General features: G+C 55.5%; 9 protein-coding genes and 1 pseudogene across 22 annotated transcripts; 6 read left to right on the forward strand and 4 right to left on the reverse strand.

Annotated features, from left to right (window-relative positions):
- Positions 1-3,214: 3,214 nt before the first annotated feature.
- Positions 3,215-53,622, forward strand: MYO15A (myosin XVA). 2 transcript variants are annotated; one of them, XM_061176431.1, is made up of 66 exons: positions 3,215-4,349; positions 4,470-6,841; positions 8,828-8,910; positions 9,465-9,528; positions 10,623-10,732; positions 11,068-11,142; positions 11,268-11,358; positions 14,911-14,916; positions 15,041-15,144; positions 15,222-15,285; positions 16,142-16,255; positions 16,786-16,947; positions 17,788-17,901; positions 18,492-18,550; positions 18,634-18,757; positions 19,682-19,777; positions 20,140-20,271; positions 20,776-20,901; positions 21,572-21,649; positions 22,153-22,301; positions 22,419-22,464; positions 22,600-22,724; positions 23,530-23,647; positions 23,970-24,145; positions 24,651-24,735; positions 25,385-25,438; positions 25,537-25,618; positions 25,696-25,826; positions 26,416-26,511; positions 26,936-27,171; positions 28,509-28,690; positions 28,979-29,051; positions 29,247-29,435; positions 29,663-29,823; positions 29,931-30,025; positions 30,524-30,644; positions 30,844-30,911; positions 30,984-31,061; positions 31,219-31,399; positions 31,491-31,623; positions 31,950-32,055; positions 32,194-32,266; positions 33,309-33,430; positions 33,606-33,665; positions 34,102-34,177; positions 34,459-34,574; positions 34,663-34,781; positions 35,831-35,972; positions 36,438-36,549; positions 36,631-36,705; positions 37,083-37,276; positions 37,776-37,891; positions 38,146-38,218; positions 38,540-38,612; positions 38,846-38,919; positions 39,151-39,233; positions 40,540-40,670; positions 41,747-41,841; positions 42,007-42,084; positions 42,423-42,519; positions 44,210-44,370; positions 45,098-45,231; positions 48,092-48,225; positions 48,516-48,649; positions 49,875-50,015; positions 53,074-53,622. In XM_061176431.1, exons 1-66 carry the CDS (start codon positions 3,215-3,217, stop codon positions 53,173-53,175), a joined length of 10,509 nt encoding a protein of 3,502 aa, XP_061032414.1. In that variant the 3' UTR covers positions 53,176-53,622. The 2 variants fall into 2 exon arrangements, with proteins under 2 accessions (XP_061032414.1, XP_061032415.1); XM_061176432.1 differs by lacking the exon at positions 25,385-25,438.
- Positions 53,623-56,468: 2,846 nt separating this feature from the next.
- ALKBH5 (alkB homolog 5, RNA demethylase) lies at positions 56,469-77,795 on the forward strand. Of its 2 annotated transcripts, XM_061175229.1 has the most exons (4): positions 56,469-57,985; positions 65,961-66,041; positions 75,471-75,626; positions 76,082-77,795. In XM_061175229.1, exons 1-4 carry the CDS (start codon positions 57,216-57,218, stop codon positions 76,257-76,259), a joined length of 1,185 nt encoding a protein of 394 aa, XP_061031212.1. In that variant the 5' UTR covers positions 56,469-57,215; the 3' UTR covers positions 76,260-77,795. The 2 variants fall into 2 exon arrangements, with proteins under 2 accessions (XP_061031212.1, XP_061031213.1); XM_061175230.1 differs by lacking the exon at positions 65,961-66,041.
- Positions 77,796-85,985: 8,190 nt separating this feature from the next.
- Positions 85,986-101,856, forward strand: LLGL1 (LLGL scribble cell polarity complex component 1). Of its 4 annotated transcripts, none has more exons than XM_061175767.1 (23): positions 85,986-86,140; positions 89,280-89,377; positions 91,234-91,315; positions 91,411-91,541; positions 92,602-92,760; positions 92,852-93,014; positions 93,102-93,237; positions 93,494-93,548; positions 93,667-93,821; positions 93,889-94,112; positions 94,281-94,348; positions 95,400-95,553; positions 95,627-95,731; positions 96,127-96,419; positions 96,581-96,728; positions 96,814-96,967; positions 98,693-98,988; positions 99,344-99,608; positions 99,717-99,831; positions 99,989-100,101; positions 100,322-100,442; positions 100,591-100,678; positions 101,331-101,856. In XM_061175767.1, exons 1-22 carry the CDS (start codon positions 86,060-86,062, stop codon positions 100,667-100,669), a joined length of 3,195 nt encoding a protein of 1,064 aa, XP_061031750.1. In that variant the 5' UTR covers positions 85,986-86,059; the 3' UTR covers positions 100,670-100,678; positions 101,331-101,856. The 4 variants fall into 4 exon arrangements, with proteins under 4 accessions (XP_061031750.1, XP_061031752.1, XP_061031751.1 ...); XM_061175769.1 differs by having other exon boundaries at positions 99,995-100,101; XM_061175768.1 differs by having other exon boundaries at positions 93,105-93,237.
- On the reverse strand, positions 101,840-114,039 carry FLII (FLII actin remodeling protein). 2 transcript variants are annotated; one of them, XM_061175765.1, is made up of 30 exons: positions 113,928-114,039; positions 112,249-112,359; positions 111,872-111,943; positions 110,671-110,751; positions 110,258-110,343; positions 110,012-110,173; positions 109,778-109,881; positions 109,287-109,462; positions 109,045-109,202; positions 108,360-108,444; positions 107,867-108,014; positions 107,552-107,685; positions 107,202-107,414; positions 106,866-107,045; positions 106,128-106,210; positions 105,937-106,011; positions 105,639-105,722; positions 105,356-105,527; positions 104,719-104,823; positions 104,439-104,630; positions 104,016-104,204; positions 103,794-103,933; positions 103,472-103,712; positions 103,211-103,365; positions 103,068-103,128; positions 102,863-102,991; positions 102,681-102,787; positions 102,483-102,588; positions 102,322-102,387; positions 101,840-102,239 (listed from the first exon to the last, which is right to left on the reverse strand). In XM_061175765.1, the coding sequence occupies exons 1-30, from the start codon at positions 113,988-113,990 to the stop codon at positions 102,105-102,107; spliced, it is 3,813 nt and encodes a 1,270-aa protein (XP_061031748.1). In that variant the 5' UTR covers positions 113,991-114,039; the 3' UTR covers positions 101,840-102,104. The 2 variants fall into 2 exon arrangements, with proteins under 2 accessions (XP_061031748.1, XP_061031747.1); XM_061175764.1 differs by having other exon boundaries at positions 107,552-107,688.
- Positions 114,040-114,631: 592 nt separating this feature from the next.
- On the forward strand, positions 114,632-119,204 carry MIEF2 (mitochondrial elongation factor 2). Its single transcript, XM_061175770.1, has 4 exons — positions 114,632-114,862; positions 116,489-116,646; positions 116,819-116,999; positions 117,436-119,204. The coding sequence occupies exons 2-4, from the start codon at positions 116,500-116,502 to the stop codon at positions 118,488-118,490; spliced, it is 1,383 nt and encodes a 460-aa protein (XP_061031753.1). The 5' UTR covers positions 114,632-114,862; positions 116,489-116,499; the 3' UTR covers positions 118,491-119,204.
- Positions 119,205-123,375: 4,171 nt separating this feature from the next.
- TOP3A (DNA topoisomerase III alpha) lies at positions 123,376-153,647 on the reverse strand. Its single transcript, XM_061175189.1, has 19 exons — positions 153,379-153,647; positions 147,078-147,137; positions 146,062-146,135; positions 145,035-145,110; positions 144,190-144,298; positions 142,926-143,069; positions 142,631-142,801; positions 142,320-142,420; positions 140,597-140,671; positions 133,726-133,808; positions 132,577-132,784; positions 131,074-131,259; positions 130,817-130,946; positions 128,368-128,481; positions 128,106-128,271; positions 127,283-127,426; positions 126,482-126,604; positions 124,971-125,659; positions 123,376-123,970 (listed from the first exon to the last, which is right to left on the reverse strand). Exons 1-19 carry the CDS (start codon positions 153,556-153,558, stop codon positions 123,792-123,794), a joined length of 3,012 nt encoding a protein of 1,003 aa, XP_061031172.1. The 5' UTR covers positions 153,559-153,647; the 3' UTR covers positions 123,376-123,791.
- Positions 153,648-153,819: 172 nt separating this feature from the next.
- SMCR8 (SMCR8-C9orf72 complex subunit) lies at positions 153,820-165,954 on the forward strand. 2 transcript variants are annotated; one of them, XM_061176340.1, is made up of 3 exons: positions 153,820-156,679; positions 161,328-161,744; positions 163,252-165,954. In XM_061176340.1, the coding sequence occupies exons 1-3, from the start codon at positions 154,320-154,322 to the stop codon at positions 163,253-163,255; spliced, it is 2,781 nt and encodes a 926-aa protein (XP_061032323.1). In that variant the 5' UTR covers positions 153,820-154,319; the 3' UTR covers positions 163,256-165,954. The 2 variants fall into 2 exon arrangements, with proteins under 2 accessions (XP_061032323.1, XP_061032322.1); XM_061176339.1 differs by having other exon boundaries at positions 161,328-165,954.
- Positions 165,311-187,449, reverse strand: SHMT1 (serine hydroxymethyltransferase 1). 3 transcript variants are annotated; one of them, XM_061176341.1, is made up of 12 exons: positions 187,321-187,449; positions 181,332-181,446; positions 179,615-179,760; positions 174,555-174,670; positions 174,136-174,296; positions 171,590-171,671; positions 170,989-171,201; positions 169,324-169,440; positions 168,038-168,160; positions 167,017-167,133; positions 166,483-166,593; positions 165,311-166,286 (listed from the first exon to the last, which is right to left on the reverse strand). In XM_061176341.1, exons 2-12 carry the CDS (start codon positions 181,425-181,427, stop codon positions 166,114-166,116), a joined length of 1,455 nt encoding a protein of 484 aa, XP_061032324.1. In that variant the 5' UTR covers positions 181,428-181,446; positions 187,321-187,449; the 3' UTR covers positions 165,311-166,113. The 3 variants fall into 3 exon arrangements, with proteins under 3 accessions (XP_061032324.1, XP_061032325.1, XP_061032326.1); XM_061176342.1 differs by having other exon boundaries at positions 187,290-187,449; XM_061176343.1 differs by lacking the exon at positions 187,321-187,449 and adding an exon at positions 186,456-186,668.
- Positions 187,450-228,937: 41,488 nt separating this feature from the next.
- Positions 228,938-241,360, reverse strand: LOC133080417 (actin, cytoplasmic 1-like; annotated as a pseudogene).
- PRPSAP2 (phosphoribosyl pyrophosphate synthetase associated protein 2) lies at positions 240,708-275,168 on the forward strand. Of its 5 annotated transcripts, none has more exons than XM_061177026.1 (12): positions 240,738-240,816; positions 245,377-245,471; positions 245,714-245,864; positions 246,759-246,811; positions 249,349-249,415; positions 252,933-253,105; positions 255,312-255,427; positions 261,863-261,918; positions 266,963-267,111; positions 268,958-269,028; positions 270,200-270,346; positions 274,500-275,167. In XM_061177026.1, exons 3-12 carry the CDS (start codon positions 245,746-245,748, stop codon positions 274,656-274,658), a joined length of 1,110 nt encoding a protein of 369 aa, XP_061033009.1. In that variant the 5' UTR covers positions 240,738-240,816; positions 245,377-245,471; positions 245,714-245,745; the 3' UTR covers positions 274,659-275,167. The 5 variants fall into 5 exon arrangements, with proteins under 5 accessions (XP_061033013.1, XP_061033009.1, XP_061033011.1 ...); XM_061177028.1 differs by having other exon boundaries at positions 270,200-270,260; positions 274,500-274,613; XM_061177027.1 differs by lacking the exon at positions 240,738-240,816 and adding an exon at positions 245,029-245,207.
- The last annotated feature ends 1,390 nt before the right edge of the window (positions 275,169-276,558 follow it).

The raw sequence follows: 276,558 nt of genomic DNA on the forward strand, positions 1-276,558 counted from the left end.
CGCTGACTCTCTGACAGCTGTGCAAGTCCCGCCAACTCCCTGGACGGCGGACATCCGAGACCACCACGTGCAGAGCTCCACCCACGGCCTTCCTCATCTCCACTGGCCGCCTCCACTCTCCCACCTGCTTCAGTAAGGAAACCGTGCAGGTACTCGTGAGTTGCCTGCAGGCTCCACCTGCAAAATATACCAGCATCCCAGCACTCTGTCCACCACACTGCCCCAGCCTGGCCCAGGCCCCAGTGTCGCTCGCCCGGACCGCCACGGTAGCTCCCACAACAGCCACCGCTTTTGCCCTCAGCCCCTGCCATCCGTCCTTCCTGCGGCAGCGAGAGGGATCCTGTGAAGACCAAGGAAGTCCAATTCCATCCCTTCTCTGCCACGGCCGTGGCCAAGTCCTCACCCCTGACCTCTGCCCCACCCCCCACCTTCACCCCTCACTGCACTCGGTCACCCTGGCCTTGCTGTCCTCCATCACATCGGGACCGTTGTGCCTCCCCCAGGCCTCCCTCCCTCCCCTCCTGCAACTCTTGGCCCCCGTGTCACTTCCAGGGCACCTCGCCCAGGCCCTGTTTGGTCCTGTATACGTGAGTCTCGATGCCGTGTCCCTGCGTTATTTCAATGCCAGCACTCACACCATCCCACCGGTTGTATCTTTCACTCACTGTCCTTGTTTGTTGCCAGTCCCCGCCCCCCAGAATGTCAGCGCCACGAGGGCAGCTTTCTGTTTCCTTAGCTGTGTCCCCAGTGCTTAGACAGCGCCTGGTTCATGGCAGGCTTACAGCAGATGCTCTGAACAAATGAATGAACGGACAAGTCAGTGCATGCTGTCCTGAGGGACAGGGGCCAGGCTCACCAGGAGTCCAGGTGGGGCCCAAGCAGGGACACGGCCTGGGCGACCTCCACCAGCACATCAGCGTCTCTGGCTTGCTCAGCGGCTCAAGTAGGGCCCTCTGCCCCAGAACTCCTGGAAGGCCCAGACTCTGGGGTCAGCCCGGCTAAGCCCCTGCCTCTGGCCAGTGTCCAGAGCTATTCCCCTCCCACACGACGGCCCACATGCCCAGGAGCCCAGAGGCGAGGAAGGCCTAGCACTAGCGAGAAAGGTGGCTCTGGACCACGCAGGCCTGGGTTGGAGCCTGGTTCCACTGTCCCAAGCTGGTTGACCTTCAACAAGTCACTTCACCTCTCCGAGGCTGTTTCCCCATCTGGAGAATGGAGATGACAGTTCCCACCCCACAGCCCATTGTGAGACTCTCGAGATAACAGTGGCCAGGCCTCAATTTGGAAACCAGCTCCAGGAGGGGCAGTGGGGGGCGTGGTGTCGGCATCTCTGGGCTCAGAAAGAGTGAACCCCCTGCCCCACAGCCCAGAACAAGGCAGGAGAGCAGGCAGCATCAGAGGGGGTGATGGGGGAGTGGATGCCCCCTTGAGACCCCATCCTGCGGGGGCCCAGTTCCCACGTGCCCCCGCCCCCGGAAGCTGCCTGATTGTCTGGTTTCCACTCCCTGGGGGGCACCTGCAGCCCCCCCGAATTGCTGGGCACCAATGGGCTTTTGGTGAGCCTGCGGGGGTGGGGGCAGAGACAGAGCAGGAAAGTGAGGAGGCAGAGGGGGTCACCCGCTCACACGACCACCGGTCGGCTCCTCCCCCTTGTCTGGGAAGAGCCTCTCATCCTCATCTCGCTCTGAGCAAGCCGAGGCTCCGAAGCCCGCTGCGGGCGCAGTCGGCAAGTGGCAGGACCGGGGCCAGAACCTCTCTGCTCTGGGGTCTCCTGTGCACAACCTTAAATGACCAAGGAATTTGCTTTGGGGCCCGAGGGCTAAACAGAAGTTCAATGAGTGGAGAGCCTGACATTAGTTGGAGAACTGTCTTCGGCCCCCCTGGGATCTGTATGTCCTGATCCTCGATCCCCGATCCCCAGGCAGAGAGAGGGGGAGGAGGAGGAAAAGGGGGAGGGGCGGGGGGAGGCAGTTCAGAGGCCTCAGGTCCCAGAGCTGCTGCCTCCAAGTTCTCCCCCGCCCCGCCCCCACCCCCTTCGTCTAACGAGCCACAGCCCCTGCCTGTCCCAGTGCAGATTTTTAAAAGTGGACTGGTCACCGGCCAGACAGTGGGCACAGGGCCTTGGTTCAGGCGTCCAGCCTGGAGGAATCAGCTGCACCTGGAGAGGGCAGGGACCACATGGCCATCTCAGCAGAGGCAGAAACCGGGAGGAGAGGCAGGGCCAGGCAGGGGCCTCCGACATGGGCCACACGTGTGGCACCTCCAGCCACGGATGCTGCCCAGCAGCTCCATCACATCTCATTTCCTCCCTGTGAAGGACACAGGGCAGCCTTATCACTCCCATCCTACAGAGGAGGAAACTGAGGCCCAGAGAGGACAAAGGGCGTTCCTGAGACCACACAGCCCGTCGGCGGCGGAGCTGGGGATCAGAGCTTCTGCTCCTCTGCACCCCTTGCCCCCGCCAGGCACGTGGCCTTACCCGGCCCTGCCGGAACCGAGAAGCCCCCTTCTTGCCCTGCCTTCTGAGCCAGCAGCCTGGTTCTCCCCGATAAATTATTCACGCTCCCAAGGGCCGGCCAGCTCTGGTTACACTGACCGCAGCCCTAGGCACCTGCCATGCCCACCACCCCTCCTCCCTTGCCCAGGACCTGGAGGGTCCCAGGTTCCCTCCCCTCCAAGGTGACTTGGTGGGCGTTGAATGTCCCACCCTGGCTCAGGAGATGCGGCTCCACTTGTGGCCCAGGACAGATGTGCTGGGTGGTTTAGGGCAGGTGGCTTCCCCTCTCTGGGGCCCAGTGACCTGAGCACTCACTTTGGTGGGTGAGCCGGCGGAGGCTCAGGGAGGGCTTGACTGGGGTTGAGGCACGGTTGTCCTCGTGGAGAGTCTAAGGCCAACGCAGTCTCCCCAGCATGGGCCTGCCAGGCCTCCCCTGCTTCCCATAAACAACACCCAGGTGCTTTCCACCAGGCTCGAGGGTGAAATTCTAGGCGGGGCCTCTAGGAGGATATGAATTATGGATCTGCCCTCCTGAAAGCCTGGTCCCAGCCAGAAGGAGCTTGGCTGTCCCTCCCCCGGCCACCGGGCCAGTCCCAGCTGCTCTGAGCCTGAGGAGGCTGCGTGTCCAGCCGCAGGCAGGAGACTCAGCAGGTCCCTGTGTCCCCAAGGCCCTGAGCTTGTGACACCGGCCGGCCTGGCAGGGAGCAGGTGGCCACCATGGCGAAGGAAGAAGAGGATGAGAAGAAAGCCAAGAAGGGGAAGAAGGGGAAGAAGGCGCCGGAGCCGGAGAAGCCCAAGCGGAGCCTGAAGGGGACTTCGCGGCTGTTCATGGGCTTCCGAGACCGCACGCCCAAGATCTCCAAGAAGGGGCAGTTCCGGAGCGCATCAGCATTCTTCTGGGGCCTCCACACCGGACCCCAAAAGACCAAACGCAAGAAGAAGGCGCGCACGGTGCTCAAGTCCACGTCGAAGCTCATGACGCAGATGCGCGTGGGCAAGAAGAAGCGTGCCATGAAGGGCAAGAAGCCGTCCTTCATGGTGATCCGCTTTCCTGGCCGGCGCGGCTACGGCCGCCTGCGCCCGCGTGCCCAGTCGCTCAGCAAGGCGTCCACGGCCATCAACTGGCTCACCAAGAAATTCCTCATCAAGAAGGCCGAGGAGTCAGGCAGCGCACAGGCCACGCTGGACGCCTGGCTGGACCGCTCTGGCTCCCGCATGGGCTCGCGCAAGCTGCCCTTCCCGTCGGGCGCCGAGATCCTGCAGCCCGGGGGTCGCCTGCGCAGGTTCCCGCGCGCCCACAGCATCTACGCGTCGGGCGAGCCCGTGGGCTTCCTGCCCTTCGAGGACGAGGCCCCGTTCCGGCACTCGGGCTCCCGCAGGTCGCTGTACGGGCTGGAGGGCTTCCAGGACCTGGGCGAGTACTACGACTACCACCGCGAGGGTGATGACTACTACGACCGGCAGTCGCTGTACCAGTACGAGGAGGAGCCCTACCGGGGCGCCTACGGCCTCCACGGCCCGGCCTGGCCGCCCTATGACTACCCACACGGGTACCCGCCCGAGGACCCCTACGACTACTACGGCCCAGACTACCACGGGGGCTCCTTCTACTCCGACTACGGCTACCGCTATGGCTACGACGACTACGAGCCCCCCTACGCGCCCCCGTCGGGGTTCACGTCTCCCTACGGCTACTACGACGCATACGCCGGCGAGGCGCAACCGCACGGCTACTACCAGGACTCCTACGCCCCTTCCGACGCGCTTTACCCGCCCTACCCGCCCTACGACCTCGCCTACGACCTCCCGTATGCCGGGCCCTACCCGGATACCTACGGGGTGCCCTACCAGGATACCTACGGGGCGCCCTACCCGGATACCTACGGGGCGCCCTACCTGGACGCCTACGCGCCGCCCTACCTGGATCTCTATGCGCCGCCCTACAGCGTCCCCTACGGTGCCTCCCATGGAATCCCCTACGCCGAAGGCATCTATGGTGGCGGGGACCAGGCCATCTACCCCCCCGAGGGGCCCTATCTTCCGCCGGAGCAGTCGGCCTTCGCGTACCCGTGGGTGCCGCCGCCCATCCTGTCGCCTCACAACCCGTACGCCCACCCCATGGATGACATCGCGGAGCTGGAGGAGCCCGAGGAGGCGGGCGGTGAGCGGCAGGGCACCTCCTTCCGCCTGCCCAGCGCCGCCTTCTTCGAGCAGCAGGGCATGGACAAGCCCGCCAGGTCCAAGTTGTCCCTCATCCGCAGATTCCGCCTCTTCCCGCGGCCCCAAGTGAAGCTGTTTGGGAAGGAGAAGTTGGACGTGCCCCTGCCGCCCTCCCTGGACATCCCTCTGCCCTTGGGAGATACAGACGAAGACGAAGAAGAGGATGAGATACCGCCGCTGCCCCCGGTGCCCTACGGCCACCCCTTCTGGGGCTTCCTCACGCCGCGGCAGCGCCGCCTCCAGCGTGCCCTCTCGGCCTTCGGCGCCCCCCGGGGCCTGGGCTTCAGCTCGGACTTCAGACGCCCAGCGCCGCGCCCGGCCACCTCGCTGGCGCGGTTCCTCAAAAAGACCCTGTCGGAGAAGGAGCCCATCCCACGTCTGAGGGACAGCCAGAAGGCCCGGGCGCGAGGCCCGGCGGTCAGGGAGGCGGCCTACAAGCGCTTCGGCTACAAGCTGGCCGGCATGGACCCCGACCGGCCCGGCACGCCCATCGTGCTGCGGAGGGCGCAGGCGCGCGTGCGCAACAACAACAACTCCCGCCGTCCGGCGACCCCGCCGCGCGCCCCCGGCCCCGCCCCCGGCCCCGGCCCCGCCGGCCTGACCCCGGGCTTGCCCCGGCCGGCCTCGCCCTACGGCTCGCTCCGCCGGCACCCGCCGCCCTGGGCCGCCCCGGCTCACGTGCCCCTCGCACCCCAGGCCAGCTGGTGGGCCTTGGCCGAGCCCCCGCCCGTGAGCCCCGAGGGGCCCCCTGACCCTCTGGCTTTCCCCGGACCCTGGCTCTCCTTCAGGGGCTCCCGCCGGCGGGGCGCGGCCTTCGGCTTTCCCGGGCCCTCGCCCCGGCCCTCACTGAGGAGCCCGCCCCGCCTGGGGTACCGCTCACCCCTGGGGCCCCGCTCGCCCCTGGGGCCCTTGTCCCCCCAGCCCTCCGTCCGCCGCGGCCCCTTCCGGCCGCCCTTCTCGCCGCCGCCCCGCCGTCCCCGCTCGCTGCGGGAGCCCCCGTCCCCGCGCCGAGCCTCGGGGCGCCCGGGCGCACCCCGGTCGCCCATGCTGGGCTCCCCGCGGCCGCCCTCGCCACCCCCTCTGCTGGGCCCCAGCCCGCGGAACCGCTCGCTCAACCTGCCCTCGCGCCTCCCGCGCACGTGGCGCAGCCTCAGCGAGGCTCCCACCAGGGCCGTGAAGCCCCGGCCGCGCCAGCCTTTCCCCCTGCCGCCCGGCCCTGGGTCTTGGCGGGCGGCTGCCGCTGCCGCTGCCCCTGTTCCTGAGCACCGCGAGAGCCAGCGCGAGCCCGAGGACTCGGAGACGCCCTGGACAGTGCCCCCGCTGGCCCCCAGCTGGGACGTGGACATGCCTGACACCCACCGGCCACCCTCGCCCTGGCCGGGAGGCCCAGGCAGCCTCCGTGGCTTCTCCAGGCCACCCCCTGTACCCCCAAACCCCTTCCTCCAGCACGTGGGCCCAGGGCTATCCCCTGCTCCCCAGCCTGAAGATCCAGCTTCTGACTCAACCGGTATCTTTCTGGGTAGACACCACGACCCAGGGCCTGGACAGCTGACCAAATCGGCCAACCCGAGCCTCAAGAAGCCTGAAGAAGAGGCCTGCCCGGAGGACCCCCAGCCACCAGCAGAGCCTGAACCCCCGACCCTGACACCCCCTAAAGATTTCCCCTCAGAGCGGAAAGCACTGAGGCTCAGCTTCTCCTACCCGCTGGCCACCTCTGACCAGATGAGGGCCACATGGCCACCATGGCGCCGCTGGGGGACACTGCCCAGGGCCCCAGCCCCCTTGGCGCCGTCTGGGGCCCCAGGACCCCTGCCCAAGGCGGGTGAATGGCTCCAGGCAAGCCCTGGGCGTTTTGCTGTGGTCATGCCTCGTGTGCAAAAGCTGAGCTCTTTTCAGCGAGCTTGTCCTGCTACCCTGCAGCCTCCCATCCAGGAGCCAGAGCCCAGGCCCAGGCTGAGAGCCTGGAGTCTGCTCTGGTCCCGCCTCTGGCTGCCGGCGGAGGCCCACCAACCCTGCACACGAGTACACGCTCGCCCCCTGTCCTGCCGCCTGGGCCCTGGAGCTGCCTGCCTGCCCCACGGGGGCTCCGGGGAAAAGGTTGGCCCCAAAGGCTGGTGGAACAAGGTATGGGGGCACAGGTTAGAGGGAGGGCTTGTGGTTCCATTCTGGGAAACAGGGCAGGAGACAGTCTCGGGACCTTGGCGAACTGCTGCCTGCTTGGGCCTCAGTCTTCCCATCTGAAGCTTGGGGAGAACAGCCTCCCGGAGCTTCTGGGGGATTGAACAAGGGGATGCCCGGCACAGGCAGGCAGAGGACAGAGATGCCAGAAACTGCTCCCAGGCACTTGGAGGAAGGGATCTTGTCCCAGCCTGGGCTCCAAGCAGTCCTGTCCTCGTCCGATCTGGATGGCACGTCCACCCCAAGCCCCCCGCAGGGATCTTGGCTGAGTACGAAACTGCAGACTCTGCCTACCCACCCTTTCTCACTTTTACATTCACGTTCATGCTGTTCCTCCTGCCTGTTGCTGACCCTCCCCCAAACTGGGTCTTCTGTCTCTTTGGGGCTCCTGCCTAAGGGCAGTCCCCCGGGCTGCAGGGCTCTGGACTGTCCAAAGGTAAGGGCTCAGGAACCAACCTTGCAGCTTCTTTACTGCACAGCGGGGAAACCAAGACCCAGAAGGTCACACAGTGGATCACGGCTGAGCCAGGAGTCTGTCTGGGCCCCGTAGGGTGTGGGGCAGGCAGCCTTTCTGAGGGGTGCCAAGCCCATGCCTGGCTGCCATGCTCGCGGCGGAACACGAGCCCGGTGCCGGGTGGCCCTCAGCGGAGGGGGTGGTCACTGGAGCCTCCCCCGGGACGCCTGGGGTGGGCGGGGCACACAGGGGTGGCGGGCGTTTCTCAGCCTGTGCAGACGGTGCCCCGTGGAGCGGGCAGCCAGCAGGCCCATCAATGGCGACCGGGGCGGCCTGGCTGCTGGGGGGGCCCTGGCCCCAACGGCGGGTGCCCCGTGCCGTGTGGGCCGCAGCGTTGCAGGAGCGGGGTGCGAGGCGCCTGGGGGTGAGGGGCAAGGATGCGTGGGCCCTCCTCACCCTGGAATACGTGAGTGGCTGAATTATTCAGGGTTTGTGGCCACTGGCGCACATGGGCAGGCGGGTGGGCGGGAGGCCAGGGCCTCTGGGGTGATACCCGCTGTGCCCTACTTAGCACACGGGCTGCCTCCCGGTGTCCCCTTTCCTCTCTGCTCAGGGAGGGGTGCAGGCTGGATCCGAGAGGCAGGACAGGTGGGCTCACAAGTGTGCTCGCAGTCACACGGGTCACATGCGGGCCTGGGACGTGTGCTTGGGCGCTCCACAGCCCAACGAGGAGAGCATGTGAGTGCGTGCGCCACGCCCCAGGCAGACGTGGTATCTGCGGGGTCAAGTGTACACACTACCAGGGCACAGTGGCGGGCCTGCAGCCCACAGGAGGCATCGGGACTTTCGTCTCGAGACCCCCAGGTGCGGGGACACCTGTCACATGAGAACCTGTCCAAGGGACGTGCTAGCACGTGCTAGCATGTGTGTGTGCCTCCAGGCAGGCACCGCAGGCCAGCGTGCACGTCCACAAGCCCCGTGCGAGACCACGGGTGGGCGTGGGAGCGCTTGGGCTGCAGGCGCCGTTGCCTGTGGGTCTGTGTGTGTGGGTCTGCGTTTGCCCTGCACGGGGCACGGGGTGCGGCGCCGAACGCGGAAGTCCTGGTCCTTCCGGAGGCCCCAGGCACCAGATGCGGATGTTCTCCTAGTTGTCACACAGGCAGACCTGGGGTTCGCCCTGGAGAAGGGTGTCAGCCTGGGAGAACGTGAGGTGGGAGACCTTCTGGCCAGGCAGAGGGAGCAGTGCCCGCGTGTGTGTGCTCAGCCCCTGACAGGGCCCTCGGGAAGATGGGCAGCGCCGAGGCCGGCCATGTCCCTGGGAGTTAAGCAGTGCGTTCCGCGACAGACAGCCCACAGGACCCGGCCGGCCCGGCCTCAGGGCTCCCTCCTCCACACGGCAGTGGGTCTTGGCCATGTCCAAGCTGGGAGGCCACGCGCAGGCACCCTCCGGCTGGCTGACCACAGGCTGTCTCCCCCAGATGCACTCCATCCGCAACCTGCCGTCCACACGGTTCCGCGAGCAGCAGCGGGAGGACGGCGTGGAGGACATGACGCAGCTGGAGTGAGTGGGGGTGGCAGGGTCGGTGAGTGGTCACCGCCTCCCACCTGGGTGCCCCTCATCTTCTGGAACATTTTCAGAGCCTGTTTCCTCCCCTGCTAAGTGAGGCTCAGGCAGTGTCACAAAGGCCCAGTAATTCAGATGGGCTGGGTCCAGACCCCAGCCCCGGCGCCTACCAGCTGGGACTTGGGCAAATACTCAGCCTCTCTGCCTCAGTTTGTCGCCCACAGGATGCTGTGGGGTGGCTGTTGGTGTGAGGGTGCTGGCACATTGGAGGTGCCTCAGACGTGAGCGCCGTGCTGGTCAATGTCATTATTCAATCACAGTGACAGCCTTCACGTCTGCTACCTGAGAGCATCCCCCACCCCAGCGAGGTGGGAACAGTGATTATCATACCCATTAGACGGGTAGAAAAACTGAGGCACAGAGACGTTAAGTAACTTGCTCAAGGCCTCACAGTTGGTGTCAGAGACGGGACTTGAACGCAGGCTTTTCTGACCAAGGCCCTACCCTGAGGGGAAGGTGGGCCCTGACTGCCCCTCTCCATCTCCTCGCAGAGACCTCCAGGAGACCACTGTGCTGGCCAACCTCAAGACCAGATTTGAACGGAATCTCATCTACGTAAGGCCTGGGGCTGACCCCTCCCTAGGCTTGGGTCTGAGGGCAGCTGCCTCCCTGTCCCCTGGGGCTGCAGTGGGCAGCATGGATTTCTCCTGCTCGCCCCAGACTTGTGGCATCTGGTTGATTAATTAATTTATTTTATTTTGGCTGTGTTGGGTCTTCGTTTCTGTGCGAGGGCTTTCTCTAGTTGCTGCAAGCGGGGGCTACTCTTCATCGTGGTGCGTGGGCCTCGCACTATCGTGGCCTCTCTTTTTTTTTTTTTTTTAATTAATTAATTTATTTATTTTTGGCTGTGTTGGATTTTCGTTGCTGCACGCGGACTTTCTTTTAGTTGCGGCGAGTGGGGGCTACTCTTCGTTGTGGTGTGTGGGCTTCTCATTGCGGTGGCTTCTTTTGTTGCGGAGCACGGGTTCTAGGCACGTGGGCTTCAGTAGTTGTGGCGTATGGGCTCAGTAGTTGTGGCTCACGGGCTCTAGAGCACAGGCTCAATAGTTGTGGCACACGGGCTTAGTTGCTCTGCGGCATGTGGGATCTTCCCGGACCAGGGCTCGAACCCATGTTCCCTGCATTAGCAGGCAGATTCTCAACCACTGCGCCACCAGGGAAGCCCGTGGCATCTGGTTTGAACCCTGGAGTTTCTACTATTTGAGCATAGCATTCAAGAGCCGGGAGCGCTAAAATCCAAAGTCCTAAAACGTAGAGTCTTAGAGGCCTGGAGTCAGGGAACCCAGAAGTGTGTGACCCCCACCAGGGGCCCGATGGGTAAAGCTTCCAGAGTCCTGGGAGCCATACATCTGGGGCCCGGGGGGACGGTCAGGGAGCGGGCCCCGACGGTGAATGAAGGAAGCAGGCACCCTTGTGGGATCGTGGCTCTGGGGCTTTGCGTGCTCCACCCTCCTCCCAGCCTCAGCCTGGTTCAGTGCCTGACACTCCACCACCAGAGCACACGACCCGTCAAGCTGTCTGGGGCCCAGGGTGCAGACACCAGGGCCAGGCAGCCAGACGTCTGTCCCCATGAAACAGGGATCCCGGCTCCCAAGAGTGGGGGAGGGAGGGACACAAGACGGGCCCTGAGGCCACCGTCTGCCCGGCAGACGTACATCGGCAGCATCCTGGTGTCGGTGAACCCATACCGGATGTTTGGAATCTACGGGCTGGAGCAGGTGCAGCAGTACAGCGGGCGGGCCCTGGCCGAGAATTCCCCGTGAGTGTCTCCAGGGCTGGGGGAGGGGACCTCCCCGGGGTCTCCTGGGTTCCTGTCTGAGCTTGGTGAGTCCCTGGTTGCCCCTCAGCTGTGGGTGGTGGATGGCGGTGGGGAGCCCAGCAGCCTCTCCCTGAGCCTGGCCAGAGCCCCCTGTGGGCTGGAGGCCACTGTGGCTCAGACCTGGGTGGGGAGCCTTTCGGGGAGCAGTCCCCGAGGGTGGGGTACAGCAGGATTGGCTGCTCGGCTAGGCAGAGATGTCCCCCTGCCCGTCCCCTGGGAGGTTTGGGAGCACCAGCAGGGCCTGGCCCGGGAACACCTGTGGTCTGTCTCTCCAGGCACCTCTTTGCAATTGCAAATCTCGCCTTCGCCAAAATGCTGGACGCCAAACAGAACCAGTGCATAATCATCAGGTGAGCTGCGGAGGGGCTGGGGGCTGGCCTGCCTGCCCATGTCTTCCTGTGTCACGGTGGGGTCAGGGGAGCCCAGAAGAGGCCGTGAACAGGCTGGAGCTCACTCTGCCCCTCTGCCCGGTCAGCGGAGAGAGCGGCTCTGGAAAAACTGAGGCCACGAAGCTGATTCTGCGCTACCTGGCGGCCACGAACCAGAAACGGGGCGTCACACGGCAGGTGCGTCTGTCCCCCCAGGGCCCTCAGCCCAGCGGCTCTCGTGCTCCTCGAGAGGCAAGACTCTGTGGCCCCACTTGGAGGATGGGCGGCTGAGCCCAGGGCTGCACAGAGAGGCCTCGTAGGACTTGGGGCTCCTGCTGCCTCCCCTGCCGGGAGTTCTCTCCTGCTTGCCTTCCCCTGCAGCTCTGCGTTCCAGCCCCCTGGGGCGGCCCCAGCAGAGGCCACATGGGCAGGGGGCGTCATCCACTCCTCCCGCCTGGCCTCACATTCATGGTCATGAAAGGGGCAGGACAGGCCTGAATGTGGGTGATGGCCAGTGTAGGGTCAGGAGAGGCTGGGGCACTGAGAAGGCCTGGCTGGGGTCTGCAGCATTGGAGGTTTGCTTAGAGAGCTGAGTTCTCTGAACCCAAGAATGTCAGAACCTCTGTAACGGTTTCCCGAGGACCTGCTGTGTGCCAGGCCCAGGCTAGGCTCCGGGGAGCAGGCAGCAACAACACAGTCTGATAAATGTTCCCATGTTGTGGGAATTTTGTTCTAGTGTAGGAAACAAAAAGAAAAATAGCAGGCCGGTAAATTCTGTGTATGTGAAAGGGTTAAGTTGTAGGGAAGCGTAGGGAGGAGGATGGGGCGTGTTGGGGACTGCAATTTCAGGCATGGGAGTCAGGGCAGGTCCCCCTGAGAAGGCAAGGCAGTGGGGCCTGCAGACATCTGGGGAAGAGCAGGTGCAAAAGCCCTGGGGTCCAGCAGGTGTGAAGTGCTGGGTCGGCAGAGGGGCAGCATGTGGTCCAGGCGAGGGAGGATGGTGGCTCGAACCAGAGAGGTGACAGTGGGGTTGGTGAGCACAGCTGGCCTGGATGCGGTTCCAGGACTTGGTGAGGGACCAGACGGGGCTGTAAGAGGGGACGCCCAAGCTGGCCCCAGGCATTCGGCCTGAGTCACAGGAGCAGCCAATAGCTGAGGGGCAGGATATGGAGAGAAGACGCAGGTGCCCTTGAGGGTCTGCCGGGCGTCCATGCACAGGTGGTGGGAGACGGTAGATGTGCCAGGAGCCTGGAGCTCAGGGGAGGTGGGGCAGAGGCCGAGGCCCGCCAGCTCAGACTCCAGAACCTGACGCTCAGACTCCGGCCCACCCCTCCAGAGGTTTGCAGTGGCCACAATGTCCCAGCTGGTGGCGACCTCTGCAGGTGATCTGGGGGCACTGGGCAGGGGCTGCTGGGCCCTCAGTGAGGAGGGGGTCAGCCCAGGCTTTGTGGTCAGGAGAGGTCACTTCCTGACAGGCCACTTCTGATACCTACCTTGGCTTGCCAGCCCCTCCCATCCCAGCCTGGGTCTCCTGGAGGCCAACCAGATCATCCCTTTGCTCCAGGCCGGGGGTCAGGCCTCTAAGGGTAGACTCCTGGGAGGACTGGCTGCGTCGGCAGGCGGCCGTGTGCGTCAGGCGCCTCCTGTGTGCGGGGAGCCTTCCGCTCTGTTGGCACCGGAGCCTCGCGGCAGCCCTGGAAGCTGGGAAACTGAGGCCTGGGAGGGCAGTGACTTGCCCAGTGTCCCAGAGTGACGGGGTGGAGGGGCTGGGGTCTGAGGTTCACGGTGGGGAGCTGTCTTGGCAGGGGTCGGGGAGGATGGCGGAGGCGCGGGACGTGGCTGGGCCTGAGCGGTTGGGCCGGGCACAGAGGAGCTGTGAAGAGGTGCCTGCTGGCTGGGGTGACCGTGGACTCACCTCCTGGCCGCTGTTGAGCCCACTCCTGCAATCGGACGGTCTGGGTCTAGGGTCAGTTTCAGGCAAGGCTGGGCCCAGGGTCTTAAACGACGTCCCTTGTCTCGGCCCCGCCCTCCCGCACGTTTGGGCGTCATCCTCATCTGTCTCCCGTGGTCAGCACGATGGTGCCACAGCACCACGGCCCACGCTGCCCACCGGGCCAGGAGGTCTCAGGGCTCCCTCTTGTTGGACTGGTTTTGGCCACACGTCCTCACTGGACCCAGGCGTGCCTTGATCAGCTGAGGTCTGGGCCACAGGCTCCACCTCTGGGCTGGGAACGAGACAAGGGTTCCCTGGGGTAGGGACCCGGGGTGGCTGGATGCTGCTCAGCCCGGGCCACAGGCACCGGCGCACCCGCGGGTTGGGCTGGACGGCCCCACAGGGCCAGATGTTCCCACCCCTGGCCGTGTGCCCTGCCCTGTGCTGGGCACTAGAGGAGAGAACCCACCCCCAGGTGCCCACAAGGGACGGTACAGGCCAAAGCCCAGACAGACCCTGACTCCCTAAGCACCCCCCAGGCCGGCCCCCATGCCTCTCTGGGCCTCAGTCCACTCGTCTGTACGGTGGGCACGGTATTTCCGGGACTGAGCGACACGGTGGGTGACCAGATGGAGGGAGCTGGCGCCGCCCGCAAGGTAACGTGTATCGTTTCTGCGGACACCGGGCCCCCTACTTCTCCCCTGAGAGTTTATCCTGAGGAAATGATGCAGCCAGAGAAAGCACTGCTTACGTCGCCGAGCATGGGCTGTGGTGGGTTGGGCCCTTGCTCCTTCCGACCCTGGCGTCCCGAGCACGCTGCCTCACCTCTCCCAGCCTCAGTTTCCTGATCTGTAAGCAGGGGCGATATTAGCACCTACCTCGTAGGATTGTTAACGATGCTGTAATTGGGGCAAAAGGTCTGGCATGCAGTAGGTGCTTAATAAGTGGATGCTGTGATTAGCTGCGACACCCTGGCGTCTCTGCTCTCGTTAAGAGCTATCCCCCATTTCACCCATTTAGCAGATTTTTTTTTTTTGTATGTTTTGGCCGCATAGTGCGGCACGTGGGGATCTTAGTTCCCCAGCCAGGGATGGAACCCGCACCCCCTGCAGTGGAGGCGCGGAGTCCTAACCACTGGACCGCCAGGGAGGTCCCCCCCCAGCAGGGGTTTGTTGAGAGCCTCCTACTGCCAGGTCCTGTGTGGGTGCTGAGCACCAGGCGTGCGCACACAGAGTCCTGCCTGTGGGGCTGGCGCTCTGGCGGGAGGCATGGATGTACGAAGGGCTGAGGGCTGCAGGGGGCCAGAGCGCCAGTGCCCAGAGGCTGGCGCGGGCACAGTCAGGGGACTGCAGTGCTGGGCAGAGCTGGGAGGGGACAGGAGATGGGGCTGGGCCGTGCAGGGCCTGGAGCCCGAGGGGTGGGAGCCGGGGGGGACGGGACCTCCCGAGGGTTGCGGAGGACCCCTGGAGGGAGCAAGGCAGGGCAGGGAGGAGGCCTTTCCAGGACACTGGGTGGGTCACGGCCGGCGGTGGCTGGGGAGGGGGGCAAGAACATCCCCGGAGCCCTTTGGCAGGAAGGCCCAGCAGACCCCCCACCTGGGGCCACGCCACGGTCCCCGAGCCCAGACACCTGTGGCTCTGAGGCTCCGGGGTTTGCTCTCAGCTGGCGGCTCTCCTGCCTGCCGAGGGCCGGGAGGGCTCGGCCACTCCCTCCGCGGTCGGAGGCCCCCGGCGTCCTGGGGGGAGCCGGTCGGTCCCCCGGGTGACCCGCTTCTGTTCTTGTCTCGCCCTCCTCCTCTGTGCTGGCGGCTCCTGAAGATAAAGGTATTGGGGGTGCGTGTGCGCACACTTGCGCGGGGCGAGGTGGGCGGCATTGGGTGGGCGGTGGGGGACCTGGGGAGGCCCCCGTGGGCTCCCCGCAATGCCCGAGTCTTCCTCTGGTGCCCAGATCCTGGAGGCCACACCCCTCCTGGAGTCCTTCGGTAACGCCAAAACTGTCAGGAACGACAACTCCAGCCGCTTCGGGAAGTTTGTGGAGATCTTTCTGGAAGGGTGAGTGGGCCGCGGTGGAGTCCCCCGGGGCCTTGCGTGCACGGTGCCCGGCGTAGCTGACTGTGCTCCCTCCCCAGGGGCGTGATTTCTGGTGCCATAACCTCGCAGTACCTGCTCGAGAAATCCAGGATCGTGTTTCAGGTGTGTCAGGATGGAGTCAGGTGTGGGGCGTGCAGACCCTCTGAGCCTGGCACCTGGCTGAGCTGATGAACAACGCTCAGGCTGTGTGTGTGTGTGTGTGTGTGTGTGTGTGTGAGCCTGTGGCCGCGTCTCCTCCCCTCCCCCGCGCCCTGTCCCTTGTCCCTGAGGCACACCTGGCCCCATCCTGCCACAGGGCCTTTGCAGCGCCTGTTCCTTCTACCCGGAGCACTCTTCCCGCAGACAGCTGCGTGGCCAAACCCCTCACTTCCTCCAAGTCTTCGCTGACGGTCACTCCCCAGGGAAGCGGCCCGGTGAAGAAATGCAGCCCCCCCACCCCCCCCCACTGCCCACCCCCCTCGGCTGCGTTGTTTCTCTGCAGAGCACTTCTCGCCACTCACGGTGCTCTGCTGAGGGTCTGTCTCCCTGGCCAGCAGGTGGGCTCCACGAGGCCAGGGGCTTCTGTCTGCCTTGTTCCCCTTTGTGTCCCAAGGGCCTGGCTCGAGGCCTGGCCACAGTCTGTGCCCACCACCCTGGCTGGCCCTGTGAGTACACGTCTGGTCCGTGGACACACGTGTGCAGAGGCTTGTGTGGCTGGTACACATGCGAAAAGGGCCACCTTTCTCTCATTTCTCCAAACAGAGTTAAATCCTGCCCAAAGCCCCTCCCCACCACCACACCAGGGTCCCCCCAACCCCCCGCCAGCGCCAGGCTGGGGCTCACTCGTCACAGGGGCACCGGTCTCACCTGAGGCCCGTGTGTGTACTTGTACCTGTGGGCATAGCTGGGCTTGTATGTGTGTCCGGGGGTCACCTCGGTCCGCGGCTCCTCTCTCTGCAGCCCCCAACCCACTCCACAGGCCAAAAACGAGAGGAACTACCACATCTTCTATGAGCTGCTGGCCGGGCTGCCCGCCCGGCTCCGCCAGGCCTTCAGCCTGCAGGAGGCCGAGACCTACTACTACCTGAACCAGGTGAGAGCCAGCAGGCGTCTGAGGGCCCTTGGCCTGGTCCCCTCCCCCCATCACTCCGCGTGGGCCGAGAGAGCCAAGTCGCGGCGTCCTGATGGCCAGCGAAGGTGATGGAGGTTTGGGAGGGTGAGTTTGGACTTGCGGTGTCTCATCGTGGCAAGGGGGACAGGTGTCTTTGCGGTCCAAAGCCAGGGTAGGGGAGGCTGACCTGATTCTTTGTTTTTCTGGAGCCTAGAATAGAACTAAGCGGCCTGGAGCGACTACGCTTCCTTCCAGAGCCTCACTTTCGTCGTCTGTAAAATGGGGACAGCACAGTCCCGCTTTGCAGGGGTGTGTGAGGATTAGAAGAAGGAAATGTACACGAAGCCCTCAGCACAGGGCCTGGTGTGCGGTGCCCGCTCGGAGCCTCCGGCCCTCGGGAGGGGAAGGAGAACTGGGAGCTCTGGCCACACTGCAGGCCGGGGCAGAGCAGGGACCTTGAGGGCTCCTGGCCCCCACCCAGGGTCCCCGACCCCTGCCCTGCCCTCACCCAGGGTGGGAACTGTGAGATCTCAGGGAAGAGCGACGCGGACGACTTCCGCCGGCTGCTGGCCGCCATGGAGGTGCTGGGCTTCAGTGCTGAGGACCAGGACAGCATCTTCCGCATCCTGGCCTCCATCCTGCACCTGGGCAACGTCTACTTTGAGAAGTATGAGGTGAGAGGACACCACGGCCGCACGGCCCGCTCCCTCGGGACATGGGCGTCTTCTGGAGGCTGAAGAACTGGCTGAAAAACCGCCAGCTCACAGCCGGAAGCACAGATCATCTGGTCTTCTTACCCCCCCCACCCCCGCTTTGGGGTTGTTTATCGTTTTCTAATCAACGTATGAGAGCTCTTTATATACGTTAAGGGAATCAGCTCTTTGTCTCTAGTGTGAATTGCAAATATATTTTCTGGTTTATCATTTATATTTTGGTTGTTTACAGGTTTTTTCCTGTTTTGGTTTTTGGTGGGGTTCTTTGCTATGCAGATTTAAAAAATTATTTTCAGGCATTTCATTTATCAAGTCTTATACAAATTTTAGACTTTTTATCATTTTAGAGATCTATCACTCTAAAATTATAAAAGCCTATGCTTATAATTGTTTGAACATCTTTTATGGTTTCTGTGATTATTTTTTTAACATTTAAATCTCTGGTTCATCAGGAATTTATTCGAGTAAGGTACAAGGTAGGGATCTTGTTTTTTTGTTTAGATAGTGACTCAGTCTCCCAACTTGAGAAATACGTATTTATCCCGTACTGAAAATTCCTGTGTACGTTTGTGTCTAACTCCTGACTTTTTTATCGTGCTTCATTGACCTGTTTACGAACTATGTGTCTGTCCCCACAGTGTTTTAATTATTCTAACTTTATGTTTTACCATCTCCAGGGCCCCCTGTACTCCTCTTCTGTTTTAGAATTTTCCTGGATGTTCTCGCTTGTTTCTGTTTTTTATAGGAACTCATATAAAAAGCTTATTTAGCTCAAAATGCACTCCTGTGGGTGTTTTGCAGACGGACGCACAGGAGGTTGCCTCGGTGGTGAGCGCCCGGGAGATCCAGGCCGTGGCCGAGCTGCTGCAGGTCTCCCCAGAGGGCCTGCAGAAGGCCATCACCTTCAAAGTGACCGTGAGTCCCTGGGTGCAGGGTATGCTATCGAAGCCTCCTGCCAGCCCTGGACAGAGCTGCTTTGTGCCCCGTGTCCTGTGTGGGCCCCCTGCCCCTCTCCCGCACCTCCCCATCCTGTCCGTCTTCTGGGTCTGGCCCAGAGGTGGGTAACCTCAGACCCCAAAGGCATTTGGCACCAGTCTCCAGGCCTTTGCATAGGCTGTTCCCTCTGCCTGGAATGCGGTTCCCTTTTTCACGCCTACTGATCCTCAAGCCCCAACACAGGTACCGTCTGCTCCAGGGAGCCGTCCCTGACCCCTGGCTGGGCCAGTATCTCCCGCACCCCTGCCCTCCCCCCTCCCCAGGCTGATGTCACCGTTGTGTCTGCTTCTGCCTCTGTCTCCCCCTCAGACCGGCAGCCCCCATCCCACCAGCAAGCCAGGCAGAAGGGGGGACGAGGGTGTCTGTCCTGCCCCTGGCTGACTTCGTGCCTGAGACAAGTCACACCATCTCCCCGGCTCCCCTCCCCACGCCCCCCACCCCCAGTCCTCTGGGGACTTTCCGGAGGTGGTGGCCAACCCGCTGTCACTCAGGGGCTGCATCCCCCGCAGGAGACAATGCGAGAGAAGATCTTCACCCCCCTGACCGTGGAGAGCGCCGTGGACGCCAGGTGAGGCCACACCTCCCGCCTGAGCCCCAGGTCCCCCGCCCCCTCACTGTGCCTGCCTGCCCCAAACACCATCTCTGCTCCAGGGATGCCATCGCCAAGGTCCTGTACGCGCTGCTGTTTGGCTGGCTCATCGCCAGGGTCAACGCGCTGGTGTCCCCGCAGCAGGACGCGCTGTCCATCGCCATCCTGGACATCTATGGCTTCGAGGTGGGGCCCCGGGGGCGCTCTCGCACCATCATCTGTTCAGGGCCCTCCGCTATGATTATCTCCCTCCGCTCGCCCACAAGCACTCCCTGGGGCCTCCGGGCTCCAGGCCCTGTGGGCAACACCAGGGACCCCAGAAAGAACCAGACCTGGGCCCTGCCCTTGGGGCGCTTCCGGGAGGGACTGGGTGGGATGAGGATGGACACTGACAAACACATGTGGTCAGAGCTGTAACAGAGGCAGCCTGGCGCTGGGGGAGCCTAGAGCAGAGCCCTAGCTGGGCAGGCATCAGGTAAGGTTTCCTGGAGGGGGACGAGACATCCTGAGCTAATTCCTTAAAAACCAGTCACGGCATTTGAGGTGGAGGGAACAGCCTATGCGGAGGCTCAGAGGTGTGGGCTGTGGTGTCTGGGGAGGTGGAAGTCATCTGGGCGGTTCAGGTGGGGGACGTGGAGAGAGACAGGCAAAATCAGAATAACAGAAGTGGCAGCTGAGGCTCCCGTGGCACCTGTTGTGTGCCAGCTGATGTTCTAAGCACTTTGCTTATTAGTTCACTTAATCCTTACAACCACCCTGTGAGGTGGGCACTGTCGTTATCCCCATTTTACAGGTGGGGAAACTCAGGCATGGGGGGTTAGAAAGTGGCAGAGCCAGGATTGGAACGCAGGCAGAAGGTTCCAGAGCCTGGGGCTTCAGCCACTGCATGTGCCACCTTGCATGGGACTGTCAGGTTCTCACCTGTGCGCAGTCGGAGCCACCGAGGGTTCTGGGCAGGGGGTCTGTGGGCGGGGCTCCAGTTTCCTGAAACTGCTGCCGCGGAAGGCAAGGCGGGGATGAGCCTGCCCGGGGGGTGGGCAGGCCCTGGGCGGGACAGACGGGCTGCTGGCCACGGAGGGGCCGGGCCCAGCCTCACCACACGCCCGGCAGGACCTGAGCTTCAACAGCTTCGAGCAGCTGTGCATCAACTATGCAAACGAGAGCCTCCAGTACCTCTTCAACAAGATCGTCTTCCAGGAGGAACAGGTGAGGGGCCTCCGTCAGCACTCTGTCCCGTCCCCACTGGCCGCTGGGCCTCCTTGGAGGCAGATGGGTTGTGCTGGGGACCAGCACACGCGAAGGCCTGTGTTATGGAGGGGCAGGCGCGGGGTGCTGAGCACAGAGGAGAGCCCCTTGGGGGGGTCCTCCTCACCCTTGGCAGGGCCGTTCCAGGCCGGGGGAGGAGCAGGGCCCAGAGGAGGGGGTTCGTGTTGCCCTGCTGGGGAGTGAGCTCCCCGGGCTGGGAGGCGTGCACGCAGAGATGCCCTGGCCAGGCCCCCGGGTGGCGTCCGCCTGCGGACGGGCTGGGAGGGACCCAGGGCTAGGAGGCAGAGGCCCGCCGCCTGCAGGAGGAGTACATCCGCGAGCAGATCGACTGGCGGGAGATCGCCTTCGCCGACAATCAGCCCTGCATCAACCTCATCTCGCTGAAGCCCTACGGCATCCTGCGCATCCTCGATGACCAGTGCTGCTTCCCCCAGGTGAGCCGCGGCGCTGTGTGAGCCTGCTCAGGACGCTGGACGTCTCTGAGCCTTGTGTCCTGCATTCCTCTCTGCTCTGGCGTGGGGTCGTGAGCTCAGGACACCCAACCTGCCATTCAAACCTGGGGTGACTGAGGCTGGATGGGGGCTCGGGACGAGGGACTGCACCAGCCTGGGAAGTCATAGAAGGCTTCCTGGAGGAGGTGACCTTGTGCTTGGGCCTCAAATTCTGATTGGAAAACACAAGGGTGGGATGGGTGCTCTGGGCAGTGGGACTAGAGCGTGCAGAGACAGCTGAGCTGGAGGGGAGGCAGCTGGGAGCTCACCCGTCTTCAGGGTCCACTTAGGCCGCCCCAGCCCGAGCAGTGGGCAGCCAGGGGAAACGGGGACTTGTTCCTCCTCCCCGGTGCTCGCTGGGGACCAGTCAGGGCTGGAGAATTTGCCACTAGGCGAGGAATGGGATGCCGGGGCCCTGTCCACCCACTGACCGCCGCCTACCCCCAGGCCACAGACCACACATTTCTGCAGAAGTGCCATTACCACCACGGCGCCAACCCACTCTACTCCAAACCCAAGATGCCACTGCCCGAGTTCACCATCAAGCACTACGCGGGCAAAGTCACCTACCAGGTGAGACCCAGAACCATGGCCTCCAGTGCCCTTCCCCGCCGCTGGAGACACTGGCACCTGTTCCAGTTTTGGCCCTGCTGATCCTCAGCTGTGTGACCTTGGCCAAGTCACTTTACCTCTCTGAGCCTCAGTTTCCTTATCTGGAAAGTGGGGATAATAATAGTGCCCGTCTCATGGGGTGAGTGCGAGAAGTCCAGGGCCTGGGCGGGTGTGATGAGGAGGAGCCCCCATCAGCGGTCACTGTCACCACTGTCATCTCGGCTCATTCCTGCCCTGGAGATGTCTCAGGCCAGGATTTTTAGCCTCTGTCCCCGCTGGGCCTCGTTTTCCTCATCCGTAGAATAGGCACAGGACAGTGTCCTCACTGAGGATGGGGCCAAGACGTGGACTGGTCACGTGACGCTGTGGCTACTGCCCATGCCCTGGGAGTGGAGAGGCTAGTGGGGCAGGAGGGGAGGGGACCAGAGCAGGGGGAGGGGCCCGTCCCTCCTAGGATAGACAGGGAGGCCGAGGCCTGGAGGGGCAGGGCCAGGGTCACCTGGGGCTGTGAGCCCCTGACCCACCGTTAGGAGGAGGGAGGAGGAGGGGAGCAGGCGGGCTCAAGCACCCCGGGGCTGCGTGGGGTGGGGGTGGGGTCCAGCCTGAGCTGCCCGCCCCTCCCCCTTTCCAGGTGCACAAGTTCCTGGACAAGAACCATGACCAGGTGCGCCAGGACGTGCTGGACCTGTTTGTGCGGAGCCGGACACGGGTGAGCGGCCTCGCCTCGCCACCCCAGTCCCCCGCAGCCCGAGCACCCAGCCCACCGTTAGGCCCCTCCCCCAGCCCGGTCCTGCCTCTGGCTCACCCCACCCCGTCCCTCCCTGAGCGGTTCTTCCATCCCCACACCTTCTCAGCCTCCACTTGCCCCTCTGTCGAATGGGCACCCTCCCCCTGAGGTCATTGCCAGAGTTCACGGCCAGGTCTGTAGCAGGCCACCTCGGGGCCAGGCACGGAGTCAGTGCCTGTGTGTTCCCCAGCCACGGGCGGGCCCCGTGGAAGGTGCTGAGCACCCTCACTTGAGAGGTATGCCAGCCGGGAGGACACGGCCTCGCAGAGAGGACAGGGGTCCAGCGGGTCACTTTTCTGATCCCTCTGGCCCAGAGACTGACGCCTTTTGTTCTTTCCCTGTCTCTCCCTCTCCTCGTTTCTGCCTCTGGGTCCCTCCCCATCCCTGTCTCCTGTCTCCCGCGCCTTGACTGCTGACTGGCCCAGGTGGTGGCACACCTCTTCTCCAGCCATGCCCCGCAGGCTGCCCCTCAGCGCCTGGGCAAGAGCAGCTCCGTCACCCGGCTTTACAAGGCGCACACGGTGGCCGCTAAGTTCCAGCAGTCGCTCCTGGATCTGGTGGAAAAGATGGAGAGGTGGGCGTGGCAGGGGCGCGGGCACCCAGCCTCACCTCTGACCCACCCTGTGACCCTCAGGGGTAAGCACCCTCCTTCTCTGGGGCCTCACACTGCCCTCCTCCCGCCCCTGCCCAGGTGTAACCCCTTGTTCGTCAGGTGCCTGAAGCCCAACCACAAGAAGGTATGTGATGGCTGAGGTCCCTGGTGGAGCCAAGTCCTCTCCCCATGCTGTGTTACCTTGGGTGAGTGGCTTTGCCTCTCTGGCCCTCCATCTGTTGGGCCAATGTGCAGGCTCCCTATCTGGGCCTTCCCCCAGGAGCCAGGCCTCTTTGAGCCAGATGTGGTGATGGCCCAGTTACGCTATTCGGGGGTGCTGGAGACTGTGCGGATCCGCAAGGAGGGCTTTCCGGTGCGGCTGCCCTTCCAGGTGTTCATCGACAGGTACCTCGGTCAGGGTGGTTCTGAGCTCCACAGACCCCTTCCCAGCCCACCATGGCCCTAAGAATACGCAACCCAGGATGAATAGGGCTTGCCATGCACAGTTGCTCAGATTGTGCAGTACACAAGACCAGCACGTGCTAGCTGTTACATGGAAGATGTATTTACTGTTTTGCATTTTTTCATAGTTTTATCATGTGTGTGTTGATTCCAAAGAATAGGAATTTTAATAGTTATTTTGACAAGTTTCCAGCAGATGGCGGTAAATCACCTTATTCTACTGAAACAATTTACTACAGTTTTCGGGTTGCTCAGTATTTTTTTTTTTTTAATTTTCACAATTTTTGAGCTTACTTTTAAGGCCTCTTTTATTTTATTTATTTATTTATTTTTGGCTGTGTTGGGTCTTCGTTGCGCGCAGGCTTTCTCTAGTTACGGCGAGCAGGGCTACTCTTTGTTGCAGAGCATGGACTTCTCATTGTGGTGCAGAGCACAGGCTCTAGGCATGCAGGCTTCAGTAGTTGTGGCACATGGGCTTAGTTGCTCCGCGGCATGTGGGATCTTCCCAGACCAGGGCTCGAACCCATATCCCCTGTATTGGCAGGTGGATTCTTAACCACTGCGCCACCAGGGAAGTCCTCAGCAGAGTCTTGAGGACAGAAAGCCTTTTTCTGGTTAGAAGACACTATGAGTAGAGGCACTGCTGGGACTTGGGCTTCCGGGAGACAGGGGTTGGGGGTGGTGACCCCAAGGTCTAGCAGGTGACTGGGTGGGTCCCATAGACCCATGCTGGGTTTGGGCCCTGCAGGTACCGCTGTCTAGTGGCCCTCCAGCACAACCTACCAGCCAGTGGGGACATGTGTGTGTCTGTGCTGAGCCACCTGTGCACGGTCACGCCAAACATGTACCGCGTCGGCATCAGCAAGGTGAGTCCCACCGGCACTCAGCCCCTGGGTGCCCCACGGCTGGAGCTTGTGGGCTCAGAAACACTCCGGCTGCAGGCTGCTGTCCCAGAGGCCATCCAGCTGAGCTGGTAAATGGATGCTGATCCTACCTCCGGACTTTGCCCAGTTGTTCCCACTGCCTAGTTCACCATCCCGCCTTCCCCCGCCTCTCCAGACCCAGCGCATCCTCCCCCCTACTCCAGGGCTGCCTTGTCTGTCTGCCTCCGTGGACTTCTGGAGAGGGAGGGGCCTCCAGGCAGTCACATGGCCTTCCCCTGCCTCAGTCCTTGCCTCCTGCCCTCAGCTGTTCCTGAAGGAGCACCTGCACCAGCTGCTGGAAGGCATGCGGGAGCACGTCCTGAACCTGGCGGCCCTCACGCTGCAGCGCTGCCTCCGCGGCTTCTTCATCCAGCGGCGTTTCCGCTCCCTGCGCCGCAAGATCATCTTGCTGCAGAGCCGGGCCCGTGGCTACCTGGCCAGGTGTGGCCCAGAGAGGGCAGGACTCCCTGGAGTCCAATGGCTAGGCTCTGGAAAGGCCGAGCCTGAACTTGGGTAGTGGGCTCCCTGTTCCTGGAGGCATGCAAGCTGAGAGTAGGGCCTCTGCAGGAAGGGTGATCAGACTCTCTGTGTCTCTGCTTTTGGATGTCCTTCCTCCCACCCCCTGGTCCTTGTGACCGGTGGGTGGGAATCTCTCCAGCCAAGAGGGCCCCTCCCGCCGCATGTCCCATACCCTGGGACTACAACCTGATAGGAAGTACATGGTCCAGACGGTTTAATCCAGGTCCTGCCACTCAGGTTGTCGTGTGACCTTGGCCAAGTCACTGCCCCTCTCCGAGATTGTTTCCCTTTGTGCAAAGGGCCCCGGAGTGAAGTGTGGGCACTGATACCCAAGCAAGGCGGGTGTGGGCATCTCTGCCCCTTGGTCACTCATCACCCCTGCCCCCAAACCCCCCTACCCAGACCCTCCTTTTCTCCCCACCCCCAGGCAGCGGTATCAGCAGATGAGGAGGCGTCTGGTGAAGTTCCGGGCCCTGGTGCACACGTGCACAAGCCACCGGCGTCACCTCAAGGTGCTGCAGGCCTCCCCCTCGCCCTCCTCCCAGGAGCCAGGCCTGCCCCGTCGGGCTCCGGGGGCGGGCAGCAGGAACGGGGAGGAAGCACTTGGCCCCCAGGCGGAGACTGTTGGCCGGGGCGGGCTTGGGTTCGAATCCCCGCTGGGCCCTCTGTAGCTGCGATCTCCCCACCCAACCCTTGGGGTGTGCAGGGGGTTGAATGAGAGGCTGCATGGGAAGGGTGTGGCTAGTGCGGGGCTCACAGCAGGGGCCCCAGTAACCTGGCACGATTAGAATTTGGCAACCTGAACAGCACCGGCTCTGGTGTTGCTCTTGCCTTCGTGCCGGTCTCAGCTTGTTGTTGTGTAACCCACCGCCAGACAGACAGACAGACATGACCCCAAAGCCCCGAGGAGCTGCACCTTTACTGGAGGCTCTGTGGGCGCCCGGGAGGGGCCCCGTCACACGTCTCCCTGCTACTTCCCAGAAATCCTGTGCGTCTCTCCTTCCCCAAAGTGTCACTCTGTGCCTTCTGCCTGTGTCTCTCTCGCTGTCTTTTCCCACACCCCGTTTCTCTGGCCGCGCCTCTGCCCCTCGTCTGTGAGGTGGGCCTGGGGCCGTCGCCTCTGCCTGTCGCTGCCCGCCCTGACCATCTGCCCTCCTGCAGCCGAGGGCGGAGCGGAGGCTCTGGGTGGCGGAGGCGCGGCTACGGGGGCAGGAGGTGGGTGCGGGGGTCCGGGTGGCCGCAGGGGACAGGAAGGGAGGCCGGCAGGTGGGGGAGCAGCAGGCCTGTTTCCCCTCCCTGTGCCATCCCCCCAGGAGCTGAGCAAGCGGCAGGTGGTGGCCGTGGGGCACCTGGAGGTCCCGGTGGAGCTGGCTGGGCTCTTGCGAGCAGTGGCGGGTACATCAGCGCCAGGCGGTGTGGTGGGAGCGGGTGCGCGAGGGGACCAGGCCCCTCATGGCCTCCTCTGTCCACAGGCCTCAGGACGGGCCAGGTGCCCCGGGTGGCCCCCGTGCGGACTCCCCGGCTTCAGGCTGAGCCCCGGGTCACGCTGCCCCTGGATATCAACAACTACCCCATGGCCAAGTTTGTCCGGTGCCACTTCAAGGTAAGGGCTGGCAGAGGCCCAGTTAGAACTGGCATTGTCCTCAGCCTGGGGCTGGCTCCCGGCCACGCCCTGTGGGATCAGGTATGAGCCTTTCAGTTGCTGGGTCGTGTGGAGTCCGGGGTCTCCAGGGGGCCTGGATAGCAGTGGAGGGCCCTCAGGGGCTCGGGAAGTGGCTGTTTGGAAACATTTCAGAAACTTAACGAGCGGTGGATCCATAGCACACATCCCTGCTCCTCATTTCCTGCCCTCTGAGGGGGCCTCACGGGGGCTCTGTCCCCGATACGCTGGAGTCTGCCCCTCTGCAAGCCGGTTATCCGTCTGCACACTGGGGACCTGTGTTTCCCAGGCTGGTGTGCCCCGACCTGGCCCAGAGCAGTGGATCCAGACGCGCCCGTCAGTCCCAGCCCTGTGCCCACGTGCCTGCCCTGTGCCCACGTGCCAGCTCTGTGCCCACGTGCCTGCTCTGTGCCCACGTGCCCGCCCTGTGCCCACGTGCCCGCCCTGTGCCCCCGTGCCAGCCCTGTGCCCACGTGCCAGCTCTGTGCCCACGTGCCTGCCCTGTGCCCACGTGCCTGCCCTGTGCCCCCAGGAACCTGCCTTCGGGATGCTGACACTGCCCCTGAGGACGCCCCTCACACGGCTGCCGGCGGAGTATCATGCAGAGGCCGTGGGCATCTTCAAGCTGGTACGGGTCTGCCTAGACCACCTTTGAATTCATAGCCCCTGCCCCCGAGGCCAGATGGCGAGGCCCCTCGCCCTGCCCTCCTGGACCGTCTACTAGCCCAAGCCATGAGCCTGGGAGGGATGTGGTCGGATATGCATGTTAGAAAGTACCTTCTGGGGCGTGGATGGTGCAGGAGGTGAGGGGCCTCCTGGAGGCCAGGGGTGCGGGGAGGGGCTGGGGCTATAGAAGGTTCGTGAGCAGGAGAACCTTGATTTTTCCCAAAGGCTTGGTCACCTGGCCCAGGGTATGGCTATTACACTGTAACATGGGGGACTTTCATATGGGCAGGGGGACCTGGGAAGGACACGAGAGGGATGTGGGGTGGGGGTGGGGACCTGGCGGGAACAGCCCCCCGAGAGGCCCAGGAGAGTCTGTTTGTGGCCAGATCCTGCGTTTCATGGGCGACCCCCAGCTGCATGGAGCCCGGGACCACGTCTTCGGGAACTACATCGTGCAGAAAGGGCTGGCGGTGCCCGAGCTGCGGGATGAGATCCTGGCGCAGCTGGCCAACCAGGTGTGGCGCAACCCCAGTGCCCACAACGCTGAGCGGGGCTGGCTCCTGCTGGCCGCCTGCCTCGGCGGCTTTGCGCCTTCCCCGCGCCTCGACAAGTACCTGCTCAAGTGAGTGGAGCTGCGTGGCCCGGGGCGGACGCCAGGTCAGGCTAGGCCAGGAGGGAGGCTCGGTCCTTGGAAGCTCAGGCTTGGGGGCTGGCCCGGGGTTTCACTGCGGAGGGCAGGAGTCGGGTGAGACAGGATACAGGGCTTCTGGAACTCGGAGGTAGCCAGCCCAGGGTGCGGGGAATTTGGAAGAGAGGCGCTGACCTCTCACATCATGGGGAGCGGGGTGCAGCGGTATGGTTAAGTGTAGACTCCGACAGTCTGTGTTCAAATCCCAGCTCAGCCGCGTATGACCTGTGTGACCTTGGGCAAGTTACTTAATCTCTCTGAGCCTGTTTCCTCTCCTATAAAACGGGGCTGATAAGAGTACCTACGTAGTAGGCTGTGTGAGGATTAAATGTGCAAACACGTGTGAAGTGGTTAGAACAGAGCCGGGCTCACGGTAAGTGCTGTGTGTGTGTAGCTCTTGTCAGCATCCTGGTCTTGATAAGATGATGGTGATGATGATGTCACCGTGCTGGGTGATAAGAATGATTTGCAAGGGAAAGAGCTCAAGCAGGTCCTGGGCACGCATCCTAGTTCTGACATTTAACTTGCTGTGTGACCTGGGCCAAGTCACTGCCTGTCTCTGAGCCTCTTTCCTTACCTGGAAATTGGGGATGGTAACAGGGCCCACCTCACAGGGTAGCTGTGAACTACGGAGCGTGCAGAGCTCCCCGGAGCCGCGTGCAGTAGGGGCAGCTCCCTTGGCCGGCCCTGGGAATCTGTGCCGGGGGCAGGGCCACTATCTGCCTGCTGGGCTTCCCGTGGGCACGGCTCTAGCTTCCCTCTGGTAGCCGCTGCCTGCCTGCTTCTCTGGTGCTCCTGGCCAGGCTGCCAGCAGTGGGGAGGGGGCAGGGAGCCCGGCACGAGGAGTGCCCGCCCCTGACAGGGATCAGGCTGGTTGGCCCTGGGTCAGGTTGATCCCTCACGGCTGTCTCTGTGAACTTGGAAGCAGGCTCAGAGAGGGCCGATGACCGCCCGGGGTGGCCTGGTGAGGGAATGGAGGGAGTCCCCAGAGGCCAGGTCTTTGCCCACACCCCCTGCAGACCCTACCCTGGCAGTGACATTTTGCTCCAACAAGCTTAGGTGGGCCAACCTGGAACCTCTTTGGCCGTCCTTGGGCCTCTGGCCTGGACGCTTTCCGCTTAGCCCAGGAACTCCGGGCTGCCCGAGATCATCTGTAGACCACTCTCAGAGCTCTGGGCCGGCCTGGGCCCTCTGACTAGCCGCGGGGTCTTCCCCCACGCCCGGCTAGCCTCGGGTCCCTCCTCATCCTCGCGCCAACTCCTACCCATCAGGTTTGTGTCTGATTATGGGCGGAATGGCTTCCAGGCTGTGTGTCAACATCGCCTCATGCAGGCCATGGGCCAGGCCCAACAGCAGGGCCCTGGCGCTGCCCGCACCTTCCCTCCGACCCAGCTCGAGTGGACAGCAACCCAGGAGAAGGCCGGGATGGCGCTGGACGTGGGCTGCTTCAACGGTGAGCTGCCCTCTTCCTGCGCGGCACTGCTCCCCGCACCCCTGCCCCCGCCCCATGGAGGGGCAGCTGGAGTCAGCAGGTGCCAGTAGCCTGGGGTTGGGAGACGCCGGGGAGGGGCCTGTAGCCCTGGAGAGAGGTCAGCGTGTGGGCACGCGGGGGCTGGACCTGGAAGTGGGGAGGGGAGCCAGGGCCGTGAGATGCAAATTCAGGGTCCAGGACGAGAGCGGGGAAGCGGCAGGACTGGCCCGCAGACGCTCCGGGCTGAGCCCTGCACCTGCTGCCGCCCAGGTGACCAGCTCTCCTGCCCAGTGCACTCCTGGAGTACGGGGGAAGAGGTGGCTGGAGACGTTCTGAGGCACAGGTGGGCTCCTGGAACGCCCCACCCAGTGCGCCCCTGTGCACCTCGGAAGGAGGAAGGGAGGGGCGAGAGGCCAGGCCCCAGCCCCGGAGGGTCCACTCTGGCCATGAGTGGTGTGTGGCTCCCATCCCAGGGTCTCCCCCGGCGGTACCTCTCGGCTCTGTCCCTTACTCCCAGCCCTTCGCGTGCTGTCTCCAGGGGGCTGGCCGACGGCTGGCGGGGCTGGACGGTGGCTATGAAGAAGGGGGTCCAGTGGGCAGAGCTGGCCGGCCATGACTACGTGCTGGACCTGGTGTCGGACCTCGAGCTACTCAGGGAGTTTCCACGACAGAAAGCCTACTTCATCGTGGGTGCAGAGGGGCCCACGGCTGGCAGGGGAGGTCCCAGGTAGAGATGGCCTCTCCTAGCACAAGGCTCCCCCTCCCGGATGCTGGTGGTGGGGGACTGCGTTCTGAACTTAAGCTTCAAGGTCCTCACGGAGGCGGGGCTCGCCAAAGGGCCCTGCCTTTAAAGGGAGAGAGTCAGCCAGTTCCGGGGCACAGGAGAGAACGGGGGTTCTGGGAGGGCTCTGGGTCTCTGGGGGGTCAGCTGCTCTGTGTTCTCCGTCCCCACAGGGTTTTTGGAAACAGCTGGGACTCGGACGAGGACGTGCCCACTAGGCCCCAGCCCCCGGGGCACGTGCCCATCGTGGCCAACTCTGATGGGTACTGCAGCCACAATGAGGACGGTACAAATGGGGAGATTGAGGCACAGAGAGGGACAGCGACCCACCAAGGTCAACCAGCAGTGGCCGCTGTCTCTGGTGGGGAGGGAGCCTGGGAGCCGGGAGTGGTGGTCAGCAGGAGAAAAGAGCTTGACTTTTGTATCCCCCAACCCCGCCAGACTCGGACGGCTGTGGGGAGCCCGCTGTGCCCCACAAAGGACTGGACTGCTACCTGGATAGCCTCTTCGACCCCGTGCTGTCCTACGGGGATGCGGTAGGGACGCAGCAGGGCATTTGCAGACCACAGCACGGCGCACGCACACAGGAGCCTCTCACAGCCAGGGTCGTGGGGTGGCGTGTCCCCTTGGATCTCTGCTGGGGGTCAGGCAAAGGATGAGGGTGTCCTTACGGCTAGAGGTGCTCGGAAGGACCCACAGCTGGGGGTCCAGGGCACACTGGGAGCGGGCCCCCGGGCACCCTTGCTCAGTCTGGGAACTCCCAGGAGCCCCTCCAAGGCATAACGTGAAGCCCTGAGCCGGGCACAGCCCCTCTGAGCCTCAATTTGCTCCCCTGTGAAAGGGGTGGGTTGGGGCTCGCAAGGTTGCCAGAGGCCTGACCGGATGCCGTGTGGGCAGAGGCTGGGCACATAGCAGATGCTGGCCGGTGGGAGGCCCCGGGACGCAGGCGGTGGCGGTGTCAGGTGCCTGTTGCCTTGGAACCTGGGGAGTACGGCACTGGGGCAGTCACTTGAGCCACCTGTCCCCGCTCCCAGGACCTGGAGAAGCCAACAGCCATTGCCTACCGCATGAAAGGGGGAGGCCAACCTGGTGGAGATGGCAGTAGCGGCAGCAAAGGCACCCCCCGGAGACCTCCAGAGCCAAAGCCAAAGCTAAGTCAGTGCCTGCCCCTGGGTCGGTTCCAGGGTCGGGCAGGGTGGAGCCCCTCGGTTCTCAGGGCTGCTTTGGCCCTAGAACAGAGGCAGCCTCGGCCGTGGGGGGGAGGTTGAGCCGGCGGAGGAGGGGCAGGCATGGTAGGGAATTCCCCCCATCTCCCGAGCCTCTGGATCCACGTCCCCTGACACGGCCCCCCCAGTTCCAGGCCTGGACGCCTCCACGTTGGCCCTGCAGCAAGCCTTCATCCACAAGCAGGCTGTGCTGCTGGTGAGTGCCGGGGTTGGGGGCTGCGGGGGGCTGAGCCTGGGCCTGCCCGCTCACCACCGCTACTCTCCCCAGGCCCGGGAGATGACCCTGCAGGCCATGGCGCTCCAGCAGCAGCCCCTGAGTCCCAGCCCAAGGCCATCGCCCCCAGAGGTGAGCCTGGTTCCCCAGGTGAGTGCTGTGGTGCCCTGGGGCATCGCTGCGCCTCTCTGAGCCAGGAGCCCCCTCAACCCCTCCTGGGCAGACATGGGGTCCCTGAGAGGAGACTGATGTGTCCCGGGAGGTCCACCCCACACCCTGCTCTCCACAGAAACCCCTAGCGCCAGAGGCCCGGCCGAAGTTCGTAGGCACTGGACTCCCGGCCAAGCCCGTGCTCTTGCGCTCCGCTCCAAAGCCTGTGGCTCCCGCTCCTCTGGTCAAGGCCCCGAGGCCCCCCACCAAGCCCGTGGCTGTCCCCATTCTAGCTCAGGGCCGGGCTTCTCCAGAATCCAGTGAGTGTCCTCTCCCGGCCGGGGGGCCTCCCACTTCCCAGGGCGGGGCTGGGAGGGCAGTCTCACCTGTGCCCCCATGCCCCTGCCGCAGCTTCGCCCGGCCTAGAGCTGGTCCGGTCCTCGACCCTCAACTCGGAGCACTTCCCGCAGCCCACGCAGCAGATCAAGGACATCGTCAGGCAGCACCAGCAGCCGCCCCGGCGAGGCCGGCCCAAGGCCTTCAGGTCAGCCTGGCCTCCCCAGCCCTCCAGCCGTCCAGACGGCAGCCTCCCCACGGGCCTGCGCGGCTGCCACCCATGTGCCCGTCTGCTGGGTTCGCAGCGCCCCCCGCCCAGCAACTTTTAGGGAGTGAGTCTGTTCACACAGGTGGTCCAGATGAGCCACCCGGGCAGAGGGAGGCCAGGACCGCTCTCTAGAGTGTGCTGTGTGACCCCACACCCGTCTCTGGTTCTCTCTGGGTTCTCGTTTATAGTGATGGGGGTGGAGGAAAAAGTTCCCTATTGTAGGATTATGTGGCTGGGAAGAGGAGACTCAGTGTCCCACCCACCAGGAAGGACGGCGGGAGGGTGTTCGTGAAGCGGCCAGACCCCCACGAGGAGGCCCTGATGATCCTGAGGGGGCAGATGAGCCATGCAGCGGCAGCACCTGGCACCCAGGTGAGGGGCAGGGTCTGGCTGGGCCCAGGTGGAACAAAGGACGAAGTGGGGCCTCTGGGGGAGCCTCAGAAACCAGCTGCCCCTATAAGCTGTGGCCGTGCTGCTCCCCCCTGAGTGCTGTCTTTGGGGCAGGGACAGGTCCCCAGAGAGGCCGTAGCCCTGGTGAAGCCAGTGACCAGCACATCAAGGCCATCCGTGGGGCCCACTCCAGGTGAGGGCCAGGAGGGAGGGAGGGAGGGGCCCGAGGGCAGGTGTCCAACTATGAACACAGGTGAGACTTGGTCTGCGTGAAGGTGGCATGTGTGTCAGTGTCCCTGGGCCCATGTGGACGTACAGTGTGGACGTTTGTGTAATTGCATCAGCACTTAACACTGATTTCGGGCCAGGCCCACTCTGACTTCACTAAATCCTCACTAAGACGCTTCAACACAGTACCATTTGTGCCTCTAGATGTTACAGGTGGGGAGACAGGCACAGAGAGGTTAAGTGACTTGCCCAAGATCACACAGCTCAAAAGTATCAGATCAGGGATAGAAACCCAGACCTCCTGGCATCACAGCTGGAGCCCTAACCTCTGCATCCCCTGCCTCACGGCAGCCACAGCCATCTTAACAGAGATCAGTCGGTTCACGTCACGCCCTGCCAACAACGCTCCAGTGGCTCCTGGGATAAACTCCAGACTCCTCACTGTGGCCCACGTGACGCAGCATGACCTGCCCACCTTCCCAATCCCATCTCCTCCCGCTCCCCCCTCAGACACTCTGTTCCTCACTGTTTCTGGCACACACCAAGCTCACTCCTGCCTCGGGGCCTTTGTCCTTGCTGTTCCCTCTGCCTAGAATGCTCTTCCCGGAAGATCTTTGCATGCCCGGCACCTTCTCATCATTCAGGTCTCAAGTGTCACCTCCTCAGAGAGGTCTGCCCGACCGCCCAGACGGAGCGCCCCTCACAGACCAGCCCCCAGACCTTCCTAAGTCACCGGTTTTATTTCCACCCCAGCTCCCGGCACTGAGAGCTCTGTCCTGTCTGAACTGTCTGTTCCGCCCACACCTGCCGGGGCCTGGCCTCCAGGCAGCAGCCTGTCTCTCCTGCTCCCGGGCACCCGGCCCCTGGCTGGGCCTGCAGGCACCGGGTCTCCGTGTGCGGGGAGGAGGGCTGGGCTGTGTGAGTGTGCACGTGTGCCCGCGTGATCAGGTGTGGCTACGCCACGGGCCAGGAGGCCTCTCTGCCCCAGCCCGCTCCCGCCCCTGCAGCGCTGTCCTCACGGTCCCTGGAGCCGGCCGAGGACCCCGTGCAGACGCGGCTGCACCGCCTCCTCAGCCCCGACTTCTACGGCTACCAGGATGCCCCCTGGCAGATCTTCCTGCGCAAAGAGGTGTTGGAGCCCGGCTGGGGCTGGATGGGGGCAGAGGGGCCCGAGGGGGGCGGGAGACCAGGTCAGGGCGGAGCTGAGCCAGTGTCAGGGTCAGAGCCCAGCTGGTGCGGAGCGAGTGGGGCTGCAGCGGGGGAGGGGCCTCCAGAAGGTCCTCACGGAAAGCCCGCCCCCACAGGTGTTCTACCCCAAGGACAGCTACAGCCACCCCGTGCTGCTGGACCTGCTGTTCCGCCAGGTGAGGGCCTCTCCTCCCTAAATGCCTCGTGTACTCAGCAGGGCAGGGGACACGTAGCCTAGCCGTCCGCACATCCTCCTCCTTGGATTTGGGGTCCTCGACCACAATGAGGAGGGAAGCTGTTCTGCCGAGTCCCCCACTGTAGACAGGGTCGAGGAGCCCACAGTCCCACCTAACCAGACTCACAGCTGGTCTGAGCTACACGGGGCCTGGGGTCCAATCCAGGCCCCGCCATACAGATTAGGAAACGAGGGCTCGGGGAGGGTGGAGGTGAGGAGAAGGGAGAGGATCCTCGGAAGTGGTATCTGATGTACACAGATGACCCCGCTGTTGCATAAAGGTACCCCTGCCACATTCCCGGTCGTCCTAAAACAGTCCAGCCTGGCTCCTGGTGGGGGGAGTCCCACGGGCCGCCCGCATCACACTCATCCCACAGATCCTGCACGACACGCTCTCCGAGGCCTGCCTGCGCATCTCTGCGGAGGAGAGGCTCCAGATGAAAGCCCTGTTTGGTACCGTGGGGGGCCAGGGGGAGGGAAGGATGTCGATGGGGCAGCCAGCTAGACCCCCCCGCCAGCCCCTCCCGCTCTGCTCCTGGCCTCTCCCACGGCTCGGCCGCAGGTCTGGGTTGGGCTCTGCCTGACCAGCTGTGGCCTCGGCTGTCCCTGTCTGTCTGTGGACATCAGTTTCCCAGTATGGACACTGGGAACACAATGGACTGACACCTCCTTGCTGAGGGTCAGCCTCCCCCCATGCCACGTGGGTCAGTCCTGACCCGACCTGTGTCCCTTAGCCCAGAACCAGCTGGACACACAAAGGCCCTTGGTGACGGAGAGTGTGAAGCGGGCCGTGGTCAGCATTGCACGCGACAGCTGGGAGGTCTATTTCTCCCGCCTCTTCCCTGCCACGGTGCGAGCCCCCTGCCTGCCCCCTGCCCGCCCGGGGGCTCCAGGGATGAGGCCGGAAGAGCCTCACGTGCCACTTGTCCCCACCCCAGGGCAGCGTGGGCACCGGCGTGCAGATCCTAGCTGTGTCCCACACGGGCATCAAACTCCTGCGCGTGGTCAAGGGCAGCCACGAGGCCGGTGGGCAGCTTCGGGTCCTGCGCACATACAGGTGACGGGCAGGCGGGCCGGAATGGGGCTGGCCGGACGCTGGACATGGGCCGGCACCAGCGCTTCCTCACCGGCTTGCTTCACAGCCGTTGACTGAGTACAGTTGGCCCTCCATATCCGCAGGCTCCACATCCACAGATTCAACCAACTGCGGATGGAAAATATTCAGAAAAAAAATTTCAGAAAGTTCCAAAAAAGCAAAGCTTGAATTTGCCACTCACCAGCAACTATTCACATAACGTCTACATTGCTTTTATGACTATCTACACAGCATTTACATTGAATTAGGTGTTAGAAGTAATCTGAAAAGAAAAAAAAATAATCTGGAGGTGGTTTAAAGTATACGGGATGTACATAGGTTATATGCAAATATCAGACCATTTTATAGGAGGGGCTTGAGCATCCGTGGATTTTGGTGCCCTCGGATACCGAGGGGCGACTGTACCTACGATATGCACGGCTCTGTGCCAAAGCCCTTCAGTCAGGGAAACAGGCTCATAGAGAGGTGCTGCTTGTCTCGGGTCCCACAGCCAGGAAGTGGTGAGCTGGGAGCCACTACCCCATCCCCATCTCTGGCCACACCGCAGCCTGGCCCTCACAGAGCTCGCCGTGCAGCGGGGGCGACCGTGTGAACAGCCAAATGCAGACGCAGCTCGGAAGGGAAAGGGTGCTTCGGCGTGAGACCTTCCTGAGTCCTTGGACTCCTCTCTCCTAGCAGCCCACTTGTCCTTTATGCCAGAGCACAGGGGGAGAGCCTCACTCACTGGTTAGGTGCAGGCTCCTTGCTTCAGGAGAGGGAGAGTTTGCTCAGGCAGTGAAAGAGAGATTTGTGTGGGCAAAATCTGGGAGGTTGGATCATGAGGCAAAAAAATAAAAGGCACAGCATGGGGAGGGCTGGAAGGTTGTGGGTTCACAGGGTGCAGGCAACACAATAGAGCTGCGGACAGGAGGGGCAGGGAGGCCGGCAGGGGGAGAAGGAGCAGGGCGGTGGGTGGAGGGCATCCCTCTAGCTGCGGGGTCCTGCCCTCATGCCACCTTCCCGTCCTCCAGCTTTGCAGACATCCTGTTTGTGACCATCCCCTCCCAGAACATGCTGGAGTTCAACTTGGCCAGCGAGAAGGTCATTCTCTTCTCAGCCCGAGCTCACCAGGTCAAGACCCTGGTGGACGACTTCATCCTGGAGCTGAAGAAGGTCAGGGCCCTCCTACAGATGCCCCCAGCAGGGCTGAGGGCCCAGAACGGGGCTCGTGCCTGGGAAGCATGGATGCGTGTGTGCGTCAGCAACTGTGTCCGTAGGCTCTTGCACGGGCTGTGCCTTCCAGCCGGGATGCCCGTTCCACTCTGCCCACTCCTTCAAAGTCCTTTACTGATGCCTCTGGGCTCCATGGCAGCTGCATTGCTCATCCTCCTGCAAGGACTGCATTGCTTGCTGCCGCCCACTGCAGTGGGCGCATCTGCCCCCATGCTCCCTCCAGACCAGGCAGCCCCCAGGACCGGCACCTGGCCTCAGTGGGGAGGCTTCGGGAGGGGTGGAGGGGGTGAGGCCGGGGCCAGTGCTCTGACGTCCTGTGTGAGGGGCAGGGAAGTGGCCCCTGGCCTCGGGGAGGAGGGGGAGGGGATGGGACTGCAGCCCTCACCCAGCCCCTGGCTGACCCAGGACTCGGACTACGTGGTCGCTGTGAGGAACTTCCTGCCTGAGGACCCAGCGCTGCTGGCCTTCCACAAGGGCGACATCATCCACCTGCAGCCCCTGGAGCCACCTCGAATGGGTCAGCGCCACGGGGAGGGGTGGGCACGGCGGGGGGGGGGGGTAGCTTCCCAGCAGGTGCTGACGTAGGTCCGGCCCTCAGGCTACAGTGCTGGCTGTGTGGTCGGCAAGAAGGTCGTGTACCTGGAGGAGCTGCGGCGTCGAGGTCCTGACTTTGGTAGGTACCCCGGGACCCCCGTTCAGCTGCCAAAGCTGCCAGACCTAGAAACCCCAAACAGAGCAGATGCACGATGGGGTTCTGGGGTCCCAAAGGGTCTGGCCTGGCTGCAGCTCCTAAGGCGGCCAAGCAGCCCAGCCCTCTGCCCGCGCATCTGGCTGAAGGGTCTCCATGGACATTCGTGTTCCCATGTGTGTGGCCCGAGGGTCCACAAGCGCTGCATTCTGCTCTCTGCAGCTCCCGCGGAGGGAATGCCTTCCCTTCCCAGAGCCTGTGTCCTCCTCTGTGGACACCTCCCACACAAGCTCTGGATCCCTGGGCCCCCCTGCTCCCCAGATGAGACCCTCCTGCAGCTCAGAGCCCTTCCCGCCCCCTAGGTTGGCGATTTGGGACCATCCATGGGCGTGTGGGCCGCTTCCCTTCCGAGCTGGTGCAGCCTGCGGCTGCCCCCGACTTTCTGCAGCTGCCTGCCGAGCCGGGCCGGGGCCGCGCTGCCGCCGTGGCTGCCGCCGTGGCCTCCACTGCCGTGGCCTCCACTGCCGCTGCCCGGGAGGTGGGCCGCAGGAGGGAGGTGAGAGCCGCCCGGGGCTGGGCCGAAGGGCGGACACGGCAAGGGGGTCAGCCTGACTCTGGAGGTGGAGGGGAGGGGCTCAGCCAAGAGCAGGCCATCCCGGGGCCCCGCAGCCTGGTTGAGCTAGCCAGACGTATGACCTATTGGGATGTGACCCCCCCGACGTGACCAGAGATGGCTGGAGGCGTGGCCAGTGGGGTAGGGTGGGTGGGGGTCAGCGGAAGGGTTGTGACCAAGCCAATGGGGCAGGACCAGCCTGGGCCGGCCAGCAGGCAAAGTCCACCTGGGCCTGGGCGGGGCCAGGTGAGGGGGGCAGGTCCAGTCCCGTGGCACAGAGCTCGCCAGGGTGGAGAGAGAGAAAGCAGTGAGGGGCAAGTTCAGCCGGACCAGGCTACTGGGGAGGCAGTGGGCCCACACGAGAGGGTCTAGGCACAGTCAGCCAGGGGTGGCGTTGGGCCCGCTCTGACAGGGCGGGGTGCGGCGGCCGGCCCTCTTGCAGGGTCCCCCAGTCAGGGCTGGCTCCGCGGACCGCGGGGAGGACGGCCTGGCTCTCCCACCGTACACAATGCTCGAGTTTGCCCAGAAGTATTTCCGAGACCCTCAGAGGAGACCCCAGTGAGTGGTGGCCCCACGCCGCATCCCCACCCTGGGGAGGGTCCCTCTGGGGCTTCTTGCAGCCGCTCAAGCGGGAGGCCCCAGTTCTGGGGGGGGATGAGAAACCCTGAGGGGTGAGGCCCGCCTGCAGCCTCCACTTCGGGAGCCTTGCTGCCCGGTGGGCTGACACTGAGTCAAGCACACTGCAGGTGGGAAGGGGGTGTAGCCAAAGCTCGGAGGCAAGACTGGTCAGTAGTGTCCGCTTCCTGTTGCAGGGACGGCCTCAGGCCGAAATCCAAGGAGGGTCGGGAGTCCAGAACCTTGGAGGACATGCTTTGCTTCACCAAGGTGTCTAGCCCCAGGCCCCCTCTGTAAAATGGTGGTACAAGAGCCCCCTCCCAGGCCCGTGGGCCAAACAGCCTTATCCCCAATGGGACCCAAGCACTCAGCACCCTGACGGCCTGCGTTCCTCCCAGGGGCAGTGTCTTCCCTAGTGGCGTCCCGGCTGCCTTTTGGTGGTGTGAACCCTCCTGTTGTAAGAGGAGGCGCCACGTGGCCCTCCCCTCCTCCCACTCCTGACCCAGTCTGCCCATCACAGACCCCACCCCCACGACTCAGCCCCTCCCATCAAGACCCCGCCCCCTGGTGACCCAGCCCCTCTCCCCACAGACCCCGCTCCAGGACTCCCTCATTGAACTCAGCGACAGCAGCCTCAACAAGATGGCCACAGACATGTTTCTAGGTGTGGGGGTGGGACTGCGGCCAGGGCTCTGGGCGAGGTGGGACCCCGCACTGTGACCCCTGCTCACCACCACCCCTTCCCTCAACTCAGATGTGGGGCCCCTGCAGAGAGGAGGAGCCTCCCCCCCCCTCCTCTGGCCACAGCCTCCTGGGGAAGCGTCCAACCCCAGGGTCCCCAAGGGGGGCAGGCAGCTGGGGGTCTGGTGGCCCGAGTGGGACAGGTGTTTCCTCCAGCTGTGATGCGGTTCATGGGGGATGCCTCGCTGAAGGGCCAGAGTGAACTGGACGTGCTTTGCACCCTCCTGAAGGTCAGTCCGGCCGACTGCCGGTGCTCCCTTGCCTGCCCAGTGGCTCAGTTTCCCCATTCATCAACCAGAGTAGCAGGACTTTGGGGTGGGAAGCTCTCATGTGGCCCAAAGAGGAATGCATCCCACTGGTGGGGAGGGGTCTGGGGAAGGGGCACCAGGCCCATCTCCAAGTGCCCACCCTGTTTCTATGTGCTGGGCGTGTGACCTGTGACCTGGCCTGCCCTCCTACAGCTGTGCAGGGACCATGAGGTCATGCGGGACGAGTGTTACTGCCAAGTTGTGAAGCAGATCACAGACAACACCAGCACCAAGCAGTGAGTGTCTTCCCCTCCCCCAGTACATCCATGCTCCAGGAGGGGCCAGGTCAGCCTCCGGAGTCTCTCCCCCTGTCTCTCCCTCACTCCATAGACAGAGCATGCTTGGTCTGGGACAAGCCCTTTCTTGTCTCTGAGCTTCAGTTTTCTTACCTGGAAAATGTAGTGATAATGTGTGAGTCCAGGTTCTTGGTTGCAAGTGACAGAAACCCAATTAAATCTGGTTTAAGCAAAAGAGGGTTCAGGTAACTGAAAAGTCTAACATAGGACTTCAGGCACAGCTGGATCCAAGTGTCATCAAGAAGTAGTCCTCTATATCTTGGCCCTGCTTTCCTCTGTGTTGATATCATTCCCAAGCAACATATCCCATAGGTTGGAGAGAAACATTTCCCAGCTCAGCAATCCCAGGGAAAGCAAGACTGACCCAATATTTGCAGCAAAAATTCCCAAATCTGGTCTTATTGGTCCCATGCCCATCCCTGAGCCAACCACAACGGCTGGACGATACAGAGCTCTGATTGGCTAGACCTGGTCATGTGCCTGTCCCCAAACCAGTCACCATAGCCAGAGGGAGGCTGAACTCTAATTGGCCAGACCTGGCTCCCACACCCATCCCTAAACCAGTCACCGTGGTGGCCGGGGGCTGCAGTGTTCTCATTGGCGGGTCCTGGCTCTGATACCCATCTCCAAACCACAGGGACCGGGGAGGGGTGGGTGGTTTCCCAAAGGAAGCCCAAGTGCTGTCCGTAGACGCCGGAGGTCCCCGCAATGAAACCCTCACGCCAGGGCAGCACAAGGGTGAGCTTCCGTGTCCCGCACACGACCAGCAGCAATGGGGACCCAAAGCGTGTGCCACCCTACGCCGGGGCAGCACAGGGGCACACGACCAGCAGCAGTGGGGACCCAAAGCGTGTGCCACCCTCCTGTCCACTTGCTCTCATCCCCCAGGAATTTCACAGCCACTCAGCACGTCCTCCTGCCCCTCCCAGCCAGCCTTACCCGCCACCAGCTCTGCACAGGGTCCCCCGGCCCTCTTTCAGAGACCGTCACCCAGAGAGATGCCCCCGGGGAAGGCTTGTCTTTTGGCCGGGGGTGGGGGGGCTCGTTCTCCTCCTTCCCTACCTCCCACCTGGATTCTCAATAGAACACAGCTTCTGCATGGCTCTGGGCCCACCGGCCCTGCTCTCACTGGGCAGGGAGGAGGAGCATCCTCAGAAGATGAGCTGCCTGAGAGCGGGAGAGACTCCTGGCGTGGCACTGTAGTGCGGCGGCCGCCTGCAACGTAGCCCCATGTGTGTCCTCGCAGGGACAGCTGCCAGCGAGGCTGGAGGCTGCTGTACATCGTGGCTGCCTACCGCAGCTGCTCCGAAGTCCTCCAGCCACACCTCGTTCGCTTCCTCCAAGACGTGGGCCGGACCCCGGGCCTGCCCTTCCAGGGTGAGGGGCCAGCGGACGGGGAATCAGGGCCAAGGGTTTGTCTGCATGAGGACCGGCCGGGCAGCTGGCCGAAGGGCCTGGCCCTTCACAGGTGCCCGGGCAATGTTTACTAACATCAGTCCATCCCCAAACGTTTGTGGAGGTCCTGCAGGGGCTGATGCGATGGGTTGTCTGATATGATGCGGGGGGTGGGGGGAGGATGGCGTATCAGGGAAGGCTTCCTGGAGGAAGTGTTGCTCTGGTCATGAGCACATGGGAGGGATTTCTAGGTAGGCTGAGTAGCAGGGGTGAAAGCCCAGAGAGGAGGATGTGTGGCATGTGGGAGTGGAGGAGGAGGAGGTGGCCGGGCCCTGTTTCTCTGGTCTTTGGGAATCAACAAGGGTCTTGAGAGGGTTCAGGCAGGGGCGCCAAGGCTGGTGGCAGGGTCTTGGCCTTTTCCCCTTGGATTTTGGAGGAAAGGGGCCGCTCCTCAGCCTCACCCCCAGCCTAGCTTCCAGAGCAACCCCTGGGTCCCCCTAAGAGAGCGGCCAGGGCCCCGGTGGTTACCATGGCGGCCATGAAGGAGATGGGGACCTCACTCTCTTTGCTTCTGAAGCCTCCTCTTTGACTCAGACAGCGGACTTCCCTGGACTCAGAAGTGAAGAGACTCAGCTCCAGGGAAGGTGGCAGCATGTATCCAGCCCTCTTGACCCCTCCGCAGAGCAGGGCGAGGGCACTGCTTAGCCCAGAGAGATGGGGAAACAGATGGTGGGGGCTTCTGCGCTGGGACGCTGCGCACAGCCGCGTCGTCTTAGTCACACACGGCCTGTGGGGGACAAGCCCCGAGTCACCAGCTGTCTGCGGGGCTCATGGATAAGCAAGGCGTGCGGGCCTCCGCTGCATGGGATGGGGGTTCAGATCCAGCTCTTACACTCTGGCTCTTGACCTTGGGTAAATCACTGCCCTCTGAGCTGTCTCCTCAGCTGTTGAAGGGAGAGCAGACACACGGCCCCACCCCATGGACGCAGGGCTGGGGCCGGAGGAGCCCCTTCCTCCCCTGCCCACCCCGGGCCAGGCCCTGACTCCCGTTTCTGCAGGGATTGCCAAGGCCTGTGAGCAGAACCTGCAGAGGACGCTGCGCTTCGGTGGCCGTCTGGAGCTCCCCGGCAGCATGGAGCTTCGGGCCATGTTGGTGAGCGTTGGGGGTTGGGGTGAGTGAGACAGCCCGGCCCAGAGACCCCGTCACGCGCACTCGCCGGCCCTGCCCGGTCCCTGTCGGGGACCCCCACGGAGGGGACAGCAGTTGGCCCAGAGCCCGGGCCCGGCCTCTCCCACCTCCCCAATCTCCTCACCCCAGGCCGGCCGCAGTTCCAAGAGGCAGCTCTTTCTTCTCCCCGGAGGCCTCGAGCGCCATCTCAAGATCAAAACGTGCACCGTAAGTGACGGGATGTCCCCGGCGGGCAGGGACCCCAGCCTCCAGGGTGGGCCCCCAAGGGTGCTGAGCCCCCCAGGCTCCCGCACGAGGCAGGATTTATCCCTCAGAGGAGCAGCCTGAGCCTGGGGGAGGTGGGACCTCCAGCTCAGGATCAAACTGCAAATAAGAGACAGGCCAACTCGGAACCCAAGTCTCTCAGACTCCGAAAGCTGCGCCCTTTCCTGCATGAGGCTGGCTCCCAGGGACCTCGGGGATCCTCGCCTCTGCGCAGGGGTTCTGGGTGGGCTTGGGGGCAGAGGTCGCCAGGCCAGCGCAGCCTCACGCTTCCCTCCCCGCAGGTGGCCCTGGACGTGGTGGAGGAGATCTGTGCTGAGATGGCTCTGACCCGCCCCGAGGCCTTTGATGAGTATGTCATCTTTGTTGTCACCAACCGAGGTGAGTGGCCAGAGGGTGCGGCATGCTGGGCCCACGCCCACCACCCCCACTGTAAGGCCCAGGTCAGATGCCACTTCCTCCACGAAGCCCCTCGGCCCAGGTAGAGGGACCTCTCTGCCCCGAGACCCCCAGCCCCGCGTCTGTCCCTCTCTGCTTTGTTCTGTGTGAGCTTGCCTGGCCTGTCAGCTTGTGAGTTCCTGGAAGACAGGGCTCCCCTGATGCCTCCCTCGGGTCACTCAGTGGGCCCTGCCCTCAAGGAGGATGAGACTTGATAGGACGCGACTCCTGGACCCACAAGTGCGAGTACTTTTTCCTGCCTCTTAAAGCCTTAATAGTGGCCATAAGGGCCCCCACCCTTGGTCTCACCTGACCCTTCTCAGTGCAGCCGAACCCCTTCCCCCTGCAGCCCACCTGCTGTAGGCTGTGACCTTGCTTCCTGCCACCAGCCTGTCAGTTCCATCCACCTCCAACCAGCTCTCCCGCTGCTGCCTCGGCTCCGAACCATGTATCCTCAGCCCTGCTTGCCCCGAGTCCAGCCAAGACACAGGGGGAGGGGAAGGCAGTAACAAAATGATCCCAATAACTGAATTTATGGAGCAGAGGCTATGTCCCAGGCACTGCTGAGAGCATGTCATCCTATAAACTGCTTTAATCCCCACCACAACCGTATGAAATGAGACAGTTATTGTTCCCATTTACAGATGGGAAAACTGAGGCCCAGAGAGGCTGTATTAGTCTCCTGTTGCCACCATAACAAATCAGCACATACTCATTGGGTTCAAACAACACACGTTTATTATCATATGGTTTGAAGGTCAGAAGTCCTGAAACCAGAGTGTCCTCAGGGCTAACTCCTTCTGGAGACTCCGGGAAAGTCTTTTTCCCGGCCTTTTCCGCTTCTAGAGGCGCCCACATTCCTTGGCTCATGGTCCCTTCCTCCATCTTCAAAGCCAGCAGCATAGCATCTTCCAATCTCTCCTTTTTTAAGGACCCTTGAGACTACACTGGGTCCACTTGGGTACCCACAATAATCTCCCCATCTCAAGATCCTTAATCACATTTCAAAGTCCCTTTTGCCATGAGGGTACATATTCACAGGTGGTGGGTATTAGGACGGGGACATCTTTGGGGTCGGGCTGTTATTCAGCCTGCCGCAGAGATTAAAGGACTTACCCAAGGTCACACAGTTGGGATTTGAACCCAGACTGTCTGGCCTCGAGAGTCTGGACTTTATCATCGTGCCACACCCCCTCTCTTTGGTAAAATTTTACCGAAGGTGTGGGATGGGAAGCAGAAATGTCAGTTCAGGAAATGAAAACTTAAGCCTCTCGTACAGGCTGAGACCCACTCAGTGCCAGACCCCACCGTCCTCCCCACCCGCCCCAGGAGCCCGGCAGGGGGTTCTCCCCTGAAGGAGTTCTGCAGAAAGGCACCCACTGGCCCTCCTGATCTGAGGCCCTTGTGCCCCTCCTTGTCCCCAGCCCTCCTCTGGAAAGGGGCTAGGCTTTCTCTGAGCACCACGCAGGGCACTTCCCTAGACCTAGGCGGGCTGTAGCTTGCGGTTACAACTTCCACAAACACAGGCATCCTGTCCCACAACCGTGCTCCCCTTTACTGAGGATGCTGTGTCCCAGAGCGGGGAGGGGCCTTGCCACTCGTACCCCAGCCAGCCGCCCCCGGCTCCCCACAGGCCAGCACGTGTGCCCGCTCAGCCGCCGCGCCTACATCCTGGACGTGGCCTCGGAGATGGAGCAGGTAGATGGTGGCTACACACTGTGGTTCCGGCGCGTGCTCTGGGATCAGCCGCTCAAGTTCGAGAATGAGCTCTACGTGACCATGCACTACAACCAGGTCAGCGCGGGCCGCTCTGAGGCTCTGGAACTTTCCGGGCTCCCCCGGGCCTTGGCGTTTGAGGCTTTCATGTTTCGGGCCCCGAGGCGTCTGCTCCCTGCATGGGCTCTGCTTTTCTGAGTCTTCCGGCGAGGCTGTCCAGATGGCACCCCTTCAGGAGGCCCCTCCGTCCTCCTTCCTCTGGCTCTCCTCCCGCGCTGAGCACTTGGCCTGTCCCTCGCTGAAAGGCCTTGCCTGGCCTTGTCATTTTCGTGGTGCTGCCCCTCCCCTTTGAGACTTGGTCGTCTAAGTCAGGGTCGCGGGGTTAACAAAGCCTGGTTCTTCCTCTTGTGCCGACACTCGCGGATGTGTTTGGACAGAGAGCGCGTGCTTCTCTGGAGCTGGTGCCGAAACTGCGGCCGTGCCAAGTCCAAATCCGGCCACTGGGCTCTTGTGCCTGCGGGTCAGCCAGCGGGCAGCCTGAGGACTTGTGGAAATGGGACCCCGGGTCCTGCACGCTGCAGGCGGGTGCCAGCACTTCCCAGGGTCCCGTGGCTTCCCGGCCACAGCCCCCCCAGCTCACCATCATGTGTCACTCCTCCCCGAAGCCCAGGGAAGTGACAGGCCACCCTCCCCCGGAAGTGAGTGGGGCTGGAACCGCTCAGTGTCTGTGTCTTCGCCTCCCCAGTCGCCTGCCCAGTGCCTGGCCGCCCGCGGCGCCTCACCTGCATCACCCCGTCCACCGCAGGTGCTGCCCGACTACCTGAAGGGCCTGTTCAGCAGCATGCCGGCCGGCCAGCCCGGCGAGCAGCAGCTGCAGCAGGTGTCCAAGCTGGCCGCGCTGCAGCACCGAGCCAAGGACCGCTTCTACCTGCCCAGCACGTGAGCACCCACCCAGCCCGGCCCGTCCGGCTGGGACCCCACCTCCGGGCACGACAGGTCGCTTCCAGCTGGTAGTAATAGCTCAGAGCAAACTGAGTGATAAAAAGCTTTCAGGACACACACCCTGTGGTCCAGGAAATACACACGGCCCCGCAGAAAGATTTGGCCACAGAAACGTTCACCGTGGTGTCGCCTACAATCTCCGACGACAGGGAATTCCTTAAAAAAATTGTGGGGGGCTTCCCTGGTGGCGCAGTGGTTAAGAATCCGCCTGCCAATGCAGGGGACACGGGTTCGAGCCCTGGTCTGGGAAGATGCCACATACTGCGGAGCAACTAAGCCCGTGCGTCACAACTGCTGAGCCTGCCTGCGCTCTAGAGCCCGCGAGCCACAAGTACTGAGCCTGCACACCCTAGAACCCGTGCTCCGCAACAAGAGAAGCCACCGCAACGAGAAGCCAGCGCACCGCAACCAAGAGTAGCCCCCGCTCGCTGCAACTAGAGAAAGCCCGCGCATAGCAACGAAGACCCAACGCAGCCAAAAATTAATTAATTAATTAAAAAAATAAAATTAAAAAAAATAAATAAAAGATCCCGCGTGGCACAACTAAGACCCACTGCAGCCTAAATAATAAATAAATAAATAAATACTAAAAAACAAATTGTGGGGCATCAGGCAGCCTTTAAACTGATGTTTTCGAAGAGGCGAGACATCAGTCATCCCAGGCTCTCCATCTTCGGGCCTTTTTACTCTTTTTTTTTTTTAACAAATTTATTTATGGCTGCATTAGGTCTTTGTTGCTGCGCACGGGCTTTCTCTAGCTGCGGTGAGCAGGGACTACTCTTCGTTGCGGTGCCTGGGCTTCTCATTGCGGTGGCTTCTCTTGTTGCAGAGCACGGGCTCTAGGCCCACGGGCTCAGTAGTTGTGGCACACGGGCTTAGTTGCTCCGTGGCGTGTGGGATCTTCCCGGACCAGGGCTTGAACCCGTGTCCCCTGCATTGGCAGGCGGATTCTTAACCACTGCACCACCCGGGAAGTCCCCTACTCTCTTAAAAATAAGACCCCAAAGAGCTTTTGTTTCTGTGCGTTGTATCTATCGATATATTTACACTATTCAAAATTAAAACTGAGGGACTTCCCTGGCGGTCCAATGGTTAAGACTCCATGCTTCCACTGCTGGGGACACAGGTTTGATCCTTGGTTGGGGACTAAGATCAAACAAACAAACAAAATTAAAACTGAGAAACGATTTAAAATATTGACTTAGTAAGTAATTAAAAATAAGGACACTCTGTGTTAATATAAATGCGTATATGTGATAATTATAATACAAATAGCGTAAGGTAACATTACACATTAATATAAATAAGTTATGAAAACACAAGTGTATTTTCCCAAAAACTCCAGTGAGAAGAGCGGCACTGTTTGACATTCTGCAAATCTCTGTGCCATTTGGCGTGACAGACAGCAGCTGGATGCCTGTCTCTGCCCCTCTGTCAGTCTGTTGTGATCTCACGTGTCACGTAGCCTCTGGCAGACTCCACCGTGCACTTGTGAGGGAACGAGAGGGGAGAGCAGATGACCGCTCAGGTTCTTAAGGAAGTGGCATTGCCCTCCCAGACCCTCGGCCACACTGTGAGAGGCCCTGGTGTGAACCAGCGTAGGGAAGGCAGTGGACTGTGGACAGAGGATGTCCCGGTGCCCAGCACACTGTAAGGGCTCAGCACCAACTCCTTCCGTGCTGTCGTTTTAAGGGGAAAGTGCAGGAAGCACAGAAAGGTAGCATCCCAGCCCTGGAGAAAGACAGTTGTGGCATTCCTACTCTTTGCAAGGCACTCTGCACACATTGTCTCAGCTAATCTCCCCAACCGCACTTTTTAATTTTTTTAATAAATTTATTTATTTATTTCATTTTTGGTTGCGTTGGGTCTTCGTTGCTGCGAGCCGGCTTTCTCTGGTTGCGGCGAGCGGGGGCTACTCTTCGTTGCGGTGCACGGGCTCTAGGCGCACGGGCTTCAGTAGTTGTAGCACGCAGGCTCAGTAGTTGTGGCGCACGGGTTTAGTTGCTCCGCGGCATGTGGGATCTTCCCGGAGCAGGGCTCGAACCCGTGTCCCCTGCATTGGCAGGCGGATTCTTAACCACTGCGCCACCAGGGAAGTCCCCAACCGCACTTTCTTTTCCCCTTTTACAGATGAGGAAACCAAGGCCCAGAGAGGGGATATGGCTTCCCCAGCTAATAGGTGGTAGGACCAGGATCCCGACCTGGGGAGACTGGGTCAGATGCCAGGCTCTTACCCAGCAGAGCAGAGAGGAAAGATATTTCCTGGAGGGTCTTTTGGGGGGTTCCCCTGATGTTCCCCCTTCCCCAGTGTGCAGCCCATGGCAGCCGGGACCGGTATTTGTTGGTATTTTTCAGATGTCCTGAGACACAGGGCTGCCCCAGGGGAGCCAGCATGTGTCAGGGGGAGGCCTGGCCTGGTGGGCCCAGTGCTCTGTGCCCTCCGGCTCTGACTAGCCACTGGTGGTTGCTTTGCTGCCCTGATATTTCCCTCAGCGTGTGCTTCTCACCCCTTTGGCCTGGGCTTCTCCCTGGGGCGGGGGCTACAAAGGACGAACCCACCTTGGGTTCAAGCCTCGGCCCGGCCCGGTCACTGTGTGACCTTGGACTAGCTGGTGAACTTCTCAGAGTCTCTGTTCCCTCCTCTGCAAACGGGGAGCCTAGTTGTACTGGCCAGCGGTTATTGAGCACCTGCCGTGTGCCCAGGTACTGAGTCGTCCTCACTCCCCAGCGATTAGGGGTCCAGGAGGTTTAGCGTAAACCCTGGCGGCACTCAGCGCAGCTTTTCCCTGCACGCCAGGCGCGAGGCCCAGGAGTACATCCCAGCCCAGCTCCACCGCACTGTGGCCGGCTCGGCGTGGCTCAGCCTGCTCGGCCAGCACCGGCAGCAGCTGCAGGCGCTCAGCCCCCACCAGGCTCGCGCCCAGTTTCTGGGTGAGAAGGAGTCCGGGCTGGGGAGGGGATCGTGGGGGCCTGGTAGAGGAGGGTGGGGTGGAGGCACCTTTGCCTTTGTACAGAGGCATTTTTGGTGCCAGCGTTCTAAAGTCCTCACCAAGGCCCCACCTAGGCTGGGGGCCCCGGCAGGGAAGGAGGGAGGCCCGAGGCAGGCGCTGGGCCGGCGGGAGGAGCCGCCAGGCTGAGGGCCCCTGCGCTGCCCGGGCAGATGGGGGTCTGCGCTGCGGAGCCTGCCTCGCCTGACCGCCCCTCCCCCGCCCCCGCCCCAGGCCTCCTCAGCGCCTCGCCCATGTTCGGCTCCTCCTTCTTCTCCGTCCAGAGCTGCAGCAACGTCGCGGTGCCCGCCCCCTGCGTCCTGGCGGTCAACCAGAACGGCCTCAACTTCCTCAGCACCGAGACGCACGTGAGTGGCCTCAGCCCAGCCCCACCCCTCCCCCCAGGGGGGTGAGAAGTCCAGCTCCACCGCTTACACCTGCGTGACCTTGGGCGAGGCCCCTTCCCTCTCCCAGCCTCACTGCCTCACCTGGGATGCAGGGCTGCTGTCAAGGTGAAAGGAGGTGAAACACAGGCCAACACTCAAAGGCTGTGTTGCTCTGCTGGGGCTGTCGGGGCGGGGCTGGCGGGGCTTCAGCAACAGAAATTGTTTCCCTGGTGGTTCTGGACGGTGGACGTACGAGATCGAGGTGCCCACAGGGTTGGTTTCCTCTGAGGCCTCTCTCCTTGCGTGTAGATGGCCGTCCTGCCCGTGTCCTCACATGGCCCTTCTCTGTGCACATCCCTGGGGTCTGTGTCCCAATTTCCTCTTCTCATAAGGACAGTGGTCCCGTGGGATGGGAGCCCACCCTAACCTTACCTCTTCAGAGGTCTGTCTCCAGATTCTGAGGTGCTGGGTCAGGGCTTCATCATATGGATTTGAGGGACACAATTCAGTCCAGGACAAAAAGGATCTGCTACCCCTATTCTTAGTTCTTCCCCGGGAGTGGGCCCTGAGATGAGGGCTCCAGGGCAAGTGGCTTACGTGGAAACACTGGAGCGAGGAAGTGAGACCAGGAGGAGCGTCATACCCTGGGAGATACACCTGGAGAGGGGCGTGTTAGCAAGCAGGTTCCTGCTGTGGGAACTGGCGCTCGGTCCAGCGGGGAACACGGCCCTCAGAGGATGCCCCCCATCGTGCGGGTCGGGGAGCTGGGTTGTCTGTCCGCTGTGCCCTGTTGCTCGTGATGGGGTGCTGACTCTCATCACTCTGGCTTCCCTGTGTGGGGAAGCTCTGCTTTTGCTCCTGGGGCCAGAAAGAAAGCTCCAGACCAAGAGGGGTGGGTGTGAAGAAGCAGCCTTGATGTGAAGGTCAGGGCACCACCGGCATTTCCTGCATCCCTAGATCCCAAGCATTTAGAGCAGTGCCTGGCACACTGCACACGTGTGCATCAGTGTTTGTTGAAATAATTTCACAGGTGAGAAACTGAGGTCCAGAGAGGTAAAGTAGCTTGCTCCGGGTCACACAGCAAGTCACTGGGGAACTAGTACTCGAACCGAGCTGTCACGCCTCCTGTGGATCTGACCTCCAGGGGAGGGGTAAGGCTGGGTGAGACTGTCGCACCCCCAAGCCTGTCTGCCCCCATTTCCCCCAGGAGCTGATGGTGAAGTTCTCCCTGAAGGAGATCCAGTCGACGAGGACCCAGCGGCCCACGGCCAGCTCCAGCTACCCGTACGTGGAGATCGCACTGGGGGATGCGGCGGCCCAGCGCACCGTGCAGCTGCAGCTGGAGCAGGTGGGCCCCGCCTGGCAGCCCGGCTTGTCGCCCGGCCCCCAACTCCCTCATTCCGCTCACCAGGCTGTTCTCTGGGTCTGTCCAAGATGGGCCAGGTCCTGGCCGTGTCCCAGGGAGCATCCAGCCCAGTGCAGGGGACAGAGCTGACCCAGCACCTCACAGAACTGGGGGTCTTGAGGGTGGTCTACCAGAGAAGCATCTTGATGGTGGGATCATGGGGAAGGGTGGGCCCAGGTTGTTTGCAGAATAGTGAGGAGTTTGATGGGGAATTGGGGAGACACAGCCAGGGAAGGGCAGGTCTTAAGGGTCCTTGAATATAAAGCTAAGAATCTGGGGCTTCCTCCTGAGGGCGCTCGGGAGCCATAGAAGGTCCTGTCCTGGAGGGCAGGACCCAGGCAGTTTGAGGACGTTCACCTGGGCTGAGGCTCGGAGGATGGATTGTGGGGCCTGAGGTTGAGGGGTGGAGAGTGGGGTTCCCATGTGACAGGGAGGCCAAGGCCCAGCTGCCCTGGACCTTCTCCTATTTGCAGCAACTGTGGCTGCTCCTTAAAAGCTGTGGCTGACCTCTAGGTCAGTCAAGTCCAAGTCTCGCAGTGCCCGGGGATGGGGCAGGACCAGAGTTCTCAGCCCACTGGAGAGAGGGGATTGAGGTCCAGAGAAGGGGCAGAATCGGGGCTGGGCCCACACGTCTGGGCCCACCGCACCCACTCAAGATGTGGGCCCAGGACCACTTCTCACGACACGGCCTGCCTTGGTGGGGCTGCTATCCCAGGGTACAAGGCAGGGGCTCCCACTACCCCAGCCCTGCCTCTGAGGGAGGAGCCCCCCGCCCCGGGCTCCTGGGGAGCCTGCGACTGGGGGTCAGTGTGCTTCCCGCTGCTCCCCAGTCCTGCTCCTGCTGAGGTCACCCCCACCCTGGCCTTATCTGTGGCTCAGCTTGCTTCCCAGAACCCCTAGTCTGAGCTCCCACCACAGCAAACCACCTCCTCGGACCTGCCCGTCTGTTGCTCCTTGGGCCCCTTTTCTGGAGACCCCTCCCCTGGACGACCTCTAACTGGTGCTGAGTCCGGTCCCCTCTCCCCAACCCTGGCACCCCTCTGACCCTGAGGCTTCCAAAGCCAGCTCTGCTGAGACAGCCCCTTATTTCTCTCTCCTGCCCTGACCCCCTCAGCATTGCCCTTGGAGACCAACAGGCCTCTGCCCTCACCTCTCACCCTCACAGGCCCTTGGGCCCCCAACCCAGCAGCCCTTCCCATCCCCGCCCCCTCCTCTGATTACCTCCGTGGCCTCCGCTCTCATCCCTCCCCTCTGCTTACTTGCCCCCCTCCCCGCCCCAGACCCCCTGCACTCACTGTCCCTTCTACCTGGGACGTGCTTCCCTGCATCACGGGGCTCCCTCCCTCCCTTTGTTCGGGTTTCAGCACAAACATTGCCTCCTTCTAGAAGCCTACCCTGACCCTCCTCCCCGATAATTCACTCTCTCCGCCTCAGTAGCCCTCATATGGCTTGGAAATCACTTAGTTATTTGTTCCCAGGTTGTCTGTCTCCCCACTAGAATGTCAGCCCCAAGAGGGCAGGGCAGGGCAGGGCTGTGTCCAGCTTGTCCACACGGTGTCCCTAGCACAGCCTGTCGTGTGGCTGTAGCGGATGCTCAGGAAGTGAGTGGGTGGAGGAGGAGGAGGCCTTTTCGGCTTCTCCACTTGCTCCCAGCACCCTCCCCACCCGTGACCTCTTTGTGTTGCCACCTCTGCTCTGCCTGTCATGTATGTGTAGAGGACACATTTATTAATTAATCATTCATTCTTTCAATGTATAACCAGTGAGCATCTCTACGCAGCAGGTTCTGTACTTAGCTGCAGAGATGCTGAAGAGACCCTCCAGCCCTGGCCCCCACAGAGCCCCAGGTCTCAGGGGTGTGGCAGACATCAAAGACTCTCTAATAAACCGTGATCAGTGCTGGGAGGGTGTACCCGTGCTATCCAGGAGGTAATCAGCGAGGGCTTCCAGGAGGAGGTGATGTCTGAGTGCAGCACTGATCCCACCTACCTCTGACAGGCTGTGTGAGGGCATCTGGAAGCAACCCAGCTTCTTATTGAGCCCCAGTTTCCACACCTGCCAAGTGGGGCAGCATTCCCAGTGAGGCCTGGAGTGCTGCAGCATGTCGGTGGGAGGATGGCTGGTGGGGAGGAGCCCATCTAGCACTCTGATCTCATTAGCCAAGGCGGGCCCCCAGGGTGTGGCCTTGGGTTCAAGTCCCACCATCCCCAGCTGTGAGGTCTGGGGCAAGTGGCTTCAGGGCTCTGGCCTCAGTTTCCTCACCTGTGGAATGGGCTCTAAGAATGTCTGACTCATAGGGACACTGCAGGGACTGGGAGGGGTGGGACATGGGGGGCTCTTGGGACAGTGCCTGGCCCTTAGTCGCCACCCAGTAAGTGCTGTCCTCCTTATGTTTACCCTCCCTCTGAGCAGCTTCCCAGCCCCCAGGAAGCGCCTGGGAGATTCCGGCACTGGCTGTGGTCTGAGAGACCAATTTTCCACAGTCCCCGCTGCCTGTCCCGCCCCCAGCAGGTGGGACCCCTGAGGCTGGGTCACAGCTCATTCTAGGCTGTGGGCGCCAGGTGGTAACCACGGCAGCACGTGGTTAGACACCATTTATTGACGGGGCTAATAGGGTTCAAGTCTAGAGGATTCACATGTAGTAAAATCTCATAGCATCCTCCCCACGGCTCCGTGAGGCAGGCCCTGGTAAACCGAGCCCCCAGGGGTGAGACCACTGAGGCTCAGAGAGGCGCAGTAACTGGCTCCAGGTCACACAGGCCACACGCAGCAGAGCTGGCAGGTGCGCTGGTCTTCTCCTGGCTCACCCCTTCCCACCTGCAGCCTGGCGTTCCTCCTCCTAGCTGCTCGCGCTCCTGCCAGGGCCCTGGGGAGGTGGGGACGAAGCTGGGGCCCACTCGTCCCGCCGGAGACTGGCCTCCATCTCTCTCCCCTCTCCCGGCCACGGCTCACCTCAGGTGAGAGCTGGGAAGTGTTGGGCCTCTCACCGTCTCTCCTGCAGGGCCTGGAGCTGTGTCGCGTGGTGGCCATGCACGTGGAGAACCTGCTCAGTGCCCGTGAGAAGCGGCTCACGCTGCCCCCCAGCGAGATCACGCTGCTCTGACCCAGCCCCCAGCCCCCAGCTGCCCTGTGCCAGGAGGCTTGCTGTGTGGTCCCAGGGGAGTTACTGGGCCAGAACCTTAGGGGAGACCAAGAGACAGTAGGTGGCGTGGCGCAAGGCCCCAGGAACCTGAGAAGACTGATCCTGAGTTGGGATGGAGTTGCAGTGTGCAAACTTGGGTCAGATGGCAGGAGGGACTTACAAAGACTGACCAGTGGGGCCTCCTGCCACCTACCACTGTGGCCCTGCTCCGACTCCCCCTGCGGCAGGGAAGCCCCACACCAGTAGCCTAGACAAACTGAACCTGCCTTTGCTTTCCTTGGGGTCTGATGTTCAAATCTCCATCTCCCTGTCCTGGTCCCTCACATGTCCCCCTCAGGTGCCCCTGCACTGCTGCTGAGCTTGGATTCCTGGCTCTTGGTCATTTCTGTGCAAATAAAAGGTATGCCTGGCAGCCTGTTCTCCATACGGTTGTTGAGTGACTGGAAAACGAGCCTGAGGGAGGAGCCAGGAGGTGGAGGCCCACGTCCCCCTGAACAGAGCTTCCAGCAGAGACATCTGTCCTTACCTCTCCCTGCGGGCCCCTGCCTCTCTACCCCGCACTCCTTGGGTAGCCCTAACCCCAGGACCCCGTCACTGGATGGGCCACACAATATTTGAGAATGGTATAGTAGAGGGAGGGAGATGTTTCATGTCAGCGGCATGGGGAGGGAGAAGGCTGGGAAAGGGCTTCCCAGGGAATGGGATGTTTCGGTTGGGTTTTGAACCATGAGTTGGAGTTTGCTATAGGAATAGATGGAGGGGAGGGGAATGAACATTCTAAACAGAGAAAACAGTGTTTGTTCCCTACTCTTTCCCTCAAAGCCTAGGACAATGCCTAACGCAGAGTAGGTGCTTAAAAAATACTTGTCGCATGAATGAAAGAATGAATGAATGTTGATGGAAAGTGCTAGTGCTTTGGGGAGCCTGTGGGGGAGGGGAGGCTTGGGAGAGGAGGGCTGGATAGGTGTGTGGGGGCATAACTGGCTGGAGCCACGGTGTCAGAGGAGGGGTTTATTTACTTATTCAGTACCTATTAAGCACCTACTGTGTACTAGGCAAATGCCAGGCACCAGGAGTTGCTCCCAGTTAGAGGCTCTGCCCAGGTGAGAGGACTTTTGGGTTTCAGAATGCAAGTGGGCCGTGTGAGTGAGGCCCCAGCTGAAGCGCATGGAACCGGGAGGAACCTCCCGGCCCAACTCCGGCCGCGATGCAGACTCCTGAGCTGGATGGTGTCTGAGGTCTGAGTTTTGGGAGGTTTGTTACACAGCATTGGATAACTGAACAGCAGGACTTCGGGACTTCAGCACGTGGGCCTTAAGGCATAGGCTCATGTTTTAACAGCTGTTCTGGTGCCTCAGTGGTGGCACCAGCAGGTCGAGCCCTCGTCAGAGGTAACGATCCCCAGGAGGCAGAGTGGGAAGACTCGGGTGGCAGGAGAATCAGACCTTGCTGTGGCCCCCAGACCCAGAAAGACAGGAACTCCAGGTGGACGTGGGGAGAGCCAGAGCAGAGGGAACCAAGCCCCAGGGTGCCCGGCCTGGCATGGGGTGAGAACGCAGGAGACACATCTGGGAGGCATGGGAGCCTGAGACAGTCACGTCCTGTCTTCGTGGGGAAACTGAGGCCCAGAGGTGAAGCGAGTAACCACTAACTGGCCTGGCCGAGAGTCAAAGGCAGGCAGGCTGGCTCCAGAGTCAAGCTGCCTCCCCCTGAGGCTTGGATGGGAGAGGGGAGGGCCTGGCTGCAGAGCATGGGGAAGCCTCCGAGGGGGTGTCTGGGGGCCCTGGAGAGGTGACTCCCATGTTTGCCTGGTGAGCGGAGCACTGGGGTCTCTGGCAGGACTTTCTGATGAATGAGGTAGTGAGCTCCCTGCCACCAGGTGTGTGTGCAGAGTCCGATGCCCCCGGTTGGAGGGCCGTTGAGAGGTGGGCGCTGGGCTTCTGAAGGGCCTGAGCTCTCGCAGCCAAACTGCCAATATGCAGGCAACGGGGCCCTGCCCGGGCGTTCACATAGAATGGCCCAGGCAGGACTGGGGCCCCAGCCCAGTCCCCTGACCTTGGCTTTGCCCACTGGCCACCTTCTCACCACCCGCAGCTGCCTTCCTGCTGCCACCACCAGCGGTGCCCACCAGGCTGGGTCAGGAAGGGGCAGGAGCCGATTCCCTACGGGCTTCACGCCTACCCTCTTTCCCCTGCACCCGCTGCTGCTTGGAAGGGTGGGTCAGGGCCAGGGTCCCAGGTGTCCAGGCTTCCCCATCCCACAGGCCCTGCTGGCCTGGACTTTCTGTGGCCCCATGACAGCCCCCACCTCCCACCAGGGACCGGTAGGCCCCTAGTTTAGGACGTGGAAACAGGCCCACACTCGAGGCCAGCGGTCCTCTCTGCTTAACGTACAGGATGCAGGACTTCATCTCATCTTCACACCCACCGCACACATGGGCACTGATTTCATTCCCGTTTTACAGAGCTTGTCCGGGGTCCTACAGCCCGTCAGGAGGTTAAGATCCAAACCCACGTCTGTCGGGTAGCAGGGTCTGGAGCTCAAGCCCCGACCAGCCGGGGGCGGTGGGTGGAGAGGGCGCAGGGGCAAGGGGCCGGGGGCACAACGGCCAGGGTGGCGAGGCCACGAAACCCAAGATGCATTTCATCCCAGTGAGAATCTGGGGAGGCTGCTAGAGGGGTGAGCTGAGCCTCCAAAAACCACAGTTAAGGAACGGGTGGGAGGGACAGGGACCAAGGAGCGTGACCACGCGTGCAGGCCCCACCATCAGGGGCCGAGAGGGTCTGAACAAAGGCCTGGGCGTCCGGGAGGGCGGTGACTCCGGGGACCGCGGCACGCGCTGCCGTCCCCAGCTCCCCGCCGTCCCGGGGGCGCCCGGCCCAGGAAGGCCGCGCACGCGCCGCCGCCGGGACGTGACTAGGGCAACGTCCACGCCGGCGGCGGCGAGGGGGCGGTGTCTGTGGCAGCAGCCGTCGGTCCGGGGGCTGGGCCGGGGCTCTCGGCGCCGCAATCTGAGCGTATCCTTGCGCGCTGAGCGCTTCCCTGCGGTCGGGTCTCCACTCAGGCACTCCCTTAGCCACCCGGTCACCCTTCAGGGGTCCTCGCGGCCCGCCCGCCGCTAATTAGGGGACGGACGCAGTAGCCAAGGCGACCGCCGGATTGACAGGCATGCGCGCCAACCGGCTTCCGGAAGCTGCTGTCTGGGCCTGCCCGGCGCGTGGCCGGTGGCCCAGTGACAAAAGTGGAAGCGCCAAGGGGGCGGTGACCGGGCAGGCTGGGTTGTGGCGGTTCCTCGGTGATTGCGCGCTGGGGGCTGAGGCGATTTCGGGCGTTCGGACGATGCCGTGACGTAGCGTGGCGACAGCGTTGACGGCGTGAGCCCACCCCCGTGGAGGGAGCCCTACGGCCACGGGGGAGGCGCGGACAGGAGGCAGGCTGCAGTTTGGGGCGTTCGCGGAGCCCTATAGTGAGTGGGGGAGGGGCGGTGGACGGCCCCCGTCTGCGCGTGCGCCGGCCCCTCTGCTGACCCGGCCGCACGCGCGCGCATGCTCGCTGCAGGCGGAGCCGCCGTGGCCGGTCGTACTGCGCGTGCGCGCGGAGCCGCCCGCTGAGGAGCGGCGCTGGCGGACGTCGGGCGGGCGGCCGTGACGTCGTGAGGAGCGCTTTAAAGTGCGGGCCGAGCCGGGCGTCCGAGGGTCCGGCTAGGAGTCGGGCCGAGACTCCGCGGCCGCCCTGCGCGGCATGAGGCCCTGCCGGCGCCCCTGCCCCCCGGGACGCGGAGAAGGCGGAGGAGGAGGGAGCCTCGTCGCCGTCGCCGCCGCCGCATGACCCGTCGCCCCTGAGGCCGCCCCGCCGCCCCTCGACGCCCCTGCCGGGCGGCGCGGCCTCGCTTGCGGGCCTGGCGCTGAGGGCCTCTGCGGCCCGGGGCCCGGGCGCGTCCCCCAGAGCCATGCCCGGCCGCCCCGCTCGCCGCGGAGGGTCCTAGAGCAGCGGCGTGGGCCATGGCGGCCGCCAGCGGCTACACGGACCTGCGGGAGAAGCTCAAGTCCATGACGTCCCGAGACAACTACAAGGCGGGCAGTCGGGAGGCCGCGGCCGCCGCCGCCGCCGCCGTGGCCGCCGCCGCCGCCGCCGCCGCCGCGGCCGAGCCCTACGCGGCGCCCGGGGCCAAGCGCAAGTACGCGGAGGACTCGGACCCCGAGCGCAGCGACTTCGAGGAGCAGCAGCTGCAGAAGGAGGAGGAGGCGCGCAAGGTGAAGAGCGGCATCCGCCAGATGCGCCTGTTCAGCCAGGACGAGTGCGCCAAGATCGAGGCCCGCATCGACGAGGTGGTGTCCCGCGCCGAGAAGGGCCTGTACAACGAGCACACGGTGGACCGGGCCCCGCTGCGCAACAAGTACTTCTTCGGCGAGGGCTACACGTACGGCGCCCAGCTGCAGAAGCGCGGGCCCGGCCAGGAGCGCCTCTACCCGCCGGGCGACGTGGACGAGATCCCCGAGTGGGTGCACCAGCTGGTGATCCAGAAGCTGGTGGAGCACCGCGTCATCCCCGAGGGCTTCGTCAACAGCGCCGTCATCAACGACTACCAGCCCGGCGGCTGCATCGTGTCTCACGTGGACCCCATCCACATCTTCGAGCGCCCCATCGTGTCCGTGTCCTTCTTCAGCGACTCCGCGCTCTGCTTCGGCTGCAAGTTCCAGTTCAAGCCTATCCGGGTGTCGGAGCCCGTGCTTTCCCTGCCGGTGCGCAGGGGTAGCGTGACTGTGCTCAGGTAAGCGCCTGGGAGGGGGGAGCGGCCCCAGGAGCCCGCGTTTTCCGCGTGTGACTCGGGCTTCTGTTTGCGGGGCGGGGAAAGGGGTCTGCGCTTAAAACACGGGCAGTAGTAAGAAAGCAGGGAGCCGAGCTAGAATTTTCTATCCCGAGGGCAGATTTGACGAGATCGCAGACTTGACCCAGAACTAATCTGAAGGCATCTTTCTAGAAGGCTGGTTTTCGGAGTCTCTTTACCTTCGTGATTTGAGCAAGTCACTTTTCCGTTTTGGGCCTCTATTTCCAAGTCTGTGTTTTTAAAAAAATTAGTTGGGATTACCGTCTAAAAGTCTTTCCAACTTTGCCATTCTTGGTCTTTTTAACAGAGAACAAGTTTGTGGATTCCTTTAAGAGAGGAGATCTTCACAGAGGAAGGCCCCTGAGCGTGTTTAATTGATACACGTTCGCCATTCCCAGGAGGGGGAGTGGCTTCCCTGGAGTTGAACAGATCAGGGGTTGGACCAGGAATAGAGGGCAGCAAACTTAAAATTCAGTCCCTCTTGGCTGCAGAAGAGCCCATTGGTCCTTTGTAAGATGCATTACCTGTTATCAGGACTATGTGAAACAAAACAAAGCTTGTCTCTTTACCTGGTGTTCGGCTTTGTAGCTGTTCAGCAGATCTTAGGCTCTTGGCCTGTTTTCAGTCCCAGAACCTGCTGAGAGTTAGCTCAGGGCCCTGGTCCTCAGAGAAGATTGCCTGCTGCAACACCTTTGCTGTTTATGTGAAGCAGAAAATTTACTTGGAAGCTTCTTGTTTCCGGCCCTGAAACAAGTAAATCGAACGATGTACTTCAGTAATCCCCAAAACCTCTTAGGAGAGCTAGACCGCAGCTGTTCCGAGCAGCTTGGTTGCCCACCGAACTCTAGTACGGGGTCAGGAGGCACTGCGGTTTTGTTGTGAGCAGCTTAACCTCTGAATTTTGGTCGGTGCCTTGGGCCCCGGTCGTGGGGAGAGGCAGGGTCCCCAGAGCCCTCCCAGTGCCCTGAGGCAAGCGTTGTGTCTCATCTGGGGGGAACAGCTGAGGCTGCTTCCGTATCTGGGAACGGCAGCAGAGCCGTGTGGTACCCATCACGTCTCCTGAGGGGCAAGCCTGCGAAGTCAGTGGCAGCAGGAGCAGTACTTCGGCCTCCTTATGCGTCGAAAGCTAGAGGGCCACTTACCTCTCAGGTACCCCCTTGTCGTGTGGGCTCCCAGCTTCTCCTCAGATCTCCGTGCTGCTCCAGGTGGGTGTCTTGGCAGAGCCCTTTAAGACGGGATTTCCAGGGCAGACTCCCAGGTGGCCTGCCGTGTAAGGCAGTTCGGTGTCTGACTTCATCGAAGGGCTCTCCGTGCTTAAGAGGGTCTCTCACACGAGGGCCATTTGCTCTCTTAACGGGATACTGGTTTCCCCCATCATCACAGGTCCTCAGGGTTGTCAGCAGGAGGTCTGGCAGTGGTCCGGTGTGTAAAGGGGGGCACAGGAGGCAGTTGTGACTTGGAGAGTCCCCTCCCTCCCACACACGCACACCCTGTATGGAGGAGAGGTTCCAGGTTCTTAAAGCGCAGGTCTGTTAGTGATCAGCGGGATTGCATCACCAGGAAAGCTCTCGTCATCTTCGCCTTAGAAGAGTGACGTCCCGAGGCCTTCCCAGCCCTTCGTCCTGGGTTCTGACGTGGCCGAGGGGTCCGTGTGGGCGGCTCAGCCACGTCCTGGAAAGTGCTGCCCCGGGCTTCGCACCCAGCTCTCCTCTCATTGCTTTGGGGCCTTGTGGCCGTTCTCTGAGCCGGCTTTTCCATCTGTAAGTAGGGTGATGGCAACTTCCGCAGCCTGTTAGAGCTAAAGGTGGTGATTGGGTGTGTAGCAGAGGGCCTGGCACAGGGTCGACCCTTACGTGGTGCTTTCACACACAGCCGTTTCGTGCTCCCCTGCTCTCTTGTCGGGGAAGGGGCTGGGGATTTGGTGGGGCCTTAAACATGGCTCTTCCCTTCACGGAGTTCACGGCCCGGGGGAGGCCACGGACAGTTACGGCCCGGGAAGGTAGCCGCGGGAGTACACTGGGGGGACGTCTTACTCCGCTGTGGAGTCTGGAAGTTTTTGGGAATGTGAAGGGGGACTAGGAGGTGACTGGGAGTGAGCCGCCGAGCAGAGGCGTGGGCGGAGGGGAGCGCACGAGGGGCTAGGTGAGGGGTAGGTGCCCACTAGAGGCAGCTGGAGCTCATTGCCAGTCCTCAGAGCCAGCCTGGACCTGAGGTGGAGGTTCTGGTGTGGCGTGCCTCGCTGAAGCTCTAGCGCAGAGCTGCTCTGCCACAGTCCTGTTGACGTGGGGGCAGTCCTTGTGGGGGCTGTCCCGTGCCTTGTGGAACGTTTAGCCGGGTCCCTGGCTTCTGCCCTCGATGCCAGAAGCACCTTCCGTGACGACCAGAAGTGTCTCTAGACACTGCCACGTGTCTCCCGGGGGTGAACCGTCCCCAGGGGAGAGCTACTGCGCTCAGGTTCCGGACACCCCCGCTAATTTAAATTCTCCAGCACCTGCTCACTTAGCTCTCTGAGCTTACTTGCTGTGCAGGTGGGTGAACACCTGCCTGTTAGTGCTGCCTCTGTGCAGGTCCTGCTTGGGCTCTTTCCTGAGCGGGGAGGAGGGGATGCTTGCTTTCACTTCCTGGTAAGTATCCCAGCCCAGAGGTGATGAGCTGTAAAGCTGCCGATGGATGGGGCTGATGACGACGGTGGCTCTCTACAGATGGGGAGGGGTTCCAGTAATCCTCATCTCACTCAGACTTGTGTTGTTGATGGCTGTGGTGTCTGTACCTGTCCAAGGCAATATGGCAGGAATACAGTTTTATATTTAATAGTTGTCAGCGTGGATTTTAGTGTGTGGCAAACATTGACTCAGCAGTGTCCAGACGTGGGCATTTAGAGCAATTCCAGAACAGACCCTTCTGGAAGTGCTTCAAACTTCTTTCCAAACCCAGCTGGCAGTTGTTTTTTTGTAACCTTTCCATGCTGGGCCTGAGTGGGTCCTGTCTTAATGTTGTTCTCTAGAGAAATAAATATTTTTTTATCTTTTCTTATATCAGTTCATCCTGTATTCCTTTTCCTGTTCCCTGTACGGTAAATGGCAGCTTAAAACAGATTTCAGATGGATTAATTGGAATAATTACCTCAAGGCTAATTGCTTACTTGCTGCTATTTTTAATCACTGCTGAGTGGTCTGTGGTTGCGGTGGCCACATGCCCAAAGACCCAGGCCTTAGTCACCTGTCTGGAAATGACTGTATCGCCCAGCCCTGAGACACGCAGTGGTGAGCGCAGCCTGTGACTTCCAGATAACAGTTGATATTGGGTGGAGCGGGCACCCCTTCAGTTCTGGGCAAAGGACTGATCATGTTCAGCTGGTTGAAAGCAAAATTTAGCTTTCTGGCTTAAAATAGTTGGGAATGTAGGGCAGATAGGTCTGGGCCACACCTCTTGTGTGGAATCTTCTGATTCCATGAGAGGGGGAGGAACTTCAGGATGAAGTCAGGGCTGTTTATTCTCAGGAGGAGCTCTGGGCTACGGGGTGTTGGCTGGCCTTGGTTCTGCCAGGCGTGAGAAGAAGGCAGAGGGCAGCAAAGGAAAGGAAGCTAGCAGGCTAGTGACGGTCTTAGTCATGAAGGTCAGAGAAAGCAGAAAATAAATAGGCCATAAAAGTTTCAGGGCTGGCTGGCCATTTTTGGCTGGGCCGTTGGTGTGCTGCCGTTACTGGGATGTGATGCTAACTCTCTGGAGGCATGGGCTCATCTTTGCGGACTTTTTCCCTGGAGGTGGTGGGAATACCTGTATCCTTTGCTGAGGTCAGTGAGGCCCCCATGGCAGATTGGACCTTGTGACTGGGAAACACAGATGGGCTTTTCTTCCTACCCCTCGTTACCTACCTCTCCCCACCGCCACTCCCATCAAAAAACAAAAACCAGCGTAGCATAGACACTGAAACCGAGAGTTTGATTAGAGTTCCAGTGCCACCACCTTAGCTGTTTGACTTTGGGCAAGTTACTTAATCTCTCTGGGCCTTAGTTTGCCTCTGCAAAATGGGGCTATTGAAGTCCTAGAGTTGTTAGCGAAGATTCTCTTTCACATGACCGAAGGCTTGAGGTTTTGGTGAAGTGTCTGGAAACAAGCTGCCTCTGTGCTCAGCTGCTTCCTATTTATACCTTGATGTGTACAGAATTGGGACTTGGAGCAGGTTGGCCTTTTTCCTTCTGGGTTCAGAAAGCCCCAGGACTGCTTCATTGTGTTAGGCCATGTGTCTTCTAGGAGGTTCAGGTGTGGTTATAACTTGAGTCTGAGCTCACAGTTCTGCCCCTGTGCCCAGGTGGCTGGCCTGCTGCCCCCCAAATCCCAAGTGAGGTCCTGTAGGCCTCTCAGGGGTGAGGCAGGCTCATGGGGGCTGCCAGAGCAGGTAGTCCCCACTGGAGGGAGGTGTCACCAGGCAGTCCTGGTGATCTCGGCCAGTTCCTCCATCTCTGGCTCTGTCTGCCCTGGGCAGGGCACAGAGTAGATGGGGAATGGCGGCCACCTTGGAACTGTGCCTTAATAATTCCGTCTCCAAGGCTGTCCGCTAGAGGAGAGGTGTGTAGTCCTGCACAGTCCCTTATAAAGAGTCTTCCAGACTCCTCATTTGACCTGCACCTGATCCTCTGAGGAAGGACTTGCTGCAGTCTCTGTTTTGTAGATGTAGAAACTGAGTCTTCACAGCAGTAGGAACGTTGACCTCGACACGCACGTCATCTAGCGTCTGCTGTATGCAGAGATGAGTAACGCCTTTGCAGAGCTTTGTCTTGTAGGGAAGACAATTGCCACAAGGCCGAACTGCAGTAGCAGAGAGGGTGGGGTGGGTGGTGTGGGGGAGCCCAGCCTGGGGAGTTGAGCAGAGCTTCCCAAGAGAGGGGAGACTTTTCAAGAGTCACTCTAAGGCATAGTGTGGTGGGTGACAGCCAGGCTCTTGCTCTGGGTGCTTGCGGCACACTAGTCACTGCTGCATGGCGGGGGTGGGGGGGGCTTGGGCTCAGTGCAGGGCAGTACCAGCCTCAGGTATTTCCCCTCTCCCTTCCCTGTGAGAACAAAAGAGGAGGAGGCACTGGAACTTTTCTTCATGCCAAGGGTAGGCCTGGACCCAGGGTATATTAAGTTTCAAGTTGGCAGACTGGCACTTTCAAACAGTTTCTCTTGTAGCAAGTAAGTTCCTTAGCAGTAAATAACCCTCTGTGGTCTCTGTTGGACACTTTCTGCTGAAGTTTGGACAGAAGAGCTTCCTCTGATCAGGACTTGGAGCCTCCCACTCCCAGCGGAGCTTGATACTGAGGACGGGGTCAGTAGGCTGTGTCGTAGCTGCCAGGAAGTTCTGGAAGACCAGTGCCAGTGAGCTGTTCAGGTGGGGGTCAGTGAGCGCCGTGGTCCTTTCTTTGGGCCCGTGCGGTCTTGCTTCTGCAGTAGTTCTGAGGCCTGGGCTGGGGGACAGGAACCTGGCATGACTTGCTCTTTGTTCTAGAGCACTTTGGGAGGTGGGGGCACTTAAAATTTGACCAGCGTCTGGATCTGCTGCTTTTGTGTTACAGGATGCAGTTCCTTGCTGAAGATGGGAAGTCAGGGCCCTTGGCAGGTCCTATAGCCAAGTCAAACAGATTAGTAACACTTGTTAACAGTAAGGAAGGTTGCCTGCAACCGGTACTGCAGGTCTAGGCCTTAGAAATATGCCTTGGATTGCCTTTGGGGAACTGGACTTCACTCTTTGGGAAAGTCCCCCTGCGCTCCCCTAATGTGGAGTGACAAGAGAGAGCACAGGACGAGATCTAGAGCTCCTAGCCCTGGGAGGGGGCCCAGGAGGCCTCTGCTGCGGGGGGGGCCTGGATGAAGGTTGTCCAGGACCCCTGGCTTGTGTCAGGTGCTCCGTCAGCGGGGGTGCCAGGCACCCTGCATTACCTCACTGAATTCTCATGGTAGCCCTGCAGGTGGGCCTCCCACTGCCCTTCTCCAGGGGTGCTAACCAGGAAGACATATAACTGTAGTTCTGCCTGGAAGAGAGGAGGCACTGACCCTTCTAACAATCTCATCGTTAGTCACCACAAAGGAATGTCGTAAGTGACAGAGCACAGAGCACCACCACATGAACACCCAAGAATCTCCTGCTGTCCCTGCAGTTGGAGGAGCTGAGGTTTTGGCCCAGCATGTGACTCAGCTAAGGTGACAGAGCTCAGGTTCTAACCCAGGTCTCTTCAACTCCTCGATCGCTGTATGGCATTTCTCTCTGGGCCTCCAGATATTTTCTTAAAGATTTTTTTTTTTTTTTAATGTGGACCATTTTTTAAAGTCTTTATTGAATTTGTTACAATATTGCTTCTGTTTTATGTTTTGGTTTTTTGGCCATGAGGCATGTGGGATCTTAGCTCCCTGACCAGGGATCGAACCCACACCCCCTGCATTGGAAGGCGAAGTCTTAACCACTGGACCACCAAGGAAGTCCCTAAATTTTTTTTTTTTGTATTTTGGCCATGCCGCGCGGCATGTGGGATTGTTCCCCGACCAGCGATCGAACCCAGGCTTCTGTAGTGAAAGCACTGAATCCTAACCACTAGGCCACCAGGGAACTCCCGCCTGCAGATGTTAATAGGTGTTGTTTGAGAGAAGGTTCCTTGGTCAGTGCTCAGTTAAAGTCAGCTGTAGTAATTCTCAGGTCCTTTAACATACCAATGCTTTCTTAAACTCATCAGTATTTCCAGATTGATTTGACTGTGGACATTTGTCCGTAGTTATCTCACGGGACTGTTACTTACAGAGAAAATTGAAAAACTTTGGTCGAGGAGCAGCTCAAGGGGGAAAATCCCTAAAATAAGAGCTCTTTTCTCCGCCCTCCACATGGCCTCAAATCAGATTTCTGAATCAGAGGTACTTCTCTCTAGGATTTTTATTTTTTATTCGCTCTTGCATCTAGTTCTTGCCCACGTGGGGGCAGCGTGGCCATTTTGAGGAGTCCTTCCCAGGCCTGTGGTGTTTCTGACCATTGCTCCATCCACGTCTTCACAGCTACCCTTGAGAAGGAGCTGATTAGCAGCTGAATAGAGGAAGATTGGTGGTCCCAGCGGCAGCCAGGGAACCCTGAGCAGGGGGAGGAGGCCTGTGGCTGCGGAGCTGCCTTGGCTCAGTGGGGGGCTTAGTGGGGAACTCGGGGTGGGAGTGCCTCATGGCTGCCAGGCTCCCAGTGAGGGCCTGTACTCAGGGAGCTGAGTTTGCTTCCAGAGTTTCAAATCGGAGAGACATTAGCTGTGAAGAGGACAGCCATCTACCCACATTCATTGGTCTGAGCAGTTTTCAAAATCATGTAACTTGATGAAGAAAATAAATAGGTGCTTGAGTGTGATGGGAATTTTTAAAATATTCCAAACACAGCTGTCTTCAAGATTTTGGATCCCCCAAAATGAAGGTTTTTGAAAGCATTTTTTCCAAGTAGACAAATTCTCTTTTTGAACCTTGCAGCCTAAGTTCTCTCTGGTGACTCAGTGCTGTCAGTGTCTGCTTTGGCCTCCTCTGCCAGCCCAAGGGTGGGGGAGGGGGAGATGCGGTTCTTATCTTCTCCCCAGGGTCTGGCCTGAGTCACTCCATCGGCCTCCAAAGCCACTAAAGGTGTGCCCTCTTGGGGACCCTTTGAAAGAAGGGCTCCTGGCCTGTGCAAGGAGATTCCTGCTTCGGCTTCTGCTTTAAGACCTGCTTTTACCTCATCCCAGGTTTTCCCTTCAGTGGTTTCTGGGCAAAAGCATCCTGGAACTTAACACGTTATTTCCTCCCACGTAGATCCTTGAACCTGTCATGTAATGGGGTGGAGGGTGGCCGTTAAGACCGGGACCCTATTTCTGTCTCCGTACCCCCAGGGATCTTTGGTTGTCCGTCCACTCTCCATGCTCACATGCTCTGTGTTTCATTTCAGTGGATATGCTGCTGATGAAATCACTCACTGCATCCGGCCTCAGGACATCAAGGAGCGCAGAGCAGTCATCATCCTCAGGAAGTAAGTGTCCTGGTGTCTGGCTCCTGCAGACCTGACTGCAGGTGGAGGTCTGGGTTCCTCTGTCAATAGCCCTCAGCATGAGGGCTGAGCAAAAGCACACGCTCCCAGTGTTTGTGGGCTGGGTCTTGAGACAGGATTTGGGGGACATTCTTCCAGACCCTGCCTCCCCCCACCTCTTCCTTTTCCTTCCTCCTTGGTTCTGATTTGTCACGTGTGCTTCTCACTGAGTATTTTTAGATTGTGCCTCAGCAGCTTGCTTTAAAAACGCCTGGGTTTTCACTTCTGGAAGGAGCAGGGAGTGAGGACAGGGGACGTAGGTGGGTGGTTGGCCGCGTGTTGAGCAGGCGCATGGCTTGTGGCTGTCCCTCTTCTTTGGCCAGGGGGTCAGGGACGCACTGGCCAACATTGCCAATCCTGGCATCTCCAGCACTTCTTTTTTTTCTGCTCAAGAGGTGAGTGGACTGACCACGTGGACGCTGGGTCAAGACAATCCTGCCTTGAGGCAGGGGTCCTGAGAAGGCCGGCTGATTGCCCAGGCTCGTGTAGTCGTCAGCGAGCAGGACAGTGCCTAGACCCAGGCTGGAGCAGGATGTCCTATAGCTTACCTTATTTGTGTTTTTTTTTTTTTAATTTAAGTAAACTTTATTTTTTAGAACAGGTTTAGGTTTACAGAAAGTTGTGAAGATGGCAGGGAGCTCTCCGTTCCCCCTCCTGGTAATGTCTCACATCAGTGTGGTATGTTCATCACAGTCACGAAACCAATACTGATCCGGGACGGTTAACTGGAGTCCATCCTTTACTCACATTTCCCTAGTTTCTCCTCACGTCCTTTTCTGTCCCAGACCCCACAGGACGTGCAGTTGTCGTGTCACCTTAGCTCCTCTCCGCTGCGACACTTTCTCAGACTTGCCTTATTCGTGATAACACTGACCGCCAGGTGTGTGGTGGAAGGTCCCTCAGTTGGGGTGTGTCTGGTGTTGCCTCGTGGTTACATCGGGGTTGTGGGTCTGGGGAGGAGACCGCAGAGGGGCAGCGCCGTTCTCCTCACGTCACGTCCAGGGTGCAGGACCTTCCACTGTCGACGCTGACCCTGAGCGCCCGGCTGAGGCTGTGTTCGTCACTGTTGCCCCCTGTGCACACTGTCCTCCCAGGAGGGACGTCGCTGTGAGCGGCCCACACGTAAGGAGTGGGGGGTGAGCGCCGCCTCTTTGAGGGCGGAGTCGCCACACAGATTGTCTGGAATCCTTCTGCACAGGAGATTTTGTGTCTTGTCCCCCACTTGTTTATTTCTTCGTTCACTTATTCCTGACAGCAGTGTGGACTCGTGGTGTCTATTCTATGCTCAGCTTGTCCCAGCTTTGGCCATTGGGAGCTCTTTCTTTTTTTGAGTACATCCTTACTCTCTGGCTTGTCATCTTTTTAACTTCAGTTTATCACTTCTGCATCTTGGCCCTTTGGGTCCAGAGCTCCAGTACATTGTGGTGGTGATGTCTCTTTGGCACGGCCCTGCCACTTTGCCAAGTCAGAACATTGAGTCTGTTTTATCATCTGTAGAATGGAGATGACCCAGACCTGTGGGACAGTCCTGTGGCGCGGGCAGAGCACTGGGCACCTAGGGGGACTCCAGACAGTGGTCAGCCTGGCGGCGTTTCTTCTCTAGCCTAAGAATATTCCCAGAATCCATCAGAAGAAGGGTTTTTATCTGCTTTTCCACTTGCTTTTCCTGTGGTTCCCAGCACAGTCCAAAACCCAGGACCCGGAAGTGAGGCAGCCCAATGTGTTGCTCCCTTCTGGCCTCTCCTCCCCAGTCATTTCTTGTCAGGTGTGCCTGGTACCTCCAGCGGCAGCCAGAGACCAGGTGGCCCACCCGGGGCAGGAATGAAGGTGGGGGGGGGGAGTAGAACCAGAGCAGTGCCTCCTAGGTGTTCCTTCCCAGCTCCTCACAATAGCTCATCCCAGGGAAAGCTTCACTGGAGGTGCAGGAGGAAGCGGCCAGAGCTGGAGTGTTGGGTCATTCTTCTGGCTGTTTCCTTCCTCGAGTGCTGGCTCCCGTACCTGGCTGCCCGAGCCGGATGCTCCTTGGTGGAGCTAGGACTCTGCACTGTTGTTGGGTTTTTTTGTTTTTTGGTTTTTGTTTGTTTGTTTATTTGTTTATTGCTGCGTTGGGTCTTCGTTGTTGCTGCGCGTGGGCTTTCTCTAGTTGCAGCGAGCGGGGGCTACTCTTTGTTGTGGCACGCTGGCTTAGTTGCTCTGCGGCATGTGGGATCTTCCCGGACCAGGGCTCAAACCCGTGTCCCCTGTATTGGCAGGCGGATTCTTAACCACTGCGCCACCAGGGTAGTCCCCAGGACTCTGCACTGTTAACCAGCTCACCCCGGAAGCTCTTTGGCCAGCTGAGCCCCTGTAGCCTTCTGACCGAGGAGAATGGCTGTTGTGGGTGACTGGGCTCTTTGACCTTCTGCCCTGAGTGGGTCCAGGAGCCAGCCAGGGACTGGGCTGGAAAGGAGTGGATGGGTGCCCCCACCTCCGCAGCTTCCCTAGGCTGCTGAGCTGGTGAAGTGCCCAGCTGTAGGCAGCCCACCCAGGGGACCAGAGGAGAGGCAAGGGCAGCTCTCTTGCCTGCAGAGTAAAATCCAAGGTCTCTGTTGGACTTTGCCTGTCCATCCAGCCTCCTCCCTCAATGTTCTCCCTGTTGTCTCCTTCCCACTTATTAAATTACCTGCGGCTCCTAGTGTGGCCCACGCACTGATGTCCCAGACTCTTGCAGCAGTGTGGCCTCTGTTGGGAATGCTTTCCCTTCTGACCCACACCCACCCCCCAGATGACCCACATATACGCACCGAAAGTTGGTTAACCTAGCCATCCTTCAAGGCTCAAGGGTCAACCATTTTGACATGCAGGAAGCATCATATACATGTAGCTCTCTCAGCCCAGCCCCTACCCCCTGCTGTCACAGCCTGTACACTTGCCATTGTGAGTTTCCAAAGCTGTGTTCTGTTGGGGGCCGGGAGAGCCCTGTTCATCTGAGTCCCAGCGCTGAGGCCGGTCCAGAGGAGGACAGCTCCGGTCAATGAGCAGCACCAGGTACAAAAGGACAAGCTGGTGACCTGATGAAAAGGGGTGCATCCTGGCTCAGGCGCTGCCCAGGGGTCAAGGATGTGGCCTGGGTGGGTGCCTGGCTGACTCTCTGTCCTTGGGTGAGGCCACATCCCGACAGGTGGGACCTGGGCACTGAGCCCGGCCCTGCTCCTCGTAGGCAGATAGGGTGGAGCCAGCTCTGCCTTCTCTTAGGTTCGGATAAAGATCGCACAGGCTGCAGAGGGAGGGCCTGGGGCCTCTGTCACCACTTCAGGCTGGTCAGCACTGCGGCAGTCTTTCTAAGGGCCTCGTGGGGGGAAACGGGTGGGCGGCGGTCAAGTGCTTTCTGGTTCAGCAAAACACGGCTCCTTTGCACGTGGATGATGCTGAGTCTTCGTGTAGGAGGTGGTGCCATAGTTTCTCGCTGGGAGTGACCTTCGGAGAGCCTCCCCGGGAGTGCAGTCCCTAGGCTGCAGCTTAGTGTCATCTGTTTGGGGTCACAACCAGTAAATGGCTGAGTGCGGCCTTGAACCTGGGTCTCCTGGTGCTGGGTCTTGTGGCCCTTGGTGGTTTGCACAGTGGAACACCCCGAGCCCTGCCCCAGCGCGGATGCTGTGAGTTGAAGAACCCAGAGCCTCACATACAGAAGGGCTTTCTTGCCTCTGCTGTGCCAGTAGAGAGCTGGGGGCTGAGAGTATTTTAAGCGGTAGGGGGCTACTCTCCAGGGTGTGGGGTGAGGCTGCAGCTGCAGGTTGGTCAGCTCTTGAATACGCCCAACTTCCTGGAACGTCGCTGTTTCCCAGCCCACCCAGAGCAAGCTGCCCAACATGCATCTTTGTCAATCATTGGTTCCCCTGGCAGGGAAGCTGGACCTACTTTTTTGGAAGTGTGGTTAAAGTTTTAAATGACTGGTTAGAGAACCAGGAGGCTGACCAACTTCCGAGGTGTGGCAGTCATTGGGGTGGGGGAGTATTTGGTTTTTCCCACAGTTCCCTGACGTGCGACCTTCTAAGGGCCTTGTGTGCTGCCCTCTGCCAAGCACCCAGCTACTAGGTGCCGGGCGCCGGGTAGAGTGCTTCCCACACATGAACCCTGAGAGTGGAGGGTGTGAGCTCTGTTTGGACAGGGGTTCAAGCAGGCAGTGAGCTGCCTCGGCTTCTCTAGCCAGTTTGGCGTGATCTCTGAGCAGGGATTCCCGACTTGGGAACATGAAGCGTCTCGTGTGCACAGGGCACCCGAGGCGGGCATGTAGGAGACTCAGCGCTCCCTTGGGGCCGGGTCTGTGACAGGTGGGCGCTTGGCACGCTCAGGCAGCACAAGCAGAGCAAGCATTGCCCTAGGAGCGTGGAGCGTGTCCACTGGGGCCCAGCGAAAACAAACCAGAAGAGGACCTCCCGCTCCGGGGGGTGTTGGGGCAGGCTTCGTAGCTCTGGCTCCTGAGCTGGAAACTGCTGGCCAGGCAGAATTGGTGAGCTTCAAGGCGGGAAGTATAGAGGGCCTCTGTAATGGAGGGGCAGTGAGGGGAAGGAGGCACTGGATCCAAACTTCAGCATCAGGCCATGGCTTGTGGCCCTCAGGGCCTTCTGGTTGGTGGCCAGGGCACCCAGTCTCTTGATGTTCAGAAGGCCCACAGGCCTTCATCGGGTTGGCCTTCGAGACTTGTGTTCCTGCATGATTAACCAGAGGAAACGGCTCAAGGCGGTGTAAATAGCCTGTCTCTTCGCTGCTGGTCAAGTGGAGCTTGCCTCACAGTGGGCTGAAGTTTGGAAAAGCAGCTGGAGAGTCACTTGCCAAATGTTAACCAAAGCTGGTGTGTGCTAGGCTCTGTGCTGGTGCTGGGAAAGTGGTGAGTGTGGTCTCTCCTCATTCGCTTTACCTTTGGGGGAAGGTAAAGGTTTAGCACCTCACCGGGGGCTGGTCAGGGAAGGCTTTCCGGAGAGGTGCCACCTGAAGGCAGTCAGGGGTGGTGTGTGGGCCTCAGGCAGGCTTCGAAGAGGCTCATGGGCAAGGACGGGTCAGGCAGAGGCGCCCTTCCTCACAGAGGCTCCGCGTGGGGAACACAGTGGAGACGGGGGTGGGGGGGACCCAGTCAGAGCTCGTCAGAGGGCTCGCTGCTGTGTGGGAGGTCTGGAGGGGCCTGGGAGCAGCAGGTGGGGGCTTGTTTAGGAGAGACTGCCTGTGGGAGGCTGAGCTAAACGGCCTACGGGGTCATTCGGCCCAGGGGTCCCTGGGGTCAGAGGGAGGCACTCCCAGAAAGCAGAGCAGCCGAATGCAAGGCTGTGTGTGTGGATGAGCAGAGGGTGTGCTCTGGGCTTTGTCCCTCAGCTCTTGGTTTCCCTGATCCTGGCCAGGCCTGAGATATGGCCCCCACCGGGACACCTGCCTGCCACTGCTTGTGTCTCCATGATTTTTGTCCCGGTACCAAGGACTACCCACCTTTTTTCCCCGGGAGTCCAGGGATTGGGTGTATCCACAACCTGCCTGGGGAATAAGGAGGCGGTGAGGCCGCCAGGGATGTGACTGGCTTGGGCTCCTGGCCTGGCTCTGTCCCTTCTTCGCTGAATACAAGTTGGTTACCTGAGCCCTGTGTTCTTACCTGAAAATTGGGGCCATTGCGATGCTGGAGATGGTTAAACTCGAGACTGCTGTGTGTGCTTCTCCTCGGCCCTTCCTCACCGTTGCCCCCTCCGATCTCGATGGGGCAGGCGTAGGGATAAGGACGGCTGTGCTCGGTCATGTGCAGCGTGAGGAGAGGGGAGCCCAGAGCCATGGTGGTCAGCAGCCCCGGTGCGGGAAAGCAGGCTCGGTGTCAGGTGTCCTGGAGGACAGTGAGCCCTTACCAGGGCCTGAACTGGGGGATCCCTGAGCACCCTGATCGTGGCCCTGTGGTCTGGCTGGCGTCTGTGGAGCCCTGGGTTACGCGCATGTGGCATGGATGACGTGATGGTAACCAGGCTGGGCGATTTGGAGAGGCTCCCCTCGGGGACTGGGAGTTTGTTGGCCTGGGTCGGGGGAGGTCTCCTGGGAGCCCAGGACCATGTATGTGCTTGGGGTTCCCTTTCTTTGGGTGATACACTCAGGTGTCCTTCAGGCTCCTCTGACCATAGCAGGCTGCTGCACCCGTGTCAGCACTGCCATGCGGGGAGAGCAGGGCAGGAGTTGGAGAGAAGCGTGTGGTGTTGGTGGGAGCTGGGAGGCGGTACTATTGCAGGAGGGACGGGTGTGGGTCTGGGCTGTGCGGGAGTCTGATACTTAGAGGGGCAGGAGCGTAGGCCTTGGGGCCCAGGGCACTCGTAGGCGAGGAGTACTCCGACAGGCCTGTCTCACCGCGCCCTGCCTGCTCGCTCCGTTGGGAAAGCCAGGCTTTGTAGCACAAGGGTGTTTGGGGAGGGCGGAACCAGCAGTTGTGGGTGGTTGGCAGCAGGGCCTGAAGTGCAGACTGGTTCCCCGTCTCCCAGAAACGGTGGTCTGCCTCTGCCGGGACAGCTTTCTGCTCTGTCGCGGTGAAGAGAGCCTGCCTGGGCTTCAGGGGCATCCTGGGGTAGCAGCTGTGTGGCTGAGGCCAGTGACTGGGTCTCCGATTTCGCACTCTCCCCCTCCCCCACCCCCGCCCCGCCCCAGCAGCTTCTCCGCAGGAGTCCATGATTGATAAAGGAACGTGAGGGCAGCACCTAGACAGTCAGTTTCCTCCCTTCCTCTCCGGTCACTGTGTTAATGTCACCTTAATGCTTGGCCATCCTCCCTTGGTTCCGGCTTCCTGGTACCTAGGCCCAGTCCGTGCTTTGTCCTGGGGGCTGTCCCAACATACCTGGGGTGCCTTGCCGTGACCCCTGGATGTTGGCTCAGATCTGTAAGGAAGGTCTTGGTTCCTATTACCACCCGAGGAGGCGCAGGCCCAGACCTTACTGCTAGAACTGGGCTTCCTGCCTCCAAACCTGTGGCTCTGTCTGCTGAACCCTGGCCTGCTCCCTGGGAGCTGGCTGCCCTTTAAGAGGGGTGTGCTCTGAAGGCACACTGCTGGGGGGCTCTGGGCTGCGCATCTGGCTCTAGCCCTGCTTCTTGCAGCTTGGTGGCTTTTCGAAAGTAGAGCTCCTCCAACCGTTCTGAGATGTACTTGTAACAGCCCCAGGGAATGTGTCGGGAGCCATTTTGGGCCCCAGAGCTCCTACTGCCCCCAAAGTTGGTGCGGGAGGCTGAGTTTCTGGTGGGGCCACTTCTGATCACCCCTTCCCTGAGGGCTGGCCCCGACGGTAGCAGAGCTGTTGTGCGGGAAGCTGCGCCTTCCGTCTCTTTCTCTCAGGCAGCTGGAGGGACGCAGAGCCTGTCCGTGTGCCTGGCTTCTGTCCACTCTCAGCTGGTCCCACCTGTCTCCCCAGCCTCCCCAGCAGTCCCGGACCCACAGCGAGGGGCCCCCACCGCTGCCCCTGGCTGCCCGGGCCGGCCGCCCTAGTCGCAAGCAGCTCAGGAAGGGCGGGCCCCAGTAGGGCTCAGTGTGTGCCAGCCGTGCCTGCGTGGCAGGATGTGCCTTCCAGCCCCGGAGGTGTGTGGCCAGGCTCTCCTCTTGGTGGTGCTGCTCTTCTCTGGCCGTCCTCACTCCCCCGAGGAAACCACTTCACGGTCTTGGGCCGCGGGTCCTGCCCACACAGGCTTTTCTGCCCTGGGCGTGTGCTCCCGGCACCCGCGGGGTCTTCGGGTCAGCTCGGCTCGGCAGTGCTGGAGGGGTGCTTTCCTTCTCGAGGCTTCAGACCCTGGAGTCCTCTGAGTCGAGCTTTTTGGCTCATGTCACATTTGGTGTGAGCTCTCAGCGCAGGGATCTGAGGCCTGGCCTGGTCGACGAGAGGTCTCGGGGCTTCGGTGATTCTGGTTCCCACCCTCAGGTCTGGGTGTGCCCAGCACCACCTCTCTTCCCAGTGCCCCTCGAAAGGATCCTAGCCTTGAAGGAGGCGACTTGTCTTCGGTCTCTAGATCCTCAGAACTGAAAGAGGCCTTTGCTCAGATGGGGAGACAGGCCCTGAAAGGGATGGTGACTAGCCCATACTCTGAGTGGCAGCCTCAGGCCTGGGTCTTCCTCTTGCTCCTAGGTCCTGTCTCCTGTAGCCCGGGGTCCCCAAAGTGGAGGCTGAGACTGGTGGGCCAGTAAGTGCAGCTGGGCCCCTCTGGCTTCCCCGTCTAAGAGGCCTGGAGTCTCACCTGGACTAGACTTTTCTCCCAGGACTTCCCGGCACACGTGTCTTCCCTCCTAACTGACCTAGTCTTCCCTTCTGTTATGAGGACCGGACGCAGTCGTTGCCGAGAACCCAAGGCAGCTCTTGGGCTCCCCTTCTGCTCTCTTCCCCCAGCATTCTCGTGAGGATGTCCTTTGAGGTGCCACAGCACCTTCTTCCTCAGAACCCAGTTGTTCCTTTGTGGCCAGCAGCCCATGGGAAAGATGCCTTCAGGGCCTTCTGCCAGCTGTGCCCCCATCACTCCCCGCCCCAGGCCTCTCTCTTGCCCCTTGCTGCCAGCCGCCTGACTTGCCGGCCTCTGTATCACACAAGAGGCCTCGGGGCTTCTTTGAGGCTTCCCAGGCCAGCTTCCTCCTGGCCTGACTTCCTAAAGGACTCGGATCGCCGCCCTGGGCTACCCCCACCCAGTTTCTCCATCCCTTCTTCCCCCTCCATACTCGCACGCTTTTCCTCGACTGAACGGTGTGTTCCAGTGCTAGGTGGGGGCTTTGCCTTCAGAAGCCCTCTGGCCTTGGCTTGCTCAGTGTCCCGGAACCAGCAGAAGCTGCCAGGTGGCTGTGGTGGGACCAGAGCCAAGCGTGAACGTGGGATTGGGTCTGGGCCCTCCTCCTGGCTCTACCACAGCCTCGGTGTCCCCGTGCAAGGGTAGGGAAGCTCTTACTCTGTTCCCCTCCAGTCCTTCCACAGGCCTGGACCAGGGGAACCTTCCTGTCTGGTGTTTCAGGCAGGGGTGGATGTGTCTGTTGGAGTGTGTTGGTGCCCACCAGTGGGGCCCTCAGTCCTCTGGCAGGCGCAGTAGCTGTCTCTTGAGAATCTCTGGGCCAGAGGAGGGTGAGGTGGGGCTGCCTCGTCCAGCTGAGAGAGCCCTGGGATCCTTCCCCTGGGGCAGCAGGTCATTGGAAGTCTCCAAACAGAAGCGTTCCCGTCCCCGACTCCTAAGCCTGAACTTGGGAAGGACGGTCTTTGCAAGTCAGCTGGACCAATTCCTAGTTGAACCATGAGGAGACTGAAGCGCAGAGCAGAGACTGCTGGTCTTCACCTAGCCTGGCCAGAGAAAGAATTGGTCTAATGGGGCCACACCCTCCCCAGAGGCCCGCTGGTGACCCCACGTGCATTTCCTTTGCAGGACGAGATTAGATGCACCCCGGTTGGAAACAAAGTCCCTGAGCAGCTCCGTGTTACCACCCAGCTATGCCTCAGATCGTCTGTCGGGAAACAACAGGGACCCCGCTCTGAAACCCAAGCGGTCCCACCGCAAGGCAGACCCTGATGCTGCCCACAGGTACTCAGCTGCGGTCCCTCAACACAGGCCAGCAAAGCAGCGCCACGGCCTGGCTGCAGGGCGAGATGGGTGGGAAGCCTGGGGTAGGTGGTTAGGAGCTGGGCATTGTCCACCTTTCCAGTGCCTTCTGTCTGGTTCCCTGGGGTTGGTGGCATTCTCGACTAAGCCCTGGCCATCCGCCTGTGGGAATGCTGTGTGCCTTCCCATGCCTTCCCTGGTTCTGCTCCCTGACACACACTCCGGTGGGTTCCATGGGACGTTAGGAGGGAAGTGCAGGACTCGGAAGGTCGCAGAGCAGGCGCCCACTTCAGAAGGGTCTCTGAGGGAGCTGTTGGAGCTGAGACTGGAAGGCTGGGGAAGGTGTGTGGGAGGGGCCGTCTGGGCCAGGGGTGCCGCATGGGCTGAGACCCTGGGCCAGTCCCTGGGTAACGCCTCCCCCACCCCTTCCCTCACAGGCCTCGGATCCTGGAGATGGACAAGGAGGAGAACCGGCGCTCGGTGCTGCTGCCCACACACCGGCGGAGGGGCAGCTTCAGCTCGGAGAACTACTGGCGCAAGTCCTACGAGCCCGCGGAGGACTGCTCGGAGGCAGCGGGCAGCCCCGCCCGCAAGGTGAAGATGCGGCGGCACTGAGGCCTGAGCCTCCGGGACTCGGCTTGATCCTCACTAGCTGCCCCTCCTTTTGTTTCGTTCTGAGGGTTTTTTTTCCTTTTCTTTTCTTTTTTTGATTCTTATATTTTTTTTCCGTGGTTTGTTGCCTCTTAAGGCTGAAGAACAGAATTGGCCAGGACCTGGTTCTCATGTTCTTGGTTTTCCTCCTGGATGGAAAGGCTGTTGGCATCTGTAGGCACAGAAGCTCACGCTGGAGTGGCCAGTGGAGGCGTGGGGGGCAGCTGTCCTCACGTGGGGCTGTGTCAGGCTGGGTTTATTTAAAAGCAACAAAATGTTTTGGTTTAGAAAAATTCTTGTTTTGCTTTCAATGTAAATCTTCTTAGTGTTGTAAATGAAGTTCAATCTCCTCCCCCTCCCCCCACTGCCGTCTGATGGGTTGAGGTCTTGCCGGCTCTGCAGGGGGCCTGCTGCCCTCCCACCCCTCACCTGCTCTCCAGGCCCCAGCAGCTCGTGCAGATACCCCCTCCTCCTGCAGCAGTTGTTAGGGATGACCGGGCAGAGGCCTAGATAGTGCCAGCCCCTGTTGCCCTAGAGCTGTTCAGTTGGCTGAGACCCCGGGCTTCCTGCATGCCCTCTGGCCTGCTCTGCCCACGGGTCCCTGGGCTGCCCAGGGGCCGGCTGCAGTGGTCCTGACCTCTTGCCAGGGGCCCGCCTCTTTGCTGCGTTGCTCCTTTTAAGCATACACGTGTGATTGTGTGGAACAGTTAGACTTGCCGTGTTGGGGCAGTTTTAGGAATTGTTTCTAGCTGGAGGGACTGGTGTCCTTCTGAGTCTAGCGTTTGGGCTATGGAAAATTGTTGTGGTGTGTGGTAGGGTTTTTGTTTTCTTTTGTTCTGAGTTTTCATTTTTCCCTTTGGTCTCCTGGCTTTTTCCTTTCACTTTCCTTTCTTCTCCATCGGCCCTCCTTGGGCCTTCTCCCTATGTCAATCCCCATAGGAAGCTGCCCGCCCCCTCTCTCTGCCTACAGCATGCATCCAAGGCCAGAGCTCAGGCCTGCAGACTGGGTTGGTGCCTCCTCCGCCTCAGGGGCATGAGAGCTGGGGAAGGAAGGGTCCTTTAAAAAATAATAATGAAAGGGAAGAAATAAGTGAAGTCTTTGGCAGTTTCCACCCGCTCAGATCCTTGAAGGCTGCAAGGTTTTGCTGATCTGGGTTCATTAGGAATGTCCTCTTGCCAGCCAGGGCCAAGACCCAGGCCTGCTGAGAGCAGAGGCCCCTCCCAGTCCCCAGGCTACTACCATCCCAGGGGGCTAGTCTTACAGAAGAGGCTGCAGAAAGCTGGGGGGCAGCCACCATCAAGAAGCCCCTCTCAGGGGCCAGAACTCCTTTGCCAGTGTGGATTCCTCAAGTCGGGACTGCATAACTAAAGCAGTTGCAGTTTTATTATTATTTTTTTTTTTACAGCTTTTTTCCCAAAAATGATTTGTAGTTGTGTGTGCAGCACTTTGCCCTGATATGTGTGCTCTACAATAAAAACCAAATCTAATATATTTTGAAACAGTTGTCTGATGCTGTCGTAAGAGAGGACTTGCCTTTGGTTCTTCCTTAATCCCTTTGTTTTGCCCTGAAACTCTGAAGGGGGTGGGGGGGCAGAGTTCATTTCCCACCGAGGCCCCAGAGGAGAGGAGCAGTTGCTGACACAGGGCTGAGGACGGGCTCGCCCACTGTCCTTTCTCCAGCTGCAAGGAGGATGGACTTCGTAAACCGTATGTCCAGCTGCCCAGGGCACCGTGGGCCCACAGGAGCCAGGATCCTACTGTGCTGAGTTCTGGAAGCCCGTCTTCCTTGGGGTGATCAGAGAGGCTGCGGGCCAGTGGAGGAGGAACAGCATGAGCAAAGGCAGGAGAGGGCCTGGCCTTTGTAGAAAATACGTAGGTGGTTTTGCTCATTAGACAAATTCTTGAGTTCCTACTGTATGCTGGCCAAGCCCTTACTGTGGCCCCATAGTGAGCAAAACCCTTCCAGCTGCTGCTCTCAAGATGAGTGCGGTAGAGCTGTGGGTGCAGATCCAGGCTTGAGGCAGAGGAGTTTGGGTAGAGTAGGGGTGGGGTCCAGGGCGTTTTAGTCCCTCCAGATCCTGGACCTGGCTCCCGGGTTCTGGTCAAGGGCTTTGGTCTAGAGTCTCCCTCATTCACTTCCAGTGCCCAGAGCCAGTCTGCTTGGCCAAATTCTTGCTGTGAAAACGTGGCAAGCCACTTAACTCCCCATTTAACAGGAAGGGGAGAGTCCAGAGGGAGCAAGTGAGTGGCCAGGGCTCAGGCCTGCAAATCAGTGACAGGATGTGAAGTGGGGGTGAGGTGGGCAGAGCCTCCTTGGGGTCTGCGGCCAGTTGGGCCTGCAGGGGTAGCCACTGGGCTGGGCGGATAGGGCCCTGGATGCCCCGGAGAGGAGACATTGGAGCTGAGGGAAAGGTCACCCACACCGTGCCTGGGCCCCTGACTCGGGTCACGGGATGGGGGCTCGTGCGGAGGGCTGGGGAGCTGCGAGGGATTCTCCACTGCAGCTGTGACAAAGCCAGACCTGGGTTCTTCCTGGTCCCTGAGGGAGGCCCTTTGCCTTGAGGACTGAGGGATGAGGCCAGAGGAGCGGGGTCCAGCCCTCGGAGGTGCTGCTGTGTCTCTGGCGCAGGTTTCTGTCCCCGTACAGCGGTTCCATGGCACCCCGTCTCTGGGACTGTGAGAATCCTCTGAGTAGTCCCCAAGCAGATGCGGGGGCCGTATCCGAGTCCCTGAATCTGACTGTCCCCAGCCCTCTGCTGGGGCACTAGCGCGCTGTTTGGGCCATGTGCTGGGTCCCCTCTCTGCTCCCAGCCCAGGCTTGTATACAGTAGGTGCTCTAACAACATCTGGCTCCAGCCCTTCCCACCTGGGGAGCCCATCCCACTCCTATAATCCTGTTGTGTGGTGGGGGAAACTGAGGCCCAAAGTCACATTCATTCATTCAAAAAATACAGGTGTCCGACTGTGCTGAGCTCTGCTGAGGGTACAAGACAACCTGGTGTGTGTCACACACACACACACACACACATAAGGTTATTGTAGATCGTACTGATAGATGTGCAGCACATAAATTACCCGTAATAAAAGAGTACTCTTTAAGTTCTGTTTAGCCAGTTGTTTCCCACAGAATGCTTTTATTGATTTTTGTTGTCATTGTTGAGTTCTTGTATTTGTAGCTCGCCTGTGGTGGTAATTCAGCCACAATATGGTAAACGGAGCTGCATCCCATCTGCCTGTATTAGTTTCCTGTGGCTGCTGAAACAGATCGCTACACGTCCGGGGGCTTAAAACAACAGACGTTTATTTTCTCACAGTTTGGAGGTCAGAAATCCAAAATCACCACCACTGGGCTGGAATCAGTGTGGCAGGCCTGTGCTCGCGTCTGACAGCTCCCGGCGGCTGTTGACATTCCTTGACTTGTGGCCACATAACTCTCGTCTCTGCCTCCGTGGCCACACGGCCTCCTCTTCTGTGTCCCAGATCTCCTCTGCCTCTCCCTCATTACAGCCTCCCTGGATAACCAAAAATAATCTCCCCATGTAAAGATCTTTAATCACATCAGCAAAGTTAAAAAATGTTAAAAAAATTTACATTCCAGGAATTGAGACCTGATACCTTTGGGGGCCACTGTTCAGCCTACTACTACCCTGCTCTCTTCCCAGTAAGTTTGTTGTTAAATTTGATACATGACCTACTGATTACTCACTGATGAACAGATTGTTAGTGGGATTGAAATGTTTCAGCCTCAGTATTACTTTTAAATCTGCATCATTAATATTTTCTCCACCCATTTCTTAAGTCTAGACCTGTGCTGTCCAATACATTAACCACTGGAAGCGTGGCTGTTGAGCACCTGAAAAAACGTGGCTGGTTTGAATTGAGTTGTGCTTTAAGTGTAAAATACACACCAGAATTTGAAGAGTTAGTACAAAAAAAGTGTAAAAAATATCATTAGTTACTTTATATTGATTACATGGAAATGATAATATTTTGGACATACCTGGGTTAAATAAAGTATGCTATTTAATTTTACCTGTTTGCTGTTACTGTTTAAGTCTGGCTACTAGGGAGTTTGAAATTACATGTGTGGCTTGCACTGTGTCTCTGTTGGAGGCAGTGGTCTAGAACATGAGCGGTAAACCCAGCCTGATTTGTGGCCGTGGAAACATTCCCTTCTGGCTGGTTCCAAGCACAGCCGCGAGCGCCGTTACCACAGTGTCTCCACCGCACAGATGCAGCCAGTGTAATGCAGAAGAACAGACAGGAGGGAAACGAAGTAAACCAGGAAGTGCTTAGTTCTGAACTTTACCTCTGTTTTCAGTGTAAGTTAGTTTTTAAACAATGGCTGTGTTTAACAGCTGGCTCACAAAGATTCTTAGACCGTGACAACTGGCGGTTGCAAGCGGCTCCCCACGGAGGGCTTTGCGGAGAGGAGGAGGTGGTCAGACTTACTTAGGGTCCCGCAGGCTGCTGTGTGGAGAGCAGAGAAGGAGCGTGGCAGGCACGGCACCTGTAGAGATTAAGGGGCTCCAAACCGAGGGCTGGGGTCTTCCAGCTGTGGGTGTCGGGGCATTCCCTGGCGCACTCCCTCCGGTGCCCACGGTGCGGCAGCAGAGTCCCAGCGATGGTGCCTTGGAGTGGGCGGGGCACAGCCCTCCCTTGGTTTGGATGGGGAGCTGAGGCCCCAGGGGCAAGAACTTGGGTTCCCCACTGCTGCCACCCTGCTCAGCCAGGGCCCCCGGGTGAGCGGCTGTGCAGGGCGGTCCAACTCGCCGGGCATTGTCCCCCGAGCCTTTGCGCTGCCAGTGGCCTCTGCCTTAGGCGGCTCCTGCTGGAAGCCACCTTGTGGGACAGGGCTGCCCTGGGCTCCGTGGACCGCTGGCTTCCCTCAGCACAGCCCAGGGAGTTCTGTGTGGCCCACTGCTGCCACTCCAGGCTGGGAGGCCAGGACTGAACTCCCTAACTCCCACCCTCTCTGGACTCGTTGTGAGTGAGGCCCTTTACGATCTGTCTCACTTAATTCTCAGCACAACCTCTAATACCTCGCTTGGGGCCCGGGCTCATATCCTGACTCTGCCATGTACTAGCTGTGGGACTCTGGGCAGGTTACTTAAATCTCTCTGATCCTGGTTTCTTCCTCTGTAAAATAGGCATAGAATGAAAGGAATGACTCGTGCCTGGTACAGATCAACTGCTCAGTGTTAATCAATGGTAGCAATTACTATTCACCCCCATCTTGCAGAAGAGTAAACTGAGGCCCAGAAAGATGAAATGGCAGAGCAGGATTAGAACTTGCAGCCACAGAGACGAATGAAGCACAGAACCCCACCTTCCAATAGGCCTCTGAGAATCTCCTGGAGCCTCAAACCTGACACCCCTGCAGGGGGCCGGTGCATCCAAATCCCCAGGTCCTGTGACCCAGCGTGAACCGAGAAAAGCACAGTTCAGACCCAGGCTCAGGGCAAGTGTCAGGCCTGGCAGCCCTGCATCTGGAGAGGGAGCCCTGGCCTGAAGGTCCAAAGACCCCTGTGTGGTCCCCCACGTGACCCTGGGCAGGTCACTTCTCTCTGAGCCTCAGGTTCCTCCCTTGGAAAACGAGGACAGGCTGGGTCTGGCCCAGCCTCCCGCTGCCTGGCCCCTTCCCCGAGGCCCAACACACTGCTCACCCTCCTTGGGCCCCAGAGCCCCTGCCCCTGCCCCTCCCCTATCTGGGCCCTCAAAGCCACCATGCAGGATGAGGGCCCCGGTGCTCTCCCAGGCAGCCCCCACCCTGCTGGACCCCTCATCTCCTCCCACCCAGGCCCCGCCCGCCCTGCCCCCAGCCCAGATTCCACTCCAGGAATCGAGGGGCCTGCCAGGCCCCCGGGAGCCGAGCCGCCAGGAAGAAGCTGCTTGTGTGGTTTGGGCAGCAGAGGAGGGTCGTGGCCTCAGCCAGGATCTGGGCCAGCTCCTGGAAGGCGGGGCCATCTCCCTGGCCCAGGCTGTCCTGCCTTCCCTCCCACTCCCTGGCTGCCGCTACGTGGCCTCCCTGCGGGGCTTTCGCCACCTCTTCTTCCCTCCTTCTCTCCACAGGTGGCCTTGGGCCTTAGCTTCCATTTCCTGTCTGTGAAGTGGGCTGTCCTTGTACCTACCTCCAGTGTCACCGCAAGGCCCAGGCAGATAAAGCATAGATACAGTGTCTATGGGGGCGCCTGCCTCTGAGGATGCCAGCCTGGCTCGGGGACACCCCTAATCTGCACCTGCCTCGCCACAAACTTCAGCCACCATTTCATATGACCTCTGACTCCCAAACAGTGTGGACTATTATTATTTGCGTTTTGTATTTTTAATGCAATATTTCAAACACACTGAAAAATACTTAAGAGAAGCCACACTACCACCCACACGTGTTAACAGTTTGTCACATTTGCTTCTGATCTTTTTTTATTAATTCGTACATTATTTTTTAAATGTGTTGAGTACCTACTGTGTGCCAGGCACTGTTCTAGGCACTGGGGACACAGCAGTGAACAGCAGCATTAAAAACTGAGCCCTCGGGGAGCACATTCTCAAGCTGGAAGACAAGTAACATACACAGAAGTCAGAGGCACGGTGGGTGAGAAGAGGCAGGCAGAGAGGAACAAGGCAAGGGAGGCATCAGGAATCGAGAGGCCAGGGGGGCTTCCTTGAGCAAGTGTCATCAGGTCAAGACCAAAAGGAGGGGAGGGATTTGGTTAAGTGAAAACCTGGGGGCAAAGCATCCCAGGCAAGGAAATAGCAAGTGCAGGGGTCCCAAGGCAGAGCCTGTCTGGTAGGTTTGAAGAATGGTGAGGCAGCTAGTTATGAGCCAGAGTCTAGGAATGACTGGCTCACTAGATACAGAGCCTGCCAGGCCCTGGGCTCCACTCCTGTTGGAATCATCTCATTTAGTCCTTACTGCATTTTACAGATGGGGAAACTGAGGCCCAAGGTGGACAAGTGGCTTACCTGAGGTTACCCAGCTAGCAAGGGGATGTCTTGGGGTTTGAAGCCAGACCTGGGTCCCACCTCAGAGCTGGGCGAGGGCCCTGGGGTGGCCAAGGAGAAGGAGGAGGAGGAGGCTGTAGGGAGAGGCCACCCCACCCAGGAAATGCCGAGAAGGTAGCAGCCCATCCCTGGCCTGAGGCTGACCTGAGGCTGGGAGGCTGCAAGAGGGACCGGCTTTCCCTTCGAGTGCTGCTGACTCAGGCGCCCTCCTGCCCCCATCATCCCCCCCAACCTCCAGGACAGCCGCGGGGCCGCCTGAGGTCACTGAAGACCTTCTGTCCATGCCCTTGCCTGGGCTCCCCAGAGCCTGTTTCCTGCTTTGAGCAATGAGCAGGCGTGGCCCTGTTGCCCTGTGACCATGGTAATCATACGCCTGGGCCCGGGCTCACGGGGGAAGGGAAGCTCGAGCAGTCCTTGGTGTCCCACACTCACCCCGTGCCATTCCTAACCGTGCCCCATGTGTGGATGGGCTGGGCCTATCTGCTCACGTCTCAGTTTACCCATTTAACCCCTTGAACCTGATCAGATGGGGCCAAGCTGGGGCCTTACAGTCACCTGGGAAAGGACTGGTTTAAAATCCAGGCTCTGGGGCCCTACTCCATGGGCATTTGCACAGGTGTGGGGGGAGTTCTGACACTCTGAGAACCCCTGCTTGCCTGGGCCCCCCCTCTCCACCCCCTGCCCGCTCTACCGTTGAACTGCTCACCCATTACAGCCCAGCTTGAACTGCCCCCCTCCCTCCAGGGGCACCTACCCTACGTCAGATGCCTCTTCTGGGCTCCCACCGCCCCCGGGTGTCCCCATCACAGCACAGCGAACTCCGGGTGGCTGTGGTCTCCACTCGGCTCTGTGCTCCCCTAGACTGTGAGCTGGGGGTGTGCGGTGGGGCAGGCATGGCTGCTCACTGCCTGCTGACTCGGTCCCCTTTCAAAGACAGAAGTGGAGACTGAGGAAGGGCAGGGACTTGCCCAGGGTGACAGAGGGGCAGAGCTCAAACAGCAATTAGCAAGAACTCTAACAACAGCTGAGTCCCACATGGCACTTCCTGTCTGCCTGGCGTGGTCTGGTCTAAGGGCTTTACAAGTGCTAATTCATCTCATCTTCCTAACGACACTCTGAGGCAGGTACTAGGATTACCCATGTTTTTACAGGTGAGGAAACTGAGACACAGAGAGCTTAAGCATCTTGCTCCAGGCCACACAGCTTCTAAAGGCAACGGAAGTAGGGATGTGAATTAACACCTTCCTAACACTTCCCCGTGTGAGGCCTTCGTTCTGCAGAAGAGGCCACTGGGGCTCAGGCTGTGAAAGTCAGCCATGGGTGGCAGGGCAGGGACCAGAACCCAGGCTTCAGACCTGCTTGAGCTGCCTGTGCTGGACATGGCGTGGGCAGAGGCTGGAGGTGCCTGACCCTTCTCAGTGCGGCCAGCTCAGCCCCCTTGCCTGCACCCACCTGTCTTAGCTTCCTCATCTAGAACCTCGGGGGTTTCCTCCCTCACAGACCTGCTGAGAGCACTTAATCAGCTGAAACCAGGAAAGGGATGTGATTGGTGCCTGCCACACCTGTAGACACTCGTAAGCCTTGTTCTTATCTTCCTTCCTCTCACCTCCCTGCCTCTCTGCTCGGCCCTCTTCCAGATCCAGCCCCAACCCCAGGTAAGGGCTGAGCAGGGCTGACTGGGGGCGGGGGTGTGGTCAGGCCTGTGGCTTGGCAACTGCCTGGGGTCACAAGTCAGGCGCCTCCCTTGACACAGCTGGTGGGGTCTGGGCCAGGCCTACCTGCCCCACCTAAACTTCTGGGACCCTGAGCCCAGGGCAGCCTATTCTCAGTCTTGGAAGGAAAGGTTCAGCCTCCAGGCCACTGTCCAGATGAGAAAAGGAGGCCTGGGATGTGGGTGGGGACAGGCCATCGTCCCTCAGCGTGGAGGCGGTGCAGCTTTGTTTATACACCATTCCCTGCGTAGGGAGGCCCTCCCCCCACGTCGGAGAAGCCCGGATCCAATCTCGGGACCAAATGCCAGCTCCCCAGGAACGGCCTCTTCTCCCCACTGGGTCTCTGTCCCTCTCTTTAGCTGATGGCGCTCCTAAGAATCCCCCGTGCTGCCACCAGAGCTTTTTATGTCGGATCCTGAAGGATGTATAGGATTTCCCCAGGGGGCTGTGGGCGGAGAAGGGCAATCCTGACTGACCACCCAGCGGGACCAGAAGCGTGGCGTGGGCGGTGCTCTGGCGCGCTGGGGGATGGTCCAAGTGGTGTCCCGTGAAACTGGTCAAACATAATACAACTCGTCAATCACCGGGCCAATGGCGCAGATGGGGAAACTGAGGCCGGGGACCAGGGAGTCGCCCCGGTCAGAATTCTCCTGGCTTTCGGGACGGGGCTGCCTCATTATCTGAGTGTGCGCGTCGCTCGCTCATTGCAGGAAGGGAAACGCCTCCTCCGAATGGGGGAACGCGCGTCTCCCCTCAAAAACTCGTTCCCAGTGGCCCACGCCGGAGCTCTGCTCGTGGACTACAAGTCCCGGCAGGCCCCGCGCCGCGGCGCACGCGCAGCGGGAGTGCTCGCGGGCGCCCACTGAGCGGCGGCAGGGGCGGGGCGGGCGGCGCGCGGGCCGCCCATTGGCCAGGAGGCACGTCCGTTGGGCGGGTCCGCCCCGTGCAGGACCCGCCCCGCCGCGCCCGCGCCTGGCGCCCGCGCCTCAGGAGCTGCGGGGCCGCGCGGCGCATCCTGCGGGTGGCGGCGGGCGGCGGGGCGCAAGATGATGAAGTTTCGGTTCCGCAGACAGGGCGCCGACCCGCAGCGCGAGAAGCTCAAGCAGGAGCTCTTCGCCTTCCACAAGGTGCGGCGGCGGGCCGGGGGCGGCTGGCCGGGGGCGGGGACCGGGCCGGAGCCACGTCGGGCCGGGGGAGGGGGCGCACGCTGGGCCCGACCGCCCCGCTCTGCTCTGCCCGAGCCGCGCGCCAGCCTCGCTCCATCTCTGCCCTCCGCTCCCCTGCTCCTGTCTCCGCGCCTTGGACTCCGCCGGCCTCTCCCTGCGGGCCTCTCCGCCTCCGTGTGTCTCCGGGCGGCTCTCAACTCTCGCTCCGGCTCCCACTCTCTGTCTCTTTATCTCTTTCTCGGGGACCCCTCGGCGCCGCTGCGCAGTCTTTGGGCCCGGTTTGTTTTGCTTTCGCACCCAGGCCGGTGGGGAGGGGTGCGGAGTGGAGGCAGATGTTGGGGGGTGGGGCTGGGAAATCCCTTCCCGGTTCCTCTCCTCCCTTCCCCCACCGCCCGGGGCTCCGGCTTGCGCTCTGCCCGGCACTGCCGGGGGCTCCAGCGGGGGATGCCTGGCCGTGTCAACTGCACTTCGAATCGCGGGGCCTCAGTTTCCCTTGCTATGGAATGGGGCCACTGTCCTCCTTGCTGTGGGCTCTGTCACAGGGGCAGCCGACCCACCGCTTCTCCTGGAGCCAAGGCGGAGGTGGGGGCGGAGGGCTGCTCCTTCCTTTCTTTCCTGGGTAGGGCCAGAGGGGCCACGGGAAAGGGGCTGCCTTCAGCCCCGCCTCCCCTGCGCTGGTGTGTGGTTGAGAGAGGCCCCAGCCTGCCCCTTGCTAACTCTCCCCAGGGGTGTCACTTCTGGCCTCAGTTTTACACCCAAGCCCTTTGATCGCAGGGCCCCTTGCTGCTCTTGGGGCTTAGAGTCGTTATGCTCACACACCAGTGAGAAAATTGAGGTTCAGGGCTGACCACGTGCCCAAAGTCAGAGTGAGCTGGGGCACTTGGTCTTTGGGTCCCCTTGTCAGTGGGATTTGACTTTAGCCTTGAGGGTCAGGGGCTTCGGGAGGGGTGCTGTGGTCCTGAGCTGGCTGCCAGGAGACTCTGGTCCAGGAGGCTCTGGGGCGACCGGTCCAGCAGTGACCGAGGCCGGGTCGTCTCTCAGGGTAGGCGGGGTTTTCCAGGTGGCGTAGGGGCTGCCAGGACCCTCAGACTTGGTGGCCAAGGGGCCCAGAGGGGAGGCTGGTGCCCAGGGGCTCTGAGGTGTCCCCCTTCCTGTGCTGAGTGCCCGAGGGTGAGCCCCCTCGAGATGAGAGGACAGTGATGGTAGGGCAGGCGTCGCGCTCAGGTGTCACTTCCTCAGCCAGGGAGTCGGGGTGTGAAGTGGGGACCTGAGATAGGTGGAGGGGAGGCTTGCTCCCCCTGGCTGGCCCCTGGTGGCAGAAGCTGGTCTCCCTGCCAAGGAGGGTGAGGCCCGGTTCTGAGTGGGCAGCAGTGGTGGGAGGGGGCGGTCTTGGGCAGAGGGTCACTAGAGGGGCTGGTAGGTGATCACTAGAAAATAGGCTCAGATTCCCGAGTGTTGGGGCATGGGCAGGGGGTGGTGGTCCAGGGTGAGCCTGGACTTTGGACTCGGTCTCGGGTCCAAATCCCAGCCCTGCCCACAAGTTGCTTGTGGCACGTCCACTCTATGTCAGTTTAACGAATACCGCCTTGGGGGTGCTGATGTACTAGTTAGGGAGATAGTGAGAAGCCGAAAGGAGAGAGGGAAGTGTGCGGCCTGCGGTGGTTTGGATGGTGGTCAGTGCCGTGGGTGAGATCAGGCAGGTGAGGGTGGCAGGTGAGGGTGTGGAGCGATGGCTGCTGGGCCAGCTCAGGGGCCTCTGCGCAGTTGTCTCCTGAGCCGTGGGAAGAAGCCCACCGTGGAGAGTGCTGCGTAAAGCACGTTCCAGGTAGATGGACCGTAGATGCAAAGGTCCTAGGAGATTGGAGGAGGGCGGAAGGCCATCAGGTGAGCCAGGGGCCGGTGGAAGGAGCCAGATGGAGGGGACTTGGCTTTGACTCGGAGTGAGCCGGGAGCCCCGGAGGGTCCTGAGCAGAGGAGTGGGCCAGCAGACTCGGTCAGGTCCAGCGTGGGCACGGCGGTGCGGGTGCTCCCCACCCCACCCCGGTCAAGTGGGCCACGCTGTCCTCAGGTGGGCTCACCAGTGCCCAGATGGGAAGCCGAGGCTTGGCCAGTGCTGTGACTTGCCCAAGGCCAAGCCAGCCGCTCAGAGGGCTCAGTCCCTGCCCGGATGGGATGAGGCTGGAGGCAGGCTGGGGCCACGGGCCTGGGGACCAGGGTTCCTTATAAAACTTGTGTCTTGCTGACGCAGTGGTCGGGGTACCGGCACCCACATGGGGTGTCCCACCTTGGTGTTGAGGGCAGGGGGCTGGGGGCCCAGGGGTGCAAGCTTCCCAGGGAGGGCCCCCAGCCAGGCTTCGGGGTTGACTAGGGGCTCCTTGGGTAGGTGGGGGGTGGGGCGGGGAGCCAGGGCTGGTCTGCACTGGGACTGGCCCTGCCGGGAGCTGGGGACCTGGTGGGAGCCGTTGCGTGGACACCCCCAGTGCACAAGCCGCCTGCCCACCATCCCAACCAGGGATGGGAAGGGAATCACGTCTCCCAGTTTCCAGGTGGGAACCCAAGTCTGGCAGGTGCGTGACACCTTCAGGGCCTGGGCAGGAAGCTCCATCTCTCTGGGCCCCAGTCTCCCTGTCTCTGGGGCTGGGGGTGGGGAGCAGCCCCGGGTTGGGGCGGCGCTCGAGAGCCTCTGCCTAGCTGGCCTTGGGTACTGGCCTCTGACCACCCCCCAGAGCCTGTGTTGGGGGTTGCCTGGGACTGCACCCCACTTCAGTCTGCCTGGAGGAGTGGGGTGCGGAGCCCTGCTCCGTGGGGCAGCCGGGGTTCACTTCTGTGCCTGCACCTCCTCTCGAGCCCCGTTCTGTTTGTTTTCAGAGCCCCGCGCACGGTGGGGTGGACCCGGGTGTAGAGAGGGACGGGGCCTCGACCAGGGAGGCCTCTGTGGCGGGGCCAGGGGCTCAGGCCCTTCCTCACCGGAAGTGTGATTACCCGTTTCGCAGCTGAGGGCACTGAGGCCCGGAGCACGGGTGTGAAGCAGTGGCAGAGCCTGGAGGCTGCCCTGGGGTGGGTGGGCCGTGCCTGTGCCAATGCCCTCACCTCCCTGCAGACCGTGGAGCATGGCTTCCCCAACCAGCCCAGCGCCCTGGCCTTCGACCCTGAGCTTCGCATCATGGCCATTGGCACCCGGTCTGGGGCTGTCAAGATGTATCCTTTGCGGGCCGCGGCCTTCGGGGCCCGTCAGAATGTCCTGGTTGCAGGTCCCCGTGTGCCGGGCCCCTGGGGCAGGGCCCCGGCTGGGAGGCCACGGGAGCTGCCCGGACCCTGGTGGAGGCTGGTGCAGCTGCTGCCCTGAGACGCCTCCTCACAGAGACGATGGGGCTCAGCTTGCGGTGGCCCCGGCTGCCCCACGCTGCCTTTCAGCCAGCCAGTTACCTGGCAGTTACCATCCCGGCAACTGTGACCCGGGAGGTGGGCCGGGGCTGGTTGCACACGGTCCCCAGCAAGAGTGGTGGGTGGGCCAGGGTCACGGCGGGCCTTGCGCTGGTGCCCGGGCAGACACACGTGTGCCAGTGTGAAGACACGTGTGTCCAGCCGAGGCGCTGGGGGCAGTACCAGGCTCGGCATGGTGGGCGCAGCGCGGCCCGCACCTGGGTGCTGGCGCCACACAATGGGCCTGTGAGCCGCACAAAGGGGCATTTTCCTGCGAGTGCAGGGCGGGTGCGGGGGGACGCTGGCAGCTGGACGCCTCCCTCCTGCCGTGGAGGATCCCAGCCCCGCTGCACGGGGTGAGCCCCTCAGGTGGGGCCCCAGGGGCAGGATCTGGCCGGCCACTGCATGGTGGCACGGGGTCTCCCCACCCAGGGGCTGGGGGCACTGGCCAGGAAGTTGTGAGTTTGCCGACTCCAGGGAGAGCGGCTGGACCTGGGTGCCCCCACCTCCTGTGGGCCCCTGAGGCATCGGTGGGCATGCAGGGGACGGTGCCCCGGCTGCCAGCCCAGGGGTCCCACTTCCTGGCCCGCTGCTTCCGCGTCTTTTGGCGCTGTCCTGCCCCACGTGTGCCATGGGCCCGGAGCCCCTTCCTCTGTGTCCCGGGGCGTCTCTGCTGGTGGCACGGCCTTTCTTGTGCGCTGGCTCCTCGTGCCCACAAAGGACGGCCAGGCAGACGGCCTTAGAGGGGGACGAGGCCCCCCCACCCCTCCCAGACCATTCCGGCCCGAGTCCTGGGCTGGGAAACTGAGGCTGGCCACAGGGGCCGCAGCGCCCCCCCCGCCCCGGGTCTGGCCCTGTCTCCTTGGCGACCCTGGTTCCCTCCCAGTGCTCCTGCCCTGTTTTTTGTCCCCTTGTCTGTGTCCTCCCGGCTCCTGCAGGGAATCCCAACTCCAGCTCCAGGCAACGGCTCCTGCCTTGTTTCCAGGCAACGTCCCTGACCCCTGCCCGGTCCTCCCTCCTGGGGCCCCTCGGCCTGCCCATCCACTGTGAAGCCTGGGGTTGCTGGGACTCTGGCGCTCACACTGGGCGCTTGAAGCAGGTCACCCAAGCTCTCCAAGCCTCTGTGGCCTCTCCCCTTGCGGTGGGGGCTGCCTGCCCCAGAAGGAGGTGGGGTTCCTGGCCTGCAGCTGGCGTCGGCCTGTGGCTGAGCCTCCCAGGCCTGGCTTGGCATCTCCGCCTGTGTGATGCTGACGTGCGGGGCCGACTCCTGTGCACACAGCCCGGAGAGGCTGACGCAGAGCCGTGAGCCGGGCCCGGGCCGTGTGTGCGGGCGGTGCTTTTATTCTCACGTGCCCTGCGTCAGCCCCACGAGGTCGGAGTGCAAGTCGCCAGCCCCTTTTACAGATGAGGACGTGAAGGTCGTGCAGCAGCACCGACTTGCAGGACCGAGCGAGCCTGCGTGTCGAGTGGCGGTGCGAGATGGTGCTCCTTGCGGCGAGGAGCCCCCGTGGACTGGGGAGGCCCCTGGCTAGGCAGGCCCATTGGATAGGGCCAGTCAGAGTGGTCCTGGGAGGAGGAGGTGTGGTTTCCCGGCCTGTGCCTGCTTTCCGCCCTTGACCCGTCACCCTCAGCTACGGTGCCCCCGGCGTGGAGTTCACGGGCCTGCATCAAGACGCGGCCACCGTCACCCAGATGCACTTCCTGCCCGGCCAGGTGAGCCTCGGCCCTGCCACTGGCTCCCGTGAACCCCATTTCCGCCCCGCCCCCTGCCCCAGCCCGGCTCAGTCTTGGTCTCACTCACCTGCCAGGGCCGCCTCCTGACCCTGCTGGACGACAGCAGCCTTCATCTTTGGGAGGTCGTCCACCACAACGGCTGCGCCCACCTGGAGGAAGCCCTCCACCACCAGCCACCCAGTCGCCCGGGCTTTGATGGTGCCAGGTACTGGGGGACTCGGCCAGGGGCGGCCGCCGGATGTGGGGCGAGCCTGTGGAGGGGCAGGGGGGCAGGAAGCTGACCCGGGGCTGGGGTTCAGGGGGCACGTCTGGTGGCCTGGCGGGCGTCAGGTGGGGGTCCCGGCAGAGTCTGAGGTGAGCAGGGACAGTCTGTGCTCCAGGACCACTGGGGCCCCAGGAGACGCGGGACGGGAGAGTGTGTCCAGAGCCCGGTGAGAGGCACTTTCTCCCCTGCGGTGAGGGGCGTCTGGGGCAGGAACTGACATCAGCACAGGTTCCCTGGGCCCTCGACTGGGGGCGGGGCGACGGGCCACAGTGTGCCTGGGTGAAAGGGCGGGTCGGGGCAAGGAGGGTCCCGCTGGGCTGTGAGGTGCTGGCAGGGTGCCCCAGGGGGGTGACAGCATGGGCTTGGACCCCTGGGGAGAGAGTACAGGGCCTCTTGGTTCCTGGCCTGGCAGCCCTTGTTGAAATGGCCGGAGCGGGTGAGTCTTTCAGGTTGCTGGGTGCCTGTCCAGCTCCGCGGGAGGCTTGTCCTGCTTGGGCTTGAACTGGGGCTAGGTGACCCCCCCACCCCCCCACCCCCGTGTCCAGCCCTAACCCAGGATGGATTCCCGGGGTCTCCCAGCCTCTGCAGGGGAGCGATCCAGGGCCCTTCTGCAAGTCAGGGAGACATCCATGGGCTGGGGGCGGGGCTTCCTGAGAGGGGCTCAGGGGGCCGTGCGTCCTGAAGGTTCTGGTCCTGGCCCAGGCGGGGCCTGGCTCCTGCCTTCCCCTCTTGGTAGGTGGGAGGAGCTCAGGGGCCCTTCTCCAAGACCTGGGGACCTATTTTTATCCCTCTCCCCGCTGACATCCTCACGAATAACCGAGCGAGCTAATTACAATGTCCGCGGCCACCGATGTCCGCGGCCACCGCCGTGGCCTTTCTGGGGCTGCCGCGAGTACAGAGGGGCTGCGGCGAGCTGACGGTAGCGGCTCAGCCCCCTCCACGCCCTCCTCAGCAGGCGGATGGGCTCCCACCCTCACCCCCCTCCCCTTGGCCCCCACAGTGGCCTGCCCAGCCTCGCCCGCATCACCGTGGTCCTGCTGGTGGCTGCCGGTGACCTGGCAGCTCTGGGCACTGAGGGCGGAAGCATCTTCTTCCTGGATGTTCCCACCCTGACGCTGCTCGAGGGGCAGACCCTTGGCCCGGACGAGGTTCTGCGAAGGTGAGAGGCCACCCGGCTTCCCTGCACCCCGTCCGCCAGGTGTGCTGCTGCCGGCTCACCCCCCACGCACCCCTCCCCTCCGCCCTCGCAGTGTGCCTGACGACTACCGGTGCGGGAAGGCCCTGGGCCCCGTGGAGTCACTCCAGGGACACCTGCGGGACCCCACCAAGATCCTCATCGGCTACAGCCGAGGCCTGCTGGTCATCTGGAACCGGGCCGCGCGGTGTGCTGACCGCGTCTTCCTGGGGAACCAGGTGTGTGGTGGAGTGGGGAGGCCGGCGGCTGTGCCGGGGCCTCCGCTCACGGCTGCCGCGCTCACGCCCGTCCACCCCGCCCCGCAGCAGCTGGAGAGCGTGTGCTGGGAGCGCAGCGGCCGCACGCTGGTCAGCTCGCACAGCGACGGCAGCTACGCCGTCTGGGCCGCGGACTCCGGCGACTCCCCGACGACACAGCCCACCGTGGCCACCATGCCCTACGGTGAGTGCCGGGGAGGCCTGTGCGAGGTTGGCAGTGACCCCGAGCTCAGACTGGCCTTGGTGGGGGGCTTTGGGAGGACTTGTAGAAGGCGGCGGGGCTGAGCCCAGCTGCAAAGCTGAGACCCCCCCCCCGGGGGCTGTCGGGCAGCGTGCCTTCCCCTCGGGAGGTGGGAGTGATGGAGGCAGGAGGGGAACGGAGAAGCGGCGAGAAATGCAGCCCAGGGCTCGGTGAGCCTGATGCTCTCCTACTCCTCCAGGCCCCTTCCCTTGCAAAGCCATCAGCAAGATCCTGTGGCGAAACTGTGCGTCTGGGTAGGTGGGGCGCCGGGGCCGCGCCTGGCTGCGGGAGCGCAGGGCGGGGGTGGGGGAGGCTCTCCCCATCCCCGCGGGGCCCCTCCGGCGGCTCACATGGCTCCCCCGCCCCGAGCAGCGAGCACTTCGTCGTCTTCAGCGGCGGCATGCCCCGCGCCAGCTATGGTGACCGCCACTGCGTGAGTGTACTCCAGGCCGAGACCCTAGTGACGCTGGACTTCACCTCCCGCGTCATCGACTTCTTCACGGTGCACAGCACGCGGCCCGAGGACGGTGCGTACCTGCCCTCCCACCCCGTGCCCGTGTGTCTGCGGCCGCGCTCACCCGCCCCATCCCGCAGAGTTCGACGAGCCCCAGGCCCTGGCCGTGCTGCTTGAAGAGGAGCTGGTGGTGCTGGACCTGCAGACGCCCGGCTGGCCGGCTGTGCCCGCCCCGTACCTGGCCCCGCTGCACTCGTCTGCCATCACCTGCTCGGCCCACGTCGCCAACGTCCCCGCCAAGCTGTGGGCCCGCATCGTGAGCGCTGGCGAGCAGCAGAAGCCCCAGCCCGCCTCCGGTGCCTCGGTGTGTGCCCGGGGGAAGGGTGCTGCCTGGCACGCGCCTGAGATGGGGATGTGGCAGGTGTATGTGGGGAACTCGGAGGGACTTTGTGCCCTGGATGCCACTCCTGGGGTGAGAGGAGGAAGACGCTTGTCCTGACCTTCCGTTTGCGTCTCTGTCCCCGTCTCTCAGAGCTGGCCTATCACCGGGGGCCGGAACCTGGCTCCGGAGCCATCCCAGCGAGGGCTGCTGCTGACTGGGTAGGCGAACGCGTGTCCCCGGCTCAGCCCAGTTGTGACGGGTGGTATGAGTGTGTGTGTGTGGGCGAGCAGGGCCTGGCGCAGCCCATGCTGGTGCGGGAGGGCCCGTCCTGGGTCTGGCGGGAGCTGACCTGCTCGCTGACTCAGGCCCGGCCCCTGGTGGGACCAGGTCATCCCCATTCCTGCAGGGTGCACTGGGGTGAAGCCTCCCTAGACTCTGGTTTAAGGCTCAGCTCTCCTTTTAGCCCGAAACTGGGCTCCACCCACTCAGCCTGCCCTGGGACTGGAAAATCTGGGCTGGCTCATGCCGAGCTGCGCAGGGCAGGTGCCCGAGAGCCCGGCCTGGGCCTGGCGGGCGCTGACGTGCCCGGTGACTCGGGCCCTGACTTCCTGCCCAGCCCCTGCCTTGCGCCTGTGCTGGGACCCTCGGGCCTCTGACTTCAGCGCCCCCTCCCCCGTGAGAACTCACCATGGCTTTCAGGGCCTCTGGAGCCGTCCCAACCGGTCCCATGGCCTCACTCACCTTCTCATGCCCTGGCTCTGGGCTCCCCCCACCGCCCAGGCGCCTGTGACCTGGACTCTGTAGCTGTGTCCTGAGGCTGCACCCTAGTTCGGTCTGCTCCTCCCCCCTTTCCCTCTCTGCTTCCTCCCGGCCTCCCCAGGCTTCCTGCCCCTGCCCCAGCCGATCTCTCCGCTCTGTGACTGCATCTCTGGTCACCTTTTCTGGAGGCTCCCCTGGGGGCAGAACCCCCGTAGTCCTCTGTTCCCTGTGTCACCCACCCCTCACCTCCTGCTCATTATTTCTGGTGATTATTTCCGCACCTTCTCACCCTCTTTGCAGGGAAGGGCCCAGCACCTACTGTGTGTGTGGCCTGGTATACAGGAGGTGCTCAGTATGTGTCCTGTATGGTTGGTACTTCCTGTTTGCTGTATGCAGTAGGAGTCCAGTCAGTGTTTGGCTTAGGTGCTTAGTGCCCAGTGCGTGGTCGCTGGATGACTGGAGGGGGCGGGGGGCTGGAGGACCTGGGACCTGACCTCACCCTCCCTGCAGGCACGAGGATGGCACCGTGCGGTTCTGGGACGCCTCCGGCGTGGCCCTGCGCCCACTCTACAAGCTGAGCACCGCCGGCCTCTTTCAGACAGACTGCGAGCACGCCGACAGCCTGGCCCAGGCCGCCGAGGACGACTGGCCACCCTTCCGCAAGGTGGGCCCCTCCCCTGGCCCCGGGGAGCCTGGTCCGGGCTCCGCCCTGTGTCACCAGCCCTTCCGCCCTGCAGGTGGGCTGCTTCGACCCCTACAGCGATGATCCACGGCTTGGCGTGCAGAAGGTAGCGCTCTGCAAGTACACCGCCCAGATGGTGGTGGCTGGCACCGCGGGCCAGGTAGGGCCAAGGCGTCCCCAGGGCTGCGGGTCTTGGGGGGCTTTCTGGAGGGTCTGGTGGGGTGGTAGAGGGACCGGAGCAGCAAAAGCCCAGAGGTGGGAACGGGGCTCCAGGTGGGACCAGCCAGGGCTGTGGGGACCCGCAGAGCCTTGGGGCCGGGGTGGGAGCACAGGTGTTAGATGAGTCCCAGGAGGGCAAGGCTGGCAGGTCCTGGTTGCCACCGTGTTGCTCAGTGAGGGCCCTGGTATACAGTGGGTGTCCAGTAAGTGTTTATTCAGAGGATGCACTGGAGACAATCTTGGGGCCACCCTGGCAGAGGCATCAGAGGCTCGGGCGGGGCGCAGGTGGCCCCCCCTTTGTACCGACTGCCCCCTGTGCCCCCCCCCGCCCCTCAGGTGCTGGTGCTGGAGTTAAGTGATGAGCCGTCGGAGCAGGCGGTGGGCTTGGCCAGTGTGGACCTCCTCCAGGACCGTGAGGGCTTCACGTGGAAGGGCCACGAGCGGCTGAGCCCACGCACAGGGCCGCTGCCCTGGCCGGCCGGCTTCCAGCCCCGTGCACTGGTCCAGTGCCTGCCGCCGGCTGCTGTCACTGCCGTCACGCTTCACGCCGAGTGGGGCCTCGTGGCCTTCGGCACCAGCCATGGCTTCGGCCTCTTCGACTACCTGCGCAGGAGCCCCGTGCTGGCCAGGTGCGTGCGGGCCCCTCCCGAGGTTTGCAGAGGCGCAGGTGGGGGGCTGCTTTCGAGCCTCGCGGGAAGCGCTGCTGGTGGAAGTTAGGCCCCCCGGCGGCTGGGCTCGAGGGCGGGCTTGGGACTCGGGCTTCCCTGATGCCCGGCACCTGCGCCCCCAGGTGCACCCTGCACCCCAACGACTCCCTGGCCATGGAGGGGCCGCTGTCCCGTGTGAAGTCACTCAAGAAGTCGCTGCGCCAGTCCTTCCGGCGCATCCGCAAAAGCCGCGTCTCGGGCAAGAAGCGCTTGACCGCAGCCGGCAGCAAGGTTGGCCGGGTGGCCGGGTGGCCGGGTGGCCGGGCGGGGCGGCAGGGGCGGGAAGACCGGGCTCCCGAGCCTCGTGCCCCTGCAGTTGCAGGAGGCCAACGCGCAGCTGGCGGAGCAGGCCGGCCCCCACGACGTGGAGGTGACGCCCGTGCAGCGCCGCATTGAGCCCCGCTCGGCCGACGACTCCCTCTCGGGCGTTGTGCGCTGCCTCTACTTCGCCGACACCTTCCTTCGCGACGGTGAGGCCGGGAGGGGTGTGCTGGGGAGGTGGCCCTAGGTGGCCCGGCCTGGGTTCCAGTCAGCCACCTGGGAAATGGGTGTGGAGCGGCGCCTCCCGGAAGGTTGGAAAGTGCTGCCTGCTGAGTGCCGGGCTGTGCTGGCGACAGGGTGCCCTGGCCCACAGCCGCCCCCGGGACAGCCTGACGGTGGGGTTGGTGAGCGGAGACCCGAGCGGAGACGGGAGCCCGGGGCCTGGGGGGGAGTGCAGGCCGCAGCACTGAGGCCAAGGTGGGCGTGTATCAGGAGACCCCGGGCAGCATGGCTGGAGCGGAGGACAGGCCCGGGAGGTGTGGGTGCCGGCCGCCTAGCCGAGGAGCTGGTTTTATAGTAAGGTTTTTTTTTTTTTTTTTTTTTTAATATAAATTTATTTTCGGCTGCATTGGGTCTTCGTTGCTGCGCGCGGGCTTTCTCTAGTTGCGGTGAGCGGGGGCTACTCTTCGTTGCAGCGTGCAGGCTTCTCATTGTGGTGGCTTCTCGTTGTGGAGCACGGGCTCTAGGCGCGCGGGCTTCACTAGTTGTGGCACGTGGGCTCAGTAGTTGTGGCTCACGGGCTCTAGAGCGCAGGCTCAGTAGTTGTGGCGCACGGGCTTAGTTGCTCCGCGGCATGTGGGATCTTCCCGGACCAGGGCTCGAACCCGTGTCCCCTGTATTGGCAGGCGGATTCTTAACCATTGCGCCACCAGGGAAGCCTGAGGAGCTGGCTTTGACCCCGAGCGGTTGGAGCCCGAGGGTCCTGCAGAGGGCAGTGATGCGGTCGGGTTTACGGACGGAGTTGCTGATTGGTTTAACTTGACGATGGGGCACGTCCCGTTCAGCCCCACACCCGCTGCCCGCCCCTGCTCTCCGCCGTGTCTCGGGGGGGATTTTAAGTGAAAGCCCCTGTGTGAGCAGCTGAGTGTGCGTCTGGTGGACGTAACCTACAGCCAGGGTGCCCGAGTCGCATGCCGTAGCATGGACGCTGATGCTGGAGTTTTCCTGTCACAGTCGGCCCACAGGCGACTCTGTTCATCTCAGAAACGCCTTTTTGGGGTTGGGTCAGCATCCAGCTAGTCTGCACGCGGCGCTATCATTGATGCATCTTTCCGTCTCCATCTGGGAGGGGAGTCCCCACTCCTGGTGGTGGTTGTGGATCTTCCCACTGTCTGGATGCGGCAGCCGGGGGTTTTGGTTGGCCTGCTTCCAGTGTCCCCCTGAGAAGCCGGCTGGGCTTTGGCAAGCATGGCTTTGATTGCTCGCTCCTGTTTTGCTCCGGTGTTCCCACCCCCCATGGTTGCTGCTCAGGTCACCAGTTCATCAAGGGTGCACCGTGGTGACTGCCTGGTCCATCCACGCCTGTGCGTTTTTAGCTGATTTTCCACTTCTTCCTGAGGGGGGTCGGCTTGCACGGGATGGCAGGCTGGGTGTCTGCGGCAGGACCAGTGATGGACGTAGGGGAGTCGGGGCTCCGCGACGGGGCTGCATCCCCGGGATGCTGTGGGTGGGGGGGTCTGAGAGGTCAGGGTCCAGTTTGACATCCCCGCGGAGGTGCCCTAGAGGTCACTCCTGTGCCTGCAGGAGGACCGGCCGAGGTCACCAGGGAGGTGTGGGCTGGAGAGAACCAGTCCAGGGTCCCAGGGCATCGGGAGGGGCGGGGAGGGGAGGGGAAAGGAGGCATGTGCCTGCCTCACCAGCCCATCACCCCCCAGCTGCCCACCACGGCCCCACAATGTGGGCGGGCACCAACTCGGGCTCCGTGTTTGCCTACGCGCTGGAGGTGCCGGTGGCAGCGGCGAACAGCGACAGGCGGCCCGAGCAGGCAGTGGAGGCCGTGCTGGGCAAGGAGGTACAGCTGATGCACCGCGCACCCGTGGTGGCTGTGGCCGTGCTGGATGGACGCGGCCGCCCGCTGCCGGAGCCCTACGAGGCCTCAAGGGACCTGGCACAGGCGCCCGACATGCAGGGCGGCCACGCTGTGCTCATCGCATCTGAGGAGCAGTTCAAGGTGAGCTGGCACAGAGACCCCTGGGGCTTCCACCTCCTGGACACTGCCAGACCCTCGACGACGCTTGCCCACCTACGCCCGCTTGCTGAGACCTCCCGAGAGCCCCCAGCCGGCAGAGACGCCCTGGGGAACCCCGGGGGCCCCCAGGACCTCAACCGCCCCCCCAGAGCTCGAGGTGTGGGGGGTCCCGGCCCCTGGCCCTTCCACCTGGCGGGACCGGCTCCGCCACGGTGGGAGGGGCCTGGCAGGTTTCCGGGCAGAGAAGCGGGTGGGGCCGGAGGGCCAGGCTGGGTGGCGGCACGGGGGCGAGGACAGGCCGGGCTCTGCTCAGCGGCCATCCCCTGCCGGCCTCCAGGTGTTCACGCTGCCCAAAGTGAGCGCCAAGACCAAGTTCAAGCTGACGGCCCACGAGGGCTGCCGCGTGCGCAAGGTGGCCCTGGCCACCTTTGCCAGCGTGGCCTGCGAGGACTACGCCGAGACCTGCCTGGCCTGCCTCACCAACCTGGGCGACGTGCACGTGTTCTCGGTGCCCGGCCTGCGGCCCCAGGTGCACTACACCTGCATCCGCAAGGAGGACATCAGTGGCATCGCCTCCTGCGTCTTCACACGACACGGCCAGGGTGAGGGCCCTGGACGGCAGGGGAGGGGCCGCTCACAGGGCTTCTGGGAGGGGGGCGGGCCCTTCACTGCGCTCTCTGCTCCCTTCCCACCCCCCCACCCACCCCCAGGGTTCTACCTGATTTCCCCGTCGGAGTTTGAGCGCTTCTCCCTGAGTGCCCGGAACATCACGGAGCCGCTCTGCTCTCTGGACATCAGTTGGCCCTGTGATGCCATGCGTGCCAGGTGCGTGCAAGGGGTGGGGCCTGGAGCAAGGAGCAGGGTCGCCATCCCCAGTGTCACCTCTCTCTGGTCCCAGGGCTCAGGAGTGGGAGGGTGGGGGCCTGGCCCTCAAGCCATGAGGTACATGCCCCTGGTCCCCAGTACAGACCCATCTCTGCAGCTACAGGCCCCGAGAGTCGCCCAAGCTGAGCCAGGCTAACGGGACCCCTGGCGTCGTCCTGGGCCCACAGAGCTGCGGCGGAAGCCCCGATCCCACTCGCAGCGAGGGAGCTGGTGAGGAGAGCGGGCGTGAAGTGCAGCAGCTCATCCTCAGGGCGGGCCTCTGCGGGATGCAGCCACTGAGGGGGCCGGGGGAAGGGCGTGCTGGGCACGAGAGGGTGGGGGTCCGTGTGTCGGTGCTGTGGTCCACTGTGCACTGGACTCGGGACCAGGGCCCCAGGTGTGGAGTCTGCCCCGGGGCCCTGGGAAGGGCCTGATCGCTTCCTCTCTGCAGACACCCCGGAGCCGCCTGAGGCCACGCTCTCACCCACATCCGTCGACTCGGCCACCAGTGCCGACACAACGCTGGACACGACAGGGGATGTGACGGTGGAGGACGTGAAGGACTTCCTGGGGTGAGGAGGTGGCTGGGTCCACAGGAGGGGGTTGGTTGGCTCCCAGCCTCCCTCCCCCACCTTTCAGCCAGCGTCATATCCCAGCTGGGCCCAGAGGGCCGAGGAGGGCCTGACCCCAGACCTGCTGACCGCTGCCCCCTCCCCCCAGCTCTTCGGAGGAATCTGAGAAGAACCTGCGGAACCTGTCAGAGGACGAGGCCCGAGCCTGCCCCATCCTGATCGGATGAGGCGCTCAGGTGCGGGACCCTGGGTCTCCCTGGTCCCCTCGGCGCGGCCTCACCCACCCCGCTAACCCTGGTCTTGCACCCGAAACCCTGGCAGGCCCCAGGAGGCGTTTCCCCAGCCTGCCCCTCCCGGGACTGTCCCGGCAGGGCCTCCGCAGCCCACGCGGACGTGCTTCTCGTAGTTTGCTGTTAGAAATCAGGGCCAGCCAGTCAGCCCCCAGATAACAAGGCTGGTGTCTGGAACGAGACCAGGCCAAACCACTTAGGGGGATGGCGGCTTGGGGGCTCAGGTGTGTTTGGCCTGTTTCACAGGTGAGATCACCCAGGTGTGCAAGATTGGGCGCTGCCCGAGGCTGACTGGCCCCCGCGCCAGTCTCGGTGCGGCCCAGGCCCGACTCTGAGGCCGTAGGTCTGCCCCCGCCCCCCCCCCCCCTGCACAGATGCTGCGGCTCCCTCTTTGTTGCTGGGGTCACCGCTGCCCCCTCCAGGGCCACGCTTTGGCCTCAGGGGCCCAGATGTGGCCGGGGCTAAGGCTGTCACTGCAGGGCCCTTGCCCTCGTCTTGGACAGGAGACTGAGTGGTGGCACACGTGTGGCCAGGTCGCCTAACCCCCTGGGACCTCCTTGGCCTTCGGCTGATGCCTCTTTTTTCCTTCCTCTACCAGGAAGGCCAGAACTGCCAGGCCTGCCCTGTTCGGAGCTGGGACCCAGGACCCCGGCCCTTCACGTAGACCTGCACCTGCTAATCTCAGGCTCCAGCAGGACCTGCCCAGCCTGGCCCCAGAGGCCACCCGGGAGGTCAGGTGCCACCAGGGAGGGCAGCTGGGGCTCACAGCCCGTCACCTCCCAGGCGACAACACCGTCCTTTCCCTCTCCTTTTGCAAAGAGTATTTTTCTAACGCCTGTGCCAGGCACCACAGTCATTTCTAAAACTATTTTGGTACGTGCTCCTGGGCCAGCACCCCCTGACCCCCTCCAGGCTGTGCACGAGTGTGTGTGTGTGTGTGTTTGTGACTGAGAGCTCCACTGGGCAACCAGGACTGGGGCATGTGTGTGCGCGTGTGTATGTGTGTGGAGCGGGGTCAGGATGGGTTTCCTTGTAGATTGTACCCTGGGGTTTTTTTTTTCCCTGTCATTTTGTTAAAATTAGCAATTTTAATATTAAAAATACTGCTTTTTAATATTGAAAATAAAAGCATTTAATATCTCTTAAAGGGCAACCACACCTGCTTTATCCCTGGCAGAAAAGGGGGGCATCACACGTGAGCTCACGGTGGAGGAGGTCCACTTTCCCAGGCCCCTGGGGGCACTGGTCAGGGTTACTCCCGTTGCTGCTGCTGGGGACTACGGCACTGGGGGCAGGTGGTGGACAGACAGGCCCTTCCTTTCTCTCCCTCCGCAGAGCCTGTGGTGGCCAGCAGGGCACGCAGGCAGCTGCCCTAGGTCAGGGCCTGGCGGAAGGTGCTCCAGGCGTGGAAGCAGCGGGTGAAGGCGTGCTGCTCGTTGCCCTTGCGCACCAGGCGCAGGCGGCGGGGACGCTCGTGCTCCTTGGAGCGCATGTGCTGGATGTACACCTGGTGGGCGGGACGGGTGAGTGCGAGCCTGCAGCCTCAGCCCCTCCCCCCAGGCCCAGCCTTGGCCCCCTCCCCCGCTCACCTGGCAGGCCTTCAGACTCAGCTTGATCTCCACCTGGCTTGTCTGGGTCCCCACCCACATAAAGACCTGTGGGGACAGCGGGCGAGGTAGTCACCCGGCCTCGGAATTGCCATCTAGGGACGGCAGGGCTCCCCGAAAGGGCAGGGTTGTTGGGCTCTCACCTCTTGGCCATTGTCTAAGAGCATGATGTCATCATCTGCCAAGTCGTCTTGGCAAAAGTCAGAGCACTTCTCGGTCACTGCGAAGTAGCCCTTCTCGTTGGAGCACCTGGGGGTCAAGGGTCATGGAGAGGCTGAGGGTCACAGCAGTGGGGCCAGGACTGAGGGGGACACTGGGGGCTGGGGCGGGGCCGGCCTCACCGGAAGAGCCGCGTGTGCTTCATGTACTCGGCGTCATCGTCGTAGGGCTTCCGTGCCCCGATGCCCACCCAGAAGAAGTTCTCAGGCTCCTCGCCCTCGTTGATGACCTGGGGGAAAGGTCGGTCAGCTCGGGGCCGGCTGCCCTCGCCCAGCCACCCGCGTGCGTCACCCACCCTGCTCACCTGCTTGCTGTAGGAGGCCTCAAACATGCTATTCAGGATGTCCTCTGCCAGCTTGGCCTCGTCGGGGTCCGACGCCCGGCCCACCCACGCGTACACGATGCCCTGGTTGTCCTCGCTCTCGAAGGGAACCTGGGTGTGCGGAGGCCCGGGTCACGCCCTGCCCGCGCCCCCGCCCTGCCCCGCTCCCGGCCGCGCCAGGCCTCACCTTGAGGATGAAGCAGAACTCGGAGTTGAGGAGGCCGCAGTCGGTGCTGATCTGGATGCACCTGGGGGAGGGGGTGGTCAGCAAGGAGCCCAGGCAGGACACAGCCCACCGGCCTCCCGCGCCCGCTCCCCGCAGCCAGGCACCGGGTGCAGAGGGCGCTGCCGTTGGTGCGGATCTGGTACAGGCTGGGTTGCAGGGCTCCCTGGGCCGCCTTCCTCTTGCCCCGGTGGATGATAAACTTTCTCTTGAAATGGGACAGAAACTTGGGGTTCTCCTGCTGCTGTGTCATGCGCACCACCTGGGGGCACGGAAGCCATCAGGGGCAGCTCCCTGGTGGGGCAAGCCTCCCCCGGGTGAGTCCCAGGGACGCCCCTCCCCGGGTTGTGGGGGTGTGGCCGGCTCACCTCCAGCTTGCCGGGGAAGAGGCTCTCAAACTTCCTCTGCAGGCTGAAGGTGAAGGTCAGCCAGCCCATGCTGGACGCCTGGCGGCCCTGCCAGAAGTACACGACGCACTGGAAGTCCTCCTCGGGCTGCTTCTCCGCCTCGGCCGCCACCTGCTCTCCCTCCTGGCCCTCCGCCCCCGCCTTCGCCTTCGCAGTCGCCGCCTCCTCCTCCTCCTCCTCATACTCCACGGGGACCCAGTACCTGCGGGGTCAGAGGGCGGTGGGCAGGGCCGAACCCCCGGCACCGGGGGCGGGTGGGGCGAAGGGCGCACGGGGGAGGCACCTGCAGAGGAAGACGTAGCAGTCCTGCGTGTAGAAGTGGCCAAACTCCTCCTCGGGCAGCCGTGCGAACTTCTTCCCCTCGAGCACGAAGCCCTCCATGCCGTCCAGGTCCTCGTTCCACTCCTCCATCAACTGCTCCGCCTGCAAGCAACCCCACCCGTCAGGCACCTCTCGGCCCCGGCCCCGCCCACCCACCCGCCCTGCGCCCCAGCCCCGGGCCCACCTCCGCCAGAGGCATGCGCGGCTGCCGCGGCAGGAAGAGCGAGGTGAGGTCGGCCTTCATCTGATCTTTCTTCTCGGTGTCACGCTTCACCTTCCCCGCGAGCCCCGGGCCCTGCAGCACGGCCTCTGCATTGCGCGTGTAGTCTACAGTCAACACATCGTCCCAGTTCTTGAACTTGGCCTTGAACACCTGAGAAGGCACAGCTGGAGTAGGAGGCGGGGCCTGGGGAAGCAGGGCGGGGCCTAGGAATTGGGAGAGGTGTGGCCTAGCAACCTAGGGGGCCTAGGAGTGGGGGGGCAGGGCTCGGGCAGGGGGTCCGGGAAGCTGTGGAGCTTGGTAACCAACCGGTCCACAGAGGGTCAGGGCAAGAACGCGCCCGCGGGATCTTGGGGAGGAGGCCTCCGGGGGCGCCGCATCGCGCACCTGCGCCTCTGTGCCCTCCAGGCTGCGGCTGACCGTGGCGTGGCGCGGCCGGTGCAGCATCCCGCACAGCTCCTGGCCCAGCTTGAGGGCGGCAGCGCGTACCAGGCGCGGGGACTTGCGGCCGAGCCAGATGAACACATCGGACCAACAGTCCAGGATGTACACGCAGCGCGTGTCCAGCAGGCTCTGCAGCTGCGGGGCCCCGGAGGCGGGAGGTCAAGACCAGGGCCACCAGCAAGAAGGGGTCCAGCCCCCGCGCCCTCCTCCCTGTGCGTCTCACCAGCCGCATCCCAGGCATCAGTTCCACCTTGGGCCGCAGCTTATGTTCCACAGAGAGCTTGTAGTTGATCTGCGGCAGCTCCAGGTAGCCCAGGCCCAGGCCCACCTGGCAGGAGCAAGAGGTGGTCTTAACCAGGCTGGGTCTGGGGAACACGAGCCCCGGCCACAGCAGCCCCTGCTTCAGGCTGGCCCCTGCACTCAGGTCCACAGCCTGCTCCTCTCCGGGCCGGCTTCCTCCCTCCACCCCAAGATGCTTTCTAGAAAATCCTATCAGTGGAAGAAGGGCTGGTAGACGGTGCCTTCCCTACCCGCCCTCTCCAGGTCCTTTCGGGTTCTCTAACCTGTTGTCTTCCCGCCCACAACACGCCCACCTTCCTGTCACCTACAGCACGAAGGCCAGGTCCCCAGGCCTGGCACCCATGTGCTTCTTGGCCTCCCTCTCCAGCCCCGCCCTCCCAGAAGCACAGAGCCCAACACCAGTGTCCCCGGCTCCACTCAGAGCCAGCCTCAGACCCGTGCTGAGCTACTCCTTGCCCAGAAGGTGGCACCCTCTCCCCACTGAGGTCCTGAAGGAGACCGCAGCCGCCCCGCCGCCTGACCGCCAGTGAAGTCAGGCCAGCCCCGCACCCCCGGCTCACCTTATACAGCTTGGGCTGGGGTGGCGAGAAGTCATCGGGCACGTGCTTCTTGATCTCGGAGGGCTCCCCGCCCAGCACCTCCCAGAACTCTGGGGGCTCCTGGCCTTGTACCAGCAGCGAGATCTCCGCCTTCCCTTTTCGTTCATTCTTGTTAATTTTCTCTGCAAAGAGCCTGAGGGCGGGTGCAAAGCCTTAGTGATGAAGCGCACGCCTCCTCCTTGGGTGACAGTTTTCCTTTGCACGGAACACCCCAGCACGTCTGGGCAGGTCACAGCCCTCTTACCTGGCCTTGGTGGTGCTGCTCAGCGTGGCCTGGGCCCCCCGCCACACGTAGATGTCCAGCCCTTGGTCCAGCAGGAAAACAAACCTGGACAGGAGGGGTGGGAGGGGCTGCCACTGGCCACAGGCAACGTCTGCCCCCATGCCTCTGACCCCGCCCCAAATCCCTGCTTGCTGGACCTCCTGCCAAGCTCTGCGGGACAAGGGCTGGAAGGCCTCTCTGTCTAGAGCCGAGCCCTGCCCCCCCACTGGTGGGGAGAAGGTTCGGGGTGAAGCACCCCACCTCACGTCATGGGGTTCACCTTGGGTCCAGGGAGGCCCCCTTAAGAGGCACGGGCTCCAGCTTGAGGTTCTTTTTTCCATACACACGGTACATCCTGGGGGCCAGAGCAAGAGTGGCTTGGCGGGGGCACCAAGGGGCAGATTTACCCCAGTACCCTCCCCCCATCCTCCCCAGCTGAGCCCAGGTCAGTGCCGCCCGCACACCCCTCACCTGGTTATGTAGTGTGTGTCCTCCACGGTGTAAAAGCCGCTGGCCGTTCCACCCTCGATGTAGGAGATGTCGTTGTCAAATACCTGCGTGCGGGGCGTGTGGACTTTCACCGAGCTGTCCCCCCACCCCCGCCCAACACCACCTGTCAGGAGGGGCGGACTTGCGTGCAGCCGAGTCAGATGCTACGAATCCACGATGATGTTAAAAATACAAGATCTGTGTCTACAGACGTAAACACACACGGGGTGGCACGATGTACATAACCGTGAACGCGTTTGCTCGTGTCCGGACACAGCATGTTTAGATACGCGCGTATCAGGGGACAGGACCGGGCAGGTTTATGGAAGAAAGCAAACTTAGGTGGAAGTGCCCAAAATCTCGTCTCGTGTAGGTACCTACATGTAACCAGCTGGCGGGTAGGCCGGTGCCTCTCACTAACCCAGCTCACTGGACTCTGGCCCTGCCCCTGGCCCCGCCTCCTTGGTGGCCGGCCAGTGAGCCACCCTCTAGCAGCTCCCCATCTCTCCTGGTCTCCTACACCACCACCAACCCAGTTTCCAGCTCCCAAACTAGCCTGGTCTCCTTATCCTCACCTGAGCCAGGACTCGCCTCACGTCACTTCCCTGACCTCACCCCATCCATCCCTGCTGTCTGCCATAGGTCCGCGGGGCTCAGCACCTGATACATTTCAGTCAGCCCCGCCCACCGGCCCTTGGCTCCGGCCCCGCCCCTCCGCACCTGCAGGAATTCGTCGCTCTCTTCGCCCATCTCCTCGCGCACGGTGCGGCACTCGGCGCCCAGGTAGTTGCGCAGGTTGACGGCGTGGATGGCAGAGCACGCCTTCTTGTCGAGTGTGGCCTCCCCGCCGATCCAGTAGTAGATCTCCCAGTTCAGAGACCCGCTATCATCCAGAAAGGTCTGGAGGCCAGGGCAGTGGCCGGGTCAGCCCCCGCCAGGCTTCTGCTGGGCAGCCTCCCGGGCAGAGCCCTCGCCGCCCACCCTCCCCCGGAACACGGCTGGGAGCAGGCGGTTCTGAGCCGTCCAGGTCGGGCCTCACAGCCCCCTGCCCCGCACCTTGAGCACAATGTAGCAGTCGGCCTCGTAGAACCTGCCGTGGAGGGCTTCCCCCACCAGCACAGGCACGAAGTTCTCCATCTGCCAGATGGTCAGGCCAGGAAGCTGGCCCACGTCTTCCGTGAAGAACTCGGAGTAGTCGAGGCGCGGCTTCTCCAGGCCCTGGTCCCAGCGCCGCACCTTGCCCCCAGGCGCTCCAGAGTCCACGCTCTCCTGGGATCGAAGGCACAAGGCTGGCTTGACTCTGGGCAGCCGCTCGCGCTGGTCCGCCTGCGACCCAGCTCAGGGCCCCTCTCCTGCTGGGCCCGGGTTGCACTGCTGAGTAGAGCCTGAGCCCCGGCCCGGCTTACCTCCTGCTTCTTGTTCTTCTCCTGGGCCACGTCCGACATGCCCTTCAGCACCTGCTTGGCCTGGTCATCCTGGGCCGAGTCCTTGCGCCTCCGCAGCCGCATCTTGCGAGCCAGGGGGTCCTTGGGCCCACTCCCTGCTGAGGGGAAGGGTACACAGCTGACCCGGCTGCCCCCCACCCCGCCTGGGGCATCCAGCCAACCAGGGGCCAACCCCACGCCCCGCATCCAGAGAGCGCGTCCCACCCAATTTACAGATGGGTAAGCTGAGGCCCAGGGAGGAGCCCCCACTGCCAGGCCAGACCTTCCCCTGCTCACCAGCCGCCGCCGCGGCCACCGTGGCAGGGGAGGCTCCCGCCAGCCGCAGCTGGTTTTGCAGTGAGAAGTCAATGTTGTACCACTCGGCGGTGCGGTCAGCAAGCTTGGGGGGCATGACCAGGCTGGGGTTCTCCCGCACGTCCAGGACCTGCCTCGTGGGGCGAGCGGAGCCGGCGCTGAGCCCGAGTTCTACCTCCCGGCCACCCCAGACCCCTGCTCTTTGCGACCTCCGGGGCCAAAGGGCCCAGGTTCTCATCCTGCAGCCACCCTCGTGGGCTTGGGCTTTCCCGTCTGTCAAGTGTGACCTCGCAGACTGGCTGGTTATGAGGCTTAAGCAATGCTGTCGAGCGTGATGTGGACAGAGGACGTGGGTCACCCCCTCCTCACCCTGCCACCAGCCACCCCTCCAGGAGCCCTTTGCTCGGTCTTCTCTGGGGGTCTGTCCGCATCTCTCCCGTTCCTTCCTCCCCCCAGCACCAGCCGCCTGCCCAACCTCGATCTCTGTCAGGAAGTGGACGGCCTCCGGGAGGGTCACCAGGCGATTCTTGTTCAGGACCAGCTTCCTCAGCTTTGTGCACCTGTGACGACATAGCTGGGCCTCAGGGGGGTGACAGACAGGGAGCCGGGGGCCTTCCAGTCCTGGGTTGGGGAGGCAAGTAGGGCCAGAGAGACTAAGCAGCCCGGCTAGTTAGGAAACCAGCCAATTTGAAGGTGCCGGGAAAGATGGGAGGGGCTGGGGTCTCCTCACGGCTAAGTGACCGGGAGGGTCTTTCTGCGGCTTCTACAGGGCAGCACCTTCCAAAGGGGCCTTCAGAGAACTAAAGACACCTGGGTGCGAACAAGAAGGCATCAAAAAACATGTTCTGCCCTCAAATTAACCCGGAAGCTGCCGAGGGTCCTCTGTCCTCAGTGCCGGGGACCATGCTGGTGGACGCTATGACCTCTAGGAGGGGACGGAAGCAGCACTGTGTCCCAAATGCAGGTGGCAGTGGAGCCCTTCTGGCCTCATCCCTATCGGCATCCCCCCGAACACTGCTCTGGGGACTTCACCCGCAAAGCCAACTCAAGCCCTCCCATTTTCTACGAGGCACGGAGACCACGGGGGCAGGGTGGCGGGGCCGGGCCGGGATTCCGGGGTTTTCTGCGCTGTGCTCCTTCGCCCAGCCTTGGCCCGGCACCTGCAGAGGCTCTCAGGGATCAGCTCCAGGCTGTTGTTGGCAGCCACGAACTCTTCCAGGCTGGACAGCTTGCCGATGCCTGAGGGCAGCCCGTCGAAGTCCAGCTTGTTGGAGCTCAGGTACAGCCTCTTGAGCTTGGTCAGCTTGCAGATGGCCGACTAGAGGCGGCACGGGCAGGGGCGGGTCAGGGGCGGGCACAGGGTGGCCTGCAGCCTCCCCGCCCTCCCTGGGCCCCAACGCACGGGCAGTGAGGTCAGCTGGTTGCGGGACAGGTTCAAGGTCTCCACGTGCACCCACTGGTCGATGCAGAGAGACAACTCCGAGATCTGGTTGCTGCTGAGATTGAGGCGCCGCAGGCTGGGGAGGGTGTACAGGCACTCGGGCACCCGCGTCAGGTCGTTGCAGGACAGGTCCACATCTGGGCGTGGGGTGGGCGCATCAGCCGGGGCCCCTGCGGTGAGCTCCAGGGACGGCGGGCCTGTGTGAACCCCGGCTCCCCCTCCCGGCTCTGTGGCCTCAGGTACAAGACTTAACCTCCTGGTTTCTCAGAGCAGGGGGTCTACGCACAAAGCCTACTCGTAACTTGGTGTTACTCCCAGTCGTCACGGTGACAACGGGAGGAGATGTGACAGAACCGCACCCCCTTCCCCCGAGAGGTGCTCACTGAAGCAGGATACCATCCTCTCCCTCTGTGAGGAAGCGAGGGGCTGAGGGGTCCCCAAGGACTGCCAACCTGCGAGGTGGCTCAGGCCCTCCAGGCTGGTGGGCAGGTTGCCCTGGGTGCGCTGTGTGTTCCTCAGGTGCAAGGTCTGCAGGGCCGTCATGGCCGGGAGCTGCCTGCGGGGAGACATGGTGTTCAGGCTGGGGGCCGGGGCCGAGCGGGCCCACAGCACGAGGCCGAGGGTGGCCGAGACGCAACACCCAGCAAGGCCGGGGCCCCGGCGGGGAGGGCCAGGCAGGCGCCCACCGGAGCTGGGCGTGCAGCAGCGGGTTCCCGTTGAGCACGAGTGTCTGCAGGTGCGCGAGGCGGCGCATCTGGGGGGGCAGGCTCTCCAGGCGGTTCTCGCTGAGGTCCAGGTACAGCAGGTCGGTGAGGTTGATGAAGAGCTGGTTGGGGATGGTGTCGATGCTGCGGGTGGAGGGCTGCCGGGTCAGGGCCACACTCCCACCTCCGGGACCAGCCCCCGGGCCACCCAGCCCGCCCTCTAGGCACCTGTTGTGGCTGAGGTTCAGCACCAGCATGTTCTTGGCGTTCTCCAGCTCCCGAGGGCACTCCGTCAGCTGGTTGCAGCTCAAGTCCTGGGTAGAGGGGCGAGGCCGGGTCAGGGGCGTCAGGGCTGGTCCCACCCTGCCAGGCCTCTGCCGGGCTCGAGGGTCACGACAGGCACTGAGAGGGGAGCAGAGAAGGGGGCTTCAGGGCAGAGAGAGACAGTGGGACCCTGGGAGGAAGGGGGCCTAGGTTAGGGATCCGACTCCATAAGCGACCTTGGGCAAGGCACTGCCCCCTGTAAGTCTCAGGTGTCTGCGTCTATAAAACAGGATCACCACGGCCCCAGGGTCCAGCGTAGTGGGTGGGCGCTGAATGGTGGGGCTGGCACAAGGGCCAGGTGGCAGATAACCACTGACCAGAACTGAGAGATCATCCAGCTTGAAGATATCATCGGGGACTCCGGAATTCTTCAGGCTGTTGGCTCGAGCCACGATGGCCTGGGGATACACCATGAGAGTCCATGACTCTTAGCTTCCACCCCCCAGGAGAAACAGGGATCGGGGGGGACACCACCTCTGGAAGTCCACCAAGGCCAGGCCTGAGTGCTCTCCCACTCTGGCTTTTACTCATAACCTCTCTACTTGGCAAGCCTTTTCTAGACTACCAATGAGCTCCTATTTATACCTCAAAGCCCAACTCAAATGTGCCCCAGAGCCCAGCACACGGAATCTCAGGGAACCTTTCCTGATGGAATAATCCCTCTTCCTCCCAACCCCAAAGGGCAAGACAGGGATAGAGCTCTGAGTCACAGCTTCTAGTACAGAGGACAGGTCAGAGCGTAGACTCAAAGCAAGTCCATTTTCTCTCCCTTTAGGGCTGAAACTTGCTCATGCTTCCAAAGTGCAGGAAGTTAGTGCAGGATGGCTGAGGGGGAGGGGACAAGCCAGGTGATGGCACCATGACTGCAAGCGACAAAAACACTAACAAGAGCCACCGCTGCTGCCCCCTCAGCCCCAGCGTCTGTGTGGTGCCACCGTGTTGCTTCACGGTGGTCACTGCTGGACCATCTCGGAAAGTGGAAGGAACTTGTCCAAGGTCATGCAGCCGGGAAGTGGCAGAGCTCAGATTTAAACTCGAGTCCGGAGGCTGTACCCTTAACATCTCAGAGCTCTGACCTTGGATGGGAATGACCCTCGCTGAGGCCTGCCGGTCTGGGGGGCCTGAGGGTCTGGGACGGGGGCTCTACGGAGAGCAGAGGCGCAAGTGAACCGCCCCGACCACCTCCCCTCCTGGCCGAGCCCCGCCCTTCCCCGGCTCTACCACTGCCGGCTGTGTGACCTGCCTCCGTGGCCAAGTGTCCTCATCTGTGAACTTGGTGGAGGTGAAGATCACATAAAAAGCCCTTGTGAAACAGTTGGAACAGCGCTCAGCTGGTAACAGTTGATATGGTACTTGTTGTTTAAACTGGGTGGGATTGGGGGTTTTTCAGCGCTCCCCTCACAGTTACTCGACGCACGGCATTACTGCACGCTCTCCCCCACAGCGTGCGGGTGCAGAGAGGTGCGGGCCCGGCCCTCAGGCCCCGGCCCGAGGTCTGCAGCCTCGGGCGGCACTCACCCGCAGCGACGGCAGGCTGGACAGCTCCCCGTGCAGCGTGGTCAGGCTGTTGTGGCTCACCGACAGGTGCTCCTGGGCAGGGGCGGGGAGGGGGCTCAGCGGGGCGGTGGGGCATCCACGGAGACCCCGTCTGCCACCACCACGCTGCCCCATCCGGGGGGCCCTCAGCCACACAGGCCCAGTCCATTTCTGCAGCTTCCCTCCCTCACAGAGCCAGACGACTCTTGCACACCTCCCGGGACGGGGTACTCTCTCTCTCTCCACCAGTTCTGCTGTGGTCAACGTCCTCCTCTGTGTCGTCTGTGTTCTGCGCAGGTTCTCCCCACCTGGCCAGCCCCATCCACAGGGACCCTCCCTGCCTGCCCAGAGCCTCTTACCAGCTTCTGCAGGGCGGCCAACTCCTCCGGCAGGTAGCAGAGACCGGTGCGGTTTAGTTTCAGCCATCGCAGGCTAGTCATGGCCTTGACGTTCTCAGGGAAGTAGCCACCCTGAGAGGTATGTCGTGGTAAGGCTGGTCTGGGACAGGGTACCCTTGTTCTACCGCCCTGTGGCCCCCACTGCCCACGGAAGCCTTTGAGAGCAACAGTCACCTCTCACTGGCTGTGTGACCCTGGACAAATCACTCTGCCACTCTGTGCCTCAATTTCCTCGCCCATAGAATAGAACTAATAAAACCCCCGATGACAAAAACGTCGTAAGGAACAACTAATGGTCAGGACGGCTGCTGATCTAGAATCTGTCTCTCTTGCTGTGTTCTCAGCCCCAGGAAAGCTTATTCCAGGTGACACCCGCACACTTAGCTGTGTGGTTACATCAGCTCAATGTCTCTGCCTGGCATCCAGGCCCTGCCTGTGCTCCCACCCTGCCATCAGCATATGGCAGCTAGTGGCAAGGTCAACTCCCCCTGTGTGAGGCCCCAGCGCCCCAGCCTGCACAGACACAGCGTTATTCGTTAGTTCATTCACCCCTTCGTTCCCCATATTCAAACGCCCACCTCGGGACCCCCAGCCCTTGTGGCAGGGAACCTGGGGCAGCATGTGCCTTCAGCGCCTCTGGCTGCTGTCCCCTTCCCCCTCCGGGCACATTCCCAGCAGGTGACTCAAACTCTCCCAGTCTAGAGAGGACACACGGGGACCCCAGGTGAGCATGGTGGGGATGGGGGCAAAGAAAAGTGGCCACCTGTGCTTGGGGTCAAGTGTGCACACGAGTTAACGCAGGAAGGCGGCCTGTCTCCTCGGCCCTGGCCCAACCCCCGACCCCAGCCACAGGCGGGGCCTCCAGACGCTGCCGACCCAGGCTCACGCTACACTGCCCCCAGCCTGAGCCTGCCCACACCCCACCCTGCAGCCGGGATCGCCCTCCAGGAGCCAGGCCAACTCTCAGGGCCTCGTCTCTGGTCACCAGCCCTAACCCTGCCGGTCTCATTCTCGGGCCTCCAGAACCACTATGCCCCCCAGTCCCCCCCCACTGGCTGGAGGGCTGGGCTCGGGTTCCTGGTGGCCCGGGTCAATCAGTCCAGCAGCTACTCAGACAACTGCCACCCAGGCCCTCGCCCAGCTGCTCGACACCACCCTCTCCACAGCAACTAATCCCTGCCTCCAGAGAGCTAATTTTAAGCCCCTTCACCGGACGAGAAAGCGAGGCTCGAGGAGGGGAAGTGACTTGCCCAAGCCCACACAGGATGGGGGTGGCAGGCGGGGGCAGGGCAGAGCCAGCGGCGCGGCCGTGAGTCAGGGCCCGGCTTGGGCGTGTGACGTCACAGGGGAGGAGAGGGAGGGCTGGGGAGGCGGGAGCAAGAGCTCCGACCTGGGCCACCGGCCGGCCGGGCGGGGCCGGGCGTCAGGAAGGGGCCCGGTGGGGGTTCCCCGCGCACCCCGACGCGGCTCCGAGACCCCGCGTGCGCCCGCCCGGCCCGCCCTGGGTCTCCTTCGCGGGCGCCGGACGGAGACCTGGGGGCTCGGTTCGGGGCGGGGCCCGGGCGAGCCCGTCCGCTGTCCCGGGCGCGCAAGAAGCGGATGGGCGGGTTGGGGGGCCCGTCCGCCGTCCCGAGGCTCACCTTGAAGTCGTTGCCGCTGAGATCTACGCCGCGCACGAACGGCAACACCCCGGTGGCCTCCATGGCGGCGCTCAGCTGCTGGGAGCGGGGAGCGGGCTGCCCGCGGGGCGGGGCGGGACGCACGGGGCGGGGAGCGCGGAGCCGGCGGGGCGGGGAGCGCGCCGGCCCCACCCCTCAGCCCGCGGCTGCCCGGCCCGCAGTTCCGGACGCGCCCGGGGCCGGCCCGGGGCCTGGAGGAGCACGGCGCGCCTGTGCCCCGCAGGGCCTTCTCGGCCCGCGGCTCTGTCCCCTTAGCTGGCCGGCGCCCAGGACCCCGGTGGTTCGGGCCCAGGCTCGGGCGCGCGGGGGAAGCGGCAACAGCACGCCCGGGTCCTCGTTCCGAGCCTCGGGCCTCTTTCCGGGAGACGCTCGCTTGGGGGCAGCGCCCGCGCTCCTCGGCGTCCCCGCTCGGAGGCGACCCCCGGGTGCGCGGTTACGTGCCCGCTCGCCCCCCGAGGGAGGCGTCCCCGGGCCGGCACATGGCGGCCCCAGTAGGTGACACGGACGGTGTTCCCTTCACGGGAGAGGCGGCTGCAGACCACACTGACCAAGGGCCCCGCTGGGTGCGTGCCCCGCCCGCAAAAGGCTCGCGTCTCCACTGGCAGCCGCCGGGAGCGCTGCCCTGCTTCTTTAAGACGGAGCGCGCCGGGGAGCCCCGCCCCGAGGAGCGCGCGGCCGCCATTGGCCGAGGCGGCCTCAGGGTGGCACGTGGGCGCGGGCCTCGAGCGCTCCGATTGGAGCCGAGGCCTGCCCGTCTGCGAGCGCCGGGCCCTCGGCAGACCCCGGCCTCGGCGTTCGGCTCCTGGGTCCTCCACGTTCCATTCCCAGGCGGCCCCGTGGCGCGGCCCGAGCGGCCCCCTGCGTCCCCCGGCCGGGGCGCCGAAGCAGCAACGCAGGTACGGCCGGGGCACGGGGCTTGGCCTCCGCCAGCCGCGCGGTCCCTGCCAGGAAAGGGGGCACCGGGGAAGAGCCGGGGCCGGGCAGTGGTCGGGTCGCGTCCTGGGTCCGTCCCGGGTCCATCCCGGCGTTCCCAGGGCCTGGGTGACCCTCGCGGCCGGGGCTTGGAGGAGGAGAGGGAGGGGAGGCTCCGCCTCGCCCTGTCCCCTTCCTGGTTGGGGTCTGCGCGACCCAGCTCAGGCAGGCAGGGTCTTTGAGCGCTTTACAGCTTGGAGGCGGGTGGCAGTACTGATCCGCGACGAGGGAGCCGCCGCGGGGCCACGCTGGGTCACCCCCCGGCCTTCTTGCCTATTTTTAGCTTGGGAGCGGGGTGGGGGTGTGTGGGGGGGGGTGCGGGGCTGCCGGCCCCACCTGGCAACCGAGCCCGGGCACCCGCCGCGAGCAGGGCGGCAGAAGTCCTTGGGGTTGAGTTGGTTCTGAGCTCAGGGTCATCTGTTCGGGCGTTCTCAGCGAGACAGTCCTGCCTGGCCATCTGACTGGTCCCCTGGGCTTGTCCCCTGGTCACACCTCCTCAGTGCTTGGGACCTGAGGGCAGGTCCCCTGTAACAATCTGGAGCTGGGGCTTAGCACACTGGCCTGGCAGAGATATCTGCCTTCCCAGCCCCACACTCTGGGGCTCCTCACGTTGGACCTTTCCTCACCGCGCCTGTTCCATCTTACAGATGAGCAAACCTCATCTGGGGTATTCCGGCCCTCAGCTTACCTCTGTTGCCTGGGCTCCCAGCAGCTGAGGTCGGCTTCCCACCCACCATTGTCCCAAGCCCGAGAGGCGAGAGGCCCCTGTCCAGGGCACTGGGTCAGCCCTGTTTGTGGTCTTTAGAGTTACCTTGCTGCAGCGGGGCCTTCAACATTGTCTGGCACGTACCTGTTGACAGGAAGCTCCTGCCCCCAGGGCAGCCTGGGCCATCTCACTTGTCCTGTTCTCTGACCTGGTAGCCTTGTCTCTGGGGGCTGCCTTGCTGAGATTTGGGGGGCAACTGGCCCCCTGAGCTTCACGGAGGTCCCCCCAAAGGCCTGAGTGGCTGTCCGGGGCAGGCTGCCTGGGACCTCAAGCCGTGGTCTTCTCTGGGCCTTGGTTTCCTCCGGCAGTGCCAGCCTGGTTAGGAACCAGGACGAGGCCGCTCCTAGGACCTGGCCGTAGCGCTGGGCAAGAGTCCAGAGGTTTTGCAGTTGTGGGTCTGAGTCCCCAGCACTCACTGTGTGGGTCAGCAGCCCATTTCCTGGTAGAATGGGGGGGGGGTGTCGATAATATCCACCTCATGGTCTTTGGCGACGTCGGGGGACCCGGAGGGTGGGATGGGGGAGATGGTCCTCCTCCTCTGACCTGCCATGGGCCTTGGGGCCTTTCTCCGTGAGCCCTCCTGTCTGGGGGGGGGGGTGTTGTTTGCAGCTGCCAATCTCCTCCCAAGAAACTCTGCAAGTGGCCCCTTTCTCCTCAGAAATTCTCAGGAAGCTCCCTCGTGGGCTCTACTCAGTGATCCCAGCGTGATGGCAGCCAGAGCACCTGCCCTGCTGCCAGGCTGGTCCCCTCGCTGAGCAGTCCCTGCACCCTGGCTCCCTCACAGGCAGACTGACCATGGCGGAGTTCTCCCAGAATCGGGGCAAGCGGCGTGACGGCGAGGTGCTGGGCGGTGCTGTGGACTTCCTTCTGGCCAATGCCCGCCTGGTGCTGGGGGTGGGCGGAGCTGCCGTGCTGGGCATTGCCACCCTGGCTGTGAAGCGGGTAAGGCCGGGCTGGCCCGGTGACCCCGGGGCTCCCAGAGCGGGACGGCGATGGTGGCGATGGTGGGACTGCCCGAGGCCGCACCTGCCTCTACCCCACCAGCCTGGCTTTGCCCTCGGCCCTGCCGTTCCTGCCCAGGCTTCAGCTGTCTCATCTGTCACTCTGCCTGCAGTTCATCGACAGGGCCACCAGCCCTCGGGATGAGGATGACGCCAAGCGGGACTCCACGTGCCTGGAGGACAGCTGGCAGGAACTGAGCCTGCTCAAGGCCACACCACGCCTCCAGCCCCAGCCCTGGCCCGCAGCCCTCAGCCAGCCCGTGCCGCCCCCGGCCCCCTCACCCTCAGCCCCAGGTGAGTGGCACCCCTTCCTCTCTGACCTGGGTGGGTCTCCTTTTGGTGGTCACGTTCAGGAGACGCAGCCAGGCCCTGCCCCTGACTGACCATGTGACCCATTTGGGTCCCTCTTCCCCCAGGGCCGTGGGCTCCCTGAGTGTTTAATGACATAATTGTCTGTCCTTTTCCCTCCTGGGTGGTGCCGAGGCTCCAGCCACCAGAACACGTGGTCCGTGGGGGGTGGCACTGGAGCAAGGTGGCAGCGTTAGGACAGCGGGGCCCTCAGGTGGGGGCCTGTTTCCCACCGTGCGTGAAGGCGTCTCAGTCTCAGGGCGTTGGACAATGAGAAACTGTCATCAGGCGCTCGCTGTGCGTGAGGACCTGAGCTTGGTGCTTTCTCAGGTGGTCACGTTACATCCCTCTGACACGGGCCCCCCGCCCCTTCACTCTACAGAGGGGCCCGCAGACGCAGATCCCCCGACGTCGCCTCAGCTCTGCTCCCCAGCGCCGTCGATGTGCCTGACGTTCCAGGAGAAGCTGCTGGCGTTCGAGCGGGACCACGTGACCATGCCAGTGGCCCACGTGGCTCTGGCCAAGCAGCTGGCCGGTGACATTGCCCTGGAGCTGCAGGCCTACCTGCGGAACAAGTTCCCAGAACTGCCCTTCGGGGCGCTCGTGCCTGGCGGGCCGCTCTATGACGGGCTGCAGGCGGGGGCCGCCGACCCCGTGCGTCTCCTGGTGCCCCTGGCGCTGGAGCCTGGCCTGTGGAGCCTGGTGCCTGGTGTGGACACCGTAGCCCGGGACCCTCGCTGCTGGGCCGTGCGCAGGACTCAGCTGGAGTTCCACCCCCGCGGGAGCAGCCCCTGGGACCGCTTCCTGGTGGGCGGCTACCTCTCCTCCCGGGTCCTGCTGGGGCTGCTCCGCCAGGCCCTGACCGCCTCCGTCAACTGGCCGGCCATCGGCATCCTCCTCGGGTGCCTGGTCCGGCCGCGCGTGGCCTCGGAGGAACTGCTGCTCGAGGTGCAGCACGAGTGTCTGGACTTCCCCGTGGCCGTGCTCCTGGCCATCGCTGGCACCCAGGCCGGAGGCCTCCTGCTGGCCTGGCCCCTGGAGGGGCTGGCTGGCAACTTCTGGCTGCAGGACTGGTACCCGGCGGAGGCGGCCCGGCTGCGGGCCCTGGATGAGCGCGACGCTGGGACCCGCCGGCGGCTGCTGCTGTTGCTGTGCGGCGTCTGCCGTGGCCACCCGGCGCTGGGGCGGCTGGGCCGCGGCCCCCTGACCCAGGTGGTTCTGCACCTGGGCGAGCAGGAAGCGGACTGGGGTGAGGAGGCCCTGGGGGAGCGCTTCCTGCAGGCCCTGGAGTTGCTCATCGGCAGCCTGGAGCGGGCCAGCCTGCCCTGCCACTTCAGCCGTGGCGTGAATCTCCTGGACGGCCTGCGGGAAGAGGACATCGACGACATGGGCTGTGCGCTGTACTGGGGCCTGCGGGCCCCCGAGGGGCTGCTCTAGAGGCGCGGGCCCAGGCGGACGCCTCCCTCCAGGGCGTCGAGAGCACCTTGCCCTTGCTTTTACCCAGAATGGGTCAGCGCGAGTTTGGGCGGCCCACACTCCCACTCACCCCTCGGCCTCAGGGCCGATGCCAGGGCCTCGGCCCGCGGTAGCTACAGTGAGTCCTGGGCAGGGGTAAGGTTGCTTCTGTTTTTCTGTCCCAAGAGTGAGTCACGCTTCCGTCGGGTGCAGGCACCCCCAGGCTGCTGGTGCTGGGCAGTGGACACGGCGTTTGGTCCCCCAGGAGCCGAAGTCGCCTGGAACCCTCGGGACGCAGCTTTTGGCTGACTGACAGGCTGGCGTTTTCCATGCTGCGTGTCTGGTTTGCTCTCCAACGTGGGCCAGCGGGGGCTTACCTGGGGGAAGGCCCTTCCCCTCCGGCTGGGGGCACTTTCTCTTCCGGCAGCGGGGGCCCTGAAAGAGCCCCTTCCTCGCGGGGGGAGCTGAGGTTCTGTGTGCTGCCCAGCTGGCCCGGAGCTGAGGATGTCCCCTGGCTGCTGCGGGGCCCGGCCCCCACGGTGCTGGCACCAGCTGCGCTAGCTGACCCTGCGCTCTCCCTGAAGCTGGCTGCGGGGGGGGGTTGTCTGCCTCCCCTCCCAGGTGTCTCTCCTCTCTGGTATCCTTCCTGCTGAAGCAAAACTGTGAACTAGAATAAAAAGGAAAAATTCAAACGTCCACGGGACTCATGTTGGGCTCTTACACGCAGCCACTTGAGGTTCTGTAAAGTTGACCAGAGGAGCTTGGGATCAGCCTGGAGGCGGTGGATTGAATTAGAAAAGTCGGTTACGTGGAGGGAGGATGTTACAAGATTCGTGGAGCGATGTCTTGCTTTAGTAACGGAAGCAGCTGGCTAGGGTTTTGTTTCTTCCCCAAAGCCTGCCCCCTGGAGCCCCCTGTGCTTTCCGGGACGGGCGGGGCTGCCATGCAGCCCTTCGGCCAGCACTGTCAGTGTGCAGAGAAACGTGGCCCCAGAAGTGGAGGGCAGGACCCCGCGTCGTACAGACTGGGAAGCAAGTGTGTCTCGGTGTCCCCATAGGAGCCGTGGCCGTGGCTAACTTCCTGTCACCACACATGGCAGACGAGGCGGGAGAGGAGGGCTTGGGGCCACGTGCGCTGGTGCCGAGGCCACCGCAGCTGTGCCAGGCCTGTGCTGCTTCTCCTTCCCATCCCGTGTGTATCCTCCTTCCAACTGGGACTAGGGACAAGAAGTGGGAACAGGCTCGGAGGCCTCCCTTGGCCGAGGGCCAGCACAGGGGCCAGAGGAGGTGCTAGTGTGTACCTCTGGGTGCAGGGCCACGGGTGGCCTCTGCCTCGTGGGTGTTCACACAGGCTCGGTCTCCGCAGAGGGTCACGGGACAGGAGACTGGCTTCCCCGAGGGCCGTTAGGTCACTTGATTCAGGAGCTTCCCGGCCTGAGTGCTCTCAGCGGTGAGCAGCTGTGATGGCAGCGGAGGGTCAGCAAGGGGGCAGGCTGGAGGTGGGGGCGGCCTTGGCCCCCCTCCCCTATAAAACGGGGGTTCCAGAATACCTGCTTCACAGGCAGCGGCGGGAGCGTTAACCCAGCACAAAGCGAGGCACCCCCGACCCAGAGGTCCCGGACACAAGGTCCAGCATCACCGAGCCTGAGCGCGCCAGGACTCCGCTGCAGGCCTGTGTCCAACCAAGGTTGGGGGCCTTGGGCGCCGATGGGTGAAGGGCTGGCCAGGTGTGGCTTGGGAGCAGTCGGGACGCGAGCGGGGTCAAGGCCCCTCTCAGACAACCCGACCCCACTTGCGGGCCCTCTGGCGGCCTCCTGCTTCAGGTAGGTCTCGGTTTCCCCTCACACCGTGATTTCAGTAAGAAAAAGCCAGAATTAACTAAAGAGGAGAAACGAGGTGCTCGGGGCGACGTCCCCTGTCCAAGACCAGCATCTGGCGCGCGGTCGTGCTGGGGTCTCCACGGTGGCTGCTGCCCAGCTTCGCTCTCACCCCTTTAATGAGGGCGGTTCTGACCTGGAGTTGCAGACCGTTCGGCTGAACTGGGCAGTCCTTGTCCCTGGCTTTACCAAGTGACCTGAAGCCAGGAGCACGGCGGTGATTCCACCTGCCAGAGCGAACAGACGGCCGGTGCAGGTGGGAGGAGTAGCGCAAAAGGGCAAACAGACACTCACTGACATACAGCTTCACCATCTCCTCCACCCGTTACAAGACAGCTCAGCAAAAGGTCATTCCACGCACAAGACGCCCCCTTTCTGGGTGAGCAGGAATGAGCAGGGCCCCCCGGGACCGCTGCGGCCAGTCCATCAAGCGGGCACCACTCGTGCCCCAGGGCTGAGCCAGCCAGTGGCCTCAGGCCGCGCTCTTACTAAGCAGAAAAGGCCCTGACGAAAGCCTGCGCAGGAGCATTCTCGCTGGGGGCTGCAGGCGGCAGGCGAGGGGGGCGCACCGTGCTCAGGTCCGCAGAGGTCTCGCCAAACCTCCTGGGGGGGCTGCGGTCAGCGAGCCAAGCCGGAAAACCACCCCCAAGGCCCCGGGGGCCCTGACGGGCGGGGCTGGAGCTGGACGGGAGAGAAGCCCTCGGCCCTAATCCAGGGCCCCTGCCCCGCCTCTGTCCTGTCCCCTCCAAGACAGCGGCCTTCAGCCTGGTTTAAGTCACATGTGTCTGACGCGTTGGCATTTTTTTGTTCTTGACCACGCTGCGCGGCATGTGGGATCTCAGCTCCCGGACCAGGGATGGAACCCGCGCCCCCTGCGTTGGAAGCACGGAGTCTTAACCACTGGATCACCAGGGAAGTCCCTGCGTTTGCATTTTAAAGTACATTTTTCTTTTGTAATCAGAAAAAATAATCTTGTAAAAAACCCCAGTAACGTTACAGTTTGGTTGCACTTAGTTTACTGAGGACAGACGCTGAGGCTGTGGGGACAACACCCAAGGCCAGCACAGGGCACCCGGGACGCTGCTCTGGGTCCTCTTGGCACTGCCACCCATTTCCTGAGACAGCAGTTCAGCTCGCGGGGGCCTCAGGCTCACTCGCCTGTGTGACTTCACAGCGAACTTTCCAGGCCGACCCCGCACCCCCGCCCAGCGCGAACGCTGCTGGTGTAGCAGAGACAGTGCACCCCTGCCCCCTGCGGAGCCGGCCCCTCCCGCCTGCAGGCTGAACGTGGACGTGGCATAGGACCCCCAAGTCTGCGGTCCTGGAGGGAAAGGCGGCTGATCCACCCCGAGGGCAGTGGGTCCTCCACCCAGCGTCCTGAGAGGCCTGAGTGGAAAACCCCCTCACGGCTTCCGTCACTGTAACCAGGATGACGGCAACCCTCACCCCCAGAGAGGCCACCAGGCTCGGCGAAGGCACAGCCCGGGGAGCACAGCAAGGGGTGGCCAGCAGGACCCCAGTCCCACCCGGCAGTTCTGGTCCTGGTGTGCACGGGAGCACCCTGCGGAGAGACTGAAATCCACACATGCGTTCAGCATCCTTCAACTCAACAACAAAAGCACAAACACTGAAAAATGGGCAAAGGACTTGAAAAGGCATTTCTGCAAAGATAACGTGAAAGGCCACGTGAGCACTGAAAGGATACTCGACTTCAGTGGTCATCAGGAAGATGCAAGTCAGAACCGTGAGACACCACCTCAGGCCCACGAGGATGGCCACAATTAAAAGAGAAAAAAAAGGGGCTTCCCTGGTGGCGCAGTGGTTAAGAATCTGCCTGCTAACGCAGGGGACACGGGTTCGAGCCCTGGTCTGGGAAGATCCCACATGCCGCGGAGCAACTAAGCCCGTGCGCCACAACTACTGAGCCTGCGCTCTAAAGCCCGCGAGTTACAACTACTGAAACCCGTGCACCTAGAGTCCGTGCTTCGCAACAAGAGAAGCCACTGCAATGAGAAGCCCGCACACCGCAACGATGAGTAGCCCCCGCTCACCACAGCTAGAAAAAGCCCGCGCACAGCAACAAAGACCCAGCGCAGCCAAAAATAAACAAATTTATAAAAAAAAAAGAAAAAGGGTGAAATAAATACTAGCAAGGATGTGGAGAAATAGGAACCCTCGTACATTGCTGGTGAGAATGTAAAATGGTGCAGCTGTTGTGGTTCTTCAAAAAATTAAACATAGAATTTCATGACCCAGCAACTCCACTCCTAGGTGTAGATCTGAAAGAATACAGAACAGGCGTTCAAATACTTGTACGTGAAGGTTTATAGCCACACTGCTCACAACGGGGCCCATGCACACAGCTGACTAGTTCAGCCGTAAAAAAGCACAAAGCACTGACACGCAACCACAGGGGTGACCCTGGAAGACACGCCACTCAGAGAAAAGCAGACACAGGGCCCACGTGCCGCATGGTTCCGTTTATATGAAATGTCCGGCACACGTGAAACCACAAAGTAGACTGGGCTGCGGGGCCGACCCACACCCACTGTCCGGATGCTCCAGGGGCAATTCCGGGCATCCCGCCATCCAGCCAGGGCACAAGGACTGGTCTGAGTGCAGGGTTTGAGGCCGGGAGTCCCAAGACCTGAGGACAGTTCATTTCTTCACTAGCAGCGTGACTCTGGGCAACGCACAGCCTGTCCTCCAGCTTGCTGTCTAAACCACAGAACGAAGCCGACCTGCTTCTGCTCGGCTCCCAAGACTCTCAGGAGGTGGGCGAGGCGCATGGCGACCTCTGCAGGGTGTGGAGATGGGAAGCGTCGGAATCTTGCACCGGCGGCTCTTCTCTGCCCCAGAGGACAGCGGTGCGGCCGGGGGAGGCCACGGGGGCCAGAGGATGGCAAGAGGACCCAGGCACTGCCCGGGGTCCTGCAAGTACCCGTCACTCCTGCCAACCCTCACCAGACGCTACACCATCACCTGCCAGGGTCAAGGGGTAGAATCCTTTATTGAGGCACATGAGCTGTGGGGTGTCCTGGCCACAGGAGCTTCGAGATGAAGAGGGATAAACCTTCTGTAGCCACAACTTCTGAACGGGGGACTCCCTGCCATCCTACCCTTTCTCAGGGCATCTGTGGATCACAGGGGGCAGCCTCCATGGCTTCTCAGCCGTGGCCGTGGCCGTTCCTGAGCCCCAGGCACAGGGCCACTGTCCACCAGGCGTGGCCTTCCTGAGAGCGCGGTCTGGACCCGGACTCCTTAGAACACAGGCCACACTCCAAGAGCAGCCACTTTCCTCAAAGCCGCCCTGGCAGCGCAGGGCCACGTGGCCCTGGAGAAACAGCTCGTTTCCCGAGACAGAAGCGGCAGGTGGAGGCAGTGGCCCCCTTGGCCCTACCCTGCCCTCATCTGTTCTGAGGACAGAAGGGACGGGTGTGTCCAGGCTGGTGGCAAAGGCTGCACTTCCGGGGTTTCTTGGCCGCGGACCCTGCGTCCGAGGAACCAGCCCGGGCCCTTTTGCTTCTGGCCTCCGGCCCTTGGCTTCCTCCTCTGGCTCCTGCCCAGGGGGGGCCTCCAAAGGTCCCTGTGGGGAGAGCGAGGGGAGGAATGAGTGTGGACAGCAGAGCCCCAGCCCTGGTGAGGGGGCCCGTGTCACCTCACACGCAGCAGCAGGGACCAAGCAAGCAGCCCCCTGAGCGCGTGCAGAGCCCGAGCTCTGGACCCTTCCAGTCCTTCTAGAGCCTCACAGTACTGGCCGCCCCATTACCCAGGACACGTGACCAGGCGGCCCGGAGATCCGACACCACCTCCACCCACCGGGAGCCCTCGTGCGTCTGCCACGTGCGCCGAAGGACAACGTCCCGCACGGCACTGGCGTCTCCAGCCTCCGCCTGCCCCAAGCCTCTGGGTTCTCCCTGTGTGTGCAGACCTGCCGCACGTGTGCTAGAGTCACAGTTTCAGGCCAACACAGACCCTAGAAAGGTAGGCAGGTGCCCATCTTACGGAGGAAACAGGCTGAGAAGCCGCACCAAATGGTTCAAGGTCACACAGGTGGGCCCCAAGAGGAAGCTCCCGCCAGGCTCCCTTAGGCACGTGACCAGGATTCTGCGTGTCCTGGAGGGGCCAGGTGCCTTCAGGTGCGTCATCTACCTTGACCCAGCGTCCAGCGGCGGTTCTCCCCACACCCATCCGTGGGGCGCCAACCCAAGCTGTGTAACCCAGGGCAGGAACCAGACATCAGGGCCAGGGCCTCCGTCTTACAGGATGAGGCCCCGATACAGAGCCCGCCAGGTTTACAAAGGCGGGAGGAGCGCAGGGCTACAGGAGCAGGCGGACCCACGAGCCAGGCCTGGGCTGTGTCGCGGTGTGACCCCGACAGGTCACTCCACCCGTCCGGGCCTCACCTTCCTCTCCTGTGAGTCGCGATCACAACTATCACCCGATGAAGGTGAGAGAAGACACACAGAGCGCAACGGCGCGGTGCCAGGCGCCCAGCAAGCTGCCCGTGACCTTGCAGGTGTGGCTGAGCGGGAAGGGGAGCAAGGCGACCCGCGCCCCCACCCCAGCGCCCCTGCCCCCCTCACCTGGGGCCACATTCTCGTCCACCCACTGGAAGAAGCCGCACTGCTGCTCCCGGGGCTTGGCGCACGTGTGGAACTGCCGCCCCTTGTTGGGCCCGTCCTTCTGCACAGTGCGCGTGACAGCGGGCTGGCTGCACAGGCAGCACGCGCCACCGCCACCATCGCCGGGGCTTCTGGGCCCGCCCAGGGGCTTCCCTGAGCCCGGCGGGTGTCCCAGTGAGCCGCCCGGGGGTCTGGGCACCTCGGAGGGACGCCCCCCTGCTTCTGGGTGGCCGCTGTCGGCCCACAGGAAGAAGCTGCAGCCGCCGCTGCTGCACCTGTAGAACTGGCGGCCCTGGTTGGGCCCCTCCTTCCGGACGGTGAGCAGCAGGGCCTCCCGGCCACAGTTGCAGGTCACGGAGTTGCTTTCGCCCTCGGCGGCGGGCAGGGGCAGGGTCCTGGCCAGAGCCTTCGAGGGCCTGGTGGCAGGAGGCTGGGGGTGGCCGTGCTGGCTGCTGCCCATTCTGTTCAGGGCCTGGCTGGCCTGCAGGTGGCCGGAGGGCTGGCTGACTGGCTGGCCAGCTCGGGGGGGCCCCTGTGAAAACCTGAGGTCCAAGATCTCCCGCAGGGTCTCGTCACATCCGCCAACGCAGCCGACAAATTCCAGTGGCATGGTTGGGGGAAGGCTGCCTCGCTTAAACTTGAACTTCAACCTAGTGAGGCCAGAAGATGAGAAAACACGTTAACTACCGGGTGCCAGAGTCTTCTTGGTCCACATAGGGCTGTGCCCACCCCACCTAGGAAAGCCACGCAAGGCACAGCCAGCCCGGCCCCTGCGGTCGCACAAGAGCGCAGAGCAGGAGGGAGATGAGCTCTAAGACCCATCACCCGCCAAAACCCAGGAGCCTCTGAAAGGTGCACGTCCCTGTGCCCCGGCTCAGCGTGGTCCAGGGCCTCTCAACGTGAGGGCACACTACTTGGTAGCGGCACTAGGGCGCACGTGGGCTTTGCTCTCATTCTCCTGCGTGCATGCATTGGGGTTTTCCAGAAGCTCCAAGACGCACAGCAAACTCAGCAGACTGACTGCAGGTGGAGAGCTGAGAATCCTACCATCTCCTGTTAAGCCAGACCGTGAAACTGGCAAAAATGGAAAACAATGCAATCTTCCTCTCGTTTTTTTTTGCTTTGAAAATAAGTACATTTTATCCTAAAAACGTGTTCACTTATGTTAGCATGCAATGCATTTGTCACAAACACGTTAATAAATACTTTAAGTGATGCCTCCACTTTAATTGAAAACGTGGTAGAATCTTTATAAACGTTAACTCACAACGGAAGCTCTCTGGGTTCCTCCGTGATTTCTGAGAGCGTAAGGGGTCCCATGACCAAAGGTCTGAGGACCAGCCCTAGGCGCGGGCCTGGGGCTTTCTGGAGGAGACCACCTTCCTCAGCCTCCGCGTCAGCCCACAGTGGGAGAGGCGGGGAAAGGTCGGGCTCCTCCAGGAGGTGCTAAGGAATGAGGGCCCCCAGCTCACCTGTAAACGGGGTGTGGCTGGCACACCGGACACACGCTCCCGTCCCTGCTGGCCTCCAGCACACTGTCCGGGAACCACACGGCCGAGCGACACTGCGGGAACCCCGTGCAGCTGAGGTAGAACCTGGGGAGTGAGGGCCGGGGTCACGCAAGAGCTGCCGGAGACGGTTCCAGCTGATCACGTGGGACACTCGTGGTTCTGGAGAACACGGTCGCTGACACCGAGGGCCAGGAAAACCAGCCTGCATTTACGTCCCTGAAATCCCCCCAGTCACACCGCTGACGCCTCTTCCTGCTTAAAAACAACCAAGCCGCTGCCAGCGCCCAGACCACGGCAGGGCCCCGGCCGCCCCTGGGTGCTCCGAGCCCCGGCCGCCCCTGGGTGCTCCGAGCCCCGGCCGCCCCTGGGTGCTCCGAGCCCCGCCCGCCCCTGGGTGCTCCGAGCCTGCCTAGGCTGCACGTGCTGCAGAGAATCCGAACCTCACCCTCCCCGCAGCTCTGTGAGGAGAAAACGGGCTCAGCGGCTCAGCAACCAGTGGGGTCTGCGTCGCTGTCCACACACAGGGCGAGCGGCATCCATCCCCAGGGGACAAGCCCCGCCCTCACCAGCCCCCCGCCCCCCGCCCATTCCCACAGGGCCTCACACCCCCAGGGCCACCATTCCAGCCCCGACGCCCCGTCCAGGGGCTGGTGAAGCAGGCCTGCATCTAAATAGCGACGTGGTAACAGAAGGATGGGCCCTGCACAGCATCCAGTGCTGGGCTGCAGGGGCGGGGAGGGGAAGGCACAGCTGGGCACTGACCCGCCGCTCTTCCTGGTCTTGAGGACCATGTCCTTGCCGCACTGCGGGCACTTCCTGACGGGCTCCGGCACAGCTGGGAAGATGGCTTCTTGCTGGGCCAGCTCCGCCCCTGCCCCAAAGTACTGGGACAAGGCCTCGTCCAACCTGAAGCAGCAGCAGAGCATTTCCCGCGTTCTTGCGTGCTCACCACACGCACGACCCGGGGAGCCAGCCAGTCAGCCACAGGCCTGACGCGGAGCGCCAGGCACAGGGCGCCGTGCTGGCCAAGCGGCCGGCTCCTCCGACCCGCAGCTCCCGGGAGGGATCCAGCCGCAGGCAGGCGCTTCCGCCTCACCACTGGCCCCACAGCAAGCAAACAAAACCACCCGGGCCGCGCACGCACCCCTGAGTGTCGGTCTGGAGTCAAGTTTAAACTAGCGCATGCATTTCTTTTCAAAATTGGTACGGGGTTAGGAAACGTGTTACTTCTAACAGAACACACACACGCTACTTATTCCAGCCACCTCCCAGTGCCCTAGAGAACAGCAGGGTGCACACCAGCAGCCGGTGAACCCACCCACGAGGCTGTGCTGCCTGTGAACACAGGACAGGATGGAAAGGACGTTTCCAAAGCCAACAGCCCAGAGAAACTGGACCAGGTCTTTCCGGTTACGGTCTCCAGACTGGCAAGGCTCTGCGGCAGGAACCAGCCAAACTCGGGAGGAAAGCCTGGAGGGGCCGCGGCCCCTGGCGAGGGTGAGCTGCCCGGCGGGGACAGCGGCATCCGGGGCGCACCGTCACCGGGGCTGAGCGGGCTCGCACAGGAGAGCAGGCCCGTACTCACCTCTGGGCTTTGGCCATGGCTTCGATGAAGACCTGCTTGTACTTCTGCACCTGCTGCTGCAGGACCACGAGCTTATCCTTCTTCCCCTCGCAGATGAGCTTCAGGTCGGCCTCCAGCTCGGCCCGCAGATCAGGCTTGGACATCTCGTAGCCCATGGAGTCATAGCCTGTGAACGAGGGCAGCATCATGCGGCCCGGACACACCCGCGGGGCTTCAGTGACACCCTGCCCTCTGCCCCGACCTCGAGCCCCCGGCTCCTCACCTTCCACGAGCCCCATGCCCAGGTGCCCGGGGAGAAAGCGCTTGTCTGGCGTGAGCCCGACGTACATCCGGGCCTTGATGGTCTCGATATGCTCCGCGTGCGTCGCGTCGGTACCTGCAGGCCACTCTTGTCACTCAGGCTAATCCGCGCCCCGCCCCCACGCAGCCCCCTTCCTCTGCCTGGACTTCCTACTCCAGTGACGCAGCTCCGCCCAGAGCCGGCCACGCGGAAGCCACACAGCAGCCTCCTCGCCCTCACGCCCACTCACGCAAGCTGTCCAGTCCAGCTGGGAAATCCCTTCTGTAAGCCCCCCCGCCCCCTGTCACGTGTCAGAGCCCACATCGCTCGTCCACATCATTACAACGTCCCCGGTCTGCTGGCTGCTGGTCTCTTCCTTGACCCAACCCACTCTTTATGCCACAACCAAGGGGATCTTCTGAAATGTAGCTCTGCCATCAAGGAAATGCAAATCAAAACCACAAAGAAATACCACTTCACTCTCACTGGGACAGGTACAACCCGAAAGACAGATAGTGGCAAATGTTGGTGAAACCCCGACCCTTGCATGGATTGTAAGATGGTGCAGCCGCCGTGGAAAACAGTCTGGAGGATCCTCAAGGTGTTAAACACAGAGTCACCATATGACCCAGCAATTCTACAACAGGGATGTACCCAAGAGAACTGAAATCATGTCCACACAAGAACCTGTACACAAATATTCACAGCAGCACTATTCACAGTAACCGAAAACTAGAAACAACCCAAATGTCCATAAGCTGATGAATGGATAAACGAAATGTGGTCCATCCACACGACGGAAGAGGTCTGGTGGTGAAAAGGAATGAAGCACTGAGACACGCTACCTGGACGAGCCCACAGAGCAGGCAACGTGGGACGCCAGGTGCAGAAGGCCACACGCTATGTCGTTCATTGATAAGAAATGTCTAGGAGAGGCACATCCACTGAGGCAGAAAGATGAGGGCTGGGGGGCTGCAGGGGAGGGGGACGGCTAACGGGCATGGGGCTTCTGAGGTGATGAAAATGCTCTGAAATGGACCGTGGCCACGGCTGCACAATTCCATGAATCTGCTGAACACTGGACTGTACCTCTGAGCTCAGTGGAGCGGACGGTGTGTGAATTATGTCTCAACAAAGCTGTTACCATTGTTTCAATGTAGGTCTGTGAGCTCCTTTCTTAGAAAGCTCAGGCGGCTCTCTGCTGACCTCGGGCACATCCGAGCCCCTGAGCCCGGTGTCCAGGCCCCGCAGAGTCGGGCTCAAATCATCCTTCCGGCCTTGCCTTCCAGAACCTCCCCCTGCAGCATGTGCCTGCTGGTCCCCGCGTCCTTCCTCAGGCCCTGCCTTCATGCAGCGCGAGTTCTCACCACGAGGTTCTGAGGTCCCTGCAGAACCCCTCCCGATGCATCTAATGTTTTGGTTGGGTTTGTTTCTCCTGCTGGATGAGCCCTTGAAGGGAAGGGCCAGGCCTCATTACTGTGTCCCCCGGGTCTAGACCACGGTCAGCTCTTGTGGGCCAAAGTTTTTATAAACAAATTATGGTGGGTGAACTACCTCTACTTGTACCTAAACCCACAGGCTTTCTGGGTAGCACAGTGGTGGCCAGCGGGCTCCAGGCAGGGGCACGAAACTCACTCTGCAGTGAGGGACCCCCTCCACCTACGCCCCCCCGCCCTGTGGTGCTGGCCCTTCTGGACTCAGCTGCCAGAGGTAATCCTTGAGATTGCAGAGCAGTGGTGAAAACTGAGGGGGGAAGCAGATCAGTCACAAGGAACCCACCTGCAAAGCTTGGGCCACGGGACTTATTGGGAAAAACAATTCTGGCCCAGTTTTTTTTTTTTTAATCCAACTTCTGATTCTTAAACAATTATGGGAAATGCTTTAACAGAAGCTAAGCAAACGGCCACCCATGGCAAAGGGCGGGTGGCAGACTCAGACTCTGAAGGGCCCAGCACGTGCCAAGCAGGTGAGCGAAGCCAAGCGTGAGCGACAGAAAACGGCCACCACTCAACGCTGCCAGACCTCCCGATGCTTCAAAAGAGTGTTTACGTGAATCCTGGCAGTTTTAAATGTTAGTACCTTGTTAAGAATACAACAAAAACAACAGATTCCTGTGTGGGCCAAATATACCAGTCAGTGTGTCCCAGGTGAGACTCCCGAGTGACGGGAAACACCTCTGTCCCTATGCGGATGGTGCAGGGCAGCGGTTAAGGGCACTGACTGCAGAGTTATCTGGACCCAGGTGTTCACAGCTCACACACTTTGTGACCTGCGGCAAGTTCTTAACTGCTCTTAAGCTTCCCTTTAGCTGCAAAGTGGGGAGGAGAACACAGCCCCCTCGTTAGAGCTGTCGCGAAGATCAGAGGAGAATTGGGCCCCGCACCCATGAGAGGACAAGAGCCGCCGGTTACCATGACGACGAGCTACTTACCGATGCCGTGCTTCTCCATGAGGGCAATAAGGTCGGCCTCAGTGAGCAGCTGGGGCGGACTGGTCTCCCCGTCCACCATCTCCACGGTGCTGGGCTGAAAGCAGGAGCCTCGACTGTACACAGGGAGGGTCTACAGAGGGCAGCAGATGCGGTGGTCAGACCCCTGCCCGGCGCCCAGGCACAGACCGCACGCGCTCTGTCCTGTCGCATGGTGCAGGGGCCGGGAGCACGACGGTCCCCCCTCCCCGCCGTGTCACCTTGTCGCTCCAGCGATCGTAGGGGTACACGTCCAGATAGTTTCGGGCCAGGATCATGAGGCCGTGGGCCACGAAGCGCTCCTGCGCGATGTCAATCTCCACGGTGGTCTCCTGGCCCTGGGCGTCCTGGGAGCAGCAGGCCAGGAAGTGGCGGACGATGAGCTCGTACAGTCGCTGCTCGTCCCCCTGTGGGGAGAAGAGGCGCCCTAGTCCCTCGAGACGCTGCCGGCAGCTCAGTCTGGCTGGTGCTCCCTTCCAGCCCAAAGCGCCACACACAACAGAGCGCAGCTCCTGCAGCCCCATGCCCACGCGCAGTGCAGGCAAATCCCTCGCTGCTGTGGGTTTAGGCCGATAAACTTCACAAGTGGAGTCCCCTTGCCCTCAAGACTGGAAAGCGACTCCTCTGATGTAAACCCAGTCCGAGCAGAAACCAAAGCGACAGCATCCAGTTTCCAAGAGGCCCAGTGCATGCAGGACACACAGACTAAAGGTGCGCCGACAGCCTCAGACCTATGAGCACAGGGCCCGTGGTGATCCTCCACCCTTTCGGTAACCGAGCGCATGGTGAAGCCCCCTCTATCAGAAGCCTGTAAGACGTCCACACTCATATCCAAAATCCTCCTTCTAAGAATGTCTTCAAAGGAAATGTGACATCCACGCAAATATCTATTATGCAAATGTTAACTGCAGTAGGTCATCCTTTAAAAACAGATCTAGCAAAATACAGTACCTCTATGCAATCATTATATATCATACGTTAAAATATTTTAGCCTATGGGGAAATGCTCACGATATAAAATGGAAAGCATTAGTTTACAAAGCTATTTAAGGTTATAATTTAAAGAATTATATACACACAGAGGAAAAAAACGTGGTTCTCAGGAAGTGGTGAGATTACAGGCAATTTTTTACTTCCTTATAGTCTTTTGTATTTTGTGAATTGTCTAAAATAAACATGTATGGCTTTCAGAATCAGAAAGAACGTGTGTTATTAAAGGAAGAACAAAACAATAAGCCTGCAGCCACCAAACAGGCCTAAGCAGCCGTGGCCCCCGGAGCGTGTGCCTGGCTGAGAGCACGGCTGGCCCGTGTTACAGGCTCTAGGCGCTGGGTGAGAAAGCCCCCAGCCCGGAGTGCGGCCGGAGGGTGGCGGTGAAGTTTCGGGAAGGTGACGGAAACCGGCCCAGTCTTGGGAGGAGAAGGGTGGGGGCCGAGCAGGGGCTCAGGGAAGGGGCCACCTGGTTTGTGGCGAGGGTCAGGGCGGCAGCAGAGGGAGGGGACAGAGTGCGGGGAGGGGCTGGATGGAGCAGAGCCCCCATGGGGGTCTCTCGGGAAGCCAGGCACAGGCTGTGGGAGGAGGATGGTGACACGACCTCTTTTCTGAGATGGAAATTTCGAGACCACTTAGCTCCTAAAGTCAGAGCCCGCAGAGTAGATTCAAACCCCAGCCCTGACCCCGACCTCCCTGCGGGTTCTGGCGGCAGCACAGCCAGGGAAACCAACCTGCAGGCTGTCAGTGTACTTGGTGGGGTGGATGGGGGGGTGAGCTTGGTCAGACTTGTTCCCGTTGCGTGGAGTGGGGCCGCCCCGCTCTAGAATGCTCTGGGCAAAGGGCCCCCAGCGCGGGTCCGGGGTCTGCTCCTCCACCAGCGCTGTCAGGTCTAAGTCTTTGGGGAAAATGTTTGTTTCAGTTCGGGGATAGCTGATGTACCTAAACAAGGCCAAACAAACACAACAAGAAATTGCTAAATTGGTCTATAAACGACTAAATTAGCTTGAGAACACTGGTGACACCTGCAACAGCCTGTCTGATCCAGGCAACTGCGTTACCCATGCTGGGGAAAGCCCTGAGATGTGACCCCCCCCCCAGTGGGTGGGGAGCAACAGGCGCCCCTGCTGGGTCACTCCCGGGAGTCGGGGACAGATGCAAGGGCACACTTGCTCCAGCCCAGCCCTCCCGCCTCCGGGGGGCTTGGGGCACTTCCCCACCTCCCCAGCATGGGTGGACAGAACGACCCCAGGACAAGCCCTGCGGTCCTGACCCGAGCGGCCCACGCTCCGTGGCTTGTCTTAAAGAAGAGAAAGAACGATGCTGCCCCTGAACTACAAGGTGGACCCTGTATGTAATTTTAAACATTCCATTAGCCACTTAAACATTACTGGGACAATTTACATCCTTTTCTCACACAAGCCTTCAAAACGCATTATGTTTACACTCTCAGCACGTCCCAGTTTGGACAACCCAAATTTCACGTGCTCGACAGCCACTTACGGCGAGTGGCTGCCACACGGGTCAGCGTGGACCACACTGTCCCTGGACGGCGCTGGGTGCTCACGACCCCCAAGGCAGGATGGTTTACAGCAGGCACACAAGTCCTAAAGGTGCCACCCGCCCCTGCCAGGGCCCCAGCGCCCCGCCTGCTGAGAGGCCGAGAGTGGGATTTGAGTTTACTCTGCGGAGTGTTATTTTACGATTTAAGTGACTTTGAAATGCCTTTTCCATCAGAAAAGAGAAGTCAATGTCAAAATTCCTCTACTTGAGAGCCGGGTGATATCTAGACAGTCTGGTTTCCTCATAAGCTCTATTTCTAAAATATTTCACCCTGATAAAGATGCATCAAATTCTCTTCCCAATTGTGGACTAGTATTTACCCTTGAGTGTAGAGCTTTTCAGCAATCCTCATGGTTTCTTTAGCATTTATCCTCAGCTTCCGAGAAGCCAGCTTCTCAAGTTCCTGTAAGACGTGCGGGCAGGCACAGTGCATGAGTCTCAGGCCCCAGCACGCCACACGCCTCCTCTTCAGAACCTCCCGGCGCCCCTCCAGCTGCTTGCGCACGGCTGTGTGAAAGGCTGTGCTGCGGAAAGGGTTCTGGGCCTGCTGGGCAGAGCCAGGCCCCAGCCCAGGGGTTCCCAGACTCCAACGTGCAGAAGCCAGAAGCACCTGGAATGCAAGCAGACTCCTGGGCCCGAGCACCAGGGATTCTGAGAGAGGAGGAGTCAGCACAGGGGCCGGACGTGTGAGAGAGGAGGAGTCAGCACAGGGGCCGGACGTGTGAGAGAGGAGGAGGAGTCAGCACAGGGGCCGGACGTGTGAGAGAGGAGGGTCAGCACAGGGGCCGGACGTGTGAGAGAGGAGGAGGAGTCAGCACAGGGGCCGGACGTGTGAGAGAGGAGGGTCAGCACAGGGGCCGGACGTGTGAGAGAGGAGGAGGAGTCAGTACAGGGGCCGGACGTGTGAGAGAGGAGGAGGGTCAGCACAGGGGCCGGACGTGTGAGAGAGGAGGAGGGACAGCACAGGGGCCGGACGTGTGAGAGAGGAGGAGTCAGCACAGGGGCCGGACGTGTGAGAGAGGAGGAGGGTCAGCACAGGGGCCGGACGTGTGAGAGAGGAGGAGGGTCAGCACAGGGGCCGGACGTGTGAGAGAGGAGGAGGGCCAGCACAGGGGCCGGACGTGTGAGAGAGGAGGAGGGTCAGCACAGGGGCCGGACGTGTGAGAGAGGAGGAGGAACAGCACAGGGGCCGGACGTGTGAGAGAGGAGGAGGGTCAGCACAGGGGCCGGACGTGTGAGAGAGGAGGAGGGTCAGCACAGGGGCCGGACGTGTGAGAGAGGAGGAGGACCAGCACAGGGGCCGGACGTGTGAGAGAGGAGTCAGCACAGGGGCCGGACGTGTGAGAGAGGAGGAGGGTCAGCACAGGGGCCGGACGTGTGAGAGAGGAGGAGGGTCAGCACAGGGGCCGGACGTGTGAGAGAGGAGGAGGGTCAGCACAGGGGCCGGACGTGTGAGAGAGGAGGAGGGTCAGCACAGGGGCCGGACGTGTGAGAGAGGAGGAGGGCCAGCACAGGGGCCGGACGTGTGAGAGAGGAGGAGTCAGCACAGGGGCCGGACGTGTGAGAGAGGAGGAGGGTCAGCACAGGGGCCGGACGTGTGAGAGAGGAGGAGGGTCAGCACAGGGGCCGGACGTGTGAGAGAGGAGGAGGAGTCAGCACAGGGGCCGGACGTGTGAGAGAGGAGGAGGGTCAGCACAGGGGCCGGACGTGTGAGAGAGGAGGAGGGTCAGCACAGGGGCCGGACGTGTGAGAGAGGAGGAGGGTCAGCACAGGGGCCGGACGTGTGAGAGAGGAGGAGGGTCAGCACAGGGGCCGGACGTGTGAGAGAGGAGGAGGACCAGCACAGGGGCCGGACGTCTGAGAGAGGAGGAGGACCAGCACAGGGGCCGGACGTGTGAGAGAGGAGGAGTCAGCACAGGGGCCGGACGTGTGAGAGAGGAGGAGGGTCAGCACAGGGGCCGGACGTGTGAGAGAGGAGGAGGGACAGCACAGGGGCCGGACGTGTGAGAGAGGAGGAGGGTCAGCACAGGGGCCGGACGTGTGAGAGAGGAGGAAGGTCAGCACAGGGGCCGGACGTGTGAGAGAGGAGGAGGGCCAGCACAGGGGCCGGACGTGTGAGAGAGGAGGAGGGTCAGCACAGGGGCCGGACGTCTGAGAGAGGAGGAGGGCCAGCACAGGGGCCGGACGTGTGAGAGAGGAGGAGGGTCAGCACAGGGGCCGGACGTGTGAGAGAGGAGGAGGGCCAGCACAGGGGCCGGACGTGTGAGAGAGGAGGAGGGCCAGCACAGGGGCCGGACGTGTGAGAGAGGAGGAGGGCCAGCACAGGGGCCGGACGTGTGAGAGAGGAGGAGGGTCAGCACAGGGGCTGGACGTGTGAGAGAGGAGGAGGACCAGCACAGGGGCCGGACGTGTGAGAGAGGAGGAGTCAGCACAGGGGCCGGACGTGTGAGAGAGGAGGAGTCAGCACAGGGGCCGGACGTGTGAGAGAGGAGGAGGGACAGCACAGGGGCCGGACGTGTGAGAGAGGAGGAGGGTCAGCACAGGGGCCGGACGTGTGAGAGAGGAGGAGGGTCAGCACAGGGGCCGGACGTGTGAGAGAGGAGGAGGGTCAGCACAGGGGCCGGACGTGTGAGAGAGGAGGAGGGCCAGCACAGGGGCCGGACGTGTGAGAGAGGAGGAGGGACAGCACAGGGGCCGGACGTGTGAGAGAGGAGGGTCAGCACAGGGGCCGGACGTGTGAGAGAGGAGGAGGGTCAGCACAGGGGCTGGACGTGTGAGAGAGGAGGAGGGTCAGCACAGGGGCTGGACGTGTGAGAGAGGAGGAGGACCAGCACAGGGGCCGGACGTGTGAGAGAGGAGGAGTCAGCACAGGGGCCGGACGTGTGAGAGAGGAGGAGTCAGCACAGGGGCCGGACGTGTGAGAGAGGAGGAGGGACAGCACAGGGGCCGGACGTGTGAGAGAAGAGGAGGGTCAGCACAGGGGCCGGACGTGTGAGAGAGGAGGAGGGTCAGCACAGGGGCCGGACGTGTGAGAGAGGAGGAGGGCCAGCACAGGGGCCGGACGTGTGAGAGAGGAGGAGGGACAGCACAGGGGCCGGACGTGTGAGAGAGGAGGAGGGTCAGCACAGGGGCCGGACGTATGAGAGAGGAGGGTCAGCACAGGGGCTGGACGTGTGAGAGAGGAGGAGGGTCAGCACAGGGGCTGGACGTGTGAGAGAGGAGGAGGGACAGCACAGGGGCCGGACGTGTGAGAGAGCAGGAGGGTCAGCACAGGGGCCGGACGTGTGAGAGAGGAGGGTCAGCACAGGGGCCGGACGTGTGAGAGAGGAGGAGGGTCAGCACAGGGGCCGGACGTGTGAGAGAGGAGGGCCAGCACAGAGGCTGGACGTGTGAGAGAGGAGGAGGGTCAGCACAGGGGCCGGACGTCTGAGAGAGGAGGGCCAGCACAGAGGCTGGACGTGTGAGAGAGGAGGAGGGTCAGCACAGGGGCCGGACGTCTGAGAGAGGAGGAGGGCCAGCACAGAGGCTGGACGTGTGAGAGAGGAGGAGGATCAGCACAGGGGCCGGACGTCTGAGAGAGGAGGAGGGCCAGCACAGAGGCTGGATGTGTGAGAGAGGAGGGCCAGCACAGGGGCCGGACGTGTGAGAGAGGAGGAGGGTCAGCACAGGGGCTGGACGTCTGAGAGAGGAGGGCCAGCACAGGGGCCGGACGTCTGAGAGAGGAGGGCCAGCACAGGGGCTGGACGTGTGAGAGAGGAGGAGGGTCAGCACAGGGGCTGGACGTCTGAGAGAGGAGGGCCAGCACAGGGGCTGGACGTGTGAGAGAGGAGGAGGGTCAGCACAGGGGCTGGAAGTGTGAGAGAGGAGGGCCAGCACAGGGGCTGGACGTGTGAGAGAGGAGGAGGGTCAGCACAAGAGCCGGACGTCTGAGAGAGGAGGGCCAGCACAGGGGCCGGACGTCTGAGAGAGGAGGGCCAGCACAGGGGCCGGACGTCTGAGAGAGGAGGGCCAGCACAGGGGCTGGACGTCTGAGAGAGGAGGGCCAGCACAGGGGCTGGACGTGTGAGAGAGGAGGGCCAGCACAGGGGCCGGACGTCTGAGAGAGGAGGGCCAGCACAGGGGCTGGACGTGTGAGAGAGGAGGAGGGTCAGCACAGGGGCTGGACGTCTGAGAGAGGAGGGACAGCACAGGGGCTGGACGTGTGAGAGAGGAGGAGGGTCAGCACAAGAGCCGGACGTCTGAGAGAGGAGGGCCAGCACAGGGGCCGGACGTATGAGAGAGGAGGGCCAGCACAGGGGCCGGACGTCTGAGAGAGGAGGGCCAGCACAGGGGCTGGACGTCTGAGAGAGGAGGGCCAGCACAGGGGCTGGACGTGTGAGAGAGGAGGAGGGCCAGCACAGAGGCTGGACGTGTGAGAAAGGAGGGCCAGCACAGGGGCCGGACGTCTGAGAGAGGAGGGCCAGCACAGGGGCTGGACGTGTGAGAGAGGAGGAGGGTCAGCACAGGGGCTGGACGTCTGAGAGAGGAGGGACAGCACAGGGGCTGGACGTGTGAGAGAGGAGGAGGGTCAGCACAGGGGCTGGACGTCTGAGAGAGGAGGGCCAGCACAGGGGCTGGACGTGTGAGAGAGGAGGAGGGTCAGCACAGGGGCTGGACGTGTGAGAGAGGAGGAGGGCCAGCACAGAGGCTGGACGTGTGAGAGAGGAGGAGGGTCAGCACAGGGGCCGGACGTGTGAGAGAGGAGGAGGGCCAGCACAGAGGCTGGACGTGTGAGAGAGGAGGAGGGTCAGCACAGGGGCTGGACGTGTGAGAGAGGAGGAGGGCCAGCACAGAGGCTGGACGTGTGAGAGAGGAGGAGGGCCAGCACAGGGGCCGGACGTCTGAGAGAGGAGGGCCAGCACAGGGGCTGGACGTGTGAGAGAGGAGGAGGGTCAGCACAGGAGCTGGACGTCTGAGAGAGGAGGGCCAGCACAGGGGCCGGACGTCTGAGAGAGGAGGAGGGACAGCACAGGGGCCGGACGTGTGAGAGAGGAGGAGGGCCAGCACAGGGGCTGGACGTGTGAGAGAGGAGGAGGGTCAGCACAGGGGCTGGACGTCTGAGAGAGGAGGGCCAGCACAGGGGCTGGACGTGTGAGAGAGGAGGAGGGTCAGCACAGGGGCTGGACGTGTGAGAGAGGAGGAGGGCCAGCACAGAGGCTGGACGTGTGAGAGAGGAGGAGGGTCAGCACAGGGGCCGGACGTCTGAGAGAGGAGGGCCAGCACAGGGGCTGGACGTGTGAGAGAGGAGGAGGGTCAGCACAGGGGCTGGACGTGTGAGAGAGGAGGAGGGTCAGCACAGGGGCCGGACGTCTGAGAGAGGAGGGCCAGCACAGGGGCTGGACGTGTGAGAGAGGAGGAGGGTCAGCACAGGGGCTGGACGTCTGAGAGAGGAGGGCCAGCACAGGGGCTGGACGTGTGAGAGAGGAGGAGGGTCAGCACAGGGGCTGGACGTCTGAGAGAGGAGGGCCAGCACAGGGGCTGGACGTGTGAGAGAGGAGGAGGGTCAGCACAAGAGCCGGACGTCTGAGAGAGGAGGGCCAGCACAGGGGCCGGACGTCTGAGAGAGGAGGGCCAGCACAGGGGCCGGACGTCTGAGAGCGGAGGGCCAGCACAGGGGCTGGACGTCTGAGAGAGGAGGGCCAGCACAGGGGCTGGACGTGTGAGAGAGGAGGAGGGCCAGCACAGAGGCTGGACGTGTGAGAGAGGAGGGCCAGCACAGGGGCCGGACGTCTGAGAGAGGAGGGCCAGCACAGGGGCTGGACGTGTGAGAGAGGAGGAGGGTCAGCACAGGGGCTGGACGTGTGAGAGAGGAGGAGGGTCAGCACAGGGGCTGGACGTGTGAGAGAGGAGGGACAGCACAGGGGCTGGACGTGTGAGAGAGGAGGAGGGTCAGCACAGGGGCTGGACGTCTGAGAGAGGAGGGCCAGCACAGGGGCTGGACGTGTGAGAGAGGAGGAGGGTCAGCACAGGGGCTGGAAGTGTGAGAGAGGAGGGCCAGCACAGGGGCTGGACGTGTGAGAGAGGAGGAGGGTCAGCACAAGATCCGGACGTCTGAGAGAGGAGGGCCAGCACAGGGGCCGGACGTCTGAGAGAGGAGGGCCAGCACAGGGGCCGGACGTCTGAGAGAGGAGGGCCAGCACAGGGGCCGGACGTCTGAGAGAGGAGGGCCAGCACAGGGGCTGGACGTCTGAGAGAGGAGGGCCAGCACAGGGGCTGGACGTCTGCGCTTTTAACAAGCGTCTGAAGTATTGATTCTAATGCCTGCAGTCTGAGACCCTCACTCTGGGGACACCATCTGAACCCCGGGGACACCCCCTGGGTGATGAACGCCATTCTTCCAAGCCTCACGGGGGATCACCAGCTGTCCCTTCCCCTTGGTGACCCTCCGACAATGCTGCTGGCTACACGTCAAAGCATATTAACCAGTGAGGGATGAAACACTTATGCCTACTGTACACAGTCAATCCGTAACCCCCTCCCGTCGTCCCTCACCACGCGTGTGCACACACACACACAGGCAGACACCCCCCCCCCCGAGACAAAGGACGCACTGCCCACCAGTCCCTGCACGTTCTGCATGTTCAACCTTCAGAGGCAACCTGGACAGTAATTACACCCTGAATTTTCCTACAGAGTGGTGACTGGGAAGGGACACCCTAATGTGGTTTATGCAGACTTGTGTCCCGTTGGATGGTTCTTCTTGGGATCAAAAAAATCTCAGAAGCCCTATTCTAGGGTAGGCTAATAAAGTAGATACTTAAAATGATTTTTACATACATTATGCAAAAACATTAAAGAAAACGCTTGGGTGGAAAATACTAGCTATTCCAGTAATGCTGTGAAAAATAAGGACACCGAAAAAACAGGAAGACACCAAAATAACATCAGCAATTACCTAAAGATGGAGAGGTGATGGGTGATTTCTCTTCCTTGTTTCCAAAACCCCACATAGAGCAGTTATATTGCATTTATTAACTGATTTAAGAGGTCAGGCAGGCCTGTGCTCTGGGGTTTCTGTTTCTCCTAAGAGCATTCCTGTGCGGCACTGGGAAGAGGTGCTTCCTGTCACTGGGCCACCTTCCGCAGCAGAAGCCCCGTCCCAACCACAGAAGTCAGAGCTCCTCAGGGCTGGCACAGCCCCCCAGAACATACCACAGTGTCCAAAGCTTGAGGCCTCCACTTGCTTTTTGCCTTGGACCTGACCTCCACCACGGTCGCCCTGGGATCCTAGAAAGCCAGGAAAAGCAGAGGCCACTTTAACCTGCTGGAGCGCCCTCCCCAGCTTTCCTCGACCGCCCCTGGCACTGCCCGCAGAGGCCCTGCTCCCTCCCTCAAGACGTCAGCTTGCAGCCCACAGTGTGCTGGACACCAGCGCCCGCTTCTCACTCAGAGTAAGACTCTGAGGGGCAAGTGCACAAGCCCCAAGGTGCCCTCTCCAGAGCCTCGGCATCTCCTTAGTTTCCTGTCTACGCGTGCACAGTGTTCCTGTTTTGTTTTGTTTTTTTTAAATTCACGACAATACAGAGCTGGAAATAGGAGAAGTTACATAATACAAACTGGAGAACTCTAATCTTAAGACCAACCTCACATTTTTAAGGGAATGCAAATGGATAAAGAACTCAGCTTAAGTGATTTGTTCGTGAGGATGTTTACAAATCAAAATCCAAATTTCTCTCTGCAAATAGACTGGGGACCAGGTGCTCTTGGACAAGGAGCTCCAAGCATCTCACCTGCCATGTTTCCCTGCACCACATCCTGGTAAAGCAGAAAAAGGGCAAGTCTTTTTATTCAACAGAGAAACGTGCAGACTGTGTAACCTTGAGGGCCAAAGGGGAGAGCAGTGGACAGTTGGGGCGACCCCTCAGAGGCAGCGTGGTCCGCAGGAGCTGGAGAGTCAGACATGCTGGGAGGCTGTCCGAGCTCGGGCCCCACTAGCTCGAGTGTGTCTGCACAGTTACTCAACTTTCTCCAGCTTCCCCGCCTGTCACATGGGTTGGCATTACCACCCCCAGAAGCACCACCAGGACCGAACAAATAACACATAACATACAGCGCGTCTGGCCTGTAGCAGGTGCGCAAGTTATTACTCCCCGATACCAAGTCAGTAATAAACGTGCCGGGGGCCAGAGCCAAGAGGCATCCCTGACTCACGGAACCTAGAGGTCTCTGAGTTTTATTCAGGTACCACCGTGTGCAGCCCCTGCGTGAAACAGGCCATCACGTGCTGAGCGACGGAAAGCAGCACCACAGAGCGCACAGCCTGAGGGCGAACCAGACGCTGACTGGCCTGCGGCCTGAGCAGCTCTCGAGCCTCCCATGGCCACCTCCCGCTGAGCACTCCCACCTTCACTCGGCGGTCACCCTGGGACGCCTTTCTCGAGCCCCAGCCCTAGAGCAGTCCCTCCCTGCCCCCGGCCCTTCTCCGTTCCTTTGCCCTACTTTCCTGTCCTGTCATTATCACTGTATGACGTTCACCAGTTCACTCATCTGTGCCTTTCACGTCTCTGGATTTCATCATCTGACCAGTGGAAGGAGCTGGGCCAGACGCCATCTAAGCTCCATCCAGCTCTAGGATTCTCGGGTTTGGACTGGTCCAGCTGGCCCTTATCAATCTCTGGTGACAGTGCACTGCTTCACGAGGGATTTTAACTATGTGTTTCTTAGCATTTCTGGTTTCACCTAAAAGTTCTACAGGTCTTTCCTTCCACATTTCTAGTGCTGCTTTCATGGGGTTCTAGTCTTACTGGCACCTGGAAAGTGATGTCCTGGATGCAAACTGAAAGCTACAGTCCGGTGGGAAATGGGGAAGAGAGGGAGCGGCTTGGGAAATCACAGGACGGTTTTCCTAGATCATCACCTTCAGAGCCCTTCTTACCTCCATGCACAGCTGATAGAGGACAAGACAAGCCGTGTGGTTGAAGAGCCGATGCCTTTTCCAGCTGAACTCCACTGCGCCATCCCTGTGGTCATGAGTCACTGTGGGGGGCACACAGGAAGGTGTGATGGAAAAGGTCCATCACGGTGAAAGCCAAGAGCCATGAGACAGAGGAGACCACCTCGGACACTTGAGGTGGGTCCTGAACACAGTGATGAGGGGGTCAAGGGCAGCGAGACGCAAACCACACCCTAAATTAGCGCCCAGGACGCCCCACATGCCCTCAGCTTCTGCACCCCGAGCGGCCTCACCTCTGATTTTGTGGAAGGTTTCTGGCACGAACGCCTGAATGGCTTTGAACCTCTCCACCACGAACCCCAGGGTGGGGAACTGGCAGCTGCCATAACTGATCAGCTGCTCCGCCAACACCTCGGGAAAGATCTTCTGCAGCCGCAGGGTCTGGAACCTGGTGAAGGCAGCCCCTGAGGAGAGAGGACAAAGGGAAGGAAGGAGAGGCCGCGCTCTGCAAGGTCACAGCCGGCTGTGCCGTCTGAGCCTGAGCCCCGCCCCCCTCGCCGCGGCCCCGCCCACCACCCCGCCCCTCACCGATCCGCAGGTCCAGCTCCTGCCTCACGTCGACGGCGTCGCTCACTCTGCGGTCAGGCTCCATCAGGTTTTCACAGGCCGCCTGGACAGCGCGGGCAGTGATCTCAGAGAAACGGGCTCGCAGCACCTGCAGGCTGGGCTTCACTGCGGAACAGACAAGGGCACCGGGGCAGGTCCCCCGTGAACGGAGGGTAAACCAGTTCATGAAGCTGCAAGGCAGCCAGTTTGACTGGTTCAGTTAAATCAGCGACATGCTGTCTAAGAGGGAAGCCTCACTGTAACCAGGCTGAGAGGTGTCAGAAACAGGAGTGAGTGCATCTCAGCCATTAGCTAAACCCTCTCCGTGAGCCTTTCAAGGCGTCAACCTCATGCTCTCCTGGGCCTTCAGGGAAAAGGGAGATGTTAAATAAAAGGTCGTGGGGGAAGTTCATGTCCTGTTATGGATATAACACAGGACATGCACACTGTCCCTGAGAGTGAATATTGAATATATTTAATCCTAGGAGTCGGTATAGTTTGAAACACAAGAGCATTTAGGGAGAAGAGCAGCCCCCCACTCTCTGAAGCCTGAGAATGGTCTGCATGTCACTTCCTCTAAGTTACCTGAAATCATTAAGCTCACTTCAACAGTTATTAATGTTCAGGCACCGTACAACGAATATAGACAATTAAAAAACAAAACCAGAAAGAACATTCTAGAACTATTCTTTGTACTTTACGTATGGTGTATACATTCTTTGTGAATATTTAATTTTTAAAAATTAATTAATTAATTATGGCTGTGTTGGGTCTTCATTGCTGTGCGCGGGCTTTCTCTAGTTCCGGCGAGCGGGGGCTACTCTTCGTTGTGGTGCAAGAGCTTCTCGTTACAGTGGCTTCTCTTGTTGTGGAGCACGGGCTCTAGGCGTGTGGGCTTCAGTAGTTGCGGCACACGGGCTCAGTAGTTGTGGCTCGTGGGCTCTAGAGCGCAGGCTCAGTAGTTGTGGCGCACGGGCTTAGTTGCTCCGCGGCATGTGGGATCTTCCAGGACCAGGACTCGAACCCGTCTCCCCTGCGTTGGCAGGCGGATCCTTAACTACTGTGCCACCAGGGAAGCCCGTGAATATTTAATTTTTAAAAACAGAATATCAAGTCTCTGCTCTCAAGGAGCTGGCAATCAACTTGGACCAAACACACAACAAGCCCTGGGCTGCAGCCGGTGAGCCTGGCAGAGGGACTCAGGACAGAGTGCCACCCCTGCCGCGGTCCCAGAGCAGACACTCACCAGCCTTGCACACGTGGATGATCTCAAACCCGATGTTTTCACCTTCTCTGTCGCAGTCGGTCCAGATCACCAGGACCTGGCACTGCCGAGCCTCTCGCTCCAGAGTTTTCTGAAGTGCCCAGTGGGGAAAGAGTGGTGAGAACATGGTCTGCAGAGCATCGCACAACAGCTCTGCACTGGATCTGCCCCAGCATTAATTAGGTTCTTGGAGAACGCCAGCTTGGTGAGGAGACACGGAGAAAACTGTCCCCATGTGTGGTAAGGATGGCAAGGTCACTAGTACCGCCCCCATCTTAGACCCACCCGCACACCCATGAGCTTCTAGAAGACAGGGGTTTATTACGACGACACCATCTTGACGAGCCCTGAAACTCGGCTCTAACACACCTACAGCTCTAGGGGTTCTGATCATGTCCTCAATTAAAAAAAAAAAAAAAATCAACCCCTAATTGAGCTTCATCCCCAAAAGCGCTCCTAGTCAGCAGTGAACCAAGGACAGGTGCCCTGACTGCCTGAGAAACCACAGCTCAGCGTCAGGTGGCCACTTGCAGATCGTAGTCTCTTCCCTCCAACAGGGGGGCGGGAGGGGAGCGGACCCTGATGACGTAACCACACCTACTCCCAGGGTTTAGTCAAGCAGCTGCTCTTCATAAAAAGGCTCGCTCAGTCCCTCAGCCAGTTAGCTGAAATGGCCTCATTTACATAACAGGTGGCAATAATTTTTTTAAATCATGGTACTTAGTTTAGTGGAAAACCTATCCTTCAATTCTAGTGCAGTCAAAATACAGAAACCACTCGGTTTCATTAGGTGGTGGTTGTTCAATATGTCTTCCAAAAGATCCTACCTTGATGTCTAAATAATTCTCTGGGCAGTACTTTTCAATTTCTGCTTCAAAGAGGACAAGAGGATTGCAGCTCTGCCTGGAAAAGAAATGAAAACACACAAAATCCTAGCACAGCACACGATGGGAGAAGATTGCCCCAGTGCACTCATGGGTGCATCCCCACCAGACAGAGTGCCCTGTGAAACGCCAGAGGATTACAAGCAAGGCTGTTACCCTCTGTGCAATGCACTCCCCATGACGATTAACATGCACTCCCCATGACGAAGTCTAAGAAGAAATTCTGGAACTCTTTCGTACGTATCTGCAATAGGGTAACTGCAATCCAATGACTGCATGACAAGGGTTTGGGTAGGGAGTTCCCTGGAGGTCCAGTGGTTAGGACTCGGTGCTTTCACTGCGGGGCCTGGATTCAATCCTTGGCTGGTCGGGGAACTAAGATCCCCCAAGCCATGCAGCACGGCCAAAAAAAAAAAAAAAAAAAGGTCTGGGTATTTTGGGGGAACGCACCTGAAAGTGGCTGTTTATTCTAAGCATATGGTAAAAATTCACAGCGAACCAGTTAATCCTAGGTCACTGCTATGGTATCTATGGTTTGTGTTCGCCGCAAATTCACATGCTGGAATCCTGACACCAATGTGACGGTGTCAGAAGGTGGGGCCTTTGGCCAGTGATTAGGTCATGAGTGTAGGCCTTCATGAAGGGGACTCGCGGTCTTATGAGACCCCGGCAGGCTTCGTAAACCCTCCACTATGTGAGGACACAGTGAGAGGTCAGCAGGCCACAGCCTGGAAAAGGCCCTCGAGGGACCATGCAGGCACTCCGACCTCCTACCTCCATAACTGGAAGAAACACATTTCTGTCCTTCATAAGCCACCCAGTGTGTGTATTTTGTTACAGTAGCCCAATGGATTCAGTCATCTTACTGCTGTAAGTAACAAAGTAACACCGACATGCCTCACACTTCCTGTGCTATTTTACAACTTACTGTCATAATCAGAAAGCTCCCCACCCCAGGAATTGTACTGACCATTTGCGAAACTGCATCTGGAAATCATGAGCCAGCAAGTGTCCTGAGACTGAAGTCATTATCATGGTGACATTCTGAATGATAACAAAATTCAAGTTAGTCTTTTAGCAATTAGATTTTGCCAAATCATTCAAATAAAAGAGGGGACCTTCTATCAAAGGGAAAAAAAAATGGTCATCAGGGGGTGGGGGGAAGGGAGGATGAATAGGCAGAGCACAGAGGATTTTTAGGACAGTGAAAATACTCTGTATGATATTATAATAATGGGTACACGTCATCTAAATCCACAGAATGCACACGATCGGAGTGAACCCCAATGTCAACTGTGGACTTTGGGTGACAATGATGTCGTGTAGGTTCACCAGTTGTAATGAATGTACCATGTGGTGGGGGCTGATGATGATGTGTAGCTGTGCATGTGTCGGGGCAGGGGGTATGTGGGAAATCTCTGTACCTTCCTCTCAATTCTGCTGTGAAGCTACAACTGCTCTAAAAAGAAGTCTATTAAAACACACACACACACACACACACACACACCCCAAAACCAAGTGACTGGGAAGAAACAAACAAATATACCTCTTCAAAGCCAAAACCATAGTGATACAATCACCATTCTAATTCTGGCACCATTATGCCTTTTAAATTTAAACTATTGTATATTAGCTTCTTTCTTGTTATAAAGAGTTAAGATTGGAACCATATTTTATAAAAAAGAGGCTTCCTTATGAATTATAAAACAATCACCTGTCACCAGTGATCTTTAGATCATAACAATAGTTTTTCTTAAAAGACAGTGACATATTCTACAATGACATATTCTACAAAGACATATTCTACAATGGCCAGACTAATTCTCCTTGATTAAATAATTCTAAAATACAAGCAATTTAGGGAGGGCTTGTCGTAAACAGCTGCTCTTTTTAGCCATAACTAAAAACCCAAGGAATGTACAGCAGAATGGCGCATGGATCTGAAATCATCCTTCAGCCACAGGACAGAAGTACTACAGCACCTACCTGGCCATGCAGACGATAATCAAACTCATAGATCTTGTTGAATCTGGAAAGTCCTTCTCTCTACAAAACAAAAAGAAAATCTATAAATTACATAAAAGACAAATGATTCCTCACATAAAGATCAAGCAAATCCCTGATAAGTGGGAATATTAAAAATGCAACAGCACCTCCTGTAGATTAAAACAAGGCGAAATCACTAAGACCATTTGTGAAGTGGCCCCTCCGAACTCAGTTACAAGCATGTACTTGCTCAAGTCCACAGAGCTTTTATGCTGCAAGGTGACCTGAGCATAAAAAGTGTTACGTGTAACACCACGTAACATCTTTCTAGAGCTGAGAATGGCCTTGTCCAAGATCACATGACAATTACTCCAGAGAGAGGATTAGGACACGCATCTCTTGACGGCTTTGTCCGTTCTCCACACACACCTCTCTACTTGCTGGCCATAAAACTGCGCCAATAAACTGGTGACCACAGGCGAGTATTCACCTTTCTGAACCTCAATTTATTCTGAGTAAAGTTACCTGTAAGGTCCCTCTGGCTCTGAAATCCAGTAATGCTATGAGCCCCAGTCAGGCCTGGGAACCAGCCTACCAAGCACCTCCTCAGCTGCACTTATATGTGAACGAAACCCTCTCAGAGAAGATCCCACCTTCTACAAAGGTGTTAAAAGTAGCTATGCACGCGAGTTTCACACCAGCGCTGCACAGAAGACAAGACACAGGCCAAGTGGGACTGGGGCAGCCTCCAAGCGCCAAGAAGGATGGTGTCGAGAACACCCTCACACAATTTCTCTGGGTCGAACACTGAATGAGGCTCTTTTCCAGGCACAATGGCAAATTTAAAGACGGAATTTATCTTAAGAGCTCACTCGCCTAGTGTTGCCAAGAAAGGAAACTCCCCTCTACAAACTCCAGTTGCTAGTTAAGCCCTTTTAGTACCAGAGAAAAGAAATCGGTGCATCACTGGGGTTTCTACCTCTTTTTAAGAAAGCACTGAAGCGTCCCAGACAAGCTCTTACATGGACCCTGATATGTAACAAGGTCCAAGCACTCTGGCGGCAACAAGGCTGAGCTCTGCTAACAGCCTATCCCCAGTCCGGCCCCAGGTGGCTCCCGAGGTGCACGTCCGTGGTCTCCTGGATCTCCCGGGAACAGTCTGGAAACCACTGTTCTAATCCTCTCCTAGTGGATGACCTGTCTAACGGCATGTGTGCGACCCGGGGCCAGGGCTCTCCCAGGCAGCCTCCTCCACCAACGGATGGTCCTGAGGAAGTAAAATGCTTTTCCTGGCATTTCAAACTTGCCTCCCCGCAGTTCCCAGCGGAGGACAGTACTCAGTTACGTATGATTCCACCGCTTGGGTGAGGTGCTCAGGGGAACGGGTTGCTCCCAAATTACAGCAGAGTTTTGGAGCCTAGTGAAAGAAGAAAACCTAGTAGACAGACCAAGAATGTGGCTTCTGTGATCTCTTTGCAGTGCCATCCACGCCATTAAAACTAAAGAAAACAAAAAAACAAACTCCTCCAACCCCAGAGCAGTCCCATCTTCTCTAAGTGCTCTGTAGGGACTGATCACATTGCTGCCACTGAATCTACTGGATTCTTTTTTAAGACTTCTCCTCCTGAATATAAAGCCCTCAAAGATCTATAAGTTACTAACAGCGGTCACTGTGGACAGTGGGGCTGGTTTACTTGATACACATTTGTATTCTCTCAACTATCTGAAGTAGTTACTAGCGTTTAAGCACTACTCTTAAAGAAAAAAGAGAGACATCCTATCTGTGTCAATATTTTGGTGAATTTCTCTCAAACGTATACATATTTATATATATACTTGAAAGTCTTTTCCGTAACAGGTGTCTATCTATCATAAAAAAGTACAATTTATTTTGCTATCCACTGCCATGACTAGTCCTTGTTACTTCCATTCTTTGCTATTACAAAAGCTGCAACGACTATCACCTGATTCTGAGCTCTGCGTGTGCATGTCTTAGCTCCTCCACAGAACTTAAGTCCCTTAAAGGCAGGGATTGCTTCATTCGAGGCAAGCCCTGCGTGAGGGATAAATAAATGAACAGACCCGTCACTGTCTTAGGGAGCAACACACCATGGGAGAGAGGGATGAGCAGCGAGAGAATCGATCCGTGATGACGGCCAGCACCAAGAGTGATGAGAACGCATCCGGAAACAGAGAAGGAAATGGATGGAGAGGACGCTGAGGAAAGAGTTCACGAAACAGGTTCATTTAAGTTGTCCTTTATTTTTTCTTTTAAAAGGTGAAGAGTTCGTCAGGAGAAAAGAGGGACAATGTCATTTCAGGAAGAAGGACCAAAACGTGTGAAAGCACGGTGAACTTTCCCCTTTTACACCCTGACTGCTCTCATCATTCCCTTCCTCTCCGTCCCCTCTGCTCCCACCCAGTGCTCCTGGGTCCCAAGGGTTCAGGCCTCTTACCCCCCACATAGAGAACCCCAACAGCTGCCTCCTGGACTCTAGCCTTTCATTCTTCAAGTCCTCTGTGGCCACAATGACTTTATAAAACACAAATATGATCCACTTAAAACCTACACTGCTCATCTCAACTGATGCAGAAAAAGCATTTGATAAAAATTCAACAGCCTTCACCGTAAAGTGAAGTGTGGCATTTACAGAAAACCCACAGCTAACATCACACTCAATGCTGAAAGACTGAAAGCTTTTCCGCTAAAATCAGGAACAAAACAGAATGCCCGTTTTCGCCGTTGCTATCCAAGATTACTGTAAGTTCTAACCAGAGCAATTGGGCAAGAGAAAGAAATAAAAGACATTCAAATCGGAAAGGAAGAAGTAGAACTGTCTATTCACAGTCAACATGATCTTATAGATAAAATCCTAAAGAAGCCACAATGAAACTATTAGTGCTAACAGACAAAGTAAGCAAAGTCTCAGGATACAAGATCAACACACAAAAACCAACAGGAACGAACAACCTGAACAGCAAATTAAAACAATTCCATTTATAACAGCATCCAAAAGCACAATGAAAACTGTAACACATTGTTGAAAGAAATTAAAGAAGACATACTCAGTCATAAAAAGAATGAAATCATGACATTTGCAGCTACACGGATGGACCTAGAGATTATCATACTAAGCGAAGTAAGTCAGAAAGAGAAAGAGAAATACCATATGATATCATTTATATGTGGAACCTAAAATATGACACAAATGAACTTATCTATGAAACAGAAACAGACTCACAGACACAAAGAACAGATTTGTGGTTGCCAAGGGGGAGGGGGGTGGGGGAGGGATGGAGTGGGAGTCTGGGATTAGCAGATGCAAACTATTATATATAGATGGATAAACAACAAGGTCCTATTGTATAACAAGGTCCTACTGTATAGCACAGGGAACTATATTCAATATCCTGTGACAAACCATAATGGAAAAGAATATGAAAGAGAATGTACATATATCTATAACTGGGTCACTCTGCTGTACAATATAAATTAACACACATTATAAATCAACTATCCTTCAATAAAACACGATAAAAAATTAAAGACATAAATAAATGGAAAGACAATCTTTGTTCATAGATTGGAAGACTTAATATTAAGACAGCAAATTCATATGGAACTGCAAGGGGCCCCAAGCAGCCAAAAAATTTTGAAAGAGAAGAACAAAGTAGGAGGACTCGCCCTGCTCAATTTCAAAACTTATTACCAAGCTACAGGAAATCTAAACAGTGTAGTACTGGCATAAGCAAAGACATACAGAAGAATGGGACAGAACTGACAGTCCAGAAATAAACCCAAATATCTATGGTCAACTGTTTTTTGACAAGGATGCCAAGGCCATTCTATGGGAAAAGGACAGTCTTTTCAACAAACAGTGCTGAGAAAAACTGGCTATTCATATGTAAAAGGATGAAGCTGGATTTTTACTTCACACCACATAGAAAAATTAACTCAAAATGGATCAATGACCCAAATATAACAGTTTAAACTCTTAGAAGAAACACAGGGGCAAATCTTCATGACCTTCAGTTTGGCAATGGCTTCTTAGATATAACAGTGAAAGTATAATCAACGAAAGAGGGAAAAACAGATAAACTGGACTTCATCAACATTAAAAACTTCGGTGCATCTAAGAACACTATCAAGAAAGTGAGAAGACAATCCACAGAATGAGTACATCTGCAAATCATATATCTAACAAGGACCTAGTATCCTGAATATATAAAGAACTCTCACAGCTCAGCTACAAAAAGACAATTCAAAAATGGGCAAAAGACATGAACAGACATTTCTCCAAAGAAGGAGACACAATGGCCAACAAGCACATGAAAAGATGCTCAGCATCATCGGTCATTTGGGAAACGCAAACTGAAACCACAACAAGATATTTCACACCCACCAGGATGGTGATAATTAAAAAAAGAAAAGAAAAAGAACAAGTGTTGACAGAATGTGGAGAAACTGGAACATTGACGGTAGGAATGCAAAATGTTTCAGCCACTGTGGAAAATAGTTTGGCATTTCCTCAAAAAGTTAAACATAGAGTTAACTTATGACCCAGCAATTTTCCACTCCTAGGCATTTACCCCAAAGAACTAAAAACAGGTATTCAAGTAAAAACTTGTACATGAATGTCTATAGCAGCTCTATTCACAAGAGCCAAAAGGTGGAACCAGTCCAAATGCTCACCAACTGAAGAAAAGATAAACCAAACATGATCTATCTATACGATGGGATATTATTCAGTCGTAAAAAGGAATGCAGTACTAACATACTACAACATGAACGGATCACAAAAATGCTAAGTGAAAGAAGCCTGACACAAAAGGCCACGTATTGTATTAATCTTTTTGTGTGAAATATCCAGAACAGACACAAATCTTTGAGGACACAAAGCAGCTTAGTGACTGCCAGCGGCTGGGAGAAGTGGGGAATGAGGAGTGACTACTTCATGGCTACGGGGTTTCCTCCTGGTGTGATAAAACCTGGAACTAAACAGAGGTGACGGATGCACAACATTGGGAACGTACTAAACGCTGCCGAACTGTATACTTCAAAACGGTTGACACTCACATGTAAAACACGTGGCTCTCTACTCCTCTCACGACGTGCCTTCAACTGCCATGCTTGCCGTGCCCACTGGCTCCTTCCCCCACCGTCCCCACTCCCAACTCCCAGCTTCTGAACTTGCCAAGCTGTTTCAAGCCACTGGGTTGTTCTTTGAACATGGCGTTTCCAGTGCCTGGTAAAACTTTCAAGACTGAGCTCAAATGTTCATCCAACAAACATGGATTGAGGGCCTCCTGTATTCCAGACATGTGTTAGGTACCAGGGATACAGCAATGACCCAAATAGCCATAGCCCTTTCCCTCGGAGCTTCGAGTCCACAGAGGGGTGGCGGGGACTGAGATGAGTAATTCAACAGCACGTCATCGAAGTGTAACTGGGAGGTGCCTTCCAAGTAGAACAGGGTGAGCTTATCACACAGAGCCCTGACCCAGCTGGGGGAGAGGGATGTGAGGAAAAGCTTCCGTGAAAAAGAGACACTCAAACAGAGCCCGAAGGATACACAAGTTAGCTCTGTGTAGAGGGGCCCGTCTCAAGGAGCCTGGAGCCCTAGAAATGGGCACAGCCTGGGGCTGGTCACCAGGACACTCAGCGCCGGAAAAGAGGTGACGCTGTCAGCCAGCACCCGCACAACCTCGGCTCCCGTTCCCACCATCCACCGCGGGAAGCAGAGGCCTGAGGACCCCGCGATGTGAAAGAAAAAAGAGCAGGGAACGTCCACCCATGCTCTGGGAAGTCTCCAAAAAACCGTTTCAGGATCCACTTTTGTAATTGAGAGGGTCCTGACAGTTCTTAAGGCCTCGTGTCACCTCCGTCCCAAACCCTTTCTCACCGTCCCTCTCCTTTGGGCCTTCCAGGTGTCCAGAACACACCTGATCCCCAACTCGCCTGACTCTCGTAATTCGTTAGTAGCTACGGAACAGGGGCTCGGGCGGGTCGCCCTCTCGGATGCACCTAAACTGTAGGGCCGGGCGTGCAGGCGGGGGACCCCGCAGGCTCGAGAGCAAGTCGGGGGAGTGTGGCCTGCGGTTCCGAGTCTCAGGCCCGCTTGGCATCCGCCGCCGTGCAAGGCGGACCCAAGGTCTCCAAGCAAACGAGAAACACGTTAACTCCGTTTCTAAACGCCCGTCGGTCGCAAGAGGCGCCCAGAGGCGCCGGCCCAACGGCTGGGACCCCCGGTGGGAGCAGCTGCCGCTCGTCCCGGTCCCGCCCGCCCAGGGGCCTCCTCACCCGCCGCATGCGGCCGCCGGACAGCAGGTCGGCGATGCCCTTGGCCGCGTCGTTCTTCTCGGCCACGCAGAGGATCTTCCGCACGCCTCGCAGAGCCACCTCCATGTCGGCGAGGGTCAGCGCCCGGCTCCCAGGCCGCGGCAGCCAGCGGAGCGCGCAGCGGGCGGCTGGGAAGATCATCCCCGGGCCCCGCGCATCTGCGGCGCCAGCCCAGGGACCCGAAGCCTCCCGCTGATCCGCAGTCCCTCGCGCAGCCCACTTCCGGCCGCCTTCCCGCCGCTTCCGTCGGCGCGAGGGGCACAGCCCCGCGAACTACGACTCCCAGGCTGCCCGGCGCGGCCACCTCACTTCCCTCCCTTCCCGCTCCGCCCCCGGGAGACACCCCTCTCCGGATCGGAAGTTGACGCGAACGCTTCCGGGTCGCGCGGCACGATGTCTCGAGTCATGTGATACCAAGATGGCGGCGCCGCGGTAGCTGGCTGTGGGTGGTGGCGTCCGGGGAGCCGCGACGGTTTCTGCTCTCGGGCCGTGGGGGCTGCCACGCCTGGATGGTCCGTGCGGCGGCCCGTACCCCCGCATTGGGCACCTGTTCAAGGCTGAGGCTGTTGCCGTGGCGGTGGGTTCTGGGAAGCGCCAGTGACCTCTCTGCGGGTGCCCTGCGCCGGCCGTGGTCGCCCGAGGAGTAGAAGGGCAGCCGTCCTCCCGGGTCTTCCCGACTCGCGGAGTTCCTCAGGCCTCCGAGAGCTCTGGAGGAGCGACAGCTCTGAGTGGCTGCGGGAGTTCGAGCCCGCGGGTGTGTGACCGGCAGCCTCGTACCCCTGAGGGCGCAAAGAAACCCGCAAGAACTTTGCTTCCTCCTCCAGAGGCCTGGCTCCCTCGCGTTGGCTACTCCCGCATTCTTTCCCACTTCCTCTCAATGTTCTCACCATATACCTGGAAATATGATCAGCGCCCCTGACGTGGTGGCCTTCACCAAAGAGGACGAGTACGAGGAGGAGCCTTACAATGAGCCGGCCCTGCCCGAGGAGTACTCGGTGCCGCTCTTCCCCTTCGCCAGCCAAGGAGCCAGTCCGTGGTCCAAACTGTCCGGGGCCAAGTTCTCTCGGGACTTCATCCTTATTTCCGAGTTCTCTGAGCAGGTGGGACCCCAGCCCTTACTGACCATCCCCAATGACACCAAAGTTTTCGGTACTTTTGATCTCAATTACTTCTCTTTGCGGATCATGTCTGTGGATTACCAGGCCTCCTTCGTGGGCCATCCCCCTGGTTCTGCGTACCCCAAGCTGAACTTCGTGGAGGATTCCAAGGTCGTGCTGGGAGACTCCAAGGAGGGGGCCTTTGCCTACGTGCACCACCTCACCCTGTACGACCTGGAGGCCCGTGGCTTCGTGAGGCCCTTTTGTATGGCTTATATCTCAGCAGACCAGCACAAAATCATGCAGCAGTTCCAGGAGCTCTCAGCTGAATTTTCCAAAGCTTCAGAGTGCTTGAAAACAGGCAACAGGAAGGCATTTGCTGGGGAACTTGAAAAAAAACTGAAAGACTTGGATTACACCAGAACAGTGCTGCACACCGAGACGGAGATCCAGAAGAAAGCCAATGACAAAGGCTTTTACTCATCTCAGGCCATCGAGAAGGCCAATGAGCTGGCCAGTGTGGAGAAGTCCATCATCGAGCATCAAGACCTGCTGAGGCAGATCCGCTCGTACCCTCATCGGAAGTTGAGGGGGTCCGATTTGTGTCCTGCGGAGACGGAGCACACCCAGGATCCGCCCAGCCAGGCAGCCACTACCTCTGACCCCGAAGAGTCTGCTGACACAGACCATTACACCTGCAGACCCGCCTACACCCCAAAACTCATCAAAGCAAAGTCCACCAAGTGTTTTGACAAGAAGCTGAAGACCTTGGAAGAGCTCTGCGACACCGAGTACTTCACCCAGACCCTGGCCCAGCTCAGCCACATTGAGCACATTTTCAGAGGAGACCTGTGCTACCTCCTGACCAGCCAGATCGACAGAGCACTCCTGAAGCAACAGCATATCACAAACTTCCTCTTTGAAGACTTGGTAGAGGTCGATGACAGGGGAGTAGAGAAACAGGAGAGCGCACCCCCTAGGCCCAGTCATGACAGGCCACCTTCCAGGTCTGTGGAGGAATGTCCAGTTCCTCAAGTGTTAATTAGCGTGGGCTCCTACAAGTCCAGTGTGGAGTCCGTGCTAATCAAGATGGAGCAGGACCTTGGGGAGGAGGGGTCCGGGGAAGTGGAGGTGACAGAGCCAAGCAGTTTTGACCCCCAGGAGAACCTGGCCTACCTGGACACGGACATGAAAGGGAGCATCAGCAGCGGCGAGAGCATCGAGGTCCTCGGCACGGAGAAGTCCACCTCGGTGCTGTCGACCTCTGACAGCCAGGCCAGCCTCACAGTGCCCTCGAGCCCCCAGGTGGTCCGGAGCAAGGCTGTCAGCCACAGGACGATCAGCGGGGACAGTATTGAAGTCCTCAGCACCTGCCCCTCCGAGGCCCTCGTCCCCGACGACTTCAAGGCCAGTTACCCAAGTGCCATTAATGAAGAAGAGTCCTACGCAGATGACGGCGGGGGAGCCATCCACTTCCAGGCAGGCCTCAGCCCGCCGGAGCTGGGGGAGGCCGAGGAGGGCGGCTCGGGGGTCACCCCCTCACAGACAGACTCCTGCTGCATCGGGAGGGAGGGTGGCACTCTGCGGGTGCCGCTCTCCACCCCGGGCCACACGCTCTCCGACGAGGACGGGGTCGTGAGTGTCCCCCCGCAGCACTACCGGCAGAAGGACCAGGAGTTCCACGTGGACGTCTCAGTGGAAAACGCCAACGCCTCTTCCCGAGACAGCGGTTCCGAAGGCTTCCCTGCTTATGAGCTGGACCCGAGCCACCTGCTGGCCAGCCGGGACGGCAGTAAGACTAGCCTGGATGACCACTCCGACGCCACCAGCTACGGGAGCAGTGTCACCTCCGCCAGCTCCGACAGGACTCCCTCCTCTGTTCCTCCCACTGGCCCCTCTTCCGAGAGGCATAAGAAGAGGGCGGGCCAGAACGCCTTAAAATTCATCCGCCAGTACCCCTTTGCCCACCCAGCCATCTACTCCCTGCTCAGCGGGAGGACGCTCGTGATCCTAGGGGAGGAGGAGGCCGTAGTCAGGAAGCTTGTGAGCGCGCTGTCCATCTTCGTCCCCAACTACAGCCTCCATGCCAAACCCGTGAAGCACTGGGTCTCCTCTCCTTTGCATATCACGGATTTTCAGAAGTGGAAGCTTATTGGCCTGCAGAGGTAATTGGTTACAGGTGGTGGGGATGGGCCCTGGCTGGTCAGAGATGAGGCTTCAGGTGGCCGTTCCTCTGGGTGAGGTTCATGAGTCGGTGTGGTGGCCCCAGAACCAGGAGGCCTGGCTTCCAGATTGGCCCCAGCACCAACTCGCTGTGTCGCTTTTGGCAAATCCTCTCCCTTTTCTGACCTGTTGCCTTGTCTGTCACAGGAGGGGTTGCAGTTCCTGAGTGGTTCCCAACCTGGTGTGCACCCTGCTGTGTCAGAATTGTTTGGGAGGATTTTCTAGAATACCGCAGGGTTGCGTTTGGGTTGGCCTGGGGTACGACGTGGGGTTCGCCCGGTGTGCAGCGAGGTTTGGGAACGACTGGACTGCTGGGTCTCAGGTCCCTGCTGAGTCTCTAACTCACACTATGGGGTAAATGACTGAGGCGGGGTCTGCGTCTGAGGAGGGCAGGGGTGCTGGGAGAGGCAGCCGCCCCGGCTCTCCCTCCCCTGTCCCCTCTGCCCCAGGAGCCCATCCCCCCCGCCCCCCGGAAGCTTCCTCCTTTTTCCCCATGTCCCCGGCTTGTGCTGTAGCAGGTTCTTTGGGGTTTTCCACGTTCTGCTTGTCTGGCTCGGGGGACTCCTGCCCTGGCGTGCGCACTGGGCTCAGCCTCCTCGCTCCTCTCCCCGCAGCCGCCTTTGCTCACCTGAGACGCACACGCGTCCAGCTGGCTGGTGGTCGGAGTCCACTCTCTGGACCACGGAGAGGGCAGGAGGCCTTTCCTCCTCGCGGCAGTCAGCCGCCGTTCGTTCTGTTTCCCTTTACGCGGGTCCCTGGCGTCCATGAGGTCACCGTCCCGAGCCTCCTCGTGTTCGCCCCGCTCACGGCCACCTGACTCGCTCGATCCCTGGCTGCCCCGCGGGGGCATGGTGGTGGGATTCAAGCCCGGGGCGCTTCCACGTCCACTTCACTCTCGGGCCGTGCTGGCGGGGCTGGGGTACGAGCTGGAGGTCTTGGGCAGGGCCCCTGCTCTGGGAGAATTCCTGCTCCGGAAGCCAGAGCCCGGCGGCACAGGGAGGCTAGAGCTCTGACGGGGGCGCCTCGCATGGGAGGCGTGGGACGGGTGCCCGGAGGAGGTCTGGGGTGTCTGGCTGGAGCGGCAGGGAGGCTGGGGTCGCAGTGGGGGAACAGTGAGGACGGGCCTGCCACACCAGGGCAAGCCCAGCCCGTGGGCATCGTGGGAGCGTGGACACAGGGCCGAGGCTCAGCGGGTGCCCGGGCCCCCGCCCCCCTGCCGGCGCCAAGTTTGAGCTGGGGGCGGGGTGGGGGGTGGGGGGAGGCCTTTAAGGGACTGCGTTGGGCTGCTGTTCTCAGTGGGATGACAGGCGGGCGGCCCCTACACACGCACCTTCACTTCTCCAACTCTCTTCTCTCACCCCAACCCGACTGACCTTTGATTTTTTTTGCCTCAAAAGGTGGAGAATCTAAAACACACGTCAGTTTATCGACATCACCTGGCTTATCCAGGACCAGGTTCGGGATGGCCTTGCCCTTTCCAGAGGCTTCCCCTGAGCTTCCTTCCTTAGAACGCGCCGGCAGGCAAATGAGGTGTATCCTTCACGTCAGCGCCACTCTCCTGGGCACCCGACTGCGGTGCTGTGTTGAGAAGGACTCTGCGGCCCGGCGTGGCTGCACTGGGGAGCCAGCTGTGATCAATCACGATGTCTCTGGGGTGCAGGCGGGGGTAGCGGCAGGTGGCAGTGTCCCTGGAAGGGGGCTGTGAGCTGCTCCTCCACAGTGGGCACCTGGGCAGCGCCTTCCTCTCTCCTGGGAAAATAGTGGTCATTTGTCAGATACTTACTGAGAGCCATTACGGGCCAGCCGCTGTGCCCGGAGCCAGGATACAGGTGCGTCAGCAGTGGGGCGTCGCGTGACAGGGCCGCCCTCGCTCCCGTCCCAGCGTCACCACCCCGTGGGCTGGCGCTCCCCCAGGCTGTTTCCATCTGCACGAGGAAGACCTGCTTCGTGCTGGCGAGTGTCGGGGGCCCATCGTGTCTGACCCGTGCCTGCTCCGTGCAGGCGCCGCTCTGACGTCCTGGGGGGAGTGGAGGGGGGCGCCGATCACCGTGTGGAAGGCAGGCCAGGCGGCCGGGGTGGAGCCGGGCCCTCGCCTGCGGACTTGGAGCTGTGGAGGGTCCCTCCAGGAAAGCGGGAGGCCCATCAGCAGTGACAGCTGAGACCTTTCTAGGGAATGTCTGGTGACTCGTCCCACGAAGCTCTCCCTCCCACACCCCCTGAGCGCGCACAGGTGCTGGGAACCGGGAGATCTGCCCCCGGAGGGCCCTGCTCGGGCGGGCGCCACGGTCGACGGGTCGGGGGCCTTGCCCCCCAGGGCACGTGTCACTGGAGGGTCGACCGAGGGGCCAGGAGGAGAGAGGGGACTGGATTCGCTGCTCACCCGAAGGCGTCCCGGGCGGTGAGCAGCGGACCCGGTGGGGTGGCGCCGTGAGGGGACGAGCCGTGGGGCGCGGAGGCTCCTGCCGCTACCCTGCGGAGCAGGGAAGGGCTGCCCCCGGGATGCACGCGGAGCCCTAGCCCCGGGGGTGCTCAGAGCTGCGGGTGGCTGGTGAGCCGGCCCCGCAGGCAGATCCGGCACTGAGACGGAGAGGCAGATGGAGGCCCACCTGAGGGTCAGCATTTAAGGGTGCGAGCAGAGGGGTGCCTTTGTGTGTCCACGGGGCTCGGTCCCGGGTGCTGGCTCAGTCTGGGATCCGAGAGCTGTGGCCTAGGACAGTCCTTTCCCCCCCAGGCACTTGGACTGTGGGTACGACTGTTCCTCAGGACTCACCCCAGAACCACCAGTGGCACTGGCCCTGGATTTTTTTTTTCCCACTTAAGTAGGCCCTCTGCCTGGAAATGCTTGTCAGTCAGATCAGCCATTTGTGGGTGTAAGAAACGGATAAACAATCAGGTTGGTCTCCCGCGATTATAAATCAGAACCAGCAATAATCGGGTTGCTTACTAAGCAGCAGTGAGAAGGCCTGGACTGTTTGGAAGACAGCTCTGTTCTGGCGGGGAGGTGCTGGTGTTGCATCAGAGGCCCTGGGTCTAATCCCGGCTCAGCCGCCTTCTACGTGGGTGACCTAGGACAAGCCACGGTCCCTCTGCGGGCCTCAGCGTCCTCATCTGTGCAGAGTCCCCCCGCCACCCCGGCTTCGGATGGGCCGTGATGAAGTTCAAGACGGGGGCGGGCGGGGTGCTGCCCGAGGGACAGAGGCCCGGCTGCACCTCCTCCCGTGTTATCTGGCCTCCAGAGGAGCTTTGGGGGAAACCAATGAAGGAAAAGTTTGGAGGTGCAAAAGAGGTGGTGCCGCCGTGGGCGGGAGTAGGCTGGGGCGCCAGAGCCTGGGGAGAGGCTGGCCTGAGGCGGGCGGTGGCCAAGTGCAGGGCAGGAAGATGAGGTGAGGCATTTAGCTCATGGCCCAGCCCCCTCGGGGGGAGGTAAGGGTGACCCAGGAGCGGGCGGGGAGCCGCCCGCAAGTCTGACTCCTCGTGGCCTGTGGTGGGGGCCCCGGCCCCGCACATGTGGCCCCGCTTGCCCTTGCGCCTGCCATGCTCTGCAGTCCCCAGAGCCCACCTCTCTCAGGACTCTGAGGTCCCTCCTCCAGCGCCTTCCCAGCCCGCGGCCGCTGCTGTGGACACGGAGGCCACGCCGCCCCTCGCTGGGCCGGCTCGTGTGCGTGTCCTTTCTCCCTGGCCAGGCCAGGCCCCAGGTCACTGCCTGGAATACGCTAGGCGCTCGGTAAACGACTGTCAGCTCTACAAGAAGAGAGCACCCACGAGGGGAATGTATGATGAGGTGATCTCAGTCCCAAGAGACCGTCAGTCCTTTTACAACTACTTCACAAGCCCCAACTTCCAGAGGAGCGTCAGTGTGTGAAGCGGCTGGTCAGCCAGCCGTTTGCTGGACTCTGCAGAGTAATCCCAGCTCCTCTGGGAGACCTGGTCTAGACAGGGTGGTAAGGGGCCGCTTACTGAGGCCGACACTCCGGCCTCCTTCCCTCGCTGAGTGAACCCGGCCTGCCTGCCTCTGATGTGCCGGGCACGGCATGGGGAACGGTCCTGGGTCTGCAGGAGCTCCTGGCGCCACACCGGTCAGTGCCAGGCCGGTGGCGAGGGCCAGACGCTGTCCTGAGCGCCACAACCTGTGCCTCCGCTATGACCCCAGAGGCAGGACCATCGTCCCTGCCTCACAGACGAGGCTCGGAAGTTAAGGACCTCGACCAAGGTCACAGAGCAAGAACGAGAGGAGCAAACAGGTCAGGGAAGGCTGGGTGAGGTTTACGTTGGCATAAGCCGGGCACAGAGGGAGGGCTGGGTGTTCCGGGCAGAGCAGAAGGGCCCCCACGGAAGGCCTGGCGAGGCTGCAGGGGAGTCCCTGGGGAGTGACAGGTGGGGCGTCAGGGGCAGCAGGAAGCAGGTCGTTGGGGCCTCGTGGGCCACGCTAGGCACTTGACCTGGGTCGTGAGAGGGGTGAGGAGCCTTGAAGGTCGTGGTGGCCAGACCTACCTTCAAGAGAGCGCCGGCGAGTGGGGCCGGGTGGGGGCTGGCCTCGCGGCAGCGGCCCACCCCAGCTTCTGCCTCCTGACCTTGGCCTGTGTGTTTCAGGGTGGCATCCCCCGCCAGCGCTGGCACCCTCCACGCCCTGAGCCGCTACAGCCGCTACACGAGCATCCTGGACCTGGACCGGAAGACCCTGCGCTGCCCCCTCTACAGAGGCACCCTGGTGCCCCGGCTGGCGGACCACCGCACGCACATCAAGCGGGGCAGCACCTACTCCCTGCACGTGCAGAGTGTGCTCACGCAGCTGTGCGCCAAGGCCTTCCTCTACGCCTTCTGCCGCCACCTGCACCTGCCCGCCCGCGGCACGGACGCCGAGGGGCTGGCCGCCAGCCGCCAGGCCAGCTTCTTGCAGCTGAACCTGGGGCTGGTGAACGAAGACGTCAAGGTGGTCCAGTACCTGGCGGAGCTGCTGAAGCTGCACTACACGCGGGAGCCTTCCGCAGCCGCCCAGCCCGTGCTCAGGTTCGACTACGTCCCCAGTTTCCTATACAAGATCTGAGGTCAGGCCCGGCCACTGTGACCAAGACCTGTGACTGAGGGTACAGGGAGGGCGTTGGCATGACCGGGGGGTCTTCTGAGCTGTTTAGACTTCTGGTGTCGTTGGCGGGAAGGAAACCGAGGTGGCAGATGTGGTTCCCAGGTGGCTCTGGGCAAGGGGGGTGGGGGCACTGGCCCCCGGGCGGCATCTGGAAGGACGGTAACAGCTCGCGGCCCCTTGGAGAGTGGCCTGGGGTCGGGACTGGGGGCCAGGGCAGAAGAAAGCTTCAGCAGTGTGATGAGGGGCAGGGAGGTGGAGCCTTCAGGGAGGACCACGCTGGCCCTCTCGCGCAGCAAGATCAAGGGGAGCAGGCGTTAACTGGACGATTTGGTCGAAAGCAGGACGACGGAACGTCCATTGCCTCGTGCAGACCCCAGCTGGGCCTTTCGCGTGGCCTCGCGGAGCCGCCCTCCCAGGGGAGGCCCCTGGATGCACCCTGCCCTGTCCTCACCTCCTCGCCAGGCACGGAGGGGCCTGCCGCTGGGTTCCCAGGCTCAGTGAAGTGACCAGTCACTGGCCCCTGGTCATCAGAACCGCTGTCGTGGGGGGCTGGGCACAGGCTTCCCACTGTGCGGGCGAGGAGCCACCAGCTCTCCTGGGGGCGCCGACACTGTTCTCTCGGGGAGGGTCTGCAGACGGGCTGGCGCTCGCCCGGCAGAGGTCACCGCAGACCTTCGCAAGCACTTCACTACCTCACGGGGTGTCGCGGGCGCGGGGCAGCCGGTGGACTGGGATCTCCTCCGGGAGGGCCGTGCCGGCCTGGAGCACGCGCATTCACAGCAGCTCGTTCCGCCCCAGCTGAGTCCCAGCCCCACCTCCTGTTCACCCACCAGGACCCTCCTGACACAGTTACCACTGGTGTGTGTAGCTGGATGGTTCTCTGCAACCTTGAAAGTGTCATACTTTTCTTCCTTAAGCTGTTTGTCCCTAAGCAGGGAGAACTCTTGGTATTACTGCTTTTTAATTTTTCCCCCCAAGTTGTGGTAAAACACACTGAACCAGCCACAGCGGTTGCTCCTGAGCACGCGTGTGTGTCTGCCGGGGCCGTGTTCTGTGTCGTCCGAGTCCTGTTGTTGAGACCTGGTCCGCCACCAGCTTTGCGGTACACCACAGCGGTCAGGACACCCTGGTGACCAAGGAGGCTTCGTATCATCTCTCCCCCGTGACCCTCCCTGCCCAGGCTTCTGGTCAGGGTCCCCATTCCTGCCAGAGTGTCATTCTGCTCCGGAGGCCGTGACCGAGGCCCACTGTGACAGGGCTGCCACCGTGTCTCCTCAGGTCCTTGTACCTGTGCTGTCACCTGTGTCCCCCAGAGAGGCGTCTCCAGGGACCACACGGCAGCTTCCGAACGTGCAGTGTGGGTGCTGGTGGGAAGGCTGCCCTCCTGTTGCCACCGCCCCCCTTGTGTTCAGATGCTGCTTTGTTTTCTAGGTAGGTGGCTAACTGCGTGTACTTGGGCCTCCTGGGACACGAGCTTGTGACACCTTATCTCCGAGGGAAGAGCGGTCCGTGGGGCCCAAATGACCAGATGGGAAGCGATCACGGGCCCACCCCCGTCTCGTTCCCGGGCCACCAACATGGCCTCTGCGGTTCACACCTCGCACCTGGGAAGCCAGAAAGGGCAGCAGGTCAGTCACACTGGCCGCCTAGAAGCAAAGTCCACTCTGGAGGCTGTTTGTGCAGAAGCGCCGCATCGGGCGAGCCCTGCCGGTGCGCGCAGAAGGCCTGGCCGTGGGGCGGCCGCAGAGAGGGCACCCGGAGCCCCTCTCTCGAGCTGTTTCTTCATTGAGGAGTAGAGCTGTCTTCGCTGACTAGTGGCTGAACTCCAGCATTTAAATTTTGGTTAAAATCCAACTTTGCAGTGTGCAGGTTCACAGAATTGCTTGATGCCAAGTATGTTTCTCTTCAAAGGGAGCTCAAAGGGGAACCAGGCCCTCCCGGCCTTGCCACGCTGGCGACTGGAACCTGCCAGGAGTCTCAGACGCACCTGAGTCTGAGTGGTGGGGGCCTGTGCAACGAACTCATCTCGTCAGGAATCTTAACAAGAGGTTTTCCCTGGTAATAGGTCAGCAAGCGTCCAAATGCTGAGAAACGCTTCCAAAATCAGAGGGTGTCAGTGCCCTTAGTACTTCTTCAATCCTAAGTATCGCCTCGAAGGCCCAGGCACCAGAACCTTGAGGTTTGTTTCAGCTTCACTTCCAGTCCGTTACCTGCCCCCCACCCTGCCTTTTTAAAGCAGTCCAAGTTAAGAAGAACCTGCCTAGGCTGGCATTTATGCAGTAGTGATTTCCAGAAGCTCCACGGTAGACATCAGCTGAACCCTTTTATAGCACCTGTGGCCCTGGGGACCCTACTCCTTTAGTAGAATCTGGAAATGGGCTGTGATAGCCCAGCTGCCATTTCCCATCTAGCTCTGAACTTCTTGCTACAGATCAGTTACTGTGTGCAAAGTATCGTAGACTTCATCCCCAAACAAGTAACAAATCCCATGTCAAAATCCCAGGATGGCCGATAGATTCTCCCCCGAGTGCCAGGGCTGCTGCAGCTTGTGACACGTCCCCGGAGGCCCAGCGGCCTGGAAGATTGCGCACGCAGCTCGCCACCCACTCCACCAGTGCTGGGCGCGTGGCCACCCCCCCTCCCCACCAGCCTGATGGCGCCTGGCCTGTCAGCTTCTCCACGTGGCCCACGTTGTCTTTGCACAGGCAGGAGCCCTCCTGGGCTGGTGCGGTCCATCAGTCCGTGTGGACAGCCTTCGGAGGCACCAGCCCCCCAAGCCAGCATCAGATCTTACCTCCCATCTCCCTAGAGGCTCAAGAAAGTGCCTTGGCTCGTGCTTTGAAGCAAACCAGCTAGCTTTCTGGCTTTTCCCCAATATTGTGATAGAAACTGATACAACTGGAATTGAGAGAGAGATGGTATTAACAGATTGCAAAAAGGAAAAGTATCAAATCTCTACTTCTGGCGGGAAGGAAAACCAGCCTCAGCTGAGGTTGGAGCACACCCAGCTCTTCTGAGCCCGTCCTGCTTTGAGGTTTGGTTTCAGCTGTGGGGAGGAGGGAGCACTTGGCCATGAATCAAGTGCTGGTCTGGGGCCCCAGCCTCCTGGGAGTGCTTGTGTGGTGGCCTTTGTCTCCTGCGGGGGAAGAGTCAAGCTCCTGGGTGTCACTGTTTCCACAGCTGCGGAGGTGGCAGCCGCCCTGCTGCCACCTGCCATACGTAGCTGCGCTGGAGCCCCGGGGCGTCAACCACGGCCGTGTTAAGGCCACGGTGAGAAGCATAGTGCGTGAGAAAGTCGTATTTGTCGTTTTTTGAAAAGCTATATTATTACTGCATGCTCGTCGTCGTGTGTGAGCGTGAGTCCCACCGGGTGAGCCGTGGTCACTGCAGCCAGGGCGAGAGCACACTGCACACGCCACACGCGTGCCCGCAGCTCCCGGTGTGGCTGCACCCAGAGTTCAACCAGTCATGCCAAATAGTATGAGAAGTGTACTTTTTAAGAAATTAATTTATTTGAGTTGAGATATTTTTGAAATATAAAAATCGGTTGTATTTTTTAAAGCTATAATTCTTGTAGACATTCTGTGGTTAAAAATTTGTGCTTATTAAAAATGGTCATCTATGTTTTGCACTTGAGATTTGTGAAAAATAAAGTTTCTGTGGGAAGGTGACCTCTGGTTTCCTGATCACGGGAGGGAGGTGGCTGTCTGCTCAGCGGCTTGGGACTAGGTTCCCTGGCCTGCCTGCCCTGGGCTGGGGGAAGGGGACCACATCCCCCTCCTGCCCAGGTGCTGTAAGCAGGACTCCCACTGAGTTGGGTGGCACCTGAACAGACCCGTCTAACTGGTGATTCTGATTGAAAGCACAGCAGAAGGGCCAGGAGGCCCCCTCCTCGTTTGCGACGGTTATAACTGAGTCCTCCTTTGGCGCCCACCAGGGAACAGATAGCAACGGGCGGCTCTTCCAAGCTCGAACTTCAGTGCTTCCGGCTGCCGCAGCAAGTCAGAGAAGCCCAGGGACTCTTAAGAGTGGAGTCTTCCCAGTAACCCTGCCCTCCACCAGTCTGGATAATTAAGGCTGAATGGCTAAATTGTATTTCATTTTTCCAGAATAACTATACGTAGCTGCAATAAAGTGAGGTTCAGATTTAAACTTAATAACTTGTCCCAGAATGACTAACACTGAGCCTTAAACAAATGGTTTGTGAACAAGGTAAAAAAAGCAAAGTCCGAAAAGGGGCCCGTGTGGGGCCTCCAGGGCGCTGGGTCCCTGGGCGGGCGGGCGGGCACTCCTCTAGAAGTCGGGCAGGCCCGGCAGAGGGAAGAGGGCGGCGAAGCTCTCCACCTCCGCCCTGAGTGCCACCACAGCCCGCTGGTGATCCTCGGCCCCCGCCAGCTTCTCCGTGAACTCCTTCAGGGTGGCCTTCACCCCCACGGTGTCCTGGATCTGCAGGGTCAGCTCTATCCCTGCGCCAGCGAGAGACGCCACTGCCCACGTGCCCCCGGCGGCCGGGCCCGACTGCTCTGCCGTCCACGCGCCCGCCACCCTCTCAGCCCACATTGTCTGCTGGGTGATGCTCTGTCTCCCAGCCCTGCTCCAGCCTCGACGTCCTTCATCCCGACCGCACAGCCCCGCGCGGCCAGTGTCCACACCTCTCCTCACCTCTGTGAATAAAATGGGCAACTTTTTGGAAATCTTCTTCCAAGAATCCTCGGGATGTCAGCGCCGGGGTCCCCAGGCGCAGTCCGCTGGGCCGCAGGGCGCTTTTGTCACCTTCAAGAGAAACAGGCTCTGTCCCTGGGCTGCACCCATCTCCCCACTGACCATCGGGAAGGGGCTCGTGGGCAAAAAGAATAGGCCCACGGACGCTGGCTCACACCTCGGCTGCGCTACTTGAAGTATCTGGAGAGCCGCCTTTTGCGACGTGGTCCTTGCTCCTGACACCAGGGCAGCATCTGTCTGGGTTTGAGGGACGTCGCCCACATCTTATTCACGACCCGCTGAGAAATGCAGCCAGTTTTCCAGAGGCCCCAGCCTCCCTCTCCCTCTCCATCCCCAGCGGGGTCAGCGCTGCGTCAGAGGGGGCGGGCAGGGGAGCACGGCCTGGCCCCTGTCCTGCGCTGCACGTCTTGTCCCCAGAGCCAAGTCACCATCGGCCTTGAGAGGTGCAGACAGGAGAGGACTGAGGACGCTCACCTGGGCAGGTGTTCTTGTTGCAGGCGATGGAACAGGCTTCCAGCACCTTCTCAGCCCGGCCGCCGTCCGTGCCTTTGGAGCGGAGGTCCACGAGGATCAAGTGGTTGTCAGAACCACCTGGAAACCAGGTTAGACACATGGAAGCCGACCCCGTGCCGAGTGAAGGGATCTTTCTCTTCCAAAGAAATGGGGGGGTGTGACCCCCACCACGTGTCCTGCGGGGCTTTCATCACCTGCTAAAGACCACATGCCCCAGGGCCTCAGAGTTTGAGAAGAAGCACAGAGTAGTTTAAGAAGGGAACCTGAGGATGCAGAGGGGGCTGAGGGCAAACGGCCAACCCAGACGGCCCGCTGCCATGTCCCAACCTGTCAGGTGCCGGGGCAGCGCCCGGAAGCCTGTTGGGGTGATGACGTCATCTGGGAATGTCCCCCTTCTAAGTCCACCCTCAAGGCTCCCTCTAAGGGGGCCTCAGAGTAGCGGGCAGTGGGCGATCTAGGTGACAGGGTGACGGGCACGTCAGGTGCAGACACTGCCAGCCCATTGTGTGCTTTAACCCCAATCCTGCGAGGATGATAGTATTTTCAAAGTGGTGCAGAAGAGATACGGAAGAACTTTCTGGAGCGGCCCAAGGCCACCCAGGAATCTTCCAAGCACCCGATCTTCACTTTGAACTCTAGTTAATCCCCGGGTTAACTAGATCCCCATCGCTGACTTAGGCGATGACCACGGCTTCAAAGACGCACGTGGCCTAAGCGGACGTGTGGCTCTGGACACACAGCCCCCTTGCTTGCCGCGTGGCTTTAGGAACCTCCGATGCCCATTTGTAAAATAAGACCAGTGATTCCCAAGGCTATCTCGAGGTTTGAACGAGGTTGTGTATACAGAGCTGAGGGGGTCCCGAGTCACCCCATGGCTGCGGCCACTGTGCCCAGGCCACAACCCTACAGCCACACCCTGACAGGGCCTGGACGAGACTCAAGCAGGAGCAAGGCTGCCCTCAGGGCTCGGTTCCTGTCATACCTGTGACCACTTTGTAGCCCAGCCCCATCAAGGCCTCGGCCAGAGCCCTGCAGTTGGCCAGCACCTGGCGCTGGTAGACTCTGAACTCCGGAGTCATGGCCTGCTTCAGAGCCACCGCCACCCCTGGCAGGAGACGAAGACAGACCGTGAGTCAAAGAAACACCCGTCTCCACTCGGGCTTCCCAGCTTCTCAGAGTCACCCAGGGCGGCGGGTTACATCTCCTCCCAAAATGATCTCTTTTAACCCTGCAATTGCCCGGCTAAGCCTCAGACCTCTCTCTCTGAGCAAGTGCTTTTGAGGCGGCCTCTCTCCAGCATGAAGTTTCGGGCTAAGGAAATCACCAGGGGAGAGCTGTTCCCGGCAAGATGGATTTTGTCCTTTTTAAGCTCGACGTGTGAAAACGGATCACTTAGCTGCTGATGCTCTGATGCCAAATTATGCACCTTTCAGAGCAGAGCCCAGATGAGAGGTACAGGCCTGATCTACCTGCACACCCAGACTCCTCTGGGACCTTGTTCGATCCTCAGGGCTGCTTAAAGGGGCGCAGAAGATGGAGGAGGATGCAAACCAGGTGCCCACGTCCTGGCACAGGAGCCCCCAGTCCGTGTGTGGAAAACGGCCTGGAGAGGCTGGAGGGCTGGCATCCCACCATTGGAGGGCGCTGAGCGGCTGGGTGTAAGGGGAGCTGCCCCTGCCCACTCTGGAGCCTAAAACTCCCCCTTCACTGCTCCCTCCACGCCCCTTCTTGCATACACCGGTACTTCTCCCGACGGTCTCCCAGTGGGGACGGGACACCTTTGTCCTGGCTCCTCCACCAACTGCTTTGCTCCAAAGACAGAGTAAAAGCTCTGAGGTCATCAGATTTTCTAAGGCTCGGGTACAACCAGAGAAGGAGTATGTCTACGACAGCTGCTGGGCCATGATGGAATAGGACCTAGGAGGTACCAGCGTAGCCCCAAAGTCAAGGCCGAGGGTCAGACACAGTTGTCGCCGTCCCCTCCCCTGGAGGCCAAGAGACCAGGGGAGGGCCGCCCGCCCGCTCACGTGCTCCTTCGGCTGTGCAGTCTTCCGTTGTCAGGTCCCCTCCCCGTGGTTTCTCAGGGGCTCAGGTGGGGCCTGCCCGACTCAGTGGAGTGGCCGTCACCTCTGTCCCTGCTGACATACGCACTGCTCCCCTTCTCTGCCTCGTTAGCACCTCTTAGTGCACACGCTCTGGGGGACGCGCTATCGGGGAGCCGCCCAAGGCGTGTGGCCGCGGGGCCTGGGCAGGGTGGGTCTGCGTTACCAGCAATGGCGTGGTTGTGGGGCCCCCCCTGCAGGCCTGGGAACACGGCAGAGTTGATGAGTGACTCCAGGTTGTAGCGAGTCTCTCTGCCCGTCTTCGGGTCCACGCTGCGCACTCCTGGACAAAGGACAACACGGGACATGGGAAAGGCCATCCCCTCCGTTTTCTCCCCACCTGGACACAGACCCGGCCCCACTCCTGGAGGCGATGCTGCAGGCCAGGGAGGGTGCTTGCTCCCAGGGGGGCTGGGTGAGGGAACCACCCTTCAAAGGTCAAAGGAAGGGGCTTCCCTGGTGGTGCAGTGGTTAAGAGTCCACCTGCCAGAGCAGGGGGCACGTGTTCGAGCCCTGGTCCGGGAAGATCCCACATGCCGCAGAGCAACTAAGCTCATGTGCCACAACTACTGAGCCTGCACTCTAGAGCCTGCAAGCCACAACTACTGAAGCCCACGTGCCTAGAGCCCGTGCACCGTAACTAGAGAAAACCCGCGTGCAGCAACAAAGACCCAACGCAGCCAAAAAAAAAAAGAGATGAAAGGAAGGATGAAAATGTCCCTCCACTGAGATAGTAATAAAGAATACGCCTCGGGCATATTTCCTCAAAGAACTATCCAAGAGAGCAGTCTTCCAAGATGACTCCTTTGGGGGAGACGTGACTCATTTGGCCAGAAACGGAGAAGCAGCTTCCTTTCTGAGAAAAGTTAAGGACCAGTAATAGGAGCTGCCAGTGTCTCCATGGAGCTTCCTGTGAGCCAGGAACTGCTCTGAGCAGTTTCCCTAAATTCATTCATTCAATCCTCGCAACAGCAGTCCCCAGGGACAGGCACAATTATTATGATCCCTACTCTGGAGGTGAGGAATTGAGGCTCAGAGAGGCTGCACAACTAGCCCAAGATCACACAGCACATCCGTGGCAGAGCCAGGACTTGCTCTGCCTGGAGGGTCAATTGAACATCACCAACATACAGTGGGGAAAACAAATGTCTCCCCAGCGGGTGGGAAAGGCCGCCTGCCTCAGAAACCTGAACACAGCTGAGGAGGGGCCTCTGAGGGGCACAGAGGCAGCAGGGGCCTGAGAAGCCCAGTGGGCACGTGGTGTATCCAGTCCTGGCCAGCGGCTGGGCAAAGGGGTCCCGCAGGGGGTAAAGAGAGATGCGGTCACCAGAGGGGGGTTCTCTCTGCTGACGTGAGGTTAGTGCACCGGGACTGAAGACTATGGGACCTAATCCTGCTTCTCAGGAATGGGAATCCCAAATAAGGGAACACATACACGTAGGCTCCATCACGGGAAGGAGAAATTCCTCACTCAAATGACAAACTCCTACTATGGTTTACACATCAGTGTCTTATGGTTTGATTACTGAGTCTTTCTCTGGGAGAAACATGCTACAGTAAGTTCACCAAAATAACGCTGCACGGCGAGGTCTCCTGGAGCCCCGCCAGCCACGCACACCCTCCTGTCACCCCAACGTCTTCCACTCAACAGGGTAAGCTGAGCCACAGGACGCTGGCCCCCAGGATGCCCTTCCCCTCCCCCTTCCCCGGACCTGGACAGCCGTGCTCAGGGCTTCCTGCTCGTTACAGCATCTGGGTCGGTCTTCCCGGCTCCCTAAACCGACCGCGGGCCCCAAGAAGAAAGGCAGCCCCGGCCCCGCCAGGAGCGCACCCTTCCTGTAGAAGATCATGCCGGCGCGGCAGCCCCGCAGGGTCTTGTGGGTGGTGGTGGACACCACGTGGCAGTGCTCGAAGGGGGAGGGCACCACGCCGGCCGCCACCAGCCCGCTGACGTGCGCCATGTCGGCCATGAGATACGCCCCGTTGTCGTCAGCGATCTCGCGCAGCCGGGCGTAGTCCAGGTTCCGGGAGTAGCAGCTGGTCCCTGAGACGGCAAGGGTGACGCTGAGTCAGCTCGAGAGCAGAGCCGCCTCGCTTGGGCACGGCGTCTGAAAGCCAGCCTTGCCCCCTCTAAGGCCTGGGGATGGAAACGAGGGACGCCTGCAAATCCCGCCTGTGCCAAAGGCGACACCCTGCTCTCTGCCCCTGTGTCGCGTGGCTGGGGCGGCCCCCGGCCATTACCAGCCCAACTAGGCAGGGGCCAACATGTCCAGATGCTTCTGGGGAACAGTGCAGGACTGACGGTCCTGAGAGAAAAGGAAATAGACCCAAGCAGCTCAGCTGCGCGGCAGAAACCAGCAGGGAGTGAGGACAGGGTGGGAACAGCACACAGGCTTGTTTGTGAGAGGCTGGGGCCCCGCCGGTCTCCTCACCTGCGATGATGAGCTTCGGGTGGAAGAGGCGGGCGTTCTCCTCCAGCTGGTCGTAGTTGATGTAGCCGGTGTCGGGGTTCACCTGTGGACGGCACGGAGACGGGGGCTTGGGCCACTTCCTCCTGCCCGGCTGTCGAGGGTAAGAGGACTCCCTCCACCTGCCCAGAGCTCTTTGCTCCCCTTGCTGCCAACCAGGACTTGAGGGCGAGACGGGGCACAAGCGCTTAGGCAACCAGGCATCATGGCTCTCAGACAGGATGCCCTGGGGGTCCTGGGGGAAGAGCGAGCCCTGCTCCTGACTCGCCGCAGAAGGAACCAGAGGGACAAACATGCAGCACGTGTGCAGGTGCGAAGGCCCTGCCGCCTCACCCCATGTCCGTCTAGTCCAGACACATAAGGCGAAAAGAAGAGAGAAAGGCTCGGGGACCCAAAGGCCACCCAGGCCGACGCTACTCAGACACCTCGATTGTGCACCACGAAGGCCTGGGCACCAGAGGTGAGCCCCTTAGAACCAGTAATGGATCAGCAAGGCCCCCGGATACAGGGCCGAAAAACAAAGGTCAATTATATTTGTGTATATATATATATATAAGCGGGAAAAAACAGAAAACGAAATTTTAATAATATCATTAGTTTCGAAAAACTGTAAAATATTTAACAAAAGATGAACAAGACCTCTGCACAAAGCACTATTGAGAAAAACTTTAAAACACCTAAAAAGAGTAATTAAGGCAGTGAGTGCTTGCAGGACGATCTGACGGACAGAACTGATCCCAGAAGCAGAATCCCTTGTGCTGGAAGGCCACCCGCTGGGTGAGGACGGGGGGCCCTTCAGGAAGGAGGTCTTCCGGTCGCGGCACTAGGCCAGGTGGGTGCCCACCTGTCACCTGGGCGCCGACCTCACCCCATACACAGAAATCCCTTCCCAGCAGACCACGGATCCATGTGCAGCGTGTAAAACACAAAACCTTTTTTTTTCGGGGGGCGGGGGGGGGGAACACATTTCTTAGTAATGCCAGTTTATTAAAGTTGTGTTAAAGCATTTGTGATGGGGAGTGGATACAACCACAGAGGGGGTCACTGCAGGGAGACTTCAGGGGCATGGGAGCCCCCGGGGAGGTGGTGGTTGGAAGCCCCTGCCCCCGGGGCGGGGGAGGATTCAGGTTGGGTGGGCGCCCTTTCCAAATGAAAAAGGTGCCTACAGCTTAGCACGGTTACAGAGCTTGTGTGAGACGTGCTGGGACCGGCTGAAGGATGCTCGGGGGCTTGGTCTGGGGCTTTGTTTCAAGGGCGTGAACCAGTTCCTCCTCAGTCACCTGAACTCGGTGAAGAAACTGCTGTCTTAATAAAAAATCAACAGCTGACCCACAGTAAAAAATTGGACATAATTCTAAAAAAGTTTTAAAAGAGATTAATTACCAAAAAAAAAAAATCTGCTGCTACTCTCTCCCTCCACATTTTGCTTTTTAAATTTGTGGGATTTTTTAAAAAGGTTTTTTGTATCTTTTTAAATCTTGAAAATTCAACAATACAACAGCTCCTGGAAGGATTCCCAGGCATTCGTCACAAACTACAGAGGGGCCAGAGCAGCAACAGGAAGGGGAGAGGAGGGATTCCTGCTGCGGTTCCTCTGTCTGCCCGTGTGGGGCGACTGCCGGGAGGTGACAGTCCCGCAGAGAGGGCAGGGGCTGGGGAGGGGCCCGGCAGGGAGGCAGCCCGGCAGGCAGAGGAGGGACCCCGCTGGCTGGATTTTTCGAAGAGCAAAGTCAGCTCAGCGAGCGTAATGCCGCGCGGCTGCCGTGGGTGGGTGGGTGGGGTGGGTGGGTGGGTGTGGGGGGGGCACGAGGAAATGACCAGGAACGGCCATTCGACAAGAAACACCGGAGACGGGTCCGGACACAAGGAAGCAGCACCCTGTGCACGACCGACCGCACCACAAGCCAGGATGCAGGTTACCTGCCGTCCACCCCACTCTGGTCATCCCTGTTGATAAGCCGCCACGCCTCCACGAGCCCACCAACCTTACATGCGGTTTTTGACCACACTGTTTATGATGACGAGGGCCGGTCCCATGCCGGGCACAGGCGGGTACTGGGTGCAGCTGGCTGAAGTCAGGTCTGGCGGGGGCGGGGGCGGGGGTGTAGACACAGGCTACTCTCACCATGCCAGGCGTGGGTAGCCGCACAGCCCCGGCTCTAGCCCCCCAGCTGCAGGGACTCGGCCAGTGTGGAGAGCTGTGTGCTGGGGCCACCCCTGGGGGGTCTGGCTGTCACCCCTCTCCCCGGTTCTGGACCAGCCAGCACCCTGACTGCGCCGGAAAGCCCTGGGCAGTCGCCTCCCCACCCGTCTCCCTGCGCCTCAGCTCAGCCCCTAGCACTCTGTCCCCTGCGAGCCCTGAGCGCCCGAGGGTCCCCAGGGCAGGGAAACGACACTGACAGGGGTACTTCCTGAGGTGCCCAGGAACGAAGCTCCGTATTCCCACGGGCGCATCCAGCGCTGGAGGCTTTGAGAACGGGCTGTGGAGCTACGGAGAGACGCACTTGTACCTTGTAGGGCATAGATTCGAAAAAGATGGACGTAGCGGAGATCTTCTTCTTGTTGGTCATGAACCCGTGGGTCAGGTGGCCCCCGTCGGGCAGATCCAGGCCCATGATGCGGCCATGGGGCTCCACCAGGGCTGTGTACACCGCGAAGTTTGCGGGGGAGCCTGGAGCGGGCAGACCAGGGAGGTGCGATTACTCCTGCCCACCAGGCCGTCGACCAGGGTGGCCAGAACAGGCCTGGCCGCGATGCACTCCTCTGGCCCCAGGTGCCCCTGGCGGGGACATTCAGAGACGGAGGCTGCCCGGGAGGCGCTCGTGTAGCTAGCAGCCGAGGGTGATGGGGGAAGACCCCAAGCCCAGCGGGATCCCTGGGAGGCTGGCAGGAAGGGGTCTGCCCAGGCCTGTCTGGACGTGGTGATTACCTGAGTAGGGTTGGACGTTGACTCCCCAGCCCTGGGGGTCCAGGCCATAGACCTGCAGCGCTCGCTTCTGACAGAGGACCTCCAGCTCATCGATGAATTCCGTCCCACCATAGTACCTGTGGAGAAGGCAGGGGACGTGGGCCCACACAGCCCACCTCTGCACTGAGGACGGAGGAGCAAGGGTGAGAACGCGCACCTTGAACCCACGCGACAGCTTCTGCCAGCGCCCAGGGGGCTGTGTCTGCCCATCTGTGAGGAGGGGCGGACGGACCTTGGGGACACTGTCACGGCTGTGTGATCACCTATGTAAGGTGCCCACAGGAGTCAATTCACAGGGGCAGGGTAGGGAACAGTGGTTGCATTCTAATAAAATTTTACTTTTGGTTGAGTAATTCCGTATCAAAATTTATCATGCATTTGTATTTTTTATTATTTGTATACTACTATTTGTAATAACTCAGTCCAGAAGAAATTTTTAACACTTAGGCCTTGTGGTCACAAACAGCTTTAAAAATTTTAAACTAAATGTATATACATTGTTTGAGTATAGTGAAAAACACATTAACATAAAATTTGCTGTCTTAACCATTTTTAAGCGTTCAGTTCAGTAGCGTTACATTGATAAGTACGTTCACATTGCTGTGTAACAGATCTCCAGAACGTTTTCATCTTGCAAAACTGAAACTCTGTACCCACTGAACAACAGCTCCCCACCCACTTCCTGCCCCTGGAAACCACGGTTCTACTTTGTTGTGACAATTCCAGGAACTTCATCTACGTGGAATCATACAGTATTTGACTATTTGTGACTGGTTTATTTCATTGAGCATAATGTCCTCAAGGTTTATCCACGTTGGAACAAGTGTCAGGATTTCCTTCTTTTTTGAGGCTGAAGGACATTCCACTGTATGGATGGACCACAGTTTGTGTCTCCACTCATCCATCAGTGGACACTTGGGTTGCTTCCACCTTTTGGTTCTTGTGAATAATACTGCAATGAACATGGGTGTACAATCATCTATTTGAAGTCCTGCTTTCAACTCTATTGGCTAAACACCCAGGAGTGGGATTGCCGGATCATATGATAGTTCTATTTTTAGTTTTTTTTAAGGAACCTCCATACTGTTTTCCATAGTGGCGGCACCGTTTCACATTCCCACCAACAGTGCACGAGGCTTCCAGTTTCTCCACATCCTCGCCAACAATTGTCATTTTCTGTTTTTTTGATAGTAGCCATCCTAGGGGGTTGTGAGGTGGTATCTCACCGTGGTTTTTTGTTTTGTTTTGTTTTTTTAATAAAGGATCTATCTATCTATCTATCTATCTATCTATCTATATATCTATTTATTTATTTATTTATTTATGGCTGTGTTGGGTCTTCGTTTCTGTGCGAGGGCTTTCTCTAGTTGCGGCAAGTGGGGGCCACTCTTCATCGCGGTGCGCGGGCCTCTCATTATCGCGGCCTCTCTTGTTGCGGAGCACAGGCTCCAGACGCGCAGGCTCAGTAATTGTGGCTCACGGGCCTAGTTGCTCCGCGGCACGTGGGATCTTCCCAGACCAGGGCTCGAACCCGTGTCCCCTGCATTGGCAGGCAGATTCTCAACCACTGCGCCACCAGGGAAGCCCTCACCGTGGTTTTGATTGGCATTTCCCCGATGGTTACTGATGCTGAACATCTTGCGTGTGCCTGTTGGCCAGAGTTACTGTTTCATGGGTACAGAGCTTTGCTTCCACAAGATGAAAAAGTTCTGGAGATGGATGGTCAGCATATTAAGAGTGTACTTAATGTCACTGAAGTTTTCACTTAAAAATGGTAACTTTTACGGTATGCGTATTTTACCACACTAAAGAGGGGGAATGTGAGGTTTGTACTCACAACACTTCAGACACCAAACGTGTGGGTTTTTTTCCTCACACCGACCAGCTCTGACAACCCTGTTGCCCTACAGTTCACTTCTGACCTAGCTGCCCCGAGTTAGCGCCAGACCTACAGGACCTGCAAGGTTCGGGCCCCCCCATTCCGTGTGATGAGCCTGGGGTTCCTGTAACACCCCCTTAGGTCCAGCAATTGCTAGAAGGACTCACAGAACTCAGGGCAGCACTTTACTTACTGTTCCCGGTTAATTATAAAAGACACAACTTGGGCTTCCCTGGTGGCACAGTGGTTAAGAATCCTCCTGCCAACGCAGGGGACACGGGTTCAAGCCCTGATCCTGGAAGATCCCACATGCCGCGGAGCAACTAAGCCCGTGCACCACAGCTACTGAGACTGCACTCTAGAGCCCGCGTGCCACAACTACTGAGCCCGTGTGCCACAACTACTGAAGCCCGTGCGCCTAGAGCCCGTGCTCCTCAACAAGAGAAGCCACCGCAATGAGAAGCCCGCGCACCACAACAAAGAGTAGCCCCCGCTAGCCGGAACGAGAGAAAGCCCGCGCGCGGCAACAAAGACCCAATGCAGCCAAAAATAAATAAATAAAATAAATTTAAAAGATAAAATAAATTAAATAAAGGACACAGCTCAGGACAAATGAAGAGATGCATGGGCAGGGTGTAGGGAAGGGGCTTGGAGCTTCCACGCTCCCCCCAGGCGCCACCCTCCCAGCACTTTGATGTGTCCGCCAGGCAGGACGGTCCCCAAGCCCCGCTGCTCAGGGTTCTATGAGGCCTGACCGGTGAGATCGGCTGCCGCGACTGACTGGGTCTCCAGCTCTCCAGTCAGGCCACCAGCCCCCATCCCGAAGCGCTCGAGGGGCCACCAAGTGTCACCCCCTTAACACACACTAGGCTCGGTGGGAAGGGCTCATCGTGAGTAACAAAAGCTGCTCAAGGGACTTGGGAGCTGTGTCAGGAATGGGACAAAGCCCCAATACCCTTCTACCATACTCTTGGGGGCCACAGAATTGAACACTTTACCTGGGGGGACTGAACAGCACGTATATTACATCTCAATAAAACTGTGATAGAAAATAAAAACCAGAACTTTGTTTTTCAACTTGTATCAGGCAGCCGTTAATGCTAGATCAATATTGTTTTCAAATATTAACCCTGTTCCAAAAGGTTAACTGACGTTACTAACAAAACATGAAAATGAAAATGGTTAATAATCACCTCTTAAAAGAGTACTTTACCATGAATAAATGAGTTAATTATCTACACATCTATTTAAGTTTTTAACGACAGTCTTATTTGGTTCAGGGAAGGAACTGAAAACCACAGAACTAGTCTTGCAGCTGAAAGGGGCTTCACGGACTGATCTGGAGGGTGCCTTCCGCTTCACACTCCCTGCTCTGTGACCCAAAGGGCCTGGTCTCCCACAGCTTGCGGGAGAGCAGCCCACGCCAGGGACAGAGCTGTGGAGGGGCAGGATGTCAGGCTGCACCATTTTCCAGGGGAGCAAAGACAGGACGGGATCTGAGGTCACTGCAAGTCTCCCACAGAGGCAGCCGGGAGCTGTGGCAGGAGCCACGTGGCAACAGGGCCCATCGGACTGGAGCAGCCTCCTTCACGTATTCCCCAATTCCTTATCTCAAAAGGAGTGAGCATGCTGACTTTGTGGTCGGGCTGTGGATACCTAAAAATGAGGGCGTGTGACCACGCTTCGTGCTGCTAAAATGCGAGAAAATGAGGCTGGGGGGTGAAGAAAGTCAGCGAGTGCTCAGGGAGCGGAAACGTGGCCCTGGCTGCTGTCCCTCCCCACCCCCACTTTCCCCTCCATCCCCTCCTCCCCCCACCAGCCCCCACGCGCCCCATTCTGTTCTGGGCTAGGGATTTGGTTTTGGCCTGGGATCCAAGCCACGATCTTCAAGTTGACTTGACCCTCCAGAGAGCGGATGCCCCTCACTCATGTCGTCACGGGAACAGGGCTGGAGGGGGGGTGGGTACTGCTGTGGCCACGGCGCCCTCAGCCCCAGCAGGAAGCAGCAAGGCTTCTGTACCACACCTCTCTGTACAGAGGCACTGAAGCATTTTCTACAAGGTCAGCTGGAAATGCTGGAACCCCCGGGGCAGCCTGGGGTTTGGAGTGTGTGTGGTTTTCCAACATCAACAGCCAATTCTCGGACACCAACTAGGTGTCCAGTGATTCAACTCGGTTCCAACACTGACCACCCAGAGTCAGCACGGACCCACGGGCTGAGGGCTCAGGCCCACAAGTCTGCCCCCCACTTCAGACGTCAGGAGAAAGTCCCTGGTCACCAGGCCACCTGCACTGCTGCCCAAGGTGGCTACAAATTCTGGGGTCCTCACAACCCCTTCAGGTTCAATAATTCACTGGAACAACTCGGGACTCAGGAAAGTGCTTTACTTATGATCACTGGTCTATCATGAAGGACTCGCCTTGGGAACAGCTTAATGAAGGAGACGCGTGGGACAAGGTAAGGGAGGTTTGTGACCCACAACCACTGCCCTCTAGCTGCCCGACCCCGCCCCGCCCCTCCCAGGGGGTTGGGCATCGGGGGGCCAAAAGTGCTGACCCTCTAATCAGTGTAGAATGGCATCTCCACTCCAAGGTGACCCTCCCTTTTCCGTGTCCTTTGGGACACAAGTGTACAAATTCGCAAAAACCTCATGTTAAATTCTGGAATCACCGTCTCTGCCTGATGATGACTGTACTAAAAACCAAAAATGAGTATGACCTCTTGTGGTTCTCAAGGTGAAGGAGTTGACCGACATCACTGGGTCGGTAAATCCAGCATTTAAAATGCTGAAACGCTTTCTAGTATGAGAGGTTATTTTCACTTCGGGGTCCCCTTCCTGCTACGGATGCGATTCCCCACACAACCCTCCACTAAGCACTGACATTCCTCTGGAGGTTCAGCCACAGCCGGCAGCTGCTCCTTTGGGCCTGGCTGTCATTCCAGAAAGGCCCCAGGGGGACGGTCCAACGGACCCCGACTATCCTGCCCTGACAGCATTGGTGCTGCCACCCTCTGGGAATTGTAAGAGAGGAAACAGAAGGCCCCGCTGTTGAGAACCTGGCTATTTTCTGAAATTTCCACAGTTTTAGACTCCATCCTGATTCACGGCCTCGGAGGCAGGCCTGGATGGCACTCACGTACCTTTGGCCCGGGTACCCCTCGGAGTACTTGTTGTTTAAGCAAGAACCCAGGGCCTCCAGAACAGCCCGGCTGGCAAAGTTCTCTGAGGCGATCAGCTCCAGTCCGACCCTCTGCCGGTTACTCTCCTTCTTAATGATGTTGTAAACCTGACGAGAAGAAAACAGGCGCTGAACACTGGGACGTTTCAGTTGAACGTTTTGCTCTGATCAAAGCCATAACCGAGTAAAGAGAAGAGACGCTATTACACACTCATACTTTGCCCTCAGAAGCCGAGCATAACCGGACTAAGGTGATTCCCACAGCACCTAAGGAACAGAGGAAATCTTCCTCAAAGCTTTTAGCACCTGGGAAGGAATTAATAGAAAATGAATTAAGGAAAACAAAACGATGGAAGAGAAGATGATCCTTAAAACACGTATCCTGGGCTTCCCTGGTGGCGCAGTGGTTGAGAATCTGCCTGCCAATTCAGGAGACATGGGTTCGAGCCCTGGTCTGGGAAGATCCCACATGCCGCGGAGCAACTAGGCCCGTGAGCCACAATTACTGAGCCTGCGCGTCTGGAGCCTGTGCTCCGCAACAAGAGAGGCCGCGATAGTGAGAGGCCCGTGCACCGCGATAAAGAGTGGCCCCCACTTGCCGCCGCAACTAGAGGAAGCCCTCACACAGAAACGAAGACCCAACACGGCCATAAAAAAAAAAAAAAAAAAAAAAAAAGACAGAAACCAACTGGGAAATATTTAAAAAAACAAAAAAAAACACGTATCCCACAGAATTTTAAATTGTATACCATCTTGTTCTTTTCACCCCTACAGTTCACCAAGTTTTCCCTCCTGAACCTTGTTCCTTGCTCCCCTTCCTTAAAATAAAAGATGTTTAGGGGGCTTCCCTGGTGGCGCAGTGGTTGAGAATCTGCCTGCCAACGCAGGGGACACGGGTTCGAGCCCTGGTCTGGGAAGATCCCACATGCCATGGAGCAGCTGGGCCCGTGAGCCACAATTACTGAGCCTGCGCGTCTGGAGCCTGTGCTCCGCAACGGGAGAGGTCGCGACAGTGAGAGGCCCGCGCACCGCGATGAAGAGTGGCCCCCGCTCACCACAGCTGGAGAAAGCCCTCGCACAGAAACGAAGACCCAACACAGTCAAAAATAAATAAATTAATTAATTAAAAAAAAAAAAAGATGTTTAGATAAATCCACAGAGACAGAAAATAGACCAGTGGTTGCCTAGGGCTAGGAATTTGGGGGGTAGATGGGGGTGACTGCTAATGGGTTTGAGGTTTCTTTTTGGAGGGATTAAAATGTTCTAAAAGTGATCGTGAATACTCTAAAAACCACTGAATTGTGTACTTTAAATGGGTGACTTTTACGGTAAGTGCATTCACTCATCTCACGTATAAAGCTATTGTAAAAATACGTAAGTAAAAGATGCTTCTAGAAATACTCCTCTGAATGTAAGGAAAAATGTAAGGTCAAATCTCAATGACCGACTGGTCCACCTTTCCTCGGGAGCAGCCAGCACAGTGCTCTGCACTTCGCAGAAACTCAAATATTTAAATTTACCCTCAAAGGACTTTCAGCCACTCTGCAGCCACTGCCTATAAATCCACCCTCTTACCCGAACCACAAGGCTGTCCCGAACATGGTTTATTTCTAGTGAGAACTAGAGGTCTGAACAAGGGCCTCCAACATCAGAACATCCAAGAGGACCCGCAGCCTCACCTCCACGTCGCTGTCTTTCAGGGGCTGCGCCAGCATCTTCTCATGCGAGGACCACAGGTTGGCATCCATGGGGGCTCCATTGACGGGAGTCGCCATCACGCTAGTTCAGAGTCGCCTAAAAATGGGAAAACTTCCAACATTAAACTCAGTCACAGCTTGGGGCTTCCCTGGTGGCGCAGTGGTTAAGAATCCGCCTGCCAATTCAGGGGACACGGGTTCCAGCCCTGGTCCAGGAGGATCCCACATGCCGCGGAGCAACTAAGCCCGTGCACCACAAGTACTGAGCCCGCGCGCCACAACTACTGAAGCCCGCGCGCCTAGAGCCTGTGCTCCGCAACAAGAGAAGCCACCGCAATGAGCAATGAGAAGCCCGTGCACAGCAACAAAGAGTAGCCCCTGCTCGCCGCAAGTAGAGAAAGCCTGTACGTAGCAACGAAGACCCAATGCAGCCAATAATAAATAATTAAAAAACCCTCAGTCACAGCTCAGTACCACCTGTCAGTTCCCGAGTTGCCAAAGTACTGACACACGTGTTAGCCTTGACCCCAGAACCACCTGGAGACCACAAGGACTCTGTTGCAGAACCACCATGAGGGACCGCCTGCGACTCCCTGCTGGTCACCGGTTCATCAGGAGATCCGCCCTCCTTGCCTCGAGGCCGAAGCAGCCTCGGGGAGCCCGACATCCCCTCTTCACAGCTGAACTTATCCTAGTTGTGGCTTAGCTCTAAGCCACCTTCCTTGAAGGCAAGGACTGAAAGTTACTTTTTAAAAATCTCCCACAGTACCAGGCACAGCCATACAGGAGTAATATTTGCCAAATGAGCAAGTGAATTGCTGGCTTATGTATTATTCCTTCCATTTTTCAAGTACTGAAAATGAGACTCAGAAAAGTGTCTTAGCCAAGGGCTGCAGAGCCCGCTGGCCACGGAGGACGGACTCAGACCCCAGCTCACACTCCATGCGCCCAGCGGCCGCCGCCGGGGCTGCAGGTAAAGCGCACGCGCGCTGGAAACCAGGCCTCCCGTAAGGACCATGGTCAGAGGCACACGCCTGGATTCGGCATCACTGCAGTACAGCCGACTGGACAGGCGTGTGTCTTAACATACGTTCCCACAAAGAACGAGCATTTGAGCTCAGTGGTATTTCTGCTCAAGTGAGAGCTTAAATATTTACAGGAACTGACCTCCTTTAATCAACAGTTGGCAGCTTTTCAGTGCTCTCCATGAATTAGGTAAGTTTTCATTTCAAATTCTTTCCCTCAACAATTACTTGATGGAGGCCTGCAGCAGCCATGGCATTGGGATTGGGAACACAGTGGGAACCAAACGGACCGAACCTCCGAGGCGCTTACGGGGGGAGGCGAGCAGGAAACAGAGCAAGCGCCCTAAATGCAGGTGGATGACCGAGCCACGAGGAAGAGCTGGGGGCGGGTTCCGTCTGGACAGTGGCTGTCGGAGGAGAGGACACCAGACGGGGCCCTGGGTGTGTCTATATAATATATATAATGTATACATCGGTCTCTGCTCCTAAAAGCCCTGCGATTCCCTGGGTGATGGGAGTACCTTTTGTCCTAATGAGGCGACGCTGGGCGGGCTCCTGGATGGGCACCGGTCACCAGAAAGACCAGGCCATGAGGAGAAGCTTCGCAGCACCCGCACGGCCAGCCCCAACTCCTCCAGAGAGGGGAGGGGGCTGGAAATGGGGTTAATGATCCATCAGGCCTCCAGGAAGAAGCCCCCATAACATCCCAGTAGCACAGGGTTCGGGGAGCGAACCAGGTGTGTGAACATTCCACACCAAGTGGGTGATGCACCCCAACTCCACGGGGACCCTCCCCGGCCTTGCCCCGTGCCTCTCTCTCTCCATGTGGCTGCTCATCTGTGTCCTCTGTCACATCCTTTAATGAACTGGTGAACCTAAGTGTCTCTCTGAGTTCTGTGAGCTGCTCTAGCAAATGCTCCAGTCCAGGGGGGTCCTGGGAGCCTCGGATGTGTAGGCAAGCCGGACAGAAGCTGTGGGTCACCTGGAGACCCAATACTCACAACGGCACCTGAAGTGGGTCGGGGGAGGCTGTCTGCTGGCACGGAACACTTGACCTGTGTGGTCTGTGCTAACTCTGGTTAGTGTCAGAACTGAGTTCAACTGTAAGACACCAGCTGGTGTGGCAGGAGTGCTGGGTAAGGAACCGTCTGGTGTCAGAAGTGCTGTGACTGGTAGTGGCGAGAGTAAAGGGGAGACACAGCAGAAAGAGCACAGTTTTTCCTACACAAGTACAGACAGTATAATTTGCTAGGCAAATATACCCAGTAAATAAATAGGCTAATAGTTCCCCAGTCACAGGGGTTCTCCTTCATCTCTGGGAGAGCTACTGAAAAGACACCATCAGTAAACTTTAACCAGGAAATCCCTAACTGGGGCTTTTGAAGCAGCCGTTATTTTAACACGAGCACAGTGTGATTAGAAATACGGCCACTTCCACAAACCCAGCAGTGAGTGCTGGGACTTAAATGCCACGAACGCTTCAGCAGCAGAAGCAGCACAGGCCACCGTGCCGGGGCCTCATCCACGTTGTGCCAGAAGTGGAGAGACGTGGGTGCTCTGGGCACCCTGCCCACGGCTCCTCCTAATTCAAGCCCTGCTTCCCACGTGCCCTCAGCAGGTGGCAAACCCACAGAAAAAGCACAAGAGACAAAACAGGCCCTCTGGTCCTAGAATCTCAGAGAAAAGCTTCTTTTAAATACCGACTACTCAAGGTTAAAGAGGATTCAAAGGTGGCAAGCAACACATAGCAGGTATTTCTCAACTGAAGTCCATTTGGAGCCCCCTCTCCTCGCCCTCCCCCCGGGACAGTCCGATCTACAACCGTCCCTGAGAGGCACTCAGACCGGCTCTGCTCCGGAAGAAACTGCTCTCTGCTCTCCAGCTGTGGTCTCGCTCGGCTCACTCAGTGTCACCACCTGTGGCCCTCTGCCCTCTCTGCAATCCCTTCTCTTAGCCAAGTTGCAAACTCGGAGTCCCAGTTCCTTCTCGACCCCGGGGAGGGCTCTCTGTGCGGCCGGCGCCCCCTCCTAGGCGGGCAGTGCCCCGCTGCTCTCACTGAAACCCCGTGGGGGAGTTTTCCACCATGTATCCTGTTCCCACTCAGGTCAAGTCATCCCCCAAATGGAGTGCTCAGTCCACACCCAACTTGAGTTCTAATTAAGCTTTTTTTTTTTAAACCACGAAGAAGCCTGAATTCTTTATTCAAACAATAACTTCAAGGTTCTTTGACTTGTTTCAATTAAATCAATATCTATTATAGATATAATCTATTATATCCTGGGGCATTCTAAACTACAGTAAGAAAAGCAAAGATCCTGAATGTGATGGTTAGTTCATGTGCCAGCCTGCCAGGGCTGAGGGACGCCCAGATAGCTGGCAATAAAGTGAGACAAAGATCCTGAGACTGTGCTTTTTTAGATCAGAGGAAAGATCATTTTTAACTGATACTATATTTAGGGAAGACATACTTACCATCTATTCTTCGAGTCTGGAGGTTGGCTGGAAAACAGTACACCTTGAACTTCTCTCATCTTTTTTGAACTGTGATATAAGTGCACAGTTCAGTGGCATTAAATACACTCACACTGTCGTGCAGCCATCCCCATCATCGTCTCCAGAACGCTTCCATCTTCCCAAACTGAAACTCTGTCCCCATTAAACATACTCCGTTCCCTTCTCCTCCAGCCTGGGGTAAAAACTATTCTAGTTTCTATCTCTATGAATTTGACTATTTCAGGTACGTCATGTGAATGAAATCACACAATATTTCTCCTTTGTGTTTGGCTTATTTCACATAGCATAATGTCATCAAAGTTCACGCATGTTGGAGCATGTGTCAGAATTTCCTTCCTTTTAAAGGCTAGGTAATACTCCATTGTATGGATAGACTATGTTTTGTTTATCCATCCATCCATCCATTGCTGATACCTGGGCTGCTCCCACCTCTTGGCTATCGTGAGTAACACTGCTATGAACACGGGTGTACAAATATCAAGTCCTTGATTTCAATTCTTTTGGGTATAGGCCCAGAAGTGAAATTGCTGGATCATATAGTAATTCTATGTTTAATTCAAAATAAGCTTTTGGTATTTAGGAGCTTTACTTCACTACTATTAGCCTACAATGAATTCATTCATTCCTTCAACAAATATTTATTCCTATACCCCAGGCACTGAGCTAGGCGCTAAGAATACTAGGGTCAGCAAGACAGAGGCCCTGCTTTTATGAAAAGCAGGCTCTAAAAAAGTAAACAAGAAATACACGGGATAACTTCAGGGGGTGATGACTGTTATGAGGGCAATAAATGGGTGGCGGGCTTCTGTAGACCGGCCGTGGAAGGTGCCTGAGCTAAGATCTGAACAGTGGAAAGGAGCCAAGCTTATGAGATGGGGGGAAAGAGCCATCACCAAGAGCAAAGGCCCTACAATGGGAAGAGGTTTCACTTGCTGAGGGGCAGAAATCAGGAACAAAACAGAGACACGGGAGATGAGATCTGAGGGCCCAAAGGCCACAGCTGGGATGGGAGAACAGATTCTCACCTTGACAGTACAGAGCTGACAAGTTATTTCCCAATGCACCTGTTTGAGAAATAACTGTCTGAAACTAACAACTAGAGAAACCCAACTGGAGAAAATCCAGGTTCCTTATGAAGAGCAGGTGGACATCTCACAGGCTGGACCCCTCCCATTCTCCACTTCCCAACGGTGAAGACCACACCCGGGGAAGCTGTGCTGAACTCACTGCAGAGGCAGCCTGTGGGGTTCAAGCCCCGCCCCCACTTCCTAATGTGCAGCCCCAGGTGCTGACACGTTTGTCGGTCCCCTCATATATGACTCAGGGACGACAGTTCTGAGTTAGTTGGGAGTTAAATGAGGTACCAGACACAGAGCACTCAGACAGGGCCAGGCAGAGTAACTACTCAAAAATCAGCAGCTACTATTGTTATGAAAGACACCTGGGGATCTTAGAGCCAGGTTACTACCACTCAGTAACCCCAGCTGAGCACCCCAGGAAAACACAACTCACTGCAGCGGTTACTATGTTACACTGTCGGTGCTTCCACTGGAGAAATGTCACTCACCTCTGGCATGATCCTCACCTCAACCCCAGGGAAACAGTCCAAGTACGTGAATTTACTTGCCAAGGTTAACAGCCTCTCCATGCCCCCAGGTCTTCCCTGGGCCTTTGTCACACAAGTGGGACCAGCCAGAAGTCTCCTGAGGGAACTACCATCTGTCCGTGTTCCCTACTTTATAAAGGAGGAAACAAGCTCAGAAGCTAAGTGGCTTATAATAGTGAGAGTCAGAATCAACTCTTTTCCGTAACACTGCACTAAATAAAAGCACAATCGCCCACGTCCACTGCATGTTCCTTCAAGTAAAAAAATTATGAGTCCGTAAGAACCTGGTGTTTCCAGTCCGCCAACTCTGCCCGACTGAAGTGCATGTTTGTGTCGGCCTCAGCTGACCAAGGGTCGCTTAAGTTCCTGGACCTCGACACGCAGGGCCCCGGGCCAAGAACCCCACAGGGCAGTGCTTGTCTCCTAGGCCGGGATGAGGGATGGGGAAGCCAGGCGCAGGCCCGCCCCGTATGGCGACCGCACGTGCAGCGGCACCGCGCGGGCTCCGCCATTGTGCAGGCTGCAGGGAGGCTCCCAGGCCCGCCGCCCTCTCCGAGCCTCCCCTTCCCCGCCTGCGAAATGGGCTACAGGACAGCACTCGGCTGCAGCCCCGCCGTGAGGATACTGTGGCGAGGTGACGCGCTGCACCGAAACCTAAAGCGCTCCACGAGCAAGGCGGCCGCCAGCACGGGCAGCTAGCCTTCGCAGTTGTGGCCGAGGCCACCGCCCCCCCCCCCGCCCCCGCACGGGTCTCGACCCGGGGCCGCGCGCGCGCACTTCCGCCGGGCCCCTCACCCCAGGCACCAGCAAGGCGCTCCGCACTCACCCGACCCCGCTTCTCGGAGCCGCGGTTAAGTGCAACCTGGTACACCGCGCCCCTCGCTGCGGCCGGCGACACCGGAATCCGAACCCACAGTCCCGCGCCCGCCGCCACGTGATCCGCGCGTTAGGCAGGCACCAGAACCTGGCGCGCACCGCCCCGGCCCGGCCCCGCCCCGGGAGCGCCCAATCAGAGCGCGCATCCCGGCGAGCCCCGCCCCCGAGGCGTCCAGTCAGAGCGCGAAACCGGGCGAGCCCCGCCCCCGGAGGCGCCCGCGCTATTGGCTGCAGCGGGTTGGGCCCCGCCCAGCACAGTGGCGAGGTGCCCCTGCTCACCTGGGCCAGGGAACATGGTGCCATCCGCCCGGGCTGCGGGCCAGAGGCCGGGGATTTCCGAGAAGACGGAGGATTAGGGGTGGATTCTGTTGCTATACTTAACTTTTGCATTGTCCTACTTACAGGTTAGCACAGTGGTCATTTAAATAGGACAAACGTGGGTTCCAACTCCGACACTATTACTCTGCACATACAGAATCCTAGACCAGTCACTTCACTTATTGAGTTTCATACTTCTCATCTTTGAATTGGAGATAATTATATCTGCCTGGCAGGGCTGGGGGGAGGACTCATAGACGTACGTAAAACACTTAACATTGTGCCTGACACACAGTAAGGGCTCAGTAATATAAACCATTGTTAAGAATTAAAAAACCGAGGGGCTGCACGATATAGGGAAAGAGCTGACAAAGGTTCTCTCCCTGACGGAAGCCGGACTTTTGGACTTTCCTGTTTGTGTCTGTGTTGTCGGATTTAATTAAGCAAGAATCCTGCTAAGTCAGTTTAGACAGAACCCTACCCCCCCCACCCACCCCCGCCCCATTCTCCATATCTGATTGGATCCTCATCCTTTACGATCCTCGGTGACGTCTGATCACCCAGGCCTGGTCAGTTTAGCCAGAAACATCAAGTTTCTGACATCACATCAGAAACTTGATGTGATGTCAGAAACCCTGACCCCCCCTGATGTTTCCTCTTAGTGATTTTCCATCCACCAACCTCACCATGTTCCTTGGCTATAAATTTCCACTGCTCCTGCTGTGTTCAGAGTTGAGCCCAATCTCTATCCCCAACTGCAAGATTCCGTGGCAGTGGTCCCTACACCTACTGAAATAGTCCCCGCCCCCTTGAATAAAATCTGCCTTACTGTGTCAATGAATATTTTTTTCTTTAGCAGCTCCTGATCTTTCAGTTCTCAACGTACCTACAACACTTTACCTCTTACGATGTCAAGCAATTTCCAAAATGTTGCAACAAACGTCGCTGATGTCACAGTGAATGGATTCAAAGCTGACTCGGAAAAGTCCAGGGAAAGACAATGAGAGAGTAGGGATCCATAACAATTCAGAGAGGAAGCACTGTTGTTTCCAGGAGTCATGCACTGCAATGCATATAAAGTTAATCCCTGAACAACTTGGGGGTTGGGGGCCCCAATGCCTGCAAAGTCAAAAATCCACTTACAACTTTAAGATCAGCCGTCTGTGTCCGTGGTTCCACATCCAAGGATTCAACCAACAATGGATCGTGTAGTACTGTAGTAAGTATTTATAGAAAAAAAAAAAAAAAAAACTCTCATACCAGTCGACCCGCACAGTTCAAACTCATCCTCCTCGAGGATCAACTGTAGTGAGAATGATTTTGTCAAATGCTTTTTTGCCTAGTGACTCCCTCCCTTCCCCTAGTTCCCCTGCCCTCCACTCCCCCTGATCCCCCATGGATTTTTGGAATTTAGAGCATCAAGCAGGAAGTAGATCGTAAAGATAAATACAAATTTAAAATAAAAGGCTTAATTTCCCCAGTTTAAATAAGAGATTTCCCTCCCCTCCATTTTCTTTGAGCATTTACTTTAGAAAACTTGTAAGTGCTTTCTCTTCTTTGAAACAAAGCAGGACCCTGCAGGACCTTCCTGGGAACAGACACCCCCCCCCCACCCCCGTGTCCCCTGCTTCTTATTTGTAGAAAGGCTTTAGCCTCCTAAGCTTTCCCAAGTTCCAAAAAGCAAATTTAATCAGAGAAGTGAGAAAATGCAGAAACAAAGGAAAGCAGTCAAGCAAGATAAAATAATAATTTATCCATAAACAAATTAAGAACCTTTAGTTCCTCCTCAAGGGCTACAGATAACATCCTGAGCTGTATCCTTGAACTGTTTTGCAGAAACTAAAACCCCCACCAGGTGGAAGAAGTTAGCTGCATGCTGCCCACCAGCACGTCATAGACCCCAGACCGGTTAGAGCCAAAAAATTGATAATTGAGATTCCCAAAACACTACCCTGTTACCTCACCACCAACCAATCAGAAGAATGGTCACGAGCTGATCACACACCCTTGAACCCTCACCCTTAATATCGTCTTTAAAAACCCTCCTGAAAACCACTGGGGAGTTTGGGTCTTTTGAGCATGAGCTGCCATTCTCCTTACTTGGCCCTGCGGTAAATGCTGTACTTTATTTCACCACAACCCTGTGTCAGTAGGTTGGCTTTGCTGTGCATCAGGTGAGCAGATGCAAGTTCAGTTTGGTAACATCTCTTTGAAATGTATATAAATCCTTTTGAAGACTAGATAGGTCTTTTGTCAAATTTATGACCCAGGAATGTCGTTCTCAAGAACCTGGGAGCCATCTCTTTGAAACGGAAATGTGAAGGATCCAGTACAGCTATTTCCAAGTGACTGTGGGTGGGTAGGAGCCTCCTTCTAAGTTGCAAAACTACCTCCTGTCATAAAGATAGGAGAAGTTTGTTGTTCCTCCTGAGACAGGAATGAAGGAGCAGAGCAAAACCATCAAAAGAATGACACAGCCTTTGAGGATACAATAAAAACTGGTTAGAACCAATTAGGCCCAAGATAGTGGAAGATTCAACTTCCAGTAGACCTTGAGCCTCATTATATGCTCACTGTAATTCATTAGCATCTAAATGACACACCTCAGGCACCAAGACAGTTCGAAGGCTGACCATAAAAGACCAAAAAGTGGGCAGTGGCCCAATTCCTGGAAATGCCTGCCCCTTCTCCAAAATAATTGGGATAATCCTCCCACTGTTAGCCTATGAAATTACCCAGCCCAGAGAAACTAAAACTCCATACCCCAGGGCTGCTCTCACCTTCTGAGAGGGACTGCATTCTGCCTGAGGAATGTGTGCATATCTCTCTAAACAAACTCGCTTCTACTTTACTATGGCTCGCCCTTAAATTCTTTCCTGTGTGAAGCCAAGGACCCTCACTTGCTGGTCTGTCCCATCCCAGGAATTCGCGCGAGACCTGAGACATGACTATTCTCTCACTCCCCCATTCTCCTGCAACAGCTTTTGTGGTGACCACGAAAGGGGCATCAAAGGGCATAGTCTTGATCCGCCTACTGAGCTATGGCTCCCCTCTGCGGAGGGTGGCTGGGACTTGTCCCGAGCCCTGAAAGTTCAAGTAGCCCTTAGGTGGCGGCTGATGCTGCCTGCGAGATGGGGCAGAGACCAGCTCTCTGGCCCTGAAGGAGCCTGCCGGGCCCAAGGCTTTTCTCCCCTCAATCTCCCTCATTCTCCCTATCACTCTATCTCTTTGGACCCGAGATGATCCACAGAGACCACCACTCGGACTTCCAAATTAAGACCGTGGCAAGCCATTGGCAACTTGATTGGGTGAGTTTCCCGTCCGCGGCTCCTCAAGCCCGATTCCGCCTCCTTACTCGTTCTTAGTCTCAGCCTGGTTCCAGAATGCCAGAACTGCATCAGGGGGCCCAAATGGGGCACTACAGGAGCCTCCAGCTAGATGTGTGGCTCGGCCCTCCCTGGGTGCCGCTCAGGGCTCACGGCCTCGCTGCACCCCTGGTCACACATGGCGGTCTCGGACTTTATCAACCCCTGTGCAGAGGTAGTGGTGGAGCGCCTTTCTCAGTGGGCCTACGAATCTCTGGCCTGGGAAGTGTCCTGGCTGTACACCTTCCCTCCTGTCCCAGATTTCTCTTATATCCTCCTTTTCTCATCCCCTCCTGATTTCTTAGACTGTCTACAGGTCCTGCAGCCTCCTTGCCGGCTTTGCCAGCAGGTGGGGTGTTACCTCTGTTTTACTTCTGTGAAGAGGTGCCCCTCCTCAACAGCACAAAGACCATATCCTGAGGGGAGCTTTTGCCTTGTATTGTTATCACTACAGCTCCAGCCCTACCCTTCAGCTCTATTTGTTTCTCTTTTTCTTTCGCAGAAAGACTTCAGGTGCCCACAGGGAACCCACTGTTGTCTTTGCCAAACACCCTTTCTCATGGCCTGACAGCCACAAGCCCAGTTTCCCCTGCTTAACTAAACACCTCTTCTGCCGTGATCCCCTACCCTGGAGTTGGGGGCCATCATGGATCAAGCCAATTATACTATCTCCTAAACTGCCATCAGGATTTATCTCTGTGACACTCCCTTGAGGGGCTCCACCCACTAGAGTCTCTGGCAGCACACTCCCTTCTTACATTTTTGGGATCTCAGGGACAACAACGAAAGGCACAGTTATTGGCTGCAGCCGTAGCCCCTGCACCACTCAGGGTTACCCTCCCTTGAGAAAGCCCATGGCAGGGACAGGATCCAGGAAGCCTGGATCAGAGCCACGGCCCTGCCAAGAAGGGATCTGTCTGAAGTGCAGCCAGGAAGATGAATGTCACCCATGAGGAAGCGGGCCAGCAGTACCCTGTCCAAAATGTAAACACAAGGACCACTGGAAGTGGGACTGCCCTCGGTCCCAAAGGTGACTCAGGGCTCCCAAACCAACGACGGCTGATAGGACCAAAGACTGATGGGGCCTGGGACCCTCCATGGCTCCCAAAGGACTCCTGGTCATGTCTCCGGAGGAGCTTCGGGCAGCCCTTGACGTGGCCAGTACGACAGTTATTTTCTTCTTAGATACGGGGGCTGCCCACTCTGTGCTGACCGATTTCCCTGGACCCTTGTACAATCCTGTATGATAACGGGGGTTGACGGATGGCCCAAACCAAGTGATTCAGAAGACTCCCCCACCCGCCCCCCCGCCAGCTGCTTGCTAGGAAATTTTACCCTTGCACATCAGTTTCTGCTCATGTCTGAGTGCCCCATCCCCTGCTGTGAAGGGACTTGCTCACTAAATTCCAGACAGTACTCCAACTTGGAGACCCTCACAGAGAAGGCACCCAGCCGTGGGAACCTGCCTCAGTCTCAAGCCAGAGGAGGTCTCCATTCCACCCCATATTGTATCTCAAGTGAACCTCACTGCCTGGGACACTGAGGTCCTGGCAAAGCTACTAATGTGCCCCCAGTTCATATCTCATTAAAACCCAATGCTGATTACCCGTGGAAGAGACAGGGTCCCTTGAGACCCAAGGCTCAACAGGTATCCAACTTTTAATAACCAAGTTCTTAAAACATGGGCTGTTACGACCCTGCCGATCTCTGTGTAATACCCCCATTCTGCCCATAAGAAACAGTGGAGAATACAGGTTTGCTCAAGCCCTGAGGGCACTTAATGAGGCAGCGGTTCCAGTTCACCCTCACCCGACAGTCCTTGATCCATACACCATATCGACCCCAGTCCCAGAGACTGCAAACTGGTTCGCAGTGCTAGACCTAAAGGATGCTTTCTCTAGCATCCCCCCTGCACCCAGACTCCCAATACCTCTTTGCCTTTGAGTGGACAAATCCAGACAACCACATAATGCCACAAATGCCTCCACTCTGTAGCATTCGAGTAGAGGGTAACCATGGGATGAGTGGAATGGACTAAAAATAGTCAGGCTACCTTTAGAAATGGGACCACGTGAGGCTGTAGGCCAGCCTCTTCAGATCAAAGGCCGAACTGAGGGCCATCATTAGAAAACTTCTTAAACCCAGGGTGGATGCTCAAAAGTGTTTGCAAATAGATTAACAAAACGGGAGGTCACCAGTCTGACTAAACTGACCATAGCTGATAGGAATTTGGGGGGGGAGGGCCTTCTCCCCTAAGGTAAATGAGGGAAAGTGAAACATTCCAACCTAGGTGTCAGTCTTTTGGTATCATTGAGGTGGCCACCAAATTCTTTGAGAGAAAACACAAAAAGCTGTCTTTATTTTACAAATCTAGTCTTTACAGGACCAGAGGTGTGGCTCCAAATAATCCGAAACCCACAAATCCTTTTATCACTCCCCAAACCTCCCCTACTTAAGAGGCTTGTAAGTATTGAGGGAAAAAATTTTTTCTGGCCTTAAGGGAAAAAAATCATCCTAGGAGGAACATGCCTTTCTCTTCATGCCTTTGAGATGCAAATATTCTACCTGATCTTCTCCAGGAACCCTTATCTCTGCTTTCTTTTTAAAATGCAAATTTCAGGAAAGGGGGTAGGTGATTTGGAGCTTGACTCGTCAAGGACAAATAGAAGTCTTAAGTGTCTTTCATAAATATTAGTTAAAAGGGATTACCATCTAGACAGGTGACCTTGATTTGTTCCATCTACCAGAAACCCGATTTGAATTCTACCTCTTTTGCAACTGATGGATTTTACATTGTTGTACCTGATTCATGGCTAAAACTTTGGAATGGGAACTATGAGGTCTCTGTTTGTTTGCATGTTTGTATGTATCTTACCAAAATTAATCTGTAAAAGAGCTCTATTTAAATGGCTTTAAGGGGGCTTCCATGGTGGTCCAGTGGTAAAGAATCTGCCTTCCAATGCAGGGGACCAGGTTTGATCCCTGATCCCTGGTCCGGGAAGTAAGATCCCACATGCCATGGGGGAACTAATCCTGTGCGCCACAACTACTGAGCCCGCATGCCACAACTAGAGAAGAGAAAACCTGCATGCCACAACTAGAAAGGTGCCCATGCGCTGCAACAAAGAGCCCGTGCACCACAACGAAAGATTCCGCGCGCCGCAACAAAGACCCAACGCAGCCAAAAAATATAAATAAATAAATAAATATATTTTTTAAGTGGCTTAAAGGAAATTAAGCACTTATATAAATACTCAGAAATATAAAAGAAACTGGCCAGAACGAATTTCAGAATGAAACTGGGAAATATTCAATACTGAATCTATATCTGGTATCGAAGCTTGCTTAAGCTTGTTGGTTTGATTAATACAGATGTGTCTTTACAATGTTAAGTATACTATTTCTGCTGTACCTAGGCTTACTACAGGTCAAATAAGACCTTATGCCTGTTGCAAATTTGTCAACAAGGAAAGTAACTCAATGTGAAGAAACTTTTAAGGAACTTGCTTTTCTTTTTGCCGCACTGCATGGGATGCAGGATCCTAGTTCCCCAACCAGGGATCAAACCCATGCCCCTTGCAGTGGAAGCCCGGAGTCTTTTTTTTAAAATTTTATTTATTTATTTTTGGTTGCGTTAAGTCCTCATTGCTGCACCCAGGCTTTCTCTAGTTGTGGCGAGCAGGAGCTACTCTTCGTTGCGGTGCACAGGCTTCTCATTGTGGTGGCTTCTCGTTGCGGAGCATGCGTGGGCTTCAGTAGTTGTGGCATGCGGGCTCAGTAGTTGTGGCGCATGAGCTTAGTTGCTCCGCGGCATGTGGGATCTTCACTGACCAGGGATCGAACCCATGTCCCCTGCATTGGCAGGCGAATTCTTAACCACTGTGCCACCAGGGAAGTCCCGGAAGCCTGGAGTCTTAACCACTGGACCACCAGGGAACTCCCAAGAAACTTTTAAGGAAAGTAAATGTAAATGAGATAAGAGTTTTTAGGTAAACTCTATAGGAATAATTATGTTTTGGCAATGTCTAATATGGTCTCTCCAGATTTTGGTAACTTGAAACTAAACGAAGTTAAATGAAGAGAACTCATTGACTATCTGGGTCATTTCAAATAGGATAAAATACTAGAACATTAATTGCTGGGCAGGTCTAAGTTTACCTATGCTTGCCTTCTTAGAAGAGGAAAACTAAAGCATAAGTTTCCCAATCAGGAGAAGCTGGTATGAGAAACAGATCACAATTACTTGCTTCTTGATTTTCACTGGAGATTAAGCTTTTTAAGGGTTAAAATTATAATATATGTAATTAAAGCTATTAAAATAATAAGGGGGGACTTCCCTGGTGGTCCAGTGGTTAAGAATCTGCCTTCCAGTGCAGGAGATGCGGGTTCAACCCCTAGTCAGGGAACTAGGATCCCACTTGCCACGGGACAACTAAGCCTACATGCTCTAGAGCCCATGCGCCACAACTAGAGAGAAGCCCACATGTGCCGCAATGAAGAGCCTGTACGCCACAACAAAAGATCCCGCAGACCGCAATGAAGATCCCGCGTGCCGCAACTAAGACCCAATGCAGCCAAGTAAATAAATAAATATTTTAAAAAATAACAAGAAGGGAAACATTTCATTATTCCAGGAAAGTAAGATGTGTGCTTTCAGTAAAAGAAGGTGTGAGGAATGGAAATGCATTTTGTTAAAAGAGAAAAAGGTTAGTTTTGTCCTAGAGCTGGTTGTTTCTGAATGGAAAAGAAAATAAGGGACAAAATAGTATGGATACAAAAAGTTGTATAAGGCTCATGGAAAAGGGACCCTGAGAAAAGCTTTTGTACATGGTCAGGATTGGCTAAGATTGGATTAAATTTAATTAGGTAAATGGATTTTGCTATTAAGAGTAGGTTAGTACAAGACTGGAGTTTAGTTCTCTCTTTGTTAAGAGAACAAAGTTTTCTTGGAATCCTGTTTTAGATGACAGATTGTACGAGGTTCTTTGCATTTAAGTGATCTGTATTTGCTTTTGAAATCTTCTGTCATTTTGGTTAAGTGAATAAGTGTTGTTTCACAGTGACCTGTGATCCTATTTGACAAAGTGCTTTGAAAGCTTTTTGATATTTTTGACAAACTTCCCAAATATCAAATTCTAACTGAAGTACATTGACCTTCAACTAACTTTGGGGTGCTTCAGGGGAACCCTGAGTCATCTCAGAGAGATATTAAATCAATCAGGATTATTCGGTATGTTAAAAAACAGGGGGAGCATTGTCAAATAAGTGATAAGCCTTCCCAGATTATACTGTGGGTAAATGTTATTAATATAGACATTCTAGAAATTATATGAAATTTCTAAAATTTGGATATGTCCTGGTATAGAAGGTTATGGGTCATCATTCTAGTTATTATCTTTTTTTAAAATTACTTATTTATTCATTTATTTTTGGCTGCATCAGGTCTTAGTTTCAGCATGTGGGATCTCCTTTGAAGCATGCCAGATCTTCACTGCGGCACGCAGGCTCCTCATCGTGGTGCACAGGCTTCTCTCTAGTTGTGGTGTGCAGGTTTTCTCTTCTCTAGCTGTGGTGCACAGGCTCCAGGGCATGTGGGCTCTGTAGTTTGCAGCACACAGGCTCTCTCACTGAGGTGCATGAGCTCAGTAGTTGTGGCACACAGGCTTAGTTGCACCGCGGCATGTGGGATCTTTGTTCCCTGATCAGGGATTGAACCCAAGTCCCCTGCATTGTAAGGTGGATTCTTTACCACTGGACCACCAGGGAAGTCCCTCTGGTTATTATCTTAAAATGTTGTGTGTTAACAGCAGTAATCGAGTTTCTTTGTCAATTACATTGTAATCAAGCGTTTAACTGTGGCTTTTTAAGTCTTTTGTCATCTATAGATAGTTATTGTTGTACTCTGATGCTGTTGCAAAAGTGCTTCATCAAGAAGATTTGTAGGAAGGCTATGGAGCAGTTACAACAGTTCCACATCAAGATGATGACGATGCCAGGATTCCAGCCCTTGCTGCCCTCTGACTCAAAACAAGGAGCTGTCCTGCCCCTGGGACCCCTGGATCAGGCATCCAGAGATATTTACTCCCTGACAGGCAGGGTCGACACCCCTACTCAGCCCTGAAACAAGCTACAGAAGATGGACCGTCACCCCTCTTCTTCCGATAAGAATATGGGAGTGAAATCTCTGAGAGAGGAATGAGACAGGAGGGAAGGGGGCAGGGCACAACCATTAAAAGAATGACACAGCCTTTGAGGATACAACAAAAACTGGTTAGAACCAATTAAGCCCAAGATGGTGGAAGATTCAACTTCCACTAGACTTTGAGTCTCATTATATGCTCACTGTAACGCATTAGCATCTAAATGACACACATACAGGCACCATGACAGTTCCGAGGCTGACCATAAAAGGCCAAAAAGTGGGCAATGATGGTCCAACTCCTGGAAATTCCTGCCCCTTCCCCCAAATAGTTGGAATAATCCTCCCACTTGTTAGCCTATGAAGTTACTCAGCCCATAAAAACTAACAACGCTGGGACTTCCCTGGTGGTACAGTGGTTAAGAATCCGCCTGCCAATGCAGGGAACATGGGTTCAAGCCCTGGTCTAGGAAGATCCCACATGCCACAAAGCAACTAAGCCCGTGCACCATAACTACTGAGCCTGCGCTCTAGAGCCCGCAAGCCACAACTACTGAGCCCACATGCCACAACTACTGAAGCCCACGCACCTAGAGCCCATGCTCCACAAGGGAATCCACCACAATGAGAAGCCCACGCACCGCAACGAAGAGTAGCTGCCTCTCGCTGCAACTAGAGAAAGCCCATGCGTAGCAATGAAGACCCAACGCAGCCAAAAATAAAATTAAATAAATAAAACTAACAACCCCATACACTGGGGCTGCTCTCACCTTCTTTCACTTTACTATGGCTCACCCTTGAATTCTTTCCTGCCAAAGACCCTCACTTGGAGGCACAGTTTTAATCTCCCCAGTTACCAGGTAAAATTAGGATGAATTATATGTGATAAATGGTACAGTTGAGTCCTCTTACTAGAGGGCTGGTTATTGTTTAGCTCAAGAACCGCGTGCAATGGAGAGTGCGCTTGGCTGTGTAAGGAGGGCATTCCTGTCTTCGCAAACTCTTAACAGGTGGTCTGTGATGCTTATTACGTTCTAGTTTAATGCCTATTCAACAGTAAAAGAGTTTTCTTTTTCTAGTGCCTTTGTGGAGATGTCTGGGCTGGGGGATGGTTTTGTTTTTAGTTCTATTTTGCCAAGTTATATCATTAGCTTCACTTACAGATGAGGAAATTGAGAGTCAGACAACCCACAATCACATGGCTAGTGTGATGGAGACGGGATGCAAAGTGAGGTCGGTCTCTGGAGCTTGGCTGGGTCCACAGTGCTGTGTGGCAGGTGCCGCAGCCATCCTGGAGCCCAGCACGACACGTAGTAGGTGCAGAAGAAATACATCTGAATGTTTGAGACTGGAGTGCAGCGCGTGCGGATCTCAAACAACAAATGTGGACGGACAAGAAACGCAGCTGTGCTCTTTTTCGATACTGACTTACGTTTAAGTCTCACCTCGCCGAGTGTTTGGCGCTGGTGCTCAGTCAGCAACAGTCTCCTCCACTATTCCTGCTGCTGCACTGAAGTTCAAGGGTTACGTGGTGCCCAGCATGGACTGGGCCAGCAGTGCCCACTTCTACGCAAATTACTAGCATCCTTGGTGCATTCGTGGCCTTGGTCCCTGAGGTGTTCAGTCATGTCCGCTCTGTGTACCCTACCACCACCCAGCCTCTTTGGCTTTGTAAGGCCCCCATCTCCCCTGTGCCCACAAGGTGTTGGGGAATCCTGTGCCTACCCCCTCAGCGCCCCGCCAGGCTATGAGTCAGCCCACATGACTGTCTCTACTCCATAGAATGGACTCAGACCCCCTGCCTTTCCCCGAGCACAGTCCTCTCCACTCCCAGCCCATCCAAAGCCATCAGGGGTCTTTATTTACCCACTGCCCACACCAGCCAGACGCACCGCACAGCACAGAGCAGGAGCTCCCTGCATCCCTGGCTGTTCCCCTCCAGACCACTTGTTTCTCCAGCACAGAGAAACGCCTTTCGTTTTAGAGGCTTGGGTGGGATGGGAAATTGTCTGACTCACCAGGTGTCCTCTTTGCTCTAAATCTCAAGAGAAGGAAGGTGTTTGTAAGCCCAAGGCCTCCCCTCTGCCACTCAAACCCTTTTCTCTCAAACCATCTGCTCTGTGAGGAAGTTTCCAAATGACTCGAAAATCAAGAACTAACGCCTTTCTTCTCTCTGCCTTCTGCTGTGCTGTCTCTTCCTGAGGCTATAGTGGGAGGAGGATTTGGAGTCGCAGCCAATATTGGGTGAGGAGAGTACACTTCCGTAAGCAGATCAAAATGTTACCTGCCCGGGGCCTGGGTGGGGGTGGGAGGGCAGGTCTCGTGCAGAGTGGATCTAACCAATTAGGAGAGGCCACACAGGTCAGTGAGAGTGGATGCCAGTTAGAAACAAGGATGGCCAAACCAGTGCAAACCGGCTAACGTTAGCCTTGATTTTCCCACAAAGGCACATAGAGGCATGCGAAGTGAATGTGTGTGGCTTTGAGTAAGTCGATTGACCTCTCTGAGCTTTTATCAAGTCCACTTGGGCTCCTCTCTCTTCCTCTGCTTTCCTCCAGGTGTTGGGATCTCCAGACACCACCTATGGTCTTTGTTCTCCTACACATTCTCCCCAGACCAGCTCATCCACACCCAGGCTGAGGTGACCATCTGGGTGAAGTGTCACAAGTGTTGGAAGAGAAGGAGACACACTCTGCCTGCGGGGGGCAAGGAAGCCTGCCCCGAGTGAGGATCACGTCAGACTCACAGGTCTGACTCCAGGCAACAGGAGGTGTAAGGGAGGTGGACAGGACAGAGGAGCAGGCAGGACGGCTGGAGTTCCATCCACTGCTTCATCCCCGACATCAGGTTGCTCTGTAACTGTCTTTTCTTTTTTTCCTATTCAGCAACACTTAAAATAAAAGAGAACTTGAAACTCCACTGCCATCACTTCCCCGTGTTGCCATGTGACATTATTATTCTCAGAACATTAAAAATATGAAACAGACTTCCTCTTCCAGGCATGATATGGTAGAAAGGACTGCACTTAACCCTCCTTGATAAACAACTAGGAAACTGGGCAAAACCTATTCAAGAGCTCTTTGCAAACTCTGGACAACCAGGGGCCAGGGGCTCGGACTCATGAGAAAGGGGGAGGGGGAGCCTGGGTCTGCCCTGGCCGGGTGAGCAGAGGCGATCCTGGGTGCAGAGAGGGGACGGCACAGAGGCTGGTGGTCTCGGTGGGTGGAGGGGGTAGAGATCAGGGCTGGGGAGAATGAGGCATTCCTTTGTGTGTGGAATTCCTTGGAGTTTTGCCGAGTGCGTGACCTGCATGCACAGAGTAAAACTCCACAAAGACGTACAGCCAGGGAATTGTGAGCTGACAAATTCCCAGAGTTCACAGGGAAAGATGTTCAAGCTCTGAGCAGCCAGAGTAGCTTCCTCAGTGCTGGCCGGGGGAACACAGCAGACACCCCGGAGCTGGCACGTCTGAGTAGTAAGTCCAAACTACCTCTGGGTGAAAGCTAACCTACTTTCCTCTAGCAAAACTTTAAAACAAGCCTCAGACAGAAACCAGCCAGGATACTGAAGAACCCAACACCACCATCAACCAACTGCACCCGATTCACACTTCTCAGACACTCCACCCAACAACAGAACAGCAGATTACACGTGCTTTCGAGTGACTGTGAATAAGGTGGACCACACCTTGGGCTGCAAAACAAACTGTGACAAATTTAAGAGAAATGAAATCACAGAGTGTATTCTCTGACCACAATGGAACCAAAATAGAAATCAATAACAGGAAGATAATACGAAAATCTCCAACAACCTAAATGCCCATCAACAGAGGAATGGATAAAGAAGATGTGGTACATATACACAATGGAATATTACTCAGCCATAAAAATGAATGAAATTTTGCCATTTGCAGCAACATGGATGGACTTGGAGGGTATCATGCTAAGTGAATTAAGTCAGACAGAGAAAGACAAATACTGTATGATATCACTTATATGCGGAATCTAAAAAAATAAAACAAACTAGTGAAGATAAAAAAAGAAACAGGGACTTCCCTGGCGGTCCAGTGGTTAAGACTCCTTGCTTCCACTGCAGCGAGCACGGGTTTGATTCCTGGTCGGGGAACTAAGATCCCACGTGCCGTGTGGCATGGCCAAAAAAAAAAAAAAAGAAAGAAAGAAAAGAAACAGACTCACTGATACACAGATATAGAGAACAAACTAGTGGTTACCAGTGGGTTGAGGGAAGAGGGAGGAGGGGCAAGATAGGGGTAGGGGATTAAGAGGTACAAACTACTATGTATAAAATAAATAAGCTACAAGGACATATTGTAGAGCACAGGGAATATACCCAGTATTTTATAATAACTAAGTGGAATATAACCTTTAAAAATTGTGAATCACTATGCTGTACATCTGAAACTTATAATATTGTACATTAACTATACCTCAATTTTAAAAAAAGTCATTCTTACCGTAGATCTCAGCAACCTCAGCATATGATTTTTTTTCTTTCCTTATTAAGTCGAGAACTTTCACCATTTCACCTAAAGGAAGCACTGTAGCGCTTCTCTTTGGCATATCCCAATTGCCAGCATCATTACTCTGGCACTTTGGGGACCTATTAAGTAAAATAAGGGTCACTTGAACACAAGTCCTGTGATGCTGAGGCAACTGGTCTGACAGCTGAGATGGTTACTAAGCAACTAACAGGTGGACTAAGCTGGACAAAGGCAAGATTCACATCCCGGGTGAGACGGTGGGAGATTTCATCATGCTGCTCAGAATGGCCTGCGATTTAAAACTTAATGAATTATTCATTTCTGGAACTTTCCATTCAGTATTTTAGGACTGAGGTTGACCGTGAGTAACTGAAACCCTGGAAAGTAAAACCATGGTAAGGGTGGGCGGCTGTACATGAATCTATACATGTGATAAAATGGCACAGAATTATACATACATATTTTATCAACATATATTTCCTGAGTTTGATATTGTACAATAGTTATGGAAGATGCAGACATGGGGAAAACAGTGAAGGGTTCATGAGCCCTCTCTGTACTATCTTTGAAATTTCCGGTGAATCCGTAATTATTTTGAAATAAACTATTTTTAAAAGTCTCAAAGAGATCGAACACATCAACAAGTAACTTACCTGCCTTCCAGAGCAAAGTCCAACACCCTTCAAAGGAAGACAACAAAGTCCAGATACTCAACAAATAACATCCATGATGTCCTGTGTCCAATAAAAAATTAGTAGACATGCCAAGAAGCAGAAAAATGTGACCCATACTAGGAAAAAACATCAATGAATAGAAACATGCAGAAATGACAGAGGTGTTGAAACTAGCAGACAAGGACATTTAGACAGCTTTTATAACTGCGCTCGACCATTTAAACCAACACACGAACATACTGAGAAGACAAATCAATGAAACCAAAAGCTGTCTTGAGAAATCAACAAAATTGATAACCTCTAGCTCAAATACTCAAGAAAAATAAGAGAGCCAACACAAATTACCAACATCAGGAAGGGCAATAGGAGACATCACTATATATCATACAAGCATTAAATAATAATAAGGGAGTTTAAATGAAATGGGCAAATTCCTTGAAAGACACAAATTACCAAAAATGACTTAAGAGGAACTAGAAATTATGAAGAGTTTTATATCAAGTAAAGAACTTGAATTTATTAAGTTCCCATAAAGAAAACCCCAGGCCCAGACAGTTTTCCTATCTACCAAACATTTAAGAAAGAAAGAATACTATACAAAGTCTCTCAGAAAAATAGAGAAGTAGTAAACACCTCCCAAAACATTTTATGATCCCAGTATTACTTATTATAAAAACTAGACAAAAATTATTAGAAGAAAATTAAACTACATAGCAATATCCCTCATGAACAGAGACACAAGAATAGCTAACAGAATATTAATAAATCAAGTCTGGGGCTTCCCTGGTGGCACAGTGGTTAAGAATCCACCTGCCGATGCAGGGGACACAGGTTCAAGCCCTGGTCTGGGAAGATCCCACATGCTGCGGAGCAACTAAGCCCGTGCACCACAACAACTGAGCCTACACTCTAGGGCCCGTGTGCCACAACTACTGAGCCCGCGCGCCTAGAGCCTATGCTCTGGAACAAGAGAAGCCACTGCAATGAGAAGCCTGTGCACCACAACAAAGAGTAGCCCCAGCTCGCCACAACTAGAGAAAGCCTTCACACAGCAACGAAGACCCAATGCAGCCAAAAGTAAATAAATTACTTAATTTAAAAACAAATCAAATCCAGCAATATATAAAAATGAAAATACATTTGACAAAGTGGGGTTTATCCCAGAAATACAAGGTTTATTCAACATTTGAAAATCAATCAATGCAATTTACCATGTTAATAGAATAAAGGTGAAAAAAAACGATCTTCACAATAAATGCAGAAAAAGCGTTGGTCAAATTCAGCACCAAGTTTTTTACTATTATGAATAAAGCTGCTATAAACACACATGTACAGGTTTCATGTGACCATAAATTTTCATCTCACTTAGGTAAATACCAGAAATGGGATGGCTGGGTCTTATGATAAGTGTTTGTATAACTTTATAGGAAACTGCCAACATGTTTCCTGAAGTGGCTGCATCATTTTGCACCCCCATCAACAAGGTATGAGAGTTATAGCTGTCGCATTTCCTCATCAGGATTTGGTTTTGTCAGCGTTTTTTTTGTTTGTTTTGTTTTTTTAAGCCCTTCTAGTAGGGTAGAGGAGTGTTGTGATTCTTACTTGTATCTTTCTACGGACTCATGACATTGCTCATTTACCTCCTATGTCTCTTTTTTGGCGAAGTGTCTGTTCAGATCTTTTGCCATTAAAAAAATTTACTGGAGTATAATTGATCTGTAACAAACTGTACATATTTAAAGTGTACAAATTGTACACAATCACCACAAACTTAGTGGCTTAAAATGGTGCAAATCTCATGATAATCAGGTGTCTTAGTCAGTTACTTTAGTGAAAAGTTGAAAAGGTGGTATGGTTCCCATGGGCTTAACATCTTTGTAAAAAAGTAGACATTCCCAGAGGTCAGCTCCATGGAATATGCTGGTCTAAATCTTCCCCATCCTCTGAGACCACGTCTTCTGTGATTCTGTCTTTGACTCAATTGCATACAAATGGAGATTGAGGTCCTACCACGTGCTGGAGGCTATGCGAGCTCATCCATCTCCAACATGTATGATTTTAATAGAGAAATGAGCAAGGCTGGTACAAAATAGAATGGGGAAAGATGCTGCACCATGACTGCATTTCACCTTCAATTCATTTGAGATCCTACATTTTCCCTTGTAAACCTGTGTTTGCACACACAGGGCAGGAAGGCAGAGGGAGCTGGAGTGAGGAAAAGAGAATGTTGACAGGAAACTAATAAGGAAAAAACTGTCTTTACAATGTCATTCAATCTGGCAAAGCACTTGCTGTGTGGCTACCACTGCGCATACAGATCCACACATGACAAGTTCAGGCATCAAGCTTGGTTGGGCAAAGCATGGACTAATCCTACAAAATCACTCCCAGAATAAAGCACAGGTTTTTGTCATTTTTTCCTTTTCTGGTCTTGTGATAATTATTGAAAGCTCAGTTCACAAGTTGCTCCTTGCTTTGCATGACTACCCTACACACTCACAGAGTTCCAGAAACAGCTGAGTGAGGTTGATAAAACCATGTTTCCACTTATTTAGATCCTCTTTAATTGCTTTTAACAATGTTTTGTAGTTTTCAGAATGTAAGTTTTGTAGTTCTTCTGTTAAACTTATTCCTAAGCATTTTATTGTTTTTTTGTTTAATGCCATAGAGTCGTTTTCTTAACTTTACTTACGGGTTGTTCGTTGCAAGTGTGTAGAATTATAAGTGATTTTTGCACACTGATCTTGTGTCCGGCAATCTTGCTGGACTGACTTATTAGTTGTAATAATTTTGGGTGGATACCTTAGGGTTTTCTATATTCAAGAAGATGCCCTCCGGGAAGAGAAACTGTTTCACTTCTTACTTTCCAGTCTGGATGTGGTCCTTGTCTTTACTCTCATCATCATCGTCCTCCCTCACATCAGAATTTCTATGGAGACAGGAAGATTTTCATTTCAAGTGTCCTTGTTACCGGGCCCTTTCCAGATTCTTGGACAGCAATACCCTAGAAATGAATATTGCTTCCACAAGGCTCTTGATCAAAGCTTTTTATTAAAGGAGACAGCTTGTGCACAAGGAAGACGGCGGGAAAAAAAGCGCCAGCTCCCTGAGCAGAAGGAGTGAGTTGCTTTTATAACAAAAGGGAGGTTTTGTCTCATGATCACTGGTAATTTTCAGAAATCATCAAAATTCTTAGATCAGCAGCCATGGTGGCTATCTATCGGGAATAGGGACTGCTTCTGTGAGGGGAAAGAAGTGAATGAGAATTTTCTGCAAGAAAGCACAGGAACAGATAAGGTTAAACCTGATAATTGAGCTTCTTGTCTTGTGGCAACTAGGTATACTTGTGAGTGTAACAAAGTTAATCTTTTACTCTTGTGAGCCTGGCTTTTGTCTCTGGGACTCAGGCCCACAGGGCCTTTGTTCTTTAGTTTCAAGGCCTGTTCTGCCCAAGGCCATTCCCCTGGTCCTTTTCTAAAATGGCCAAGCAGCCCCAAACCCATGAGGATAAAAGGCTAGCCTCTCCCTTGGAGAGGCTGGAGTCAGAGAAATGTAGTGAGAAGAAAACCAGGCTAGGACCCATATACACACACACCAGAAGTGCACGGAGCCATTCAGCTATGTGATGTGTTGCTGACACGTCTGCTGAGACAGGACAGGCCTCGAAGGCAGGAACTGGGGCTGCTCAGGGGGATTCCCAGCATTGACACAGCGCATGGCCCATGGAAGGAACTCAGTACACATTGCAGGAGTGAAGGGATGAGTAAGTGACGAAAACTTTATCAGTGTACACAGATACCTTAAAAATACTTCATTTGTAAATAATTTCAAATGTACAGAAATGTTTCAAGAATCAGAATAATACAAAGAATACTTGTGTACCCTCTCCTTTACCCACATTCTCCTACTGCTAATATTTTGCCCCATTAGCTTTATTTATATTTTTTAATAAATAAATTTACTTATTTATTTATTTATTCATTTTTGGCTGTATTGGGTCTTCGTTGCTACATGCGGGCTTTCTCTAGTTGCAGCGAGTGGGGGCTATTCTTCGTTGCGGTGCGCGGGCTTCTCATTGCGGTGGCTTCCCTTGTTGCGGAGCACAGGCTCTAGGCGCGCGGGCTTCAGTAGTTGCAGCATGCAGGCTCAGTAGTTGTGGCTCATGGGCTCTAGAGCGCAGGCTCAGTAGTTGTGGCGCATGGGCTTAGTTGCTCCGCGGCATGTGGGATCTTCCCGGACCAGGGCTCGAACCCGTGTCCCCTGCATTGGCAGGCGGATTCTTAACCGCCGCACCACCAGGGAAGTCCTGGTATTTCTATTTTGTTCATACATTGTTTTCTTGACTTTCTTCACATCTTCCTTTAGTTCTTCAACCATCTTTATGACAGTTGTTTTAAAGTCTTTATCTGGTAAATCTGCTACCAGGTCTTTTTCAGGAACCATTTCTCCTGGCTGTTTATTTTGTTGAATGGGCCATACTGTCTTTTTTTTTTTTTTTTTTAATGCCTTGTGATTTTTTGTTGAAAAGTGGACATTTGAACCTAATAATGTGATACTTCTGGAAATCTGATTCCCTCTCTTCCCCAGAACTTGCTGGTTTTGATTTTGATTTTTTAGTTGTTGTAGCTGTCTCTTTGCTGAGGATCAGCCTGAGGTGTAAACTTACAGTCTTGCCTGGTGGTTTTCTTTGTTTGTTTTGTTTTATTGTTTCTGTTTTTTTCATTTATTTATTTTTTGGCTGTGTCGGGTCTTAGTTGCGGCACCCAGGATCTTCCGTTGTAGTGCACGGGCATCTCTCTAGTTGTGGCACGCAGGCTCCGTCGTTGAGGCTTAGTTGCCCTGTGGCATGTGGGATCTTAGTTCCCTGACCAGGGATTGAACCAGCATCCCCTTCATTGCAAGATGGGTTCTTAACCGCTGGACCACCAGGGAAATCCCTTGTCTGTTGTTTTTTGAGTCTGCGTTTTCCCTTGGTCATGCACAATGACTTTCTAATTTCTTCTGTATTGCAGGTGCTTTTGAATGTCTTATTTTTCAATGTCTGGCTCCCAAAATGGGGAAAAGAGAAAAATAAAGTAAGAAAAAAAGGCCTGGTCCTTTACATCCCCTGGAAGTCACTTCAGCCAGAGAGGGTGTGGCTTGCAACACTAGGTGGAGGAGCCACAGTAGCCCTGCCTCTGGTCTGCACCTATGTGATCAGAAGCAGCAATCAGTGATTAGAGGGCAGATGTGCAGTATCTGAAGTACATGGTCCTCCCCTCTGCCCGGCTTCTGCCAACCCTGTAGAAGCTGCTCCAAGAACACGTGAACAGCTGCCTGCCATGGCACTGAGGGGTAGGAGGAGGAATTACTATGCTGCTAAGAGCTAAAATTGACTGAGATTAACCACCCTTTTCTGTCCAAGCCTTTACTTGGAAGTTACAAGCCTCCAATAGACTCCAGAGTTCCAAAATAGTTACAAGAGACAGATTTTGCCTGGGCAATTCTTGTCTAGGTGGGGAGACAAGTTTCTGGTGCTTGCTACCCCTCCAACTTTCCCAAATCCTTCTCCTTGTATGTGGCTTTTGAGAATTTGAATATAATACGTCTTTTGTGGATCTTTTTGGGTTTGTCATACTTTTAGTTCATTGAGGTTTTGAATATGCTGATTATGATTTCACCAAATTTCGTAAGTGTTTGGCCTTAATTTCTTCAAATATTCTTTTTTTTTTTTTAATTTATTTATTTAATTTATTTATTTTTGTCTGCACTGGGTGTTTGTTGCTGTGTGCGTGGGCCTTCTCTAGTTGCGGTGAGGGGGGCTACTCTTCGCTGCGGTGTGCGGGCTTCTCATTGCAGTGGCTTCTCTTGTTGCAGAGCATGGGCTCTAGGCGCAGGCTCAGGAGTTGTGGCTCAAGGGCTTAGTTGCTCCGCGGCATGTGGGATCTTCCCGGACCAGGGCTCGAACCCGTGTCCCCTGCATTGGCAGGCGGATTCTTAACCACTGTGCCACCAAGGAAGCCCTCTTCAAATATTCTTTTGCCCCTTCCTCTCTGTCTCTCTTTCTCTCTTTCTTCTGGGGTTCTCATAATGCATATATTGGTATATCTTGTGATGGCCCACGCATCCCTCAGGCTCTGAACATTTTCCCTCATGATTTTTTCTCTCTGCCCCTCAGACTGGATGGTTTCACTTGCTCTGTCTTTGTCTGCTGATTCTTTCCTCTGCCTGCTCAGATCTGGTTCTGATACCCCGGCGAACATTTTATTTCAACTACTGTACTCTTCATCTCCAGTATTTCCATATAGTTCCTCTTCATAATTTATATCTTTTTAGTAATAGTCTCCTTTTGTTCATACATCATTCTCCTGGACTTCTTTAGCTTTTTAAGCATATTTAAGACAATTGATTTAAAGTATTTGTCTAGTAAGTTGAATATCTGAGCTTTCTCAGGGACAATTTCTCTTAATTTCTTTTTTTCCTGTGAATGGGACATACTTTTTTCTTTCTTTGCATTCCTCGTCATTTTTTGTTGTTGTTGTTGAAAACTGGATATTTTGAATATTATAACATGATAACTCTGAAAATCAGATTCTTCCCTCTCCCCAGAGTTTGTTGTTATTGATTGTGGAGAACTGACATTTTCTGTTTTGTGTGGGGGTTTTTTGGTGACTTTTCCAAACTATTTTGTAAAAACTGTATTTCTTGCCATGTGTCATCACTGAACTCTCTGTTCTATTCTCTCAGTGGTCAGAAATTTTCATAAAAGCCCGGAGCCAAAAAGAAGAAGAAATAACCCTTCTCCCAGTCTTTGCAAATTGGATCTGACCTGGGGTGCTCCTACAATGCTTGGCCAGGCCACCTAGGACTCTGCTTCATCTCCTGCTTATGCAGAGCCTACAGGTCAGCTAGACTTGTAGCCCTAGGATCCTATGAGATCCCTTCTGTGTATGCATCTGGCCCTGGGCATGTTCATTGTAGTCCAAATACCATGGTATATGCTACAGTCCTTCAAAGCCCTTATTCCACCCAGTATCTTCCTCTTCAGCCTCCTTCTTCCCAGGCCTTTTAGTACATCTGCTGATATCCTTGTCCACTGACCCTTGCCCCAGATGGCTAAGGGGATTCTATGTCTTTAAATGCTTTTGACAGTCACTTCCTGAAAGTGGATTCAACCTGAGGGGGCGCAAAACCAAGAAAACCTCAGCACCAGTACCTTAGGGAACTGCCAAATTGGTTGAAACTTTCCAGCACAGTGTTTGAAAACAAAGTCCACATTGACCCCTGGCTCAGCATGTCACACCAGGAACATGGGCTGCCATTTCCACAGCCACCTGTGTGCAGGGCAATGGGGGATGGTGGGTGGGAAGGAAAAAACACCACAATCCCCTCTTACTGAAACTTAACATTTTTTTTTCCTTCATTAAACACTCCCCTGGTTGCTGTAAGCTCTTGGTTGGATTCCAGAGTTCCAAAATAAGTTAGTTCTGTCAGTTTTTGCTTAATGGTTGCTTTAGTGGAGGGACTAACCCCTTGAACTCCCTATACTTCTATTTTCTGTTGCTGTCTTGCTCTCTTCCTCTGCTTTTTCAAGACTTTTTAAATTAGTCACTTGTTTTGTTTCCAGTCACTTCCTATTGTGAATAGTGCTGTTAAAAACATCTGCAGAGAAACTGCATATTTTCCCCTTGGGAATGATTTCCTTGGAATTTATTCCCAGATGGGGAAGTTCCAGGCCAAAGGAAAGAACAGCTGCCCAGCTCTTGTTAAATATTACTAATTGCTCTAGAAGGATTGGCTTGACTTACCATCCCGCCCACACCTCCAATCTGTCTTTGTTTTTCTCTTCAATCTGTTGGCAACTGTCTTATTTTTTATTTTTCTCATGTCTACTCTTTACTGACCGTCTAACATGTGCCAGATGCCTTTATCTGCTCTCTCTTTCTCTCTCTTTTTTTAATCTGCCATCTCTTAATGCATCTCCTCAAAGTAAGTATTTTCATTTTCTAATGAAGAAACTCAGAAAGTTCAAGTCTCTAGAGGTCACACAGCCAAAGGCAGATGAGGGCTCACTGGCCAGAACATTCCTACATGTTCTATGAGCCCTGTGGCTCCCACACTGGGTGATGACCTGTATCAGGAAAGAAAAAAATATACAGATTCAAATTGAAACACAGAGGGAAGAGTCTTGGATGATGGTGTCAGTGGTGGTATAGTATTTCAATATCCACAAATTCCTACATACAAACAGTTCAGCCAGGATAGCACACCCAATCTCACAGACTAGATCTACAACAAAACCAGGTGGCAATGAAACTGTCATGAAGGTACAAGAACTCAGGAGGGAGCAGTGCACCTACAAGCTCTTCCCGAGGAATCTAGGAGAACCTTTTTGGAGGATTAAAAATGGCGCTGAAGCTCTTTAAAATCCCTCCCACTGAGGGGTTATGTGATCTTTCCTTGAATTCAAGCGGGCCCTGTGACTGCTTTGACCATTAGAACCCCAGAGAATGATGATAATGTTCCAATTTCTAGGCTCAGGCCAGCAGACCTTGCAGCTTCCACTTCCTGTCTTGGAACACTCATTCCGGGGAAAGCCAGCTGCCAATGTCACAGAGCAGACTACTCTAAGGAATGTGGAAAGGTAGTCATGTGAAAAGGCTGCATGGAGAGAGGTCAAGGCCTGACCAGCCCCTGGCGGTTGTAGCCATCCCAGCCCAGGTACCAGACAGGTGAGCCCAGGTACCAGACAGGTGAGCCCAGGTGAGCAGCCTTTGGAGCATTCCAGCCCCAGCCACCATCTGACTACAACTGCATGAGAGACCCCATGGGAGTCACCCGAGCCCAGTCAACTCACAGAACCGTGACATGTAAACAATTGTTTCATGCCTCTATGCTTTGTGAAGGACTGTTACACAGCAGTAGGTAACCAGAACTGCCTTCCTACAGAAGTGTGGTCCTCAGACCAGCAGCACCAGCATCACCTGGGAGAGCATGAGAAATGCAGATTCTCTGGGCTATACCCTGAGAAGCTGAAGCTGTCCTGCAGCCTGACCTCCAGTCACGCTTACACACCACGCTCCGCGCAGCCCGGCCGCTACTCGGAGTGGCACTTGGAGTAGACACCTGGGTGCAGCTGCTCTGGCGGTTTGTTTTTGTCCATTACTTGCACCCGAGGACATTCCTATTGCTACACACAGGGTGGTAGGGTTGGTTTTTTTTTTTTTTTTTTTTAAGTGAGAAATAATCTGCATACTGTAAAACTCACTAATTTAAAGTATAAAGCGCAGTGGGTTTCAGTATATTCACAAGGTTGTGCAACCCTCACCACAATCCAATTTCAGAGCGTTTTCATCATTCCCAAAAGAAGTTAGTCACTCCCATTCCTCTCTCCCCCTAACCCCCACAATCCCAGACTCTAGCAGCCACTAATCTACTTTCTGTCTCTATGAATGTGCCTATTCTGGACATTTCAGATAAATAAAATCATAAAGTATGTTGCCTTTTATGTCTGTCTTCTTTCACTTCAGGTAATGTTTTCAAGATTAACGTTCATTTCAATGGTTTACGAAAACTCTGCTCCTCAACAGCTGCATTCGCTCCCTCCTTCATGCTGCTACTGTCACAAAGCTCATCTTTATACATTATGTGCCCATCCTCATAGATTTCTAACTAGTGCTTGATGTAGTTGTTTTTTTCAGATAAGGAAAAGGAGAGGAGTTACCAACCAAAAATGCAAGAATAGTGGCTTCTGTATTTACCTGTGTAGCTACTCGGATGCAGAGCCGCGCAGAGAACAGTGGGGAATGACTGGGTCGCTGGGGGAGGGAAGCGCATGGCAAAGGGAAAACAGCTGCACACAGGGAAAATTCAGGACTGTCATCCCTGGTTGTGGAAACGTCTTTCCACCCTGGACTGAATGAGGAAGACTGTCGCCCTGGTGACCGCTGACACTTTAAGGGGTGGGCAGAGCCTGGTCACACCACTCGTGACACTCAGTCACTGGGGCCAGGAAGTCCCCTCTCTTGTTGGGAGCTCTGTTGCCCGACCTGGCAGCACCCCGCCCGGCAGCTGCTCCCCTCGCTCCTCTCACACGGCCACAGCGCTGCCCCTGGACTTCCCCCCACTGGGAACGCCCCTCCCCCAAGCCCGTCTGGTGCAAACCTAGTTACCCTCCAGTATCCTCCTCAGTGAAGCTTTCCCTGAGCTCCCAGCACAACCACAGGTCCCAGGACACACTGCCGTTGTGTATACACTGTGCTGTTATGACTGGTTCTGGGTCTGGGTCCATCACTGGACTGGGGGCTCCTTTGGGGGAGGGCTGGGTCCAATTCAACTCTTGGCCCTCAACCCCCAGCACGGAGCTCAGCATAGCCTTCTTCAGGGGATTTATCTGTGTTGATAAATGTAGCCACAGCTCAGTCCTTTTCATTACTGTATAAGGCCCCATGATATCAGACCATGATCTGTTTGTATGTTCCCCAAAGTCAGCTCATCCTGGAGACCATTTCCATCCTTTTCGCTACAACACAGATTGCTGCCCAGAACATTCCTTTGCATGTATTCTCTTCTGTTCACTGGGGTCTCCCTTCAGTGCTAAGTAACAGGGACATGAATAACAGTGGTGTAATAGACTGGACAATGCCCCCACAGAGCTATCAAGTCTTCATCCCTGGAACCTGTAAATATTCCCTTGCTTGGAAAAAGGGTCTTGGCAGATATGATCAAGTTAAGCATCTTGAGATGAGGAAGTTTTCCTGGATCACATAGGTGGACCCTGAATGTAGTCACATATATCCTTCTAAGCGAGAGGCAGGGGGAGATTCAACACACATACACACATAAGGCAGTGTGTAGACTGAGGCAGAGATTGCAGTGATGCAGCCACAATCCAAGAAAGGCTGGCAGCCCCCGAAGCTGGCAGAGGCCAGGAGCAGATTCTCCCTTAAAGCCTCTGGAGGGAGGGAGGGAGGGAGGCCCTGTTGACCTGACGTGGCCCAGCGATGCTGACTTCAAACTTCTGGCCTCCAGAACTGTGAGATAATAAATGCATGTTGCTGTAGGCCACCCCGCGTGCGGCGATCCACAGGAAACACATAGAAATGGCTTGAACAGACAGAAGTTGGTGTCTCCTACGTATCAGAGTCCAAGTGTGAACAGCCCAGGGCGGCCATGGTGTCTCCACAGACAACCATGGTTCAGGCTGACTTCGCTTTGTGCTCTCTCATCCCTAGGGTGCATCCCTGACTTCATAATCCCAGAAGGCACGCCAGCACCACATCCCATTTCTAAGCAACAGAGAAGAAAGGGCGAAGGGCACCCAGGAGCTGTCATTTGAGAAAGCTTTCTAGAAACCATCATGTAACACTTGTGTTTCACCCCATTGGCCAGAACTTATTCATGCGGCCTCCCCCACCACCTAGGAAGTGAGAAGTGTAGGCTCTACTCCAGGTGACCAACTGACCAGCTGAAAATCAGGGGCTTTAAGATGGGAATAACAGATCCTGGGGTTGGCAACTAGCTATCTCTTTGCGCTATCTCCTTGCACTTGTCTTCATTTTACAACACCGTGCCTTATTTGTGTATTTTTTTTCAATGTTTGAAGTGAAAAATGAAACCAAAAAAAGGTTAAAAAGTTTTAAAAATATCACCATGCATTATTTGTGAATACATAAGGAAATGTCTGAATAAAAAGGAAAACAAAAACATTTTAAGTTTATAAAAATCACCACGTTATCTATGTATTGAAAAAATGTTTGAGGGCTTCCCTAGTGGCGCAGTGGTTAAGAATCCGCCTGCCAGGGGCTTCCCTGGTGGCGCAGTGGTTAGGAATCCGCCTGCCAATGCAGGGGACATGGGTTCGAGCCCTGGTCCGGGAAGATCCCACATGCCGCGAAGCGGCTAGGCCCGTGAGCCACAACTACTGAGCCTGTGCGTCTGGAGCCTGTGCTCTGCAACGGGAGAGGCCGCGACAGTGAGAGGCCCGCGCACCGCGATGAAGAGTGGCCCCCGCTCGCCGCAACTGGAGAAAGCCCTTGCACAGAAACGAAGACCCAACACAGCCAAAAATAAATAAATAAATAAATAAATTTATTAAAAAAAAAAAATGTTTCAAATGAAAAGGTGAGGGAAGTGGGGTGTAGTGACTCACTGCATCCAGAGCCGTCCCAGGGGAGCTGGTATGGGTGTACCCACGGGGAGCTGATTCTAGGAGAAAGTAGACTGAACACCCAGGACACCGCTGTGTGCAGCAGACATGATCTAACAGACTTCCTGGACCCCCACCACCACCAAAGTGACTGTCACACCAAAGCCAGCAGCAGGCTCCAGGGTGAGCGTCAGCTCAGAGCACAGAGAATGGCAGGCATTTTCCAACAAACTTTCTGGGCACTGGATTGGGTTGAATAGTGCCCCCCTATTCATGTCCATCTGAAACCTCAAAATGTGACGTTATTTGGAAACGGTGTCTTTGCAGGTACTTAGTTAAGATTAAGTCATACTGGGGTAGAGGAGCCCTAAATCCAGTATGACTGGTGTCCTTAGAAGAAGAGGAAAGACACAGAGACACATACACAAAACCTCCCTGTGCCAAAAAAAATAAATAAAAATAAAAAAATAAAGGACCTTTCTTGAGGCTTCAGAGGGAGAAGGACCCTGCCAACACCTTGGCTTCTGACTTTGAGCCTTCAGCACTGTGAGGGAATAAATTTCTGTTGCATTAGGCCCCCAGTTGGGGCACTTTGTTTACGGCAGCCCAGGAAGCTGAGATGCTGCTCTGAGCCTGAGACACAGTTGTGAAGAAAGCTAAGATCCTGTCCTCAGAGCTCTCAGTCCAGGAGGGAGGCAGACCTGTACCAAAGCCCAGGAGGTTCTGGGGGTAAAGGGCTGAGACCCCTAACCCCTCTTCCTAACGTGGTCGGGAAAGTCCTATCGGAGGAGGTGCCCACCCAAGGCATGGAAAGCTGAGCTCTTCTTTGGAGGGACACTTTCCCAGGTGGTGGCCAAGCTGATGCTCCTTCGCTGTCACCTCACCACCACCACCACCACCCCCAACACACACACAACTGCAGTTAAAGCGTCACAAACCCTCGACTCTTTCTGGGTCACCACACATGCCACGCTGCTCTGTGCCTCACCTGATCACAGTGATTGGGCTACACGTCTGTCTCTCTCTAGGCTACAAGGACCAGGTCTTCCTGATTTTTCAATCATTCATGTTGCTTAGCAAAGTGCCTGGCACCAAATAAGCGCCCAAAGACTGTTGAAAAAAATGAGGTTAAAAACCAAACTAAACCGGGCGTGAGGGGTCCAGGAATGATGGAAATGTTCTATAATTGGTTCATGGTGGTGGATGCACAACTCTGTAAGTTTACTAAAAATCGTTGAATTGTACACATAAAAACAGATGAATTTTACAGTATGTAAATTAATACCTCAGTAAAGCTGTTTTTTAAAAATCTACTTGAATGGCTAACATGGAAAAGACAGAAAGTACCCAGTGCAACTGGGCCTGCTGGGAGTGTAAATCGGCTAAACTGCGTTGGAAAGGGCATGGCAGTCAGTATCGGCGGATGTTAAAAAATTTGTACAACCTGTGTCCCAACAATCCCATTCACAGGTATACACCCAACAAAAATGTGTATGCGTGTGTCTATCAAAACATATGTGAAAGGTTCCCAGCAGCATTATTTATCCATAAAGGCCCAAACCAGAAATCACCCAGATGCCCATCAGCAATAAAGCGGACACATGAACGCAGGAACCACAGAAACCTGGGAAGTTAGCTCTGTTCACGCAAAAATACAACTACACACGACGACGTGGAGGAAGCTCACAAGAAGCCCAAACTGTGAAGTGGCACAAGTGTAAATGACAAACTGTGAGTCAGGACGGGGCGTGGGGGAGGAGTGGCTGGGAACTAGGGGGGTTCCTGAGGTCACAGTCCGCTTCCCGAGCTGGACGCTGGCCTCGCAGGCTTGTCCAGTTTGTGAGGATTTATCGACTGCATGATACGCTTTTCCACGTATAGTTTATAATTCACTATAAAGTGTCAACAACAAATTGGCACTTGCCATCTACCTCTACAAGGATTAAATCATGGGCTCTGCAGCTGCTGACTTTCAACACCCCCCCGGAAAGGAGTTCAGGGTGGAGAGCAGAAATGAGGCCTCTGTGCTCTGGGGAAAACTGGCGGAACAGGTCTTCAGGTAGTTAGATATTTTCAGGAGCCGATTTTATGAGCCCAGTTCTTGTATCTCCTCATACCTAGAAAAGCACTAAAATCCTTCATGGTGACGACTGCTCCTCGTGACTAGCAGAAACTTGCTGCAAAAAAATATGTGCTCGATTGCATGTACTCCCCCTTCACCAAAATCACATCTATCCTGACCTTCCCCGCTGCCTCTCTGGAGCAGTTTCTCAGAGCTCTCTGAAGTGCTGTCTCCCGGGCTGCAGTCCTCGTTTTGCCCCCCCAAAAAACTTAACTTGCAACCCTCATGTTGTGAATTTTTTTAGTTGACAGTTTTTATGGCAACCACGAAGGGATCCAGAATGGACTTCTCTCCTTTGCCGGAACTCTATGAGGAACCAGAGCCTTGGTACCAGCAGAGGCCCCTTGCACCCATCTGCCGCCTTGGAGAGTCCAGACGAATCTGGGGGAGTCTCTCCTAGTTCTCAGATCTCCCGTATTGGTTGATGATCCTGAGTTTTATTTGGGAGTGTAGAGCAGGTACCTGACCCCTCCCAGTTGAAAGATACTTGTGGGGGGTGGGCCTGGCTGAAAGATACCGGGGAATACCCACCCAGTTGAAAGATACTGGGGTTGGGGGGCTTGGTTGAAAGATACCAGGGTTTGCTCAGTTGTAGGAGACAGAGTGGTCTGCGCTGAGTGGTTAGGTAAGAGGCTGATCTGACGCTTTTCCTCAGTTTGGCCGCCTTAATAGAATTTGTTGGGATAAAAGTGAAGATATTACATGAGAGCTTTGCTCCGAAGAAAAGGGACAAGACTCCTCCCAGCTGGGCACGGCTTGGAGGCAGAGTCCTCATACCATGCAGTGGTCCCATAGGGAAGCCCACTCGTTAATTAAAACGTTTGCTCATCCACGGGTCGCAGATAAGAATCGGCCATTCAGCGAGCACCTGTAGTGGTCTTAGACCACCAAAGGGAGAAACTGAGACATGTAGGAGGGCTGAAACGACTCTGGGGGGATGCCTAGAGGAGTTAAGCTCACAAGCAGCACACTGGCAGCCACACAGTTTCACTAGTAAATTTTATCCCTAACAAATTCTACTTTAAAATGGGGAATAGGGGACTTCCCTGCTGACGCAGTGGTTAAGACTCCGCGCTCCCAATGCAGGGGGCTCGGGTTTCATCCCTGGTCAGGGAACTTGATCCCACATGCATGCCACAACTAAGAGTTCGCATGCCACAACTAAGGAGCCAGCGAGCAGCAACTAAGGAGCCCGCCTGCCGCAACTAAGACCCAGTGCAACCAAATAAATAAATAAATATTTTAAATATGGGAAATAGAGCCTCTCAAACACAGAAACAAGGGGCATTAGAAAGCCAGCCTCTGGCTAACACCTCAGCCAGGTTTATACATGCAAGTACCTACGTAATTGGGGAAATTATACTAAAGGAGCTCTCCACATACAATGGCCAAATTGGGGTTCTTCTGCTATCCCAAAATTGCTGTTTTGTGCACAGATCTAGAAAAAGCCGCTGTGGGCTTCCTTGGTGGCGCAGTGGTTGAGAATCTGCCTGCCAATGCAGGGGACACGGGTTCGAGCCCTGGTCTGGGAAGATCCCACATGCCGCGGAGCAACTAGGCCCGTGAGCCACAACTACTGAGTCTGTGCGTCTGGAGCCTGTGCCCCGCAACAAGAGAGGCTGCAACAGTTAAAGGCCCGCACACTGCAATGAAGAGTGGCCTCCGCTTGCCACAACTAGAGAAAGCCCTCGCACAGAAACGAAGACCCAACACGCCAAAAATAAATAAATAAATAAATTTATTAAAAAAAAAGAAAAAGCCGTCGTAAGATCAAACAGACTGCATGGAATGCTTACTTTGATTGGTGTCTAGAAGCTTCTAAATAGGCTGCTGGCCCTCTGTCTCTGACTCCGTCTCTCCCTCTGCTCCTCCCACGTGGCCTCTTCTATCTGAATGGTCCAGACGCCATCTCCTTTTTCTCTCCCAACTCTTCTGCCTCCTGCCGCTGCCCTCTCCCCAGCAAAGGAGGACTAAAAAATCAGAAGTGATTGTAGCTCCCTTTTTAAAATAAATTTATTTATTTTATTTATTTATTTTTGGCTGCATTGGGTCTTCGATGCTGCGTGCGGGCTTTTCTCTAGTTGCGGCGAGTGAGGGCTACTCTTCGTTGCAGTGCACGGGCGTCTCACTGTGGTGGTTTCTCTTGTTGCGGAGCATGGGCTCTAGGTGCACGGGCTTCAGTAGTTGTGGCTCACAGGCTCTAGAGCGCAGGCTCAGTAGCCGTGGCGCACAGGCTTAGTTGCTCCGTGGCATGTGGGATCGTCCCAGACCTGGGCTCAAACCCGTGTCCCCTGCATTGGCAGGCGGATTCTTAACCACTGCACCACCAGGGAAGCCCTATAGCTCCCTTTAAGGAGAAACTCATTACAGGGAGAGGTGAATCGTCCTTGGTGTTTATGTACACACTCTGGACCCAAGCAGAACTTAGAGTTTTGGCTAAGGAATTTCCCGATCCAAGTCAGGATTCATTGGGATTTGCTAAGGACTTTGAATTAACCATCTGGACCTACGAGCCCGGGTTTCCAGATCTATATCAATTAATACAGCTGTTAGTTTCTGAAAGCCAAGCAAGGGAATGGATAGAGAAGGCAGGATGGAAAAGCCCCTTAATGGATTTTGAATCACATAGTCCAGAGGCTTGCACTGAATACAAGGAATTAGCTCAGAAATTACTTGAATTTATCCCAGAGCTTTTTCCAAACACCGTAGACTGGACAGAGATTCAACAGTGCAAGCAAAGATCGGATGAATCAATTCTGAACTATTAGGGAAGGTTTGACAGGAAAAAAAAAACTTTTAAGCAACATTCTGGCTTGACACCTGAATCATTCTCTAACCACCAAGATGATTCTCTGCTTAACTCCGCCTTTTTAGAAGGCTTCGATGAGGATTTATCTACTCTAGTCAAAGGAGTTCCTAAAATTCTGATATGTCCTGGTAAAATGTTATCAGTCATAATTCTAGTTATTATCTGAAAGTGTTGTATGTCACAGCAGTAACCAAGTTTCTTTGTCAGTTGCATTGTAATCAGATTTAAACATGCCTTTTTAAGTCTTTCATCATTATAGACAGTTATGGTTTTATTCTGATGCCTTTGCAAAAATGTTTCCTCTTCAAGAAGATTTATAAAAAGGACTTTTGGACAAATACAAGTTTCTGACTTTCAGACCATAATGCTGAACTGGGTAAGAAATTAAAGAATCCTAATGAGAAACTGTTAACAAAAATAGTTAGTTACATAAGACTGAGTGAACTGCTGAATACGGTCATAGTTTTTATGGTTTCTATCTGAAAAATTACTGGTTTAAATCTGTGTTTTCCAGGTATTAGGAAACCTTTCCCTCAAACTCATTATGACTTACAGTAATTTGGTAAATTATATCTTTGTAAGCAGGATTGGAACATATCTTTTTTCTCTAACTGCTCCCTCCAGAGATTGTAAACTCTTAGGTTCCTAGCAGCTTTATCAGATAAATTAGGAAGGCCACTCACTAACAGGTACAGAAAGCTCAAGGTATTTGGGGGACCTTAAAAAGGGAGGAATTCACCTAGATCTGTTAGGTGAAATCTGTGATAAGCCCTTGGAGTGACTTTCCTAGCCCTGAGAGGTCTTTTAAAAGTTCAGTATGAGACTCCTTATAAAAGTTTCAGCAAAGCAAAAAGCCTATATGATCAATGATAGTTATATAAATTATCAGGCCAAGTTTACTGAGACCAGACTTATTTTGCAAACAAACTAGTCTTAATTTGGTTATATTTGGTAAACATGAGGGTAATTTTAGAGAGAAAAGGATTATGTTTCAGTGAATATTAAGTTCCAGTTTTGTTAACGGAGGTCTGTATTTACTAAGACTCACTTCCCAGATAGTTCCTTGCTGTTATGTTATACTAATGACAAGTTTAATTGAATTATTAAAAGGACACTCTCAGTTTGTTTCTGAGGCCTATCTCAGTAATCTATTTTTGGATGAGGATCAGATGCCTCATGACATGCAACCAGGGGATTATGCATGCTGGAAAAGACATAGTTTAAAGGACTATCTCCAACCTAGATGGAAGGACCCTTATCAGGTACCCTTAACTAGCTCATGCACAGCGAAACTGAAGGGAATTGATTCTTGGATTAATTTCCACTCACAAAGGGCCCCTGCACCGGACTGGTCTATAGAGAGGACTGCTGACCTCAAACTCACCTTAAAATGATGCTCAGGGCTTCCCTGGTGGCGCAGTGGTTGAGAATCTGCCTGCCAATGCAGGGGACACGGGTTCGAGCCCTGGTCTGGGAAGATCCCACATGCCGCGGAGCAACTGGGTCCGTGAGCCACAACGACTGAGCCTGTGTGTCTGGAGCCTGTGCTCTGCAACAAGAGAGGCCACGATAGTGAGAGGCCCGCGCACCGCGATGAAGAGTGGCCCCCGCTTGCCGCAACTGGAGAAAGCCCTCACACAGAAACGAAGACCCAACACAGCCAAAAATAATAAATAAATAAATTAAAAAAAAAAAAATGATGCTCAAACAGAGGAAACTACACTCACAGCAGGATGATAAGAAGACGACATCAGAAGTAGACAGCTTACCCAAGATGCTGGACCTGATTCGTATGATCATTTATAATGTTTTCTTGTCTTCCAGGACCCTTGCATATAAATCAGATGTTTTTCTATCATGGACACGATCCTATGCTAGTTTTAAAAATCAATCCAATTGTTGGGTTTGTGGCCAATTACCTGTGTCTAGTGCTTCTGGATTACCCTGGTGGATTTCTCCACTCCAAGGCTCTAATTGGATGGCCCTTAGAACCTTTATTTTACAAGAAAGAAAGTTCAGTCCTGTTCAGGCTACTCTTTTTTTTTTTTTAATAAATTTATTTATTTATTTATTTATGGCTGTGTTGGGTCTTCATTGCTGAGCGCAGGCTTTCTCTAGTTGTGGCACGTGGGCTCAGTAGTTGTGGCTTGCAGGCTCTAGAGCTCAGGCTCAGTAGTTGTGGCGCACGGGCCTAGTTGCTCCACGGCATGTGGGATCCTCCCGGGCCAGGGATCAAACCCGTGTCCCCTGCATTGGCAGGCAGACTCTCAACCACTGCGCCACCAGGGAAGCCCCAGGCTACTCTTGATATTACTAGATGGGATCCCCTCACCTAGCCAATTAATAATACCTGCTCTGACCCTGGCCAAAAAAATGAATTTTCCTCTAAAGTTATTCAAGCTCAATCAGAGCAGCAGCAAAATTTCAGCCAAGGAGTAAAATCTCCTATAATTATGGGATGGATTTATGTGGGTAACACCAGGCTCTGGTCACTTAAGTTTTAAGGCCCCCTTTTATCTTGGGAACAATTAAATTATACTAAGGATAACCAGCCTAGTAACACCAGGAAGTTGGGCTGGGGGTCTTATGGACAGTGCCAATATATCATTTCCCTGAAAGATAAGGATCGGTACAGGACAGACCAAGTCAGATGACCTACGGATATACTGGGCTGCACCTAATGGAAGTTCTTGCCTTAATTCTCACTTACGACTTGAATAATACGCTAGCTATGTTGTCTGTATTCTACCTGTTTTACAAGATTGTTGTTTCTTGCATTACCAGATGTGTGACTGAGCCACCGACAAAAATATATAGTTCTGGGCTTCCCTGGTGGCGCAGTGGTTGAGGGTCTGCCTGCCAATGCAGGGGACACGGGTTCGAGCCCTGGTCTGGGAGGATCCCACATGCCGCGGAGCAGCTAAGCCCGTGTGCCACAACTACTGAGCCTGCGCATCTGGAGCCTGTGCTCCGCAACAAGAGAGGCCACGATAGTGAGAGGCCCGCGCACCGTGATGAAGAGTGGCCCCCGCTTGCCACAACTAGAGAAAGCCCTCGCACAGAAACGAAGACCCAACGCAGCCAAAAATAAAATAAATAAATAAATAATAATTAAAAAAAAAAAATATATATATATATAGTTCTGTGTGAGATCAATGATTGTACTAGTGTAACTCTAGATATGGGAAGATACAACAAGAGGGAATTTTTCCTGGACCATAATAGACTAGTAAGACAGGTGGTCTAGAGTCCTTAGTTATTGTTTATAAGACCTAGACCAATAACAGCACATTGAATGACCTCTCAGCGAAATCTTCGCCAGACCTGGGAATGAACCTTCCCAGCACTGTGGGACGAAATGGTCATGAAACGCCTCCCAAAGCATGGTCAAATTTACGACTGCAAGGGGGCCCTGTCAACTACAATTGGCACTTGCCATGTACCTCTACAAGGATTAAATCATGGGCTCTGCAGCTGCTGACTTTCAACACCCCCCCCCCCCGGAAAGGAGTTCAAGGTGGAGAGCAGAAATGAGGCGCTCTGTGCTCTGGGAAAACTGGCACAACAGGTCTTCAAAGAGTTAGATATTTTCAGGAGCCGATTTTATGAGCCCAGTTCTTGTATCTCCTCATATCTAGAAAAGCACTAAAATCCTTCATGGTGACGACTGCTCCTCGTGACTAGCAGAAACCTGCTGCAAAAAAATATGTGCTCGACTGCACGTGCTCCCCCTTCACCAAAATCACATCTATCCTGACCTTCCCCGCTGCCTCTCTGGAGCAGTTTCTCAGAGCTCTCTGAAGTGCTGTCTCCCGGGCTGCAGTCCTCGTTTTGCCCCAAATAAAACTGAACTCACAACTCTCACGTTGTGCATTTTAAGTCGACAAAGTTAAAAAGTAAAACCCAAAGAGCAGGCTGGAGACTGGCTTCTTGCCTCTCCATTGCCACCTGACGGCCGCTCTGTGAACTACGGCCCCAGCGGCGCGGCTCCTGACAAGGCGCCTGAGCGCCAGGGAAGCAGGTTCATCAGGACTTTGAGGAGAAGAAAAGTCCAGCCAATCAGCTAAGCCCTTTCCGCGTCCAAAACCCACGCCGGGGACTCACAGGACGAAAAAGCGCTCAGAACCAGCAAGGACGCTAACGGCCTCTGAAGTGGGCTGGACCAGGTCACCAACCAGGCACCCCCATCTCCGGTCTCGTCTCTCACAGACGCCTGAACCCCAGCCCCAGAGTCACCTGCCTCCGAGGCTTCGCCTTCGCCGGGTCGATGCAGTCGCTGACTCACCTCAGGGCCAGGTGTGGAGCATATGACTCAGGCGGGCCAGTCAGGGCCAACGTTCCCTGATTGGTTCAGGGGTGGGCATGTGACTAAGCCTGGCCAATCAGAGCAAGCCTTGGGACTACCGCTGAGCATGCTGGGGCAAAGGCTGCCGCACAGAAGCAGCCGCCTCGGGAGTTGCCACGCGAAGCGTGGTTGTGCGCAACCCCGTGGAGCGGCAGCCGAGTGATGGAGCCAGAGCAATGGGGCCCGGCCGCATGCTTTGATCCCTGGGTCCAAGCCTGCCTGACACGGCGCTATTTGGTTATGTGGAAAAGTTTCTTTTTTTTTTTTTGGTTTAAGGCCAAAAAAAAAAAAAATTTTTTTTTTCTGTGCCTGAAGGAAGGCAACAGAAAGAGTCTAATGGCACGTGCTTCCAGAAGAAGAAGTACTTGGATTGGAGGGAGCGATGGATCCGGTAGTCAGGAGATGGGGGCGGGGTGCTGTGCGAAAGCGGGGAGATCTGTGCGATGACTTGAGAGCAGGGAGCTTTAAACAGGCAGAATCAACTCACCAGTAAACCACACAGGAAATGAAAGCAGGAGGTGAACACCTCCATTTTAAATTTTATCTCTTTTGATTTCCTGTAATAAAAATTTTCAACCACTGAAGCACTGGAAGAATAGTTTGATTAACTCATTACCTAGATTCAACAAGTGTCAGCCTTTTGTCTTATTTACGTTAACTTTTTTGTTCAACCACTTCAAAAGAAGGCGCAGACATCATGACTAGAGGGGGAACTTTCACAGCTAACTGTGAATTCCTCCTCCAGACTCAAGAATTGACTTGTGGTCTGCACTTAGATGAGGTTCCTGCAGGACCTGTGTGTGCTCTTAAACTGACCGAAGGCCACCCCTCGGCTTGCTGTCCTTAGCTATCCTGGCACAACTTGAAATGTATGGGCTGTAGCTCTGCTGGAGAATGCAAGGGGCCTCTTACCTTCACAGGCCCACGGGACCAGCCCCATGGGACCAGTGGCTCCTCTGCTGAAATCCCCTGGGACTAGAACCTGCTCCATACGCAGTGATCAGGGATATGGAGAGCTGTATGAAGTACTGCTGTGCTTCCCGTTCCACATCCTTTCTAAGTCAGCTAGGTGCTGTGTGAGCATTGTATAGTGTGACTTTGTCAGCCCTAAACCAAACCCACTGCTGAGATCTCGCGTGAGTTTCACCTCTAAGTACTTAGGCATGCGTCTTTTAAACATAAGGATATCCTACACAACGAAAGAGGCATTATCACATGCAAGAAAATTTTAAATTCTATAATGCCACCTCACATCCAGTCTATTTTCAAGTTTCCTCAACTGTCCCCTAAGTATTCATTATAGCTGCTGTTTAAACATAAGGATCCAATGGAAGATTGTTGGCAAAGATTCTCTCCTTGACCAAACTCCACTCCGGCTCCTCTGAGTCCAACTTGGCCCCGTCCTTGGGCATATCCTCCATGACCCCCACCTTTGTTGTATTCCCATGTTTCCTCCTCGTATTCAGAGTTGAGCCCAGTCTTATCATGAGGCCCCTTTTCCCCTGTCGACTTAAAGAAATTGCACAACGCGAGAGTTGTGAGTTAAGTTTTATTTGGGGCAAAATGAGGGCTGCAGCCCGCGAGACAGCATTTCAGAGAGCTCTGAGAAACTGCTCCAAAGAGGGAGAGGGGAAGGTCAGGATAGATGTGATTTTGGTGAAGGGGGAGTACATGCAATCGAGCACATATTTTTTTGCAGCAGGTTTCTGCTAGTCACGAGGAGCACTCATCACCATGAAGGATTTTAGTGCTTTTCTAGATATGAGGAAATACAAGAACTGGGCTCATAAAATCAGCTCCTGAAAATATTTAACTCTCTGAAGACCTGTTCTGCCAGTTTTTCCCAGAGCACAGAGGACCTCATTTCAGCTCTCCACCCTGAACTCCTTTCAGGGGGATGTTGAAAATCAGCAGCTGCAGAGCCCATGATTTAATCCTTGTAGATTACCAATGGCAAGTGCCAGTGGCGAGTGCCAATTGTAGTTGACACTGCCTATTGCAATAGTTAAGTAAAACCTGCTTTTACCACTTTAACTACTGGCAGGCTCTGGATTTCTTTGACGTTGTGAGACTGGAGATTTTTATGGACCAAACCCTAACGCGGTGTAAATTACGTCTCCCCACATTCCATTGTCCAGAACACTGTCACACGGTCCCACTAGAAGGAAACTGGGACAGGTAATTCATCTGCATGCGGCATTGTTTTTACTGCAGGAAGAGCATATCACAGTGGTAAACGTTAATGGCTATTGCTGGTTGCTCTCCTACTACCCATTTTCCCCTCCTACTATTACCCCAATTTTTGTATCCTGAGAGAAATTGACACTGCCTTTGAGTATGGCTGGCAGAGGGGACGTGAGTTCAGACTAGACTCCAAGGTTGGCAGTTGGAAGCCATTACAGGTACTTATGCAAATAAATGACATGGTAAAAATATATTTTTTAAAAAGGAACTCATCGAGATTCACGCATAAAATGCCCTTTCAGCCTGGGGCAGGTTACCTTCATCTCACGCAAACAGGCTGCCCCAACAGAGAGATTCTGTGACTCTCCACCCCTACCCCAGCTGAGTCAGGCGTTTACACCTGCTTGAAGGGCAGGTGTGTGAATCAGAAATGATCTGATGGATGAAGAGGTTAACAGTGGGGGAGGGAGAGGAACTTCTGATGATCCACCACTTCCTGGCTCTGTGACCTCAGGCAAGTGACTCCCCCGCCCCACCCCAGACGTGGTTGCACGAGACCTAACAGACAAGACAGCTGTCTTGGGTGGGGTCTGCTTCACAGAGAGTTGCCTGTGGGTTTCTCTCTCAGAGGAAAGTGGTGGAGGATTGCATTATTATTCACAAGCGTGCACTGCCACTTTCTGCTGGAGACCTCTCCGTCCCTGCTCCATTAACAGCACTCTAGGTCACCTGCCTTCCTCTGGCCAATGGATGCGTTAAAGAAAAAATGATTCATCCTGACCCCTGTTAAAGACTGGTAAGGCAGGCTTTATTCAAGAGGGGTCATCGGGATAAGTGGGGATTTGCAGTGGGGAAGAGGGATTGGGCTCCCCGCCGAGCACGACGAGGTAGAGTGGGAATTTATAACCTAGGAGCAGGGTGGAGTCCGTGGATGGAAAATTGATAAAAGGAAACAGGGGTAAGGGAGGATTCTGGCTAAACAAGATCTTTGCTGGAGAGAGGTCAGGGAGATGGCGCATCACCTGGGGTTGGTGGAGCATGAAGAACTGGATTAGATATGGAGGGTGATCAGGTAACAGAGGATGGGGGATTCTGGCTAAACTGATTTAGCAAGACTCTTGCTAAAATTGGACAACGCAGAGATGAACACTGAAGTCTAAAAGTCGAAGGCTAGTTGAAAAAGAACTCAGAGGAGCCTGAGCAGAGTCTGGTCAAGGAGAGAATCTTTGTCAGATGCGAGCAAAAGTGACGTGTCACTTCCCAGCAGAAGCTTTACTGGTTGATGCGTAACTAGCAACAGTTCTTTTTCCTCTGCTTTGCCGGGGACCGTGCCCCACACAGGGGCTGCTCCTTCAGGCTGGGGCATCAAGTGTGGGTGATGTGGATTAGAGCTCCCAGGTGACCCACGATGGACTCATAGTATGTGAAAGGACTCTTTGTTGGTAGAAGCCTAGTGGTTTGGGGCTCATTTGTTACTGCAGCAGAACCCAGCCTCTCCTGACCTACAGAGAAATCTTTATTTCCATTCCAGTGGTGCTTCCCAGACAGGACAGTCCTTCTGTCGGCAGCTCTGACCAGCTTCCTGAGGCTGAGACAGAACCTGTTTCCCTGCAGCCTCTGCCTTGGCTCCAGCTCCAGCCTTGGCCATGAACGGGGCCCAGCTGCTCCCTCCCATGGGACCACCCTGCAGTGATTTACAGGTGAAGGAGCCTCTACAGGGTCCACACTCTCAGCTTCCAGGAAGAGCTCCCACTTTGTCTGGCACACTCTTTTGGCACCAAGTCCAGGACTTATGACTGTTTCAAGGGCCTTCATTTATATTTGACATCTAAAAATTTATTTTGTTACATCCAAAAAATTTTTTAAAAACCTGTAAAACCAAGATTAATAAATGTTTAATTAAATGCCTACAAAATATAACATTATAGTCAATTTCTTCATCATTAAATCTCGTGTTCATAACACTTTCAGGAGAGCAGAAAACATGTGGCTTAGATTTTCTCATTTTGCAAGAATTCCCCACAAAGTAAGATGAAAGCTGATTGCTCAGAAACTACAGTCAATCATAAGTTGAGTGAACCCTTGTGCCAAATATTTTCAGAAGCAAAACCATAAAAATCCTTTCAAATTTTATTTTATAGCAAAGGATTATATTTTCTGTGATATGTGGGTGCCTTTTTATATATTCAGTAGGGGATATGGAGTGAGCTTCCAAAGGGAAAGCCTTGAAAGAGGGTCTTTTGTATGTTTGTTTGTTTTTTGTTTTTGTTTTTTCGGTTTACTGCAGCACTTTTCTTCACAATGATGCGTTGCTGGGGCCTAATGTTCTCACGTGACAATATAAAACCAAAATTTCTCGTCACCTCTTAAGGAACTGAGAATTGTGTACAAAAATCTTACATAAATTAAAAGGACGAATAAATGTACAGGTGTAAATGCAAACCATTTTCTAACTCAAGGCTAGTAACAACCCACAGTGTACTGGCAGGAAAACATCAAGTAAGAAAGGAAAGCGGGTCCTAAGGCTTGGACCTTCCCAGACTCTGTCAGGCCAGCAAGACAGAAATGACAGGTGGTTCAGGACTCTTGCCAGCCTCTAGAGAAATCCTGGAATAGGCAGTTCTGACATGTTAATACCCTGCACAGATCGGGAGATTCATAGTCTCACAGATTCTCATCCAGCCAACGATTTCTCCTCCATAAACATTTTCTCACCTCAGCCACGAAGTGACAGAGCCGCCTGTAACTAGGGGTTTAGATCAAAGTTATGCACAGGGTAGTAAACATACACCAGGGCAAGAATTGAATACAAGGTCAAAATCAGCAGCAAGTTCTACAATCTCAGATATAAGTTTCAAGGACAATTTTCGAAGGTTTATTCCAGTTTCATGAGGCTGGCACGACGTGTGTACACTTGCCAGGGCAAATTTATACTTCTGAATGAATTCATGCAGCAAATGCTGTGCATCTGCTTGCAGTCTGTTTAGAAGCATTTGTGGTGGACGATGGAGAGGCCGGGTCCTGCTGGCTGACCCGCATCTGCTGGAAGGTGGACTGAGAGGCCAGGGTGAAGCCCGATCCCCACCAAGTACTTGCGTTCGGGAGGAGTGAGCATCTTTTTTTTTTTTTTGGCTGTGCCACACGGCATGTGGGATCTTAGTTCCCGGACCAGGGATCAAGCCCAGGCCCCCTGCATTGGGAGCGCGGAGTCTTAGCCACTGGACCACCAGGGAAGTCCTGGGAGTGAGCAGCTTGATCTTCATCCTGCTGGCAGCCAGGGCCCTGATCTCCCTCTGCATCCTGCCCAGGATACCGGGGTACACGGTAGTCCCACCAGACAGCACCATGAAGGCGGACAGGTCCTTCTGGATGTGGACGTTACCCTTGATGATGGAGTGGAAGGTGGTCTCATGGATGCTACAGGACCCCAAACCCAGGATGGAGGGCTGGAAAAGCGCCTCTGGACACAGAACCCACTCCTCGTCGATGGTGAGCACCTGACCGTCAGGTGGCTCGCAGCTCTTCTCGGGGAGGAGTAGGAAGTGGTGGCATCTCCTGCTGCAACTCCGGTGCCACGAGTAGAGCTGCTCTTTGATGTCACACGTGATTTCCCTCTCAGCCATGGTGGTGAAGCTGTAGCCAGGCACCATGAGGTCCCAGCCAGCCAGGTCCAGACGCAGGAAGGCTGGGGCAGGGCGTAAACCCACGGAGATGGGCACCATGTGGGTGACCCACCCCCCGGGTCCACAACAATACCAGAGGTGCAGCTAGAGGCATCGCACAGGGACGGCACGGCCTGGATGGCCACTTACATGGCGTGTTGAATGTCTCGAACAGGATCTCGGTCATCTCACGGCTGGCCTTGGGCTTGTGGTGGCAGCCCCCTCGGCCAGCATCACCGGGTGGTCGTTGGGGGCCACTGCAGCTCGCTGTAGAAGGTGTGGCACTAGGTGTCCCTTGTGTCCTCTCAGTTGCTGTTGATGCTGTGCTCCACGGGGTACTTGAGGGTCAAGATGCCCCGCCTGCTCTGGGCCTCCTCCCCCACCATAGCTATCCTTATGCTCCATGCCCACCATGACGCCCCGGTGTCGGGGACGACAGACCACGGACTGGAACACGGCTGGGGGGGCGTCATCCCCAGCAAAGCCAGCTTTGCACGTGCCAGAGTCGTTATGGATGACCAGCGGGCGATCCTTCTTCCACTGCGGTGCGCGGAGAGTGGGCAGAAGTGCGAGAGGCGGGAGGACACGCCAGCGACCGCAAGGAGGTGGTGACGCTGCTAGTGGCCCTTTGTGGGATGCGGTCGGGTCCCCGCCCTGCCTGTGATGGAGATGGCTAGTACCTCCCCAACATCCCGTCGTCCTTCATCCTTAGCGGTCCTAGATAGTGGTTCCCAAAGTGTGACCGCTGCACAGCACCATCGTCATCCATGGGAACGTGTTAGAAACACAGTTTCTCAGATTCCACCACAGCCTTACTGAGTCAGAAGCTCTGGGGTTGGGCCCAGCACTCTGAGTTTTAACAATCCCTCCAGTTGATTAGGACATCCGCTCAAGTTTAAGAACCACTGCCAAGGGACTTCCCTGGTGGTCCAGTGGCTAAGACTCCAGGTTCCTAGTGCAGGGGGCCTGGGTTCAATCCCTGGTCAGGGAACTAGATCCCACATGCCACAACTAAGAGTTCTCATGCCACAACGAAGATCAAAGATCCTGCATGCCGCAACTAAGACCCAGTGCAGCCAAATAAAAATAAATAAATATTAAAAAAAAAAAGAACCACTGCCAATACTCTCTGAGAGCCACAATGAATTCAGCAAAAGACTTCATTTCCCAGCATTTCCTCTGCTGCTAGGTGAGGCCATGGGGCTAAATGTGGACAAAATATGTGTTGGAACTTCTGGGAAGTGTCCTTAAAAGGAAGAGGCCCTTCTTTGGACTTCTCCTCCAGCTGCTGACCTGGAATGCAGTTGTAATGGCTGGAGCTCTAGCAGCCATTTTGAATCACGAGAATGAAGCTTAATCTTTAGGGATGGTGGAGTGGTGAGCTAATAACAGCCTGGGTCCCTGGGACCCTGTGAAGCTGCCATATATGAGAGAGAAATAAACTTCTGTCTTACATAAGCCACTGTTACTTAGTTTTCTGTTACATGTGGCTGTGTTCTAACTGATGCACCACCCTGGTTGCCTTCCCAGGATCAAAGGCTGAATCAGCAGGAGCCCCTGTTCTGGCTCTTCTGAGTTCTAAAGTCTGGCCCATGCCTGCCTCCTCACCCTCCTCCTGGGTTCATACTTGTTCCCTCACCCTCCTGCTGGACAGTGGGCTGAGGAGGCGGTTACTGCACTGTCCCTCCGTGCCCCTGACTCTGGGTCCGTTACATTCCAGCCTCTTCTCAGCTAAGTCTTCCCTCTCCTGCCCCCATCCATCGCCTCGCCATGGGTGGCCTGGCTGGCGGGTTATGCCTCTAAGTGCCCAAAGAGAAGTGAAAGTCACATGTCAGGGAAGCGGGTGGGATGAGGAAGCTTCGCAGAGCTGGGTGTCAGTGGGGTCAGGATTCAGCAAGCAGAGCTGGGAGGGGAAGAGCATGAACAAGACAGCAGAGGTGAAGACACGGAGGCCTGAACACGGTCGGGGGGGTGAGGAACGGGCGGGGGGAGTGGTGCTTGGAGGGAAAGAGGCAGGAAATGAGTGTGGACAGCGCACAGGACAGAGGATCTGCCCTCAGGGTCAGGCCGGTTGCTACCAATAAACTTTACGGAGGTGTAAAGGAGGTGTGATCTACATAAAGCACAATGTAATCGCTGTACCACTGTCGTGCTACAGGACACAATAGAACTTTTCTGTCTTTGTGAACAGTTCCTTCTTGTCCCTTTGCAGGCCTCCCTCACCTGCCTCCTGTCCCCTTAGATTAGTTTCCCGGGAATTCCCTACGAAAGGAATCACACAGTCTGAAGTCTTTCTTGTCTTGTCTTCTTTGACTCACACAAAGTTTTTGAGACTCATCCAGGAGCAGGATTCCAGTTTATCCATTCCCCAGCTGAGGGATGTGTGGGTTGCTTCCAGTTTGGGGAGACTCTGTACAAAGCTGCTGTGAATATTCATGTGCAAGGCCTTTGGATGGACATTCATTTTTATTCCTCTTGGGTGAATACCTGGAAATGGGATGGCTGAGTCTTATGGGAGTTCTATGTTAAACTATATAAGAAACCACCAAACTGTTTTCCAGAGTGGTTGTACTGGCTTAGATGCCTGCCAGCAAAGTGTGAGAGTCCTAGGTCCTCTGTACCCGCATCAGGATTTGCTATTGTTAAACTGAATTTTAGCCATCTTCGTGCGCGTTTAGTGATATAGCATTGTGGCTTTAATTCACATTTCTCTGAAGACTAATGATATTGAACATTTTTTTCATGTGTTGTTTTTTGTGTTTTTTGTGGTTTTTTTGCCACTTGTGTATCTTCTTTATTTAAGCATCTGTCCAAATCATCTGCCTATTTTGAAAACTGGATTATTTGCTTTCTTACTGTTGATTTTCTTGAGATGAAATTTGAATAACGTGTATTCCATCATGGCCCATTTTAAAGTGTACAACTCAGTGGCATTTAGTACTTTCATGGTATTGTGCAACTAGCACCTCTGTTTAGTTTCAAGATATTTTCATCACCCCAAAATGAAAATCCATGGCCATTAAGCAATCACTCCCCATTTGCCCTCCTCCCAGCTCCTGGCAACCACCAATCTGCCTCTGTCTCTATGGATTTACCTATCCTGGACGTTTCATGTCAATGGAATCATACAGTATGTGGCCTTTTGTGTCTGGCTTCTCTCACTGAGCTTCATGTTTCTGAGGTTCATCCATGCTGTGTCTTCTGTCGTAGTCTCTCCCTTTTTATGGATGAATAATATTCCCTTGTGCAGGGGCTTCCCTGGTGGCGCGGTGGTTAAGAGTCTACCTGCCAATGCAGGGGACATGGGTTCAAGCCCTGGTCCGGGAAGATCCCACATGCCGCGGGGCAACTAAGCCTGTGCACCACAACTACTGAGCCTGCGCTCTAGAGCCCGCGAGCCACAACTACTGAGCCCACGTGCCACAACTACTGAAGCACACGTGCCTAGAGCCTGTGCTCTGCAACAAGAGAAGCCACAATGAGAAGCCCGTGCACCGCAACGAAGAGTAGCCCCCACTCGCCACAACTAGAGAAAGCCCGCGCATAGCAACGAAGACCCAACACAGCCAAAAATAAAAACAAATATAAATAATTAAATTTATTTTAAAAAAATTCCCTTGTGTGTAGACACCACACTTGTTTATCCTTTCATCTGTTGATGGACATTTGGGTTTTCTCCACCTTTGGTTATTATGAATAATACTGCTTTTCATGTGTGTATACACGTGCATCTATTGAGCATCTATTTTCAGTCCTTTTGGGTAGATGCCCAGGAGCACAACCGATGAGTCACATGGCAGCTCTATATTTGACTTTTTGAGGAACTGCTGAGCTGTTTCTGAGTGGCTGCATCATTTTACATCGCCACCAGCAATGTAGGAGGGTTCCAATTTCTCCACAACCTCACCAATACTTGTTATCTTTTTTAAATAAATTTATTTATTTATTTATTTAGTTTTGGCTGTGTTGGGTCTTCATTGTGGTGCGCGGGCTTCTCACTGTGGTGGTTTCTCTTGTTGAAGAGCACGGGCTCTAGGTGTGCAGCTTCATTTGTTGTGGCTCGCGGGCTCTAGAGCGCAGGCTCAGTAGTTGTGCCTCACGGGCTTAGTTGCTCCGCGGCATGTGGGATCTTCCCAGACCAGGGATCGAACCTGTGTCCCCTGCATTGGCAGGCGGATTCTTAACCACTGCGCCAGCAGGGAAGTCCTTTCTGGTTTTTTTAAAATACTTTCATTAAGGCCAACCTAGCAGGTGTGAAGTGAACCTTAGTATTGATTTTTAAGGGTGCTTATATAATCCAGATGTAAGTCCTTTGTCAGATATACATATTGTGAATACTTCTTCTCAGTCTGTGCCTTTTGATGATAGGCAGGGTTTTGTTTCTTTTTTAATTGAATGTATTTAATCCTTACAAAGACTCTGCACTATTTTATTTCATTCTGACACACATCAGACTTATTGCACCCTGCTTTATGTAAGAGGTATGTGAAAAAGTGGCACATAAATGAAATCTAAATGAGTTAGCCCTCCATGGGTGAGCATTTATACAACTGTAATATACTATCTAAATGGGAAGGATTCCAGGGTATGTGAGACATCCATGTGAATACTGAGTCACATCCGTGTAAGGGTGAGTGTGCGACTTATGATTGGGTGTGCCATCCACGTGGGGGACCTTTGAGCGTGTGTGACGTCTGTGTGTATGTGTGACATTGGAGTCCTTCATCATAGATTGGAAAGGACCCTGGACCAGCCCAGACTTCTCCCCCACTGAGGCCACAAGCATTCAGTTCTAGATGAGCCTGCAAGTGAGGGTCCATTACATGGGTGGAGCTTGTCTCAGAATAAAGCCATGGAAGTTGAAGAGAGCAGACAGAGCTTCACGATGGAGAAAGACAAAACCCTGGGGTCGTGGAGCCCAGGATCCAGCCATACCTGAACCTTCACCCTGGGCCTTTGAGTTACATAAACCGATGAGTCCCTGCTCCTTTATTTGTAGCTGGTGTGAATCGGGTTTCATTGCAAGAGTCCTGACTAATATAAACACTTATGATGGGATGCGAATGGGGAAAAACTTCTTTCTGTTTGCTGCCACCTCCACCAAATACAGAATATGAATGAGTGGTAAGAGCCCAGGAAGAAGTGAAGGAGGTGGCCAGCTTCACTCCTGGGAGGGAGGCACCAGGAAGTGAGGGCACCAAGGCAGGTGTAGCACCACCAGGTGGGCCCCCCTCCCTCCGTTTCCTTCGGAGGGGCTTCTAGTGAAGGGGGAGGAGAAGTTGCCAGCAGGATGGTGGCAAAGGGGGTCTCCAGCTGGTGCAGTGGCAGGGCAGGTCGGGGAGGGGGTCAGGAGGCCCTAAGACGCAGCTCAGGATGCCCCTCCCTGGACCTAGAGGGAGGGACCTGGAGGTCTGAGCCTGAGAAATAGGGTTTGGGGAGTGTTTGTTGTGACTCCAGGCTGGGAGGGACCCAGTGGAGTTGAGTTGGGAGGTGGCTTGTGGTGGATCATCAGCCTTCAACTCTGCACTTTCCATCATGGGAGTAATTTCTTAAAACGGTCCTGGCAGCTAGGGTGCTGCTGTGGCTCAGCTCAGTGCCAGCCACGTGCTGAGGGGAACAGCTGCAGAGAGTGGGAGGCCAGCAAGAGGCTCGGGTCCCAGGCCTGGGCTGGGCATGGCCAGCAGGAGGAGGCCGCTACAGCCTCACTGCCAGGCTCCAAACACACACGGTCCCACCCCGTGCTCTCAACTGTGCCTGTTTACAGATGAGAAAATGGAAGGCTGGAGAGGAGAAGTGACTTCTAAGGTCCTATGGCTGAAAACGATCATGATAATATGCAATATTATCATGATCTGTATAATGATAATGAGTCATATATAGTGATAATAGTAATATCATTCATATATTTACAAAATGTACATTCTATATTTATGTACAGAGATCTCACCTATACGGCACAGTTTCTTGGGCACTGAAGCAGACGCTTTGCTATAACTATGTGGTGGCTCGCCTCCCGAGGTGGATGCCCTGTTGTCTCTGCTGTAGCCCGGCTCTAACTGGGCCAGGCATGCACTAAGTTCTCAATATTTGCTGAGTGAGTGAATGGAGATGAAGTTCAGCTAGCAAGGTGGCCAGGGCAGCTACAGGCAGCTGGACGTGGAGAAATAATTGTAAATGCCCAGCAAACATTGACCATCCACTCGGCCAAGTGAAAGAATGGCTAGTGCCTGGTGTCGGCGGGGATGAGGGGAAAAGGGCACTCTTCACCTTTCTGGCAAGAATGTAAATTGGTACAAAATTTCTGGGGAACAAAATTGTAAAAGGGCATATCCTTTGACCAAGCAAGTTCACTTCTAGAAATTTAATGAGAGAGAAAACTTAAAAAAAATTTTTTAAATGTATATTTTTACCAAAGTATAGTTGATTTACAATATTGTGTTAATTTCTGTCGTACAGCAAAGTGACTCAGTTATATATATATATATACATTCTTTTTCATATTCTTTTCCATTATGGTTTATCCCAGGATATTGAATACAGTTCCCTGTGCTATACAGTAGGACCTTGTTGTTTATCCATCCTATATATGATAGTTTGCCTTTGCTAATCCCAAAATCCCAGTCTATCCCTCCCCCACCCCCTCTCCCCCTTGGCAACCGCAAGTTAGTTCTCTATGTCTGTGAGTCTATTTCATAGATAGGTTCATTTGTGCCGTATTTTAGATTCCACATATAAGTGATATCATATGGTATTTGTCTTTGAGAGAAAATACTTGCGCAAAGGTGCAAAGACAGGTGTGTATATTAGTAAAAAGTGCCCAGAATTGGAGATGGGTTAAAAATGTCACGGTCCCTCCATATCACAACGGCTCACAGTAAGTGTGGCTGCAGTGAGAGGTTAGCACCTGTGTGCCAGGTGACAGCTCATTTGGATATCACCACAACCCTGTAAGGTGGAAGCTGTGGTCATTCCCATCTTATAGGTGAGGAAGCCAGTGCAGAGGGGTAAAGGAGGTCACACACCCAGTGTGTAGAGGAAAAGGAATTTGGATACAGGCCTTCTGGTTCCTAAGTCTCTGCTCTTTACTCCATGGCACATGCGACGATGACATTGACCTAATTCATTAACATGAACCGTGTCCACAATAAATTGTTAAGTGGAGGGGCTTCCCTGCTGGCACAGTGGTTAAGAATCTGCCTGCCAATGCACGGGAAACGGGTTCAAGCCCTGTTCCGGGAAGATCCCATATGCTTCGGAGCAGCTAAGCCCTGTGCGCCACAACTACTGAGCCTGCGCTCTAGAGCCCGCGAGCCACAACTACTGAGCCTGTGCTCTAGAGCCCATGAGCCACAGTGACTGAGCCCGTGTGCCACACCTACTGAAGCCCACGTGCCTAGAGCCTGTGCTCTGCAACAGAAGCCACCGCAATGAGAAGCCCGAGCACAGCAAGGAAGAGTAGCCCCCGCTCACCGCAACTAGAGAAAGCCCGCGCGCAACAACGAAGACCCAACGCAACCAAAAGTAAATAAATTAATAAATTAATTAAAAAATAATAAATAAATTGTTAAGTGGAATAGGGAGGTTAAAAAAAAGTCAAGTGCTTATCTCTCCATGGTGAGATAATGGCAAATATCTTTTAAATTTTTTCTTCATGTTTGTTTGAATTTTTTATAACATGTAAATATTACTCATCATGAAATATAATGAAGCTTTTCTCATGGCGGGTGGGTTAAAAAAGGAGAAAATCCGGAGGATGAGGGAAAGAACACAATGTGGGAAAGTTCCCAATTTCCCTGTCTAGTGACCAGGTCCCTGGCCTCTGCACCCTCCGATGGCCAGACAAGCTGCCATCCTCCTCCACTTGCAGGAAAACCAAAGCCTTGTTTATTCATTCCTGATGGCCAGAGACACGAAGGCGGAGAGGCAGCTGCAAAACTCACTGATTCCGCAGAAAAGTCATTCCCACCCAGAATGTCCACGCAGCTGCTGATCTTAGTGCCCATTTTTCAGATGGGGAAACTGAAGCTCAGAGAGGTGCCTTCACCTCTCTGGCTGAGGTCATTTCTGCAAAGAGGAGGCTGGACGCAGACTGGGGGTTTCTGGCTTACCACTCCACTAAAAACCTTTATAAAACTATAGCAAAGATGCTTTTCCTTCCTTTAAAAAAATGTTGAAGGGAAATGTCTTAGGATCAGGTGTTTTGATTCATATTCTATGTGCAGCAGTTTGGCCCTTGAATATGGTCAATGATGTGGTACAGGCAAACTGAGCACTTACGTAATATGCAGACTCTGCAAACCTCCAAGTGGGCAAGCGATTATCAAGCTTAGCAATAGGCTAACCAAAACCGCATTAGAGTGAAACTGACCCCAGTCTCTCTAGATTCTGGTTTTGCCCCTTTCTTGCTCATTACCTATAGATGTGTATCAAGATATCTCCAAACTCAGCACCTTAATACAAATATTTATTATTATCTCTCAATTTTCTGTGGTTTGATTGGGCTCAGCTGGGTGGCTCTCATTTGGGGTCTCTCATAGAGTTGCAGTCAGGTAGTGACTGGGGCTGCAGCCACTGGTGGGTCATCTGGGCTGGATGTCCACCATGGTTCACTCCCATGGCCTAAACCCCAAGGATAAAGAGGAAGGGAGATGAGACATCAGCCTATGGAGGATTTCAGAAGAGTCTTTGGAGAATTGGAAGTGGATGGAGAAGTGGTATCTGGTGTAATAGAGCAAGGGAAACTGTAAGCTAAGTGCCTGCAATGAGGAGAAACTGATTGATTGAGAAACTAACAATTTCATTGCCAAATGCTGGGAGCATGGTATGTGGGAGCTAGCTCATACTGGCTCAGCAGAGACGATTTTTAAATTATCAGGAATATTGTCCCTGCGTGGTGCAAATACTATACAATTCTGTGCTACTGCCCTCCTCCTTTCCATGGGGGGGAGGGTAATTCTGAGATCACCCATGGTACCGACATTTCTTGAGTACCACACTTGTGCCAGGTACTGTGCTGGGTACCTGCAAACAGGGATCAGCAAAAGAGACAAAGGACCTGCCCATAGGGGCTTATAGTCTATAGGGACTGGGGTGGGGATATTTATAAAATGACCATACACATAAATACATAATTAGCGATCATGATAAGCCTAACGAAGGAAAAGTACTTTTTTTTTTTTTTTGAGAAGGGGAGTGGTTTAGAGAAGGCTTAAAAATGACAATTGTGTTTAGGTGTTTAAGTAGGAGTTAATGAGGGCAGAGGGCAGCAAGAGGAAAAGCATTCTTGGAGGCAGGAACAGCATGTGTACGTGCCCTATAGTTCAGGGATGGAGGAACAGGCTGGTGGGAAAGAACAATGAGAAGTAAGAAAGGGGACAACACCCAGGCCCCTGGCTGCAGAGGGTGGAGGGAAGGAATTTACTGGCTCCGTAGCCCACTGAGGCGCGAGATTGCGTCTTCTGGGCTCCCATTGGCTCAGTGGCCTGTCCTTGGAGCGAATCAGGGAGCTGAGAGGGATGAGTGGCCCTGATTGGTCAGATCCAGTCACGTGCACCCTGGAGTGCTGGGTGGAGCCAACGCAGGTTGAAGCCAGGAGGTGGGGTGCGTGAAGGTTGTGTCTGTGCAGAAGCAGTGGGTGAAACCAAAGTCCACTTACCAAAGTAAGGGCATTCAGTTCTGTACCCGAATCTGCCTGTGGGCTCACGGGCCTTGTTCTTCACAGAGGTATGACCCCGTGAAACTGTCAGGCAAAGGAAATGTCTTAAATGACTCCATTTGAGTCCGGCCGCTTCTAGCTGGCCGTGCCACCTCTCACGAATGATTTCAAGCCTCACTCTAGTGAAAAATCCAAAGCAGAACTGGAGCTGCGATGTGGTATAGGGTCTAGCGTAGTGCAGACCGTGGTGCCAGACCGCCTGGATTGAAGTTCTTGTCCATGTTTGTTTGTCCTTAGGCAAGTTATTGATATTGAACGTCAGGGTGTCAGTTACCACAACTATTAAAATGGAGATAATAATAACACCTACCTCATAGTTCTGTGAGGATTAAATAAGTTACAGTTAATATATGTTAAGCACTTGGCCTGACACATGGTAAGTGCTCCATACGTGTTTGCTATTATTATGTTTTATATATATATTAAACATACTTAAATATAAGGAATTCAGGCAAGCACCAATTCCTTACTTTGTGATAAAAGAAGAAAGGGCAACAAAGCAAATAATAGTAATAACAACTGAGGGTTTACTATGCACCAGGAACTGTTTTGGAAGTTCCGCAAGTGTTATTTTACTGAATCCTCACAACAACCCCTGAGATGGGTGCTACTAGCATCTCCATTTTTCAGCTGAGGAAATTGAGGCTCAGGGAGGTGAAGTGACATTGCCCAAAGTTACAGGCCAGTAAAGACTTGAACCCAGACTTCTGTAATTCCAGACATCAAAGTCCGCAGTCGCGGGCTTCCTTGGTGGCACAGTGGTTAAGAATCCGCCTGCCAATGCAGGGGACACAGGTTCGAGCCCTGGTCTGGGAAGATCCCACATGCCACGGAGCAACTAAGCCCGTGCGCCACAACCACTGAGCCTACGCTCTAGAGCCGGAGAGCCACAACTACTGAGCCAGTATACCTAGAGCCCGTGCTCCGCAACAGAGAAGCCACCGCAATGAGAAGCCCGCGCACCACAAGGAAGAGTAGCCCCCACTCACCGCAACTAGAGAAAGTCCGCGCGCAGCAACGAAGACGCAACGCAGCCAAAAATAAATAAATAAATTTGTTTAAAAAAAAAAAAGTCCGCACTCGGGTTCTCGAGGCTCAGCCCCACCCCTCCCCGCCCCTCGCCCCGCCCCTCGCCCAGCCTGGCCCCACCCCTCCAGTCAGCCCCGCCCCACCCATGGACTCGCCCCGCCCATGGCCCCGCCCCTCGCCCGGCCTGCAGTATTCCAACTAGACTCGAAGGCCCCGCCCCTCCCCGCTGTGGGCCCCTTCCCTGCCCCGCCCCTCACACGGATGGTCCCTCTCGAGGCCCCGCCCCACGTGGCCCTGCCCCCTTGAACGGCCCCGCCCCGAGGCCCCGCAGTCGCTGCGCACGCAGTTCTCGGGCCGGAGTCGCCATTTTGCTCTTGGAGAGGTCGGCAGGGTACCGGCGTTTTCCTCATTCGGCAGCGGAGGCTGCGGCGGGGCCGGGGCTGGGGTCGGGGCCAGGTAGGCGGGCGGGAGCCGGCGAAGGTGGTGGCGCGGCCGGCGGGCCGGCCCTGCGGGGCACAGGTGCAGGGGCGGGGGGCTCGGCGGGGACCCGGCCGCGCGCAGCCCTCAGCCCGGTCCGGTTCGTCGGGGTCCGCGGGCCGGGACCTGCGGCTGCGGGCGGAAGCCCAGCCTCAGGCGCAGACTGACAGCCCTGGCGGTGCTGGGCTGGCCTTGCGGCGCGGGCCTTGCTGTTGCCCCGCGGAGCTTGAGTCAGGACAGGGATGTAGCTCTAAGGCTTTCTTCTGCTTTTAAATGGTTTCCAGCAGTACTGCACAGTGATGATACCGATTTCCCTCCCCTTTTATTAATATTGACGCGGTTTGGGTGTTTAGCTTTTGCAAGGAATGGGAAATTCGGGATGGGGATTTGGGGGGGTGAGAAAATGTGATTTATAATGTTTAAAACTGTTCCACGCACAAATATGTGATTCACCCACATTATTGAACCCCACGAAGTCCTACCCTTCTTGTCCGTATTCCTATCCCGACCTCGTCTGTACCATGATTACCCAGTTTGGGTTGGAGGAGATGCAGTTCTGCTCTTACTTAACGTAAGCACTTTCGTACAGTCCCGGATATTTACCGTTTTTATTGTATTGAATGTATATTCAGAGTTTTACTTAATTACCCCATTATGTAACTTTTGCATATGTTCAGTGTTCCTCCTCTTAGAAAAACCATGCAGTGACCGTCATTGAGCTTTTTCTTTCTTTCCGTAGGATAAATTCTCCAACGGGGAAATACTGAATCAGAGTTATGTGTTCTTTCTTTGACACGTGATATAAATTGTTTTCCAAACAAGGCGTGTTTACTGCGCACATATTTCTAAATCTGGGTGTTTGTCTGCCTCGCCCCCTGAAATGCGGGGTGTCGGGTCACTCTCCGTGGTGTTGGGAGACAGGCTGAAGCTGAGCTGGTGTCTGCTGCTTCCGGGTGGGCAGCCTTGAGGAGGTGTCTTCATCTTCAAGCGTCACTTATCTTGTGTCTCAAAGGGGACTTGTAGTACCTGCTTTATTGAGTTGTCATAAGAATTCACAGCCCTCAGAAAATGGTGTTTAGCCGAAAGAAAACATTCTGATGAAGAGACAGCCAGGTGCCTGGGGTCACAGAGGCCTGGAGGATTAATTACATATAGGCTTCACCCTTCTAATTCTCTTCAATACTGACCCCCAAAAAGCAAATTTTCTTTGAGTGAGGTACATCACTAATAAAAATAATAATTCTTTATACTTTCTGACACCTTTTAATTTGCAGACTTCTTGCAACTCCATGTGTTAATCATTGCAACTCAATGAGGTCAGGCTTTATTCAACAAACATTTGTTATTTGACAAACATTTGTTAAGCCTCTCCCTCTGCCAGGTACTATTCTAGGCCCTGGGTGTACAGCAGAGAACATAATAGTGGAAAAAACCTCTGCTGTCTTGGACCTTAAATTCTGGTGAGGGAAGCTGTTTTTAACCAAGCATCTATCTCTGCTGTCGGGAAGGGGAAGGCCGAGGACTTGTAGCTGGTAACCAGGGGAGGCAAATCAGGTCTTCACACTGTGACTCCAGCCATCTTTAGATGGGAGGTATTTACACAGCAGACGCACTAGATGGAAAGCAACACACTTTGATGCAAGCCTTCCTCATCTGAGATGTGCATGAGTCATTTTGAAATGACTGCCAGCACTTGCAAAGCGAGTGGTCTTTCAGAGCGGTTTCCTTCATGGGACTTAACAGATTGCCCAGTCTCAAGCAAAGAGGAATATGATTTGCTTTTCGTAAGGTTCTGAGATTCTCTGAAAAGGCTGTGTTTTCATGTGTTGTATATAATTCTCACACATGCTAGAGTGAATTTAGGATAAATGTAAAAGCACCTGTAGTTTATGGGGGGAAAATGGGAATGTTCTCTTTACTCTCCAATTCACACTATAGCCTTGTACTAGTGAGCCTTCTGCCAGCCCCATCCTGGTGATTATCTTGTTTACGAGGATAATCTTTAAAACTCTTAAAGCTTGGTAAAGAGCACAACTTGAATTTCCAATAGGAAAAGGAGAACTAAAACTAGCAATGGCCTGAGAACTAAAACTAGCAACTAGTTTTATTGTTTGACCGACTTGTGAGATGGGTAGTCACAGAACATGACTATACTGATACTGTTTCCAAAGGGACTCCCAAGCCTGTGCCATTTTGAGATCTTAGGTTAGGTTTCCATTATTGAAACCTGGTATCTGGAGACTGAAACCCTAGAGACCATAGTCAGTGATGAAGGACATTTAAACCATGACCATTAATGAAAGGTTCCAGGAAAAGAGAATACACAGAGGCAAGAGAGCCATCTTGAGATAGGTCGAGGACTGCCCTGGGGAGAAGGAATTTGGAGTTGACCGTAAATCTTCAAAGAAAGGACAAAGCCTAGGAGGGGGAGGCTGCTGGGAGAGGAATCTGCGTGTTCTAAGGAAGAATTTGGAATGGCTGGACCCTCAGGATGTGGGCATCAGGCCTGGGGCTGTTCAGGTATCTGGAGTGGCTCCTTGGTAGGAGTCCTAGAGATGGACTGAGTTACTTCCAAGATCTCTTCCTTCCCCTCAGATAGTTTGATTCTCAGTGTTCCACGTCCTCTCAAGAACACTGCTGTCCTTTAAGAAACTTCTTATTTGAAGGTTAGAGGATGTAAAAAGGTGGCCATCCCATGCATATTATGTACTCCAAAATATTAACAAGTTGACTCATCAGAGCTTCCATTTACCAAGCGTATCCTGTATGTGGGGCACTGTGTTAAGTGCTGTACAGGAACTAATCTTACAGTGACCCTGTACGGTCAGTATTCGCAGTTCCATGGATGAGGGGGTGGAAGCTGAGAGTGACTAATTTATGCGAGGCCTCACAGTGAGTTAAGGGGAACTAGGAGCTAAGATGCAAACCTGGGTTTGACTCCAAAGCCTGTATTCATAACTACAGGAGAATGAGTTTTATTTTTGTTGTGGTTTCCTTTTCCAGACTCTGTTCCTAAACACAGGCATAGAAGAGTTGAGAGGTGGTGTTAGAAGACACCTAGGATCTCCTCCGATTCTGAGTGTTGATGGTTAAATATTATTTCTTTCATTTGCACCAGTCACCCTGCCCCACGCTATGCTGTAAAGCTGGCTCGGCATACTTTTTCTGTAGAGGGTCAGGTAATATTTTAGGCTTTGCAGCCCATACTTAACTCTACCACTGCATCCACAGACAACTTGTAGACAGTGAGCATGGCTGTGTTCCAATACAGTTTTATTTACAGAAATAACCTGTTTTGAAAAAAAAAAAAAAAAAAAAAGAAATAACCTGTTTTGGCCCGTGGGCTGTACTTTGCCGATCCCTGCTCCAAAGCCACTTTCCACGGTACACACCAATGGTCCTTCTTGGTCTCCTTAGGGCTTTGGCCAGCTGTTCATACATTTCTGTTTGTAATTCATAGGCTTTAGGTCAAGTGCATTGGGATGGCCTGTGTTTCCCATTGAGGGATGCCTCTGAAGAGGAAATGTGCTCTCCTAGCCTGCATGGGAGACCATGAGTGACCCACTGGCCCCCACTGGCAGTTACTGCAGAGAGAGACACACACATGCATAAGGAGGCCTCTTGGGGTTGGTGACCTGCTAAGTGTGGCGTGCCTGCACCAGGGAACACTGGCAGCAGTTAAAAAGGACATGATGGGTCTATACTTTCTACCTGGGATCTTAAAATATATTGCTCTTTAAAAAAGCAGATTATAGGTAGATTTGTACGATGATCCCTTTTTATGTTAGAAATGAATTTTTATATGTATTTTTTATGGGGATCACATGTGTGAACGTGTAACAGCCTGATGGTGTCTCTTTCAAACTAATAATAAGAACTGTCAGGTCCAAGGACCTGGGTGGGAAGGAGCCTGGGATCGGAGCTAGTGACGTTAGCCTAAACTCTGATGTTTCAGTTTTTTTTACAAGGAGAATGTATTTGTTTATTACTTGTGTAATTAAAAGTTCAGAATAACAAATAAGATAATTGGCTTCAGCCTTTTGCTCCTGTCCACCAGCCTTCCCAGAGCCACCCACGTAAACATGTGACTGGGGAAATGCAGTGGGCTTGCTGGGAAGGCGCCTCCATCCCCGAAGGCCTAGTGGATTGTTGCTCCTGCGTCTAACCCATGCCTGCCTTTCTCCATAAGGACACTCGGCCCAGAGAGTGGGAGGAAGAGGAGAGCATGGAGGGTTCTGATGACCTCTAGGCCAGGCTCTTTCTGTCTGTGCCCTGCTGCTGGTCAGTTGCGTGGCTGAGTCACTTTCCTTCAAGGTTATTGTTACCTGGTCAACCTTGTGTTCCGCTTGAGGAAAAATGCAGATGACAAGGTCAGGCTTAGACAGGACCTGGGGCAGCTGCAAGGCCAGGGGGAGGTTTCATGGTGAACAGGCATTACAGGGAAAGCTGGGCATGGACGGGTTTTTTATTCATTGTTTAAGGATCAGTCAGTCCTTGTCCTTGCTAATGGCTTTGCCATTTTTCTGTGTGTCAATCCAGGAGGAATTTTGTTGTCAGAGACTAAAAGGAGGTTGTCGTAATTGACTTTAAGCAGCAAACAATAAAACACTGAGCTCTTCAGCTCCACCTTTCTTGTAAGTTTATCATTTATTCCCAGTGGTCATGAAAATAATTGAGTCATATGATAGCATCTTTCCATAAATTTGGAACCCTAAAACTCAAATAGACTTTCTATTTGTCTATAAACATGTTTAATATAAAAGATTCCATCATGGTAAAAACTAATTTCCTTCAGCTTAAGTCATTTGCTATTAAAAAATTTTCAGGTGTATTTCATATCATATGACAGTTCTTAATATATTTTGTATCTTTCCAGGCTCTGAGAATTGGAAAACCAAGAAGGTTTTGATGTTTTGTGTGGCGCCACCTGAATCAGAAGCCAAGATGAACATAACCAAAGGGGGTCTGGTGTTGTTTTCGGCAAATTCTAATTCATCATGTATGGAGCTGTCAAAGAAAATCGCTGAGTGAGTATAATCATAGTATTAAAATCTGTACTCATTGTGTGGTGTTTTACATTTGATAAATGGATTGGCACTGATTGTTAAATTTGAAAGCAGATATTTTATAGTTAATCTGCTTATCATCTGTGTATTAAAGGCTCACCTTCTTGTAAACTGTTGTCACTCCTACACATTCATTCAGCAGACATTTATTGAGTGACTCCTGAGTGCCAGAGGTTGTGTTAGGTGCTATATATGTATAGAATTATTTGAGTATAAAGAACAATGAAGGGTATATGCTATATGAAGACAGTTTATAGATTACAGTTCAGTATAATTTTAGTTATTCATTAAATAAATATTGAACCCCTACTGTGTACCAGACCTTGATCTAGATACTGGGGAGTAACAGTGAACAAGCCAGTCAGAACCCTTCCTTAGTAGAGGGGCCAGGCAAGAAGCAAGTCAGCAAAACAAACAAACAAGATCACTTCAGATGGCGGTAAACGTGGGGAGAACCGAGAGACGAGGGCAGGTTGTTCTGCCTTAGTGCTCATGTGCCTTTAAACCCTGGGGATGCAATGTGAATTGAGAAACCTGAATAGGCACCAAGTGAAGGTCTGGGGCAGAGCCCTCCAGGCAGAGGGAACAGCAGAAATGTGGCTGGAGGGCAGGGAGCCCAAGATGGAGAACCAGGACAGGGTCGAGAGGCCGAGGCCGCCTTGGGTTGGCATAGGGTGGGGATGTGATGGGTTAGGTGACCGAACAATTCTACGTCCACTTTAAATCTCGTAATAGGAATACCTCTATTTTTAAAAATTTGTTTTATTTTTATCAATTTCTAAATCAGCCTTAATAGTAAAGATGTTGCATCTGTTCTGTTACTTTTTCAGCATTTTCCCTCTTTCTCTTCTCTAGGCGGCTGGGGGTGGAGATGGGCAAAGTGCAAGTTTACCAGGAGCCTGACAGAGGTGAGTGATCCTGTGCTTTCGTGACGGTGGCTTTTTTTGTGGTACACGCTGTGCTGGCCCAGTCCCTCATCCGCCGTAGCTGAAACGGTCAGCCTCGGTGTCCAGTTAGTTCTGCCAGCAGGAAGACAGGCAAGCAAGGTGGGCGAGCACGGTGTTCCCGCTCCCACTAATACCAGCTCCATAGAGAATTCTGGGGCAGTCACATCTGGGGGCTTAAAGTCTAGTCCTTAGACGTCATCCGATAACAACTGCATGGGTGCGTGAACAAGCTGTTCAGCTGAAGGAAGCATTAGCTCAGCGCTTGGTTGAATCCGTCCCCTTAGGCGGGGTGCGTGTGCCCTGTGTAGCCATGGTATCGGGTGGTGGGTGTTCTTTACCCCAGCCTGCACTGCCTTGGGCTAGACTTCATGATGTCATGTCAGGAAGTGCTTTTTGCTAACTGATTTATGATGTTGCATAAACACCTCAGGTTGTGAAAATCACGTGTTATTTAGCTTTTGTACTTTGTGTAGAAATGGCGGATGTTTGAAATTATTCTAGCAGGAGTGACAGATGACCTGCATAGGTGTGAGAGTCAGACAACTTCCCCTTGGCAAGTTATTTTAGCTGTCTAAACTGCAAATAATTTGGGCTGTTCTGAGGATTAAGTGGGATAATTTGTGTACCTAACACAGTTTTTGGCACATAATAGGCACTCAGTAAATACTGGTTCCCTCTCCTTTTCCACTGCAGGATTTTGTCAAATACTTAAATATTAGAGAACTTACAAGACACTTGGATGAAAAGGCACAAATTTGCTCTTCCCCTATTTATTTCTCCATTACTGCCTCCTCTTCCCTATCTCCCAAGATCCCCCATGTGGCTTCAGTGGGAAACAAGTATAATTGAGGGAAATATGCAGGGAGTTGGGAGAAGATTTTGCTGCTAAAGGGAATTGGATGCAGTCCTTTGTCTAGTGTAGAAGCGGGGCTGAGGGAGGCTGGTGGCGGGAGACTCAGGAGGAGCCTGCCCGCCCCCCGAGTTCCTGAACGAGGGGAAGGAAGGAGGGAACTAACGTCTGTAGAGTCCTTACCATTACCAGGTACTGAGGAACCGAGTTCAGGGGTGACGTTAGGAACGAGGCCCCAGACGGAACAGAGTCGGGATTCAAAGCTCAATCTCCCTGTCTCTCAAGCTCGTTTTCTTTCCATGGTACCACACTTTTTTGTAAACATGTACTCTATTTTTTCCAACCTTTCTAATGAAAATGTTCAAACCTATAACAAATGTGAAAGAGTAGTGCCATGAATACCCATATGAATAAGTACCACCCGGATTCAGCAGGTAACACTTTGCTGTATGAATGTGTGTTTGTGGGACCATTTGGAACTGAGTTGCAGACATTGACACTTAACCCCTGAATACTTGACCATGTGTCTCCTAAGGAGGACTTTCTCCCATGTAGATACGCTACCATTGTCACATTAAAGAGATTAATGATAATTCTCTATCATCTAATAGCTAATGTACGTTCTAATTTTCCTAGTTGTCCTAGCTGGTTTTTGTTTTTGTTTTTATAAATTTATTTATTTGTTTTTTTATTTTTGGCTGCCTTGGGTCTTTGTTGCAGTGCGTGGGCTTCTTATTGCGGTGGGTGGGCTTCTCATCGCAGTGGCTCCTCTTGTTGCGGAGCACAGACTCTAGGCACATGGGCTCAGTAGTCGTGGCTTGCAGGCTCTAGAAGCACAGGCTCAGTAGTTGTGGCATGTGGGCTCAGTAGTTGTGGCTTGTGGGCTCTAGAGCGCAGGCTCAGTAGTTGTGGCTCATGGGCTTAGTAGCTCCACGGCATGTGGGATCTTCCCGGACTAGGGCTCGAACCCATGTCCCCTGCATTGGCAGGCGGATTCTTAACCACTGAGCCACCAGGGAAGTCCCTTTTGTTTGTTTTTTAAACCAGGATTCTTGGTTCAAGTGATGTGTTTTTTATATCTCTTTATTCTCTTCTAGACTAGGGCAGTCCCTTCACCTTTTCTTTTTTTTCCCACAGCACTGACTTTTTGAAGAGTTTGTCTTGTGGAATTTCCCACTCTGGATTTGCCTAATTGTTTCCCTGTGGCTGATCACAAGTTTTTTGAGAGTAGGGATACTGGGCCTTATTTATCTTTACTTTCACAATGTTATTCTAACATTTGTGCCTAACAGATTCTTAATTGTTGCTGGTTGAATGAAGGAGTCTGTCATTTCCTGTAAGGATACGGGGCTCAGAGCAGCCCAGCACTCGCTGTTTATGTACAGGAAGTGAGGAGGGGAGATTTACTTGTTTTAAGTGACAAGTGTGATTCCTTCTTAAGCATGTCGTATAACTTAACATGTTTAAAAGGTGTGATTAATCGAATTATGTTCGTTATCCTTCATAGAACTGAAAACCTAGTGAGTTTTGAAACAGTTCCAGTTTCCATATTTTACAACATTGGGGAATGCTGCAGGGTTTTTTGTGTGTATTTTTTAAAGTTATGTGCCTTGTTCACCCTTCTTCTCTTTTCCCCTTTTCCTGCCAGAAACAAGAGTACAAATTCAAGAGTCTGTGAGGGGGAAAGATGTTTTCATCATCCAAACTGTTTCAAAGTGAGTAACTTATCCAACAGAAATGTTGCTTTCTGGGCCTCTGTTTGGGCATGAATGTTTAGAATAATAAGAGTTGCCTAGACAGGGAGAGTTACGATTGTTTTAAAATTGGCATGATCTTACTCTGCTAATTTTTCTGACATAGCTGCTGACTTTTTTGTGTTCTTTCAGTGTTCTCAGGGGTGGGAATAACCAGGTTTTGGGGTGGAGGTGCTTAACGATAAGAGAGCCCATTACATTTGCTCTCAGTAGCCAGAATTTCATAAAATTTGTAGGGAAGCTCTTCTAGTTCCAAAAAAGAAAACAGGCGGGAGGAGAGGTATTTGCTTACTTGGGGTTCTTAAAGCTTTTCCTGCAGATAATTTAAACGTACTGTCCTATTGCATAAATTAAAGGAGCTGAGAAGATAGACGGTGTGTTGAAGGCATGTGCATTCCTGTCTCCTGTGACATTTGATAGCCGTGTGTTCTGGAAATTGTTGAGGTCACAAATGTGTACGCTGGGGATAGAAGATTCAGTGCAGTGAGGGTGTCTGCACCGCTCTTTGATCAAATGCCACTCTGTCCACAGGTGTCCCTGAAGGCCTCTATAGATGAAATTTTTAACTCAGTACAATTTTTAATAATGTCTAGAAATCGGTTTGTGTAGTGCAACATTTTTTAGCCTAGAGATTCCAGAAATTGCTCCAAGCTAAATTTGTGGTTATATGTAAAATAAATACCAAAGAAAGGGAAGAAGAGCCAAATTTGGGGAGAATTTAGACTTGGAACACATGTACTTTCACCTAAATTTTGAACATCTCTGTCCTGGTCTTTGGTTCACGGGGATGAAATCTCGAAGCCATCTGACTCTTCTGGGAGGAGGAGCCGAAGGGGACCTGTCACTGCCTCCCATCGTCCTGGAGCGCAAGTGTGCGGGGCCTTTGCGGCGGGGCCTTTGCGGCGGGGCCCTGGCTTCATGTCTTGCCTCCGCTTAGGACCCTCAGCAGGGCTGGGCTGTGGGGACGAGAGTTGGTGCTGCCCCTGCTGCCGCTCTCTTTCCCGGGCCAGACGCCAGGCTGGTAGAGCGCTCTCCCTGCCCACGCCCTCATCAAGGAGGGGAGAGTGCAGAGCACAGAACAGCTGACTTCCTTCTGGCTCCCGGGTGTTTGCAGTACTTTTATACCTTTCATTTCTTTCCATTCATTCATTCACTCATTCCTTTACATTTATTTTTGGGCATTTCAATACTCTTTTCATTCTGCCCCTGCCTCTCGTCAGTTTCTTATTCCTCTAGCCAAAACCATTCCCTTAATTTTCTCTACGTGCCTCATTTTGGAGTGCTCCAGAATGTGCCGTAGGCTTGTCTTGTCCAGGTTGCAGAAAGCTTAGATACTGTGGTCTTCAAGAAACGGCTAACACTGAGATTTGGTGTTGTCAGATACACCTTGTACCTTGCCTTAGTGTAGACTGGTGGTAGGCACTAAAAGTATAAGAAAATTTTTAAATTAAGAAAATTCTGTCCATTAACTTAACTTTTCCTGTAATTCAGACAAGTTATTACTTGAATTTAGTGACGGAAAGCCTTGTACCAGCTCACAGAAAGATGGTGTTCCTGGGAGTATAGTTTGGGAACGTGGTGCAACTTCACACCCGCTGTTGGTTCCCCTGCTCTAACCCCTCACACAGAATGCTTTCTGAAAGGCTCCTTTAACTCTTCCCACGTCAGGCTTGTTGTCAGGTATCAACAGGGAACCTACTCACCCAAATGTTCCGTGTTTCCCTCACTCTTTCACGCAGTCGCTCATTCACAAACATTTATTGAATGTCTGTTAGGTGCCAGCCACTGTTACAGGTGTGTGAGATGCGTGAAGGATTAAAATAGATCACAGATCCTTGTCCTCATGGAGCCTATATTCTAGGACATGCAGGCAACATAATGAATAAGTAGATTATCTAGTTTGTCAGAAGATGATGAGCGCTATGGGTAAAACCCAAAACAGCATGGCAAGGAGTCGGACGTGACGGTGGTAAAGGATGGAGACAGGGCAGGCTGGGGAGATGACATCTGACAAAAACTGGAAGAAGGTGCCAGCCGGCGACGAGGGCACTCCAGGCACGGGCAGGGAGCCCTACAGCGAAGGCCCTCAGGTGGGCGTGAGGCCTGGCGTGAGGGGAGGGCACGGAGGAGGAGTGGAGCGCAGAGCGGGCGTGGGGGCGGACCCTGAAGGGGCCTCGGGAGCCATTGTCGGGCCTTGGGCGTCTGCCGTGGGCAGAACAGGAAACCATCGCTGGCTCCTGAGCAGAGCGCGTGGTCTGCCTTTGACTTTAAGCTCCAGCTGGATGCTGTGCAGAGGGTGGGCTGCAGAGGGACTGCCGGGGGCGGACTGTCACTGTCACTGGGGGGGGGTCGAGGCTCGGCCCCAGGGCAGCAGTGGAGTGGTGGGTTGCCATCACTCTGGACAGGAGAGCAGTTAAGGGCGCCTCTGGGGGTTTTGTCCTGAGTAAACTGGAGGAGCAGTGCTGCCATCGCCTGAGACGGCAGAGGTTTATGACGAGGCAGGCTTTGCCGGTCAAAGAGCAGTTCAGTTTGGGGTACGTTTTGAGATGTCTTAACAGACTTTCTAGTGGAATTGTCAAGAAGCAGCTGAATTTGTTAGTCTGGACTTGAGAAGCCTGGGCTGGAGCTATAAATTTGAGTCTCCAGCATTTACAAAGCTCTGAAATTGGATGAGAAGCCCGAGCGAGGGATGAGGGAGGAGAGAGGAGAAGAGGACAAATGATCAGGTGTCAGGGCAGGAAGCTGGGGAGGAGAGGAACCAGCAGAGGAAATGAAGCGGGGCGGGAGGGGAGCTGTGGGGTAGTGATGGAGTGTGTCAGGGCGAGGACGGAGAGAGGGGGAGTGAGAACCCAGCGTTGGCCTTGGCCACGTGGAGGTCATCGGTGACCTGGATCAGAGCGTGTGTGGGAGAGGATGAGAGAGATGAGTTGGAAGCAAGTGTGGACGACCGTCTTGAGATGTGCTGCACAGGGGAGCCAAGAAATGGGGCAGTGGGGAAAGTGGCCTGAGCTGCTGTTAATGGGAGAAATGGCCCATGGGTATGAGCCGGGGAGAGTGACACACTGATGGGGTGGCCGGGGGGATTGCTGGAGCCCTGCTTCAGTGGACAGGGGGGGGATGGGATCCCTGCGTCACGGGAGGGCTGATTTTAGAGTGACTCTGGTGTGGAAAGTTCGTCTCTGGCTGATGGCTCGGGGCAGGCAGACTTGGGGGCTGCGCGCGCATGTGGCGGTGGGGGCCCCGGGCTCTTTTCTGACAGTGCTTTTCTCAGTGGAAAAGGAAGTAGGGTCATCGGCTGAGAGGCAGCATGGGGGCGACTGATGGAGGCCCTAGAAGAGAGGGATGTGGTTTCTTTTTTGTGTCTAGAGCCTGTCTCGGTCGAGGCGGGCGTGACACATGGCTAACGCTTCGTTGGAGCTGAGAGAGGTCGTCGTGTATGTGATGTTTCTCCTTGCTGGTTTCTGCCCTTGGGTTCCAGGGATGTGAACACCACCATCATGGAGCTCCTTATCATGGTGTACGCGTGTAAGACCTCCTGTGCCAAAAGCATCATCGGCGTGGTCCCCTACTTTCCTTACAGCAAACAGTGCAAGATGAGAAAGAGAGGCTCCATTGTTTCCAAACTGCTAGCTTCCATGATGTGCAAAGCTGGTAAGAAAGGCAGATACTTGATGGTTTATTGGGGGTCTGGGAGTTTTATTTTTACCTGAGAAATTGTAAGGCATTGTCTTAACTAAATTAGAATGTTGAACAGAGTAGAAATAGTGATACAGCTTTAAGATGGCTAATTTGTAATGAGACAGCAGTGCTCAGAGTTCTTTCCTGTTCCCAACTCCCTAAACACAAAGCTGATGAGAACAACTTATTATTTTCTAAATTCTTTGTTTAAAAAATTAATATTGAAATGACACGTTACAATCATATTTAGGTTGTTTTTAACGGGGAAGAAGGCATTTGGAATCAACAACTCTAATAACACAGCAACTATTTTTATTTTCATCTCTTCCCTTTCCCAGTACACACTGGCATACTTTGCAGACCATACATATTATTTTGTGTTGTGCATTTTTAGGTAACATCCTAAGTGTCTCCCCCTTGTTTCTAAATAATCTTCAGAGTTGTTACTCTGTGTGTGTGTGTGTGTGTGTATGTGCGTCTGCGCCCACATGCACGGGTGTGCCTGTGTATGTGTGTATGATTATAGAAGGCACATATCACAGAGCGTTTGCACAGAGAGAAAAGAATAAAAAGTCCCCATATCACTACATTTTAACACAGACACTTACTGCAGAATAAATTTTCTACTGTAGCATTTCAAAGAAGGCAAAACCAAAACAAAAAATGAACAAACCTGAACCCCAGCAACCTGAAGAGCATACCCAGTTGAGAACTCTGCTGGAGGGAGCAGGCCTGCCCTTCCCTTCTAGGCTTGCTCCTGGGGGGCCACCAGGCTCGCTTTCCTGTTCATTTGGGCAAGTTTTGCTTTAAAAAATTTTTCCAGTTGAATTATATGTATGTTTATATATATATATATATATATATATATATATATTTCCATTTCAAATATCCTTTAAGGAGCCAATGGGATGAAGATTCTTCATTTTTTCAAATTACAGACAGGCCTGTGCAGTTTGTCTTAATATATTAAGACAAATATTTGTCGTAATATGGCTTTGTCATGCCTATTGACAAAACTTCGGGGAGATGAAATCCACTCTCTTAGAATTATCAGAGACATTTCTTCATTGCTATGATCTTGGCTGTTTTAAGACTTTAAATTGATGTGAAGAGCATGCATCTCTGTGTAAGAAAAGCCACCCAGTCTTTCCCTTCTGAGGAGGGAAACCCAGTTCCCCACCTCCTCTGAGTTTCCTTTCCTCCTCGCAAGGAACACTTCACCTCTGTCACCAAATGTGTAGGCGTGTTCCCTACACCTTGCAGTTCTCCAGGGCACCAGCTGGGTGTTGTGCAATTTCACTCTGACACTGTGTACCTGGAGATGGCGTCAGATCCCAGGGGTTAAGGGCTCAGTCCCATGTGCCTGCTCCCCTGACCCCCCCAGAGGCTCACTGCAAGTCCAGGTTGTCACCTGTGCTGACCAGTTGGCTATAAATCAGAGGTTCCCACGACCTCCTCTTGGGTTCGATTAATTTGCTAGAACTCCTCACAGAACTCGGGAACACTGTCTCTTACTGTTCACCGGTTTATTATAAAACGGCATGATAAAGGATCCAGGTGGACATCCGGGTGGAAGAGGTGCGTGGGGCAGGGTATGGGGAGGGGCTTGTGCCCGTGTTCACCCGCCTGGAAGCTCCCCGAAGCCCGCGCTGTTGGGACTTTATGGAGGCGTCCTCACAAGGGCACGATCATTCATTAGCTCCATTTCCAGCCGGTCTCCCCTCTCTGGAGAGTGGGGGTGGGGAGCCTGAAAATCGTGGTGACCGGCCCCCATCAGGAGCCCATCCTGGGTCGCCTCATTAGAACCAAAGATACTCCTGGTGCTCTTGTAACTAAGGAATTCATAAGGCGTTCAGGAGCTCTGTGTCAGAGGTGGGGTCAAAGACCAAATATTAGAGTAAGAGATGCTCCTGGTGTGCTCAGCACTGAGGGAACGGCAAGGGTTTTAGGAGCTCTGTGCTGGGAACCAGGGACAGAGACCAATATTTATATTTTCTTTTATCTCATAATCTCATTGTACTAAAAAAAAATCTGAGAAATAAAGACGCTGAGTTTTTGATGAGAGCAATTTTTAATAGTAATTTATTATATATGGTGTCTTGTTTTATGCAGTACTTATTCATACAGTGCAACTGGTTATGAAACTATTTGTGTGTTTGTGTCTGCTTTATTTTCAAAGGTCTGACTCATCTTATTACTATGGATTTACACCAGAAGGAAATTCAGGGCTTCTTCAATATTCCTGTTGATAATTTAAGAGCATCTCCCTTCTTATTACAGTATATTCAAGAAGAGGTGAGCTAGCTCAAACTTTTTAACATTCTGTTTAAGGCTGAAAGATGCCTTTCCATTTCCTTGGGCTGTCCATGAAGGATTAAAACTTGATGTGTTCTGCTTAAAGTACTATTTACTTTATAAATGTAATTTAGTGTATTTTTTTTTTTTTCAGTCTGAAATTCTTTTCCCATTTAGGTTATTACAGAATACTGAGCAGAGTGCCCTGTGCTATACAATAGGTCCTTGTTGGTTATCTAGTTTAAATACAGTAGCGTGTATATGTCAATCCCAAGCTCCCAATTAAAGAATTTGAAAAAGAATAGATACATGTATATGCATAACTGAATCACCCTGCCGTACACCTGAAACTAACACACCATTGTTTTTTTTTTTTAACATCTTTATGGTAGTATAATCGCTTTACAATGGTGTGCTAGTTTCCGCCTTACAACAAAGTGAATCAGCTATACGTATACATACATCCCCATATCTCCTCCCTCTTGCGTCTCCCTTCCACCCTCCCTATCCCGCCCCTCTAGGTGGTCACAAAGCACTGAATTCGGTGTATTTTTAAATTCTTAATCTGCAATTTATTTCTTTTGCTAGGCTGTTAAAATTGCTTTTTTTTTCTTTTGGATCTCAGGTACCTATAATCACCTAGTCGTGATTGTGACAAATAACTCACTGTCATCATTGGTCCATGGGTGGTCCTGGGCCTCTTTTATGTGTCCCTCTACCTGCCTTATCTCTGTCCATCCCTCTGTAGTCGTCGGCATCTGTGATCCTACCACCCAACAAGAAAACTAGCATCATCATCGTAACTTACGTCCACACATGTGGTCCTTTTGTGTCCCTTCCCCCTGCCTCCTTCCGCCCAAGGGAACCACTATCCTGAATCTTGTTTCATTTCTCTCTCAATTTCCTTGGTTAAATTTATTCCCAGGTATTTTATTTTTTGGCTCTATTGTAAATGGAGTTGTTCCTTTTGGACTGTTCACTGCTGGTGAATAGAAACGAAACTGACTTTTGTGTGTTGATCCTGCACCTTTGCTGAACTCATTTATTAGCTCTAGTAGTGTTTTGTGTTGTATGTGGGTTCTCTAGGGTTTTCTACATGTAAGATCATATCATCTGTGAATGGACACAGTTTGACCTCTTCGTTTCTAACTTGGGTACCTATTTTTCTTGTCTGATAGCTGTGGCCAGAGCTTCCAGTACGGTGTTGAGTAGCAGTGTTGAATGTGGGCATCTGTGTCTTGTTCCTGCTCCTAGGTGGAAAGCTTTCAGCCTTTCACTGTCAAGTCTGATGTGAGCTGTAGGTTTTTCATTAATGCCTTTTATTATGTTGAGGAAGTTCCCTTCTATTCTATTCCTAGTTTTCTGAGTGTTTTTATCATGAAAGGGTGTTGGATTTGTCAGATGCTTTTTCTGCATCATTTGAGATGATCATGTGGATTCTCTTCCTTCATTTTATTAATGTGATATATTACAGTGGTTGATTTTTCTCATTTTGAATCACTCGTGTTCCTGGGACAAATCAGACATATGTAATTTTAATATAGTTACATTTGTTATTCTTGGATATAATAGCACTTTTGTGACTCATTATTTAAGAAGCCTTTTTAAATGTTAACTTATAATGCACTTAGCTATTTTGCTTTTTTAGGAACTCTTTTCCTCATGTGAATTATTTGTCTCTTTAATAACTTTTCCAGAGAACTCTTTTAACAGTATTTAAAGGAGAGCAGTTTGTAGATTTCTGAGCAGTTTCTTTCTGTCAAGAGTACAGGCCTTCCCCATCCTCCAGAAACTAACATAGGCCCTCAGTAGTGAAAATGGATCGAAGTATTTTTGAAAGGGAACACTAGAAAATATTCTACTTGTTTTTTTAAAGTTATGCACAAGAAACATACAAACTCTAACACATTCAAAAAACAATATGAATGTAATTTACCTGAACATGATTCCCAGTTGAGAGAGAAAGGGTGCGAGAGCGCGGCTCCTGTCCTCACAGGAGGAAAAGGGTCCAGGCAGAGGGAGGAGCGTGAGGGCAAGGCTGGGGTTCACAGAACATGGTCCCGGGAAGAGCCATCTCAATGACGCCTCTAGTTTCGGAAGAAATAGAGCAGTGGGTGTACACTTTTATAGGCCAGTGTTCATCTTTTGGTCTGGGGGATGTTTCCTCTCAAGACACCAGGGGTGCTGTGCGCTGACATCTGGAGGCGTACATGGCAAGCGCGCCTCTTGAGAGGCCCCTGTGGGCCTGGTGAGTCAAGACCACAGCACCCTTGGCGCCGATCCAGAGGTCAGGCCAAGGTCATTGCCCTCCGTGTAGGCGTCTGCCTCGGTGCAAGGCTGCCTGCCACTTGAAGAATCCCGTCTTAGGTTTCATTGTTGAAAAGAAGTCGGACCTGAACCCTCCGACACTGCTCATGGTTGAGCAGATTCGGGAAGTGGGGTCCTTGTCTCTGATGCTGAGCTGACGGTGGTGACCTCAGATGTTTTAGCTTTAAGTTCTCCGCTCTTCATTCACAGAGACACATTAAAACAGCCTATAGAAAATGAAACACTGTATGGGAGCTCACTGTTTGCTTTTTTATAGTGTATGCACTTGCTTTATGCCTTTCGTTTTCATGCATTAGAGTTTCTCAGGCAGCGGGTAGATTCACCATATTTTACTGAATCTAAGTTGCCGTCAGTTAAGGTCTATGTTATTCATGTCATCAAGAAAGAAGGAAGCACTGCCAGTCCTGCTGTGCTGCATTGCCTTCGTGTCACCTAGTGGCTCTATTCTGCAAGCTTTGACACTGATGTCATCCTATTTGACAGCTCACCCTCTGTTTTTCTTGGGTTGTCAAGGGAATTTGAGCACTTTCTGCCAAAAGTGGGCGTTCAGCTAATGGATGCTCATTGCCTGGAAACTGTTCTCCAGCCTTGGCCGTGTTGCTGTGCGTGCGTTAAGCATCCTTTTCAGATTTAGTCCTTCCACGGCTTCACCTCCTGGCAGGGAGTCTTCCTTTCGTAGGTCCCAGAAAGCATTTGATTGTTGCCTTGCAAGAAAATATGGAATTGTGGTCATTCCTCCAGTGATGACCCTTTGATTCATGAATATGAAATTTACATCGTGCTGCCCTCTTCCTGTGTCTTTCTGCGTGCATGGTAACTTGTCATTTTAATGCTGAATCGTAGTGAGCTCTTTCTGGCGACATTTTAAATGGCAGTTAAGCCCAGCCCGGAGAGAACCCACAGTGCCTGTGACTCATGTGAATGGAGGACATAGGAACACCGTGGCCACCTTCATGCACGCAAGGGGGTGAAAGCACACGGTGCAGCTGCTGTTGGGCTGACGGCGGCTGTAAGGCAGCACTGAGTGTAAGACATCCAAGCTGTAGACATAATAAAATATAACCCAAAAGGGGTTTGGGTATTGATTAAGTATAGTGCTTGTTTTTAAAAAAATGACTACGTATTATAGTGATAGTACTAGTAATCGTTGGTCTGCACCAGGGTTTTTTAAGGAAATTATGAAGAGGGGAGGCTACCAAGTGTATTTTTGTGGTGTATCGAGAGATCCCATCCCATCAGTTTTTAAAATAGGAACTTATAAAGTGATCCTGTTTCTGATTCTTGGGTTGCTTTATTCCCCCCTGTGTTCGTCTTAGTGTCTTTATACCAGTTCACTCTCACTGTCAGAGAAACGAGATCTGGCAAGAAATGGAAAACCAGGGACACAGGCAGGGGTGTAGCAAAGGAGTGTGGGTTTCAGGCAATTTGATTCTCTGTGGTCCCACAGTGGCCCTGGTGATGTTTTCCCTTAATGGTTCTGGGGAAATTACTACAGGGTTTGGAAGTCAGACTTGCGTGACATGTGGTGTGTTTTCCCCTCCACTTGATAAGATTAATAAGGGTAATCTTCTAAAATGTGAAAAATGAAAACTTACGTTTACAGTGGCAGTTAGGGAAATTCTGACAGAAGTGATGAAACAATCAGCTACCCTGGACCACCAGCCTGGGCCCAGGCCCTCTGCAGGGCTCACCCTGGTTACCAGCCTGCGTAGTGTCCTGAATCCTCTCAGACCTTTGCATCCGATTTACCTCCCATTTCTATACACCTAGTTACAGAAATTGATTTGTGGGGGCTTTTTGGAAAAAAAACAAAACACACAAAAAAACACATTGATATATTGTTTGTGTTGTTCTGTAACTTTCTTTCCTTTCCTGTGCTGGTGTCTGGAGGTCTTTCCATGTTCAGCTATATAGGATTACTTCTTTCTTCATGATTGCTACATAGTACATCATCATCATTCTATGATGGTGTAAATGTTCTATCTGCTGTCAGAATGGCAGCCACAGGTACCTGTTGAGTCCTTGAAATGTGCCTGCTGTGACTGGAGAATGGAATCCTTCATTTTATTTAAGTTTAATTAATTTAAATTTAAATAGCTACCTGTTTAGATGCTTAAAGCACAAGTTTAAATGAGCCACAGTTTTTTCAACCATTTCCCTCTTGCTTGGATATTAGGTTGTTTTAATTTTTCACTCTTTTAAGTGAAGTATTTTATTTTCAAAATATATTTAAGTCATGTTGCATTGAAAATTCTTGTACCTGCCCTTCTGAGTACTTACGCAAGTGTTTTTCTGAGCTATATTAGGAAGTGGAATTGCTTAATTGAAAAGTATCTACATTTTTCATATTTTAATAGATATTACAAAAATTGCAATTGTCTGAAGGGGCTGTATTCATTTACACTTGGACAGAATTCCCCATGTAAAACAGTGTTTTATCTTTTTGCTGTGGTTTTGAAATTTCAGCACAATGTGTCCAGGTGGATCTTTTTTCATTCACCTCACTAGATGCTCAGTGGGTCCCTTTCATTCTCTATGAATTTTGTTTGCTATAGTTTGAGTATCTCATCCCTTCTATTTTTTCATTCCTTTCTTTGGGAACTGTTAGAAGTTGAAAATCTTGGATCTAGTCTGTATATTGTTTAACTTTTTTTTTTTTTTTTCAAGTTTTGCATTCTTACATGCTGCCTGGTGGGAAAATTCCATGGCTTAATCTCACCCACGGTTTTTTTTCAGCTGTGTCCCTCCTGCCCTTCAGCCAGCTGAGTTTCTTATTTGGACCGTAATAACTTCCACCGTCTAGATTTCTTTTTGGTTCATTTTCATAACAACTTGTTCTTTCTTTATGTGTATGATTTCCTGTTTTGACTCCTGAGGAGAAAATAGACCTGTTTTTATTAAAGAGTCCTTTCTTTTAAAGTTTCCTTTTCTTTGCTCTATTAACTGTTTCTTTGTTATTTTGTTATTTTGCTCTTAGCTGGGTTTGGTGCTGTCTGGTGATGTTTGATGAGGCAAAGAAGTGCATAAAGCAGTTTAGAAAGACTTCCAGCAAAAATAAGGAAAAAAACGCCTAAATGAAAATATTTTTTGCTGCCTTACTCCCTGATAATGTTGGATAAATTAGGCTTTTTATGTGTATAGATGGATCAGATGTAGAGGTTTCTTATCCATGTGGATATATCTATAGTAGAGCCTTGTTCAAACGAATCAGTTTTTTTGTTTACTAAATATTGATTATTTAGTGCTTCCCATGTGCTAGGTATTGTACAAGGTGCTAGATGTTATTAAGTGCTTATATTAAAATTCACTGATCTAGCATAATTGTGAGAAATCAGTGGGGATATATTTGAATGAAGCAGTATAATTTAATGAAATGATTAGATTTTAAGAACATAATTTGAAAATATTGCCAAGATGAAATCAGAAACAACAGACTACTGCTCAGCTTAAAAGCAGCTCTGTCTTCTGAACTCTCAGAAGCTGGTGATGGGTGTACCTTCACCTGTAATTATCCTAGTACAGATCACTTCAGATGTTTAAAGTAAAGGACCCCAAAGTAGACTGATGTTTTGCTTATTTTCTTAAGGGCTCTTAATATCTTTATGAAACAGTACTAGGCGGGCTGATTCCTTTAACAAATTGGTTTCTTCATTATGCTGTGACGGAGACACATTAAGTAGTCATTTGTTTGGACCGCACTTATTTGGAATTCAACAGGTGCCTTGAATTCAGGTTCGATGAACATCATCCTTGCCCTGTGAAATTACATGTGACTGGGATTCATGAGAGGCCTTCCTGTTGACTTTATAAAAACATCTTTGCTGCCACATAGATATGAGCTAATTACTGATTAACCCTACTTTTTTCTTAAAATAGGTCTATGAGAGTCATGCCTTGATAATAATTTTTTTTATTCCTAGGTAGGCGTTTCTTCATCTTCTAAAGAGGAAATTTACTTTGAACTTTTCTGTCTTTTTGGAAAACTTTGAAGTGACCAGATGACGTTTTTGAGTCTGTTGGAATGTTCATTTTTATCAATTACCGGGTATTGGTGTGAATAGCCTTGTGGAGACATGGCAGTAACCCCCACCCTCTCCTCTGTCACAGATCCCGGATTACAGAAATGCAGTGATCGTGGCCAAGTCTCCAGCCTCGGCTAAGAGGTAGGTGGGAGCTCACGACTGCTCCGCCGAGCCACACCCAGGGGTCCCAGCCCCGTCGAATCCCAGGTGTTCTGGATTCTATCTCAGCCGTTCCCACTGTGTCTCTTATTTTTTATCCTGTGAACTGATAGTTTAAAAGATTGTCTGCTGACTCCATGTATTAAGTGATGATTTATTTTCCTCCCTTTTTTCCAGTCCCAGTCTGTGACTACCATCACATTTCTTAACAGAAGCTGTCCAGGACTGGGGAATCCCAGCCCAGTGCTTAGGCCGCTGCTTGTTGTTCATCTTCACATCTGCCCTTTAAAATACCAGTGAATGTATTTTGAGGTTGTTTACTGCCTTTTATTCAGAGAACTCAGTAATTTATTAACAGAATTGTACCCAGCCGAGAGGCTGGATTGGTATCTGTTAAAAGGTGACATTTTACAGAATTTACAGACACTACAAGGTGTGCAAATGGGGCAGTGCTGAGAGTTACATGTAACCTGGAGTAACTGATGAGTCAGGGATACAGAACCTAAAGTTGTGTTTGAATTGAAAGGGTTTCACACACAGACATGCCTTGGAGATAGTGTGTTGGGTTCCACACCTCTGCCAAAGCCAATATCACAGTAAAGTGAGTCACATGGATTTTTGGTTTCCCACTGCCTATAAAATTTATGTTTATACTATACTGTAGTCTGTTACATGTGCAATAGCATTATGTATTAGAAAACATTGTACATACCTTAATTTAAAAATACTTTATTGCTAAAAAATGCTAACCATCATCTGAGCCTTCAGCGAGTTGTAATCTTTTTGCATCAAAGATCAGTGCCCGGGGCTTCCCTGGTGACACAGTGGTTGAGAATCTGCCTGCCAATGCAGGGGACACGGGTTCGAGCCCTGGTCTGGGAAGATCCCACATGCCGCAGAGCAACTAGGCCCGTGCGCCACAACTACTGAGCCTGCGCGTCTGGAGCCTGTGCTCTGTAACAAGAGAGGCCCTGATAGTGAGAGGCCCGCGCACCACGATGAAGAGTGGCCCCCGCTCACCGCAACTAGAGAAAGCCCTCACACAGAAACGAAGACCCAACACAGCCAAAAATTAATTAATTAATTAATTAATTATTTTAAAAAAAGGAATAAAGAATAAATTAAAAAAAAAAAAAATTCGCCCCCTGAGACTCTCCCTCTTTTCCTTACGTAAAAATATTCACACACACACACAAAGATACACTTTTCTGGATCAGGTTATGCAGTACAGCTCTGCTCCTGTGAAATCTGTTGTCTTTTCCTTGGAAATATAAATTAGATTCACTGTAGGAAGTGCCAGACCAGTAGACGTTTCTTTATGTGCATTTGAGATTTTTTCAAAACCACAGAAGACTTAACTGCATGTGCTGTGTAATGACATCTTCTACTGAGGGAGGAAAGTGTAACTTCATAAGAAAGTAATTTGCAATGGATGTAGCATCAATTTAAATTTCTTGAACTGATTGCAGACACTGTGACAAAACTCTCCTTGGTCGTGGAGTGCAGACGGGAAACCTGGCACAGGGGAGATTCTGTTCCACCAGGGAGCACAGTCGTACCTTTAAGTGCCTCCCTGTGGCATTGCAATGCCTTGGCTGTGTCTAGTGCAGGTGGTCCTGATGATGGGGTTCTGTTAAATCCCTAATTTATGACCACAGCCCTTGTTTTTGTTTCTTTTTAGCTGTTCTTGTGGGCTGTAAGGAACTTGTTTTGAATTTTTGATGTTTGAAAACCAAGGTTGGGAGAACTTGTTGGATCTTTAAGCACTTGAACATTTTTTTGTGCACTAGGTGCTGAAGATGGAAAAAAGAGTAAGACCTCAGTGGTGAATTCTACCAAACATTTACGGGGGAAATAATGCTAACTGTACATAAACTCTTCCAGAAAATTGAAGAACTAGTACTTCCCAGCTCACTTTATGAGGCATTCATTACCCTGATAGCAAAGCCAGACACAGACATTACAAGAAAAAAAAAACAGATCAATATTCCTCATGAACCTAGGTATAAAAATTCTAAGCAACATTTTAGCAAATTTAAGCTAACAATATATAAAAAGGATAATACATCCCGACCATTTAGGAATAAACTAAAAAAGAAAAACCATATGATTATCTATGTAGGTGCAAAAAGCATTTGATAAAATTCAATTTCTCTTCCTGATTATAACTTTAAGCAAACTAGGAATAGAAGGGAACTTCCTCATCTGGTAAATGGTATCTATGAAAAACCTACAGCTAACATCACACTTACTGTGAAAGACTGATTGCTTTCCCCTAAGATCAGGAGCAAGAAGAGGATGTCTGCTTTCCCTACTTCTACTCAACATTGTATACTGGAGCTTCTGGATAGTGCAATTAAAAAAAAAGAAAAGAAAAGGAATCCAGTGTGAAAAAGAAGAAGCAAAACTATCCTAATTTGCAAGTGGCATGATTATTTATGTAGAAAAATCTGATGAAATCTATAAAGATGCTGTTAGTACTAATAAGTCAGTTTAGCAAAGTTGCAGGATATACGATCACTGTCCAAAAATCAGTTGTCTTTCTGTATACTAGCAATGAACAATTGGAAACTGAAATGAAAAATAAAACCAAATAGCATCAAACTAAGTGAAACACTTAGGGATAAACCTAAGATGTTCAAGACTTGCACACTGAAAAATATAAAACATTGCCTAGGGAAATTAAAGACCTAATAAATGAATGGAGAAATATACTGTGTTTGTGGCTTGAAAGACTCAATATGGTTAAGATAGCGTATCTCCTCCCTACATTGGTCTGTAGAATTGACACCATCCCAATCAAAATGTCAGCAGGCTTTTTTTTATAGAATTTGACAAGCTGATTCCAAAATTCATATGGACATGCAACGAAACTAGAATAATGTCCACCCCCTCCCAAAAAAAAAAAAACTTTGAAAAAGGAGAACAAAGTTTGGAGATCTAACACTACCTGAATTCAAGACCTATTATAAAGCTAAAGCAATCGTGATTGTGTGGTATTGGAATAAAGATAGAAAAATAGGTCAGTGGAACAGAATAGAGTCCAAAAATAGACCCACAGGTATCTGGAAGACTGATTTTCGGCAGATGTGCAAAGGCAATTTAATGGGGAAAGGCTAGTCTTTTTAACAAATGAAAAGTGTTGGAATAATCGGATGTTTGTGTGCAAAATAATGAATTTTGAGCCATATCTCACATCATTTTTAAAAATCAACTTCAAATGAATCATATACCTAAATGTAAAACCTGAAAGTATAAAACTTCTAGAGGCAAACAGAGGAAAAAAAATCCTTGTGACCTTGGTTTAGGTAAAGATTTCTTAAATATGACACTAAAAGCCCAATTGATAGGAAAAAATTGTTAAATTGGATGTCATGAAAATTAAAACTGCTCTTCAGAAGACATCATTAAGAGAATAACAGGAGAAAGCGCAGATTGGGAGGGAATATTTGTGAAGCATGTGTCTGATGAAGGACTTAAATTCAGAATATATAAAGAATTCTCCAGACTTACTAAGAGAACTAAAAACCCAACTAAAAAATTGGCAAAAGAGAAACAGACCCTTTACCAAAGCATATATATAGGTGGCAGATAAGCGCCATTTGTCATGAGGGGTCAATGCAAACTGACACCACAGTGACCCACTGCATACCGCTGGGATGGGTGCATTGAAACGGCTGACAGCGGCCCGGCTGGCGAGGACGTGGAAGAGCCGAGTGCGCACACATGGCTTGTGGGAGTGTGACAGCCACTTTGGGAAACGGTAACGTGTGATCCAGTCACACCAAGGGAAAAGGAAACATGAGTCCAGACAGATTTGTACACGAGTGTTCACAACGGTTTTGTAACAACTCATGACTGGACACAACTCAAAAGTCTATCCAGGGACTTCCCTGGTGGCGCAGTGGTTAAGAATCCGCCTGCCAATGCAGGGGACACAGATTCGAGCCCCGGTCAGGGAACTAAGATCCCACATGCTGTGGGGTAACTAAGCCCATGTGCTACAACTGCTGAGCTCAATGAGAGAGCCCACGTGCCGCAAACTACAGAGCTCACGCCCTCTGGAGCCCGCGCACCACAACTAGAGAAAGAAAACCCACACGCCACTACTAGAGAGAAGCCCATGCCCTGCAAAGAAAGATCCCGCATGCCTCAGTGAAGATCCCGCATTCTGCAACGACGAAGACCCGATGCAGCCAAAAAATAAATGAAATAAATAAATAAACAATAAATCTTAAAAAAAAAAAAAAAGTCCATCCACAAGTAACTGGGCAAATAGTGATAGACGCACAGCATGGACTGTTTACTCGGCGACATGAGGGACGCTCTCCTGATGGACGTGCGATGTGGCGACTCTCCAAACCGCTACGCCGAGCGAACAAAGTAAGACAAAAGAGGACTACAGACTCCGATGCCACGTACGACACTCTAGAAAAGGTAGAACTGTGGTGATAGAAAGCAGCTCACTGGTAGCTGGTGCTGGAAGGAGAAGTTGCAGAGGGGCACAGGTGACGTTTGGCGGGGGTAGATACTTTCACTGACTTGGTTGTGCTGACAGTTGTACGGGTATAGAAATACATCTGAGCTTATGAAATCATACGGTTTAAGTGTGTACAGTGTCTCGTATCTCAGTTACACAACAAAACCTTGATGCTTCATACTCTGATGAGTAGTTAGTGCACTTTGTATCATGTGGTTGGTTCTCACTGTTAACTAGGTAGATAGGTAGAATTAATTAACAATTCCAAGCGAGGAAACGGAGGCTTAGAGGAGGTGAACTAACTTATAACTTACACGGGCTCACTCGCTGGCCGAGTGCACACCAGGCCCAGCTGCCAGGGGGATGTGTGGTCACGTGGGGTCTCCACACTTTGTCTTGGATTCTGAGAGTCTAAGATTATTTCATTCTCCTTTCTCATTAACCCTTTTGGAAACTACCTTTTTAAAGTTCCCGTGATGTTTCTCCGTAGATGTTATCAGAAACCAGCTTTGCATGATTGTGAACGGGTCTCCTGCTCTCCTCCAGGGCACAGTCTTTTGCTGAGCGCCTGCGACTGGGCATCGCGGTGATTCACGGAGAAGCGCAGGACGCCGAGTCCGACCTGGTGGATGGGCGGCATTCCCCCCCCATGGTCAGGAGCGCCGCCGCCATCCACCCCAGCCTGGAGATCCCCAGTAAGTGTGCCGCCCCCGGTCGCTTTCCTCTGTGATTTTAAGGCTGACTTAATTTTTTTTTCGAATGTGAAGTACTACTGCTCTTTTTGTTTTTTAAATTGGCAAAAACTGATACCTTTCGTGGCCTGGCTGTGACAAGTGCACTTCTGGTGGCCTCTTAGAAGCAGTCTGTCTGGTCATACCAAGACTTATGCACATGCTCAGTTTAGACGCATCTGTGGCACGTCAGGGATTTCACGTGTGCATTCAGTAACATGTCCTAGAGTAGAGTAAAGTTTAGCACAAGCAGAAAGCTTTTGGTGCACAAGTTATTCACTGTAGTGTTATTTCTAATGCAAAATATTGGAAAAGTCTAAATGGTTCACCAGAGGGCTGGGCTTGGTGAGGAATGTCATATCAGCACAACTCATTATGAAGCCCTTTGAGATAATTAAGACTCTGGAAACAAGAGAAAAATCTATGGAATGTATGTGAATAAGGCAGAATACAAGAGTGTAGGCCCGTCTTTTGCCCGGGCCAGGAGGGAATATGAAGGATGAACGTGGTTGTGACTGGGTGGTAGAGTTATGCATGAATTTGTTTTTGTTTTTAAGAAACTTCCCTCAAGCTTTAATATCATCTTTTCAGTTAAAAAAAAATACTGCTTTTGTTTGAGTCTGCGGGGGAGAAAAGACTTTTCCTCTACCCTCTGTAGCTTCAGTGCTCAGGAGGCTGCAAATAAAACTGACAAAAGACAGATCAAGAAGAGAAAAGATAGATTTTAAGAGGAGGTTGGAATTCGGGGCTTGTATATGGTCTTCATAGGGGAAGGGGAGCGGAGGAAGGGCGCTGATGGGAGGGCCAGTGGCTCGTAGGGAGGATTGATGGGAGACAGGACGGTGTGTGACAGTGTCTGTGTAGGAGTGGTGCCGCCTTCTGGTCTGGGTGATGAGAGCCAGTCTTCTGCGGTTGTTGCTGGGAGGGGGTTTAGGACAACTGAATTCTTTTGAGTTCTTTTGTGGAGCTCTGCTTTTAGGCAGATAAGGGACTTCAGGAATTCAAATGCCTTCAGCTTAAAATAATTTTCATGCCACTGTGGTGTATTCTGGACCCCCTCGGGTTCTCACTTTGCCTAGGAGTTTGCTCATTTATAAACAAAAAACCTCAGAGAAGGAAATACAGTCCTGGGATGGCCATGAAGGAGCGAGATTGCAGCTGGGCCTTGTGGATCCCAGTTAGCTGAGGTGGAGGCTGAAGGCATTCAGGCATGGGTTCAACTGGGAACAGGATGGCAGAGGCAAGGGCTGGGCTTTGTGTGTGGCCGTGGGTGGCCCGGAAGGACACCACGCTGACCACCGAAGCTCCCTGGAGGGAAGACATGGGGGTCAGGTGGCGGCAGAACGCTGCTGAGGGCGGTGAGCCCCTTGTGTTGTTTTTGCTCTTTGGGGTCCTTTGCACTTGAGGGTCAGCTTATTTCTGCAAAAAAAGAGGTTGGGATTCTGACGGGGTGCATGGAGTCTCTAGATCACTCGGGGAGCATTGCCGTCTTAACAGTACTAAGTCTTCCTGTCCGATCTGGATGCCTTTTATTTCTTTTTCTTGCCTGACTGCCCTGGCTAGCACATCTGGTGCTCTGTTGAATAGCAGTGGTGAAAGTGGGCATCCTTGTCTTGTCCCTGATGTTAGGGGAAAGGTCTTTCATCACGTATGACGTTAGCAGTGATTTTTCCATAGTTGCCCTTTATCGGGTGGGGGAAGCTCCCTTCTGTTGCTGGTCTCTTGGGCCTCTGTCATGAGACAGTAACTTGCTAAGGCCTCGGCTTGGCTCTTAACCGAGAAACGTGTGTGCGTGTTTTGTCCTGGGCAGTGCTGATCCCCAAGGAGAAGCCCCCGATCACAGTGGTCGGTGACGTGGGAGGAAGGACCGCCGTCATTGTGGTACGCAGGCCTCTCTTCCTGTCGCTCTGTCGCGCTTGCCGCTGGTGCTTTGCTGACTGGCTTGCCAGTCATGCTGGGGACGGTGCCAGGTAGGTCTCACGGGCGCCTTGTGCTGAATGTCTACTTTGGTCCAAAAACTGAGACTCGCCAGGTGACCCACAGCTTCTGTCCGGCTTGCCTACAAATCCGAGGCTCCCAGGACCCCCCTGGACTGGAGCATTTGCTAGAGCAGCTCACAGAACTCAGAGAGACACTTAGGTTCACCAGTTCATTAAAGGATGTGACAGAGGACACAGATGAGCAGCCAGATGGAGAGAGAGAGGCACGGGGCAAGGCCGGGGAGGGTCCACGTGGAGTTGGGGTGCATCACCCACTCGGTGTGGAATGTTCACACACCTGGTTCGCTCCCCGAACCCCGTGCTACTGGGATGTTATGGGGGCTTCTTCCTGGAGGCCTGATGGATCATTAACCCCATTTCCAGCCCCCTCCCCTCTCTGGAGGAGTTGGGGCTGGCCGTGCGGGTGCTGCAAATTCCAAGCTTCCCAGCTCTTTCTGGTGACCGGTGCCCATCCAGGAGCCTGCCCGGCATCGCCTCATCAGGACAAGAGGTTCCTCTAGTGCCCTTCCCGCTAAAACATGTAAAAGGGCTTTAGAAGAGACCAATGTATATATTTTCTATTATCTCATACTGGGAGTCTGTGAGATTAGAAACCACTGGACTCTGAGTATTTTGTTAAAATAATAATTATTATTATTTTTCCCCTTATAAAAATATATGGAAGAAACACATTTCGCATCCACCCAGTGCAGAAAATTTAGAAAATAAGGAAAAGTAGCAAGAAAAGAGGAGGGAACCACCTAGAGTCAAAAGCATCTTCTAACAGGTGCTTTACTATGCATTAAAAAAATCTAGGGTGAGTATTTCTGGAGCACCTGCCTGGTGGGGTGTAGCTCTAGACGGTAGGGATAGAGAACTGTAGGCCCAGGGCACCTGTCCTGCGCTGTGGGAGGCCCGGAGGGAATGCAGCGGGAGCCCGGTGACCTCGCTGTCTGGACACGTCAACGTGGACAGCAGGTGTGTCACAGTAGAATTAGTCCAGCCTTTTTCCCCATGGTCTAGACCCACCTTTACAAAAGTGTTCATGTCTTTTGCTGACTCTGTAATGCCAGGACGACATTATTGATGATGTGGACAGCTTCCTCGCTGCAGCAGAGACCCTGAAGGAAAGGGGTGCGTATAAGATCTTCGTGATGGCGACTCACGGCTTGTTATCCTCCGACGCCCCTCGACTGATCGAGGAATCTGCCATCGATGAGGTAACAGAGCCGGGCTGAGTGTGGGCACAGCTGCCTGGTGCCCGTGCCCGTCCCGACCTGTGGTCACGGGAGCAGGTGGAGAGTGAGCTGCCCTGTAGTTAAGAGTGTTTTCTGTTTGCGTGTCACAGCCTGCAGCCTTTGTGTTCTGCCTGTGGCAGCGGGTGATAGTTTTAGTGCCTCTCGTAAGTGGAGCCCCTGGCCCTGACGGCACTGCCTAATGCTGGGCACATGCCGTCCCTGAGCTCCGGCACAGCCCTGCAGGGAGAGTGAGAGCTTGTGCACCAGAACAGTTCAGTGACTTCTTAAGGTCAGGCAGCTATGAGCCCCAGCTCGTAGGGTTGAGACCCTAGTTTACCCGATGCTAAAGCCCAGCTCTCTCCCTGGTACAGACGCCGTGGCATGACGTCGGGAGAGGAAGGCACACGGGGCCACCTTCCTAAACTGCCTGCAGCTCCCAGAGTGGCTGAAGTGAGGCCGGCCAGGTTTCCTTGCCCTCCTTTGTCCACCCCTCATTCCAAGGGCCAGCTAGCTGTGGGGGTTGATTGTGTGAATCACGTTTTTATTATCTTTTAAGAAGCAGAAATGCTGTCTCCTGTATATTCTTGGGTATTGAATCTTCAATTAGTCGGACTCCTTTTACTTTTCTGAGGCCCACACTTTTCCTCTTCAGCAGCCGCTCTCCCTGAGCCTGGCCCGATGCTCATCATCTCTGATGGGTTCAGGATGCTTTAGCACAGAGAGAAAGCCAGGCTCGCACGGCTCAGCTCGATCCGGCCTCCTTTCTCTGCTGCACGAAACACACATAAAGCGGGAAGACTTCAGGCCCACGGCAGTGCTCACTGGTCTGTCCGCGTGGCGCTAGGCGGGGTTCTCGCGGGTGCTGTGTGTGGGCAGGTTGGCAAGAGCGTGTGGGGGACTGCTGCAGCCAGGCCCTCGGAACAGAGTGGACTTTGGAGAGGACACATGAAGCCCCAGACGCGGAGGTCGCACATCCTAGGCCAGCAGGGGGGCTCTTCGGGGGCCATGAGGGCTCAGTCACAGATACCCATACCGGGGAGTCGGGTCAGTAACTGATGGATAAGCTGGGTTCCATATAAACCTGTAGACAAAGCACGGTTGCCCAGTAGATGATAAAGCTATGAACAATGTAAAAGTAACAGCAGGATCGACAGGGTGGGAGGGGGGAGAAGTGGAGAGAGGCTGATTTCCCTGTCTTTCAGAAGAGGAGCCAGTAAGGAGGGCTTGGAGTTGATAAATCAAGATTTGAAGTGTTTTTCTTTTTGTTTTTTTAATTAAAAGTAGTTAAATGAAACGTCCAGAATAGGCCTCTATAAAGTCAATAGATTGGTGGTTGCCAGGGTTTGAGGAAGGGTGAAATGAGGAGTGGCCGAACGGGGTACAGCGGTTCTTTTGGGGGAGATACTAATCACAACTCTGAGTATCCTGAGAGTCATTGAATTGTATGCTTTAAATGGGCACGTTGTACAGTGTGTGAATTACATCACCGTAAAGCTGTTACTTTTACAAGTGGTTAGAATACATTTGGAAAATTCATTCCCGACTGAGGGTGGCTATCTAGTGAGAAAACTGACCCTCCACGGTGACCAGGTGGTTCACTCCCTCCTGGGGGCACTGTCCCCGAGCCATTGGGCTCAGAGCAGGTGCAGCCCTGCCTGGGGTCGCCCTTCACACTGATGCCGTGTGGATGGGGCAGAAAATTCTGTTGTTTGATACCAGTGGGTAGGTGTTTTTCCTTTGGGAACTGTTCTTTTACAGGTCATGAGACTTACATGACCCTTCATGTTCCCATTTTTGCCTTAGTTACCAGGAAGATCAAACAGAAAAGGAGTCACACAGTAGTTACGATGGGCTAGGTTTTCATGGCCCTGCTGCTGGTTCTCAATGATTACTGATCGTCCGTCTGTTTCAACAATCTCATGGTGTATGTACATTTTTGTGGGGTTTTTTTTTGTTTTTTTTTAATTTATTTTTGGCTGTGTTGGGTCCTCGTTTCTGCGCGAGGGCTTTCTCTATTTGCGGCAAGTGGGGGCCACTCTTCATCGCGGTGCGCGGGCCTCTCACTGTCGCGGCCTCTCTTGTTGCGGAGCACAGGCTCCAGACGCGCAGGCTCAGTAGTTGTGGCTCACGGGCCTAGCCGCTCCGTGGCATGTGGGATCTTCCCGGACTGGGGCACGAACCCGTATCCCCTGCATTGGCAGTCGGATTCCTAACCACTGCGCCACCAGGGAAGCCCCTGTATGTACGTTTTTTATTATAAGCTGTCTTGAGGCTTATTTTGGAAGTAGGGAGTATGTATTATAAATAATAACTTTAAAAATATTCCCATCTATTTTTTTAAGAAGGCTGAGTATTTTTTTTTTCCATTTGTAGCTGTTGAAAAATGCTTGTTTCTTCTTTTTTGACTTCCATCAAATCTTTTTAAAATAACAGCTTTATTGACATATACAGTAGTCCCCCCTTATCCACAGGGGATACCTTCCAAGACCCCCCCAGTGGATGCCTGAAACCGTGCACAGATAGTACTAAACCCTATGTACAGTCTGTTTTTTCCTGTACATACATACCTATGATAAAGTTTAACTTATTAATTAAGCACAGTAAGAAATTAACAGTAATAACTAATAATAAAATAGAACAATTATGGCAGTATACCTTATTGTGCAAATTTAATGCCTTTTTCATCTTAACTAAGCACTTTCACACACTGTGTCCGCAACTTTTGCAATTTGATATGTGACAGCAAAACTAGCATGAATTTCTGTTTCCTTCTTCACAAGTTTACGGATGGACGATTCATTCTTACCATAGATCTTAGCAATCTCAGCACCCAGTTTTCTTTCCTTGCAATCTCAGCACCCAGTTTTCTTTCCTTAAGTTGAGAACTTTTGCCTTTTCGCTTAAAGGAAGCACTTCACAGCTTCTCTTTAGTATATCTGAATTGCCAGCCTCACTACTTTTGTAAAATTAAGTAAAATAAGGATCACTTGGACACAAGCACTGTGGTCTGATACCCGAGATGGCTGCTGAGTGACTAACGGGCGGGATCTGCTGGACAAAGGGACGATTCACATCCCGGACGGAGTGAGACGGCCAAAGAGTTCATCACACTACTCAGAACAGTGCACAATTTTAAACGTATAAATTATTTATTTCTGCAATTTTCCATTTAGTATTTTCAGAGTGAGGTTGACCGTGGGTAACTGAAACTGTGGAAAGTGAAACCTCGGATGGGGGCTGTGGGGGATGTCTGTAATTCACATGCCATATGATTCACCCATTTAAAGTGTATACTTCAGTAGTTTTTAGTATATTCACAGAATTGTGCAACCATTACCACAGTCACTTCTAGAACATTTTCATCCCCCCACAAAGAAACTCCATACCCATTATCAGTCACTCCCCATTTCTTCTCAATCCACTCAGCTTTAGGCAACCAGTAATCTGCTTTCTATCTCTGCAATAGGTTTATCTAATCTGGCCATGTTATATAAATGGAATCATATAATATGTGGCCTTTTATCTCTGGCTTCTTTCACTTAGCATAATGTTTTTTGCAAGTTCATCCATGTTGTAGCAGGTGTCAGTACTTCATTCCTTTTTATTGCCATGTAGTATTTCACTGTATGCGTGTAATTTTTTTGCTCTCTGTTCATAATTTGGGTTGATTCCACTCTGACTGTTGTGAATAATGCTGTTATGAGCACTCATGTACATGTTTTCAAATGGAGATGTTTTCATTTCTCTTGGGTGTCTACCTAGGAGGAGAATTGCTGGGTCACACGGTAACTCTATGTTTAACCTTTTGAGGAACCTCCAGACTGTTTTCCAACGCAGCCGAACCAGTTTGCGTTCCCACCAGCAGTGAATGAGGGTTCCAGTTTCTCCATGTCCTTGCCAGCACTTGCTGTTATCTGTCTTTTTGCCTGTAGCTGTCATAGTGGGTGTAAGGTTTTCAAACCTTAACCTCAGATACAGGTAGCATTCACACTGACTGAAAACATTGCTGAAGGCACAGTAGACCCACAGTCCTCCTGTAAACAGAACTTCAGAGATGTGAGAATATATCAGATTTTCAGGTCAAGCCAGGAAGCTACTTGGTTTTATGATCTCTTGTTTTTCTCTTGATTTGCAGGTGGTGGTTACCAATACAATTCCACATGAAATCCAGAAGCTCCAGTGCCCCAAAATTAAAACTGTGGATATAAGCATGATCCTTTCAGAAGCCATCCGTCGGATTCACAATGGGGAGTCCATGTCCTACCTTTTCAGAAACATAGGTTTAGATGACTGAGCAGCTTTCCTTTCTTAAAACTCTCGAGGGCCAAACTGGAATAGTAAGAATAGGCACCGTGAGGCGCATGCCTGGCTGATGTGTTTCACAGGGACCGTCTGTGTCTTGTTCCTTCCTTTTGTTAATTCCTGTGAAGATAGACCAATTTCTTAAGTCCATTTGGGTGTTTGTGAGTTTATGGGGGCAGTTTTTATAAAAGAAAAACTATATTCTCCTCTCAAATAAAATAAGACCTGGTTGTGTTCAGTTTACCTGTTGAAAAAATAGCTTGGAAAAAAGATTTTAAGCTCACAAACAACCTTTTCCCAAAGTTGCTGGAGCCCAGGTGCTTTAAAAAGTTAATAAAGTAAAATGATATACTGTATGATACTGCAGGTGAAAAGCCAAAAAGATTATGCTGTGAAGTCCACTAAATTACATTTTTAGAAATGCTTTTATAGACATGCATATAGAATATGTGACCGTTATTTATTTTCTGCAACAAAAGAAGGAATAAAAACTGTATTTGTGTGTGTGTTTTTTTTTTTAACTTTGTGTTTTGGCAATTGTTTTATAACTAAAATAAAATGAGAGCTGAATGTACATGCTGTGGATGTTGAAATGTTCACCAGCTTGTTGAGATTTCCGCAGCTTTGGGGTGATACAGTCGTCTCTTCGGGATGTAATCTTCCCTGTTCTGTTTGTCCAGGACCCTGCACGTTCTCGACGCGTAGTCACTTGACTGCAGCAGGAGAGGAATTGGAACACCAGCTGTGAGCCACTGGGGCAGGTCAGGAGTTGGCGTGAGCTGCCATCTGCATCTTGGCGTGGCTCCTTGGCGTGGCATCTTTGTTCTGCTCCTTGTTTAAACAAAATGCAGCACTGCATGCTCTGGAAAATGAGATGCTGGCGGGGAGGGGGTTACAGAGGGCAAGCGACGTGACCCTTGTCAGTGTCAAGCATCTAATATTGTCTGTCAGTTCAGAGCTCAAAACTCTACCTTAGAGTTTATCAGGCTGGGAGACACTGGGGTCCCATGAGTTATGCCACTAAGGTCATGTAATGGCAGTCCCCTCCAATTCATGCAGGAAAGAATTAAGACTTTCTTATAAAGAAAAAGATTACTTTTTCTTCCAAAAAACCTTAAACCTTTGCTTTCTGAGTGCATGCTCAGAAAAGACCTGAGAAAGCCTTTAAGCTCGCACCTCTGGCTGCCCTTGAGGTTCTGTGTAAGCAAGAAGTGAGGGCCAAGGCCGGGTTGTAAATTTTCTGGCAAAGTGTTGAAGGCAGGCCCCAGGACACACAGCCCATCTACAGACTGGGAGAGTTGTTCTCTCTCTCTCTCTCTTTTTTTTTTTTTTTTTTGGTTTCAGGGTTTTATGGAAGTGTGTGATGACTCACTAGCTGACTGTCCAGAGATTTCAGTTGCCACAGACGACAAAGAGTACAGACTTTACAAAATCAGTTGAGAAAAGCCACTACGCAAACAAACCCTGTGGAGGGAGGAGACTCTGATTTCCAGACTTTCACATTATAATATTTAAAATACCAGTTTTCAACAACAAGAAAAAATTCCGAGGCATATAAAGAAACAAGAAGGTTGGGCCCATACACAGGGTCTTCCTTGAGGAAGCTCAGACTTTAGACCTACTAGACAAAGACTTGGAAGTCATCTATTTTAAACATGCTCAAGAGCTAAAGGAAATCATGGGAATTATGTCTCACCAAATGGAGAATATCAATAAGGAGAGAGAAATAATAAAAATGAACCAGACAGAGAGGATTTGAGGAAGATGGTGGAGTAGGAAGCACCAGGAATCTGTCTCTCCACCTGGACAGTTGCAGTGGCAAATACATCTGATGATTTTGGAATTCTGGAGTCTGTTGAAGGTTTGCAATTTCCAGGGGAAGTGTTGGACAG

Source organism: Eubalaena glacialis, chromosome 19 (genome assembly GCF_028564815.1).
Source record: "Eubalaena glacialis isolate mEubGla1 chromosome 19, mEubGla1.1.hap2.+ XY, whole genome shotgun sequence".
Taxonomy (NCBI): Eukaryota; Metazoa; Chordata; class Mammalia; order Artiodactyla; family Balaenidae; genus Eubalaena; species Eubalaena glacialis.

Coding starts and splice junctions, on each gene's coding strand:
- PRPSAP2 (XM_061177030.1), top strand. CDS start 245,746: ATGTTTTGTGTGGCGCCACCTGAATCAGAAGCCAAGATGAACATAACC. Junction 253,106..255,311: donor TTCCATGATGTGCAAAGCTG/GTAAGAAAGGCA, acceptor TTATTTTCAAAG/GTCTGACTCATCTTATTACT. Junction 269,029..270,199: donor GAAGGACCGCCGTCATTGTG/GTACGCAGGCCT, acceptor CTGTAATGCCAG/GACGACATTATTGATGATGT.
- LLGL1 (XM_061175766.1), top strand. CDS start 86,060: ATGATGAAGTTTCGGTTCCGCAGACAGGGCGCCGACCCGCAGCGCGAG. Junction 94,349..95,399: donor CGAGGGCTGCTGCTGACTGG/GTAGGCGAACGC, acceptor CCCTCCCTGCAG/GCACGAGGATGGCACCGTGC. Junction 95,554..95,626: donor ACTGGCCACCCTTCCGCAAG/GTGGGCCCCTCC, acceptor TCCGCCCTGCAG/GTGGGCTGCTTCGACCCCTA.
- FLII (XM_061175764.1), bottom strand. CDS start 113,990: ATGGAGGCCACCGGGGTGTTGCCGTTCGTGCGCGGCGTAGATCTCAGC. Junction 110,174..110,257: donor CTGAACCTCAGCCACAACAG/GTGCCTAGAGGG, acceptor CTCCACCCGCAG/CATCGACACCATCCCCAACC. Junction 106,211..106,865: donor AGAGCGACGAATTCCTGCAG/GTGCGGAGGGGC, acceptor CCCCGCACGCAG/GTATTTGACAACGACATCTC.
- SHMT1 (XM_061176341.1), bottom strand. CDS start 181,427: ATGGCGACTCCCGTCAATGGAGCCCCCATGGATGCCAACCTGTGGTCC. Junction 167,134..168,037: donor GGGCTACAAAGTGGTCACAG/GTATGACAGGAA, acceptor CCTGGTTTCCAG/GTGGTTCTGACAACCACTTG. Junction 166,287..166,482: donor TGCCCATTTTATTCACAGAG/GTGAGGAGAGGT, acceptor TCGCTGGCGCAG/GGATAGAGCTGACCCTGCAG.
- MIEF2 (XM_061175770.1), top strand. CDS start 116,500: ATGGCGGAGTTCTCCCAGAATCGGGGCAAGCGGCGTGACGGCGAGGTG. Junction 116,647..116,818: donor CCACCCTGGCTGTGAAGCGG/GTAAGGCCGGGC, acceptor CTCTGCCTGCAG/TTCATCGACAGGGCCACCAG. Junction 117,000..117,435: donor CCCCTCACCCTCAGCCCCAG/GTGAGTGGCACC, acceptor TTCACTCTACAG/AGGGGCCCGCAGACGCAGAT.
- SMCR8 (XM_061176339.1), top strand. CDS start 154,320: ATGATCAGCGCCCCTGACGTGGTGGCCTTCACCAAAGAGGACGAGTAC. Junction 156,680..161,327: donor AAGCTTATTGGCCTGCAGAG/GTAATTGGTTAC, acceptor TGTGTGTTTCAG/GGTGGCATCCCCCGCCAGCG.
- MYO15A (XM_061176431.1), top strand. CDS start 3,215: ATGGCGAAGGAAGAAGAGGATGAGAAGAAAGCCAAGAAGGGGAAGAAG. Junction 24,736..25,384: donor GCCACCGGCGTCACCTCAAG/GTGCTGCAGGCC, acceptor GCCCTCCTGCAG/CCGAGGGCGGAGCGGAGGCT. Junction 45,232..48,091: donor CGCTTCTACCTGCCCAGCAC/GTGAGCACCCAC, acceptor CCTGCACGCCAG/GCGCGAGGCCCAGGAGTACA.
- TOP3A (XM_061175189.1), bottom strand. CDS start 153,558: ATGATCTTCCCAGCCGCCCGCTGCGCGCTCCGCTGGCTGCCGCGGCCT. Junction 142,421..142,630: donor AACCTTCCACAAAATCAGAG/GTGAGGCCGCTC, acceptor TGCCCCCCACAG/TGACTCATGACCACAGGGAT. Junction 133,809..140,596: donor CTCAAGCTTTGGACACTGTG/GTATGTTCTGGG, acceptor CACGTCTTACAG/GAACTTGAGAAGCTGGCTTC.
- ALKBH5 (XM_061175229.1), top strand. CDS start 57,216: ATGGCGGCCGCCAGCGGCTACACGGACCTGCGGGAGAAGCTCAAGTCC. Junction 66,042..75,470: donor GCAGTCATCATCCTCAGGAA/GTAAGTGTCCTG, acceptor TTTCCTTTGCAG/GACGAGATTAGATGCACCCC. Junction 75,627..76,081: donor GACCCTGATGCTGCCCACAG/GTACTCAGCTGC, acceptor CTTCCCTCACAG/GCCTCGGATCCTGGAGATGG.